Here is a 242,446-nt window from a genome sequence, read left to right on the forward strand (position 1 = left end):
GAGCCTGGGCGGCTCAGTTGGTTAAGCATCTGCCTTTGGCTTAGGTCATGCTCCCAGGGCCCTGGGATCAAGCCCTCTATCAGGCTCCCTGCTCAGCAGGGAGTCTGCTTCTCCCTCTCCCTCTGCCACTTCCCCTGTTTATACTCTCTCTGTCAAATAAATAAATAAAATCATTTTTAAAAAATGGGAAAAATCACAAAAGAAAAGGAGGATAAGTTTAACTATATAACCATTTAAAATTCTACCTAAAGACAGAGCAATTTTATAAAAGTGGATTCATTTATTTAGTACATTTATATGTTGGGCACAGCTGGGGATATAGGGATGAACAAAGTCTCTGCCCTCCTGGACCTCCCCAAATACCTGAAGCCCTACTGATAAAAACATTAAACACCATTTCTTCCTCTTTGACCTGTGAATTGTGCTCATGGGAATATACACTAAAGAAATAATCTGAAAGGCCAGGAAAAACAGTGACGGTTATTGTGGTATTCTGTACAGTTACAAAAAGTGAGAGACAACCAAAGTATCTAACAGTGAGGGAGGGGGGTGTAATTGACCTATGACCTGTTAATTTCAATTGTATAACATGATTCAATATATGTATATATTGGGAAATGAAGTCCAGTTAGCACTACATAGTTACATTGTTTTTTCCCTCTGGTGAGAACTTTTAAGATATACACTCCCAGCAACTTGCTAATCCAATACAGTATTATTAGCTATAGTCCCCATGCTATACATTGCTTCTCCAGAACTTCCTTATTTTGTAACTGGAGGTTTGTACCTTTTGTCTGTCTTCATCCTTTGCCTATCTCCCACCCCCCAGTGCAGAACTTTTCATAGTATTTTGGCAATTGCTTGTTTTGTAATAAGAGACTAAAACAAGGCACAGGGTATGGTGTGTTCACAACTGGAAACTACAATGGCGAAACGGAAGGAAATAAGCAAAATATGGGTGAAGATGGACAATTGACTTTTTAATTTTTAGTGCTTTGCAGTTTTTCTGCATTTTATAATCGGGAAAAAGAGATGTAAACCTGTTCCCTTGGTAGCATACTACCCAAAGGAAATGCTCCAAAGACTGTAAAACCCTGATGTATGGCTGTGTTTTATTTTACAACTTATAATTTGTATCTTACTAATGTGTTTGCCTCCTTTTGCCACCAGGGGGCAGACCGAGCCGTTCCTGTCCTGATCATTGGCATTCTGGTGTTCCTGCCAGGATTTTACCACCTGCGCATTGCCTACTATGCTTCCAAAGGCTACCGGGGTTACTCCTACGATGACATTCCAGATTTTGATGACTAGCGCCCACCCTCAACCCTGAGAAGAAGAAACACAGATGGGACTGAGAACAGAAACTGGCTAAGGAATTCTGTAGTTTGCAGAAGTTAAACAAAAGAATGGCCAGATTTAAAGGTCCACCCTCAGGATGTCAACCGAGCATACAATTACAAATTAACTGGCCCTGGCAAAAGCTGACAACTTTTTCCACACAAATATCTATCTTGGAAGAATAGCAATGTTAATGGTGTGGGAAAGCAGGAGGTTATTATATAGCGGAAGGTGTTACTGCTGCCACCCTTTTTAGAGTTCAGCATTTCTTTTAAATAGTCCTCATTGTCAGTTTGTTTTGGTGGCAAATGGAAGAATTCAATATGTCAAATTTCATATTACTAGTAATTTATTTTGAAAACATCTAAGTATCTTACCCCTACACTCATCCTCTAACTTTGTGTTCTAGTGGAAGACCTTGGCAAAATCAAATGTCAGTGTGGGTGCATCTGTAATATTTTTTACTTGCTTTCTCATTAATAGCCAGGACTTTTTTAAATCTCAGAGCAAGTTTCCAAAAGGTAAACATTTTCTCTGCTCAGGAATCCTTGGTCAGCTTTGATTTGGTCCACCAGTAAGTTGACCAGTGTTTAATTTGGGTCATTCTGTTCTTTGTAGATCAAGGTGTTCTGTATATCATGCCTTTAAGGACTGGACTTTGGCTGTTTCCTAAGGAAAAAATGTAGATAAATGGTTGTTACTTAGAGATTATAAACCTCTTATTAGCACCTTATATTATGATGTCATTCTGCTGAAGATTGCAAGACTCAGCCTGGATCCCTAGGTGGACCAGACTGCCTTAATTTGATTCTGCTTCCTAGCTTGCACAAAGTGACATATTCAAAAGAAATTAAAATGCCAAAATCTAAATCCTAGACTTAAAGTGAATTAATTTTAAGTATATTTCAGAAAACATTTTAATGATTATATGATATATTTGATCCCAATACTCAGGACCAACTTCATTTTTAGATAACTGACCATATGGGTCAGACTGCTTTTCAATCCTCCTCTTACTGTGAGCTTATGGACCTAGGTGACTAAAAGCCAGGAAGGGTCATCAACTGAGATTTGGAGGGCTGTAGGTGGAACAGGTTTATTGGGGAAGGTGAGTTCACTTTCAGATGTGTTAAATTGTAGATCTGTACTTTACATCCACATGGGACTGTTGAGTAGGCAGTTGCAAAGCATGGATCTAAAGTTCAGGAGGGAGTCTAGGCCCGAGATAGAAATTAGGGAGTCATTGTTGGGACACTAACTAAAAACTGGATGATACCACTCACAGAGTGAGTGCATATGGGAAAAAAATTAGGACTCACGAAGTGAGGGACAGAGAGGGCTGACCTGAAGCAACCTCCAAAGTTAAGTTCATTTGGTAATGGGAGAGCAGGCTGGGAAGCCCAGTACTCTTATTGAAGTTCCTATGTAAAAGAGATCTGTAAAGCATTATCCTTGGAACTGTTTTTATTTTTATTTATTTATTTAAGATTTTATTTATTCATGAGAGAGACACAGAGAGAGAGAGAGGCAGAGACATAGGCAGAGGGAGAAGCAGGCTCCATGCAGGGAACCCAATGTGGGACTCCATCCTGGGACCCCAGGATAATGCCCTGGCCCGAAGGCAGGTGCTAAACCACTGAGCCACCCAGGGATCCCCTGGGAACTGTTTTTAAAGTAAAGCTCAGACCAGAAGGCTTTAACCAAACCAAATTTTTTGTTTTTGTTTGTTTTTAAGGTTTTATTTGAGAGAGAGAGAGAGAGAACAAGCTAGGGGGCAGGGAGCAGAGGAAGAGGGGAACCAGACTCCCCGCTGAGCAAGGACACCCCCCCCCCCAATACTTTGCTTAATCCCAGGATCGAGATCATGACCTGAGCCGAAGTCAGACACTTAACTGACTCATTCACCCAGGCACTGCCCATATTTGGTCCTTTTTATAAGGGTAATCGTGTCCCTGGTAAGGGGAAAACACTCAAATGGAACATGGTTATAAAATGAGAAGTAGGCGTTTTGCAGTAGAAGGTAAACATTTACTCCCTGATCCAGTCTCTAAGGTTGTCTAATGAAGTTTCTTAGACACCTATCCAGAAGTGTTGTAAGCACATAAACATATATATCCTTCTTCTTAAAACTCAGGTTCCGGGCAGCCCGGGTGGCGCAGCAGTTTAGCGCCGCCTGCAGCCCAGGGCGTGATCCTGGAGACCCTGGATTGAGTCCCACGTCAGGCTCCCTGCATGGAGCCTGCTTCTCCCTCTGCCTGTGTCTCTGACTCTCTCTCTCTCTGTCTCTATGAATAAACAAATAAAATCTTTAAAAAAAATAAATAAAAACAAACAAACTCAGGTTCCCATTGTATAGTTCTATAATTTCCCTTTTTTCCAGTTATTCTGTTGGGTGTATCTTTCCATATACATGAAGATCACAGCCTTTTTAAAAATCTACACTAGAATATAGTTTTCATGTTGTGCATGTAGTCTTAGGGTTCTAAGAGCAGAGATCATAAAGTTCTAATCCTTCCCTCTCTGATGTCCCCTAATGAGTGGTCCTTGCTGTTCTATTTGAACATTCACACTTACAATCTAATTCCAGGTGGGATTGTTATTAATTGTTTGATTTTTTTTTTAAGATTTTATTTATTTAAAAAAAAATTTATTTTGAGAGAGTGGCAGGGGAAGGGGTAGAGGCAGAATGAGAGAGAATCTCCGGCACACCCACACTGAGCACAGAGCCCAATGTGGGGCTTAATCTCATGAACCTGAGATCCTGACCAGAACTGAAGTCAAGAGTTGGACATTTAGGTGATCCCTGGGTTGCTCAGCGGTTTGGTGCCTGCCTTCATTTTTTTTTTTTTTAAGATTTTATTTATTTATTCATGATAGTCACACAGAGAGAGACAGAGAGGCAGAGACACAGGCAGAGGGAGAAGCAGGCTCCATGCACCGGGAGCCCGATGTGGGACTCGATCCCGGGTCTCCAGGATCATGCCCCGGGCCAAAGGCAGGCGCCAAACCGCTGCGCCACCCGGGGATCCCTGGTGCCTGCCTTCAGCCCAGGGCATGATCCTGGAGTCCCAGGATTGGGTCCTGCATCAGGCTCCCTGCATGGACCCTGCTTCTCCCTCTGCCTATGTCTCTGCCTCTTGTTCTGTGTCTCATGAATAATTAAATCTTTAAAAAAAAAAAAAAAGAGTTGGACGTTTTACAGACTGATCCACCCAGGCACCCCTCAGGTATTATTTATTAAGACAAAATCAGACTCCCTGTAACTACACTGCCAGTAAATGTTTATTTTGGTTCTTTATAGAAAACACCCAAACCTTCATAATAGTGAATGTTTCTTGAACTCTGTCAAATGTACCAAGCACTTTTATTACATAACTTTCATTTTAATGCTTGGAAAAAACACCGAGTTGGATGATATTCTTAGGTAATAGGTTGGATATTTGTAAAGTTTTTTAAAAAATATTTTATGTATTTATTCATGAGAGACACAGGCAGAGGGAGAACAGGCTCCATGCAGGGAGCCCGATGTGGGACTCCATCCGGGTCTTCAGGATCACACCCTGGGCTGAAGGCGGTGCTAAACTGCTGAGCCACACGGGCTACCCTAGGTTGGACATTTGTAAAGAAGTAGGGTGAGGGTAGGCAGAGCCATAAACTGTGGTGGGGACCAAGGTCAATTGTCAAATGTATATTTTATGTAAAAGCAGCCTTTTCCCTCCCTGCCCTTACTGTTAGCCAAACCACGTGCTCTAGCTTTATAAGGATTTTCTTATTTGCAACAACTGTTACACCTTTCAATAGTCATTTCAAGGCTAAAAATCATCCCCACTTGAATCAGCTGTTCTACCTATGATGGAAATTCAGACCCATTGCCCCTGGATAAGCTTCACCCAGTCTGTGCCAGCCTCATATCGACTGCTTCCTTTCTGCCAGGATTTGTTAGGTGCTAAAGGCATAACAGGAAAAATTGAGCATGATCAGCGGGTAGCAGAGGTTGCAAACTAGTGGACACAGATGTTGGCCTGCATTTTGTTTTTAAAAATGGAAAAGTTAAATGATCTGATTTGGGGCTTTTCTTGGAAACTCAGTATATTTTTCTTCCTTACTGAGAGGCTACAACCAACTGGAGCAGAATTCTCCAGTTCACCAAAGTTCTTATTGTTGCTTTACCTTTGTGCCTAACCTGCTAATTGTTTTCATTAAGGGCAAGAGTGTGTTTTAGGGTCCCACAAAGTCTAGCACAGTGTTGGTGGACACTTCAGGCTATTAGATGAAGAACCAAAGTTGAAAGTACGTTTCTATCCCAGGATGCTAGTTCTGTTCCTTTGAGGTATGGACAGTTGGGCTGGTACCGTTTGATTTAGATGCTCCTAAATGACCCTCCCGCCAGCTGCCTGGCAGGCTGCTCCCCTTCAAACAGATTTGGGGCTACCTGGTGAGTTCAGTCTCTGCCTGGCACCTTCTACTGAGGCCACTGCACCTAATTCACAACCGTCTGCACGTTCCCTCCTACGGGGTCTTCCAGTGTCCCAGTCAGCTGGCCTGGAAGAGCCTTCTGTTACTGGTTCAGTGAGGGAAGCTGGTGGAAAGACAACAGTTTTGACCTTTTGCTGACCGTCAAAGGGGTATAAGCCAAATTAACTCACCTTAGTTAGTTGTCTTGTGTCATCTAAACTATCTTGAGGCTTCTCTCCTAGACATGATCCATCTCCTAGACAGCCTCCTGGCCTCAAGTAAACTAGTTATGGTTTCATGCCAGGGTGGGAAAGGTAGAGTCCTGTTAGCTCTTGAGGCATTGGGCAAATTACATCTGGAGCTTCAATTTCCTTATAAAGTGGGGGTAAACCAGTTCTACCTCCTAGGGTAAATGTGAAGATTAAATAAAACTGTGGAAGTGTGCTTCACACAGAGCCCAGCACCTAGAAAACGCTCAGTAAATGAAAGCTGCTGTTTGAGAAAGTGAAGACTGTCATTCCTTTGGCTTCAGGGATTAGTGCTTCGGGTGAAGTTTATGAGGGGAGAGAGCCCATCTGTTATCCCTGGGGCCAACCTGAAGAGTCTGCTGGTCCGTGGTGGAACCACCATGGAGTGCGGGGCCAGAGCTAGCATGGCAGTCAGCCCCAGCCAAGGCAGGGCCCCCTTCGCTGACAGAATGGAGGGATAAGAAGATCTCCAGCCCCTGGCCCTTTGCCAGCATGCAGCTGGGATGCTGTATGCTCTAGTCCTGTGGAGCAAGAGGGGAAGGTAGAGGACCTAAGCACCCCATTCTTTCATTCTTCTCACTAACTGGAAAAGAGCCAACTAGAAAATGCTCCAGTCTTGGCTAAGGTGCTAATCCTTTGAGAAGGTTTTCTCTAGGATTAATATCCACAGAGTTGGCTCTGAGACCATCATCCTCAGGCGCGCTATGCCCCTACGACTGAAAAGGTGACAATAGAATCACCAACACAGCTAGGAGGGTTTGTGGCCTGGCAGAATGGGGAAGACGACTGGCACCAGGCAAGAGTTGTAAGCATGAGGAGCTGGGGCTGAGTCAGATCTCTGGATATAGCTACGGTTTCTGTCACTGTAGCCATGATCTGAACTTTTAAGTTGGTGTTTTTGTTTTGTTTTGTTTTTTAAGAATTTGACAGAGAGAGAAAGAGCATACAAACAGGAAGCAGCAGATGGTGGGTTGGGGGGGAGAAGCAGACTCCCCGCTGAGCAGGGAGCCCGATGCGGGGATAGATTCCAGGACCCCAGGATCATGACCTGAGCCGAAGGCAGACATCCTTGAACATTTTAAGAATTAACATGTCGGGGACCCCTGGGTGGCTCAGCGGTTGAGCATCTGCCTTCGGTTCAGGGCGTGATCCTAGGTCAGGGGATTGGATCCCACATTGGGCTCCCCAAAGGGAGCCTGCTTCTCCCTCTATCTATGTCTCTGCCTCTCTCTCTGTGCTTCTCATGAATAAACAAATAAAATCTTAAAAAAAAAAAAAAAAAGACTTAAGAGCATATTGACAGGGTACTTGCAGACAGCTCCAAGTTCCCCTTCTTGGGGATATCAGAAAATGCCAGGTATTTTCCCCATTTAATGGGAGTGAAATCACAGTGGGACCAAAGAGCATAGAATGGTGCCGGCCCAAGATCAAGAACTCCTGCTCATTCTGAACATGACCCAAGATAGTCTTCCACCATATTGCTCTCCCAGATGTTTGCATCCCACCTCCAGCAAGGGGCCAGGCCTCATCAATTGGCAGTAAAAGAAGTTAACTTCTCAAAGCGCAGAGATTAGGATTTTGCACTGTAGAAAAACAAGGCAGACACAAAGTCTCCAAAGTCACTTAAGTTTTTGGCAGGGTAGAGTACATTTACTTTCCAAGGCCCAGGTCACCAAAACTTGAAACTTGAAGAGTACTTTGGGTGGAAAATATCTCTTTATTAAAACAACTCAACTTAAACATTAACCAAAAAAGTAGGCCACAGCGCTTTGAAGGCAGCTCTATCTTGATACAGTTAGGTCCGCTAGATGCCTTAACTATTACCAGTCACAGCTTTAATCTAACCTTAGTTTTATCTCCAGACTTTGTTTTAAATCTGTCTGTTAATTCACCTTGCATTCTACTTTTAAGTTTATTCATGAAAAAAATAAAAAAGTTTATTCATGAAATGTTTTTTGGGCACCTACTATAGACATTTGCCAGACATCAAAAAGGAATCATCCATTTCCTCCCGAAATTTGCAACTTACTTAGGGAGAAGAGACCCATATCTGAACTAGTTAAATGTAGTAAGTGATAGTCATCTATGAATAATTTAGAAAATTGTTGCTCTAAGGGGATTGGGGAGGAAAGGAGGCTCAGCAGGCTCTGCACAGGTCTGGGAGAGACAGGACTTGAGCTAGACCAAGGACGGGCAGGAGGGAAATTGGTTGAACTTGGGCTGGCCCCCAACTGGTAATGGGGGCTGTGTCCAGGCAGGGCATCGGGAGAGTTGGGAATTAAGGTTGCTAGGTTATATGGGCCTAGGTTGTGACCAGCTAAGGAATGGGAAACTGTGGTAGTTTTCTTTTTAAATTTTGTTTTATTTTTCTTGAAACGGTGCACATATCATAAAAGTTAGTTACATCAAACTCATTATGAAAATTAGTAGTTCTTAGCAACCCCTTCTCCCTCATTCCCCAAGGGACAAACCAAGAACCTTTTGTTCTTCCAGCTGAATCTCATTGTATTGACCCTGAATCTCCACATGACATATTACCACTTCACAGTTTTTCAGTACTAGGCCTAATTAAATGAATTTTATCTGCTAGAAAATGGTGATTTTGCTCCATGCCTTCTCTGTCTCCTGTCCTATTCACATACTCGCAGGCCCTCCGTTTTCTCCATATAATTGTGTGATTTTGGTTAGACCAATATTAAACGTTGTGAAATGACTAAGAATATATAAACCCTATTTGCAGCTTACCCAGGACATATTATGACTTACTTCTCCCTTCTGGCACAACTTTTAGTTTTCCCTGGAGTTGACAATCTTATTTTGTTTGTTTCTGTGATTTTCTTTGCAACTGTCACTCATTCAGATTCTGCCATTTCTTTATGTATCCCCTGGTATTCTGTCCATGTCATGGAGAACTCTCTCTCGAGCCTGCTGCCCTGTCCTCTACCTGCTTTTTGTACCCCCAGAGGTGAGGATGTGACTGCAGAGCCTTCACCTTTCCCATGTGACATTTGTGGGGATGTCTGGGGCCACTCTGATTCTGGGTTCTTCGCTTTGCTACCATTTTTTCATTCTGGATGCCTGTAGGATTGCATTCGGTGTTCTGACATTTCACGGTGACATGTCTTGTTGTTGGCCTATTTTTCTCCAGCACAAGTACTCTGGAAACTCATGTCTTTTTAAAAGATTTTATTTATTTTATTCATTAGAGACAGAGAGAGAGAGAGAGAGAGAGAGGCAGAGACACAGGCAGAGGGAGAAGCAGGCTCCATGCAGGGAGCCCGACGTGGGACTCCAACCAGGGTCTCCAGGATCAGGCCCTGGGCTGAAGGTGGCACTAAACCGCTAAGCAACCCAGACTACCCTTGAAATTAATTTCTTTGATAATTTCCTTCACTCTAAGGTCTCTGGTTTTTGTTTCTGGAATTATTTCTTTAGGTGTTGGTCTTTATCTTTTCTCTCCTATTTTTCACATTTTTGCCCTTTTTCCATATTTTGTCTTTTTGATCTTCTCTATGGAGGGCTTATTTAGCTCTGTCTTCCAACTCTAATGTTGTACTTTTTGGGTTTCTGCTGTCATAGTTTTAATATCCAAGGACTCTTTTTAATCTTCTGGGTGTTCTTTTTATGGCAATAAAATTTAATTTTGGGGCCATAACATATTTTCTTATCTCAATATATTAACATAAGTATTCACTGAATCAGGGTATCTGGCTGGCTCAGTCATTAGAGCATGTGACTCTTGACCTTAGGTCCTGAGTTCAAGCCCCTTATTGTGTGTAGAACTTATTAAAAAGAAAGAGAGAGAGAGAGAGATAAGTGTTTACTTATCAGCAAAGCAGTCAGAATAGACCTTTAAAAATATGTCCTAGGATGCCTGGGTGGCTCAGCAGTTGAGCCTTTGGCTCAGGGCATGATCCTGGAGTCCCGGGATTGAGTCCCACATCGGGTTCCCTACAGGGACCCCCCTTCTTCCTCTGCCTATGTCTCTGTCTCTCTGTGTCTCTCATGAGCAAATAAATAAAATATTTAAAAAAAATAAAATAAAAATACGTCCTATCTTGTCATTCCTCTCAAAACACCACCGTGGTGGGATCCCTGGGTGGCGCAGCAGTTTAGCGCCTGCCTTTGGCCCAGGGCATGATCCTGGAGACCCGGGATCGAATCCCACGTCGGGCTCCCGGTGCATGGAGCCTGCTTCTCCTTCTGCCTATGTCTCTGCCTCTCTCTCTCTCACTCTGTGCCTATCATAAATAAATTAAAAAATTAAAAAAAAAAAACACCACAGTGGTTCTGCATCTGACTCAACAGGAGAAGCCTTTGTCCCTGCAGTGGCTGCGGTGGCCCAGTGTGATCTCTCCTCCCCTGGGCCTCCCTGGCATCAGCTGTTCTACCTCCTGTTCACTCTGCTTCAGCCACACCAGCCCCTCAGTGCTCCCTGACTTCTCCAGGCCCAAACTCCCACCCTAGCACCTCGGCCATAACTGTTCCTTCTGCCCAGAATCCCCCTCTCCTTCAAGACATTGCTCAGCTTGCATCTTCTCAGTAAGGCCTGCCCCGGCCTCCACGTGTAATACTGCAGCTTGCTCAAGACCATGTCCCAACCATGCCTAGAGCACCAGCTCTCCTGGCCTCCTCTCTCCTCCTTCTTGACTCTTCCATAGCAAGTGTCGCTTTCTAACTTGCTGATTTTATTTATCTATTATGTGTTTTTCATCATTCCATTCCACTCCGTCACTCCACCCTACTTAGAAGGGCAGACATTGGGATACCTGGGTGGCTCAGTGGTTGAGCGCCTGCCTTTGGCTCAGGGCATGATCCTGGAACCCCAGGATAAAGTCCCACATCGGGCTCCTGCGAGGAGCCTGCTTCTCCCTCTGCCTGTGTCTCTGCCTCTCTCTCTCTCTCTCTCCCCCTCTCTCTCATGAATAAATAAATAAAACCTTAAAAAAAAAAAAAAAAAAGAAGGGCAGGCATCTGTTTTGTTCACCGATGTTCCCAGCAACTTAGAACTATGCTTGGCACAGAGAGCAGCAGTAGTCTTTGTTAGGTGAAAAGATGAATGAATGAATGAATGAATGAATGAATGTCTTTGTGAATTTTCATGGTTTGGGTAGCCCGGGTGGCTCAGTGGTTTAGCACTGCCTTCAGCCCAGGACCTGATCCTGAAGACCTGGGATCAAGTCCCACATCGGGCTCCCTGCACGGAGCTTGCTTCTCCCTCTGCCTGTGTCTCTTGCTTCTCTCTCTCTCTTTCTGTGTCTCTCATTAATAAATAAAATCTTAAACAACAACAAAAAAAGAATTTTCATGGTTTGATTTTGAACTTTCCTTCTCCCTGCATGCTGGTCTTTTCTCTAGGTTGCTTTTTCTACTTCTTTGCTTCAGTCTCTATCTTTCAGGTTATCTAGGCTGTCAGCTCATACTAAAGATTAAGGACATAAAACCCAGTGCCACTCTATGCCTATGGAATGGCCTCATTGACTATGGGATGAATCCTCTGAGAGTCACCTACGTGGGCCATTCATTGGGGAATACTCATGGTCGGTAGCTTCAGATCTTTCCCTGAGGCTGGTCTTTCTCAGAGAGGGCTGGCCACCACTGCCTGAGAACCAACTTGGCAACAAAGGCCATGAGTCTGAGTCTGGACAGTCAGTATGTGGACTCTACTTAGCGCCCTGCTCTCAGTTTGCTGTTCCCACCTCGGCTGTGAGTGGTTATCTCCCTGCCTCTCCATCAAAAAGCCCGATTTCACAAACTCTCGCCAAAGTTCAGGCTTCCAGATTTCCGCCAGAATACTGGGAGTGATCTTTGCCCTGTGGCTTAGGGCCAGGGAGGAGAGAGATAGGGTTAATTTTTTTTTTTTTTACTTTTTATTGAAGTATAATATACATACAGAAAAGTACACAAGTCAAAAGCTTGCTGTATTTCCATAAACACATAAAGTCTAATTCTTTTTTTGTAAAAGATTTTATTTATTCATGAGAGAGAGAGAGAGAGAGAGGCAGAGACAACACAGGCAGAAGGAAAAGCAGGCTCCTCGATGTGGGACTTTATCCCAGGACTCCAGGATCATGCCCTGAGCCAAAGGCAGGCTCTCAACCACTGAGCCACCCAGGTGTCCCAATGTCTGCCCTTCTAAGTAGGGTGGAGTGACGGAGTGGAATGGAATGATGAAAAAACACATAATAGATAAATAAAATCAGCAAGTTAGAAAGCGACACTTGCTATGGAAGAATCAAGAAGGGAGCCTGACGTGGGAGTTGATCCCAGGTCTCCAGGATCACACCCTGGGTCAAAGGCAGTGCCAAACCGTCGAGCCACCTGGGCTGCCCCAAAGTCTAATTCTTTTTTTTTTTTTTTTTTTTTCTAAAGTCTAATTCTTTTTTTTTTTAATTTTTATTTATTTATGATAGTCACACAGAAAGAGAGAGAGAGGCAGAGACATAGGCAGAGGGAGAAGCAGGCTCCATGCACCGGGACCCCAACATGGGATTCGATCCCGGGTCTCCAGGATCATGCCCTGGGCCAAAGGCAGGCGCTAAACCGCTGCGCCACCCAGGGATCCCTAAAGTCTAATTCTTAACTAGATTTTTAGCCAGTCCACTCATGTACGCTTGACCTCTGTCCCTACTTTTATTTATTTTTTATTTTTTATTTTATTTATTTATGATAGTCACAGAGAGAGAGAGAGGCAGAGACACAGGCAGAGGGAGAAGCAGGCTCCATGCACCGGGAGCCCGACGTGGGATTCGATCCCGGGTCTCCAGGATCGCGCCCTGGGCCAAAGGCAGGCGCCAAACCGCTGCGCCACCCAGGGATCCCTGTCCCTACTTTTAGAGGTCCTTGGCATCACCAATTCCATGTGTTTTGAGGGGTCCTGCATAAAATCATGCTATTATTAGACCCGGTTGTCCAGCCTTTGCTCACACTTCTGACCTCGCCAAGTCAGGAGACCTGAGCACCACTTCCCTCACTGACTTGTCTAGCAAACGTACTCAATAAATATATGTTATGACACTCTCAAACAGAATAGCTTCCTTCCTTTTCAAATCTCTACCCTGGAAAGGACTCATTTTTCTTTTCTAGGGGAAATTGGATGAGAACTAATTGTATTTGAAGGTTTTTTTGGTTTTCTTTTCTAAGGCTGTCTTGTTGCTCTTTGAGATCCTTAGAAAGCCCTGTAGAGCCAGACCTGGCAAAGATTAGGTCCTGAAGTTCAAAACATGGTGAGTAATTGACAGTCTGCAATGAGGGTAGAAGGCAGCAGGTCAAAGGCTGCTTGTCTGTAGGTTGTCTGTAGTCCAGGAAGGAGACAGCTGCATGTTGAAATCTGTCTGGACATAGCCAAGACTGTGAGAGTGTCTCTGGTCATCTGGGGTCAACCTGGGGTTTCTGGGCTACCTGGTCATTTCCCAGGCTTTGAAAAACTAATTTATTTAAGTATGGAGCTGTATTAAATAAAAAAACGCCCCCCCCATTAATAGTTTGCCATTGTATTCTTTTAGAAAAAAAGTGCATATATAAAGCTACATAAATATTCTTTTTCAACTCTTTTCATTGTGAAATATAACGTACAGAAAAGCACGCAAAACATAAATGTATGGCTTAGATAATCATAAATCAAAAACTCAGGGAAGCACCTGTCAAGTCAGGAAGCCACACCAGCATCCTGGGCAGTGGGGGCAGCCCTGACAGCAAGGTGAGAGGCGGCAAAGCAGGTGCTGCCTGAGAACCACCTGACTCCGTTATGGCTGGTACATTGTAATAGGAGGGGCCTGAGAAGGGATGCAGGCAGGTGAGATCTTGGAGAGTCCTCTGTGCCAGGGGAAAGAGGGGAGCCTCCCATCTCTGACCCCAGATAGGGGTCCAGCCCTCCTCTTCACTCTCAGCTCATCTTCTAAATCTGGCAAATAACCCACAGAAAGTATGATGTTCCTTCTCTGAGGCTAGAAGATTAGAATAGAAAATCCCAGCTTTTGATCAAGCACATAAAACTCCTGACACTGGATAAAAACAGACTCTTTTAGGTAAAGATGAAAAGATTTGGGAACACAAAAGAAAATGGAGCGAGAAAATGAGAGGAACATTGCTTCCAGTAACGGGAAATGTATGCCAAGAGGAGTTTCATGTTTGTGGCGAGATTGGAGAGGACATCAGAGGGGCCACTTGGAGTCCAGGAATACTGCTTTCAAATGAACTCAGGACTCAGAGGTAGGCACTCAGGAAAGAGAATGTTAGGTATAACTTTTTATTTTAATTTTTTTAAAGATGTATTTATTCATGGGAGATACACAGAGAGAAAGGGAGAGACACAGGCAGAGGGAGAAGCAGGCTCCATGCAGGGAGCCCGATGTGGGACTCAATCCCGGATCCTGGGATCACATCCTGAGCCAAAGCAGACTTGAGCTCAACCGGTGAGCCACCCAGGCATCCCTTAATTTATTTTTTAGAATAGTCTCTTAATAAAAAAAAAAAAATTAGTCTCTTAATTATTAAAGAAGTCACAACCCCAAAGTCAAGAGTCATGTGTTCTACCAACTGAGCCAGCTAGGTGCCCCAAGAATGTTAGGTACAGCTTGATGTGAGATTTAAACATGAAAATGAAATGTCCTTTTAGAATAAAATGTAAGTTACTAAAATTGGGGGCACTTGGGTGGCTCAGTTGCTTAAGCATCTGCCTTTGGCTCAGGTCATGATCCTGGGGTCCTGGGATAGAGCCTCGAGTGGGGTTCCCTGCTCAGTGGGAAGTTTCCTCCCTCTCCCTTTGCCCCTCCCCCTGCTCATGCTCTCTCTCTTAAATGGGTAACATTTCTAAAAATCTTTTTTTTTAAGTTACTAAAATTGACTCAAAAGGAAATGGAAAACCCGAATAAACCCACTAACTCTAGAGGATAGGAGGAAGGTCCTCAAAGGTCTTATTTACCCAAATTTTGGACCCAGATGGACAATAGTATGGAAATGTAGCTAATCTTCAAGAAAGGCTGTTGATAATTTTTACATTCTAGAATCTAGAGCATGAGAAAATGTTATAAACCTAGTATAGGGATCCCTGGGTGTCTCAGCGGTTTAGCACCTGCCTTTGGCCCAGGGTGTGATCCTGGAGTCCCGGGATAGTCTCATGTCAGGCTCCCTGCATGGAGCCTGCTTCTCCTTCTGCCTATGTCTCTGCCTCTCTCTCTGTCTCTCATGAATAAATAATTAAAATCTTAAAAAAAAAAAAAAACCTAGTATAACCCCCTTATCACAGCTTGTCCAAATGAATGATTTTTTTAAAAAGATTTTGTCTATTTATTCATGAGAGACACAGAAAGAGAGTAGCATAGGGAGAAGATACTCCCTATGGGGGAGCCCAATGTAGGACTCAATCCCAGGATCCCTGAGCCGAAGGCAGACACTCAACCACTGAGTCACCCAGGTGTCCCCAAATGAATGTTTCTTTTAAAGATTTTATTTATTTATTCATGGGCAACACACAGAGAGAGGGAGAGACAAAGGTAGAGGGAGGAGAAGTAGGCTCCCCGTGGGAAGTTCAATGCGAGACTCAATCCCAGGACTCCAGGATCACACCCTGAGCCAAAGGCAGACTCTCAACTGCTGAGCCACCCAGGCGTCCCTGACTTCAGCATCTATTCCTGACTTAATGACAAAACTCTAAAGCCATCTTCAAATAGATAAACCTTAACATTACAAAAAACTTTGAAGAGGAGGCACCTAACTGGCTCAGTGGGTAGAGCTCAGTGGGTAGAACTCACAACCCCTTTATCGCGGGGTTGTGAGTTCAAACCCCATGATAGGCATAGAGATTACTTAAAAACAAGATCTTTGGGGCATCTGAGTGGGCTCAGTCGGTTAAGCATCTGCCTTTGGCTCGAATCATGATCTCAGCATCCTAGGATCGAGCCTGGGCTCTCTGCTCGGGGGATGAGGGGTTGCTTCTCTGTCCCTCTGCTGCTCCCTCTGCTTATGATCTCTTGCCCTCTCTCAAATAAATAAATAAAATCTTTTTAAAAATGAAAAGATCTTTAAAGACATGAAGAATCCAATAGCAAATGCCAAACCATCAAATACCAGATTTATTCCCATTAAAATCAGGAGCAAGGGAGAGGTATCCACTAACACCTGTCATTGTGGTTAAACAAAACGAACATGGGCATGGATCTCCATCCATTGACTAAAGTTTGCAGGAAGTAGCATGCTCAATTTTTTTCTGCTTTTTAAATAATCCCCTTGAATTTTAGCAGTGAGTCCTCATTTCACCAGGCAATTGAAGTTTACTCTTGGCCATTACGGGAGCCTCCTTGCTGCCAGGGTTTACCATCTCAGTTGCAGGAGGGGAGTGTCCAGAGTGCCAAAGTCTCCGGGGAGGGCAAGCAGGTGGCCGGGGTTTCAACATAGGATTTGCCGAGATGTACTTTGGTCTAGTCATTAAGTGTTGGTCTCTACATGTAGCTGTGGTGTTGTCCGTTGTTCTTAGCTGCACATTTCCTTGCTTTTTTAAACTGAGGTGTAGTTGACACACAACGTTTCAGTTGTACAACATAGCAATTCAACAATTCTATGCATCATGCAATGCTTGCCGTGAATGTAGCAGCTGCATATTTTCTTTTTTAAGACTTTATTTATTTATCATAATAGACACAGAGAGAGCCAGAGATATAGTCAGAGGGAGAAGCAGGCTCCCAGCAGGACCGTCCTGTGGGACTCGATCCCAGGACCCCAGGATAACGATGAGTCGAAGGCAGATGCTTAAGTGACTGAGCCACCCAGGCACCCCAAAGATCTTATTTTTAAGTAATCTCTACACCTATCGTGGGGTTTGAACTCACAACCCTGAGATCAAGAGTTGCACGCTCTACCTACTGAGGTGCCCTTGCATATGTTCTTAAGGTCTCTTCGCTCAGCCCCTTCTGCACCCCATTTGGGCACATGAGGACATGAGGCGGCCCTGGTGCCTACCTAGTGGGAGTGCTCAAGGTTCTCCACTGCCTTTGGGCTCCTTCTGGACTTACAGTAAATTATTCCCCTGCTCCCCATGGCATGCTGGGGTGTGTGGGAACTGTATGGGCTGTCTCCAGTCCAACCGTCTGGCTCTGCCGAGAGCCCTTTCATTGCTCAAAGAAATGATAGAATCTTGCTGCTTCTCAGGCCCTCCTTAGAAAAGGGCAGGGGCCCCTTCCAATTCCAGCTGCCCAGGCTGTCAAGGATCTCCGTTGTTCTCCTGCTGGCAGCTTTCCTCTTCCACCCCGCCACCCCCTCTACTGGGGGGCAGTGCTTCTGGGGGTGGGGGTCAGATACAGCCACACACTGAGGCTCCAGACCCACTTGCTTCCCTCCAACTCTCTTCTTTTCTCTCCATCTGGAGCCTTTTGGTTAAAGAAGCACTAAACTATAGCACATCAACTAAAGAAGCAAATCTAAAGAGCAACAACTCATGTTGAAGAATCTTTCTTTTTACTTCTGGGTGTCATGGATCAGTATTTGCTGTCAACACACCGCTCAAGGAAGCCAGTGGTCTGGATCTGGGTATCGTGATGACATCAGATTGCTTTAAAAGTTTCTAAATGAAAAAAAAAATAAAAATAAAAATAAAAGTTTCTAAATGATCTGTACTTAATTCATTGTGGGCCAGCGTCAACCAGCTCATGGGCCAGCAGTGCTCAGAAGCCTCTCTGAGGAACCTGGTATAAAGGCTTAGTAACCTCCTCCTCTGTTCTTCTAAATCTGGTCAAGACATTCAAAACAAAAATTCCAAAAATTTGGGGCGCCTGGGTGGCTCAGTTGGTTCAATTCTGGGATTCAGCTCAGGTCATGATCTTGGGGTCTGGGTCATGGGATCGAGCTCCAGGGAGTCTGCTTGTCTCTCTCCCTCTGCTCCTCCTCCCGCACTTATGCGCTCATGTACCCACGGTCTCTCTCTCTCTCTCTCTCTCAAATAAAGTCTTAAAAAAATTCCAAGAACTTGACTTCCCTTTCCCGTGCATTCTGCTATGTCACCCCTTCCCTAAGCCAACGGGCACAGAACACCCTAGCTGCTGCCAGGCTGGAGAGAAGTGCTCATAAGGTTACAGAAAATAGTGGAAACGAAAATTGCATCAGTTCATGCAGCATATTTCTCTCTTGCTGCCAAAATGAGAAGGAAGATTGGGTTGTTGTTGGTGTTTTAATGAAGAAGTGAGAGATTAATCATAATTTATAAATAAACAGATTACAACCTACAAAACGTTTGTAATAAAGTTCAATAGGATAAAATGGCTACAAAGAAAATCAAGATCAAGAGCCCTTCACCTGAGCTAGAATAATAATTAGAAAACAATATAGCAAGGGTCTCATTCACAGTAACTATGGAACAAAATGCTAAGAGGTCAAATTAGTGGAAAGTGACTGAATATTCTTGGGAAACATCATTAAGACCTTACTGAGATAGATTTTCTTACTAGTAACTCTACGTTGTGAAGCGATGCAAATTTGTCTCCAATGCAATCCCTTTCTAATCAAAATCACACAGGAGGGGTAAAGAGGACTTGACAAAGGGATTCTCAACTCAGTCTAGAAATTAAAGGTTGACAATAGCCAGAAAAAATGTCAAAGGAGAACCTTGGAGAAGTACTTACCCTCTTTAATATTCAATGGCATTACAAAGCTATGGAAATTGAAACAGTACTCTGCACAGCCATGGAAAGGGAAATCAGTGGAGCAGAAAGACAATCCAAAAAGAGGCCTGAAGATCAAAAAAATTTAGTATGTGATAAATAGACCATGAAAATTAAGAGAGAAAGGATGGATTATTTAATAAATGGTGTCCAAACAACAGATTAACAAATCTGCCTAATTCTCCTGGGCCCCTCCCTGTTTGGATTGGATTTCCTCTTCCCTTCAGGCTGGATGTTGTCATGTGATCAGCATTGGCCAATGAAATGGGAGTTTGAGTGATGGGTGTCACTTTTTGCGGGGAGGAGGAGGGGCAGAGAGAGAGAATCTTAAGCAGGCTCTATACACATCCAGCCGGGAGAGGATGTGGGGCTCCATCTCAGAAGATGGGTGTCACTTCTGAGAAGAAGTTTTAAGAGCCATTACATATTTTCCCATGTCTTCACTTTCCCTCTGCCCCAGTCGGGGAGTGAAGATGATGCACAGCAGAGCCCCCAGCTCCCCAGCTGACCCACGAGGAGTACATAGTGTGAGAGGGGAATAAACCTTTGCTGTTTAGGGACACATGGATGGCCCAGCGGTTGAGTGTCCGCCTTTGGACCAGGGCGTGATCCTGGGGTTCTGGGATCGAGTCCCGCATGGAGCCTGCTTCTCCTGTTGGATTCCTGCATGGAGCCTGCTGGGCTCCTGTTGGGTTCCTGCATGGAGCCTGCTTCTCCCTCTGCCTGTGTCTCTGCCTCTCTCTCTCTCTGTCTGTCTGTGTCTCTCATGGATAAATAAATAAAATCTTTAAAAATAAATAAATAGGGATCCCTGGGTGGTGCAGCGGTTTGGCGCCTGCCTTTGGCCCAGGGCGCGATCCTGGAGACCTGGGATCGAATCCCACATCGGGCTCCCGGTGCATGGAGCCTGCTTCTCTCTCTGCCTGTGTCTCTGCCTCTCTCTCTCTCTCTCTCTCTCTCTGTGACTATCATAAATAAATTTAAAAAAATAAAAATAAAAATAAAAATAAATAAATAAAGTGCTCTATACAGGGCCAGCTACATAATCCGTGCACCCCAGTGCAAAATGAAAATACAGGCCCCTTAAGGAGCACCTGGCTGGCTCAGTCAGAAGAACATGTGACTCTTGGCCTCAGAGTTGTGAGTTCAAGTCCCATGTTGAGTGTAGAGATGACTTAAAAATAAAATCTTAAAAAAAAAAAAAAAAGAAAATACAGGAAAACACAGGTCCTGTATTGAAAAACTATTAAAAATGGTCAAGATGGTGACAGCAGAGCATTAAAGCATGCATGGGGTCCTTCTGAGCCTGGGTCTCTGTGTGGCTACACATGCACAGATCGCACACCCACGAAGCTTGTCCTGGCCCTATGTAACTGATGTTTCTGCATCCTCCCTTTCTTCCCGGAACAATTTCCTTCTTGCTCTGCCTCACATTACACTTCCACCATCTTGCAAAACTGAAACTCTAGACCCATTAAACACGATTTCCCTCCTTCCCCCAGGGGAAAGTTTTCTTCTACTTCACCCTTCAGAATGTGTAAGGAACTTCTAAATCTCAAAATAGGGCCACTTCCAGAAACAGTCAATGAATCATTAAGGTGCAAATAAGGGCTCTCAAGGATGCAAATAAAAGAAAAACAATCCAACTTAAATTGGCTAGATAGTAAAAAGAAATTTGGAGACTCCATAACAGAACATTCTTCTACAGGGGGCTCTAATGATGTGACCTGACCTAGCTTCTCTTCCTTCACCTCTCAGCTCTGTCCCTGGGTGTTGGGTCCCTTCCTAGATAGGCAAGAGCACCACCAGCCCACCCTCTTTTTCTGGGCCTTGGGACAGGAGCCTCTTCCTTCCTGGCAACCCAAGCAGATGCCTCCTCAGGTCCCCATTGGATCAGTTTGGGTTTCCTGCCCACAACAAAACTAATCTCTATAATTAGAAAATGGAGTAGGTTGATTATCTCAAACTAATTGGGGTCCATGTGGGAGCTCAGATAGGGATTGATTCCCCCAAAGCTGCATGCCTGAGAATGAGAGAGTGACAATTTAACCAAGGAAAATTTGGTGCAGGTGAAAAAGGGGGAATGTGGGCACCCCGGGTGGTTGAGCAGTTTAGCACCGCCTTCGGCCCAGGGCATGATCCTGGAGACCCGGAATCGAGTCCCACGTCGGGCTCCATGCACAGAGCCTGTTTCTCCTTCTGCCATGTCTCTGCCTGTCTCTCTGTCTCTCGTGAATAAATAAATAAAATCTAAAAACAAAAACAAAAACAAAAAAGAAAAAGGGGGAATGTATGCTGGGGCAACACTGTGATGTCATCACTGACATCATTATATATTATTGGATCAGTCAATGATTCAGTATTCAGTGAGTTCCAGTAACAAAGTGAGCATCCTGATGAACCTTTGGATCAGGTCAATCCTGAATCAAGGATTCAGGTGCCAGTGATTTATGAAGAAGGTGCTTCCAGGAGAACCCTGTAAGGGGATGGGGTAGGGGGAGCAAGACCAGGAAGGAGAGGAGGCCCAGCAAGGATGCCACTGGGGGGACATTTCAGCTCCAGCCTGTTCCCTCCAGTACTGAGTATAAAGTTATACCCCCAAGAAAAGGAATTGAGCTGTCATCATACTTTCACCCCAATCTGTAGCTACTTGGCCTTGGTGAAGGGAGATTTAAAACTTTCAGATACTTTCCCGTCCTCCAAGCAATCAGGGAGGCTCCTATGCCCAAGGGTGGTGGTATGCAGTTTGCTGGTGGCAGCCACTCTCAGGAAAGCTGGCAAGATATGGATGCACAGAGCCCATCAAAGGTGGGCCTTCGACAGAGTCCACTGCAAAGCAGCTGTGACCAGGATCTGCTGTGAAAGCTGATGCCAGACGGACAGGGAGCCTGTGAGCAGGGCAGGGACAAGTGGTGTACTCCGAGGGCAGTTGCTGCCAGAAGCGCCACACGAAAGCAGGAAGCTGCAGGTATGGCCAAGGACCACCCACTCTGGGCCTGGAGGAACGTAGCTATAGAAAGAAGATCAGGGATGCCCGGGTGGCTCAGCGGTTAACCTCTGCTTTCGGCTCAGGGCGAGATCCTGGAGTCCCGAAATCGGGTCCCGCATCAGGCTCCCTGCATGGGGCCTACTTCTCCCTCTGCCTGTGTCTCTGCCTCTCTTTGTGTGTGTGTGTGTCTCATGAGTAAGTAGACAAAATCCTTTTTTTTTTTTAAAGGTTTTATTTATTCATGGGAGACACACAGAGAGGCAGAGGGAGAAGCAGGCTCCATGCAGGGACCCCGACATGGGACTTGATCCCGGGTCTCCAGAATCAGGTCCTGGGCCAAAGGCGGCGCTAAACTGCTGAGCCACCCGGGCTGCCCCAATAGAAAAAAATCTTTAGAAGGAAAAGAAAAAAAAAAAATCTCTAGCGCACACAGATCCTCATTTCTGGGGATGTTTCTGGGTAATCTGACCTAAATTGCTATGCCAGTTGGCCCAGGTTACTCAGGCCATCAGTCCCAGGAGGCTGGAACTAGATCTTTAGGAGGCTCCAAGTTCATGTGCTTACAGCCTCATGACCAGCAAAGAAAAAAGCTCTTCCCTGTCAGCTCCAAATAGAAAAATTCTAGAGAGAGTTCTGCTTGGCCGACATGGATCACGTGTCCATCCTGGCAACCATCACCATGGACAGGAAAATGGGGTTCTGCAAATTCCCCAAGAACTGAGTGGCTCAGTCAGTAGAGCAGCTGACTCTTGATTTCAGCTCAGGTCTTGATTTCAGGGTCCTGGGATTGAGCCCAGTGTTGGGCTCTATGCTCGATGGGGAGTCTGCCTCAGATTCTCTCCCCCTGCGTCTCACCCTTCTGTCTCCCTAAAATATATATAGGTTTGGTTGCATGTGACAGAGACCAAAAATAATACCACCTTACACAAGATAGATACAGTTTTTTTCCTCTCACATAGAGGTACAAGGTGGTCTAGCATCTTAGCTCAGTAATGCTGCCAGAAGCTTCGGCTCCTTCTGTCTTCCTGCTCTATGTTGCTTTTAACTGCATGATTCAATATGGTTCCTTATGCCTCTGCATTGCGATCACTGTGCGGGAGGAATGGGAAAAAAGAGGGGAGACCATATTCCTTTTCTGTGTGTGAATATAACCAGAAACCTACAACCTTTTCTCTCATGTTCCATAGACCAGAACTTAGTCCCATGGCCATATCTAGCCCCAAGGGAGGCTGAGCAGAGTCAATTTTATTTTTGACAGCCACGTGCCCAGCTAAAATATCATGATTCTGGAAGAAAGGGAAAAGAAACTTTGGGAGACAACTGGTCTTCCAAGACTCCCTTCAAATACTCTATTTACGGGCATATAAGAAAAAAGCGACTGAGACTTAAAAACAAAACAAAACTGGGCAGCCCTGGTGGCGCAGTGGTTTAGCGCTGCCTGCAGCCCAGGGTGTAATCCTGGAGACCTGGGATCGAATCCCACGTTGGGCTCCCTGCATGGAGCCTGCTTCTCCCTCTGCCTGTGTCTCTGCCTCTCTGTGTCTCTCATAAATAAATAAATAAAATCTTTAAAACAAAACAAAACAAAAAATGGTGAGCAGGCCACCGTGAAAAAGGAACAACTTGAAAGAATGCTTCTCAGTCATTTTCTCCAAAACGTTTTTTTTTTTTTTTTTCCAAAACGTTTTTTAAAATGTTTTCCCCCAATGGATGCTGATGGGTGTAGCTGAAAATTGAGGTTCCGCAATCAAATGCATTTGGGATGTGCGGGGATAAATGCAAGATATTTTTGTAAGTTCTGTGGTTGTGCTTATTTTAAATCGCAGGACTTCTCAGAATTGGAAATGTGAGCATGCACTCTAGGACACTCCCACTCCCACGGGCGACACGGATGGCATTCACACCCTCTGACACTTCCGGGAGGGTGGGGTGTTTCAGGGAACCCATCAGAAATATTACCTTCAAAAAAAAAATATTACCTTCAACAGGTGTTATCTCTTCCTCAGCTCTCTCACTGGCATTTTTCTACCATAACCCTGTTTGCAAAGGTGTCTGCTATATATTTCACCATTCTTCAGTTTGTTTCTACTACAACTTTTGTCATAGGACCCAAACCCAGTCAGCTCTGGGGAAGCAGAGGGACCTGTGTCCACAGTCACAACATTGGGAGGCACTGGCATTCACCTCTACGGGGTGTTGATTAGGTTGATTTGTCTAAAGTCAGGTAGCTAGAAAGTTAGTGGCAGCTGATGACAGACTAGGAATAAAAAATTGACAATCCAGCAGGTGATGGGGAGTTCTTAAAGGTTTTTGAAAGGGAAGCAACATAAATAAACGTGTATTTTAGCAAGAGTATTGCAAGATGGTAGGTATGACTAACTGGGGATGAGGAGAGGATATGAGATCAATGAAAGTCACTTTATTAATTTTTAAAAATATTTATTTATTCATGAGAGACACAGAGAAGCAAAGACATAGGCAGAGGGAGAAGCAGAGGGAGCCCAATGCGGGACTCGATACCAGGATCCCAGGATCATGACCTGAGCCAAAGGCAGATGCTCAACCACTGAACTACCCAGGCATCCCAGTTTATTAATTTTTTAAAAGATTTTATTTATTATTTAATCATGAGAGACAGAGGAATAGAGAGAGGCAGAGACACAGGCAGAGGGAGAAACAGGCTCCTCGCAGGAATCCCAGTGTGTGACTCGATCCCCTGAAAGTCACTTTAGAAGCCAACTAAGTCCCTGTGGTACAGTGGCCCAAATGTTTCTCTGTACCTTCCAGCAGTTCAGGCAGATTGGGGGGGAAGGGTGGGGCTTGAGCACAGGTGGCAATACAACTCAGCAGGTTCGAGGCACAGCCCTTTAAAAACATCCTCAGACAAGGATCCTGGGTGGCTCAGGGTGTGATCCTGGGGTCCAGGGATTGTCTCCTGCATCAGGCTCCCTGCGTGGAGCCTGCTTCTCCCTCTGCCTGTGTCTCTGCCTCTCTCTCTCTCTGTGTCTCTCATGAATAAATAAATAAAATCTTAAAAAAAAGAACATCCTCAGGCTTCTATCCTCTGGAATTAAAGTAGACCTCGGTCCTGTTCCTCCCACCATTCTTAGTCTCAGCTCCCACTCATAGCTCTTTCTCTGCAAGAACCCCAGAGCTCCACAAGGACGGGCAGCCCAAGGGTATCCTGGGCGTGTAGGTGCTCCCGGCATAGACCACAGAGGACCACGCTTCCTGGCTTTTCGCAGCCCAAGCAGGAGGCTGTCAGGCCTCCTTAAATGAGGGAGCAAGGGCATGAGTGAATCAGTTCTTTCTCGTGTTTACTTTCTGGCCTGGTTTCCTACAGAAGGACTCAGAGAACCTCCACATGGCCAGCATCCGCCCATCATGATGCTGAAGTTCTGCCAGTGAAATAAGAGGCCAATCCTACTGTCTTTTCGTCTTGAGACACCGTAGAGGTAGCATCGAGGCAGGCCACTGTCCCTGCTTGTGAGCCATCTTTTTATATTTCAATACTTAATTCTCCCTCCCTTTTCTTCTTGACTTTTGCTTTTCAAATGTTACTGAAAAATAGGACAGCCCGGGTGGCTCAGTGGTTGAGTGCCACCTTCAGCCCAGGGTGTGACCCTGGAGACCCAGGTTTGAGTCCCACATTGGGCTTCCTGCATGGAGCCTGCTTCTCCCTCTGCCTGTGTCTCTGCCTCTCTTTTTCTCTGTGTCTCTTAGGAATAAATAAATAAAATCTTTTTAAAAAAGTTATTGAAAAATAATGCAAACATAACATTAAAAGAATCATAAGTAAAAGTAATCCCCAACAACCCATTCCCTGAACCTGACCTTCATACATTTCACACATTTCATTCCAGATCTTGCCATTTCAGTATGAGGTTTTTGTATATAATTTGAATGCATTTTGTATGTAATTGTACACATGCTATTCTATATATCAATTTTCAAATTTTTTTTTTTAATTTTTATTCATTTATGATAGTCACAGAGAGAGAGAGAGGCAGAGACACAGGCAGAGGGAGAAGCAGGCTCCATGCACCGGGAGCCCGACGTGGGAATCGATCCCGGGTCTCCAGGATCGTGCCCTGGGCCAAAGGCAGGCGCCAAACCGCTGCGCCACCCAGGGATCCCTCAATTTTCAAATTTGACGATAATTAATTTACAGGTTGTTTGACAGTTTTTATAACCCTAGTTTTTATTAATAAGATAACCTAACAACAATAATGAAATTTATAGGAATACTTTAAAAATGAGCAGCCCTCTTTGGGGCGCCTGAGTGGTTCAGTCAGTTAAGCATCTGCCTTCGGCTCAGGTCATGATCTCAGGAGCCTGGGATCAAGCCCCACGTCCATCCCAGCTCTCTGCATCCCAGTCTGCTTCTCCCTCTGCCTCCTCCCCTCCCCTGCTCATCCTCCCTCTCTCTTTCTCTCTGAAATAAACAAAACCTTTAAAAAATTATAAAATGACCAACCCTCTTCATAGTCTAGCCCATCTTGTCTCACCAGGCTCAATAATTTATGTTCTAGAGTCAATTGTTCCATGCTTCAAATTCAGGATCTGCTGCTTAACTCTCTGTGTGAAGTTATAGAAATGACTTAAGATCAGATGTAAATTGGAGTAAAATTATGGTTGTAGTGAAGAGCAACTAAGATAACACACCTAAAGTATCTGGCACCTGCTCGGTCATCATAGATTTTCAAAAATATTAGTTCCCTTTCTTTATCCTTCCCCTACACCTATATTTCTGCATAGCGACAATCATGGGGTGCTGTCTCCCCACTGAAATCATTTCAATAAGTGATCTCTGTTTCTGCGGTCTTCAGATTTATTATTTGGAAATGGCAAGGCCACAGTTTGAAGTTAAGCAATTCAAATCTTGCTGACAAGCAGTATTTGTCTCCACCCTTAATTTTTCCCTCCATCAAGTAATTTGGAAGTTGTATTTCTCATCTTGGTTTAAGTGTGACCCTTAATGTAGAGACATTTGAACTTACCTTCTTGACCAGATGTCATCAATGAAATCAAATCTATGGACTCCTATTTATTTTGTAAGGTAGTGGAAGGACAAGTTTTCTTTCTCCTCTCTCACCTTCCTGTTTCTATTTAATCATTTGAACTTTTAGGTATTATTATTTGTAATGAGTTATTTTTATTTTTATTATTTAAATTTTATTTATTTAAGTCATCTCCACACCCCATGTAGGGCTTAAACTCACGGCCCCTGAGATCAAGAGTTGCATGCTTCACCAACTGAGTCAGCTGGGTGCCCCTGTAATGAGTTATTTTAAAATTCTAATTATTAAAAAAATAATAACAAATTCTAATTATTTTAGTAACTTTTTACATCAGTCATGTTTTGTAATAATATAAACAAGAATCACTTAGACTTAGTTTAAGATTTTATCAATTTCATTGCTCACCACTATTTCTTTTTTTTTTTTTTTCACTATGTTTTTTATACAACTTTCTTTTTTTCATTTTTAATCATGGGAAGATATCTGTAACATAAAATATACCATCTTAACCATTTTTCAATATACAGTTCAGTGGTTTTAAGGACATTCACGTTGTTGTTGTTTTTTAAAAGAAGATTTTATTTATTTATTCATGAGAGAGAGAGAGAGAAGCAGAGACACAGGCAGAGGGAGAAGCAGGCTCCATGCAGGGAGCCCGAGGCGGAACTCGATCCTGGGACTCCAGAATGATGCCCTGGGCCGAGGGCAGGGCTACACCGCTGAGCCACTCAGGGATCCCGAGGACATTCACGTTATTGTGCTTCCATCCTCACTGTCCGTCTCCAGAGCTCTTTTTATCTTCTTCAGTTGAAACTGCACCCACTGCGTACTAGTTCCCCAAGCCTCCCTTCCTCCAGCCCTGGCACCCACCACTTTGCCCTTTGGCTCTGTTACTTCCGCTGCTCTGAGTACCTCATAGTAGAGGAATCAGATAATACTGATCTTTCTGTGGCTGGCTTATGTCACTTAGCATAATGTCCTTAAGGTTTATCCTGTCATAGCATGTGTCAGAACTTCCTTCCTGTTTAAGGCTGAATAATATCCATTGCACACACACCACACCACACACACACACACACACACACACATATATGTATCACATTTTGTTCATCCATGTACAACTCTTTCTTAAGCTCTTTCCTTTTTATTTATTTTTTTAAGATTTTATTTATTTATTCATAGAGACACAGAGAGAGAGAGAGAGGCAGAGACACAGGCAGAGGGAGAAGCAGGCTCCATGCAGGGAGCCCGACGTGAGACTTGATCCTGGGTCTCCAGGATCACACCTCAGGCTGCAGGCAGTGCCAAACCGCTGCGCCACGGGGGCTGTCCAAGCTCTTTCCTTTTTTAAAAAAGATTTATTTATTTATTTATTTATTTATTTGGGGGGTGGTAAGGGCCAGAGGGAGAAGGTGAGAGAATCCCAAGCAGACTCCATGCCAGTGCAAACTCCATGCCAGTGCAAAGCCCAACATGGGGCTCAATTCCAGGACCCTGAGATCACCACTGGAGCCAAAACCAAGAGTTGGACGCTTAACCTACTGCACCACATAGGCACCCCAAGCTCTTTTTTTTTAAACATAAATTTATGGGTGCCTGAGGGCTCAATTGTTTAAGTGGCTGCCTTCAGCTCAGATCATGATCCCAGGGTCTTGGGATCAAGCCCCACATCCGGCTCCCTGCTCAGCAGGGAGTCTGCCTCTTCTCTTCCCCCGCTCATGCTCTCTCTCTCTTGCTCTCTCTCTCAAATAAATAAATTTATCTGCTGAACTAATAGCAGACAAATACGTTACTTAAAAAGTACAATTCATATTTAAATTATATGTAATATTCATAACTTACATTAATATTTAAATTATAACATATATTACTTTAAGGTTTTTTTAAGATTTTATTTATTTATTTATTCATAAGAGACACAGAAAGAGAGGCAGAGACATAGGCAGAGGGAGGAGCAGGCTCCATGCAGGGAGCCCGATGTGGGACTCAGGGATCAGGCCCTGAGCCAAAGGCAGATGCTCAACCATTGACCTACCCAGGTGTCCCTACTTTAGATTTTAACATTAGTTAACATGGGGGGGGGGGTTGGATTTTTTTTAAGATTTTATTTATTTATCCATTAGAGACAGAGAGAGAGAGAGGCAGAGACACAGGCAGAGACATAGGCAGAGGGAGAAGCAGGCTCCATGCAAGGAGCCCGACGTGGGACTCCATCCCAGGTCTCCAGGATCAGGCCCTGGGCCGAAGGTGGCGCTAAACTGCTGAGCCACCTGGGCTGCCCATATTAGTTAACATTGTTTTAATAATTTCTCTGTATGCTGGAAATAACACTCCAAGTTATGTTTTCCAGTGGGACATTTGATCCATCTTCAAGTGTCTATTTTATGCCAATAGAAGGCACAATTCTAAAGATGGAGTCTCTCCACATCACATTCTCACCTCTCATTAGCCAGACACTAACCTAGGTACTGCTATCAAGGATTTTTGCAATTGTACTTAAAGTTCTTAGTCCATTGATGTTAACACACGGAGGTTCTCTGGGTTCGGCTGATCTAATCACCATGAGTGTATTGCAAAGCACCAGAAGAAGGCAGAAGAAAAAGATTCACAGCGGGAGAATGACTTGATATGTCATTCCTGGTGTGAAGATTCTGAGGACCCCATAAGAAGGGATGTGGGCAACATTAAGGAACCAGTAAGAGAGAGGCCTTCAGTCAGTGGCCAGTGAGGAATGGGGTGCTCAGTCCTGCAACAAGAAGGAATTGAATTTTGCCGACACCTAGCAGGAGCTTGGAAGTAGATTCTGCCTCAGTAGAGCCTCCAGAGAGGAATGTATCCCTACCCATACTTTGATTTCAACCTTGTGAGACTCTAAGCAGAGGACCTGGCCAAGTGTCCCCGGATATCTGATCTCCAGAAGTATGAGATAATAAGTAGGTGTATTTGTGTGTTCGTTTTTTTAAGTAAATGCTATCCCCAATGGGAGGCTCGAACTCCCAACTCCAAAATCAAGAGTTGCATGCTCCACGGACTGAGCCAGCCAGGTATCCCTACCCAGGTGTAGTTGTGAGCTGCTAAGTTTATGATAATTTTTACACAGCAACAAACAACGAATACAATGCCTCTCCTAAACTATCTCAGTCCCCACATATGGCTAGCAATAACTTTTGATGCTTCATCTTTCAAATCCTCTCTCAAAGAATGAAAGGTTGTTCACTATAAAATGAGTCCATGTAATTATGGACATATTCATGTGATTTATTTAAAGGATGTGCCCCAGGCTTTGAAAGCAATGTGCAAGTGAAAAGCTGTCGGGATCAGGAATACACACAAGGAATCACTACTGTCCTCCTCAAACAGCTGGGTTGCAAACTGGATATTCATCAAAGTCTGCTGCTTTGAAAGAAAGAAACATAGCCAGGAACATTATTAGCTGTTTGGACCATGGACATAGCTTTTGATTTTTTCCAGGGTAACCAATTCTCTCTTCTCCCTGATGCTGGAAACCCAATAGGCCTCAACACTAACTAGGTGGGAGATAACTGAAAGTTATCCACCAGTCTGAAGCCTTCCTACAAGCAGTTTATACGTTTTCAATATCTTCAGTCTTAAAAAACAAAAACAAAACCTTCTTTTTGTACAAATGATGCAAGTTCATTTTGGAAAAAGCAGAATAGGGCACCCCGGGTGGCTCAGCTGTTTAGCGCCGCCTTCAGCCCAGAGCGTGATCCTGGAGACCCGGGATCGAGTCCCATGTTGGGCTCCCTGCGTGGAGCCTGCTTCTCCCTCTGCCTGTGTCTCTGCCTCTCTCTCCCTTTGTCTCTCATGAATAAATAAATAAAATCCTTAAAAGAAAAAAAAAAGGAAAAAGCAGAATATATTAGATAAGCCAAAAGGAAAAACATCCATGAATCTCACCAGACACAGGTAAATAAACTCCTATATATTTGTAACACCTCTTTGTATTTTTCTGGGTATCTTTTCCTCTAAATGTGCATATTGGTGTCTTTATTCATCTTGTTATTTATATCACTATAATTAAAACCTGTATTTCCGGGACACCTGGGTGGCTCAGCGGTTGATCGTCTGCCTTTGGCCTGATCCTGGAGTCCCAGGATCGAGTTCCGCATTGGGCTCCCTACATGGAGCCTGCTTCTCCCTCTGCCTATGTCTTTGCCTCTCTCTGTGTCTTTCATTAAAAAAAAAAAAACAAAAAAAAAAACACACACACAAAACCCTGTATTTCCTTATATGTATATTTATGTCCCATCTTTCTCCGGCTCCCCATATCCCCATACCCATATTGTTTCTGTCAGTGTGTTTGTGAATTTTTTTTTTTAAGAGAGAGAGAGGTGGAGAAGGCCAGAGGGAGAGAGAGAGAGAGAGAGAATCTTAAGCAGGTTCTACATCCAGGGGAGAGCCTGATGTGGGGCTGGATCTCACGCCCGGAGATCATGACCTGAGCTGAAATCGAAAGCCTGATGCTAAGCTGACTGAGCCACCCAGGCGCTCCTGTTTGTGTAATCTTGACTTGCCCCGGCCCTGCAATAAGCCACAGAGCACAGTGATGCGTATTTCCTGAGCCCAGACAGTCACTAATGACTGGAATCAAATGCATTCCCACTCCCAAGTTTTCCTATCATTTCTGGGGCATCAAAGTATATGATCATCTGACTTTTGAGTACCTCCTGACAGCCACTCTGTTGCCATTCACTGAAGAACAGGGCGCTGACGGCTCCTACCAAGTAAGAAAAAACAAACACACAAACAAAAAAGTCCCCAGCATCTTCTGAGAAGCCTGTTTCTCTGTCCCCTGGCACAGTTCAGAGCAAACACCATCACCACCACCGCTCACAGCAAACGGACAAAACCTCCTGGGTGATTTGCCCAGGATGAACAAAAATCCTTTATGCAAATATTTGTTGAGTCCTCTCCCACTCAATAATTAAATACTCCCTTCCACCTACACCTGGCTGAGTAGAACCACTGTGGCGGAAGTGTGCCACCTGCCACCCGCCGTGGCCCTCGGCTCCCCTGGAACAAGAGTGCAGCGCGGTGGGCAGCTGTGATTCCGCGCCGGTGAGATTCCCAGGCATTCCTGGCTTCTCATCCTTGGATTTCCTTCCTTGCCGCATCGTGTCCCCACTGCTTCCTGGGATCACTTCCAAACTATGAGTACCCAGACTCTACCTCTGTTGGAACTCGAGGGAAGACCAGCTCAAATATTAGCTTCATGTGAGGTCAGCGGGAGCACCTAGCCCCTGGAAACCGGGCCTCAGATCCGTAGGGGTTGGCAGCTGGGGACCCTGGTCGGGGGCAGAGATTGCAAACAAAGAAGTCACGGGGGCGATGAGCACACTTGTGTGACGTTCCGTCTGATTCCAGAGAGTTCCAGGCTTAAGCTCCGTGAATCACAGGTGTGAGTAACACCGAAAGAAGGTTCTTTGGGTATATTTGGGGTTTTGACATTTTTTGTTTTTAAAGAAAGGTTCTTTTCTCTACTGCCACCCTTGCCCCCTCTGGGATGCTTCCAGAACTCTAGGAGGACAGAGAAGCATTTCACATCCTCCATTAGGGAAGGCAGTGTCCTTCAGGGAAGAGTGACTCCACCCTGACAGGCTGACGAAATGGCCCAAGGCCAATACCCAGGACTTGGCTGGCCAGTCCCAGCCCAATGCAGGCGGCCTGCCAGTGTGGCAGTGATGCGTCACCTGCTTGGTGTGCTGGCCATGACTGGCTTGACCATGACTGGGCAAGTCTGTGAGGTTTCCCAGTCTGGGTCAGTGTGGGTGTGTGGAGGTAAGGGTGAGGGCAGAGGCCAAAGCCAGGAAACTTTGTAGGCTCCTTCCATTGCGTGGCAGTTCCTCTCCCCCTTGCTCAGATCAGTTCCTGCTTCTCTGGTCCTCACAGGGATGGAGGTTTCCAGTGCAGCCCAGCCCTCATACTGGTTCTGCCCACCTCTGGTGCAACTCCAATCTGACCTACAATTGTGGTATCTTGCCTATCAGGGCGTGATCTGCATCCCACACAACCAGTGAGTCACAGCCTCTGTGGTCCGGTCTGTGGGCTGGTCACTTCCTGCCCTCCAGGCCAGAGCCCTGCTCTGGAGCCCAGTCATTACACAGGCCCTGACTTTAACCCAATTATTTCAGAAGCATCCCCACATGTGCCCTGGGAATCTGGGAAGCTGATGGTAGTAAGAGACCTCTGCTCTGGCCTCCTGGCCATACCCACTGCCTCACTGCTGCCTACTGGTCTCCGAGAGATTATCAGAGCAACTCTGCTGCCCATAACAAGGGCCACTAGAAAAAACAACAAATGGTTAAGGGAAGTGGGTCATGGAAATCAAAGACACAGAGAATTCCCTGCTCTGTCCCTGTTAACAGCACCAACTTCATCACTTCTGACAACTGATCAACCTGTATCTAAGCCTAGGATATTCCCTTCCTAGAGACATAGGTCATGCCATTCATGGAGCATTCCAATTCGTTGGGAAATTATTGCACATGATGAAACCAAACCTGCTTTCCTATATTTTCCATCTTTCATATGTTTATTGGATATTTGAATTTCATTCACAAAAATCATAGCTTTTGTCCAAATTTTCAAAATTATTGCTGTAGAGTTATACCTAATCTTCTTTTATTTTTTTATTTTTTTAAGAGAAGACCTAAATCTTGCTTTCGTTTATTTATTCATGAGAGACACAGAGAGAGAGAGAGAGAGGCAGAGACACAGGCAGAGAGAGAAGCAGGCTCCATGCAGGAAACCTGATGTGGGACTCGATCCCAGGACTCCAGGATCATGCCCTGGGTCAAAAGCAAGCGCTAAACCGCTGAGCCACCCAGGGATCCCCCCCTAATCTTTTTTTTTTAATCTATTCAAATGTCTAGGCTTTTTTGTTCTTATTACAAATGTTAATTTTTATTGTCTTTTTTTTCTTTAATAGCACTTTTTGTCAAACTCATTGTTCTGCTTCATTTGTTTTTTCTTTTATTTATTTCTGCTTTTATCTTAAATAATTTCTGCTTAAAAAAAATAATAATAATTTCTGCTTATACTTCCTCTGGATTTATTTTGCTGTTCACCTACTAGGTTTTTTTTTTTTTTAAGATTTTATTTATTCATTAGAGACACAGAGACAGAGAGACAGAGAGAGAGAGAGAGAGAGAGAGAGAAAGAGGAGAGAGAGGTAGAGACACAGGCAGAGGGAGAAGCAGGCTCCATGCAGGGAGCCCGACGTGGGACTCGATCCCGGGTCTCCAGGATCAGGCCCTGGCCAGAAGGCGGCGCTAAACCGTGAAGCCACCTGGGCTGCCCGACCTATCAGGTTCTTTTTTTTTTTTTAACAAGTTTTTTTTTTTTTTTCAAGATTTTGTTTATTTATTCATGAGAGACACACAGAGAGAGACCTATCAGGTTCTTAAGCTGAAACTCAATTGACTTAATATCAGTCTTTCGGTTCTGTTTTCAGTGAACCTGTGGGTGTGTATTGTCCCGAGTGTGCTTTGAGCACATCTCCCAGATTTTGACATGTAGCTCTCTAATTATTATTTCTGAATAGTTCATAATTTTTTAAAATTTCCTTTTGAAACCAAGAATCATTTAGTAAGCTTTCATAAGATTTTTCAAGTTAGGGGGATCCCTGGGTGGCGCAGCGGTTTGGCGCCTGCCTTTGGCCCAGGGCGCGATTCTGGAGACCCGGGATCGAATCCCACGTCGGGCTCCCGGTGCATGGAGCCTGCTTCTCCCTCTGCCTGTGTCTCTGCCTCTCTCTCTCTCTCTCTCTGTGTGACTATCATAAATAATAAGTAAAATTAAAAAAAAAAAGATTTTTCAAGTTAACGAATTTTTGGTTAAATTTTTCTCATTATTTTGTAATGCTATTGCCTAGTGGTCAGAAGATACAACTTGTATGACTTTTCACTTTTCACTTAATTCTTATCTACCTGTCTCTGGTCTGTCCTCTGGTCTCTCTTAAAGACATTTTAATTCCTCTTTCACAAGATGCTCTAGTAAAAATTTGATAGCAGTTACTTAGCAATCCTCAGGAGGAAGGGGATCCCCCAGAGCAGTTCATCTTCTGGGAGCTTCTTAAGCTGTTCAGATGCCCTGCCTTTCCGTCTCCCACCCTATCACTGTCATCATGTGTTGAGGCAGGAAAGGAAAATCTGCTCTGAGTTAGATATTCACAGTAGGACAGTTGTGGCATGCCCATCCTGTCCTGGAGTTCATCTCTGGAGATGTTTGAACCTTTAGTGTCCCTCTTTAGCAAACCTTTGAAGTCAACCTGGTGCTCATCAGACTGTAGGGAGCTGTGCACTTCCTCTCTCCCTGAAAGCATACTTCCCTTTGTGTGTTTCAAAGCCAGCTTTGTCTTTCTCACAGACTGTAAACTAAGCTCCAAACCAGAGTTTCCCATACTGGGCTCCATAGAACATCAATTCTGTAGGTATTAATAGGTGATACACAGGAAAGGTTCTGTTTGGGGACTGTTGAATTAAACAAAGAGAACTGATTGCTATGGCATCTCAGGGCCTCTGTATCTGCTAGTGTGTTAACTGACTTTATAAGAGGAGGGAAAAGCATGATGGGTTCCACAATCTAATCTGGAATGGAACACTTCTGTGGGACACAGGGTTAATGCTCCAGAACAGATACAATATGCCATGCTGCCCTTTCTCAATGTGCTCCTATGAAGGCTTTTGTCTTGGTCAAATTTTATTCTGCCTAATGGTTAGAGTCAGTCCTTCACTTTGACTTCTCAGTAAGTTTGTATTTGATTCTGCAATCCAGTGTTTCTTACCATCAGCAGATCAGAGCAGCCTTCCCCCTGTGTATTATGCCATGCAGATAAGTGCCTGGAAAGGACCAAAGACAGAGCCTTGAAGTGTGCCTCTGGATTAGGGAGGACATATTTATTTCATCCAACAACTTTGACAGACGCTGCCTACCCCAGCCCATCTTAGGCTTCCTTGTGTAAGCAAACCATCTGGAAATATTGCTAAAATGCAGAATCTGATTCAGTGAATTTAAAGCAAGGTCTGAGATCCTGCATTTCCAACAAAAGCTCCCAGGTGATGCTGACGCTGCCAGTCCTAGAGTAGGAAGGTATTAGAGCACTGTGCTGAGAAAGACTCTGAGGCCCCATTTGTGCTCAGTGGGAAAGAGTGCCATGATCAATTAGTAATGCCTGCCATGGGCAGAGGAGTGAGCTGTGAATACAGGCCATCTTTGCCCTATAAGTCTCTATGTAGAAAATTATGTATTATTTAAGACTAGAGAAAAAAGGATCATTCAAATGATAGAGTATTATAAAAGCAAGAAAATGGATGCTTATGTCTTCTATACGGCATAAATTCCAAGACATATTGTTATATTTTTAAAAAGATAAGGTTGGAGAATAAACTATATGCTACTCTACCATTTGTGTAAAATAATCAGTAATCATATACCCTGATAACCTCAAGACTTGATAAAGCTTTAGAAAACAGGAATGTTGTTGCATGGCTGGCTGGAATGTAAACAGGTATAACCACTTTGGAAGATTGTGTGGCACTATAATTGGCATCGAGGACATCCAACCTCTAGCACGCTAATTCTTCTTCTGGGCACACATATGAAAGAAACTCAGGTGCTCGTGCACTGAGACCCATGGACTGAAATATTCATAGCAGCATTTTATGTACTATCCCCAAATTGAAAACAACGCAAATATCTCTGAAGAGGAAAATGGGTAAATTGTGGCAAATTCCAAATGAAATACTATGTGATCATAGAAATGACAAAACTATAGGCATGTGCAGATAAATATCACAAACAAAATACTGACAAGCAAGACACAAAAGAGAGTACATATATCATTTTACTCCATAAGTTTCAGAAACAGGAAACACTAAATTATATCATTTAAGGACACTAAAGGTGTGAAAGCTTTTTTAAGTCTCTAGAAACACTTTATTTTTTTCTTTTCCACATTTAGATGACTTTTAAATTTATAATTTATTTTTTTAAATTCTAGTATAATTAACATACAGTATTATATTAATTTCAGGTGTACAATATAGTGATTCAACAACTCTATACAATCCTCAGTGCTCATCACAATAACGTGTCCCCTTAATCCCCTTCATCTATTAACCCCATCCTTTCACCCACCTCCCCTCAGGTAACCATCAGTTTGTTCTCCATATTTAAGAGTCTGTATTTTTAGTTTGTCTCTTTTTCCCTTTCTTTCTTTGTTCTGTTTCTTTTTTTTTTTAATTTTTATTTATTTATGATAGTCACAGAGAGAGAGAGAGAGAGGCAGAGACACAGGCAGAGGGAGAAGCAGGCTCCATGCACTGGGAGCCCGACGTGGGATTCGATCCCGGGTCTCCAGGATCGCGCCCTGGGCCAAAGGCAGGCGCCAAACCGCTGCGCCACCCAGGGATCCCTGTTCTGTTTCTTAAATTCCACATATGAGTGAAATCATATGGTATTTGTCTTTCTCTGACTTATTTCACTTAGCATTATAGCCTCTGGCTCCATCCATGTTGTTGCAATGACAAGATTTCATTCTTTTTTATGGCTGAGTAACATCCCACTGTGTACATGGATATCATGTCTTCTTTATCATTCATCTACGGATGGACACTTGGGTTGCTTCCATCTTTGCTATTGTAAGCAATGCTACGATAAACATAAAAGTGCATATATCTTTTTGAATTAATGTTTTCATTTTCTTTGGGTAAATACCCACTAGTAGAGTTACTGGATCATACAGTATTTCTATTCTTAATTTTTTGAGAAACCTCGATACTGTATTTCACAGTGGCGGTATCAGTTTGCATTCCCACCAACAGAGCTTGAGGATTTCTTTTTCTCCACATCCTTGCCAACACTTATTTCTTGTGTTTTTTTTTTTTTTTAAATTTTAGCCATTCTAACAGATGTGAGGTAATATCTAATCAGGCTCCTTCTCCCCCTAAGATATGTTCAGTTCAATTCATCAGAAATTAGTGAGTACCTGCTGTGTGTCAGGCCCTGTGCTAGGTTCTGAGAGTTCAAGGACAAAATGTATTGCTTCTCCTCCTCTGAGAGCCCACATTTTAGCAGGAAAGGCTCACATATGAGTAACAGAGCAGTGAAGCAGAAGTTGCTGGTATGCTATGACAGTGGGAGGAGGGGGAACAGACAAGAATGGGGGCACAAAGAGGTGGTGAGTCCTTGGAAACAAAGCAAAACTTTTCCCAGTGAGGATGCAAGGGTAGGAAAAAAGCATTCATTCTAGATAGAGAGGGCAGGTGACATGAATTAATACCACATCTGCTGAGTCTAGGGACTGGAAAGGTGAGGAGGGGTCAGCTGGAAAGAGCTTTGAAGGCTATGCTAAGGAATATGGACTCTCCTGTAGGCAGAAAAGGGTAAGTGATGGAGGGTGGTGTCAGGAGGAAGCTAGGTAGGTATTAAAAGGTTTTAAGCCATACTAAAGTTAATCCTAATAGTTTTACAAAAACACACTCTGAAAAAAATGTGGAGAAACAGAGGCAGGGAGCCTTGTTGTAAGCTATTTCCCTGGCAAGAGGTGATGATGCCCTGACTTAGGATAGTGGTTGTAGGAGTGAAGAGGAAAGGCCAGATTCAAGGTCCATTCAAAGATGGAGGAGACAAAATACAGTGGCAGTTACTTCCATTTCCCATTCTTAGATTCTAGGGTTAAAATGGGAATAACCCTAAAGAAGATCTAAGGTAACACTGTCTTTTTTTTTTTTTTAATTTATTTATGATAGTCACAGAGAGAGAGAGAGAGAGAGAGAGAGAGGCAGAGACACAGGCAGAGGGAGAAGCAGGCTCCATGTACCGGGAGCCCAACGTGGGATTCAATCCCGGGATCGATCCCGCTGCTCCACCCAGGGATCCCCCAGTAACACTGTCTTAAATCAAATCCCCTAGAAGCAGAGCCTGAGGCAGGGATTCAGGTATACATGATGCCTGGAGGAGTGCTCCCAGAGGAAGAGGAGTGAGGGAAGCAGAATCATGAGGAGGAAGAAGCTGGAAGGGTGTGTGTGGTTTCATACACAATGGTGTAAGAATAACCACTCAGGAAGGGGACCCTGGTTGGCCAAAAGCAATTCTCTGGAAGAGACAGCTGTAAATTGTTACCAGCTGGGAGAGGAATGTACCAGGTGGGTGTTGTGAGCTGAACTGTATCCAGCCCTCAAGTTTATACACTCAAGCATGAACCCCCAGAACCTCAGAATGTGACTGTATTTAGAGATAGGGCCTATAAGGAGATGATTAAGCTAAAATAAGGCCAGTATTGTGGACCCTAGTCCAATCTGACTGGCATCCTGTTAAGAAGAGGAGACCAGGACCCTCAGAGAACACCGGGGACCTGCACATGTGAGGAGAGAAGGCCATTGTGAGAGCACGGTGGGAAGGCAGCCATTGGCAAACCAAGGAGAAGAGGCCTCTGAAGAAACCACTCCTGCTGACACCTTGATGTCAGACTTCCCAGCCTCCAGAGCTGTGAGAAAATACATTTCTATTGTTGAAGCTCCCCCCAGCCTATGGTGTGCTGTTATGGCTGCCCCAGAGAACTAAGAAGCAGGTAAGCGGGATAGGGATGGTGCCAGCAATATTCACTACGTCTTCATTTACGCTCTTCACCCAAACCATCTCTCCTTTCCTTCTCCGCCTCCCTCCCCAGAACAGTTCATTTAGATCTGTCTTCCCTCTTCTCATTAAGAGCAACAGCACCATTGGCAAGAAACAGCTAATTTCCTGGATGGAATACTGGCCGCCTGCCCCAGACAGGAGTCGCCAGCACAGCCTCCCTAAAGTGGTTGTGACATCTCAGTGGAAACAGTGCAACCAGGTAGGATTTATGGTCCTTCAGTTAAAATGAGCAATCGCATATGTTGCTATATTTCAGCCCTTAACCCACCATCAATATCCAGTGCCAATGGTAAGGGCGAATCTGTGTGGTCCTACGTCATCTCCGAAGAGCTAAAAGAATTGTTTCCAAGATTTGCAGTGAACAGTGGAAAAGGGAGGAGGCCGAGCTGGTTAAGCTTCCTGAGATGAGACTTTAATTGATGTGACCATCAATTATATTAAGGTTAACATTTGTTGATGAGTAATTTTCCTTCCACCTCTGGATTTTTCCTGTGGCAACAGTAACCGTGTCGATCTCATTTCCATGTAACAATGGTAATTCCTCAGCCTTCCAGTTTGCTGAAAGGAGTTCCCAAGCAGTGGGCACCTAGTCTGGCAAATTTGTCATTTAGGGTTTGGTAGGTTTGAGGAAGACTTTTGACTTTTTCTCTAGGTGAGATCAGGAGCCATTCTCCAGTGACATATTTGTTTGCTAGTTACCACAGCAAAGTATCACAGACTGGGGAGGTTAACAACAAAAATGAGTTTTCTCACAATTCTGGAGGCTGGAAGTCTGAGATCCGAGGCGTAGGCTGGCTGGTTGTTCCCGAAGCCTCTTTCCTTGGCTTGCAGACGGCTGTCTTCTCACTGTGACTTCACATGGTCCTCTCTGTGTGTGTCCTTGTCCACATTTCCTCTTTCCACCCTAAGGACCACATTTTAACTTAATTACCTCTTTAACAGTCACATTCTGAGGCACTGGGGATTAGGGCTTCCATATAGGAACTTTAAAGGGACATAATTCAGCCTCTAACAGAGGATTTTAAACAGGAGAGAGATGATATCTGATTTTTTTGAAGGACCAGTATAGCTGGGTCCAGCAGGAGGCTCCGGCAATAATCGAGAGGACAGAAGAATGTGTCTGGGCTAGGGTGGTAGCAGTGGATTTGGTGAGGAAGGATCAGACCCAATATACTTTGAAGGTAGAGCTGAGAGGATTTGCTGATGGCCTAGAGGGTGACACAAAGAGAAATCCTTGAGAATCCTTCAGAATGCTGATAGATCGCCAAGCGCTCTGTGTGATTCACTTACCTAAAGATCTCCCACCTGTCTTTTTCAAATGTATCAAATGTCAGAACTACCCAGATGGTTGTTAAAATACAGATTCCTGGGCACCTGAGTGGCTCGGTTGGTTAAGCGTCTGCCTTCGGCTCAGGTCATGATCCCAGAGCCCTAGGAGCCCCCCTACTCAGCTTCTTCCTCTCTCTCAGTGCTCTCTTTCTTTCTCTGTCAAATTAATTAATTAATTAATTAATTAATTAATTAATTAATATTTTTTTAAAAATAGAGATTCCTGGAGTCTACTCTGAACCTGGTGTTCTAAAAGTAGTACAGAGAAAAGATTGCTGGGCCAATGAAAAATAAAACTGAGGAAAGGGAGTGACTTTGGGGGACTCACAAAAAGCATGACTGGAATTGGGCCCACCACACAAAGGAAACTGCAATTGTGTTACACATTGTTCTGGTTGTAAACTTGAACAGCTTAAAGTAGGAAAGGAGTCTTTCCTGGGCATCTGGATTAATTCATTTGTGACATCTGAGGCCCCCCCAGGATTTCTCAATAGAGGAAAGTATAAGAATACTAAGGATGACTGGCTGGCTCGGTGGGAGGAGCATGCAACTCTCCATCTCAGGATTGTGGGTTCGAGCCCCACGTTGGGTGTAGAGATTACTAAAAAAAAAAAAAAAAAAAAAAAAAAAGAAAAAAAAATTACAACTTGAGTAAGAGAATATTATGCTAATATTAAGTGCAACCACATAAAACAAATTAAGAGTAGAAATGCATTTTTTAAATAACTTGTGGGTGAAAATGACATTATGTCTGACGTTTGCTTTACAGTAATCTGGGGGGAAGAGTCTGTATGAAGCAAAATGGACCAGGAGTTAGTAATTGTTAAAGATAGATGATATGTACATGTGTACTCATTAAACTCATCTTTCACTTAAGAACAAAAACCTCACCATTTTATCTTTTCACACAAATCTGACAGCTCCCCTCTAAAGGAAAGATTTGAATTTTGACAATGGAATTTGTACACAATTTCGACTAAAATCAAGTGTAACATCTTATAGTCATCACTAAACATAGCTGCAAATATATGTAAAAAACAAACTAGAAAACTCGACCTCATTCTACACTGCCCTTCCATACACCTCTGAACTAGTTGAAATCAAGAAAAAAAATTCATGAACAGAAAGATTTATTTAAGTGCTAAGTTGTTTTGTTTTGCTTTGTTTTTTTTTTTTTTTTTTTTTTTGGTTTTTGTTTTTTTTGATCCACAAATCAAGAAGGCACATGAATAGTAAGCTCTGGTGTTATGGTCAAGCACTACACACGTCGTATAGTACTTCAGGTCAAAAGCATTTAGGGAAGTCTATATCCCAGTTGTTATGGTTGTACCTCTAAATATTAATTGATATAAATATTTTATCCTCAAAAAATCTTTTAAAAAATCCTCAACATGGGGATCCCTGGGTGGCTCAGCAGTTTAGCACCTGCCTTTGGCCCAGGGCATGATCCTGGAGTCCCGGGATCGAGTCCCACATCAGGCTCCCTGCACAGAGCCTGCTTCTCCCTCTGCCTGTGTCTCAGCCTCTGTCTCTCTGTCTCTCGTGAATAAATAAATAAAATCTTAATAAATAAATAAATATCCTCAACATATAATTCAGTGCACAAACAGCAATTATTAATCTTAGGTTGGTTTGGATTCAGCAAATTGTTTTTAATAATGTGTAAAAAACACAAGAAAAAATAATTTATGACAAGGGTCTGAAGTACATATCTATAATAGAGAAATGCAGAAGTGCTCCAGGGCTGCAGGAGGCACTGGAATCAAGTAGTTGGACAAGTCAGGAATAGGGGCCAGCCCCCCCCCACAACTCTCTTCTTCACTTTTCTTTGCATTCTCGCTTTGTTCTCATTCTCCTTTTTCTCCTTTTCTCCCTCCTCCTTCTTCTCCCCCCTCATCCCTTCTCTTCCCCTGGTGATGGCAGACTGGCCTTCTCTGCTTCCTGGGCCTGTGGCGGAGAATGGCTGTAGTGGGGTGCTGGAGCTGGCTCTCGGAGACTCTTGAAAACCAATTGTTGTTTGCAGGAATTTTGTTAGGCCAGCTGTTAAGCATGCCTATAATTAAAAATTGAATGATATAGGGATGCCTGGGTGCTGCAGTGGTTGAGTGTCTGCCTTCCACTCAGGTCATGATCCCAGGGTCCTAGGACTGAGTCCCACATCGGGCTCCCTGTGGGGAGCCTGCTTCTCCCTCTGCCTATGTCTCTGCCTCTCTCTCTGTGTGTCTCTCATGAATAAATAAATAAAATCTTTTTAAAAAATGAGATAAATTCAAGCTAAATAAATTATATTAAAACAAAGAGTAATAAGCACTCAAAAATAATCATTTTTAATTATGTATTTCACTACATTTTCTCTTATCTGGAGGCTGTGTATGTCGGTTGTGTCCATATGTTAGAAATACTGTCATTGTGCATCTCTTTCCAACTCTGCATTTGGTTATCTCGTGTTGGGAGTTTGACCTCAGCCACGGTGGGAATATTTATACCACAGAAATTGGCAGATATTATGAGTCAAGGCTTAATTTGTTATTTTGTTGACCGTCCAAAACTTAAGAAAGTAATGGTGAAATAATGCAGGGTAGACTTTAAAATAATGCAGGGTAGACTCAATAATGCAGGGTAGACTTTAAAATAATGCAGGGTAGACTTTAAAATACACCATAGCCTTTGCTTTGGGAATAGCACAAAAATTTGAGGAAACATTCAGTCAGTGTTCAAAAACTACTACCCTCTTCATCAAAGAAGTCTTCATACCACTGACTAACAAGAAAAGTTTTAATATATGCCTTTGTCGTTTTACTTTGGTCCTCCTAAGATAACAACATAAATGATAATTTATGTTCATAACATTCATGGTGGAACTATCTTCAATTCATCATTTGTGACTGAGGTTTCGCTGCAAATACAGAAATTCAGCAAAAATCAACAAAGGCTTTCCATTAGAATCAATTCACTACATGGGATTTGCAACAGAGTATTATATATATATATATATATTTTATATTTTATTATATACAAATTGTATGCTACACATCAGTAAGATTGGTTATATATATATATATATATATATATATATACCCGTTTACCCACTTGTTTTATATATATATATATATACAACAAATTACATTTATATATAAAAATATGTTATATTTATATATTTAAATATATATATAAATAGGTATATATATATAAATAGGTATATATATATATATATATATATATATATATATATACCCACTTATTTTTCATGAAGAGTTGGAACTAAAAGCATCCCACTGGATGGTTGCCTCACACTCTTAAAATAACATCTCTTTTTTTCCCAACCAGATTAAAATACTGCTTTTAAATTCCAATTCTGCATTCCCAGGGGAGACCATCTAATCTGATAGCATGCGTCAATTGGCTGTCCTTGGTCCACTCAGAGAGAGCCAAGGATGCAGGATCACACAGTATTGAACTTGTCCTCCAAGGCCCAGGAGCCTATTCTTAGACAAGAGGGTAGGGCAATGGGCTGAGCAGGCATCCCAGAGAAGTGTCCACTATAATGATAGACGTGGAGAAACTCTGGCTTCTTTGAAAAGCAAGCAAAAAGTCACACAGAGAAAAGACCAAGATGAAAGAGTAGGAAGTTGGAAGGGAAAAAATGAATGAGATCAGAGACTATGAGAGAAAAATGAAAATTCAAGAACAGAATTAAAATCCATTTTGGAAGATGCCTTTTAAAAGTTCACCTAGAATGCAAAAAGAGACCCAGGAAGATGATAGCTACAAAGAATTAGAGGCCAGAGAACCCATGGCTGTACCGGAGGCACAATAGAACTATCCATGCTCTCCTTTTCTGTACTGACAAAGTCCTAGTTTTGTTGGAAGTGGCACTGAAAACAACATTCACCATCTCTCCTGCACATAAAAGTGGACTTGTGACATAGTTCTACCCAGTAGATATTAAGTTAAACTCTGCTGAGGATTGCTGGGACAGTTTTGTTTTTCTGATACAGGTGCCATCCTTTCCTCCCTCTGGCTTCTTTCACCTTTCTTTTCACTGGATCATGGATGCGATGGCTGGTGCTGGAACAGCCATATTTCGGTCATGAGGGAAAAGGAAAAGGAAATCAGGGCTTTAGATTCCAACATCCTTAAAACACTGAACCAAGACTAGTAACTTCCTATCCTTGGACATTTCATTATGTGAACAAAACAAACCTCTATTTTATTTAAGCCATTGAAAATCTGGGTTTTCTGAAATAAGAACCCAAGATCCCTAGCATGAGGGGCTAGCATGAGTATGATTAGTGTTTCTCAGGAGGAGAGCAGAATAAGTGAATTAGACCTAATAATTGAAGTTATATGAGAATAAAATTATCCTTAGATGAAAAAACATGCAGATAAAAATCCTTATTGTCTTCCGAATAGAATCAGCAAAAAGATCTAAAGACATCCCATTCAAGTACCTAAACTATGAGGAAAAAGATAGGATCTAGATAGAAAACATGGGGATACTAACAAAGAAAGAAGGATCAACCTGGTCTTAATAGCAGCATCTATAGAGTTCTAGTAAGGAATACATTGGGACCCAAGGATTTCATACATGTGGGAGGAAAAGAAAGACATTCTCAGACATGCCAGAGCTCAAAAATACACCATACCTAACATCCAGTGAAATGCTATGCAATTATTTTCTTGAAAAGAACATGGAAGTTTTCTCAGTAGCGATATGGAAAGACTATTGATCTATGAGAGAAGGAAATTGCAGAATAGTATTATAATATGCTACTTTAGGGGTTAAAATGTAGGAAAATAAGAATCTGTATCAATATTGGCTCCTTTTTTTGTAAAGAAGTAAAGGGAAACATAAGAAATTAGGAACTGTGGGTAATGGTTGTTGGGAGAGATTATACAGGGGGGTGGGGGACAAAAATGGGGAGAGCCTGAGTAATTCTTCATATATACTAATTTGGTTGAGCCATGTGAAAGTATTACCCATTGAAAAATTAAACTTGGGACACCTGGGTTGCTCAGTGGTTGAGGTCTGCCTCCTTGTTCAGCATGGAATCTGCTTGAGATTCTTTCCCCTCCTTCTCTCTCCTCCTCTGTGCTTCCCCTTGCTACTACTCCCCCCACCCACTCAAATAAATAAATAAATACAATATTAAAAAAATTCAAAATCTTAAGAGAAAGTAAACAAAACAGATATTATAGGAATTTTATTTACTTTCAGTATTTACTTACCAAAGAGTTTAAGAAATAAATAACCCTAAAGAAGTTCTGAATAATATAATTAATAAAACTGATTTATTAATTTTAAGTCAAAGCATATCCTCTAGAACATAGAATATGCCATTATATTCTCAGCACTCAAAGGACACTGGAAACATGTGGTTTTTATTAAACTAAAAAAAAAAAAAAATGGAAAGAGATTAAAAAGTCCATATATTTGCCAAAGCAGAAAACATCCAGATCATTTTCTCTGACCATAATGCAATCAAATCTGCAGATGAAAAATAAAAGTTTAGGAACACCTCAGTAGCTCAGTGGTTGAGCGTCTGCCTTCAGCTCAGGTCGTGATCCTGGGTCCAGGGATCATATCCCACATCGGGTTCCCCAAAGGGAGCCTGCTTCTCCCTCTGCCTGTGTCTCTCATAAATGAGTAAATAAAATATTTTTCTTTTTAAAGAAAAGTTTAAATTAAAAAAATAAAAGTTAACTACTTGGGAAATTTTAGAAAGCACCCTTCTAAATAGCACTTAAGACAACAAAGAAAAACCAAGACCACAACTTTGAGAAAATAAAAATGACAAAATTATCAAAATTTATGTGGTGGGGCCAAAACTTTAGAGGAAAATTCATACCTTTATAAGTTTTCAACATTGACAAGACATAATAAAAATTAATTAATATAATTCAAGAAGTTGAGAAAATTGCAATGAGCTAAAACTAGGGAATACAAAGGAAATTGATCAGTTAAAAGCAACACCTAATAAAATAAGGCAGCACCTAATAAAAAAGCAACACCTAATAAAAAAAGAATTTTTTAGAATACAAAATAAATTTCTCATTACTGTTGATATTAATTTTTAAACAAAGGATCAAATTTGCCATTGTTAAATAATATTTATTATGATGGTGTTTTTCAGGGGCTCTGTCAGCAGTGATATGGCATGAGGTCACCTAGATAATCTGATTATCATTTACCTCACACTGGTCTGAATTAAGAATGAAGGCATGGTTGAGGCTACAGAACTTTTTATTAAAAAAAAATATTTTCAGGGGCACCTGGATGGCTTAGTGGTTGAGCATCTGCCTTTGGCTCAGGTTGTGATCCTGCTATTGAGTCTTGCTCCCTGTGGGGAGCCTGCTTCTCCCTCTGCCTATGTTTCTGTCTTTTTCTCTGTGTCTCTCATGAATAAATAAATAAAATATTTTTTAAAAATGAAGCTTGTTAAACAAGTTAAAAAAATAGATTATTTGAAGGGTGCCTGGCTGGCTCAGTGAGAAGAGCATACGACTCTTAATCTCAGAGTCATGAGCTCAAGTTTCACATTCGGCATAGAGATTAATAAAAAAATAAACAAAATAGGGTAGCCCCGGTGGCTCAGCGGTTTAGCGCTGCCTTGGGCCCAGGATGTGATCCCAGAGTGCCGTGTGGGGCTGCCTGATTGGAGCCTGTTTCTCCCTCTGCCTGTGATTGTGCCTCTCTCTCTCTGTGTCTCTCATGAATGAATAAATAAAATCTTTTTTTTTTAATAAATAAATAAATAAATAAACAAACTAAACTTTTAAAAAGGAATTATTTGAAGAGATTAATAGAATAGACAAATCTGACAAGTGTATCATTAAGGAGTAATCACATAAATATCCAAGACTTTAAGGATTAAAGGATTTAAAAGACCAGGGAGTTATAAAAGAATTCACAGATTCAAAGAAGAATTTTTTTTTTAATTAAGGAAATAACACATTCAACAAAATAACACAAAGAATAGGGAAGGATTTTTTAATAAATCACAGTAGGATAACTGATTAGCAATGCTGGGAATATATTTAATTTCTCCTTTCACATAATTCACCAAAAATCAATTTACAGCACACTATACATTCTATCTAGGGTTGATTATTTAAGTTTTTTTTTTTAATTTTTTCTTCTGTATCTGTTGGACACTTGGGTTGCTCCTATGTCTCTGTTTTAGCTATTATGAATAATGCTGCTACGAACATGGGTATAATAACTCTTCAAGACACCATTTTCAATTATTTTCGTTATATAGCCAGAAATGAAATATCTAGATCCTTTTTTTTTTAAGATTTTATTTATTTATTCATGAGAGACACAGAGACATAGGCAGAGGGAGAAGCACAGTCTCCCTTGAGCAGGGAGCCTGATGCAGGACTCGATCCCAGAACCCCGGGATCACAACCTGAGCCAAAGGCAGAGGCTCAACGACTGACCAACCCAGGTGCCCCAAAATGGCTGGATGCTATGGTAATTTTATTTTTTAATTTTTTGAAGAGCCAATATAAAGTTTTCCATGGTGGCTGCATCATTTTACATTTTCATCAATAATGCACAAGGGTTCAAGTTTCTCCACATCCTCACCAACACTTGTTTTCCATTTTTTATAGCCATCCCAATGGGTGGGAAGTGGTATATCACTATGGTTTTGATTTCCATTTCCCTAGTGATTAGTGATGGTGAGCATCTTTTCATGTGCATAATCTAATGGCCATTTGTATATATTTTTTGGAGAGTGTTCAAGTTGGTTTTTTGTTGTGGAGTTGTTCCCTATATATTCTGGGTATGAATCCTTTTCATATATGTGATTTTCAAATATCTTCACCTACCCTATGGGTTGCCTTTTCCTTCTGTTGACAGTGTCCTTTATTACACAGAATTTTTTTTTACACAGAAATTTTAATTTTGATGAGGTCCAAATGTATTTATTTTTTCTTTTTTTTTTTTTATTTTTTTTTATTTATTTATGATAGTCACAGAGAGAGAGAGAGAGAGAGGCAGAGACACAGGCAGAGGGAGAAGCAGGCTCCATGCACCGGGAGCCCGACGTGGGATTCGATCCCGGGTCTCCAGGATCACGCCCTGGGCCAAAGGCAGGCGCCAAACCGCTGCGCCACCCAGGGATCCCTTATTTTTTCTTTTGTCACCTGTGCCTTTGGTGTCGTATCCAAGAAATCATTACCAAATCCAATATCATGAAGCTTTCCCCCATGTTTTCTATGAAGAGTTTTTAGTTAGCTCTTTTATTTATTTATTTATTTATTTATTTATTTATTGTATTTATTTGAGAAAGACAGCGAAAGCATAGACTGGTGAGCAGAGGGGAGGGACAGAGGGAGAGGATCTCAAGCAGACTGCCCTCTGAGCTTAGAGCCCAACCTGTGGCTCATCTCACAACCCTAGATCATGACCTGAACCGAAATCAAGAATCTGATGCTTAAATGACTGAGCCACCCAGGTGCCCCCTTAGCTCTTTTTTTTTTTTTTTAAAGATTTTTATTTATTTATTCATGAGAGACCCAGAGAGAGAGAGAGAGAGGCAGAGACATAGGCAGAGGCAGAAGCAGGCTCCATGTAGGGAGCCTGATGCAGGACTCGATTCCGGGTCTCCAGGATCATGCCCTGGGCTGAAGGTGGCGCTAAACTGCTGAGCCACCCAGGCTACCCCCCTTAGCTCTTATATTTGGGTCTCTGATCCACTTTGAGCTAATTTTTGTATATAGTGTTAGGTAAGGGTCTAACTTCATTTTTTGGCATGTGGTTATCCAGTTGTCCCAGCACCATATTTTGAAAAGACTGTCCTTCCCCCTTTGAATGGTCTTGGCACCCTTGTCAAAACCATTTGACTATATATGTGCGGGTCTATTTTCAGGCTCTCTCTTCACAATGGAATCATCACCTGTGGAGCTTTACAAAACTGCTGAAGCCCGGGCCCCCATCCCCAGGGGTTCTGATCTAAGTGCAGCCTGAGCTCAGGGAGGTTTGAACCATCCACAAGTGCTTCTGATGTGCACCCAAGGTTGAGTAATGAAGCGCTAACATTGGCTGAGCACTTATGCTGAGTCAAGATCCTTTCTACGTGTTTTATATCCTTGAAACCTCACATGATAACCTTATGAGATTGATCTATTGTTTTCCCATATAGAGAGGGGTCAGTGAGTCACAAAGAGTTAAGTACTTGCCAAGAACACACAGGTCACAAGTGGTAGAGTCTCCACTTGAACTCCAGAGTCCGGGCCCCTTATTACAGTGCTGTGCTACCAAGGGTCACATGCTGGTCTCAGCCATGATCCCTGCCTCAACATTTCCCTGGGTGGAAAGAGGGGGCTCATCATCTAAAAAGGCAGGGATATGTGCACCCCTGATAGACTAGTCTGGCAGCCAAGGTCACTAAAGAGAACCAGGAGAACTGTTTTATTTATTTATTTTTTTTTGTATTTTTTTAAAGATTTAATTTATTTATTCATGAGAGACACAGAAAGAAAGGCAGAGACACAGGCAGAGGGAGAAGCAGGCTCCATGCAGGGAGCCCGACGTGGGACTAGATCCCAGGACTCTGGTATCACGACCTGAGCCAAAGGCAGATGCTCAACCACTGAGCTACCCAGGCGCCCAGGAGAACTGTTTTAAATGCCTGAGGCCAACTCCTGCATAGACTGTTCCAGGATGTGACCCCAAGTCCCTGGGCTGCCTCCCAGATGTCTGAGCTGAGGTCCCTGGCTCCTCTCCGGTCCCTCTGGACTCTTACTACTGGCATCCCCGATTTAGCAACTCAACACTACTAAAAACATTCATTATCTCACATCGTTTCTTGGGTGGGTCAGGGATTTGGGGGCAGCTTACCTGGATCTTTCTGCCTCAATCTTTCAGGGGTCTGAAGAAGTCTTAGTGGAGCAGGAGGATCTACTTTCGTGGTTTACGTGGCAATTGGCACAAGGCCACAGTCCCCCAGGTCATGGCAGCTGGCTCCCTCCAGAGTGAGGGACACAAGGTGTCCAAGATGACATAAGCTGTCCGCCATCATTTTTGTAATGTCCTATTCCTTACACAGGTCACCCCCACCCCATTCGATAGGAGGGACCGCACAGGACTGGAATTCCAGGAGGCAAGGATCACTGGGGACAATCTAGGTGCCATACTATATAAACACAAACAGGAGGTAATGTGTCTGTGGTGCTTATTCTGAGCAAGGCACTGTCCTCATGTAGTAACACATTTAATTCTCCTTCTAACCCTCTACGGTAAATAGGTTCTTATTCTTGTTTCACACGAGGAAACAGGCACAGAAAAGTTCAGCCACTGGCCCAACGCTTCACAGCCAGTGGGGATGGAGGCAGAAATTGAACTCAAATAACCTGGTGCTGAAGTCACGCTGTCACCCCGTGTACCCCACTGCCTCCATGGGGCACCGGTGGGTGGGCATGAAAAAAAATGAGGATTAAATCAGAAGAGCTAGAGAGAAAGGGAAACTAAAAAAAAAAAAAAAAAAAAGAAAGAAAGAAAGAAATAGAGCAGGAAAAAGGAAGCTGGGAGTGGGGGAGAGAAAGCAGTGAGAATAAAGGGATAAAGTAGATCAATAAAACAGTGAGGTTTCAAATGGAAGCCAAAGAAGGCCAGGAAGGAAGACAAAGCCGGGTGAGACTAGAGTTTAAAATCCTGCAAAGTAAGATTAGGAGTTTTAAAAAAAGAACAATCAAGGGAGAAACACAAAGGTAAAGCACAATGAAAGGAGGGTTTACAAAGATATAAAAGAAACCGAAGCCAAACCCATGCATGAAAAAATAATCCATGAGCAGGTTAAAAAGAAGAGAGAGTGGAAAAATCTCACTGGAGGCAGCTGAGCAGAGATTGAAAGAGGGTTTTTAGGACACGTCAAGCTTCTAGCTTGTCCTAAAATAGGCAAGAAGGCCGCGGGCATCCTCTGCATCTGCAGCCTCTCATCTCCGGGCTGCGCCCCTCACTTCCACTTCAGGACACCTGGGGCAGAATTTTCTAGAACACCGCTTCTCAAAGTGGGGCCCTTGACCAGCAACACCCCATCACTGGAGCTTGTTAGGAATGTAAGAACCTCAGGCCCCACCCCCAGGCCCACTGATTCAGCATCTGCATTTTAGCAAGATGGGGGTGGGGAGGGATTTTGAGTGCCTGTGAAAGATTGAGCAGTGCTGCTTTGCAAGAAATGTCACATTTCTTCCCTTAAGTTTTAGTTTATGAAGTATTTTAAATCTCCAAAGAAGTATAAAAATAATGCAGCAAGCACTTAAGAACATACAACTCAGATATAACAAATGTTAGCATATTGACAAATTTGCTTCATATCTATTTTTTTCCTAAAAAGAAAGGTTAAAAAAAAAAAAAGAAGAAAGGTATACTTTTTCCTCCCATGCCACCCCCTCACCCCCATTCTCTTCCCTTTCCCAGAGATAGCTGCTGCTATGAAATTAGTATTTCTGGGATGCCTGGGAGGCTCAGCGGTTGAGCGCCTGCCTTCAGCCCAGGGCCGTGATCCTGGAGTCACAGGATTGAGTCCCACGTTGAGCTCCCTGCATGGAGCCTGCTTCTCCCTCTGCCTGTGTCTCTGCCCCTCTCTGTGTGTCTCATGAATAAATGAATAAAATCTTTGAAAAAAAAAAAAAAAGCTGGTGTTTCCTCTCCTATATTTTATTTACACCTTTATTGCAGATGTAGGGATGCAGAAACAATTATTTTATGTGCATTTAATTTTACATGAATGGTATCATACCCTATGTATCTTTCTGCAACTTGCCTCTGTAATTCAGCATGGAGTCTTTTTTTTTTTTTAAGATTTATTTATTTAGGGGATCCCTGGGTGGCTCAGCGGTTTAGCACCTGCCTTTGGCCCGGGGCGCTATCCTGGAGTCCTGGGATCAAGGCCCACGTCAGGATCCTGGCATGGAGCCTGCTTCTCCCTCCTCCTGTGTCTCTGCCTCTCTCTCTCTCTCTCAATCTATCATAAATAAATACATAGATAAATAAATAAATAAACAAACAAATAAATCTTTAGAAAAAAAAGATTTATTTATTTATTTGAGCAGGAGAGCAGGGGGATGGGGTGAGGAAGGGGCAGAGGGAGAGGGAGAGAATCTCAAGTAGACTTCTGCTGAGCATGGAGCCCAATACAGCTCCATCTCATGACTCTGAGATCATGATCTGAGCCGAATCAAGAGTCTGATGCTCAATCCACTGAGCCACCCCAAAGCCCTTATAACTCAGCACTGAGTTTTAACGGTTGATCTGTGTTAACTGACTGGACCGGGGCTGAGTTCACTCATTTTAATAGCCGTGTTGTATTCCTTTGATGGCATATTGTGAAATGTATTTGTTAGCTCTCCTGCTGAGTAACATTTAGGCTCTTTCCAATTTTTTGCTATGACCCAAAGAAAAGTTGAAATGAACATTTGCAGGTCTTTGTGTACAGGTGTGTTTCACAAGGCATATACCGAGGAGAGGGTTTTCAGAGCTAGTTCACACTCATGCCAACTGTGTGCTTGCTAGCATTCTTCTGTATTCAAGTCCTCACCACCTTTGATTATGTTGGTGTTTTGGACACTGGTTGCTGGCTAACCGAGTAGTGTTCTAGCCCTTTCCGCCTGCTTTATCTCTATTGCAGAAATGAGACAACCAAACACCCACCTTCTCAACACCCTTTTGTCTGTGGTGACCATGGAACATAGCTTTGGACACTATACCTCCTATGCTTTATCAAAGGAAAAGAATAAGAAGCAAAATTGGCAAAATGTCAACATGAAGAATTGATTGCAGGTGCAAGTGTTGTCACGTCACTCTCTTCTTTTGTGGGTGTTTGAAATACTTCATACAGCAAAAGTTGGCTGGATGGATTTTAAAGCTTTTGCTTTTCTGACAGAGGATCAGTGATTTGCTTTGTTCTTTCTTCTTTGATTTTGGCTTCAAAACTGGGTGAAATGCCGGAAGGCACACGAGCTACCTTACAATCATGGAATTGAGCTACTGAACTGGTGCCCACAGTTGGTTACCTCCAGACTTCTCCAGACTTCTTGTTATATGAGAAAAAGAATCTCATAATTGTCTGAGTTACTGTTAGATCTTCTGTTACTTGTAGCCTAATGCATTCCTGATTAATACAGTCAAGCTTGTTAGTTTTTGCCAGTCTGAGGATGTAAATAGTATCACACTATGTTGAGTTGGGTTTTTTAAAGATCTTATTTATTTGAGAGAGAGCACAAATGCAAGGAGGGGCAGAGGGAGAAGCAGTCCCCACTAAGCAGAGAGCTCGATGAGGGGCTCCATCTCAGGACCCTGGGATCATGACCTGATCCAAAGACAGATGCCAAACTGACTGAGCCACCCAGGCACCCTCACTGTTTTTTTTTTTTTTTAATTTTTATTTATTTATGATAGTCACACAGAGAGAGAGAGAGAGAGAGGCAGAGACACAGGCAGAGGGAGAAGCAGGCTCCATGCACCGGGAGCCTGACGTGGGACCCGATCCCGGGTCTCCAGGATCGCGCCCTGGGCCAAAGGCAGGCACCAAACCACTGCGCCACCCAGGGATCCCACCCTCACTGTTTTAATATGCATTTCCCTGCATGCTGAAGAAGCTGGGTGTTTCTCCACATTTTGTACGTTTCATGTTTATTGGTCGTAGAAACCATTCCTTTGCCTCTTCTCCTTTTGGATTTTTGCCTTTATTATTTGTAGATTAAAAAAATACATGGGAAAAATATCTGGAGTACCAATTCTTTCTCAATTATATACATGACAAATATTCTCTCTCAGTTTGTAGCTTTTCTTTTCCACTTTGTTCATGGCCTTCCATGATTGTGTAAGATTTGTCAATGTATCTGTACAAAAGCTTTACATTTTAATGTAGTTAAATTTGACAATATCGAATCTTACTAAGCATTCTTCCCTATCCAAAGGTTTAAAGATAATTCTCTATAAGGACACTTAGGTGGCTCAGCGGTTGAGCACTTGCCCTTGGCTCACGGTATGATCCAGGAGTCCTGGGATTGAGTCCCACATCAGGCTCCCTACGTGGAGCTTGCTTCTCTTTCTGCCTGTGTTCTGCCTCTCATTCTCTCTCTATCTCTTGCTCTCTCTGTGTGTCTCATGAATAAATAAATGAAATCTTAAAAAAAAAAAAGATAATTCTCTATAATTTTCTTCCACGAGTTTTGCTTTTAATAGTTAGGTCTTTAATCCCCCTGCAATTTATTTTGAGTGTGGTATGAGCTAAGGATCTCATTGGTGCTTTTCTTTATGCGGATAACCAATTGTCTCAGTCCCAGTTACTAAAGGGTCCACCCCTTTGCCATGTATTTGTAAATCCATTTCCCTTATGCACCGTGGTAGGTAGTTCCATTGGTAGGCAGATGCCCAGTAATCCTTTCTCCTGGTACTCAGGTTCTTTTTTTTTTTAAGGTTTTATTTATTTATTCATGAGACACACACACAGAGGCTCAGAGACACAGGCAGAGGGAGAAGCAGGCTCCCTGTGGGGAGCATGATGCAGGACTCAATCCCTGGACCTGGGATCACTATCTGAGCCAAAGGCAGATGCTCAACCACTGAGCCACCCAGGTGTCCCGGTATTCACGTCCTTATCAGTCCCCTCCTCTTTGGGGTGAGCTGGATGGAGTGACTCATTTGGAATGAATGGAAAATGGCAGTAATGAGAGTATGTCACTTTTGAAACTAGGTTATGATAAGAGGATTGTGGCTTTCATCTTGGCCTTTCTATCTTTCTCACTTTCTCAAATCACTCACTCTGAAGGAGGCCAGTTACCATGTTGTGTGAGCAGCCCTCTCTATGGGTAGCCCCATATGGTGAAAAACAGAAGCGTCTTGCCCATAACTATGTGAATAAGCTTAGAAGCAGATTTTCCTCCCTTCGTATTATTACAACCCTGGCCAACAACTAGTTTACAGCCTCAGGAAAGACCCTGAGCCAGGACCATTTTGTCACTCTGGACTGCTAATCTTCAGAAAGTGTATGAGATAATGAATGTTTGTGATTTTAAACTGCTAAGGATTGGGATAATTTGTGACGCAGCATTACTCAAGTATTATCTGCAGATAGTAACAGATTTTTTTGTTTTCTTACCAATTCTTTCCCTTTTCTTCTTTTTTTTTTTTTTTAAGATTTGATTTATTTATTCATGAGAGACAGAGAGAGAGAGAGAGAAAGAGAGAGAGGCAGAGACACAGGCAGAGGGAGAAGCAGGCTCCATGCAGGGAGCCCGAAGTGGGACTCGATCCTGGGTCTCCAGGATCAGGCCCTGGGCTGAAGGCAGCGCTAAACTGCTGAGCCACCGGGACTGCCCTGCTTGGCAAATTTCTTAACAACAACAAACAGGTTAAAGTAATTCTTTTCCTTAAAAAAATATACTTTTTTTTTTATTTTAGAGAGAGACAAGCAGGGACAAGCAGACTCTGCTGAGCACAGAGCCCAATGTGGGGCTCAATCCACGACCCTGAGACCATGACCTGAGCCGAAATTAAGAGTTGGCAGTGGTTTGGTGCCTGCTTTCAGCCCAGGGCGTGATCCTGGAGACCTGGGTTGGAGTCCCACATTGGGCTCCCTGCAGGGAGCCTGCTTCTCCCTCTGCCTGTGTCTTTGCCCTATCCCCCCTCTTTCTCTCTCTCTCTCTCTCTCTCTCTCTCTCTGTGTCTCTCATGAATAAATAAATAAAATCTTAAAGAAAAAAAAAAAAAAGAGTTGGCAGCTTGACCAACTGAACCACCCAGGAGCCCCAGAGTAATTCTCTTCTGAGTGCTGAGTGTGCCCCACCGGTATCTTAGATCCCCCTTTAGGATGACTGGACCCATATTCAAATGCCAGAATCCGCTTCTCTGGGCCAGAGGCCTCCTCTGATCCTCCCCAAACTGGAGAAGGCCACTGTGCTCCCAGTGAAGGGAAGGCTGAACACGCTGGGGAATCAAGAACTCCAGAGTCACTACTCAGTAATGACTTTCTCTTGGGAACCAGAAAATAAATTCCCCAGCTCACTCAGCCCTCTGCCCTCTGGTGGGATAATTGTGCGGGTCTGCTTCTAGGGGAACACAGAAGAAGACTGTGCTTTCATAAAATGATTGTGGGACTTATTACTTATTTGTTTTTCTGAATCTATGGAGATGAGCAGATGGTTTTTGCTGCTTTAATCTATAGCAGTGTGAGCTATATTGCTATTTTTTAATGGTCAAATGACATCCTTTCTTCCTGGGATGAACACTACCTGGTAATGTTTTTTCCCACATTGCTGCATTCCATTAGGTAATGGATTTTTCATAATTGTTGCATCTATATACATGAAGTTAGACAATTTGCTACTTCCACTGTCCTTGCTGGCTTGGTGTCAGGGTTACACTGGCAGCAGCCAGTGACTAGCTTTGTACAAACTGATGAAGCTTGTTTCTGAGCTTGAGTGAGATAGAGGTTTTCTGCTCCTGAGGGTCATGAAAATGCCTGCGAGGACAGGCAGGCCTGGTGCAGTATTTTGTAGAATTTTAAAATTTGGATTCAATCTTTATTATACAAGTATATTTGGGTTTTCAGTTTCTTGAACAATTTGGTAATTGATATTTTTCCAGATAATTGTCCATTTTCTCTCATTTTTCAAATGTATAGTTTAACATGCAAAGTTCATAATTTGAGGTCACCTGTCTCTTCCCCACTCCTCCCCTGACAAAATTGTGCAGACACAGAAAGGTACAAGGACCAAAGATGCTTTCATTCACCCGTGATGACCGGAAAGTTTAAAAGAAATGGGGGAGGAGCTGATAATTTCTCTAAAGACTTTTCATCGTGATTTTTATTTTTATTATTTTTTATTTTTTTCATCATGATTTTTAAAAAGCTCATTGAATAACACAGATGTTCTCGGTGGGTAGCTTTACTCTCAGGGGCCCACAGGCTAGGCAAGAGCCCCAAAGGTGATTTCAGGTGAAGGTGAAAACCAATGGGGGGAAGAGGAGGCTTTCCTGGCACAGGCACCAGATAAGGCAAGAGGTTTATCGCACACCAAGCCTGTGGCCACATGATGGAGACCTGGAGGCTAAGCCAAGGAGGTAGAACTTTACCCTAAAGTCACCAGGTCTCCTGTCTTTTGCCAAATGCACCGTTTTGGAAAGAATTGCAGGGTGGGGGTGGGGACACAGACCTTTTCTTACTATTTTAAAGCCCTATTTTCAAAGACAGCTTGGGAGTGGAGGAGAGCTAAGCGGGAGAGGCTGAAGCTTAGAGGTGATGTCTCCCCACCCCCCACTTCCACTTCCCCAGAGGAGAGGAGTCTCAGGCGTGACCAGGGCTAGAAAAGCCTGCAATCAGGTGGGATGATTTTGCCTGGTGTTGGGAGGAAAGGGTGTGAAAGTGGCCTTGGGACAAGAATGCACAGTGGGTTGGGAAAATCCAGAGCTTTGCAGCTGTGTGACCTCGGGCAAGTTACTTAACTCCTACAGCCTTGGAACATCAGAAAATGGTCTCTGAGTAGCAACAGAATTTCCTGCAATTTTATATTTCTTTGGCTTAGCCACAAGGATCTGGGGATCCATGGAGTTTGGCTTGGCCACAATCTGGGGATCCATGGAGGAAACTTCAGGTCCTATTTTCCAAGACCCTCTCTCCAACCTCAGTGACACCTCTGTTCTATCTCCCCAGTATACTGTACACTGGGGACTGAGCGAGCGCTTTGTGCCGAGGAAGCCAAAAGATTCTGTGGTTTAAAAAATTAAATAGTAGGGGTGTCGGTGCCTGGGTGGCTCAGTCAGTTAAGTGTTTGACACTTGATCTCAGTTTGGGTCTCTGGGTCATGGGTTTAAGCCCCATGTTGGGCTCCAAGCTGGGCATGGAGCCTGCTTAAAAAAGAAAATCAAATAGTAAAAAGGACCTGTGTGGATATTCAACAACCACTGGGATTTGAACAGAGAAAAATAATGTTCAAAAAAAGAAATGCACAATGATGTGCAAAATGGATTGGGGAGAGACTAGACCCTTGGTCCTGAAGGAATGGTCTGTAGACCAGGAAATGTCAGCATCACCCCGAAGTTTGTCAGAACCGCAGAATCTCCAGCCCTGACTCAGACCTACTGAATCAGAATTTGCATTTTAACTTTAGGGGATTTAGAAGTACCTCAAGCCTGCATCAGTGAGGGCCAAACCAGGGGTTTCAAACCCAGTCACCCAAATAAATGAGCCCACTGTGAGGAGAGAGCAGATGGCAGAACGACCCTGCCCCTTCTTGCTCCCGTGGGGGCGGGACCCTCAGGTGCAGCCCTGAAGATTGTGGTCATGCCAGAACAGAGGCATTGCCAGGACTTCTGATTTGCCAAGAGAAGCGTGAAATCCAGAGTCCAATGTGAAATCTCCTGACTTCTTAATCTGACAAGTTTTTAAATTGTGCTTAATTTTGAGATTTTTTTTTAAGATTTTATTTATTTATTCATGAGAGACACAGAGAGAGGCAGAGACACAAGCAGAGGGAGAAGCAGGCTCCATGTAGGGAGCCCAATGCGGGACTCAATCCCGGAACTCCAGGATCACGCCTTGGGCTGAAGGCAGGCACTCAACCGCTGAGTCACCCAGGTGTCCTGAGAATTAAAACAAAAAACAAACAAACAAAAAAAAACCCAGAAAAAAAATAAAACAAGTTTGTTTTCTTCTAACCAGAGAGGAAAGGGAGGGAGGAAGGAAAGATGAAAAGAAGAAAGGAAAGAAAGAAAGAAAGAAAGAAAGAAAAGAAAGAAAGAAAGAAAGAAAGAAAGGAAAGAAAGAAAGAAAGAAAAGAAAGAAAGAAAGAAAGAAAGAAAGAAAGAAAGAAAGAAAGAAAGAAAGAAAGAAAGAAAAGAAAGAAAGAAAGAAAGAAAGAAAGAAAGAAAGAAAGAAAGAAAGAAAGAAAGAAAGAAAAGAAAAAGAAAAGAAGGGAGGACTCTAGAACTCCATAGGCTAAAGCGGAAGCATCTGGGAGTAGCAATTTGTAGATCTGATAACTTATATATTATTATGGAGCAACAGAGTGAGAGAGGGGTTAGGTTAGGACTGCCTCCCAGACTTTGGGAGCAGTGCCTGGGAGAATCATGGAAGCAGGAAAGAGTGGAGAGAGAGCAGGCCAGCCTCCAGAAAAGTTGGCTAGTCCTGTTTCTGATACGATGAGTTACTTGGAGGCTTCTCTTACCCATGGCCATGGAGGGGGATATACCATGTTGCCCTCAGTAAGAATGAGGAAGGCTTGGTGTACTTAGGGATATGGGACTATCTCCAGGTTATGTTCATCAAACCAAGCAGGCTATGAAATAGTGTGTATGGTATACTGTGGGTCTTGGTTAAGAGCAGGCAGTTTGTTTGGGAAGTGAGCTAGAAACACTAGAAAAGTAATGAAGAAGTGAGACAGGGAAGAGCAGCCTATAATAAGTGGCTTATTCAACCAACTACTACTGCAGACAGGAAGTCCAGGAAGATGCACTGAAGCCTAATCCTGCTGAGAAGCTCTGGAACCAGCGTAGAACTCCCACTCTGAATTATCCTACCAGATGGATGGGTGGAGAGTCAGTGTTAAGACTTTAATTCAAATCTAAGCATTAGGAAACATCAACAAACCCAAATAGAGGGACACTCTACAAAACAAGTGACTTGAATTCTTCAAACATATCCACAACATGAAAAATAAAAAGAGGCAAAGAACCTCCTCCAGATTGAGAGAGATTAAAGGGACGTGACATGCAAATGCAACTCCTGATCCTTAGTTGGACTCAGGATCAAAAAGAAAAAAATAGGGGTGCTTGGGTGGCTCAGTTGGTTGATTCTCCTCTCTGGGCTCTGGTATCTCAGAGTCAAGATGGAAAACACAATGCCTCCCTGCGGCGTGAGAGTGAGAAGCATGTGGCACAAAGAGCATCTGGCACCTGGTCAGAGACACACGTACATGTTCACTTGAACTTCAGTTTCACAATTTTGCCTTGAGCCAATACATACATGTGAGAAAGGAGTCGGTATCCAGAATATATGAAGAATTCTTTTTTTCTCACCATGATGAAATGCTCTTTATTATCATTGAAAACCACTTATTACTTGTCTATAGGCACATAGCATACATTTCCATATCTAAAGTTTATCTGTTGGGTATTTTACATGAAAAAGAGCTTTATTGATGGCCTACCTCCTAGGTTGTGGTGAGGATGAATGAGAATAACAATTGCAACCTCTTTGGAAGAAGCAGTATCTTTTTTTTTTTTTTTTTTAAGATTTTATTTATTTATTCATGAGAGATACAGAGAGAAAGACAGAGACAAAGGGAGAGTGAGAAGCAGACTCCATGCAGGTTGTCCAATGTGGGACTTGATCCCAGGACCCCGGGACCATGGCCTGAGCCAAAGGCAGATGCTCAACCACTGAGCCACCCAGGTACCCCTGGAACAAGCAGTGTCTTGAGAAGAGTGAAGTGCTCAGGAAATGTTACTACCCCTACTCTTATTTTTTCACTATTATTATAATGGACTCAGAGAGGTTAAGCAATTCTTCAAAGCTCACAGAGCTGGGTTTTTCCAGCCTGGCTCTGGGTGTGTATCCTCACTACCTTAGCACTCATTACTTCTTATCCAGACTTTGCATCACCTTCTAAGTAGTCTTTCTCTCCATCTCTTTGCCCATTGCTCCATCCTTCACACTAGTGACAATGAGTTTCTTCACAAACATCTTAAAAATGCCCACATGGGGTATTAGTAGACTCACTCAGTGAGCCACCCAGGGGCTCAAGAGTCCCATTGACTGCTTCTGTATGCCACTCACCTGGCTTCTCTGTGCTTTTGTTTCTAGTGGCCTATACTGCACAGCTGACCTTGGAAGGCACACATTGTCATTTCTTCAACATTTTTTGATTACACAGGTCTGCCCTATTCACTATGGGGGAGAACTACCCTGTAAACCATTGATCTACCTGTAAACCATTCCTAAGTGTGTGAATAACAGGAAATGAGATCATTGGGGGCCATAGAGAAGGTTGGCTATCACAATCCCCTTCCAGTCTTCTCTCTCATCTACTATTTTTCTCTTTTACTAAATATAGTGTCTTTTGTAGGAAATGATACTGGTTGCTAACCCAACTGCCATTCCCCCTTGTTAACAGAACACTAGTTCATTCAAATTTTATTATTCAGGATTCTTAGTGGCAGGCAACATAGTCTATACTCTAGCAGAAAATGATATGTGTTGCTTACAGAATCATTGGCAGGGCTGAAGAAACATGGTCTGTGCTAGTGGTGGGCAAATTATGGCCAGTTCTGGATAGCTTTGTCTGTTAAGCATCCGGTTCTTTTTTTTTTTTTGTAAAGATTTTGTTTATTTATTCATGAGAGACAGAGAGAGAGAGAGAGAGAGAGAGAGAGAGGCAGAGACACAGGCAGAGGGAGAAAGCAGGCTCCACGCAGAGAGCCTCATGTGGTACTCGATCCCAGGACTCTGAGCCCTGAGCCCAAGGCAGACACTCAACCACTGAGCCACCCAGGCATCCCATGAGCCATCCAGGTGTCCCAAGCATCCGGTTCTTGATTTCGGCTCAGGTCATGATCTCAGAGTCCTGAGATTGAGCCCTATATTGGACTCCACACTCAGTGAGGGATCTGCTTGAGATTCACTACTTCTGCCCCTCTCCTCACTCATGTTCTCTCTCTCTCTCTCTAAATTAATAAATACAATATTTAAGAAAATGGTTAAGAGGGCAGCCCCGGTGGCACAGCGGTTTAGGGCTGCCTGCAGCCTGGGGTGTGATCCTGGAGACCCCGGATCGAGTCCCACATCGGGCTACCTGCATGAAGCCTGCTTCTCCCTCTGCCTGTCTTTCTCTCTCTCTCTCTCTCTGAATAAATAAATAAAAAATCTTTAAAAAAAAAAAAAGAAAAGAAAATGGTTAAGACGGCAAATTTAATGCTGTGTGTTTTTTACTGCAATGAAAAAGAAGTTACAGAATGAACCCCCAGACCACACAGAACTGGGGTGCCAAGAGTTCTGTTGTCCCTGCCACAGTTAGGATGTTGCAAATGAAGAAGCTGCTGCCATACCTACCACCTCCAGGACCCCAACCTCAATGCCAAGTTCACACTAGCAAGTCACTATTCTCTGAGTATTGTCTCTCCTCCACGTGACTCAGCTTTCATAGAGAAAATCACATGAGCATTTTGACAGGTCGAAATGTTGTTTTAGCTTCTAGCCTTTGTAGTCCAGGAAGATGCACTAGAAAATGAATCCCGAAATCAACCAGCAAAAGGCATCTTTTCAGGTATTCCCAATATAAGAGCAAATCCTGAATAGTCCAACTCCATGGTTTTCAAACATTATAATCACCCAGATGGTTTGTTAAAACACTGATTCCTGGGTCCCACCCCCAGAGTTTCAGATTTAGAAAATCTGGGGGTGGGGCCCACTCCAAGAATTTGTCTTTTAAAACAATTCCCAGTTGATGCTGCTGGCTTAAGGATTACCCTTTGAGGGGCCTTTCTGATCAGTTGAGCTGATATATGAGGTTCTTCTTCTCCTTCTCCCTCTTTTCCCTCTTTTCCTCCTTTCCTCTTCCTCCCCCTCCTCCTCCTGCTCCTCTCCTCCTCCTCCTCCTCCTCTTCCTCCTCCTCCTCTTCTCCTTCTCCTTCTCCTTCTCCTTCTCCTTCTTCTTCTTCTTCTTCTTCTTCTTCTTCTTCTTCTTCTTCTTCTTCTTCTTTTCTTCCCTTTCTCCTACTCCTCCTTCTCCTCCTCCTCCTCCTCCTCCTCCTTCTCCTCCTCCTCTTTAAGATTTTGCTTTTTAGGGGCACCTGGGTGGCTCAGTGGTTGAGTGTCTGCCTTTGGCTCAGGTCATGATCCTGGGGTCCTGAGATCGAGTCCCCCATCAGGCTCTCCACAGGGAGCCTGCTTCTCCCTCTACCTATGTCTCTGTCTCTCTCTGTGTGTCTCATGAATAAATCAAAATAAAATCTTAAAAAAAAAAAAGATTTTAAATAATCTCTACCCCCACCACAGGGCTACTCATAACCCTGAGATCAAGAGTCGCAGGCTCCCCTGACTGAGCCAGCCCAGGCATCCCTAGTTGTGAGGTTCTGGTGATGACCATTGGAAAAGAGTTCCTTGCTCTGAAAAAATAAAATGCATAGGATAAAATGGTCACTCTTCTTCGGTTGGGCATTGCAGTCACCTGCATATGACACCAGGAGCTGTGGAGCCATCTTGCAACCCCGAGGGGAGGTAGGCTGCTTTGTTGATGAGATGGGACAACAGATGAAAAGAACCTGGGTCTTTGAAGATGTCATCAAGCCACTCATCAGCACAAACCCATCCTTACCTCTGGGCTTCTGGCTGTCAGACAGAACACATTTTCCTTACCTCCTTATATTCATTATCTCTTCCACAGAAGTAGAACTTAGCATTCTGTGTGAGTTTCAGCCCAAAGCAATCTAGTACATATACATTTTAATCTACTTTTCACTTACATTCCGGGAACGCTTTTTCCTGTCATTTGCTATTTCTGTACATCATCAAACAGAATGGTTGTAGAACACTTGTGCTGCAATGTATTTAACAATTTTCTCTTATTAGACACTCGGGAGACTTCCAAATTTTTATCAGTATAAACCATGCTACGATAGACATCAATGGCCATAAATCTTTGCATACATCTCTAATGATTTCCTTAGGATAAACTTCAATGAGTAGTCTTGAAAGATTAAAAGGCAGACATGTTTTCAAAGTTTTACAATGTGTATTACTAAGGTTTCCAGAAAGGTTGTACCAATTTAACACTATCATCAGGAATGTGGGAGAGTTTTCACCTCCTCACATTGTCACCAGCACAATGTGTCGCGCTTTCGGACATTTTTGCCGATTTGAGAGGCAAAACATGCTTCCTTGTTTTGATTTACATTTTCTATAACCAGTATTTGTCATGATATAAATTAAAGATAAAAAAGTTGTATCTTGGGACACCTGGGTGGCTCAGCAGTTGAGCGTCTGCCTTCAGCTCAGGGCGTGATCCCAGGGTCCCTGTGAGGAGCCTGCTTCTCCTTCTGCCTGTGTCTCTGCCTCTCTCTCTCTGTCTCTCATGAATAAATAAATAAAATCTTTAAAAAAAAAAGTTGTATCTTAATTATCTATATCACTTAAAGTCTGTATTTAAAAAATTGATTTGTGAAAAAAAAATAAAATAAAAAAAATAAAAAATTGATTTGTGGACTCTATTTTTATGCCCTGAATAAGCTGATAAGCTATTTCCACATATAATTTCCATTTAAAGAAATTAGGTAGGGAAGACATGATGGGGAGCAAATGGCAGGTAGCAGCTTGGGGACAGTATTTATTTATTTATTTATTTATTTATTTATTTATTTATTTATTTATTTATTGAGGGGACAGTATTTTGAAGTGTGGTGACAAGGGTTGCTCTAGCAGAGGCTGTCCTTAGAGGCTGTCTGCTTGTGCAAATAAGTGTCTGCAGAACTGTGGTGAGGCAGCCCCAAAGAGCAGGCACCTATAAACACCAGAAGAAGAAATAATCCATTTCAAAATCAGATTTTTCGGCAGTGATCAGCATTTTCTGACACACAGTTCCACACCTCTATATGTTGGATCTAGATTCTAGAATAAACTTGTTATTAGGGGATCCCTGGGTGGCTCAGCGGTTTGGCGCCTGCCTTTGGGCCCGGGTGTGATCCTGGAGCCCTGGAGCCCCAGGATCGAGTCCCACGTCAGGCTCCCGGCATGGAGCCTGCTTCTCCCTCCCTCTGCCTCTCTCTCTCTCTCTATCATAAATAAATAAATCTTAAAAAAAACTTATTAAAAGAAAATCAGAACAAGCAAATAAATATAGATCCCACCTCTCCAGAGGATGGCCAACACTGGGCTAAATGCCTCAGAAGGTTTTTTCCTTTTTTTTTTTTTTTTTTTTTAAAGATTTTATTTATTTATTCATGATAGTCACAGAGAGAGAGAGAGGGGTAGAGACACAGGCAGAGAGAGAAGCGGGCTCCATGCATCGGAAGCCCGACGTGGGATTCGATCCCGGGTCTCCAGAATCGCGCCCTGGGCCAAAGGCAGGCGCCAAACCGCTGCGCCACCTAGGGATCCCTTTTTCTTTGTTTTTAATTGAAGTATAGTTGACACACAATGTTACATGAGTTTCAGACGTACAACATAGTGATTTGACAGGTCTACATGTTATGCTGTGCTCGCCATAAGTATAACTCCTGTCACTGCACCACGCTACTGCAATACCATTGACTATATTCCCTATGCTGTACCCTTCATCCCCATGACTTATTAATTCCGTAACTGGGAGCCTGTATCTCCCTCTGCCCTTCACCCATTTTTCCCATAGCCCTATCCTCTGGCAACCCCAGTTTTCCTCTGAATGAGTCTTCTATCTGTTTTGCTTGTTTGTTGTTTTGTCTTTAGATTCCACATGTAAATTATATGGTACTTATTTCTCTCTGACTTATTTCACTTAGCATAATACCCTCAGTCTATCCATGTTTTCATAAATAGGAAGATCTCATCCTTTTTATGGCTGAGCAATATTCCATTGCATGTATACATCACATTTTCTTTATCCATTCATCTATTGATAGACACTTAGGTTGCTTCCATATCGTGGCTATTGTAAATAATGCTGCAATAAATGTAGGAGTGCATGTTATCTTTTTGTTTTTTTTCTTGAGTGTCCTTTTTTTTTTTTTTTTTTAAAGTTTTATTTATTTAGGTAATCTCTACACCCAACATGGGGCTTGAACTCATGACATCAAGAATAGCAAGGGGCGGGCAGCCCCAGTGGCGCCGCTGTTTAGTGCCGCCTGCGGCTCAGGGCGTGATCCTGGAGACCCTGGATCCAGCCCCACGTCCGGCTCTCCACATGGGGCCTGCTTCTCCCTCTGCCTGTGTCTCTGCCTCTCATTCTCTCTCTGTGTTTCTATGAATAAATAAAATCTTAAAAAAAAAAAATAGCAAGGGGCGGGCACCCCTTTTTGTTCGTTTTTTCTTTTAAAAAATTTTAAATTCAGGGATCCCTGGGTGGCACAGCGGTTTGGCGCCTGCCTTTGGCCCAGGGCGCGATCCTGGAGACCCGGGATCGAATCCCACGTCGGGCTCCCAGAGCATGGAGCCTGCTTCTCCCTCTGCCTGTGTCTCTGCCTCTCTCTCTCTCAATCTGTGTGACTATCATAAAAAAAAAAAAAAAAAAAAAAATTTAAATTCAATTAATTAACATAATGTATTATTGGTTTCAGAAGTAGAGGTTAATGAATCATCAGTCTTATATAATACCCAGTACTCATTATATCATGTGCCCTCCTTAATGTCCATCACCCAGTTACCCTATCCCCATCCCCTCCCCTGCATCAACCCTCTGTTTGTTTCCTATGAATAAGAGTCTCTTACAATTTGTCTCCCTCTCTGATTTTATTTTTTCCTCTCTTCCCCTATGATCCTCTGTTTTGTTTCTTAAATTCCACATATGAGAGCTTGTGATAATTGTCTTTCTCTGATTAACTTATTTCACTTAGCATAATATCCTCTAGTTCCATTCATTTCACTGCAAATGGCAAGATTTCATTTTTTGATGGCAGAGTAGTATTCTATTGTATATATATACATACCACATCTTCTTTATCCATTCATCTGTCGAGGGACATCTGGGTTCTTTCCATAGTTTGGCTATTGCAGGCACCCCTTTTTGAATTAGTTTTTAAATTTTCTTTGGGTTAAGATATCCAGGAGGCTTTTTTACATGGGAGATCTGGTTAGCATGAGTTCATGGAGGAGAGACACATCCAGGTGCACTCTTGCCCATTAAAAATATCTTATTAAAAACCTACCATATACAAAAATGAGGCCAGGTCTGACAGGGTTACCAGACTTAGTAAATAAAAATACATGATGCCCAATTAAATGTGAACTTCAGATATATAATGAATATTTTTTTAGTATATGGATGTTCCAAACATATATGGCAACTCTAGCTGGAAGGATTCCGTCTTTCTATCTCCTTGAGTTTTTTTTTTTTTTTTTTTATCTCCTTGAGTTTTAACAAAACTCTTCTGGTACTTATCTGAGGCTATTCTTAGAACCACACAGAAACTTAAATGTAAACCTTTTACAAAATACTTGTATATAAAGGCTCATAGCATAGAATATTCCCAACTGGGAGTAATCCCAATGTCCATCTGTGGCAGAAAGAGTAAATAAATGATGGTCTTCATGCAATAGAAGTCTGTGCAGTAGCGAAAAGGATTGAATTTCTGTCACTTTGAACAACGTGAATCAATGTCAGACATTATGTTGAGTTAAAGCCACCAGACACAAAAGAGGACATGCTGCACAATTCTGTATATACAAAGTTCAGGGCAGCCTGGGTGGCTCAGCAGTTTAGTGCTGCCTTCAGCCCCGGGGCCTGATCCTGGAGACCTGGGATCGAGTCCCACGTCGGGCTCCCTGCATGGAGCCTGCTTCTCTGCCTGTGTCTCTGCCTCTCTCTCTATGTGTGTTTCTCATGAATAAATAAATAAAATCTTAAAAAAAAAAAAAAAAGGGAATCTGGAAATAGCCTGTATATAGGAGGCTATTTCCAGACTCCTATAAAGTGTGTGTATCTGTGTATATAAATACATATATATTTACACACACACACATATGTATATGTACATTTTAGCTTATACTTACACAGGTGCATATAGGTAGAAATTCATCAATCAGCTCACTAAGCTGTGTGCTCTATTGTAGGTATTGTGCTCTAGTTTTGCTTTCTTTTAAAGCTCATTTATTGCATCAACATTGCCTTTTTTTTATCTGTCCATCTTAAGTCCCTTTTAAAAATTGTATTTATTTATTTATTCAGGAAAGACAGAGACAGAGAGGGAGAGGGAGAAGCGGGCTCCTTGTAGCAAGCCCGATGAGGGACTCAATCCCAGGACCCCAGGAACACGCCCTGGTCTGAGGGCAGATGCTCAACCACTGAGCTACCCAGGCATCCCGATGCCCCATTTTTTTAAAAAAGGATCTAACCCCCCTCAGACCAAGATCTCTGGTTTTCTCCAGGCCAGTCTCATGCATGAACCCGTTTTGCATCATAATTTTCCTCTCTATGCCCTCCAACTGGGCTGAGTATGATTTATTAAGGGATGTGTTACTGCTGGGGAGTTCCCATCAACTATGTTGATGTTCTGTGTCCTCTTCACCCGCCGTCCTCTCCTGCTTTGGATGCAGTCTCTTGTGCTGGAGGAGCCCCCGGGCCCCACTCCTACTCCTTTCCCTTTATGCTCTTTCCTTCCATGATCCTAGTGAATCCATTGGCTTTAAATATCACATAGCACTGCTGGCTCAGATGTGCACAACTCCAGCCCTATCCTTCTCCCTGAGGCTAGTAAGGGAATCTGGAGGCAGCTATGCAACTGTTTCCTCTGGGGATGTCACAGATGGAAGTCTTTCCACCCCAGCCCCTCCTCCATCCATCCCCCATCGACAGAGTGGCCCCTCACCTATTGGCTGCCTAAGCTCCAAGCTCAGGCACCCCCTGATTCCACTCTTTCCTCTGTGCTCCATATGCAGCCCATTAGCAAGCCCTGTCACTTTTATATCCAAAGTACTTTGATATGTTCCTCATCTCCATTTCTCCTGCTCTCATCCCAGGGCAAGCTACCATCTTCCACCTAAACTGTAATTCCTCCATGTTTGATTTGCTCAACACTTGGGCTTCCTATCCATTCTCCACAGGGCAGTGGAGTGATCTTAAAACAGAAATGCAAAAAAAAAAAATGCAAAAAAAAAACAAAAAACAGAAATGCAAAAAATAATAATAATAAAATAAAATAAAATAAAATAAAACAGAAGTGAGGTCATTGGGAGGTCTGGGTGGCTCAACGGTTAAGTGCCTGCCTTCAGCTCAGGTTGTGATCTTGGGGTCAGAGGATTGAGTCCTACATCAAGCTCCCTGTGTGGAGCCTGCTTCTCCCTCTGCCTGTGTCTCTGCTTCTCTCTCTCTCTGTGTCTCTCATGAATAAATAAATAAAACCTAAAAAAAAAAAAAAAAAGAAATGAGGTCGTGTCACTTTTGCTGGAACCCTCTGATGATTTCCCATCATACTTAGAAGACCTGCTCCATTTAGCCCCCTCATGACCTCCTCTTCAATCTCATTCATTTCGTTTGTCCTCCTACTGTCCACATCCCAATCATATCAGTGGCTCCTCAGTTTCTCAAATGCGTTAAGTTCTTTCCTGCCCTAGGACCTTTGTACTTGTTGCCTCCTCTTTCTGGAAAGTTCTTTTCCCAGCTCTTTGCATAACTGGCTTCTTCAAAGCTCAGGAATAATGTCTCCTTTTTAGTGCTTCTTCATTACCTTACCTCTGATGGCACCCCAATCTGGATCATAGCTTTTTTTATGACTCCTTTTTAGCACTTACCACAGACATAATTAATTTTTATTTACTTATTTACTGGTTGCCATCTCATGTTTTTTTTTTTTTTTTTTTTTTTTTTTTTTTTTTTGCCATCTCATGTCTTAAAAAAAAGTCCACTGAACAGCAACCAGGAACCCAGCCAGACACTGGGTAGACGATTTCTCCTCTATTCTCCATACTTACCAGTATACAGAGTCACTTGGTGCAGGTGAGATGAATTTCCTATCTATCGTTCTGTCAATGGTGTCTAGCCCCATGCCTACCAGGTACATGTGATCATCAGCATGTGATCAAGAATGGCTGTATGAACTTATATCAGATGAGTGAGTGGTGTAGCCAACAGTCTGGACACAAAGGACCTAAATTCCAAGTGAGCTTACATAGCTGGAGACCTTATCAAAAACAAAGAGAATGAAATTTCAAATAAATGAAGTGTAAACATACTCTAGGGAAAGATTGAGTATGTGATTATGGGCTCAAAACCAACTGTGGACTCAGTCCTGCAACTAGATTAGGCCTCTTATACTAATACTTTGTATTTGTAAAGGGATATAAAAAACATTTGCAGAAAACATGTTCACAGTAATGATATCATTCAATGCTTATTCCAGCCGAGGTGGTGGATGGGGCAGACAGAATTATCTTGACTTTGCATATGGGGAGACCTACATATAGGCTGGTAAAATGATTTCCCCAAGGTCATCCATAAGGCAGAGGTGGAGTTGGAACCCTGTGCCTTTCCCCAAGCCTGCGTGAGTTGTATGACACATTTGTTTGAAGATCAAAGAAATATTCTAAAATAAACCTTCACATCCCGTAGTGTATATGCATGTCTTTGTTTCCTAAAGTACACATTCCTGGCTACAGTAGCTTGGACCAATTCACCTCCCTGGGCCTCACTTTCCACCTCAGGGCCTGCTCTAGGTAGGGGCTTCATCTCCACTTTTCTTTTTTCTTTTTCTTTTTTTTTTTCATCTCCACTTTCTTCTGGAGATGGGCCACGTTATTTAAAACAGGAAGCAGGGATCCCTGGGTGGCACAGCAGTTTGGCGCCTGCCTTTGGCCCAGGGCGCGATCCTGGAGACCCGGGATCGAATCCTACGTCAGGCTCCCAGTGCATGGAGCCTGCTTCTCCCTCTGCCTATGTCTCCGCCTCTCTCTCTCTCTCTCTCTGTGTGACTATCATAAATAAATAAACATTTAAAAAAATAAATAAAACAGGAAGCACTCAATTTGGGATGCCTGGTGGCTCAGTGGTTAAGCATCTGCCTTCGGCTCAGGTTATGATCCCAGGGTCCTGGGATCGAGTCCCATCTGCTTCTCCCTCTGCCTATTTCTCTGCCTCTCCCTTTGTGTGTCTCATGAATAAATAAAATCTAAAACAAACAAACAAAAAACCAAAAAACAAACAAACAAAAAACCCCAAACACACCCTATGTATTGAACATAATTTTTTTCTGTCTAGTTATTGCACTTATGACTTAATAAAAATGCTTTGTAATAGACATACAGAAAAACACATATAAGTGTGCAGCCTAATGAAATCTCACAAAGTGAATATGGCTGCATGCCTAGTGCCCAGATCAAGGCATAGAACGTTATCAGCTAATCAGAAGACCTTGTGGGGTCTCTCTCCTTAGTCTCTGTCCCCTGCACAGAGGTGACAGCATCCTGAATTCCAACAGCTTGGGTTAATTTTACCTCTTTCCTACTTTATGTAATTACTGATGGATTTTTGTCCCTTCACTTACCCTTCCCCTCCAGAGACTAAGACCATGAGGTTCTAGACTCAAAAGACTCCTTTACTGAACAAAAGCATTTCCCCAGGCATTTGAGGCCTTTGTGTTTTGCCTCTCCCTCTTGGTTTCCAATTCTTCAGGAACGTAGAGTTAATCCTGAGACAAGCAGAGACAGAGGCAGAGGGAGAAGCAGACTCTCTGTGGGGAGCCCGATGTGGGACTCCATCCCAGGACCCCAAGATCAGAGCCACCCAGGCGACCCCATACTGCATCTTTTATCAGTGCTCAGGCCGGGGTGTTTCCCTCCAACAGCTGAAATCCTTACTACTTACTGAGCATCTACTATGGGGCAGGTATCAAGTGAGGAGCAGCATGCAGTTACACAAATCAAGATATCTGCCCTGGAGGAGCTATCAATTAGTGAGGCAGGGGAACAAGACAGGAAAACAAATTGTTTCAATATAGTTTCATTCTAAATCCTGGGAGGTATGCAGGGGTACATTTACACCAACCTAGGAGCTCAGGGGGTAGATTTCCAGGAGAGGCCAAGGTGGTGGGACTTAAACAATGGGCAAGAATGATCCTGAGGAAAGGTTAAGATGATCCAAGCAGAAGGAACAGCCAAGGCTCTAAAGGGATTTTTGAGGAGAAAACAGAAATGGACACACTCTCCCTCTCCCAACACACTCTCCCTCTCTTGTCCCTCCCCTGTCTGAAGGGATAGGAGGAATTGGAGTCTGAGAAGGAGGTGAGGGGACAATACATGACCAGAGACAGAAGAACCAGTAGGAAGTGCAGCCACAAAGCCAAGGAAGGAGAGATTTTTCCTGACAGAACACAGCACCAGTTGTGCCAAATGCCTCCAGAAAGTTCTAGTAAGTTACACACAGAAAAGATGCCCTAGATTGTGCAATTTGGAGGAAATGGCTAGTTTACTTGCGTAGATTCAGAGGACAGAAGCCAGAGTGCCAGGAGAAGTGAGAGGACGTCAGGACTGAGACAGGGACTGGAGGTGGCTCTTCACTTCTAGAAGGTGAGTGGAGAAGGGGAGAGAGGTACTAGAATGGTTAGGATGTGGGCAGTAGAAAGGGTGGTGAGTGCTGAGATGCATAGGAGGCTGCCTGAGGGAGGGGCATCTCTGGGGAGGCTGGAAGGAGGAAGGGTCCCTCACTGGCAGGTGGGTCTGAGGGACCACATGGTTAGACAGGGACTTTGAGGTTATTGGTGGGGGTGGGGGAGTACAGGTAGGAGAGGTCACTTGTGAAGGACAAATAAAGGGCAGAGGGCTGTTCAGATGGGAGACCCCTCTGGTGTCCTGGTGCAGGCCTTCGTGGCTGACCAGGCTGGGCTTCAGTTGGTTCAGGTGGGCGCACGGCTCAGCTAGAGCACAGTGAGAGGGTTGGGGAGAGAGAGCCAGGAGGCCAGGAATGGGCTGCTGAGTGAGGTCAGGGGGTATGGAGGAGGCTCAAGGGGCACAGAAGTTTGCTTCCTTGAGCACAATGTGCATAAATCCCTGTGCTCTCCAATGTGGACTTGTGTCAGACCCATTCCCCATTCCCAGAACTGGTATTCTGGGGTAAGGGTGTGTACATTTATTTATTATTATTTTTACTAAAAAAATTTTATTCATTCATTCATGAAAGACACACAGAGAGAGGCAGAGGCATAGGCAGAGGGAGAAGCAGGTTCCCTGTGGGAACCGCTGACCTACCCAGGTGCCCCAGATGTGTACATTTATTTTTATTTTTGTTTTTAAAATATTTTATTTATTTATTCATGAGACACACAGAGAGAGAGGCAGAGACACAGGCAGAGGGAGAAGCAGGCTCCCCTCAGGGAGCCCGACGTGGGACTTGATCCTGGGACTCTGGGATCATGCCCTGGGCCGAAGGTAGACACTCAACCCCTGAGCCATCCAGGAATCCCTGGATATGTACATTTAAATAGATATTTTAGCAGATACGGGTTGTGCATTGAAACAGAGAGATATTGTGAAATTATATTCCCAAAAGATAGACCAACTTAGACTCCTTCCCACAGATTTTGAGAAAGTCTGCACATTGTGCTCTTACCAGCCTTGGATGTTATTAATTTGTTAGTGTTTCATGGGGACATAGTTTCAGTTTGGGATAATGAATTCATTCTGGAGGTAGATAGTGACAATGATTACGAAACAGTGTGAATGGACTTAATACCCCTGAACTGTACACTTCAATGGTTAAAATGGTAAATTTTATGTTACAGACACAAATATAAAAAGAAACAAGAGGTGCCTGTGTAGTGCAGTCATTTGAGTGTCAGACTCTTGGTTTCAGGTCAGGAAGTAATCTCAGCTAAACCGCTGGGCCACCAGGGCCACCCAATAAATAATTTTTCAAAAAAGATTTTATTGGGTAGCCCGGGTGGCTCAGCGGTTTAGCGCCTGCCTTCAGCCTGGGCCGTGATCCTGGGAACCCAGGATCGAGTCCCATGTTGGGCTCCCAGGATGGGGCCTGCTTCTCCCTCTGCCTGTGTCTCTGACTCTCTCTCTCAAGAATAAATAAATAAAAATCTTAAAAAAAAGATTTTATTTATCAATTTGACAGAGCAAGAGCACAAGCAGGGGGAGCAGCAGAGGGAGAGGGAGAAGCAGGTTTGCCTCGGAGCAGGGAGCCTGATGCAGGGCTCAATCCCAGGTCCCTGGGATTACTACCTGAGTCAAAGGCAGATGCCTAACTGACTGAGCAACCTAGGCACCCCTGAATAAATAAATCTTAAAAAAAAAAAAAAAAAAAAAAGAAACAAAGTGTTGACACAGCTACAACATGGATGAACCTTGAAAACATTGTACTGGGTGAAAAAAGCTGATTGCAGAGGACCACATATTAATATGATTCTATTTATTCAATGCCCAGAATAGGCAAATCCATAGCAATAGAGTGTAGATTAGTGGCTGCCAGGGGCTGGAGGGAGGGGGAAAGTGGGGGTAAACTGCTAATAATAGGTATAGGGTTTCTTTTTGGGGTGATGAAATATTCTGAAGTTACATAGTGGTAACAGCCTTACAGCTTTGCCAATATAGTAAAAACCACTGAACTGTATACTTTAAATGGTGAATACTATGGTGTGTGAATTATACAATAATTTTAAAAAGATCATGGACTCCTGAGTGGCTCAGTTTGTAAGCGTCTGCCTTCGGCTCAGGTAGTGATGAGATCTAGCCCCATGTTGAGCTCCCTGCTCGGTGGGGAGCCTGCTTCTCCCTCTCCCTCTGCTGCTCCCTCTGCTTGTGCTTTCTCTCTCTCTCTCTGCCAAATGAATAAATGAAATCTTTAAAGTAATAAAAATTAAAAAATTAAAAAATAGAAAAGAGGCTGGGGCTACAGTGCTTATACTAGTTTATTCAGCCATTCTCCAGTTGATGCACATTTGGGTTGTGTTTCTTTTTTTAAATTTTATTTTTTCATTTTTTAAAAAAGATTTTTATTTATTTATTAATGAGAGACACAGAGACAGAGAGGCAGAGACACAGGCAGAGGGAGAAGCAGGCTCCATGCGGGGAGCCTGACGTGGGACTTGATCTCAGGTCTCCAGGATCACGCCCTGGGCTGAAGGCAGCACCAAACTGCTGAGCCACCCAGGCTGCCCATTTTAATTTTATTTTTAAAAAGATTTTATTTGAGAGAGAGAAACAGATATAGTGACAGAGATAGTGAGAGAGAGAAGGAGCAGGCAAGAGAGGGAGAAGCAGGCTCTCCACTGAGCAGGGAGCCTGCCACGGGACCCCCACTTGGAGCTCATCTCGAGGAGGCTCATCTAGGAGCTTGAGACAGGGCTCCATGCAGGGCTGGATCCCAGGACTCTGGGATCATGACCTGAGCTGAAAACAGATGTTTTACTGACTTAACCACCCAGGTGCCCCTGAGTTGTGTTTCAATTTTTTTTTCCTATTTGAAACAATGCTGCAACGAAGATCATTAAACGTGTGGGGACAAAAGAGAGAGAGAGAGAGAGAGAGAATATTGAGGCCAATCTTGAGCTCTCCCAGGCTGCCTCATACCTGGGCATGTCCTAATGTGAGTCTGTTTTAGAAATTGTCAGTTCCTCTGACACCAAGACGTGATGAAGCTTTTGCCCTCTGCTCCAAGCACTTTCTCAGAGTCAGAAGAAAAGACTTTGAAAAGACCATCATTTTGCTTTTTTCTATCATTGAAGATCTATTGTAAATGATATCAGCCCCATATTACCCTGAAAAGACAACCCCAGGGAGGGGAGTTATGGTTTAGATCAGGGGTCAGCAGACTATGACTCATGGCCTGTTTTTGTACCAGCTAAGAATGTTTTTTTTTTTTTTTTTTAAGATTTTATTTATTTATTCATAGACACAGGCAGAGGGAGAAGCAGGCTCCATGCAGGGAGCCCGATGTGGGACTCGATCCCGGGTCTCCAGGATCACACCCCAGGCTGCAGGCAGCGCCAAACCGCTGAGCCACTGGGCTGCCTTAAGAATGGTTTTTACAGATGGGCATTTGTGACCAACTTGGTGATAGGAGACACTAACTTTGAGCCCAAATTAAGCAAAATCTTATTCCCTCTTATACCCCAAACCTGTTCTCATTAGCAGACTTGTGCTACAAAAAGCTTATACTCAATTTTCTTGTTATACTTTGAATTTCATCACTAAAAAACTTGTGGAAATTCATTTTCTCTCATTTTACAACGACCTATAGAATATCCTCGATTTTGCCTCTTGGCCCACAAAGCCTAAAACTTTCTCTATCAGGCCCTTTGTGGAAAGTTTGCCAATCTCGGTTCTATGCTCCCAAGAGATATCGGAAATAAATATTGTAAAGAAAAGAACTGTATAAAGATGGAATAGCCCCAAGCTACAATTACCTCTCAAAAATAACACAGCCTGGAAATGACAGAAATTTCAATCAAATTATCCAGGTCACAAAGCATTCTGCTGATTTAGTTTAGAGAAGTTAAAGGGAAAGAAAAAAACTCGGTTTGTATCTTCTATAATAGGAAAGGAAAGTGAATAGGAAAAAGGAAAATGAAATGAACAGGAAATTATTCATGTATTTTTTGAATTGGTGATGATATTTATATAAAAATAAGGACATGGATACATATGGACTCTGCAAGATATGTATTCCAGCACTGAATAAGCACTTTATATAAATGATCTTATTTAATCCTCACAAGAACCCTGCAAGTTGAAGTCAAGGTCATCCCCTGATACCAACTCCCATCTGGCAGCAGCAAAAAGTAGTACTTTGTCCAGAAAAAAAAAAAAAAAAAAGCAGCAGCTGGAGACTAGCTGGCAAAGGGCCTTGAATGCTGTCCTGGGAAATAGCCTATATTCTATTTCTTTACCAGGTTACTCTGTAGACCATGAGTCTCTCAGGAATTTCCAGAATGGGGGGAAGTGGTCAATTCTGTGTTTTGGGATGATAACGAGGATGGCTTTGGAGATAACTCTTGAGGCCAAGAGGCCAGAGAGAAACTTTTTCTAGCAGTCCAAGGAAGAGCCAATGAGGGTCTGGGATGGTACATGCAGAGGAGAGAATACACTTCCTTGCTCTAATTGGCTCTAGTTTGACAGAATGGACATGAAGGCTGAAGGACAGGCAGTCACAGTCAACTTCAAAGTTTCTGGTGGCAAAATGAGAGAATCCAGATAAGAAACAAGTTTGTAGTAGGAGAAAGAGGAATAGGTAAATGCCATATTTAAAATTCTTTGGTGTTATCTAGGAAGGTTGTCTAGGGCAATGGGAAATGTGTGTCTAGAAGTTCAAAAAGATATCCATCTAGGGGAGAGAGAGAGAGATTGGGAACTATGAGGAAATGGCTGCCTTTCAGAGGGGTTTGAGAAGGAGAGAGCAAGGGAAAAGATGGGAGAGAAAAGAAATGTTAGTAAAAACTAATCTTTTTAGGGGTGATCATGGGGCAAGTCTTACATCACTGAGAAGTAAGTGGAGGCTGTAGGACATGCAAGACTCAGTGGTATTATCCCTAAAAGGGTTTCAAGAAGGAGGCAGAAGTCAATGGAAGATTACAGAGTCGTCTCTGTAGAAAAGAAAGGCTCTAAACCGGCAATTGGATTTGGCCATTAGAAGGTCAATGGTGACATCTGACAAAGTGGGTAGTGACAGCAGTCCTGCCTAACGAGTGATGGGGAGGAGGGGGAAGGAAGAGAGGCTGGGATGGTGGAAGTTTTTTTAGGATAGAGAAAATCTGTGAGGGAGACAGAGACACTGAAGATGTACTGAAGAAGCTTTCCTTTTTCTATCTCAGACCTCACATCCCTGGCTGAGCAGGACACATAGCACTCCCCTCCCCGACCCCACCCCCAAAAGAAGTTTGCCTGGGGATGTTACCTGGAGAGAGGAGGTGAATTTTTCTCTAGGTGTTGGTCACAGAATCTTCATCTCTTATTTCCTCCATCTTTAATGAGGATCAGAACACCTGGCCTTCCAATGTATAAACTTCTTAAAATTCAAGTATAGTTGACATATAAGACAATATGTACTGAATTTTACCAGCTAACTCTTGTATTTTAAACATACGAGTTATTAGAAATAAATAAGATGACACATGATTGATTCTCCCAAACACAGACTATACTTCTCTATTTTATGAAATTCGCACTTGCTGGTCATAGACCCCTCCCCCCTCATTGATAGGTATGATACCTATAATATGGAGTTCCCCACATAGCACTCCCCCACCCCCCAAATAAAGGTTGGCTGGAAAGCACTCTCCCTATTGGGAATGTTACCTGGAGAGGGGAGGTGAATTTTTTTCTAGGTGTTGGTCACAGAATCTTTGTCTCACTCTCTCTCTCTCTCTCTCTTTTTTTAAAGATTTTATTTATTTATTCATGAGAGACAGAGAGAAACAGAGACTTAGAGGGAGAAATAGGCTCCCTGTGGGGAGCCTGATGCAGGACTTGATCCTAGAACCCTGGGATCTTGACCCGAGCCTAAGGCAGATGCTCAACCACTAAGCCCCCCAGGTGCCCCAGAATCTGTGTCTCTTATTTCCTCCATCTTCAATGAGGATCAGAACACCTGGCCTTCCAATGTATACATTCTTAAAAATTCAAGTATAGTTGACATACAAGACAATATGTACTGAATTTTAGCAGCCAACTCTTCTATTTTAAACACACAAGCTATTAGAGAAGTAAACATGATGACACATGATTGATTCTCACAAACACGGACTATTCTTCTGTATTTTACGAAATTCCCACTTGGTCATCTAGGCCTCCCCCCTCATTGATATGTCTGCTACCTATAACACGGAGTTCCCCAAACCGTGTAAAGCAGGCAGAAAATTCTGATGATAAGATCTGCCCCTCCCCACGCCAGGTCAAACAGGCCACAATTCTTCAGCTCTCTCGAGAGTTGCTCGGGGGAACTAGTCAGTTATTATTGGGTGGAAACAGCAGCCACCGGAGTGGTTTCAAGATGGAAGGTGCTAATTATTAGTGTTTTCTGTTTGTTTCTGGCCATGTTATTTAGAGAGTCTTCAGCGGTGGCTCGCGAAGGGTGACACCGGGCCGCAGCCGCGGCAGCATCACCTGGGAAGCTGTCAGAAATGCAAGTTCCTCCCCGCAGACCTCGGGCCGCAGCGGCCCGGGGGTGGGGCCCAGCCACGTGCGCTCTCCTGCGTTCCAGGCGGGGCTGCGCCGCGCGGCGTTTCACCTGCAGGCTTTCCGCTCGGCGGCCGTCGCCGGGGCGGGGGGCTTCCTGCCGACGCAGGCTCCCGGGCTGCACCCCGGAGCCGCCGCATCCCAGCCCGCGGCCAAGCACGGTCCCCGGGCGGCGTTCCCGTGTCTGCGCGAGGTAATGAGGACGTCTCCCCCACCGAGTCCAGGAACCCGGAGGCCTAACCCGAGAAGCGGCGAAATTGCCTGAGCCCCAGCCCCGCCACCCCCGCCACCCCCGCCGCGCCCCCGTCCGCCGCTCGGCTGCCCCGGGATCTGCCCGCCGCGCTGACGGGTGCAGGGGCAGCGGGCGGGGGAGCCTCGGGCGCGCTCTGCGAGCCAGGTGGGCCCGGAGCAGGTGTGGCGGGAGGGCGCGGGGCGCGGGGCGCGGGGGCGCGAGGCGGGGGGCGACTTCCACGCGGGGAGGGAGCGACCGGGGACGTTAGGCGGTGGTGCAGGGGACGCGGCGGGGCACGGGGGCGGCGGCTGGCGGGCCGGGCCCCGCGGGGGAGGGGGCCGCCCCTCGGGGGGCACGCGGCGGGCGGGGGTCGGGGCGGGGAGGGAGGTGGGTCCCCGCCGGCGCGGGGGCGGGCGGCTCCGCGGCTCCCCGCCCCCGGCCCGCCCCTCCGCGGCGCCATTTTGCAGGCGGCTGTCGCGGGGACCGGAGGCGGCGGCGGCGGCGGGCACTGCGGCGCCGAGGCGCGGCGGCAGGACGGGAGCCCAGCGGGCTGCAGCCAGGTGAGAGCCGGGCCGCCGCGCCCCCCGCCCGGCCCGCGAGCCGCACCTGCCGGGCCGGGCCGCGAGGTGCTCGCCGCGCCCACGAGGCCGGCCTGGCACGGCCCCCGCGCGCTGTCACCCGCCCCGCGCCGCGGCCTGCGCCCCCCGCCCCGGGCCGCCCCCGGGCGCCCGCCCCCGCCCCCGCCGGCCGGACCGCGGGGCCCCCGGATGCCCGGCGACCCCCGGCCTCCGCCCCCCGCCCCCCCACCCCCGGGCCCGGCCGGCTCCCGGGCGCTCGCGCCGCCCGCCGCGGGAGCCCAGCGCGCTCGGGCCCTCAGGCCGCGCCGCGGGAGGCGAGCGGGTCCCCGGGGCCGGGCTGGGCGCCGCCGCCGCCGCCGCCGCCGGGCCTCGGGCCGCGCGTCCCGGGGCCGCCCGCCCCTCGCCCCGCTCCCGGGGCTGCGCGCGGACCTCCCGAGCCCCGGAACTCAGGGCCACCAACAGGGCGGCGGGGGGCGCCTTGTGCATTTTCCGCTTTCTCCTCTCCTACAAAGGCTGCGCCAAGTAATTTTAGAAGCCGCTGCTCCCACCGGGGCCCTTCGCTCCGGCCGGATCCTGGGGGTCGCCGACTCCCCTTGCTGCTGCCTTGCCGGGAGCAGACATTGACGTTTCGAGTGTGACTACTCTAAGGGCTCGGGATTTTCTCCTGCCGTGGACTCTGGGTCCGCCCTGGAGGGGGCAGCCGGCGGGAGCTCGGCCTTAGGCTGGGGGCTGCGAGCGTGACGGATGTGAAATTCTTGGTTGTCAGGGCAAAGGGTAAATGAGGGCGATTGCATGTGGGAGAGAGTCCCCCTTAAGGGATTTCTGGCTCTGGGGCGTCAGCAGGAGCTGTGACTTTGATTCTTGCGATTCTGGAAGATGGGAGGGGGGAGATGCTCTCCCTGCTGACGTCTGGGTGTGCTGCGAAGGCCAGTGATGTGCGAGGCCCTGGGACCGGAGTCCCGAGGACAGTCCCGAGGCTGTCTGGCTTGAGCTGTCATTAACTGGCCATGTGACTTCTCGCCGCCAGTTCTTCCTCTCTAAAGCCAGAGACAAAAATCAGGGGTCGCTGAAGCTTCTTCTTCTTCTTCTTCTTCTTCTTTTTTTTTTTTTTTTAACGTGTTTGCATTTGAATAATGCTGTGGAGCTGGGGCCTCCCCCATTTGCACTTGTCTACACCTGTCTTTTCACCTTCGCACATGACTTTCCCTGGATAGTCTGGAAGGTGTCTGAATCTGGTGAGATTTATAAAAGGTCTATCAGCGCAGAGATTCCGAATTCTGTACTGGGTTATGGTTGCCTCTACCAGGATCACTTGTGAACCTGTCACTAGTGGTCTCCCTTCACTTCTCCAGAATTAAATAGCTTTTGGGCACCCGCCTTTTAAAGTGGCCAGCAGTGGATGTGCAGCGTAAGCCCACATGGCACACCTGTTAGTTGAAAGAAGGTGAGCAGGTGTGTCCAGCCAGGCTACCTGTTTCACCTGACAGCCTGAGCGAGAGCTATCTGCTTTCTAGACCATTTCCTTTGTCAAAATGGCGACCAGCTTCTTTCTTTGAATTCCAGGGCATTTCTCTCTCTCTTTTTTTTTTTTTTTTTTTTCTCTGAGTAGGGAGTGAAATTTTTTTTTTTTTAAGAAAAGTATTTCAAGAACTTTATATATTGACAGTTTTTTTTTTTTTCTACATGGTTGCATGGTAGTTGTATTTTCTGACTGTGGCAAAGTTAATGAAGCTGAGTTCGAACATCTGTTAGGATGTTTTAAAAATGCTTAATGAAAGTACCGGGCTTGAATATTGTAGAGGGTTTTGCTAGGTTTCATGCCGGCCACACTGCCCGTCATGTTTGTATAGCAAAGGCTAGAGGTCATAGTAGTGCAGAAATTATTTAGGTGTCCCAGGAGCAAGCTCACGTAACCTTCCATTAGTCCACCTGCTAATTTGGTGCCAGGTGTTGTTGAACAAATCATTGTTGAATAACCCTTAGTCTTTTGCCCTCAGGGAACCTAAGGTCTGGTATCTAGAAATCCTGTTCAGTGTCTCCAAAAACAAACCTGGGGTCCTTTTGGAGACTCCTTTCTGGCACCACTGATACCTTGAGGAATTTTCCCATTTTGCTTAGGGGAATTAAAAGTCAGCAGTCATACATAATTTGCAGTTATATAGTGCTTTGTACTTGTAAATGAAAGCTTTTTAAAAACTTATTTTTCTTTAATCCTCTTAGGCTTTTTTAATTTAAACATTTTACAGTCCCTCCCTGACCGGTTTCCAGGCCTTTCCTATAAAACTCCCAACACACTAGTCTGTTCCCAATGCCAGATAACCTCATTAATTCATTTTTACTCCCGCTGTTCTTCCAGTTATTCTCTCCTCAGAGGGCTGCCGGTCTGGGCTTTTATTCTTTTGCTAGGGAGCATTCCTGCTCCAGGTTAAGCTGTGCATTACTGACACAGGATTTAAACGAGCCCTGTGTGTGCTTTAAGGCACCGTATGGCCGTCTCCTTTTTCCTCCCAGCTTTGCTATTTCTAGCCTGTAATTTTGTTGCAGGTTCTAGATTGTTGACTCTGGAATAATTGAGCTTGGCTTGCAGCTTATACTTTTCATAGGACTTTAATGCATTTCGTATATTTATTGAGGACCTGCTGTGTGCCAGGCAATGTTTTTGGTGCTCTGCATGCTGCATGGAGATTCTGTGTCCACATGGAGCTCGCACTCTGGTGAGGAGGCAGACAATATTTCATGCCCTGAGGAAGAATCTGGCAGGATTGAGGGTATTAAGTGTTGGGGTAGGAGCTGAAATTTTAGAAAGGATAGATAGGGAAGGCCTGAGTCATCTTTGATTGGATATGTGAAGCAAGTGAGTCATATGGATATCTGGGGGAGGAACATTCCCAGTGGAGGAAGCAGCAGATGCAAAGGCCCTGAGGCAAGAGGAGAGCATTTGGTTTTGAGGTCAAAGAGGCAGTGGGCAGTAGGAGTTGAATCATGTAAGGCCATATGCTGTAAGGCCTATGGGTTTTACTTTGAGGGGGAATGGGAGCTGATGGAGGGTTTTGAGTAGAGGGGTTGTGGACTGATTTAGCATTTAACAAGGACCTGCTGGTTATTGTTATTTGAGAATTAATTAGAAGCAGAGAGGGCAGGGCAGCAGGGTGACCTGCTGGGTGAGGGCTGTGGGTGGTTGTCAGACCAGGATGATGGAGGGTAACCAGGGAGGTGGTGAGAAGTGATGGGATTCTGAGTTGGGGCTGAGGAGATCACTGACAGACCAGTTATGGGAGGTGAGGGGGGCAGTATAAAAAAAGTTGAGGGCAGTGTCCAAGTTTCTGGTCTGAGCACTTAGAATGAAAGGAACCCAAAACATCTGAGATGGTAGAAGAGCAAGTTTAGGGCATGTTAAGTTGTCATGCCAACCTGACAAACCCAAATGTAGTCATAAAGGGAAGAAGTGGGTGTTTTGGGGGAGCTCCTCCTCTGTGGAAATGTAAATCTTTCTGAGAACTTCTGTTGTCCTTAGCCTTCTCTTCTCTGACTTCAGCAAGTCCCTGACCTCAAGTGTAGGTGGCTTCTCAGGCCATCTGAAAATGTACTCCACGAAGGAGAGTTCTATCTACTCGTTTATTCACTAACCATTTCTTGCACTACTTCAGTGGGGTTGCTTGTTATGCAAGCTTAGAATCTAAAGATAGCACAAAAAGCAAAGAGCTGGATTAATCAAAAATGACCTTTGAAAATTCTTATATCCCAGCAAGTGTGGCAGGCATGATCTGCATATATACTCTATACAGAAACATCTAAGTATTCGAGTGTAATGGACACAGTAGTGAACAATGGATAATCCCCCAGAGGATCATACTCAGGACTTAAATCTAAGTGTTCTCACTGCCGTGAGCTGTTTCAGTGGCTTTAGATGGCAGCCTGAAATCTTCCTCTTGGCCCTGGTCTTGCTCGGCTCCAGTTCTTATTGTTTCTCTGCAGCCTCGGTGAGTCTTTCAGTGAGGAGTCAGAGTTGCCTTGGGCCCTTGCTTCCCTGGCTGCCCCAGACCGTGGCTTTCTCTGGTCATTGGTCAGGAGAACCTTCTTCTTTTACAGTTCTTGCCATAGATTTTGCCCAAAGTAGCCCCTTTGTGTCATTTGCCCCGGGCATCCCTATGAGTGCCTGGTAGAGGCTTTACCTCCCTTTCTTCACTCTCAACATGAATCTTGCAGAGCTGAGTCTCCTCATCTTCTAAGTTGAATGTGAGCACAGTTTCATAAAAAGCATTTCTCCTCCGGGAGCCTCTCCAGGCTATAGAGCAGACCCAAGAAAGACTGGCCAGTGGGCCCTGTAAGATAGGGGCTGTGTACATCGGCTCTGTGCTGAGCACTTGAGGTCATTGTTGTTAGTCTCAGCCACCGGCGGGCAGAGGTGTTCTGGGCTGCATTTTTATCATTGAAGAAACTGGAATGTGGTTAACTGATCTGAGTTAATAACTCTTGGGTCTTGATTCCTACCTTTAGTGAGAGTAATACCCTTAGTGATAGAGTGCCCTTCCTAGGTCTTGTCTGGAGCTCTGGGTTTGTAAGCTCCTGTTGGCATAGAAGAGGGTAGAGAAGCTAGCACCTCCTGTGTTCACTAATGTCCTTTAATCACGGCAGCCCTAGGAGATGGGTATGATTCTGGTTCCCACCTTACAGCTGAAGGGGCTGCGGTCTGGATCCTTCTCACTTTCTCCCACCTTCCTCTTACCTGGACTGCTTTTCATTCCTCTGAGTACCCTAGCTTGGTCCTTTGCTCCTTTTTTTTTTTTTTTTAAATAGATTTTATTTTTTTAAGAGTATTTATTTATTCATATAGAGACAGAGAGGCAGAGACACAGGCAGAGGGAGAAGCCGACTCCATGCAGGGAGCCTGATGTGGGACTCGATCCTGGGTCTCCAGGATCAGGCCCTGGGCTGAAGGCCGCGCTAAACTGCTGAGCCACCCGGGCTACCAGAGTTTATTATTATTTTTTTAAGGAACCTGTATACCCAATAGAAGGCTTGAACCCACAATGCTGGGATCAAGAGTCCCATGGTCCAGTGACTGAGGCAGCCAGGCGCCGGGGTCCTTCTGTTCCTTCTGTTAGTGCCTTCTGGCATTTCCTGTAGGAATCTTCCACAACCTCCCCACCCCAACACATAGACCTTTCTTTTATGTGGTCTCCCTTTGAGATGGCGTCCCTTTGCAATCAGCTTTATTTAATTGGCATTAGTGTTTTGGTTCTGGACCATCCCTTCATCGAGGAGGCTGTGCTGTTAGGACTCTGGATGGTCTTCCTCACCACTCTTCTTGTGGAGAGCCCTGCTGGAAACGCTGTTCCTCATATATTGCTACTGTAGTTGGAATTTCAGCCTCAGATTGGTTTGGTTTTCTCGTCCTTTCTGCAGTGCTGGCTGAAATCCTTAGCTGTCTCCAAAGGCAAATCAGCTGGCTTAGGGGTATAGTCTCTTCCTTGTCTGATATGGTTGAACTCAAACTGGAGAGTTTCCCATTCAGAAGGTCTGGGGTGAGGCCCGATAATTTGCATTTCGGATGCTGCCAGTGGGATAACCCCTGGCACCTGTTCTTGTAAATCAAGTTTTATTGAAACACAGCCACGTGCATTCAAGATGCTTTATGACCTGCAGGCGTAAAATATTTGCTATCTGGCCCTTTATAGGAAGGGCACAGTAGTATGGATGAAATCAGTGCTGAACACTTTCTGTTGAATTCATATTTTATCATCAAGAACTCTTTATATATTGGACGCCTGGGTGGCTCAGCGGTTGAGTGTCTGCCTTTGGGTCAGGGCATGATTCTGGGATCCAGGATCAAGTCCTGCGTCGGGCTCCCTGCATGGAGCCTGCTTCTCCCTCTGCCTGTGTCTCTGCTTCTCTCTCTCTCTCTCATGAATAAATAAAATCTTTTTTTTTTTAAACCTCTTTATATATAAAGACACTGATTCACAAATTATTCCACAGAAATATGGTATGGGGAATATATGTGTATTTTGAAGTGTTTGGGAGTATAACAAGCATGGCACTTCTTTTAAGTCTTCTGTTTTATCTAAAAATAATGTGAATTTTTTATTCTATTCCAGAAACATCAGTGCTTGGTTTAATATGAAACATTTTTCTTCCTTAATCTTTGAGTAAAGTTGATGCTACTGGATGTGTTATTTTAATTCTGCTTTCACTCTGTTTGAGAAATAAGCCATTAAGATTTGCATTTTTTTTGTCATAAGTTACAAATATTTGTGCTTTGAATTCAGATCTGTCAATCTTTTTCTTGTGCTTTCTCTACCCCAAGATTTTATTAATATTCCTTTATATGTTTCTTCTTTTTAAAAATATTTGGCTGTTATTTAAAGCTTTATTGGAGTGTGGCATGGAGTAAGGATTATATTTTCCCCTACAGTTTCTCCAGCACCATTTATTCATTAGTTCATCCTTGTCTTGTTAAATTAAAATGACCCCTTAATCATATGCTGAATCCTTAGGTCTGTTGTGGCACTTACTGTTTTATTCCATTTATCTATTCTCTATTCCTTTGCCATGACTTTGCTATTTTCTTCATTATGGTCAGTCTATAGTAGGCTTTACTGCTCAGTTTTTTTCCCCCTGGCATTTTAGGTTTCAAAATAATGGGAATTTTTATTAAATGTATAAAAATTAATTTGGGGAGACTTGTCATTTTTATAATATTGAATTGTTCTGTCCATGAACATAATGCAGATCTTTTTTTTTTTTTTTTTTTAAGATTTTTATTTATTCATGAGAGAGAGGCAGAGACACAGGCAGAGGGAGAAGCAGGCTCCATGCAGGGACCCCGATGTGGGACTCGATCCTGGGACTCCAGGATCATGCCCTGGGCCAAAGGCAGGTGCCAGACCGCTGAGCTATCCAGGGTTCCCCATAATGCAGATCTTTTATAGCTTTCATTTTTCTAGATTTTCTTCCTAATAAATGGTCTGCGGGTTGTTTATTGCTCTTTGTTTTTGTTATTTTTTAAAATTTTTATTCTTTAAAGATTTTATTTATTCATGAGAGACACAGACAGAGACCTAGGCAGAGGGAGAAGCAGGCTCCCTGTGGAGAGCCTGATGCGGGACTTGATCTCAGGACCCTGGGATCACAACCTGAACCAAAAGCAGATGCTCAACCACTGAGCCACCCAGGTGCCCCAATTGCTCTTTATTTAAAAATATTTACTATTTAGAATGAAGTGATTTCCCTTTGCCCTTCCTTTCCCGGCAACATACACCATCATCCAACTGGTAAAAAGAATAGAGAAAGTGATTGCGTCCATATCTTCTAGCCAATCACATGTATTACTCAGGGCAGTTACGCTGGTCAGAATCTGTATCCTAACAAAATAAAAAGTTATTTTTGTTTTAAAGATTTATTTATTTTAGAGAGTACACCGGAAGGAGGGGCAGAGGGAGAGAGAGAATCTCAAACAATCTCAATCCTTGCTGAGCCTGTTGCCCCGAGGTCATGACTTGAGTTAAAACCCAAGAGTGGGTTGCCCAACCAATTGGGCCACCCAGGTGTCCCTGGAAAAGTTATTTCTTGTTTATATTTTTTGACTAGTTCTCCTTAAGTGGCAAGTTGGGGATCTAGGCTCCTTCCATCTTACTGCTGCTGACTTTATAGTGTGGTCTCTGTTTGCCATGGAATTTTGGGCATGGAAGATTGTTCCTATGGGCTTTGCTTGGAAATAGCAGTATTTGCTCCCACAGTCTGTTGGCCCTGTCCTAGAGGCCGGGGGCGGGTGGGGTGGTGGTGGTAGTGGTGGGAGACAAGTCATTTTGTGTATCTGAGAAGAAAATGAAATGGCAGTGTGTTTGCTATTCTGCTTACCTAACTGTTTTATTTTTCAGTTGATTGTCCTGAGTTTCTCAGATTTTTGTCTATTTGAGAGAGAGAGAGAGAGAGAGAGAGAAAATGAGTGGGGAGGGGTAGAGGCGAAGGGGAGAAAGCAGATCTCCTGCTGAGCTGGGAGCCTGATGTGATGCCAGGGCTTGATCCTATGACCCTGAGATCATGACCTGAGCTGAAGTCAGATGCCCTTTTTTTTTTTTTTTTTTTTTTTAAGTATTTTATTTTCTTATTTGAGAGAGAGAGAGCGCACTCGAGTGCACTCATGCACAAGCAGTGGGAGCAGGATAGGGAGAAGCAGGTTCCCCATGCAGGGCTGGATCCCAGGACCCTGAGAACATGACCTGAGCCAAAGGCAGACAGACGCTTAACTGACAGGGTCACCCAGTTGCCCCCATTTGTGTGTGTGTGTGTGTGTGTGTGTGTGTGTGTTTATACATTTCTTTTTTCCTTTTTTTTCTTTTCTTTTTTTTAAGATTTTACTTATTCATGAGAATAAATAACATACACACACACACACACACACACACACACAGAAGCAGGCTCCATTCAGGGAGCCCAACGTGGGACCCGATCCTGGGTCTCCAGGATCACACCCTGGGCTGAAGGCAGCGCCAAACCGCTGAGCCACCCGGGCTGCCCTCCTTTTTTTTCTTTTTTAAGTAGGCTCTGTGCCCATTGTGGGGCTTGAACTCACTACCCTGAGATCAAGAGTTGCACACTTTCCCAACTGAGCCAGTCAGGCACTCCATATGTTTCTTTTTCTTAATAAATTATAGAGTATTTATAGAACAGGGTTTTTAAAAAAATTTTTTTATAGAACAGATTTTAATGTAACAGTCCTTTTAGCCAGTTTTTCCTAGAATACGTTATTGTATATAATCTTTAATTTTTTTTTTTTTTAGATTTTATTTATTTATGAGACACACACACACACACACACACACACACACACACACACAGGAGTAGGGAGCAGAGACGCAGGCAGACGAAGGAGAAGCAGGCTTCATGCAGAGAGCCCCGGGCCTCTGGGATCACACCCTGAGCCAAAGGCAAATGATCAACTGCTGAGCCACTCAGGCGTCTCAGTCTTTAATAATATTAAAGTAGTGTCCTCTTTTCAAGGTCTTTTTCACTAAATTGAAGTATTATATAGACATAATGTTTTTGAATGAACAAGGCCTGTCACCTTGACATTGACCCTGGAATTGTGTGTACCGCAAAAATCCTTGGTAGAAATCCTGTCCCTGTTATTGTGGTAATTTCTCCAAAGAAGTTCAGTTTCCCTGCTGATTGAGGATGACCTCAGATTTCTTGCCAGGAAGAATTATAGGAGTTCTATCTTATCTTCAGGTTCATCCCAAGGGCTTCTATTTTCTGACCATGCCGTCGTATTGTGCAGCTGCTGGCGTCTTTTGTGTCCAGACTTCTGACCTATAGTCTGAAAATGTGCTCTCCCTCAGAGAAGTTTTTGTGGGTTGTTGTTTCCCTTCCTTTCTCTTTCATTCCTGTGAAGATAAACCAAATACCCTAGCAATCTCGCTTTGCCTTTTCTGTTGAAGTTCTGCTTTTTGCACCTGCTTCCTGACACCCAGTGTTGAGTTCAGGCCCTGCACGTCCAGGCTGCCTACCCTGCCCTTCCTGCAGTCTCTGTCATTCCTAGTTTCAAATGATGAGTTTGCACCCTCACCTTGTGAGCTCCCTGTGGGGTCTGCTGTGGACTCCCCAACCAGATGCTGGTCTGCACCCTCTCAGAAGCCCTGGCAGGTGAATGGGATAGGGAATCTTTTATTATTACTTCGGCAGTAAAAGCAGATGGGGTCCAGCTCACTTTCCTAGCATTTAGTTCATTGCTTAGGGCAGTGCTCCAAAGTGGCTTCAACTCTTCAGTTTCTGTTTTCAATTATTAAGATCTCATACTTAAAAAAACAAACAAAAATCTCATACTTATTACTGTTTAATAGGTGTCAGGTGTCAATCAAAAACATTTCCAGACCTTGTTTGACTGACATACTTTAATTGATAAGTGTGTGTGTGTGTGTAGGTCAAGCGTGCTTGTGTGCATCTCAAACAAGTTTCATAGAAACCATACACAACTTTGTATGCCGTGTATTCGGAAATCGTATAGTTCCATTTCATGAAAAAATTAGTGTGATGCCCTGAACTGATTTTGTGATCTGGTCCTGGAGTTGATGCCTGGCTCTGTGAGTTGGAAAGATTATTTATCTGTACTATCCTGTGGTAAAGGAACTGCATGAGGTTCTGAGGGAATGACAAGGAAGGAGCTCTTGACACAGAATAACCTGCAAAAAGAAAAAAAACTTTCCTGAGTTGTTGTTCCATAAAACCCATCTTTTCAAAGGATGCTTTAGTTGTTTTAGTATATTCACTGAGTGGTAGCCACCACCACTGTCTGATTTCCGAACATTTTTATTAGCTCCAAAATAAACCTCATACCTATTAGTGGTCAGTCCCCATTCTTCCTTCTCCTCAGCCTCTGCCAGCTACTAACCTACCTCTGCTTCTGTGTGTTTGCTTTATCTGTATATTTCATATAAGTGGAATCATACCATATGTGTTCTTTTGTGATGGGCTTTTATTTATTTTTAAAAATATTTATTCACGAGAGAGAGAGAGAGGCAGAGACACAGGCAGAGGGAGAAGCAGGCTCCATGCAGAGAGTCTGACATGGGACTCAATCCCAGATCTCCAGGATCACATCCTGGGCTGAAGGCGGCGCTAAACCGCTGAGCTACCCGGGCTGCCCTGTGATGGGCTTTTAGCATGTTTTTATGACATATCCATGTTGTGGCGTGTGTCAGTGCTGCATTATTAGTTGATGGACATTTGGGATGTTTCTACATTGTAGCTGTTATGAATAATGCTCCTGTGCATGTTACCTGTACACGTTTGTGTGATCCATTCTTTTGGATAAATATCAAAGTGTGAGATCACCGGGTTATATGGTAATTCTTAACATTTTCAGGAATTGCCAAAATTTTCCAAAGTTAGGTGAGTTGGCAGTATGACAGTTGCAATTTTTCCATATCCTCACCAACACTTGTTATTGTCTGGTTATAGCCATTCTAGTGGGTATGAAGTATAATCTCATTGTGAATTTTATTTGCATTTCCCTAATACTTAATGAGGTGGGGTGTCTTTTCATGTGTTTATTGGCCATTTATATAATGTCTTTGGAGAAATATCTATTCAAATCTTTTGCCCATTTTTTAATTGGGTCATTGTCTTTTTATTGTTAGTGTGTTTTATGTACCAATCTCTGATACAAAGTTTATAAATTTTCCCCATTTTATGGGTTACCTTTAACTTTTGGATGTCCTTTTGAAACACAAAAGTTTTTTTTTTTTTTAAACATTTTTTTTAATTTTTTTAATTTATTTATGATAGGCACACAGTGAGAGAGAGAGAGGCAGAGACACAGGCAGAGGGAGAAGCAGGCTCCATGCACCGGGAGCCCGATGTGGGATTCGATCCCGGGTCTCCAGGATCGCGCCCTGGGTCAAAGGCAGGCGCCAAACCGCTGCGCCACCCAGGGATCCCCTTTTTTTTTTTTTTTTTAAGATTTATGTATTTAGGGAGCACAGGCAGGATGAGGGGCAGAGGGAGAGGGTAAGAATCTCATGAAGACTCCCCACTGAACACAGAGCCTGACATGGGACTCAATCTGGCAACCCTGAGATCATGCCAAAATCAGGACTCAGATGCCTTTAAAAAAAAAAAATTATTTATTTACAGAGAGGGGCAGAGACACAGGTAGAGGGAGAAGCAGGCTCCATGCAGGGAGCCCGATGTGGGACTTGATCCTGGGACTCCAGGATCATGCCCTGGGCTGAAGGCAACGCTAAAACCTCTGTGTCACCCAGGCGTCCCAGGACTCAGATGCTTAACCTAATGAATCACCCAGGCACCCAAAACACAAGTTTTTAATTTTGGGGAAGTCTTACTTACCTATTTTGTTGTTGTTGCTTGTGCTTTTGATGTCATATCTAAGAAACCATTGCCTAACCGAAAGTCGCAAAGATTTACCTTATGTGGTGCCCCTATGTTTTCTTTTTCTTCTTTTTTTTATTTATGATAGTCGCACAGAGAGAGAGGCAGAGACACAGGCAGAGGGAGAAGCAGGCTCCATGCACCAGGGGCCCGACGCGGGACTCGATCCCGGGTCTCCAGGATCGCACCCTGGGCCAAAGGCAGGCACTAAACCGCTGCGCCACCCAGGGATCCCGCCCCTATGTTTTCTGATATTCTTTATTTTTTTAAGAAGGCTCTATACCTGACTTGGGGCTCAAACTCAGGTACCCAAGATCAAGAGTCGCATGCCCTTCCAGCTGAGCTAGCCAGGTGCTCCTAAGAGTTGTATAGTTTTATCTTTTAGATTTAGGTCTTTGATTGGTTTTGAGTTAATTTTTGCATGTGGTGTGAGGTAGGGGTCCAGCTTCATTCCTTTATGTGCGATTTCCAGTTCTCTCAGCACATTTGTTGAAGACTTTTTTCCTCATTGAATTGTCCTGGCACCCTTGTTGAAAATCACCTGATCATAAATGTTAAGGTTTAGGGATGCCTAGGTGGCTCAACAGTTGAGTGTCTGCCTTTGGCTCAGGGTGTATCCCTGATTCTTCGGGATTGAGTCTCTCATTGGGCTCCTTGCATGGAGCCTGCTTCTCTTTCCTCTGCCTGTGTCTCTGCCTCTCTTTCTGTGTCTCTCATAAGTAAATAAATAAAATCTTTAAAAACAACAAAAAAAGTTAAGGTTTATTTCTGGATTCTCTGTTCTATCCCATAGATCTATTTGTCCATCCTTATACCAAGAAGTCTTAATTACTATAGCTTTGTATTAAGTTTTGAAATTGGAAGGCAGGAGTCCTCCAGTTTTGTTCTTTTTCTAGATTGTTTTGGCTATTCTAGGTCCTTTGCATTTTTATTTGAATTTTAGGATCATTTTGTCAGTTTTTGCCAGAAAGGCAGATGGGATTTTGATAGTGATTGCATTGAATCTGTAGTTTAGTCTCGGTAGTATTGCCAAGAACTACATATTTTTAACTGAAAAATTTCATGAGATAATATTTTTTGCACTAGAAGCAATGCATTTATGTACTCTAGCCTATTCTAGTTTATTCTTTTATTTTTTAAATTAAAATAATTGCTGGCCCCAGCTCACTGAATTGATTTCTCTATTCATGTTCATGGGTAGTTATTTATTGTTTGAAAAACTTGCTTCAGGTCAGTGATCCTCAACCTTGACAGCAAATTGGAATCATCTGAGGAACTTTAAAAAAACTACAGCTGCCTAGTCTCATCCCAGAGATCTGGAGTACAGCCTGAGTGTTGGGGTTAAGAAGAAGAAGAAGAAAAAAAAGCCTCCCAGGTGATTCCAGTGCACAGTCAGGGTTGAGAACCATTGCCATAAGTGAACTCAAGTGCAGATATTTACCCACTTTTAAAGCCTGTGCAAAATTGACTGACATACTATGGGGTGGAAATGTGCATCCTACTAGCTGTAGAGCTCCATGTGTGAAACATTTGGTCACTTTGGTGAAGAATGTGTTAGAGAGGTCTCTGTACTTTTTCTTAATTTAATCTGACCACTGACAGTGTTTGTCCAGGAAATAAAATTATTTTGCTTTTGATTTTCTCCTGGGTGCGTGTAGTGGTCTGTGGTCTGTATAGAGAGGAAGGATAGAGTAATCCGTGGGGAGTGTCATTTCTCAGGAATTTTTGTGTCTTCTGCTTTTCTGCCATAGGAAATGGACTGATAGAAGAAGAATATGCAGGAAATGCACAACTGTTTTAGAGATTGTTATATAAAGAATGCTGAAGCTATTGGTTAGAATTATTTAAGCATACGAAGCCATTGGTTGATCAGAATGAAGGTCAGAAATAATGGAAAAATATCTGGAAGTGAAACTGGTGACCTGTCTTAGAATATTAAGGAATATTAAGATGGTGTTGGAAACACATAAAATAGTTTATTTTACTCATAGAATGTTTTTTTCTGGTTTATTTGAAAGTAAATTTTTTTGTGTACATGCACATTGTACACGCATGTATATTTATATTTTAAAATAGAGATATAGGAGCTTTTTAAACCAATTTTTAAAAAATTTAGCAATGTACCTTAGGCATATGACTAAGTCATTAAATAGCCCTTTAAGACATGGCTTTTAACAGCTCATTTGTGCTGAATGCATCCTGTTTTGTTTGACAAATCCTTCTATTGTTGGGCATTTAGCTTATGAGCCGTTTTTTGCTGTGGTGAACATAATACAATAGTGAACAGCCTTGTATGGAAATCTGTGCATTTTTCAGCTTATTTCTTTAGACTTCTTTTTTGGAAGGGACACCATTTGCATTTTTAAGGCTTTGTTACATAAGGTATGTGCAGTATACTTACTGCATACAGGTTAACATACTGGGAATTATTAAAATTAAACTTTCCAGTTCTCTGTCTCCCCCCCACCCTTTTTTTTATAAACCGATATGGGCAAAGAATAGAATCATTATGTTCTGCTTTTCTTTGATAACTAGTGAGTTTGAACACTTCTGAGTTTTTGTTTGGCTTATTTATTTCCTTTACCAATTTTTCTAGTTTTGTGTTTTTTCCTGGTGATTTATAGCAGTTATTGTTACAGTAAGGATATTAGCACTGTAATAAATGTTACAGATATGTTTCCCATTTTGTCTTGTAATTTTATGATGTAGCCAGGAATTTTATTTGTAGATCATTTTTAGGGCTTTAGTTTTCAAAATAAAAATCTCACTTTTCAGACTCTAAAGTTTTAAATGAAATGTTTTTCTTAAAGATGAATAAAAATCTGTCAGAATGTGATTTTGCTTAAAAGGTTTTTTAGATTTCAAATCTGCTTGTCTTTTAAAGTGTGATGGGAATAATCAGCAGAATTTTAAAAAGTTAAATATAAACTTGAAGATTTTTCACCATCATCCCAATAACCAGGAACATGAATTGGGACCACCTGGAAGTTGATCAGCCAAAAGTAAGGCTAGATGCCATTTATATAAGCTTTCCACTCCAGTTTTAAATTTTGACACTTGTGGTGGTTAGTCTGCTGTTCCTTTGGGCCTGTATGATGTCTGTTTTGGGTTGATGGAGTTCTTGTGCTTTGATTCCTTATTTTTGCACTGGTACTGTTAAAAAATTGGGACTTGTGCATCATACTTCAGTAATAGCCTCAAGTAACTCTAATTATGTCCTTTAGGCTTTTTCCAAAGTAGGGACTTCGTCTGTACTCCAGGTCCCTGGAAACTCTTGTTCTAACTAGTTTTTAGTCTTGTTAACTCCTGAGATTGTGGGCAGGAATTTAATAACACGTGTAGCACAGGACTTGGAGTAGGCGCTAGACACTCTCTGTGCCTATCCAGGCATTATTTTTTTCTCTTCAGAGTTTCTGGTTGGAATCTGTTCTGCTGCTTCTAAATGGACATGAGTCTCTGCTTCCCATCTGTGCCCCTTACTGCCTTTGGTGGGTGGGTCTTTGGGATTTCTAGTTTACCCTTCATATTCATTCTCCCACCCAGCCTTTATTGGGCAGGATAATGAGGTACATCTGGGGAGAAGTAGCCAGTCTGGGACCCTGGCATGACCATCTCTAGGTCTTCCCTGGTTCTGAGTTCAAAATTCTGACTTTGAGCTACTTTAATCTGATTACAGGTATTATCTAATTGTGATCATTTGTCGACAGTTTGGAAAAGTTTTAGGGAGTTCTGGGGTTAGCTTGTCCCTGGGGGATTTGTCATCCCTCTTCATCATACACCCTCTCCTATTCTACTCCAGAATTATTCCTGTCTTCCACAGTGATGAGGCTCCAGAAATGGGTACAAGATGGGAGGGGTGGTTAGCAGGGGAGCCCCCTTGAGCTGTGGAGTCTGGTGGGTCAAGGAGCACCCCGCACCAATAGGCAGAGAATGGGGCTGTTCAGAGAGAGAGATTGGGGCATTAAAGGATGAAAGCACAGCCAGTCAGACGGGGAAGCTTTTGAGGTTAGCTTTTCAGCTTAGTTGAACTCATCTGTACTTGTTCACATGCTAAGGCACAGTTTATTAAGGAAAAATGGAACCGTTTGTGTTAGTTGAGCCTGACTTATTACCGCTGATAATTGTCATTGGGCTGTGTTTTTAATTTGGTCATTTTGCCAGGAATATAAATCAGACCTTACTCCTTAGATCTTTGGGTAATTAGGAAGATTGGCAAGCCTCCATTTTTCTTGAATTAAGTCATTATTATCCTATTTGTAATATGGGATTAAGTGTGTTAAGTGAAGGAAAGGCATTTTTAATTTTTTTTTTTTGAAAGAGTTGTGACTTAAGCATGTGGGCAAAATTCTTTTTAGTGGCTTGTTTTGCATATATATATTTATGAATTTTAAGCTTTTTTCTAATCACAAAAACATGTTCATTAGTAATGTAATACAGAAAAGCATAAAGTGATAAGACCTCACATGCAATCTGACACCCAGAGAGGATCACAGTTAATATTTAGGTAAAGTATCTAGAGTGCAGTGGTTTACCAATTAAGTGTAGTTTTTGTATGACAATTGGAGATGTTCTTGGCCGCCCCCCCTCCCCATGGCTGTTTTCCTGAATGGCTTTGTAGTGTTTTATTGTAAAGCTTTTACTGTCATCATTTAGTTAACCAGCCTTAAATATTGGACATTGACTTGTTCTTCAACTAAAGTGAATATAATTATACTCATCTGGTTATTTTCCTAGAACAATGATTTTATTGGATATGCATTTTTAAAGGGATGGATGTTAAACATTTAAAAATTATTTTGACCAAAAACATCTAGCTGAAAATGAAGGTGAATATTTCTCTGTTCTTGGAATGAGGAGGGACTTCCTAAGCATGAAAGTATTAGAAGCAATTGCAAAAAGGTAATAGATTTGACTTTAGAGTGATTACAAAAAATCCTTTAATTTCAAGTGCTATCAACAGGAAAAAGCAGTCATTTACTTTTTCTGGGGAAAATATTTGCAACATGACAAAGGGTTAATGTCCTTAATGTGTAAGGAGCTCTTAGAAGTGAATTAAAAAAAAAAAAAAAAACTACTGGAAAAAAAGGACAAAAGGCACTTTAACAGTTCATAAGAGAACTATAGACACATGGATCAAAGAAATCAAGATTGAAACCAGATGTCATTCTTTGCATGTCAAATTTACAAAAGTCAAAAAAAAAAAATCTAGGACTGGCAAGTGAAGTTAACATACAGTTTTCTTCTCTTGTGCTTTCTTTGTTAGCTTGTCAGTTCTCAGAAGGAATTGGGAAGGTTTCCCATTTCCTATTTCTTTACCAGGAAAAGTTAGGATGTAAATGGTCTGTAAATTTGTCTTGAGCCTGGCATCTTTTTAAGCACGGTTCTTTGGTTCTGTAATTTTCTCTTATTTGTATACCATTATTTAGGATTAAAAAAATCGTTTTAAAAAATGGCCCATCTCCTCTAGATTTTTGGGTACATACATGTGCTCCTTTGTTAAGTCCTTTAAAAAATGCAAATTTGGGATGCCTCGGTGGCTCAGCAGTTGAAGGCCTGCCTTCTGCCCAGGGTGTGATCCTGGAGTCCTGGGATCGAGTCCCACAGGCTCCCTGCGAGGAGCCAGCTTCTCCCTCTGCCTGTGTCTCTGCCTCTCTGTGTCTCTAATAAATAAATAAATCTTTAAAAAAAAAAAACAAAAAACAAAATGTAAAAGCATCAAGAGTATATAGTATCTTGTGTTTGCCCTTTTTTTTTAAAAAAAAAAATTAAAGATTTATTTATTTATTCATGAGAGACAAAGACTGAGAGAGACAGGCAGAGGGAGGAGCAGGCTCCTCACAGGGAGCCGGATGATGGACTCCATCCGGGATCCTGGGATCACGACCTGAGCCGAAGGCAGGGGCCCAACTACTGAGCCACCCAGGCGTCCCAATTGCCCTTGTTTTCAGATGATATTCTTTGTCATATTCAGCAAGTATTTTAAGTTTCATCAAAGAGGTTTTGTGTTTGTTTTTTGAATGAGGAGTAAGTATTTTGTCAGCTTTTTTGGCATCTGCTTAATTGACAAAATGATTTGGTTCAGTTTCTGGCCTATGAATGGTGCTGGCCCCAGGGCTATATCCTTCCTGCTTCTGAAGTATTAACATCCTTTTTTAAGGGAATGGTAAAATACAAAGATGACAGACAGTTCTATATAGATGTATGTTATTCCCCCTGCTCCCCCCACAGTATTTTTACCCCCCAATTTTTTTTTTGTTTTTTTCTCTGTGAAATCAAAACCTGGAAACCATTTGCATACCGCAAGAAACTAGAGAAGCACTGTGAATATTTTCCTGTGTGTTCAAAGTGGCCTTTACGGGGGAAAGTCAGGTGGTGTGTCATTGAGCTTCAAGTGACGTTTCCTCTGAACTGCTCACAGGGGCCTGGGCTTTGATCTCAGCCTTGTTACCTTGTGTGCAAAGGGCAAGTCTTCATGTTTCCAGATTATGATGGCATACAAAGGGGAGAGGTGTTGGCTGGCGCTGGGACAGAAGTTCAAGGATGTGCACTGATAACTCAGTCTTGCTTTTGAGGAGCGGCTCCTCCTGCTTAATTCCTCTCTAAAGTACATTTGTATTTTTCCAGTATTAGAACTTCTGACCCAATTCTGTGTTTTGGTCTCTGATCATCCAGTGGAGTAGAAAGCTAGTCCTTCCAAACACTGGTTTTACTAATCAGCTTTAAAAAATACTTTCCAAAAACAAATCTTCATGGGGTCATAGTACTTGGACTTGCCCTGTACAATTTTTCTTTGATTTTTAGCTAAAGTGACATTTTGTTAATTTGCAGCTTTGCCCTCATGGAAACTTTTTTAATTAATATTTTTTAGCGTTTTAAGGGATTTACGAAGGAAGCATATACATGTTGGAAAATAATTCTAGCTTGTCAGAATTGGATAAAGCAAAATTTGAAAGTCACATGAGCCTCTTTTACCCCCTGTACTTCAAGGTGGTTTGATCTTTATCCTTTCCAGCCCTTTCTTGTGTCCACAAATATGTTCTATATAATTATACTTTTAATAAAAATGGGATTATACTATGCATAATGTATGACTTGCATCTCTCAAAGGATGAAATATATTTCAGTTTAACTGAAAAAAAGCTGTTCTTCTAAAGCATTTCTTTTGTTACTTTTTTCCATGTTATTTCCATTATTCCTCTTCTTGACTAATCTTCATTGATGGATGTTGCCTTTGTGCTTTTCTTCTGACTGTAGATTTTTAATAAACATAGAATAGATTTATGGTTATGAAGATTTTATTTTGGGAAGTAAATTACCTTTTTTCCCCACCTTGAATGCAGAATGTTCTAGCAAGAGTAAAACAGTTTCTCCATTTATATTCTCATCAATTAAAAGGAGTAATTTTTTCTTTGTCCCAGACAGCTAAAGACCAGTGTTTAAGTTTCTGAAATTAAAAAAAAAAAAAAAAAAAAAAAAAAAGGATCATTGGGGGCTTATTGAAGGCTGACCTGGTACAAGTGATGGCATTTGTGTGCTTATTTAACTCAGAGTAATCATCAGTGATTGTGATGCTAACTTGCTCCAGAACAAACTGCAGAAAGCATCGCAGCATTAAAAAAAAAAAAAAAAAAAAGGATCACAGCATAACTGTTTCCTTTTTTTTTTTTTTTCATAACTGTTTCCTAACAAGAAACTGTTGGTATCTGGTTAAACTCATCACCTGTATTTTTCTTTATAATGATGGGCCAGGCTCCTGACCTGGTACCTGGTGTTCCAGAGAAGCCACCAGGGTTAGGCTCTGGGTTGTTTTGTTGTGAAACATATGCACGGATATAAGAGCATATAAAACACAATAAAATGAACATCTGTGTATCTGTTGATAACCTAGAGGGAGAAACAGTTTCCCCGCCAAGCAGGGACCCAGGATCATGGCCTTAGCCAAAGGCAGATGCTCAACCAACTAAGCCATCTAGGTGCCCCCAAGCCAGCTCTTTTATAAGCACCCTCCCAAGACATTTGTAAGAGGCTTTAAAAGTGATTTTTAGGTAATCTTCTCTTTTTTCCCCCACAAACCAGCAGTATATTGCCGTGGTGGCATTGAAAGCAGTGCAGAGTCATGAAGCTCAGTTATCACAGGTGTGATTGGCTCTGACATCTCTTAGAAGCTCCGGGACCTGGATCAGGCCTTGCTCCTCTGGGGTTTTCTTACTTGTAAAGTGTGGGTCCAGTAGTTTCCGAGGGTTGCTGTGAAGATGGAATTGCATGGGTATGATACAGTAACCTGAAAAATAAAGTTATTTTATCAGTAAAAATGGGCTTATTTGGGAATAACTGAGACTTGTAACTTTGGACGCACAAGCTATGACCAACAAAAAAGGAGAAAAAGGTTATTTTATGGGGAATGAGGAAGTCGGAAGGGGTTATTTTGAACAAAAGTCCTTTGGAAAAAGCAGGAGTTCAGGGTGATGGAGTTGTAAGGGTGGTTAATTTCTTTTTTTTTTTTTAATTTTTATTTATTTATGATAGTCATACACAGAGAGAGGCAGAGACATAGGCAGAGGGAGAAGCAGGCTCCATGCACCGGGAGCCTGATTTGGGACTCGATCCCGGATCGAGCCCTGGGCCAAAGGCAGGCACCAAACCGCTGCGCCACCCAGGGATACCAGGTGGTTAATTTCTTATAGGAGACACTGTGTAAATTTCCCCCTTGAGGCCTGTTATTGATGATTCTTTGCTGTTGAAATTCTTCTCTTGGGGTTGTCACTGACAGTTCTTCCTGTAATTGGCATTCAGTGGTACTGGCTTCCCCTTCTAACCTTCTTAGAGAGGTATTGTTTCATAAATTTTTACATTTTTTCCCTCTTTTGATCAAGATCTTCCCCAAAAACCTTACTGATCAACAATCAGATCCTTTTAATTTTGTGACCTTTTGTTCCTCACTGCTAAAAAGGATCTTTCCTGGGTATAAATGTCCCACATTGGGGGAAAAGTCTATAGATTGGAAACCTCCTGAGGTCACATTTGAGTAACGAGCACGGAGAACACTCAAGCATCTCCCACCTCTAGGGTACATTTATCAAGATTGTAAGTGTTGGAGATCGTCTCTTCATTAGGTACATCATTTTTAGAAAAGTTTGATAGGCAACAAGTATAGAGTCAAAAGTAACATAACAACTCTCAATTGTGTGATGTTTCTGAACCAGGATCCTAGATCTGAAGGCCATCTATGGGCACCTGGCTGGCCCAGTGGTGGAGAGTGCAACTCTCAATCTCGGGGTTTTGGGTTCAAGCCCCACATGGGGTGTGGAGATTACTTAAAAAAGATAAAATCTTTGAAAGTAGCCAATTAAAAATATTAATTGGCATGGATTCCAATTTAGGGAAGAAAAGCTCCCTCTACAGGAGGCAGACCCAGAGTCCTGAATGCCTACTAGAAGTTGCCCCATTGAGCTGTCACGAAAGCAGAATAGTGCATGTGATAAGAGCATTCTAAGAATTAATGGAGTTCATTTGGGAAGGTATGAAGCAATAGCTGGTGGGCTTTTGACAAAACAGCAAAACTTCAAAGACACTTTATTTTTTAAAAGATTTTATTTATTCAGGAGAGACACACACAGAGAGGCAGAGGGAAAAGCAGGCTCCATGTTGGGAGCCTGCTGTGAAACTCGATTCCGGGATCGCGAGATCATGCCCTGAGACGCTCAACTGCTGAGCCACCCAGGCATTCCAAAAGACCCTTTTTAAACAGTATTGTTATCTCAAGAGAACTGTTCTAATCAAATATGTTAAAAATAAAGTCGAAAATTCAGAAACCAGGAGTTTTGGATAAAAATCCAGAGTCAGTTAGTAGTCCAGAGGAAAAAGACTGAATCCTGAACCTTCTAACAGACCTGGTCTGGACATCTTGTGGAAGCAACCTCTTCAGATGTCATCTGCTTCAATTCCAGGAAGTCTTTTAGGTCACCAGATGGTGTGTAGGTCCAGTCAGGGTTTGCTTTAGACATGTCATGTGAATGCAAAAGTCTCTTGAGTTTGGCAGCACAAGGGTTGGTTTAGCAGTACATAGGAGGGGCCTTTACGGTGAGGTCGCAGAGAGTCATTCCAGAGGTGTCTTTTCCTACAGATGAAATCTTTAGTTGCAAGGTGTGGTTCTTAAATTTTCGTCTCTCAAGAATGCATGGTGAAAAGATTGCTCTACCAAAGCCTGGTTATTTTCATAGAAGCAGTTAGGCCTTTACAGTGGTGAAGTATATCTTTGTCAATTGTGGGTCAAAGGAGGCAGGGTTCAAGTGCATTGGATGTTCTCTGATTATTTTTGGAGGGTAAAAGTCTGAGTTCCAAGGGGATAGATCTGAGTTAAGGACCGCTGGCCATGCTGTAGGCCAAGATAATACGGGAGGTCTCTCCACATTTTGCCAATTGAATCTTAATAGTGACCTTAGTACATTGGACCAACCTGAGGATTGAGGATGGTATGCACAATGAAAGTGTTGTAAAACTGGCCAAACGGCACAGATGTTTTGAAGCACCTGCCTGTAAAATGGGTTCCTTGATTACTATGAAGTAAAGAGGGTTTCTCCACATTGGGATAATTTTCTTCTAGCAGAATTTTAGCTATAGAAGCAGCAGTGACCTGTCTGTAAGAGCGAGCTTTGGTCCAGTGAGAAAACCTACAAACCATGACTAAAACATTTAAATCCATGAGGTGGGGGTAGCTCTATGTGATCCGTTTGCCTAACTTTGGCCCCTTAGGTAATGTAAAGTGAGCACTGTGAGCATGTTTTTCTGCATTGTGTTTTGGACACATGGGACAAGCAAGGTGCAGTCACTTTGTGCGGCTTTATTTATATTTCCCCACCTGGATTGGTTCATGAATTAGGCCAAATTTGGTCCAAATCACAGTTCTTTTTATCAAACCAACAGTGATTAGGTTCCCAGTATTGTTTTTCCTTTTCTGGGGTCAGTTATTGAGTATCTCTTGTCAGTTTTTCCCAAATCATCATTTGGGAGAACATCCCCTTGGACTGTGACAGAAGTTTGGCTCTTGATTTCTTTGAGAGCAGTGTTTTGGTGGAAATATCAGCGAGGTGGTTTCCTCCAGAGAGTCAAGTCTGGAATGCCCAGGAACCTTAATAAAAGAGCAGCTGGCAGAGGTATAGCACTTAATGAATTTTGAGCCTAGGAGCCATTTTTAATTTTATCCCCGTGGAGGTAAAGGCACCACATTGTTGCCATAACATTCCAGAGTCCTGAGCTACCCAGAGGCATACCAGCTATGGGTATGTTTGTGGTTTTACCTTTGGCCAAAGTACAAACTTGACTGAGGGTGTGTAACTTCAGCCTGTTGGGCTGAAGTAGGTAAAGGTAAAAGTGCTGCCTCAGTTACTTCTCAAGGAGCTGCGCTAGCATTCCCAGCACGGTATTTGTCATTTTTACCTTTTAAATAAGAACTATCAGTAAAACATGAGAAATCTGCCTTGGTTAGAGGATTTTTCTATGAATTGTCACATGGAATCAAGAGGTTATTTGTCTTACACAGTTGTGAGTGGTCTCCTCCGTGAAGGAGGAGAGAAAATAGGCTTAATTAAGGTTTCTGCAGTGAGAAGGAGTTATATGAGAGCAGTTATTAGGGGATCTCTTAGGAAGTGAGGCGGGTGTTGAGTGTGGTCAGAATTTAGGGGGCCTTGTGCTGCAAGCAGCACAAGCTTCACTCCAGGGGGTCCTATACTTTTCACTGGCCTTAGCCAGAGGGCAATGGCAGGAATGGTTCTGAGGTGGAGGATATCTGGTCACAGGCTCCAGTGGTTGGCTCTCATATCCTATGGGTCAATGAGGACCCCCCCCCCCCCATAGTTTTGGGCAAGTACTCCAACGGCATTTTCTTTCCAAACAACGAGGAAAAGGGAAGTTGATAATTAGGATATCTGAGGGCAGGTGGCTTTATTAGCGTTTTCTTTAAAGTCTCCAAAGCTTAGGTCTTCTTGATCTTTCCAAGTGACAGGGTCAGGTTTTTCATTTTCTTTTTAAAGATTTTGTTTATTCATGAGCAACACTGAGAGAGAGGCAGAGACATAGGCAAAATGAGAAGCAGGGAGCCAGATGTGGGACTCGATCCTAGGACCCCAGGGTCAAGCCCTGAGTCAAAGGCAGACCACTGCAGCACCCAGATGTCCCCAGGTTTGTAATTTTTAAGTAAAGCATATAGTGGTTGAGCTGTAAGAGAGAAGTTTGCAATCTCAATTTTGACAGTAGATAGCCAGTCCGAGAAAGCTTCGTAATTGACACTTAGTTTTAGGTTTTGGGACGTTCAGGATGCCATGAAACCTACCTGGATTGAAATGTAGTCCTTGCCCTGAGATGAACCTGAGTTCGTGCAAACTGCAAGTTTTTTTTGAAGACTTTATGTCCTTTTAAGGACTTAGGTCCTTTTAAGGCCAAAAGTTCTAACAAGTGAATGCTCTCTCCTGTGAAGAGATTTGAGAAAGGGAGCAGAGAAACAAACCATATACATATTGTAACCAACTAGAGCCTACAGAAAACTTTCTATCCTCCAATCAGCTTTTAAGGTTTATAAAGAGTTGAGAAGGACTGCCTGTGTAACCCTGGGACATTACTGTCCAGGTTTATTACTGTTTTTACCAAGTGAAAGCAAGAAGATACTGGCAATCCTTATCATCTGGAATATGAAAGGGCACTATATAGAACAATTTTAGTGAAGAAGAATTAGCCTTCATTGGGAATGGATGGCAGTATGTGGGGGTTAGGAACAACAGGGCCCCCGGGATAATGTTATTTATTGCTCCAGGGTCCTTGACCAACCTCCATCGTTGGCTACTGGATCTTCTCACAGGTAAAATAGACGACCAGGGACTAGTGCAGGAGAAAATAAGACCCTGAGTCCTGTGATCCCCTATTACAGGCTTGGTGCCTTAAAGAGCTTCATTATTTATAGGCTATTAGTTCTGGGGAGAGGTTTTGAGGGATCTGTTTGAATCTTGATGGGAGGTGCACTGTGAATCCTGCCAATATCAGTTGAGGAATCTGCCCATGAAGAGGGTGGTAGCTGACCCAATAGGGACAAAAGATCAGTATCCCCAGGCTCCCCTATAGTGCCACCAGAGATGGAGCAAATAAAAGATGTTGAAGGGTCATTTAATTTGCCTGGTTGGCGATTTTGATTCTAGAGTTATTTATTTCCTTCCTTTGGGAGAAATTCTGGCGTGATACTTTTCTGAGAAATCTTGGCCCAGTAAATGAATGCGGTGGAAAAACCAAGGAGAGAAGGGTGAGAATCTCTGAGGCCTAAACAAAAGGGAATAGGTGCAGAGACAGAAACCTGTTGAGGTTTAGGAGAGACCCCCACTATTTGAGCTGTTTTCATTCCCTGATGCCTGCAGGACCTGCTTTCCAGGAGTGGTGTTGAGCACCAAGAATGTGGCTCTGGGGTCAGTAAGACAAAGAGATTAATTCTCAGTCTGGAGAGTGGTTTCTCTGAGCAGAACTGATTAAGAGGGAGAACTGGGAAGAGAAGAGTCCCTGTAGGTCCTTGGAGCCCTGTCACTGGGGATTAGGAGGATGTTGGAAAGACTGGCTAGAGGGCTTCTGGAATGCTTAATTTTCTAACAGTCTTTTTTTCCAGTACCCTGGCCCTTGGCAGCACTAGCAGAAACCAGGAGGTTTTGGTCTGTTGAGGGACCTTCATTTGCCAGGTTTGAAATTGAGACTTTAGTGGTCTTTATTTCAGGTGACCCCTTCTAGAGTTTGAGTGAGCTGGTTTGCCAAGCTAGCTAAATGTAGAGTGGACAGTTTTCCCATTCTATGTCGGCCCTTCAACTAAAAGATCCTGGTTCATTCAGCCTGTTAGTAAACATAGAATTAAATGCTACCCAGATGGATTCAAGCTTTAGAAGAAGATCAGAGTCTTCTTCAAAGACAGTTTGGAGTTGATAATAGAATGATCAGGTTCATTAGGTTTTTGTGTGCAAGCCAGAATTTTGTTCCAATCAACAGGCTTATTAGGAAAAGCTACTGTGATTGCCAAGTGGAGATTTCCAGTGAGTGTTCTAGGATCTTGCCAAAAGTTAGGGGTTTGTCTCTCTAAATCTTTTAGATGTTCTCATGGGGCTAGTTTCATCCAGTGTTTGGCCTGGTCCTCACTGAAAAGCACACGGCCTGGCTGATACGAGTCTGAGAAACCAGGATGGTAAGTTGGAATAAGTATGTTAAACTCTTAGTAAACGTGAATTCTGAGTCACTTTATTAGGAAACTTTTCAACTCTGGCTCGCAGTCTGCCCTTGGTCCAGGGAACATACGACATTTGGGGTTTATTCAGATCCTCAGAAGACTTAACTTTAAAAGGGCAGGTTTTATTAGGTTCAGGAAAGGAGGGAGTAGGGAGAGAGGTTCAGAGGAAAGGGGAAGTTCAGACCTGAACACAAGACAGCTGCTGCATATCCTGAGACATAGATGACAGGAAGGAAAAAGGCCTCAGAAGTCTTATTCCCCTTTTGTTTATGTCCAGTAGTCTAGAAATTGTATCTTGCAAACAGGCAATTTTAGATGCCTGGTAATGTTCAGAAGCTTAAATCCCACAGAAGGCATCCCATTCAGTTTTGACAATTTTAGGGCCATGGCTGTGCAATTAAGATTTGAGAAGAGTAAGTTTGGGGAGATGGCAAGTTCCCTGTAATGGCCATTGGAGTTCTAAATTACTATGTGCATAAAGAGGGACCACAGTTTTTAAACAGAAAACTGGCTAGGGTCCCAGAAGTGGGGACATCCTCAAAACATTTTGATGACTGGAATCCTATTTCTTTGGGTTTTTTTTTTTTTTTTCTTCTTCCCCTAGAAGCAAGAAAGAAAACTTCTAAACAGTATGAACAATCTGGTTCTAAAAGGAATCAGAGCAAAAGCCAGTTCTGTTCCAGTAGGCACAACCCTGTTCCCAAGAAGTTGGGTGAAAGGCTAGCACAGTTTCAATAGGGGTAGCCTGGTTTGTAACAGGAGTTGGACCGAAGGCCTAGATAAGTATTCTCGTAAAGGACAAAGCTTTAAAACAGATCACGAATAATTCATGGAGAGCTTAAAACACAGAGTGGAGCTCAAAATCTGATAGAAAAGTTACCTTCAGATTCTAGGGTTGGTCAGAAAGCAGTGAGCTCTGGTAGCTCTGTGAGTATGGGTACCTATTTGCTCACCAGCCTTGGAGCTGTTGGTGGCCTTGTGGATCCCACTTCTTTTTTTTTTTTTTTAATTTTTAATTTTTAATTTTAATTTATTTTTTAATATTTTATTTATTCATGAGAGACACAGAGAGACAGAAAGAGAGAGAGAGAGAGAGAGAGAGAGGCAGAGACACACAGGCAGAGGGAGAAGCAGGCTCCATGCAGGGAGCCCCCGACGTGGGACTTGATCCTGGGACTCCAGGATCATACCCTGGACCGAAGGCAGGCGCCAAACCGCTGCGCCACCCAGGGATCCCCCCCCCCTTTTTTTTTTTTAAGATTTTATTTATTCATGAGAGACACAGAGCGAGAGGCAGAGACACAGGCAGAGGGAGAAGCAGGCTCCATACAGGAGCCCGATGTGGGACTCCATCCTGGGTCTCCAGGATCACGCCCTGGGCTGAGGGCGATGCTAAACCTCTAAGCCCCCTGGGCTGCACGTGGATCCCACTTCTAGTCACCAAATAATGTTAACCTTAAAAATAGGTCATTATACCAGCAAAAATGAATTAATTTGGGGTATTGAGCTATGGCCAAACCATAGGCAAGTCCAACAAAAGAGACGGAGGTTATTTTATGGAGAAGGAAAAAGTTGGGAGGGGTGGCTTTGAAGCAAAGCCTATTGGAGGAAAATACTAGTTCAGGGTGATGGTAAATTGTCATTGGCTGAGTTGGCAAGGGTAGCAGATTTCTTGTAGGAGCTGCAGTGTACATCTTTCCTTTTGGGGACTTATCATTGATTCTTTCCTATTGAGATTTTTCTGTTGTGCTCTATAATAGACAGTTCTTCCTGTAATTGACTGAGTGGTACTGGCTCCCCCTTCTAGTCTCTGCTGCTTTCTTCCCCACTCCACATTAGTGAGGTTTCCATTTATTAATTTTAACAGGTACTGGAGTGCCTGGGTGGCTCAGTCTTTTGAGCATCTAACTCTTGGTTTCGCCTCAGGTCATGATCTCAGGGTTGTGGGATCGAGCCCTGCTTGGGCTCTCTGTGCTTGGTAGATTTGGCTTGTCCCTCCTCCTTTGCTTCTCCCCTGCTCTTTGAGCTCACTTGCTTTCTCAAATACATAAATACATACATACATAAATATTATATTCAAAAAAACTTTAAGAGATGCTTAGTACAGTGCCTGGCCCTTAGTGAGCACTAGAGAATTATGTAAACAAAATTTTTAGGGGATCCCTGGGTGGCTCAGCGGTTTAGCACCTGCCTTTGGCCCAGGGCATGATCCTGGAGTTCCGGGATCGAGTCCCGCATTTGACTTCCTCCATGGAGCCTGCCGCAACCCCCCCCCCCATGAATAAACAAAATCTTAAAAAAAATTTTAATATATTAAGATCTTATGCTAGAGAATATGGAGTTTGAAAATTATCAAGGAGGAAACCCCAACTAAGTACGAAATTGCTGTTTCCAGGCATTCTAAAATACCATTTTACAAAGCATTCAGTGCAAATTAAGAGTCAATTTTGAAGGGAATGAATGAAGGTCCCATTTGTGATCCTGCCCAGGAGCTGGCTGGGGCCTCCTAGATGCTCCTCAAGAATGAAGGCGTAACAGAGCAAGTTCTAGGATTGGGCACAGCTGAGTGAGAAGTAGACTCCATTCATGTGGAGAGCCTTCTGGTAGATTTATTATTACTGTTTTTATTTACCATCTGTTTTTCTTTAGCTAGGTCTTGACTCTGCTAACCGGGACCCCCCTGTGGTTTCAAGCTTGGACCTCAACAGCACCAGGAAATGTAGCTCAGCGGATTGTAACGGAAAGCATATGGACAGGTCCACGGCCCAGCATTTAGGTGCGTCTGAAACCCAGCCTTTTTTGTTCTGCATTTTGTGATGCAGTTGTGCTGACAGCCTTTTAGTGTTAGAATTCATTTGTGCTTGACCTTGCCCTTTGCACATGTCACGAACAGTCTAAATGCAATCCTGGGAATAATTAATTGTTCCATTAATGCTAATGATAAGGTAATGGACTGCTTTAGGCCAAATTCCTTGTAAGCAGATTACAGTAGAAAATAGGCAAAGTCTTGCCACTTAGGGGTAGTGATAAGGTAGGAAGTAAATATTTTCCTTTTCCTTTTTATGCTTTTGACATTATCAGTAAAAATTTGAGTACCTATTGCCAGTTGAGGCTCCTTGTCTGGGTCCCAGGTCTGAACCCTGGGGGTTAAGATTAAAGACCTCTTCCCTCTTTTTCAAGCATTCTGCAGTTTAAGTAGTAAGATTATTACATTGCATTCCTCCCTTCCCCCATCCCAAAGCTTGAGGGGCATTTTGGTTATTTTATTTTATTTTTTATTTTTTTAAAAGGTGGGTAGGTAGGTAATCCTTTATTATTATTAATATTTTTTAAAGATTTTACTTATTCATAGGGGGGGGGGGCAGAGACACAGGCAGAGGGAGAAGCAGGCTCCATGCAGGGAGCCCAATGTGGGACTCGATTCCGGGTCTCCAGGATCACACCCTAGGCTGCAGGCAGCGCTAAACCGCCGCACCACCGGGGCTGCCCATTTTGGTTATTTTAAAATTTTTGCTGTTACAAATAATACTGCAGTGAAATTTCTTATACTTATTTTAGGGAGAATACCCATAAGTAAATTTCTAGCAATAAAATTGTTGGGTACAGTGCTTAAGATTTTTTTTTTTTTTTTAAGATTTTATTTGAGAGAGTGAATTTGCATGAGAGCACAAGCAGAGGGGAGGGATAGAGGGAGAAGCAGGCTACCCTTGGAACAGGGAACCTGATTTGGGACTCTATCCTAGGACCCTGGGATCACGACCTGAGCCCAAGGCAGATGCTTAACCAATTGAGGCACCTAGGTGCCCAATTTTTAGTTTTAAAATTATGACATATTGTCCTGTAGGGAAGCTGCAAGAATTTATACTCCTACTAATAAAGTCTCTCAAACAGGTTGTCTTGTCAAAACTAAATTTATTCAGTATAGTGGGTGTAGAATGTTATGTCAGTGGTACTTTTATTTTCTTTTAATTTACATTAAAATTTACAGTTAGAGTTTTCACAGATGCTGAAAGGGGATCATTTTTAAAAGTTTTTTTTTTTTTTTTTTAAAGATTTTATTTATTTGACAGGGAACATAAGCAGGGGGAATAGCAGGCAGAGTGAGAGGGAGAAGCAGGCTTCCCGCTGAGCAGGGAGCCGGATGTGGGGTTTCATCCTAGTATCCTGGGATCATGACCTGAGCCGAAGGCAGATACTTAACTGACTGAGCCACCCAGGCACTTCTTAAAATTTTTTTTTCATTTTCATTTTTTTTTAAAGGTTTAATTTATTTATTCATGAGAGAGAGAGGGAGAAGCAGGCTCCATGCAGGACTCGATCCCGGGACTCCAGGATCACACCCTGGGCCGAAGGCAGATGCTAAACCACTGAGCCACTCAGGGATCCCCCTTTTTCCATTTTCTAGTAGAAAGTCTGTACTTGCTATTTAAAACAGGAAATTCCAAGAATTTAGGAGGAAGATTCTTGATCCTACCACCTAATGATGCCACCGTAAACATTTGTGGATTTCTTTCACTTTTTGTTTTCTATGCAGTTTTTTTTTCTTAAGCTGGTATCATTATATTTAATACATTCTTAAAAGTAATGTTTATTAACCATGAGGAAGGTGAGGGGAAGACTGTTCTGTCTATGGATACCTGCAAAATACATAGTTTCTCAGGTCTTAGAGTTTGTTAGTGTCTTTCTATTTTAGTCCACACATCCCTTTCTCTGCTCTATTTGTGCATAGAGCTTCTGTTTGTGCATAGAGCTTCTGTCTCAAATCTCTGGCCTTCAGGGGCTCTTGTCAAGTGTTAATGCCACTCCCAGCTCAAGTTCAGCATGTCCAAAAACTTTGTCCATTACTTATCTCGTCAAGCCCCTTTCCTTATTTAAAGGAGATACTCTTGTTCTTTTTTTAGAAGTCCTCTTTGACACCAAATCTTTCCCCCCCCCTTTCAGATCTCTCCCTTTGTCCCTTCTACCATCCCAGTTGCCAAGATCCTCATACTTGGGTTAACACAGTAGCTTCTTAACTTTCCATCTTGAAATTTTTTTTAGCAGTAGACTCGGTTTTCCTCACCTGCCCAAAAACTCATGTTTCATAAAGCTGTGTTTCATTAATGTTGGATTTTTAAGACTCCTTTGACCCTGCAAGGTGTTTTTGTCTTCCACCTCCTCTCGTGTGCTGTGGCTAAGCTGTTTGCATGGCCTAGAGATTCCCAATACTTGGTTTCCATGGTGGCCTACTGCTCAGGACTTTCTCTCCTCCAAGGCTGACATCCAAACTCCACTTTCCCAAATTAATTTCTGACTATTTCTGGCCCTTGTGAGTTCCTTTCTCCCAATTGTTCATGCACAGTTTAATAATTATCATTTCTCTCAAATTCACTTACTGTCCTAGTCCACTGAGATGGCAGGTGGCTTTACATGTAATCCATTTCCATCAGTGCTGAGATTTGTGGCGGCTCACGAAACTAGCCAAATGGTTGGTTTATCCCCCCCCCCCCCCTTTTTTTTTTCCTCTACAGGTCCTAAATATTTAGCTTACAAAGCTGGGAAAAGCAAAAGCTTGCTGATTAGTATGTTATCGAGAGCATACACGTGATAGTTCACTGTCTGGGCATTCATAGCTGAGAACAGTGCCAGGAGCCTGTAGACTATGTGGCCGGTTCTGATTCAGGCACATTTTATAAGTTGATCCATAGACGTGGAAGGGTTCAGATAGAAACTGGATTAAAGACTCGGAGCTGTGCGGAACCGTGTTTTATTGGTGGCTGACTTCCGAGAGGCTGTGTGTGGTAATTCTGGTGTTTTTGGTTTACAGACTGTGCTGTTGACATCAGTGCCCCACTTTCTCAGAACTAAACATGTTATATAAAATTCATTGTTGATAGTTTGATTGGTAGCAACAAGAGAATTAAATATTTACTGGAAAAAGTGGGTACTTTCAAAAACCTATGTAAACACTGATGATGATCAGGGAGCTTGCATAAGAAGGTAAGGAAGGAAGACGGTTACTATGGAACAGTTACTATGAAGGGACTCCAAGCATATTAGAAGAGTGTTGGCCTTTTCAGTGGGGTGTGTTATAAAATCAATGTGTTAGTGTTGAATTAAGACCCAACTATTGATAAATTGCCTAAGTCCTTGGCTGGCTTTTCTTTGGTATGGAAAAATCTAATCGATAAATTTGTCCCATTCCTTCTAATGATAATTAAAAAAACCAAACAGGTATTATTTGGCTTTAGGTTTGCCATATAAAGTCAGAACTTGCAACTCAGTAGTTACAAGGGCCCTCTGGTTTTGAGCCCTTTGGATGGACCCTGTTAGTTTTATTTTATTTTTTTAAAAGATTTTATTTATTCATAGAGAGAGAGAGAGAGAGAGGCAGAGACACAGGCAGAGGGAGAAGCAGGCTCCATGCAGAGAGCCCGATGTGGGACTGGATCCAGGGTCTACAGGATCACACGCTGGGCTGCAGGCGGCGCTAAACTGTTGCGCCACCGGGGCTGCCCCTACCCTGTTAGTTTTATTTAGGTTTCTTGTGCTGGTTCTGAGCTTGTAGGGCAGACTCCCCCTGCCCTGGCTCCCCTTAGGACCTTTCAGCTAGCCTTGTTGTTAGCAAGTGGATTTACTCTTTGGCCTTTCTCACATCTGGCTCCCTCCTTCTTTCCAGTGCTGTGAGTGTGAGAAATTAGGTTATTAAGGTTTTGGCACCTGCTCCCCTCCATCAGATTGCGTGCTGCAGAGCTGATAGTGTAGCATAGTAATATAGGGTTTGTTCTGATGTCTGAGCTAGGAAACACGGCCATGCCTATGTTACGTGTATGTGCGTTTTGTAAAACCTAAGTATTGGAACATACTCTTTTGATGGAGTCTGATCACAATTACCATGGTTGTGTACTTGCATAACTTTTCTCGTTTCCTGGTATCTTCTTTCTTTAGACCAGTGCTGTTCAGTACAGTTACAATGGGAGTCACATATGTGATTTTCCAGTAGGTATATTAAATGAAGTAAAAAGGGGGTGCAACTAATTTTAGTAATGTACTTTATAACATATGAAAAGATTATAATTTCACAATTAATTATACGATTATAATTTCGTATAAAATTATTGATAGAGATATTTTGCTTTTTTCCTCCATAGTAAGTCTTTGGAGTTTCATGTGTATTTTACATGTAGCAGCACATCTCCTTTGGACTGACCACATTTCAAGTGCTCAGTAGTCATGTAGGGCTGTTGGCTCTTGCACTGGGTGGCACAGCTCAAGGCCCACGTTGTTCTGCACCACTAAATAATATGTTTTCAACTTGTAAGCTTTTGGATTTTGGGGTATTTCATAACATAAGCCACTGCATAATAGCATGTAATTATAATAGTTCATGGGCTGCCTAATAGAATGTACTCATTGTCAAATGATGCTTCTTTCAGCTTCCCTTTCTCATTTTTTTTCCTGTCAAATTGAGAGATTTCCTGTTGCCTGGAAAATGCTTCTGAACTAGTTCTATAAGTAAATTGATTGATAGGCAGTATTTCTAGATAATTTCATTTATTCCCTGGCTTGAGAAGAAAAAAATTTCAATGTATTTTAAATTTATATATTTATATATTTATATATATTTTTGTATATATAAATTTTTGTTTATTTATTTATGATAGTCACACACACAAAGAGAGAGAGAGGCAGAGACATAGGCAGAGGGAGAAGCAGGCTCCATGCACCGGGAGCCTGACGTGGGATTCGATCCCGGGTCTCCAGGATCGCGACTTGAGCCAAAGGCAGGTGCTGCGCCACCCAGGGATCCCTGTATATATAAATTTTTTAAACTAGTTTTCTATTTTACCCAAGAGCCACAAATGTTTTGTAGCTTACAATTTTTACATATGATTGATTTTAATGAATTAATATGTATACATTAAAATTTATTAAAAAATTTTTTTTCATGAGAGACACAGAAAGAAAGGCAGAGACATAGGCAGAGGGAGAAGCAGGCTCCCTGCGGGGAACCAGATGTGGATTCAATCCCAGGACCCCGGGATCAGGACCTGAGCCAAAGGCAGATGTTCAACCACTGAGCCACCCAGGAGCTCCTACAGGATCTTTTCTGGGAGTTTTATTTCCAGTTACTTCAGCTCTCCTGAGCCTTGCCCTCTCCCACACAACACTTGTGGAATCTCTGCACACATCCTGTCCTTCCTAGGTCTCACTTGTTCTCTACTGTTTCTCCTCAGGCACTCTGGTGCTCTCTGGTTTCCTCTTCCCTTCCTCACCTTTTTTACCAGCTGTGGATGCCACAGGGAGTCATGTGATTGCCCACTTACTGGCATCTTGGTTTCTTCACTGAACTGTCTGGGTGATTTACCAGCCTTCCGCAGTAGCACAGTTCTGCTATTTCAGTTTTTCCACAGTTTTTGTCCTGGTTACCCTCTGCTTGGAGAGAAACCAGGTATCAAAGTGACTTTCTCCATCACCCATTTACAAGTTCTGGGCTCAGCCAGACCCTTGATTCTTTTTTTTCCTTTTTTCTCCTTATGTGAATCTTTTCACTCTTCTTTTCTTCAATGTCATCCTCTCTCCTCTCCACCATGACTTCCACTTCTTCATTAAGAAAACAAGTTACCAGGTAGATGTTCCCTCAACTTCTGCCCTCCTCCCTCATTAAGCATTGAGAAACAGTGACTATTTGTGTACACCTCTGCCCACTTTGTTCCACAGAGGATGTGAGGTAACCCCACAGGTGGTCTGTGTGGAACTGTTGTAACAGATCCTAGAAGTTTTCCTACCAGGGTTACAGGAGAACTGCTTCCTGGTCCCAGTGGCATCGTTAGGACTTCTGGTCCCTGGTTTATGGAGACATGTTTGTGTTTTCACAGAAAGCGGGGTCTTAGAAGTGGCACAACCCTCGGGCTGCGGCAGGTTTAATGCCCTCTTGAGATGACAGAGCCCATCCGGGGCACAGTCAGGGCTGGAAACTCCATCACCTCTTTTGTGGCCTTGCCTTATCTTAAATGAAAATACTTCAGATAGATATTTTTCCCCTGGGAGGGAGGTGGGATTGGAGGTGACAAGGAACTGAAATTTATTTGTAATTAAAGAAAAATAGATAGTGGATCTACATGGAACAAAGTCTAAGAGCTTCTGAGGACAGACCAAGTAATTATGTCTCCTTCCTGTCTGATTGCAGATCCCTTCTCTGCAGGCAAGTACTTGTACCAGGTTTTATTTGTGTGTTCTGTGTATTCTTTTGGTAAGAGTTTGTTCTTTAATAGTGAAATTTCACATGTAAAGAAAATGAATGAATGAACACTCAGAGGCCAGATACTCAGATTTAATAAATCTAAACATGCTGGTGTCTTTGCTTTGTCTGTCTTTCTTTTAAAGGAAATAAAAACATTTTAGATAATCTGTTCTTTGCTAGTGTCCTCTCCTTCCCTTCTCTAGCAGAGGTAACTCTGCATTTACATTTTTACTTTTTTGGGGGGGAGGGTAGAGGGGAGGGAGAGGAAGAGTATCTCATACAGGCTCCACACCTAGTGCAGAGCCCAATATGTGGGGCCCAGTCTCCCGACCCTGAGATCATGACCTGAGCTGAAATCAAGGGTCACATGCTCAACTGACTGAGCCACCCAGGCGCCTCTTGTATTTTTACTTTTGTATTACATGTTTATATACCCATAAACCCACATTCAGTGTTGACTGCATGATTTAAAACCTTAAGCTCATGTGGCATGTGTTCTTCAGCCTGCTTGCTCATTCAGGAATGTCTCAAGGCATGTTGACCCAAGGGGCTAGATAGAGTGAATTCATTTTAGTTGTTCTTTTTTTATTCTATTTAAGCATCAGAACTTATATATTCTGGGATGCCTATGTGGCTCACCGGTTAAGTATCTGCCTTCAGCTCAGGGCATGATCCTGGAGACCCGGGATCGAGTCCCACCGGGCTCCCTGCATGGAGCCTACTTCTCCTTCTGCCTGTGTCTGCCTCTCTGTGTCTGTCATGAATAAATAAATAAAATCTTAATAATAGTAATAAAAAAAGTATGGCTCAGGCATTTCTAATATAACCAAATGTGAAACAGAAGCTTTTTTTCTCTGACATAACCTGGCTCCTTTTTTCTTACTGTTTCACCATTGTTAACATACTGATTTATTAATATGGCTCAAGATGTTTTCTTGCGGCCAGTTGGGAGGAGAGGACATACTTCCACTCATATCCCATGGGCCAGAACGTAGTTGTGTGGCCACATCTAGCTGCAGGGGAGGCTGTGAAATGTTGCCTGAATTTCATTGGTTGTGCCCAGCCTAAAATCAAGAGTTTTTATAAAAACAGTAATTGAGTGAGGGAGGACTCTTGGAAATATATAGTGGTCTCTGACACTTCTGATAAAATATAGAAGTAGTCACACAAAACAATGCATAGTTGGAAATAAGTTGTACATTTTACATTTTAATTCTTTTTACTTTTCTGTATGTTTCAAATTATTCAAAGTATTTTTTTGAAACAAAGTTTTGTATTTACCAATTATTTTACCAAGTGTCAATTCAACATTGTAACACTAGGGGGTGGTGTTAGGCAGTGCATTTGCTGTTTGTGTTTCTAGAACTATTTTTTTCTCCCAGGTTGGGCTCATTATAGAATCAGAGCAGTTTCTGTCCAGTTGGTAATCCTAAACTTTCTTTGTTGTCTTACTCAGTTTTTCAACAGTTTCCAACATTGAAATGTCAATGTGTAATGTTTATTAGGAAAGATAGAAATAAGCACATATAAGAATGTTTCTCAAAAGTTTAGATTTTGTTTTTAAAAGGAAAACATAAACTGGATATTGCATTAATCAAATTATATATTTTCAAATGCTTAATTATTTCTTGGGATGCCTGGGTGGCTCAGCAGTTGAATGTCTGCCTTTTGGCTCAGGGCGTGATCCTGGGACACAGTATTGAGTCCTGCATCAGGCTCCCTGCATGGAACCTGCTTCTCCCTCTGCCTGTGTCTCTGCATCTCTCTCTGTGTCTCTCATGAATAGCCTTTAAAATAATTATTTCTGAAGAGTTAAACATTTTTTTTTGTCTTAAGTTTAGCCTTTTAGTTGGCTTGCATCATTTTTTTTGGTCCTAAATTTACCAACTTTATAGGTACTAAGATTTGAGCTACCTTTTTTTTTTTTTTTTAAGATTTTATTTATTTATTCATGAGAAACAGAGAGAGAGACCGAGAGGTAGAGACACAGGTAGAGGGAGAAGCAGGCTCCAAACCAAACTGGGAGCCTGACGTGGGACTTGACCCCGGGTCTCCAGGATCATGCCCTGGGCCAAAGACGGTGTTAAACTGCTGAGCCATGTGGGCTGCCCGATTTGAGCTACTTCTAATTTGTCTCTTAATATAATGGGTGAGGCATAAAACTTAGAAAACCAGATGAACACAAAAAAGAAATACTCAGAATCCTGCTTTATAGAAATGACCACTGTAAAGAAATTGGTGTATTGCCATATACTTTCCTAGTATACTTGTCCGTGTCTGTATACAATACTTTACAAAGAGGGGGGATTATATGAGTTAATGGTAGTGCTAAGGATTTTTTTTCTATGTTCATACTGTATGAACTACCTATTTTTCTGAAGTGTCTTATTCTAGATTTTTTAAAATAAATTTAGCATTTTATTTTTTTATTTTTTATTTTTTAAAGATTTATTTTTATTTATTTACGAGAGAGAGAGAGAGAGAGAGAGAGAGAGAGAGGGAGGCAGAGACACAGGCAGAGGGAGAAGCAGGCTCCATGCCGGGAGCCCGATGCGGGACTCGATCCTGGGACTCCAGGATCGCGCCCTGGGCCAAAGGCAGGTGCAAAACCGCTGAGCCACCCAGGGATCCCCTTATTCTAGATTTTTAAACTGATTTTCTGAGACCCATTACCTATGAATAATTATTTTCTTTTTCCAATATTAGAACTTTAAAACCTTTTTCCAATATTAGAGCTTTAAAACGCAGTAGTTAGGATAATTGTATTTTTAAAAAATATTTATTTTTCTTTCTTTCATTCATTCATTCATTTTATTTATTACACCCAGAGAGAGGCAGAGTCCTAGGCAGAGGGAGAAGCAGGCTCCCTGTGGGGAGCCGGATAGGGGACTAGATCCCTGGACCCTGGGATCACGTCCTGAGCAAAGGACAGACACTCAACCACTGAGCCAACCAAGCACCCCTGTTAGGACAGTCTTCTATACTGGAGGCTGTGAGACTCCTGTTCCTGGCTTTATGGGTACTGTGTGGGGTATTTCAGGGTAAGTATCTCATTGGTTATGTCATGAGATGGGGATGCTTTTTGAGGACCTTTTTTCCTTCTTTGTTGAATGTGCTGAGTTTTATTTGAAAATTGATGCTGAGTTTTATCCCATGCCTTTTTGGTTTCTTCCTTTTACTTAGTTGTAGTACTAGCTTTCCCCTCCCTTTTCTTTGTCAAGTTTGTGATCAGGATGATGCTAAATTTCTAAAATGGTTAATAGCCCCCCCCCCCCCCCCCCAGTGCTCTGGAGCTGAGTAGCTTAGGAAGTTCCTATTTCTTAGTGCTTGGAGACATTTGCCTGGGAGGCTACCAGGGTCCATGTATTTTTGAGTAGAAGGTTTCTATCTTGCCTTGGCCTTGGGAGGCTTGTTTAAGAACCTTCTTGGATGTATTTATATTAATTTACTTTTTTTTTCTTGCCAATTTTTCTGTCTTTCTCTAATTTCTTATGCTTTCTTTAGGGTACTTTTATTACTCATTCTTTATTGTTGTAAGGGTGTTTTTACAGTTTCAGTTTCATCAGTTACTTGGGAGAAAGTTGAAGATTTTGAAGTTGTTGCGACTTTGTTGTTTAATAATCCTTTTGACATTATGGTCAGGCAGTGAGAAATAATAAATGCTCCTTTTCTTGGGGGCTGAACTTTTCATTTGGCATGATGACCAGTTTTAACAAATGTTCTGGAACCAATGAAAATAAAGCTCTGTGGGGTGCACAGTTTGGTACCTATTATGTTAGTCTTATTTGTTATATTGGTCACATTTCCTAATCAATAAAAAATAAAGCCCACGTGGAGATTGCGCCTGTGTCCCTGTCCCTTGACCCTTCTGCCCCCATCTTCTTGGAAACCGGTACGTTTATGAACTCGTGGTCCTTTCTTCCATATTGTTAGCCAGTGTGGACTTTATTTCAGTGAAATACTGTTTGGAACATAAAAACTGGCATAAGATTTCTGGTCTGAATTTTTTACTTTAGCAATGGAAAGTTAGCCTTTTTCTCCCCCCATTTGATACTTCCTGGCATGATTTCATAGTGTCTGATATTTAAAAAAAATGAGGCAGCATTAATGTTGCTTTATTCTTGTGTCACTTTAAGGTGTACATTTGGGCATTGTCATTTATATTGATACATCTGAGAATACTTTGCATTTAAGTCACATTTAGTTTGTGTTTTAGTTTGTAATGTTCCCATTTTTTTTAAAGATTTTATTTATTTTATTCATGAGAGACACACAGAGAGAGAGGCAGAGACATAGGCAGAAGGAGAAGCAGGCTCCCTGCAGGGAGCCCAATGGGGGATTTGTTCCCTGGACCCTGGGATCGCTCCCTGAGCCCAAGGCAGATGCTCAACCATTGAGCCACCCAGGTGTCTTTCTGTTTCAGATTTTAATAGTGGTTTCCTTTAAGTAAAAAACACTTTTTAAAAACCTATCCAAAACATAAAAACCCCATTTCTCCAGTAGTTATCCCATCCCTAAGATCCATTGGTATTTTAAAAGTCCTGCATGTTTGGGAGATAAGTTTAAGCATTATCTTATTGCCTATCTTCAGTCTTTAATAATGTCATCTTGCTCGACCTGCTTTATTAATTACATTTCCACATAACCTAGCATATTCTTGGAGAATAATTTGACCTATGCATTTTGTTTCATAATCAGGTTTATCTTCATTATTTAGTTTCGTCCTGACCTTGATGGTTTTGTTTGGCATATGTGAATAGTACCTCTGTATTTTAGGGGCCTTTCTGAATTTTATATAGTTGGAAGAATAACCTTAACCTGTCCCTCCCCTTTCTGAGCCCCTGCACATCTGAGGTGGCATTTTTTTACTTTCTCACATGAAGGGTAGCTTGTCTGGATATAAATTCTTCGGGAAAACCTTTTTTTCAGTTCTGTCTTCATTTTCTATCGATTTCTGGCATTTTTATGCTGCCTTGGAAAATCCTGGAGTTCATCTTAATTATTGCTACTACTTAACCCAAATACTTTCTCCTTCTTCCTGGGTGTTTCTACAACTTTTTCTTCCTGTAGCTAAATTAGTTTGCCAGAGTGTGTACAAGAACAGGTTTCTTCTCTCTGAGTTTTGTATGAATCTGGCTTACTTTGTAATCTCTCTACTCAGATTTTTCTTAATAGAGAATAAAAACCTTCTATTTTGATATCTTTTTATATCTTTTTTTTTTTTTTTTAATTTATGATAGAGAGAGAGAGAGAGAGAGAGAGAGAAGCAGGCTCCATGCACCGGGAGCCTGACGTGGGATTCGATCCCGGGTCTCCAGGATCGCACCCTGGGCCAAAGGCAGGCGCCAAACCGCTGCGCCACCCAGGGATCCCCGATATCTTTTTATATCTTGAAGCCTGTTCCATTCATTTTTTTATGAAACCGTCTTATTGAGATAGATTTCACATGCCACAGAGTTCGCTCCTGTTTAATCTGCACAGAGCAGCAGCTTCCAGGGAATCAGAGACTTGTGTAACCGTCACTGTCAAGTTTGGAACATTTTCTTCATCCCATAAAGAAATGCCAAATTCATTAATAGTCACCTCCATTCCTGTACCCCATCTCCACCCCAGGCAACCACCAATCCACCTTCTGTTTCTGGATTTGCCTAGTCTGGACATTTCATGTGAACGGAGTCCTGCTACATGACTGGATTCTTTGTTCTTTTTTTCTTTTTCTTTTCTTTTCTTTTTTTTTAATAAATTTTAATTAATTAATTAATTAATTAATTAATTAATTTATTTATTTATTTATGATAGGCACACAGTGAGAGAGAGAGAGAGTCAGAGACACACAGGCAGAGGGAGAAGCAGGCTCCATGCACCGGGAGCCCGACGTGGGACTCGATCCCGGGTCTCCAGGATCGCGCCCTGGGCCAAAGGCAGGCGCTAAACCGCTGCGCCACCCAGGGATCCCTCTTTCTTTTTCTTAAAGATTTTATTCATTCATGACAGAGAGAGAGAGAGAGAGAGAGAGAGAGAGAGGCGAAGAGACACAGGCAGAGGGAGAGAAGCAGGCTCCATGCAGGGAGCCCGACGTGGGACTCGATCCTGGGTCTCCAGGATCACACCCCAGGCTGAAGACAGGCGCTAAACTGCTGAGCCACTGGGGCTGCCCTTCTTTGTTCTTTTTAAATCTAGTCAAGGAGCACTAATTTTCCGTGTCTTGTATTTGCTGTTTGCTTTTGTCCGTCCACACTTCTCATCTGTGAACTGTTACGGCCTTTCTAGACTTTTCCTTGTCTCTCCGTGTTTCTCCGACTTGTCCTCCTCCACCTGCTTGTTTTCTGCTCTTTCCTTTGGTTTTCACTTCTCATTGTTGCTTCTTCACCACCCTGAGCTTGTCCTCTCTTGGTCTGTGTCCATTTCCTTCACATAATTGTGTGATCCCATTTCCCTTTTTTAAAAATAGCAACTTTTTAAAATTCCTTTTTGTTCCAAATTGAAATTTTCTTCTGATTCCTGCAGTTTAACCTTTTTGAGGTTAAGAGTCTTCACAGAACAGTCTGGGAACGATTCTTATGTTCAGGATATGGAGACTGGATTATTTTGCCCACAGGCCGCATACTGGGTCCTTCTTTTCACTCACTTTGGAAGTAAGGGGCCTTCTGGTCTGTCTACCTGGGCATGTAGACCCGAGGTGTTGGCTGTGTCATATGTGACCGGGGCCCTAGGAACTTCTGTGACGAAGCTCCTGCTCCAGAACTGTTAAAGCTCATGGCTCCCAGCCTTCTCCCCACTCCCACTGCAGCTTCTACTCCAGTCAGGTGGCACCTTTCTCTTGTGCCCACCACTGACTTCCCCTAAGATGATTCACAAGTGAGTAACCATCAGAGCTGCTGTTGTCTAGGCTGTCCTGTCTCTCCCTCTGCCTTTCTCATGTCTTCCAGGGTGTACTGTGCTGCCCCTTCCTGCTTGAGCCATGTGGTCCCTGTGTGGTGTTGGGGAAATAGAGGCAGGTTCTGGCCCTCTCACCATATCCCAAGGGCGCAGGTGCCCACCACCCGGGTTTCTGGCAGGCCCTGGCCTGGAGCCAAGACTAGGAAAGACAAAAGTATGATGACAGGTGTGGCTTCTTCCCTTCTGTCGGTACTAGATTGTCAGTGTGTGTTTGCTATCTTGCGTGTGTCTGCAGGCCCTTCCACTCCTCACTGGGGCCTCGGCAGTGGGGACCTGCACATCAGATGCCACACGCATCGTAACCCGCATTCAGTGGTTGACTCTCAATATTGCAGTTAGTTGTTGCTTTTCTTACTATTTCAATGAAGAGATTGTGCTTTGAGATGTCTTTTTAATCTTTGAAAGTCTTTGAGCTTTGAAAACAATTGCTTTGGGTCCCCTACCCTAGATGGGGAAATGAGAAATTACCAGGAAGTAAGAATTAATCGCTCCTTTCACTGAGCTTGAACACAGTTTGAGTGGACTTGTTCATCTGACCAGGAGTGTTTGGAAAGATAGGTTTTAATTTCCCTTATTTGTGTGGGTTTGAGAAATGTAATCCCAGCAACTGCTTGGTTTCCACAATAGAATATCCACCCGGCCACATAGAAACCTGCTCTGGATCAATGGTGAGCAGGCCATACCAGAAGCATGTAGTAACCATTTGTAACCAGGTGGTGGCTGTTGTGTAATGTCTGACTAGGTGGTATGGTTATACAATTTTGGCAAGTCTGTGTGGGTTATAAAAGCCGAAATTCCTTCAGCACCTGAAACGGCTCATGCTGAGCATCAGGACGATCCGGCTCAGCACGGGTGCCTGCACAGAATTGGTGGGTTGGACACTGATTAACGAGTATTTTTGTGGAGAGGGTAAGATTTCTCTTTTCAGGTAAGACCATTTCTTGGTCCGTTAGCTCTGCTTTGGGGAATTAGTGTCTGTGTCTGTCTGTGTGTGCATCTGGGCCGGGTGTTTGCGTCTGCGGCCACATACCTTATCACTGTGTGTGCTCCTGTCTGTGGTTGAGTGGCTGGTTTTGTGCACATACATAGCTATGTCTACGGGTGTCTCTGTGGGTGCGTGAGGAGCCTGTGACTCAAGTTTGCCCAGCTGAGTTACCAGAAAGTCTCCAAAGTCTGAGTTCTCTGGACTGTCAATATTTAAAAAAAACAAACATTAGCATTTATGCAACTCTTAGAAGGCAGTGCCCTTCATTAAACATGTGAGAGAGTGACCTTAAAACCCGATCTGCAGCAATTGAAATGTCAGATGCTATGCTTTCAAGTGCTCATTTACCTTATTTTCTGAGTGAGGTCCAGTCCTGGGCCATCCAAGATTTCATGTGCTCTTTTATGCAGATTTTTAGGGCCTCAAGGAAAAGTAAGGAACACAGATTAAACTTCATGGAGAGTGGGAGTCTTTTATAGCTGAATACATCAATTTTTTAATCCTTTAAGGTTTGGGGATTATGAAAATGTTAGGTTCAGATGCTAAAGAAAGCTGTGCATCTGTGGCATAGGATTCTAAGTGACTGTAGTCTCTGTATTTTTTTTTTTTAATTGTTTTTAAATTTAAGTACTCTCTACACCCAGCGCGGGGCTCAGACTCACCACCCGGAAATCAAGAGCGCTCACTCTTCCGACTGAGTCAGTCAGGTGCCCCTAAATGGCTTTTTTTGTTTGTTTTTTTTAATGAATTAGGAAGAACATGTTCCTTTGCAGGGGAAAAAAACCCACAACCCAACTATATAACCTACTCCCAGGCATAAGATGTTTATTGACCGTCAGGAAACAGGCTCCCGTTTATCGAAGGTCAGGGAGAGCCTATTTGGATCACCGAGTACTTGGGGTTAACTTGGAGAAGAATTACAGTGTCCCAGACCCAGGTAATTGCAGGGCAGTTGAGGCAAACCCATTATTCAGTCATCAGGTAATCCATCAGGGTAGGTGAAATTTCAGAGCGTGCTTTTCCTTATCTTGGGAAAGCGTATGAGAGAGGAGGAGGAACTCTTGGGAAAGCAGGGGTTGGTGAGGAGGAAAAAAGATGTCACAGAAGAGATTTGCAGATGGAACAGATGACAGGTAGTGGAGAGGACTTAAGGAAGTTGCTGCAAAACCCAGCAAGAATAAGTTAAGAAATGAAGGAACAATGGATGGAGTTTGACCTCTTTCTGCAGGTGAGAGAAGGAAATTTGGCTTTGGCACCAAGGACAGGAAGAACTGATAAGAACATTCCAAAGAGGAATGGTATGGTCTAAAGAGTAGTTCATGGTGAGGGCTGATAACTACAGGGAGCTTGAGGCGATGGAGTGAACTATCATTTGGAATGCTGCTGCAGGCACCTGTGCCCCCCCCCCCCGCCCCCCGCAGAGGCAGCAGGGCAGAGTAGTGAGAGGTGACTCCATGCTCTCCCGAGGCTTCCCCTGAGAAACAGGAGGCACGAGTTCCCAGTTGTGCTGGAAAGGGAAGATGGAGCAGGAGCTGGAACAGTGCCAAGGGGTGCTCAGGGTTAGCAGGGGCCAGCCATCCCTGGAAGTTACCTGACCACGCAGGTTTGTCTTTGTACTGGGAAAGGGGCAGGGAGATAACAAATGACAAAGATCATTTGGAGGTGTGCAAGAGGAGGAAGCTTTCCTTGCATTCCTCAATAGCACCGGGGGCTTTTTTCAGCCTCGTCCAAAATGACCTCCGTTCATCTTTGGGCCCTGTTCTGTTAGTCTCTAAGGGAATTGAGAGCAGATTTCACGCTCTCAGAATGGTTGTTGTGGCTGCCATTCGCCCTTGGCTGTTGTCCAAGGGAAAAATCAGCCTCTCTGCTTCAGTTTTCTGAGTGGTGTGACAGGTGATTAAGAATAGCCCTTCCCAGCTTTGTTGCAAGGGTTAAGCGAAATCCTGTTTGTGTCTTGGATAGGATAGGCAGTCAGTTAAATCTGAATGTGTTTTTATCTTGTCATTAAAATTGCATATAAAATTAGCTTTCCAGTGGCCCCCAAAATGATTAATACATTTAAGAGAGTCTTTGTGAAAACACTGTTGGTACAAAAATGGGATGTAAAACATACAGTAGGAATAAATGTAGTAAAACCAACCTTGGGATACCTGGGTGGCTCAGTGATTGTCTGCCTTCAGCTCAGGGTGTGATTCTAGGGTCCTGGGATCAAGTCCCACATTAGGCTCCTTGCAGGGAACCTGCTTCTCCCTCTGCCTATGTCTCTGCCCTTCTCTGGGTGTGTCTCATGAATAAATAAAATCTTGAAAAATTCTGGACTCTGCTTGAATTTTCTCAAATATACTTCTGTATTTTGATTCTGGCCTATAAGCTCTACCTTTTGCTCCATTACCTCCCCTTCTCCCCTCACTTGTCCAGGGCACATGCTTTCCCTGAATGAATATGGAGGGTGAGGATTAGGTTTTGTTTCAGGTGTATCACTTACTGGCCCTGAAAATAAGTTTTCTTTAGATATTTGAATGCCTTTTGTGTGGTAGACACTGCCCCTGTCCCTATTCCTGCGTGGTCTGGGAGCTGGCCCAAGCCATGTGCTTAGAGGGACAGCTAACCCAGGAATTCTTCTGGAGGAATTCTTCTTGGAGGAGGGAGGGGACTTCTTGAGCTTCATCCTGGGAACTGCAGGTTCATGTGGTCCATGTGGATGGTACCTGGGGCAGGAGAGTCATGGTTAGGATAATGAATCTTAAAATCTTGTCATAATTTGGGGAAGAAACTTCTGCTGGATGAGATCAGCCCCAGAGGTGGCTGTATAGCATCTAATACCTACAGCATTAGGTCAGAAACATGAAGATCAGTATGGATTTTAAAGTCCCCAAACCAGTGAAACGAGCTGCTTTGACCTTTTACTGTATGCTTGACTCTCTCTTCCCCTAGCTGAGCAGTCAGTGAGTCAGCATCTTGCCCTCTGGGTCCCATGACCATTGCTTTTCATGGCTCAGCTTGTATGTGAACTGACATCAGCAGAATAGCCCCTCTGACTGGATTTAAGTGCTCTCTTAGGATTTAGAGTTTAGTTTGGGTCTAGAGCTTACTCTGTACTAGGGCAGTTTGGGCCCTGTCTCCAAAAGAGATGGAAGGGGTCTTCTGCAGGCAGGGAGTATTCTTTAACATCTTCTGTTTTACCAATTTGTGAATTTTATGCTCCTTAAAATATTTGCTTTAAGTTAGGAATGATCCTCCCTCACCCCTCGACTTTCCAGGAGGATTTGCCGTGTCTACCCGGTGGTCCTGCAACCCACCCTTGCGGCCCCCATTTCCAGGTGATACCCAAGTGGTCCAGATGCCTTTTCTTCCACCTTCAGAGTGGGGCGGTTGACATGGGTGTGACCTCTAAAGCGCTGCTCCTCCTGGGGTGTCCTCAGTAGGTGTGTTTTTAACAGGGAACCTGGCAGTGAACTCTGGTCTCCCATTCAGAAACCCAAGTTTTATTGGCTGCTTTGAAGCATTTCTTTCTCTCAAGAGAAAAGTTGACAAATCAAGACTGTGACAGAAGACTAACAGCTTGTTGGGTGGCGTTGGAGATTTTTTTGATTGCAGTCATTGAGGTGGTTCAGTGTCAGGCTCTGGCAGATGTTAAACAGAAGCCACTTGGAGGCCACAATTTTGGATACCCTCTACCCATGTAGCAAGGAGATATGATGATACTTTATTATCAGTGTTCTTATCTTGCACCATTTGAACAGACTTTTTCTTTTTCTTTTTTTTCTTTTATTTTCTTTTTTTTGAACAGACTTTTTCTATGGATATGTTACTTGAAGCCCAGCAAATAACCTGATCTAAATTGGGTACCTGGGGGACACCTGGGGTGGCTCAGTGGTTGAGCATCTGCCTTTGGCTCAGGGGGTAATCCTGGGATTCCAGGATCAAGTCCCATACTGGGTTCCCGTGGAGAGCCTACTTCCCCCTCTGCTTGAACTCTGCCCTTTTCTCTGTGCCTCTCATAAATAAATAAACAATCTTTAAAAATAAAAATAGTAAATTGGGTACCTGGAATATGCCTTTTTTGTCACTGGGTAGGGCTTTGGTTACATCAGTGACTTTTAGGATTGTTTTTGTTGTTGGTTTTTAACTGAGCCACAGTAAGGTATTTTACCTTGAAACTAGATAGCCTTATCTTGGGAGGTGTACTCTGAAATTTCTTGTCCTGTTAAATATCATTGTCTTAAAATTCTGGTTGAGATCCACTAGGGTGGATATCATAGCCCGCTGCTAGTGGGTAGTAAATTGCAGTTTGAAAAATAAGAGCAAAAGTTCGAAGTGTTTTGGAAAGGCTGTAGGAGGATTTTTTCCCCCCTCTGTTATACCCCATGACACTGTAACTGTCATCACAAGATCAAATAATAACCACCACTTACAGGTTCATTCATTGTTGCCTAAAGGAAATAATAATAAGTAGGATGAATGTCAGAATCGTAAACTTTCTAAAGCAAGACCCTATGTATTAGGCAACCACTCAGGTCCTTTCATTTAAAGGGAGTTGAGCATGTATAAATTGAGGTTATGTGTTCCAATAATCTTTTTTTGTCTTGGATTAAAAGCATTTAAGTCAAATGTTAGCATTTAACAATTTAATGGAGCAGTCACAGTTCAACTATAATCCTCTAATAATGGGATTTAAGCAGAGAGGGAGCCACGGATTGGCTTTTAAAATGTGCTTTATCATTGAACCTGGCCAGCCCTGAAAGCTCTTGTTTGTACCTTGGTAGGAACCAAACTACAATGTGGCAAGTTGAGATTTTGAGTTTCTTTATCCTAAAGTTTTCCTTGTTAGTCATATTCTCAGCTGTCTGGATAGGTTTCTGCAGGCAGAGAAATTACCCCATCCCACGTTACCCATACAAAGGTGGGGGTGATCTGAGAATCACTAGCATCAGATGTTTGCGTGTTTGTTAAATTTATTTTTAAATTTATTTTTAATTTAATTTTTTAAAAAAGATTTTATTTATTCATGAGAGACGCAGAAAAAGGCAGAGACACAGACAGGGAGAAGCAGGCCCCCTGCAAGGAGCCTGATGGGAGACTCAATTCCATTCCGGACCCTGGGACCACACCCTGAGCCGAAGGCAGATGGCTCAACTGCTGAGCCACTCAGGCATCCCTAGGAGCTTGGGAGTATAAAGATGAGTTGTACACAAGGAAGATTCTACTCTTCGGGAGGATTCCTAGTGGTTAGTTCATTCAGCTATTGAGTGCCTTGGACTAGGAACTGCTAAATGCTGAGAGGAAGACACGTTTTCTTTAGGATTTGGTTTTACCTCCAAGAAACATGAAAAGGCTTGGTTAGAAAACTCCAGGAGCAGTTCAGCCTTTAAATTCCGGTTGGATAGTACCATCATTAAAAAAAAAATTTTTTTTTTAATTTTTATTTATTCATGAGAGACACAGAGAGAGAGAGAGTGAGTGTGTGAGAGAGAAGCAGAGACATAGGCAGAGGGAGAAGCAGGCTCCATGCAGGGATCCTGATGTGGGACCCGATCCCGGGTCTCCAGGATCACACCCTGGGGCTGAAGGCAGACGCTAAACCGCTGCGCCACTGGGGCTGCCCAGTACCATCATTTTTCTAAGTCAGGTAGCCATGGTAAGCCACAGTAGGGAGTTGACCCATGCCTCGACAGCAGATAAATGGTCAGATAAAAACAATTAAGTACGGAAGATATGATGACTGGCTGAATAGTTGATCAAAGAAGTACTAATTCAAAGCTGTTACTCTGCATTTGTTCGTGATTATTGGTGGCTGGCTAGCTGGTGGTTCAATCCCTAGGGAATTGGAAGTTTACTAAAGACTTGAATATTTTACTTCCCTACTTGCTCATAGCAGAATTTGCTAAATTACTGTTTTTCTGCTCTGACAGGCGTAGATTTATTTTGAGGTTGAAAAAAGTTATTTTTTATGAGACTGTAATGATTTCCTGCTTGCTTTAAGGTGGTGATTCTTAACCATGGCCCCAGGGGGAGCTTTATAAACCGAATGCTCAGGCTCCATAGGCCTATTCGGCAGTTCTGTGGGTAGGGGACCCCAACATATATAGTATTTTTAAAATTCATAAGTGGTTCCAACATGGAATCACAGTGGAGGATAGTTTCTTTGGGGGCGGCCTTGGGTTTGGGTACACCTTTCAGTGTTATTCCCCCCCCCCCCCCCCCCCCCCGCCTTTCCCAGCTAAGCGTAATTTATAGAACTTAAGTTTTTCTCCGTTTCTTTTCTGACAAGTTATTTTACAACTTGAAACCTAAGAACTTTATTCCATGTGTCTTGTCACTCTAAGCCTGTGTCCTGACCACTCATCAGAAAGGAACAAACTGTTTTGTGTGGTCTTGTTATGAGGAACTGACCACGTTTCTGGATTTGATTCTGAACAGAGTGATGGAACCAGTTGCTGATGTAGGCATCATCAAGCTCTTCAGGGAAATAGAGGGACATACTTTTCACTGTTAAGTGTCTCTATTTTCTGAGTTATTTTACTTAAGTCTTTTGCCCCTTATCAGCATTTTGGTTGACCTTTTGGTGTATGTATGTATGTATGTACACTTAACACACACACAGTGGTTTAGGTTAGTGCTCTATATAACTTTTTATCACTGTATGAATTGCCTTTAATTCTTTTCACTCATTGCCTGATTTTTAAAAATTGGTATTTTTTATTGTAAGAACATTCAGCCTAAGATCTACCCTCTTAACATCTTTAAATGTACAATACTGTATTGTTAACTGAACAGTGTTGTATAGCAGATCCTAGAACTTACATTTTATTTTATTTTATTTTATTTTATTTTATTTTATTTTATTTTATTTATTCATGAGAGACATACATAGAGAGGCAGAGACACAGGCAGAGGGAGAAGCAGGCTCCATGCAGGGAGCCTGATGTGGGACTCCATCCTGGAACTCCAGGATCACACCCTGGGCCCAAGGCAGGCGCTTAACTGCTGAGCCACCCAGGTGTCCCTAGAACTTACCTTTCACAATAAACTTTGTACCTCTTGAATAGCACCTCCCTCCCAAGTCCCTGGCAACCACCATTGTATTCTCCGGTTTCTGTGAGTTTGACTATCTTAGATACCTCCTATAGATGGAATCATGCCCTCTTTGTCCTTCTGTGACTGGCTTATTTTACTTAGCATAGTGTTGTACATACTTTCTGTACCTAAGATAGGGTGAACATCTTTCCATGTCAATAAATATTTCTATGTCATCTTTTTAATGTCTACATGGTATTCCTTTGTGGGAACATACCATAATTTTGCCATTCAGTTCCCTAGTGTTGAGTATTAGATTTTTCGTGATTTTTGGTCTTATTAATAATGCTAACATGCACAATTTTGGAACTAAATCTTTGTGTCCTAATTAACAAGTATTAATATATCTATTAACAAATACTAGAAACGAACATGAGTATATCTCTTCTGATGTGTATAACCAAATTGCCTCTCATTATCAGCAAACTTATTTTTCATTAGGTGTGTGTGTTTTTGTATTTGTTTACTATCTTACAAATAAGCACATTAAAAACAAACCACATAGGGGTGCCTAGTGGCTCAGTTGGTTAAGCATCAGCCTTCGGCTTAGGTCATGATAGCAGGGCCCTGAGATGCAGCCCCACTTTGGGCTCCCTGCTCAGTGGGGAGTCTGCTTCTCCCTCTCCCTCTGTGCCCCTGCACTTGTGTGCTGTGTGTGCGTACTCTCTCTCTCAAATACATAAATTAAAAAAAAAAAGCCACATAAGTTAAAAAAAAAAAAAGTACCTCATTTTATTGTACATTTCATTTGATTTTGGACACGGTTGGAACATTTATTTTGTTGTTTGTATTTGAGAGGGATTAAAGATTAGAAGCTCATATATTTTGTCCTTTTTTATTTTAAGGACTTTTGTTTCCTCTTTATTGATTTTTAAGAGCTCTTCAAATACTAAAGATATGAACACATGATCTTATATAGGGTACATTTTGCTTTTTAACTTTGTGTGATTTTTCTCCATACAGAAATCTAAAAAATTTATATTGTCTAATCAGCCTCTGTCTCATTTTCATCTTTAATGACATGCTAAGAAGGGAGTCCTCCACCCTTACGTTATATAACCATTAGTGGCCCGCCCTTCCTTTCTTCCATTCATCTTTTTTTTTTTTTTTGGTGTGTGTGCTGACCTTAGGACTTGGTTTTTCTGCATTTTATTATCTAGTAATGAGCTGGTTGTTTTGGCATGTTGTATTGAAAAATCCATACTTTGCCTTATGATTTGAAGTGCCTCCATATCATATATTTCTTGGTTTTGGGGGTTTCTCTTGGTTATTTGTTTTTGTGAACTCTTCTGTTTATTACAACTTTATTAGAGTTTCTTTCTGATAGAACACATGTTTATTTTTTCAGATATTTATGGCTATTTTTTTATTGCTATTTTTGCTTATCCTTCAGGAATTTTAGCAAGCCCCCTTTCTCTCCTTTTGGGGTATTAATTTTTATTAAATTTATACACACACACACATATATATCATAAAGTGAATATTCTTATAGCAGCTCTCTTATTCCAGGATGTAGCCTGTTTCTCTGGTTATTTAGATCTGTTTTATGGCCCTTAGTAATAGTTTATTGTTTTATTCAGAAAGGCCTTGCACATTATTTATGAAATCTAAGTAATGGCTGTCATTGCCATCTTAAACAGGATTCCTACATCCACCCTTATCTTTTGGGGCAGTAGACTTTTTTGTAGATATCTCAGGTTTTGTGGCCCAGATATCCTGTCATATGTTATTCCTTGCTGTTGTTTACTATTTAAAAACGTAAAAACCACCCTTAGCTGGGGACACTACAAAACCAGGTTAGACAGTACTTTGCTTGGGGGTTGGGGGTGGGGACTGTAGCTCTCACTGTGTCATCCTTGTCATCTCCAGTGAGCCTCATCTCTCATCTGACAGCTCCTCCTCACCCTTGTTGCCGGATCAGGGGCAAGATAGCAGTGGTTTTGCTTAGTCTTTCTTTCCCAAGATGCTTGTTGCTGGCATTTGGGGAATGTTAGAGTCCATCAGCACTGAAAGAGCTCTGCTAGTGTGTTTTGTACCTAGCCATCTATCTGCTGGTAGGTTTGCTCAGATTTTCCTGCTTCTTGATAGTGGTTCTGATTTGGTCTTTTACTTGCAAACACTTCTGTCAGCTGAACGATCACAGTGATGTCAACACCCTGGCGTGTCCCTGACACCAGTGCACCTGGTGTGTCACAGATGTGGTTGATGTTGGCTGATAACTTCCTTTTCCAATTTAGTGAGAGTATTAAGAATGAGTGTTACGTTTTATTGGTACTTTTATTTTTTATTTTATTTTATTTTTTACTTTTAATTTTTAAACATCATTTATTCATCTCACAAATCCTAGGAAGCCTTCAGTACAGGTACCAAGTCCGAAACTGGGAACCAGGGATATGGGAGGTAGACTCTGCCCCTTGTTCTGACAGTGGTCTGGCTGGGTAGGCAGATGGATCTCCCCACAGTGTAGCCATCTTTGTTGTTCCCCCGTGCCATGGTGATGTGTGGCAACCAGAGGATGCATGTGTGGGAATTACCCCAATGGAAAGGGGCGAGCGAGGTAAAGGGTATTTATTTTGGAGGCACTGCACATGGAAGAGCCTGAGGAGCTAGTGGAGGACCCAGCACCTGAGGACCCAAAACAGAAATGACAGCATAGCGGGCCCAAGCTTCCCAGTAGGCATCACTGTGACTCTATAGCCTTGCTGCAGAATTCGGCTGTCATTCTGAGATGCATCAGGACACCAGCAAAGGGCACAATGGCTTCTGGTCATGCTGGCTGATTTGTATGGATAAGAGGAGTACTCGAGGTGGAACAGGACCGAGAGGTGGTAGGATGGTGTCAATGCTGCAGAGCGCACAGATTTGGGAGTTTTCTGCTCTGGGAGATGTGGGCTTCAGCTTGGGAGAGGGAGCTCGGCAGTCCTTGCCCCTTGGGGCCCCCTCAGAAATCCCAGAGCCGATGGCACACAGCAAGTTGGGCAGAGACTGTGCTTCCAGGCCAGCTTGTATTATGTTCGCTCAGGGAGGTTGGCTGGAAACTGAGCATTCGAAGGACAGTCTTAGGTCTTGATTGTATAAACACTGTTAGGATGGGAATGCTCATTAAAGTTTGAATCGTGCTCCACTGTTTAAGGCTGTGTGTCCTTTGGCAAATTACCTCACTTCTTTGCAGCTCAGCTTACCCTTTTGTGAAGTGGGCACATGCTTGCAATACTGTGCTTACTTGGGAAAATGAGGTGCCACTGACACAGTGATGCAGGTACTTAGTGGTAGGGGACTGTAGCTGTTACTCTCACTGTGTCATCCTCGTCCTTTTCATCCCCAGTGAGCCCCATCTCTTGTCCGACAGCTCCTCCTCACCCTTGTCATCGAATCAGGGGCAAGATAGCAGTGGTCTTGCTTTCCCAAGGAGTCTTTCTTTCCCAAGGAGTAGGAAGAGGGGCAATGGATGGACTGAGGGTGGGCAGATCTTCCCTAGTGAGATTCCATGGGAGATCTTGTCTTTTGTTTCATTATAAACTCTAAACCAGACCTTAAACCCACCCCCACCCCCCTTTTATCTTTATCTGGGCCTTGGCATTACCCCACTCAAGTTCAGCCTGTGTGGATGAAGCACTCTGATCTCAGGTTGGTGCCCGGGTTTTTGGTCTTGAGGCTGTCTTCATAACTCTCAAGTATTTGGCTGTGGATGCTCTGTCATCTGGGGCCTTCCGAAGTACATTTCTGTGCTCGGTGTTCGCTGTCTCCTCCCTTCCTTCCACCCTCTGTTTGTCTTCCACTCTTCCCAGGTCGTGGCACTCCCTGCCCTGAAGCCTCTCTCAGAGCATCATTGCCTTGCACTTTGTTTGGGCCCATCCCCTCTTGTGCTCACTTGTTTCCACGTCTTCAGGGCACTCCAAAGGGTGCTGCTCTGTAAGAGATGGCAAAGGCAGTCGGTACGTCCCAGTAGCGCTCATGAGGGCCAGTTAAACACTAAGTAGAGAAACAGAATACTTGATGGAGAGTGGTCTTGCCACAGTGGCACTGTCCCCCTTTGTTCCTGGTCATGGGGGCAGTGAGGAGGGCTGGTTGCTGCAGTGGATGATTGTGTCTGACATGAAGATACAGTTCAGCTAGGAGAATAAAAGCATTCTCTGGTAAAAAGCCCTGTCTTTTTCCCTGAGGTTAATGTGGGTGAGTGCGGGTTTGAGAGCACTGCCCGTCTGCTCATGGCGGTGGGGCTGCGTGTTTTACGAAGGGCTTACTTGGTCCTTCCCATAACTGCAGAGTGTAGTCTTGTAAAAACCTGGCAGTGGCTCATGGTCCTCTTTGCTGGTCCCCTCTTCTGTGAAACCTAAGCTTCTCACAGCTAAGGTGAAGGTCTGTCAGGGCTGCTTCAGGGATATTTTATTGTCATACTGTGTGTGTGTTGTTTTGTTTTGTTTTGCTTTGTTTTTTTTTAGATCTTGGGAAGCTAATGGGTGGTAAGAGCTAAGACAATGTAGAAAATTGATGGATTTGATTATAAAAATGAAAATAATTCTGAAAGATCATCCACAAAATTCATGAGCAAATAAGATGCTGGGATAAGATATTTGGAACCAATAAAGCAGAATATTAAAGGGTTTATGTCCTTAAAAAATAAAGATTTTTAAACACTATAGGCAAGGGGATACGAAGATAAGCCACAAAAGTCTCTGTACTTGCTAGCAGACATGAAAAACTCGTGAGTCAGTGCTTCACAAAATCCTACCCACTGGTGCAGGTTTGTAGTAGAGTTCTCAAACTTTGATGAGATGGACCGATTCTTTGCTGGTGGTATTGCCAATTAGGAGAGTCTTCCTGGAAGATAATTTTATGTCTCAAAAGCCTCATACAGTTATCTCCTTAGTCCTCTTCAGGGACTCTGTTCCAGGGGACTGGGATGTGCAAAGGGTTTGTTACACAGTACCATCACATTTCATTGTAATTATTATAAGTATGGTCTCCCACATGGCCACCAGCAGAATTATAATTTCTACACTGGAACTTATCACTGTTACCATAGTTCTGAAGAATAATGAGATGTGTATATGCTAGAAAGGTAGTGGTGGGTTTTGAAGGGGGTGGTAGGATCACTGGGGGTTGTCTGGATGCAGAATTTTAGGGCTGCCTTCTTTCCTCTTGGAATACTGCCAGCATCACGTGGTGGTGGTGGTGGTGGTGGTGGTGGTGGTCTTCGTTGTCTTTTTTACTATTAAATGAGAAGTCTTATAAAAGACCATATATGGATCTTCCCTTAGTAAACAATCTTTTTGTTTGTATGTTTTTTCCTGACAAATAAAAACGTCTTTCCTGTTGAGATTTTGTATCTTCAGAATTTAGACATTTTACTGGGGTGTGTCCTTGGGGTCCTCTTTCAGTATTCTTCCCAGTCTAGCTCTTGAGATGTCTGGTGGAGGTGAAGTCTTCCTTTGCTGTGAGGATATTTTTGTCTGTTACTTCTTTGACTCCTTATCCATCTGTTCTCTTACTGTCTCTGAACACTCCTCTGTGTATGTCTGTATTTCTTTATTGTGTGAGCTGGATGAGGGAGGGAGGGAGAGAGAGAGAGAGAGAAGGGGAATCTTAGTCGGGCTCCATGCTCAAGGTGGAGCTGGATGCAGGGCGGCTCGATCTCGCGATCTTGAGATCATGACCTGAGCCGAAGTCAAGAATTGGACACTTAACTGTGAGTAAGCCATCCAGGTGCCCCTGGAAACTCCTCTTATATAGACATTGGTTCTTCTGGTACTAAAATCTTTTTGTGGAATAGTTCTGATAATTTATGAGCTTAGCTCCCAGTGTATCTACCAAGAGATTATATTGGCAGTTATTTTTAACCTCCAAGAACTCTTTGGTCATTTAGTTCTATAGTTATTACTATTTTGTGAATCCCACTGAAGATATGAGTTAAAATTACTTTTAGGGTACTTTCCTGATTCTTTTTTTTTTCCTGCCTCGTCAGGCATTTAGTCTTTGTAGCTTGGTCTGATTTCTGCTTGTTTATTCCCCTCTGATGTCCCCTGACATGCCATCCCATCCTTGGTGCCAGCACTGGGGCTGGCCCCCATTTTGTGTACAAGGCTGCAGAGTGGTGGTCTCAACTGAGCTTTTTGAAGTCGAGTCCTCTGTTAGTTGCCAGATGGGTGTGCTGTGGGGATTGCAGAGTGGTTTTAAAATGTGATTTATGCTTTTGTATTTCCAAAAAGTCTCTGCAGTGTTTTTATAACCAGAAATAAAATAGTATTATATGTTATCACTATCTTGGACTCTCAGATTACAGACCCTGGTGCCATTTTGACTTTTTTTTTTTTTTAAGAATTTATTTATTTATTCATGAGACACAGAGGCAGAGGTACAGGCAGAGGGAGAAACAGGCTCCTCACAGGGAGCCCCATGCGGGACTCAATCCCTGGACCCTGGGATCATGCCCTGAGCCAAAGGCAGACGCTCAACTACTGAGCCACCCAGACGTCCCACCATTTTGACTCTTGCTCTGACCTGTGTGCTTGACATAGTGGGTGCTAGTTCTAGTTCTCTCCCAGTTTCTCTCCAACCACCTTTCTTCCTCTTCCGTTGCTGCTGCCCTGCAGCCCTCATCCCTTATCTGCACAGCCACTCCAGGCTTCTGACCGTCATCTCTACTTGTCTTCTACTGTGTCCACTATGTACACAGTAGAGAAGTTCCTTCCCAAAGCACAGATCTGACCACTATCCTTATCCTTTTTGGGTCTCCCTATATTCTCTTCTTTTCCCTGCTGAATTGAGTGGAACTTATTTAACTCAGCACGCTCCTGGTCCTAGCTAGTCCTTCTTAGCTGTGCATCCACCATCACCTGTGCAGTGAGCTGTTTGGTAACTAATCTCACTGCTTCTCTGATGTACCTTGGTACATGGTTGGGTTTGGTCTGCTTCACTTAGGTGGGCAGAGGCAGTCTGGAGGTGACAGGAAGCTGGCCTTATTGCACTCATCTATTGGTGGTGTCCCAGTGACCAGATGAGCAGCCTGAGCACTGTACCGGGCATAGAAGGCCCCAGATGAAGGGAGACAGAGAATCCGAGAGAGAATCACTGAAAGATGTATCCAAGGCTTCAAGAAGAGGACAAAGCATGCTGACTAGAGAGTGGAAGTATGTATGTGAGGAAAAGACCAGTAAATACATAAGGGTAGAGCTACTATAGTTCAAGAAAAGGTCTCTAATCTGCTCTAGGAACCTGAGCAGCCACGTAAAGTAGCAGCCTCACAGGTGAACAATAGAAGAAGGGACACTCCTGCTTCTTTACAAACTTTGTTTTTCTAGGAATTCTTTGTTTTGTTTTTGAATTGTAAAGCACTTTAAGTGAGAGCACAAGAAAAAGGTTAATTCTGAGTAAAATCTCTGTTAGGGCTACAGGTAGAGCCTTCAGGGTTTTCAAAGCAATGTCCATAACTTCCCCTCTGAGTACAGAAAGTCCTCACTTTTTTTTTTTCCTCTCACTTTTATATATAGGAAACTACATAGTAAAATGGGTCCTCATATCCCCTACAGGCAGCAGAAATGAATAAGGAAAAATATAGCCCGCTCATCCCTGCTATAATAAAAGGAAAATTATTTAAAAAGTCACAGAATTGCAGTAAGTCTCATAGACTTACTCCTTTACAGGGTTCTGTCGGGGGATATACTTCCCAAACTGGAACATGTATCCCTTGTTCTTGTGCTGAGGATCCACATGGCACATGGGGTATATCATTTTTGGAGGAGGGAGATGTTTTTGTTTATTTATTTATTTATTTTTTGGTGGGGGGGATGTTTTTAAACCAGGGTTTCTCAGCCTTGATAGTATTCACATTTGTGGCCAGGTTGTTCTTTATTTTTTTCAGGTTGTTCTTTATTATGGAATCTATCTCATGCATTGTAGGATGTTTAGCAGCACTCCTGGTCTCTACCTGTTAGATCCTCGTAGCTCTTCCCTGATTTGATGACCAGAAATATCTCCAGGCTTTGCCAAATGTCCCCTGGAGGGAAAATCACTTCTGGTTGAGAGCTACTGCTTTAAACAGGCATGGGTATGATGTAACCAAGAATGCAAAATGCACATGAACATTAAACTAGAAGAGTCCAGGGATCCCTGGGTGACGCAGCGGTTTGGCGCCTGCCTTTGGCCCAGGGCGCGATCCTGCAGACCCGGGATCGAATCCCACGTCGGGCTCCCGGTGCATGGAGCCTGCTTCTCCCTCTGCCTGTGTCTCTGCCTCTCTCTCTCTATCTGTGTGTGACTATCATAAATAAATAAAAATTAAAAAAAAATAAACTAGAAGAGTCCATCAAAAATGTTTGATGTTCTACTTAAGGCAACATGATGTTTGGGCACCTGTTTCTTTCGGCTTCCCTTTTTGTGCTCTACCTACTGAACGCCCAAATTTTGTATAATTTCTTTTTTCTTATTTGTCTGTATTTCAGTTTCTCCTCTGGCTCATCCAGTCATTGTTGAATGAAAGAGTCCCTGACAGACTTCCTCGAACAGGTTTCCTATTTGTATTTCTAAGCTTTGGGTAGGTCTATCTTCACACGTACAGGATAGCTTGTTATTCACTCTCAGTGGGACATTAATTGGTGCTGAGATCCGACATCATTCTGATGAATGTTCTGTCCTTTCTCACCCCTACCTGCTTGTGGTATATATTTCTTTTTAATAAAACTTTGGGCATACTTAGGCATGTTTTATTGTACATGTGCCAACCCTTGTAGGGATCCTTTATGTCCTCTCATTTTTGGAAGCCAGAATTCCCCAAATGCTTATTAATTTTTGGGTGGATCTCTTTTATTGTCCAAGTCATACTTTTGTTTGAAATTGAGTTTTTAATTTTCTTCTTCACTGAAACTTGGCTGCATAGAATTGTTTCAGTAATTTCCTACTCCTGACTTTTGCTTAGAATTTCTCTTAGCTCGGAGCATTGCATTTTTCCTCATTGACGTCTTGGAGCGTTCCAGATCCATTTTGTTCTCCTCCCCCCGCCCCCTTATCTTTTGACATTTTACCTCCTTTTCTATTTTGTCTTTCTGGTTTCTTCTTTATGTTGTTATTTGATGAATACAGAATGTTTTGGCTTTATGTTTTGTGTGGCATTCTTCCAGCCCATTTAAAGGTCATTGTGACACATTCTAGGAACTTTGTGTGGTCATTTAATCCTAGGTTGGTTTTATTTATCTATTTCTTTTTAAATGTTCTTGAGTGCCTTCCCCTGCCTATAATTGGATACCTATAGGGAATTCAGAACTTTGATATCCATGCAATCATAGTATATTAGCTATAACTGCACTCACTGTCTAATATGGTTACTGCTAGTCACACGTGACCATTTCAATTTAAGTTAATTAAAATTAGATACAAGTAAAAATGGGTTTCCCCAACAGCCTCGTAGGTAGTGACGATTGGCTCGGACAGGGCAGATGCAGAACATTTTCATCTCTGCAGCAGGTTCTGCTGGAGAGTGCTGGGCTGTGAGAGCTGGACCCTAGTGCGTGTCAGAGAAATCCCTGTGTGGCCTTTCCATCCTTGTACTTGGGTATTGCTGATGGCCCAAGTCAGTGGTCCCCTTGAGGGGGCAGCTCAGAATCTGCATGATTAACCGGAGATGGGGGACTTTAAGTATGATTAAGTAATGTGCTTTCTTTGCTGTTTGGATGTAATGCATACCCTGACTTCTTTGCAGGAAATGCAGTGAACGTGTGTCCTGTGCTGTTTGTGGTGATTTGGCTGCTTCCTCTCTCTCTAGGTGCTGAGAGATGGCGCTTATGGGGTTCCTCTCTGCCTGAGCATCGGGCCCTCTGGGCACTGGAAGAGCCAGCTCAGATCCTGGGCTCTACGCCTGCACAAGCCTTCTCCTCCAGCCACTTCAATCCAGCGGCTGAACTGCTTGTTTCCTCTTAATGATGGGTATTGGTAAGAACACTACGTCCAAATCCATGGAGGCTGGAAGTTCAACTGAAGGCAAATACGAAGATGAAGCGAAGCATCCTGCTTTCTTTACTCTTCCGGTAATTCTGTTGTTCCCTTCTTTCTCTCCCCTTGACTCTCAAGTACTTTCCGTATCGAATCAACATAGGATTAGCTTTAATACTCCTCTGTTTTCCCTGAAGGTTAAGGCATCTGAGAACCAAATGCTTTTCACGGGAGCTAGTCTTTGGGAACCCCATTGGCTGACTCTGGTTTTGGCTCTGCTGTGTGGAGTCACCTGATGGGATTAACTCCAGGAAGGAAACACACACTGTTGTGAATGTTGTAAAACCAGCCCCATGCTTACTGTGTACTGGAGGATGCTGAAAGCTTAATTCTCCCTCTAAAACTATGTTCTAATGAAGTAACCAGAAACCCAACTTCAGGCTTACCTTGCAAAGTAGAAGAATGAATGAATGACTCACCACTTGGAACCCCAAAAGTCCATGGTTTATATTATGTTTTTTTATGGCAAAATGTAGTTTTACCTGAACAAGTGTTACCAGTTAGAGAAGGCTGATAACACATTTGTTATAGTCAATGCTGATACTTTTCCAGATGCAGAATTATGATTTGATGTGTATAAAGTTATCTAAAGTGTTGGTTCAAAAAAGGAAAAAGCTCTTTAGAGAAAACATCCCTCCAGTTGTTTTTTTTTTTTTTAATACTGGAAATGAGGTTCAGGGCAAGAATATCATTCTAGGATTCCCTAAAGCATGGTCCTGGAATTTGCCTCACTGTGGCATTATTCTGCAAGAAGAATGTGAACATGTATCCTTAAGTACATTGACTTCACTGGCATTCACATTTTGATTTTTACCCTATTGATTCACAGAGAGGTGTCCCATTGGTTTTACAACTGGCATCACTGTTTTCTTTCTTCCTATAAAGTGAAAATTTTAAACTGGATTTTCTATTGTGTTGAAGGCTTAGGGTTACTATTTTCTGGAGGCAGAGGCAAATTGGTTTTCCAAGTTTAAATTAGATCATCTTTAAAGAGTGAAAAGGAAGCCTTTATGCCTGAGTATTTATTTGTCTGTCCTGCTGCCTGAGAGCCCAGCGGACCATTCCACCCTTACTATCCACTTGACATGAACACGAGCTTGCCTTCTTCACACCCCCCTTGTAATTATGGGTAAGAGTTTTAGGTTGACTTGTTTTCATACTCAAATTATGAACTTTGCAGTTAGTTGAATCCACAGCATATACTGTCCGTTTTCATATTTATTCCCTGTTTTGATTTCCTTCTACCTTCCTCTTCACTCACTTTTCATTTAAAAACAAAACAAAACAAAACAAAAAAACCACACAACAAAACCCAAAACACTGGGGATCCCTGGGTGGCTCAGCAGTTTAGCACCTGCTTTGGGCCCGGGGCGTGATCCTGGAGTCCCAGGATCGAGTCCCGCGTCAGGCTCCTGGCATGGAGCCTGCTTCTCCCTCTGCCTGTCTCTCTGCCCTCCCCCCCCACCCCCCCATGTCTATCATGAATAAATAAATAAAATCTTAAAAAACAAAACAAGACACTGTGTGAACGGTCACTACCTTTGTCTTTGTACATCTGAAAATAACTATATTTTGCTGTCAACTATTGGGTGAACCTCTGTTAATTACACACTAGAGTTTTTCAGTATCTTTGTTTCTCTTTAACTGTTTTCTCATGGTTTGGGTATCTTTTTCTAGTGCTAACTTCTGGATGGATTCCCTGGTGTTATTTTCCAGTTTATTAATTCCTTGTGGACAGTCATGTGTTTACGTTGAATTTTTGTTGCAGGGATTATAATTCTTATTTCTATTTGGTTCATGCCTGCCTATTTTTCATTCTTAATTTCTTGTATGTATGTGTTTGTGTTGTTTAAAAATGTTTCTTCATTTAAGTCACTGAGGACCCTAGTACTTTTCTTTTTTTTTTTTTTTTTAGGATTTAAAAAAAAAATTATTCATGAGAGACATAGATGAGAGAGAGGCAGAGACATAGGCAGAGAGAGAGAAGCTGGCTCTGTGCCTGGAGCCCAATGTGGGACTTGATCCCGGGACTCCAGGATCATGCCCTGGGCCAAAGGCAGATGCTCAACAGCTGAGCCACCCAGGTATCCTTCTAGTACTTATTTTAAAGTAATTCTTCAATTGTTCTCTTTTTATCTGGCAAATCTCTTCTGAGATTTTCTTCCTCTGTACACCCCCCCCACCCCCCATTCCCCCACTTGTGTTGCTGTGGTTTCTCATTCTCCCTTCCTGGACCCAGTCCAGAACTGGGTTTTAACAGCAAAGATCTAACTCTCTGCCTCAGTGGTGTCAACCACGACATGACCTGCTGGACCCTAGCTCTGAGCACTGGACCTGGTTCTCATCCTCCTTGTTGGGGGTGGGGGCAAGTCCCTGTCTCCCCACTGGTGCTGAGGGCTGCCTGACTGAGGCTGCCAGGCTCAGAGCCTCATGGGGCCCAATGTCAGCCTATTTGTTACTTTGTTTCTTGTGACAAAGTTTTATCTGTTTTGGGGTTTCCTCCTCTACCATTATTTATAGGAGTGGGGCTGGGAAGGACTGTTCCTCAAAGCATTAGCTTCCAGATCCATCTTCACTAGGAGTCCCTCCAAGTACATGGGAGCTGAGAACATGGACATGATGTGTAGTTGAGTGTAAATATAATGTGAATATAAAGTTGGTTTAACAGTATAGCGGTTTCTTTTGGGAATTTGCAGAATTTTTCGCCTTGTGTTGGGCTATAATGGTAAGCGTCAGAAAGGAGTGAGAAAGAGTAATAAAGTTGGCCTCATGGGATCAAGTTGCCGGCAGGAGAGAAATGGCAGGGGAAGAGGCCAGGAAGGGTCAGCACATGAACGACCAAGATGACTTGGAAGCAGGGATGTCAGGAAGTGTGTTCACACAAACTCCTGCGGAGCTTATGAGAAAGCAGACGGCAAAACAGCTGAAGGAAAACATGAACAACAAAAGTCTGTCAAAGAATGTTTGTAAAGAAATAGTTGATGTGATTGAATTTGGGGTTATAGAAAGTTTTGATAGGAAATATTTTGTAATAAAAATAGGAACACTGTACTGCCCATATTTAATCAGTAGTGAGATTGCTGTCCCTTAGAAAACTTTGAGATAGAAGACCGTTTTTGCATGGCTTGCTTGTTAACAGGACAGTCTAGTGGCTAGAGAGGAGGTAGTCTCTCCACTGTCCAACCGGTAGGCTTATTTTGGTTGCTGCCACTCTGCTCTTGGGATGTTCATCTGTGTCTCCCTATTCCTCATTTGGCCCACGAGTCTAGACAGTAATTTCATAGAATTGGGCAACCTTAGAGCTAAAAGTAGCCATAGAACTGTCTTAGTGGTTCTGTGGGAAGGTGAAATGCACATAAGTGTTCAGTTCGTACTGTATGTTAAGTAAAGTTCACATCTGTTGGATCACACAGTCTCTTGGCCCAGCTAGCTCAGCTCTGGGTGAGTAAGGCAGGAGCTGCACACAGACAACACTGGTGACAGGTATAGTGTACATTGATCTTCTGAGTTTGACAGATGTTCCTGGGCATGGTCTTTAAAAAAAATAAAAGAAAAAGGGAGTTGGGATGGGTGGTGATTGAGCTGTTGTAGCTGCTCCTCTGGTGGGAATAAAAAGTGGAAGAGGAGGGTTGGTGTCTTCTTGCCTCCAGCTCCTTGTCACTGTAAGCATCTGGTGACCTTGGTGATTCTTTTCTCTCTCTCTCTCTCTTTTTTTTTTTTTTAAAGCTTTTATTTATTCATGAAAGATACACAGAGAGAGGGGCAGAGACACAGGCAGAGGGAGAAGCAGGCTCCATGCAGGGAGCCTGATGTGGGACTCCATCCCGGATCTCCAGGATCACGGGGCCAAAGGCAGACACTAAACCACTGGGCCACCCAGGGATTCCTGACCTTGGTGATTCTGATTGTGTTTTTGTTTTCTCTTGTCCTTAGAGCATGGCCCCTCAATGCACTGGAAAATGGTATTTCTTTTTATCTAGAGCTGTGCTGCCTGATACGGTAGCTGCTAAGCCACATGTGGCTACTTAAATTCATTAAAATGAAAATCTAAAATTCACTTCCTCAGTTGCACTGATCAAGTGCCCGATAGTCACACAAGGCAACTGGTTAGCCCATCTCTTTTTACTTGCTGGTCACGATCTTGCTAGATGCTAAAATGAAGGCTCTTATTTTCCTATTTGCTTTGGAATTAGAAATTAGGGCTTAGGCTGTTGGCTATTATGGTGCTAGAGACTGGTGCTCTGGAGTGCAGGGAACGGGGACAGCAGGAATCAGCTGGCTGCTCCTCAAACCAGTTTTGGGGGAGGGTTTGTTGTTGCAGGTTGCCGAGGGTAGGAGGGTGGGTTTTGGTGGCCACGTGCTGGGGATTTTATCATTGGAGATCTTTTGCATCCTATGTTGGATGAGAACTTCCTCAAATGTGGCAGAAGCTGATTTTTTTTTTTTTTTTTTTTTTTTAAGAAACTCAGCATGGAAAGGGAGTCAGGATTTCTTCATCTTTTATTTATTTTTATTAGAGAGTGCATGCAAGTGTGTGAGTGGGCGTGGGGAGGGAAAGGGAGAGATACTATTAAGCAGGGTCCATGCCTAGTGCCATGCCTGATGACACAGGGCTTGATCTCAGGACCCTGAGATCATGACCTGAGCCAAAATCAAGAGTTGGACACTTAACCCACTGAGCCACTCAGGCACTCGGGAAATTAGTTTCTTTGAACAAAGTAAAGCAAAAATCCATGACAGTACTTTAAAAAGAAAAAGAATAAATTCATATGTAGAAGAAGAGTGATGAATAGATCACATTTGAGAACAAGAGCTTTGCAAAGCTCTAGCATTTGCAGAAGTTAGATTGTGTGATCAGAGTTGATATTAAATAAGAGAAACAACAAAAGATCTCCTTATCCCACAGGAATCTTGTTAGGCAAATTTGTGTGCTTTTAAAGGCAACTAGGAAATGTGTAATATGAGTGAAGGTCAGATGGCAAGAAATTAGAACCAGAAAAATAGCAAAAAGTCTTGAAGAACTGTTATACCCTAACTTCTTAGGCCAGGAAGGACAGCCAGGACAAGGTCTGCAGTTCTGTGTGGGGAGCTCTTGTGTCACCTGAACTTGGAGGGGATGTCAGGGGAAACCAGGTTAATAGCCTGAACTTAATGTTGGCAGAGGTCCACCTATAGTACAGCCCGTTTCAGCACGTCGGAGTTGTAGTGCCAGGTTCGTAGCTGGCAGTAGTGTTTAAGGTTCCTTAAGGTTTTATGTCTTCTCCTTCTAATTGACCCTGTGAGACTATTGGGGTCTTCTCTCTTGAGGTTCCAAAAGTACATTCTTTAGTCTGAAGACATTAGGGGTCTGGACTGAGGAGTAGCTTCATTAGGTTCAGTTCTATGGAAGGGTGGGAGAAAAACTTCTCATTCATACAAATCCATAATTTGTTTCCCTTAGCTTATTTTCTTCAGAACCATATAATGGTAGGAACCCATCATGCCTCCCAGTGGGTGGGCACCACACAGACTTCGTAACAAGCTGCTACAGCCTAGTAGGAGATAGATGGCAAGTCTGCAATCAAACCCTAAGTGTCAGGGTTTGAATTCAGCATGATGTGCTGTGAGAGCACCCTTGAGGGATCCCTGCTCAGCCATGTCTATAGGAGTGGGCCTGGCCTGTCGGATATTCTCAGGGGAGATGACCTCAAGGTCCTGAAAAATGTCTCAGTAAAGTAGGTCAAGAGGAGGAAGACCTAGGGCCATTCAGCTGGAGAACAGCATGGCCATGTCCTCTTCTGTCAGCCAGGGCACAGGTCCTGCTGCATTAGTGCAGAGTGACTAGCTGAAATATGCTCTAAATGCTGTTTGCGTTGGCCTCTTGTAGCACAGAAAACCGTTTCCTAAGTTACTAGGTAGGAGAGGCTTGTAAGAGGGTCATGCACAGGCTCTCTAATGTTCAGGTTTGTGCTGGGGCAGTCCTGGCTTGGATCTCTTGTTCTGTATACACATCGATCCAGTTTCCCTGTACTCCTACAAGGGTCCTGGTTTGGATAATAAATCTTATGGTGACCTTGATTACAACCAAACATAACTATATCAAATAGCTGAAAACATTTTAGCTCTTTCAGAGAAACTTTTAGAAAAGTCTTCCATGTGGTTAGACTTTTTTGTGTGTTAAGTCTGAAAACACGAAAAACCCTGCTCATACATGTTCACATTAGGAAATGTGGAAAACAGAGCAAGGCATTTAAAAGGGAATATTTCTGAATTGGAAGGTTATGAAAGTGATCAGAAAATATAGTTGGGTTGCTTCCCTTCCACTTTGTAGTTACTAAAGTCACTTTTTCTCTTCTGTAGATTTATGCCAAATTTGACCACTTCTGTAATCCAGCAAACTAGAAAAATGGAGGGCTTTCCTTATTGGCTATTGACTTGGGGGATTTTATCAGCATCAGTAAAGATATCACCCTTGTCTTTCAGGTTCTTGGTAAAGGAAGGAAAGTTTAAACCTTAAATAGAAGAAGATGATGGATTGTGAGAAAGCCTATATACAAAAGGAAGGAGGTCATGATACAGCAGTCAGATAAAGAGCCCTGGTCCAGCCAGACGTATTGGGTCAGGGGCCAGCAGCTCAAAGTCGAGCTGTGTAAGACTGCCACTCTTTTCTCTTTCCTGTTCCATCTCTCCTCCTTTTCCTCCCTTCTCTTGCCTCTTATTCTTGAAGAGAAAGAATCTTGGCAGACATGGGGAGGGGTGGGCAAAGAATTCATATAAGAGTAGCTGTGATGGGACACCTGGGTGGCTCAGCGGTTGGGCTCCTGCCTTGGGCTCGGGGCCTGATCCCCGGATCTGGGATCGAGTCCCACATGGGGCTCCCTGCAAGGAGCCTGCTTCTCCCTCTGCCTGTGTCTCTGCCTCTCTCTTTCAGTCTGTGTGTCTCATGAATTAATAAATAAATCTTAAAAAAAAAAAAAAAAGTAGCTGTGATTCCTCAAAGCCTCTGACCTTGCGATGGCAGATTTGAATAGGCTCACCTTCAGCAGTGAAAAGAAGGCAGAAGATTTGGTGCAAATGTTTCTGTTTAAAAGCCAGCATGGAAGCATAGAAGACATAAGAAGACTCATTCTTATGAGTTAAATGCCAGGTGCCATGGAGTCTCTTCTTGTGCATTCTAAAATAGAGGGCTCTGAGTCGTTAGATCTTAAAACCCAGAGTCTCAGCTGGATGGTAATAATAGGTATCTTAGGAAATGTTCTCTTTCTGAAGAATAATTAGATCTTGGGATCGACAACGTGTAATTCTGAGAATGGTCAGATGAGGAAGAGAGTGTTTGCTGCAGTTTCCCAGGAGAGTTGATTTAATTCCATTCTTCTGTAGGAGCTTGAATCTACTGCAGAGTGGCCATGATTAGGGAGGGAATGCTCTTAACAGGTCAAAATTGAATAGCCAAGACGAGCAGCCTTTTCTGTTTAAAGTCTATCAGTTGGAAAGGGGGGATCAGTTGATACATGCTTTGAAGTAAAAACCCTGAAAAAATGGTATGCAAATTATTTTGATGCATGGTATGAGAGATTCCTTCCCTTCTTTCTTTCTAGAGTTTGTCTTAAAAATTAATTTAAAAGGGGCACTTGAGTGGCTCATTTGGTTAAGGGTCTGCCTTTGGGTCTGGTCATGATCTGGGTCTTGGGATTGATCCTGTGGCAGGCTCTCCTGGCTCAGTGGAGAGTAGGCTTCTCCCTCTCCCTCTGGCCCTTCTCCCTGTTCATGCTTTCTTTCTCTCAAATAAATATTAAGAAAATAATTTTAGGGATGCTTGCGTGGCTCGGCGGTTGAGCATCTGTCTGCCTTTTGCTCAGGTTGTGATCCCAGGGTCCTGGGATTGAGTATTGGGCTCCCAGTAGGGGGTCTGCTTCTCTCTCTGCCTGTGTCTCTGCCTCTCTCTGTGTGTCTCATGAATAAGTAAATAAAATCTTTTAAATATTTATCTTAAAGGTTCTTATTTTTAAGTAATCTTTATATCCAAGGTGGAGCTCGAACTCACAGCCCCGAAAATAAGAGTTGCATATTCCATTGACTGAGCCAGCCAGGTGCCTATTAAAAATTAATTTTTATGCTCTCGTTTCAGATAGTATTTAGTATTTCAACTTTTTTCTTTTTTTAAAGATTTTATTTATTTGAGATAGAGCACGTACTCATGAGTGGGGGGAGGGCAGAAGGAGGGGGAGAAGCAGACTCCCCACTGAGCCTGGTGCAGGGCCTGCCTGGGCCTTGATCCCAGGACCCTGAGATCACTACCTGAGTGGAGGTCAGATGCTTAACCAACTGAGCCACCCAGACACCCCTAGTATCTTAGCGTTTAATTCAAATAAAACTTTGGTAGTTTATTTATTTATGAGAGTGCATGTGCTCGTGAGTTGGGGGGGGAGGTGAAGATGGAGAGGGGAAGAGAATGTTAAGCAGGCTCCACACCCAACACCGGGCTTGATCTCTTGACCCTGAGATCACGAGCTGAGCTGAAATCAAGAGTTGGATGTTCAACCCACTGAGCCACCCAGGCACCCCTGAGCTTTGGTAGTTTTAAATGAGAAATGATCGTAATTTAAAAATTACCACCTACTAGTTGGGACACAGTTTGGTATAAATGATGACAATAACAGAGTTGGTGCAGTCTCTTCCTAGAGAAGGTTTATGAAGTTGATGAGTGTTTCGGCTGATTGTCTCCTTTGTGTGTGGCCAGATCCACAGAATCTGGGCCTGAAAGCACACCCTGTCTATTCTGTTTTTTGTTTTTTGTTTTTTTTTTTGTTTTTTTTTTTTTTTTTTTTTTGAGGCTTGCTTTGTGCTCTAAGCTTTACCAGATGTGACGGGAGTGCAGCAGAAGCAGTTGCCCAGGCTTCCCCTTCCTCCTCCCCACCACCAGTGCCATCCCTGTGGCCACTGCGTTCTTCGGATCTTCACATCAATCTGGGTCTTTGTTCTCCCTGCCTCCCGGCCTTGTTCCTTTCCAAGCCCTGTCTGTCATTCCTGCCCATGTCCTAGACTACTTAAGATTTTTTTTTTTTCCTTCTAGGCTCTTATACCTCCTGAACCTTTTACCTCTGAATTCTCTGTTCACTCCTAACCTGTATTTACCTAAGCTAGGTAGCCAGGATCCCTGGCTTTGACAATGAGAGGTAAGGTATTTCAGATTGATTTCTTTACTATAATCTAAGTCCATAATTCTGATGGAGAAAAGACTCATTTCCTGTTAGGATTTGATACAATACTTGAGGAGGAAGGTAAGCAATAGGAGGTTGACCCAGTGCTTCTTTTCCCTACTACCCTGATTTTACCTGTTCTAAAGCATCCACGTTTCTCGTCAGGCTTCATGGTACAAATGTGATGTTGGAATAAAATGGAAGTAGCAAGAAAACCGAGGTGTTCTTTTCCTTTATCTTTTTTTTATAGTTCACTTAGGTTTCTTTTCTGTCGTTTCATTATTTGTATAACTTCTTTATTTACAAGAGAAATATGTTCACTGTGGGAAATTAGAAACTATGGAATGATGTCATGAGAGGAAAAACAAATGCATTTAAAATCCTACAACTAGAAAAACAGTATGCTATTTTGGTGTATTTCTTTCTAGAGATTTGAAACAAATAATTTGGGAGTTCTTTTACAAAATTCTGTTGTATGCACACACTGCTTTATAAAGTCCACTGACTTTGTATTCTATCCTGGCATATTGATGCCCTTGAACATAATTTGGAATTGTGACATAATAGCAAATTGTGGATCTGACTTTTGCACCTTCATTGGGACCTTGGGTTGTTTCTCAGTGTTTGCCAGAGTAAATACTAGCTTAATGCATGTTAACATTATTGCAAAACATATTAGTTTTGAATATTAACGAAGTGGAACACTTTTTTCTTGTGTTCCTTGGCCATTCACATTCTTTGTGAATCTGTCTACTCCACCCCTTTTATCTATGTTGAGCTATACCAATGGTCAGAAATGCCACAGACCTATTAGAAGTCATGTCTAAACAATTGAGCCACATAGGCATCCTGATACCTCTGTTCTTTAAACACACTTTAATTGTAGAAATGGATACTAGAGGAAATAATCAAGTGTGTGTGTAGGAGGGTAAAAATCGTGCTACCCTCTTATTAAAAAAATAGACAACAGTTAATTTGGGTTACTTCATTTTTACTTTGAAAATAAGTATAAAATGGCTCCTTAGCTACTGGATGTATGAGAGTGGTGGGTGATTTATACCCCACCCCAGATAGGTTCTGAACCTCTGATCAGAAGCATGGGGTTTTCCAGGTCCCTGTACCCTTCACCTTACTGGTGTCCACAGCTGCTGGTTCACACTGTCACTCTCATTCACTGACGGTTTAAACTGACATTGCTGCGATACTGACCCTCGTCATGACACTCTTCCGCTATTGCTCCTGTCTCTCCTGCTTCCTATATATTGAGCCATTTCAGGATTACTGTTTAGAAACCAGCATTTTAGCATTATTATCTTTGTTTACTGGAAATAAAACACATGAGTAAGAAAGATGTGTTTACTGAGCAGTGGACCTACCCTCCTACACAAAGACAACATGAGCCCTGCAAATTGGGAACAAGCCATCAGCTGGACAAATGTAGGCAGAGAAAAGCTGCTTGGTTCACAGCTGATGGAGTGATTATACATTATTGGTTTGGCAGAAAAAAATTAAAGCCATCAAGTCTGTTTTCAGATAGTTTTGGGGGAGAAAGGACATCTTGTTCCCAAAAATAATGTTTTTTTTTTTTTTTTTAAATAAACACTAGATCAGTTTCCTAAGATGAAAGATTCCAAGATCCTGTTATCTGCCATGCTATTAATAACACAAAATAAAACCTGCCTTATTATATTTAAGAAGCTTTCCCAGTCATGTTTTATTTCAGTTGAAATAATATTTAGAGATTCAAAAATATGAAGCTTTGATAGTATCAGCAACATTATTTTTATCCTTTTCTCTTAAAGTCAGTGCTTTTCCTGAACAGATTTTAACGTCTAATTTTTAAAAATTTCCCATTGAAAAAACATACAGATCATCAGAATAGCTAATTTAATAGACCAGAGGAAACAGTAAAACCAGTGTTGTTTTTTCAGCAGTGTTTGGTCATTTTCTGCACACACACAGAGTGGAGGCAGCAGGTCAGAGGGCACCCTGGTGGGCATGTCCCCATCTCCTGTCAGCTTTGCTTCTCTGGTGCCAGATCCCCCTCTCCCTTCGGTAGGAACTTGGTTCATCCCCCGCTTGCTCCAGAACACCCCCCTGCCTTCCAGGCTTGTTTCCATTGCCCCAGGATGTTGTTGGAGTGCTGGAGCTAGACATGTTCTCTCTTTGGGGAGGAGTGTGGCACAGGTAAAGGGCAGCAGTGCAACTCTGGAACAGGAAGCTGATGGGGATGGAAGGTGGGCTCTCAGGTCCCCGGGGATGGCTTGACCTGTGAAAATATGTTAGAGATCATGGTTAGGTTATTTAGGTCAATAATATTTATAGTTAAGTAAACATCTCGCACTGGCCTGGTAAAGTAAGTGATTGATTTTTGTGAATCAGACACCTTTGGATTGGCTTACAAATCCAAACTGGCCCTTGTACCAGTTTATTTCTCTGCCCTTCCCTGCACCAGTCTCCTTGGGGACATCCACCCAGGCACCTAGGTAATTGATTTCACAGTAGCCTGGATACTTTCCCACCTGCCGGGCACCTACCCTGAGCAGCTGTGATGCTGTGCTCCCATCTGGGCAGGCTCCGGGACCATTAGGGCCACATCCTTGCTCTCTCCTGAACCAGACTACCTTATCCAGAACACTGTCTTCAGTACCCAGTAGCAGCCTCTGTTCCCATCGCTGTGCCCTTTACTGCACCTCGCCCTTCCACTCTCCCATTGCCATCTGAGTGGCCTGTGCTTGGCGCTGCTCCGTGGCTCCCTGCTAGGGCCTTGTGTCCTGTCAGAATTTCTTAGCCTGACCCCCCACTCCAGGCAGCGCCCTTGGAGGAGGTGCAGGACTGCCTCTTCATTGCCTGGGCACAGCAGGTGCACCAATGGAGTTCATCAAGTGAATATGTGAGCCTTTGCCTGGCCTGGGAAGCATTCGCATCTTTTGGTACTTACCTCCTGGTGAGTGTGTGTATGGAATAAGTCCAAAAAGGCGTGGGAATTAATAAATCCTGACAAAGTCTGCAAAGTTTGGTGCCAGCATATGAATTTTAAAAAGTCATCGAGGTGAAATTTACACAATTTAGCCATTTTAAAGCGAACGATTCAGTGACATTTAACACATTCACAGTGTTGTGCAACCATCACCTCTGCCTAGTTCCAAAATCTTTTCATCACCCTGAAAAGAAGCCCTGCGCCCACGGAGCAGTTGTTCCCTGCGGCGGCTGGCTGTGAATGCAGATGAAGGTGAGTTCTAGCCAGGATAGGACTTTGGATCAGATCTGGGTTTCTTTGATGACTTAGTAACTGAGCATTATTGTTACAAGAGAGTTCATCCTGAGTGTGTGTACGTCTTGGCGTCTCTGTGGGCTGAGCACTGCTGTGCTAGGACTTGGAGCATGGTTCTAATAGTAAGTTAGAGTTTCCTGTTGTGGACCTGAACTTGGCTGGGAAAGTCCATCTTGCTGGCAGCTGGTTTTACGGGCAAACAAATGCCCCAAACCCAGGTAACTTGTGTAAAAAGCTATCACGTGACTTAAAAGGTAGTTCTGGAAATCTTTATCTGTAGTGCCATAAGGAAATACTGCCCTGGTAGAGCTCTCTGGCATATTTTTAAATTAGCCTCACACTTGGGTTATTAACCTGTATGAAAAGTTTAATTTTTCACTGATTTATTAAACTATTAAAAAACAAATGGATTGAAGGGTGTTTGGACCTCCTCAGTTTGAGCTATGCTGCTTATTATTAGATCTTTAGAGTCTATAATTTCTTCACCCTTGTAAAAAGAAGTTGTCCTCATTATAGGAAATTCCCAAAATAGAGAAGGAGAAAAAGGTGAAAATGGCCCCACTGATTAAAGATAACCATGGTTAATATTCTGGTGGACACCTTTTTTATTGTTTGTTTAAAAAAGCAGCATACAAATAACATACAAACACATGCCGATTATGAAAGACCCAGATGTTAGAGGAGGATTGGGAGTGAAAAAATCAAAGGAGTGCCTGTGCCTAGGGCAACCTTCCTATTGTTGGTCTGGGGCCTTTCTGCATTCTTTCCCAAGTGTTCAAACAGGCAGACTGTTAACGATTTTTTTTTAAAAGCATAGTTAGGATAGTTCTAGACTTACTGTTTTATGACTTTTTCAAGAAAAAGTATTTTTTGGGAATTCTTTCCTTACCAGCACATTATTTTTTTCTTTTTTAATGGCTTTTTAGGGATCCCTGGGTGGCGCAGCGGTTTGGCGCCTGCCTTTGGCCCAGGGCGCGATCCTGGAGACCCGGAATCGAGTCCCGCGTCGGGCTCCCGGTGCATGGAGCCTGCTTCTCCCTCTGCCTCTCTCTTTCTCTCTCTCTCTGTGATGTGACTATCATAAATAAATAAAAATTAAAAAAAAAAAAAGGCTTTTTAATCTTTTTCACTTTTTTTTTTTTTTTTAAGATTCTATTTATTTATTCATGAGAGACACAGAGAGGCAGACACAGGCAGAGGGAGAAGCAAGCTCCATGCAGGGAGCCTGAAGTGGGACTTGATCCCAGGACCCCGGGATCATGCCCTGAATCGAAGGCAGACGCTCAACCTGAGCCACCCAGGCATCCCAACATTAATTTTGAAATTATATATTTTGATATCCCATAATCTCACGATATTTGTATTTATTTTTTTTCTCCATTGGTTTAATGTCTTTTTTTTTTTTTTTTTAATGTTTGTTTCCAGGGATTCAGCATTTTAAGTATCAGTCATCAGTTTTTTTTTTTTTTTTTTTATATCCGTCATCAGTCTTGAATGCATATACTATTTGCGTGGATATTCCTGGAAGATAAGTTTCTATGAGTGCAGTTGCTTGATCCAAGAAAATGCCCCTTTTCTTCTGGTCCTAATTACCCTCCACAAGGGGCCGCATATCTCTTAGATAACTCAAGGTAGCTTTCTCCCTACACCCTGGTCAACACTGGATTCACCTTTTAAAATATCCCCCTAATTTATGTTAAAAAAATGAAAATTTCTAAAAATTTCCTTTATAATTTTAGATGAGGTTGAACAGCTTATCATGTGTTTTAGATATTTAAATTTTTTCCTGTGAGTTGTAGACCTCTGTCATTTGCCCGTTTCCTGTGGATTGTTTTATTGATTTGTGGGTGTTCTTTATAAACTATTGATGCCGACCTTTGTGGCTAGACCTTCTTTTAAGCCATCATTCATCTTTTTCTTCTTTTCAGTATATTTTACAATACCAGATTTTAAACTTTTTTTTTAAGATTTATTTATTTATTTATGATAGAGAGAGAGAGAGAGAGAGAGAGAGGCAGGCAGAGACACAGGAGGAGGGAGAAGCAGGCTCCATGCTGGGAGCCCGACGTAGGACTCCATCCCGGGACTCCAGGATCGCGCCCTGGGCCAAAGGCAGGTGCCAAACGTCTGAGCCACCCAGGGATCCCCAGATTTTAAGCTTTTTATGTACTTTGTCAATTTTTCTCTGTACCTTAAAAATGCAGTTGTGCTATTATTCATGCATAGTTATTTTCAGCATTAATTTTTCAAGATGGGTTCCTAGAAATGGAGCCGTTTGGCTAAAGAGTAAAATATTTTAAGATTTTTGCTACAGGCTTCCAGGACCTAAGATGATTCCATGTGCCTCACCAGGGCACGCATAAGGGGTGGTAATCTGCAGGTTCCCAGGGGTTCGCCTCCACTCTTCAGAATGAGTTCTGCTTGGGCAGCCTTGGTGGTGCAGCGGTTTAGCCCTGCCTTCAGCCCGGGGCCTGATCCTGGAGACCTAGGATTGAGTCCCACATCAGGCTCCCTTCATGGAGCCTGCTTCTCCCTCTCTCCCTCTCTCCCCCTTCCCCTCCTCCTCTCTATCTCATAAATAAATAAATCTTTAAAAAAAAAAAAAATTCTGCTCCTTACCTTGAGGGCCCAGAAACTAGATTGTGTCAGTATGAATAGCCCCAGGCCGCCTGTCCAGTGCCACCTGTTAATGCCTGCATGTACCAGGAGGCTAGTTTGTACAGTAACCAGTGATGGGAAATGTCAGCATCTTAGGCGATCAGGATTGCGGAGTTACTGGTGGGGAGGGGGGCGGGCAGATGTGCCACAGCACGGAGTTGTCATCATGTGACTTGGGAGGGATCATGACCAAGGCAGCTCAGGATGCTTCTCCCTCGCTCAGACACAGCTTTGGCACCCAGCCAGGCCTCCTTGGCCTTGGAGGGTGCTGCAGGCCCTGCTCCCCTGGCTTTCTGTGGGTGCTCCAGTTTGGGCCTCCCCTTGTGAGACTCGTGGTATATTTCTCCCCTGTCAGAAGCACACACACAGTTGCTGATGCAGTGCACACGTGCCCAGAATTTCCTTTAAGAAAACTAGAAACTTGGCTGATTTGGTAGGCAAAAAATGCACAGCTTGTGTCTGTTAGAAAAATTACAGAAGGCGTCTGGGGAGAATGTTTCTGTGCAGTGCATGATATACAGTGAAACAGCCTGTAAATGATTTTGTTTCTCGGCAGGTGGTGATAAATGGAGGTGCCACGTCCAGCGGTGAGCAGGACAATGAAGACACTGAGCTCATGGCAATCTACACGACAGAAAATGGCATTGCAGAAAAGGTACCTCCTTGCTCCAGCCTCTCCTGTTTCCCAGGCCCCCTGCAGGGTGTGGCTGTCCTTCCTGGGGGCTTGTGTCTACTCTCCTGAGTGATTGTGTTCTCTTCATGGTGGAAATGGATGAGGAGTAGCAGTGACTAATTTTTTTTTTTTTAATATTTTATTTATTTATTTAGGATAGTCAGAGAGAGAGAGAGGCAGAGACACAGGCAGAGGGAGAAGCAGGCTCCATGCACCGGGAGCCTGACGTGGGATTCGATCCCGGGTCTCCAGGATCGCGCCCTGGGCCAAAGGCAGGCGCCAAACCACTGCGCCACCCAGGGATCCCGCAGTGACTAATTTTTAATTGTCTTGATGGCAATTAAGGTGAGACCTATATAGAAGTCTTTGTTTTTAAAGGCCTCAGCCAGTATGCTGAGGGGGAGGTGGTTCAGAGTTGGAGTCTGGACTCCGGTCTGGGTGCTAATGTGACCCAGATCCCGAGGGAGTTGCTTAAGCTCTCTGGGCATCAGTTGCCTCATCTCCAAAATGGGAGGAAAAAATTGTCAGCATCTGTTCAGTTCTGAGGTTTAAACAAAATAATAACATAGGTAATATTAGTGTTGTGCCTTGTACGTACTCTGTTGCAGTAAATGAGAATAAAGCCAGTAGATAGCTTACGTAGACTGTGATAATGAACAGAATGATGGAAATCGCATGCTGAGGTGGGAGAAGTTTTTTTTTTTTTTTTGCCTCGTCTCCTTGGGGTCAGTTTGTGTGACTTTATTAACAGAGGCCAGGAGAGGCCTGCCCAAGGAGGATCTAGATGCCTTGATTGATATTTTTTTTTTTTTTTTTTTTTACTTTGTATCAATCACTATGCCTATTACATGAAAAGTTTGATTCTAGGGTATTTCTAGATTGCATGGCAGCTCTAAGACTTCTCAATTTCATTTGAGTTTTATTTGATAGACTTTTATTATTTTTTAGAGAGAGAGGAGGGCAGGGCAGAGGGGGAAGGAGAGAGAGAATCTTAGGCAGGCTCCATGATCGATCAGTGTGGAGCCTGACTTGGGGCTCGATCCCATGACCCCAAGTCACCATCTGAGCTGAAATCAAGAGCTGGATGCTTAAAAAATTGGGCTACTAGGCCACTCTTATTTGGTAGACTTTTAAATTTTAAAGCACATTTTATTTTCACTGTGAAAATCTAATTTAATCAGTTTTTGTAATGAAGCATTATATTCTAGAACCACTGTATTGTACTTTTTTTTATAGTAAGCTCTATACCCACTGTGGGCTTGAACTCACAACCCTGAGATCAAGAACTGCATGCTCTACTGACTGAGCCAGCCAGGTGCCCCTGGTTGTACTTTAGTTAATGTGCACTAAATATTCTAGAAACAGACTATTAGAAAGTTGATACATGCAAATATAGTACACAGCTTAGGAATTAGCACCATAAATTTATAGTGTAATCACTAAAACGATAAAGAACAAGGAGACTATATTGAAATTCTGGAACATGTCTGTGTAGTTTCTTTTTTTTTCCATTTTGGCCATCTTGACCAATATTGCTTTTTGGTTGAGGTATTATAAATTTGGTCAACTGATTATAAATTTTATGGAGGCCAATTAGACATGTTGAGATGTTAAAATTCCTGTGGTATTGGATTCTGAGGTGCTCCTCAGAGTGCAAGAATTGAAGTAGCGGCTTTTGACATGTTGACATGTGAGTGCCTACCTCTGCAGCTGAGACACAGCCCACAGAGACGGATCTGGGCAGGGAGCAACCAACTGGCCTCCTTGGGTCTCAGCATCCGAGTGGTATATCTTGTAGTCCACTTCTGAATTCACAGCCTTGTTAGCAGTATCCAATTTATGCATACTGGGTCCTTTATCAGAGTCACCAGAATTTCCAGGGTATAGGCTGTCATGATTTTAGACTTCTATTATCCAGGAAATGATGATCATCTTTTGAAATGAATAGCAAGGAGCATTAACACTCAAGGCTTTTTAACATCTATAGCAGTACTTTTTACTGATGGCTAGTGAACTGTTGTCTCGTTTATGCTAGACACTTACTTACCTGTTTGAAAATCTTTTTCACTGTCTAAACTTTGATACATTAGTATTTCCTTGGATGCTAGTGATATAGGATATCTTCCTGTTTAACTGGCTGATTTTATGAAATGACAAGTTTGGAGAGAAGAGCTACCATGTATTGAATGATGCTAAATGGTCCAGGCTTTGGGCTGTATGATTCAAAGAGCGGGTCACATTTAGCCCTCACCGAAACCCGATTAGAGAGGTGCTACCACTGTCTCTGTTTTAGAGAAAAAGAAAATGAAATTTCTGTCTTCTGTCTTGAATTCATGCAAAGAAAACCTCATGCTGCCCTTTGGGATCTTGCCCTTTTTTTTGTTTTTTTAATTTTATTTGAGATAGAATGAGTGAGAGAGAGAGAGCGAACAAGAGCGAGAGTGCACACACAAGCAGGGGGAGAGGGAAAAACCAGATCTCCATTGCAGGGAGCCTGATGTGGGGCTCAATCCCAGGACCTTGGGATCATGACTTGAGCTGAAGGTGAACATTTAACTGATTGAGCCACCCAGGCACCCCGGGGGTCTTGCTTTTTAGAGGGCATTGAAAGGCTGTCTCTGAACACCTGACTGAATTAACAATGAAACCTTGCAGGAGAGGAGGAGTAGGGGCCAGAGAAGATCATCCCACATATATTCTCCATATTCATGTTTTCTTAATTATAGTGAGCTATTAGTTTTCAAATACTTATTTTATATAAAACTTCTGGTATCTCTTAATACTCTTGAGCTCCTTATGATAAATGCTGGTTAACATGGTGTTAACTGCAAGATACCCATCTTGGAATATACTCAAAGGGATTCATTTCTGAAAGGACCAGAAGGATAATGCCTTGAGTCATGAAACATGAATCTGTAAGATAGCACTGGGACCCACGCCCAGTACATTCTGAACTTGACCCCAGTACTGTTGGGATTCTTCAGTGAGGGATGCTGAGGGAATTGAACTTTGTTTATAGTGAGGGTATTTGGAACAAGGATGAAGTAACTACAAGTAAACGGTTTAGAAATATCAGCATTTTGTTGTTTTACAGATTCCCCACAAAATATGTTTACAGAATCATGTGAAGTAGTTGCAGTGGTATTGGCAAATCACTGTTAATCACAATTTCAGAAAGTCAGTTTCTGGTAATTTCTAAAGAGCAGCCCTGTTTTTCCTGGGAGGCCATGTAGCATGGTGGCAAATGCAGTCTTCGTGTTCAGCTCTTGAGTCACTCACTCAGTCCCTCAGTGTCTCTACCCCCTCATCTGTAAAATGGGGTTATGATAACACGTAACTTCCCAGGGCCCTTGCACAGAGGACAGGAGAGTATAAAATAGCTTGAGGCTTTTAGGAAGCAGAGATTGCCAAAATGCGAAAACAGTCCCAAGTGAACTAGTTCACTTGCATAGTTCAACGTGTACCACTTGAATATCCCACCTGGCTTGGCACTGGGTTCTTTAGCTCCCCATTGTTTCAACAGCTGTCACCAAGTTTGTTAAATAGAAGATCAACTTATTTCCATAATGTTGAAATTTATTTTTTTTAGATTTTTTTTTTTTATTCATAGAGACACACACGGGGCGGGGGGGGGCAGAGACACAGGCAGAGGGAGAAGCAGGCTCCACGCAACAAGCCTGATGTGGGACTTGATCCCGGGTCTCCAGGATCACACCCCTGGCTGCAGGCGGCGCTAACCGCTGCGCCACCGGGGCTGCCCGAAATTTATTTTTAAAGTAAAAGACCTCCTTTAAACTTTCAATCCTTGTGGATTCTCTTTAAAATTAAGATACTAGTAGTTCTTGTAAAAGGTGGTTCTCTTGGAGTAGATTAAACAAGAACACAGCGTAGGTTACTTTTGAAGCTGGGGAGAGAGATGGGGTGGGCATTCCATATTTCCACTTTTATACATGTATGGAAAATTGTGTAATACAAATTTTTTTAAAGATTTTATTTATCCATGAGAGAAACACAGAGGAGCAGAGACACAGGCAGAGGGAGAAGCAGGCTCCATGCAGGGAGCCCGACGTGGGACTTGATCCTGGGTCTCCAGGATCATGCCCTGGGCTAAAGGTGGCGCTAAACCGCTGAGCCATCCGGGCTGCCTTGTGTAATATAAACTTAAGAGAATAATTGAGACATACCTTTTTGTTGCTACTCTTTCATTCTCTGGTATTGATTGTGGCTTTGAAGAAATCAGGCCAGTTTTGTTTTCTTCTTTTTATCAGCACCTTGATCTTTTTGCCTGTATTTTGGATTCTTTATCTTTGATATTCAGTAACTTTACTTAGGTATGTTTTGATGTTGACCATTCTGGGTCAGGATTTTTTGGCACTTGGAGTATTTAGCATTAAAGGTCCAGTTACTCTAGGAAAGCTTTCTTGAATTCTGTCTTTATTTTTTGTTTTAGTCTGTTCTTTTAGTTTTCTTATTTGGGGGCTCCAGTGAGAGATATTTTGAATCTCCTTTGCTTGCCTTCTCTGGCTGTCCTTTATCTCTAATCTTTTTTTCTCTTACATGATTTGATACCCCTCCCCCCCTACTTCCAGCCTGTGACCCTTACTCTGTTTTCTCTTTATGTCTGTTTTCTCTTGTGCTTTTATCACTTCCACTATTTATTCCTTTTTTAAAAAAAATTCTATCCAAATTCTGTCAACATATTCTATTTCGCTTTGCTCTTAAATTTGTTTTAAGGTTTTTTTTTTTCTTTTTTTTTTTTAAGATTTTATTTATTTATTCATGAGAGACACACAGAGAGAGGAGACACAGGCAGAGGGAGAAGCAGGCCCCATGCAGGCAGCCTGAGGTAGGACTCGATTCGGGACTCCAGGATCACGCCCTAGGCTGACAGCGGGTGCTAAACCGCTGAGCCACCCAGGGATCCCATAAGGTTTTTCTTAATACAGTTGATTGTTTTATTGAGTTTTGAAAATGTCCGAGTCTGAGCAACATTGGTGGTATGGTGGTAAGCATGACTGCCTTCCAAAATATCTGAATAGTTTTTCATCAATTCATTGAGTACTTTGTGGGTCTTTTTTTTTTTTTTTTTTTTTTAAGATTTTATTTATTTATTCATGAGAAACACAGGCAGAGGGAGAAGCAGGCTCCATGCAGGGAGCCCGACGTGGGACTCCATCCCGGATCTCCAGGATCAGGCCCTAGGCTCAAGGTGGAACTAAACTGTTGAGCCACCGAGGCTGCTCTTTGTGGGTCTTCTAATTTGCAACCATATCCTTTAGTTTTTGGAATTTTTTCTTTTTGATTAATTCCTATATTGTTTTCCTTGTTCTGTTCTGACTTCTAAAAGCTTATTTCTTTTTAAAAGATTTATTTATTTGAGAGCGAGAGCTTGTGAGAGTTGTGGGGGGCAGTGCAGAGGGAGAGAGAATCTCAAGCAGACTTGGTGCTGAGCACAGAGCCCAACATGGGACATATCCCATGACCCATGAGATCATGACCTGAGCCCAAAGCAAGAGTCAGACGCTCAACTGAGCCACCCTGGCATCACTAGACAAACTCTTAAGAACAGGATATTCCAGGGCATCTGGGATATTCTATCAGAGCACTTGACTCTTGTTTTTGGATTAAATAATGATCTCAGGGCTGTGATTCAGCCCTGTGTCGGGCTCTATGTTCAGCATGGAGTCTGTTTCTTCCCCCCCATCTGCTCCTCCTTGCTCACTCTTCTCTCAAATAAGTAAATAAAACCTTAAAAAACAGAAGAAAACAAGATATTCTAAGAACTCACAGGTTGTCTCCCAATTACCAGGCAAAGACTGGGCCATTTTTTGACGTGTGGGGGCTTGGACAACCCAGACTTGCTGAATTAATCTTTTCTTGCACACCAGTACATAACCACATTTTTCACACGCATGTATTTTCTCTACCATCCCTACAAACAAATTTTTAAAAGGCATATGCAATCCATTTTAAGTCCTTCAGGAATGTAAACCCGCCAATATCCATTGTTTAGAAAGGAAGAAAAAGTTTTCTGAAAGGTCAGCCTCAGTTCTCATTTGGAGTAGCTCAAATGTCAACTTACATCAGACATTTACCTTTAGGCTTTAGAAGGTGAGGCTGTGGGCAGCCCGGGTGGCTCAGCGGTTTAGCACTGCCTTCAGCCCAGGGCGTGATCCCGGAGACCTGGGATCAAGACCCACATCAGGCTCCCTGCGTGGAGCCTGCTTCTCCCTCTGCCTGTGTCTCTGCCTCTCTCTCTCTCTGTGTCTCTCATGAATAAATAAATAAAATCTTAAAAAAAAAAAAGTGAGGCTGAATTGTGTCACTTCTTTTGTTCAAGGTATTTGGCCCCCCAGATCCCCATCTCCGTCTGCACAGGAAGTCTATTGACAAACAGGGAGTCTGTGTCTTTCTGTGGACCATATCCATGGATAAGAGGGCATAAGTGGGGCTGGAGAAGTCAGAATGGTCATCTTTTACTTTTGTTTCCTGTTAGGTTTTTGTTTTTTTTTTTAAGTTACAATAGACTTAAAAAAAAATGTGCCTCTCAGAGTCTGAGAAATTTTTCATAGAGTTTTAGAAGAGTTTTGAAGTTCATAGAGTTTTGAAGAGATGTAGGAGGATTTGAGGTTACCTTGACTTTTCTGTTTAGCTTAGAAGTAATGCAGATATTGGCTGAAAACATCCAGACTATAACCTAAAGTGTTCAGTCTTTGTGAAGATTTTGGCTCAAAAAGCATGCAACACAAAAGTCTGTAGTAATGGTTGGGGAGAGAGAAAGAAAAAAAAACTGTCCCCTAAAGTATAAATACATCTTTAGTCTTTTTTTTTTTTTTTTTTAAAGATTTTATTTACTTATTCATGAGAGACACAGAGAAAGAGGCAGAGACATAGGCAGAGGGAGAAGCAAGCTCCCTGCAGGAAGCCCGATGCAGGACTTGATCCCATGACCTGAGCCAAAGGCAGACGCTCAATCACTGAGCCACCTAGGCATCCTGTTTATTAGTCTGTTTGTTTTTTTAAGATTTTATTTATTTATTCATAGACACAGAGAAAGAGGCAGAGACACAGGGAGAGGGGGAAGCAGGCTCCATGCAGGAAGCCCGATGTGGGACTTGATACCGGGTCTCCAGGATCACACCCCAGGCTGCAGGCAGCACCAAACCGCTGTGCTACCAGGGCTGCCTATTAGTCTGTTTTTAAACAAAATTGGAATCCTCCTGTGTCCTTTTTGAATTTGCTCTTTTCACTCACCATTGTGTCAGAGCATCAGTGCTTTGAATAAGAGGATGTAGGACTTTTTTTTTTTTTTTTTTAAGATAGAGATCTTTCTCCTTGCAGGTATGGGGTGGAGCAGAAAGGGCAAATTAGTGCTCTCTGTTTGAAAGTGCTCAGCATTTTATCACATTTTTTCCTTTGGGGTGCCACTCAAGGACGACTCATGCTAGGGTATTTCTTTGTGGACACCCTTTCCATGTAGGGTGTCCCCAGCAAGCTGGGTGCTCTTGCTGGTAGGTCAGTGACAAGGGATACTGAGCCCCCAAACTCTGAGGACAGATTGTCTAGCTGAGTGTGTTGAGCATTGTATCAGAGGCAGGCAAAGAGAGTGGCCCCCACATTATAAAGTTGTTTTTCAGTAACAGCCGCCTGTACTGAGCTGAGTTCATACTGGTTTTCACTTTTATTAAATAATTCCTTTTCTCCTTGTTGCTCTCAGAGCTCTCTTGCCGAAACCTTGGATAGCACTGGCAGTCTAGACCCCCAGAGATCGGACATGATTTACACCATAGAAGATGTCCCGCCCTGGTACCTGTGCATTTTTCTGGGGTTACAGGTAAGATGGTTCCTTTAGGATGTAACCACCCAGCAGACGTTTGATTTGTCCGAATTCTTTAAAAATTCAGTTTTGATTTTTATTTATTGACGACTTTATTACAAATTATTCTTTTAAGAATGATAACTGGGACTTGCTAGCATTCATTTCATAGTAGTGAAAGGAAGAAAAGAACAGGAGGAAGAGGTTGACCTGGGAATAGAGGAAGGAAAATGTTAAAGGAACAAGCAAGATGAGTGATGCGGCAGGAAGGAGGAAGGACCATGGAGATACAGAAAGAGGAGAGGGAGGGAAGAGAAGTTTTGATCTTCATTCCTATTTCTGCAGTCCAGTCATGGTCAGTTCTTCCATGACACGTGGGTGACACCAAGAAGTGCCATGTTGGCCAGGATGTATGTGGGAGGTTTCAGCCTTATCTGTAAGAGAAGGGAGACATTGCTGTGGTAGAAGCTTCGTCTGCTGTGGATTGCAGTGGGAGCAGAGTGAGTAAGCCAGCAGACAAGGGAGCACCAGGTGGGAGGTGACACAGGCTGACACAGAGCCCATGCATCTTGAGTATTTTCCTCCTCTCTCTCAGTACTTTTTGCCACTTAAGGATTGGAGTGGGGCCTTTGGAGAAGGGCATAAGTTGGGGGCCCCTTTCCCCCGGCCTGTATCTGGTTGGTGGTTTTAGCCTGGACTCTCTTCTGAGGTTTGACTTGACTTCCCTTTCTTCCTTTCTCAAGTTGGAATGGGCTGTTCAACCTGAGGCATTTCAGATGCTGAGAAAATTGGTCCTATTGCCCAGACAGGTGTAGTCACTTGGGGTGGGGCTGTACCTGGAGACCTTTGACGCTTCGGTCCAGTTTCCAATACTCTTCGCACCCCTGCCTGCACCTTGCACACAGGCCTCAAAGCACTTGGTCACCTGGACTGGAAGTTGTCTAATGAAGGAGGACTCAAATAGCCAAAGGAGTGAAGTGGTCTTTAGCTTGGGCTGAGTACCCTGAATCAGGTTCAGGAAACTCACCTTTAGAAATGTTTATATTATAGATGTCTGATAAAGAAGTATTCCCTGGTCAAATGGGATCGGGAAATCTTGCATAAGTCATGCTTTTCTTGATGATATGGAGTCTTCTTAAGCTTGTGAGCAGTTCCCCACATGGAACACCTAATAGTGTTGTATGGTTGAGCATCGGGCTGTAAGTAACCCATTTTGGCAAACATGAGCAGAGATGGGGAACTTGGGAAGGAAGGTAGGAAGTTTGCTGAACAGACAGAAGGAGTGTGACCAGTGAGTGCCAGGGATGTCCCACCAGGGCTGAAAAAGTTGGGGACCAGGCCCCAAAGGAGGAGTCGGGGATGGGTGCTTTCTGGAGGGTTCCCACAGCTACCATACACCCATAATCCTTCTCTGATGGTAAACAATGCCAGACCCTTAAAAAGATGGAAAACACCTTGAGCAATGAAGCATGTGTAACTTTAATCCACAGATCTGAGAGAATAAAAAAAAAAAAGGCCGGTTGATTATCTCAAAAATATAGATGTAGAATTCCACATAAAATATTGACAAATCCTGGAAGAAAAAACTAGTGAGACTAACTAGGGTTTGTTTCAAGAATGGTTCCATGAAATAAAATTCATGTCAACAGATTAAAGGAAAAAGATCTCAGATTTTAGCAATTGATGCTACAAAAGCATCTGAACAAAGCAGATATTCCCAGCCAGAGTTATGTAAATAAAACCTCACCTGTGCAGGCCTGAACTCAGGTGAGCTGAAAGACGGGAAAACATACCAGAAAGGAGAAACACTAAAGAAGAAAGAGGATTTGGCACAGGGTATGCTTGTGTGCCCCAAGCACCAGAGATCCTTCTGGTGGACCATTTAAGAAAAATAATGGTGGGGCGCGGGGTTGGGGTGGGGGCAGTTCAGTTAGAATTAGAGACAAAGAAGGGTTTCCTGTCTTCCTGACCACCTCCTTCATCCACAGCACTACCTGACGTGCTTCAGTGGCACCATCGCCGTGCCCTTTTTGCTGGCTGACGCCATGTGTGTGGGGTATGACCAGTGGGCCACTAGCCAGCTCATCGGGACCATTTTCTTCTGTGTGGGAATTACAACCTTACTGCAGACAACGTTTGGATGCAGGTGAGATTGGGATGCTGAATTGGGATACTGAAGCCCCCTGAGGCATGGAGCCAGGCCACTCACCCAGGGCTGCTCGGAAGGACTGGCTGGAGCTCGCAGGGGGTGTCCTAGTGGCCACTGCCCCCCACCCCCCAACCCTGTGTTGGTTTCCTTGGTGGAGGGATCAGCCTCCCACTCAGGTGTGTAAGCTGGAGACTCAGACTCACTCTCATCTCCTTCCAGATTCCCAGTGGGCAAGTCTCATTCTCTCCAGGATCCCCTTCCTGTCCCCCTTCCTTTAGCTCAGATCTGGAGGTGCTTCACTCATGCCCCATGGTTCTCTCCTCTCTGCTCTGTGGGGACACCATCTCCCCCAGGCAGTCTTGCTAACATTGTGTCTTTCTCTGTGCTGCTGGGCAGCAACCCCACTCTCTGTTCCAAAATCTGACTGTCTGACTGCCCCACCCTGTAGGCTTCTCCCTTGCTGTGTCCCACCATCCCCTGGGTGGGGCCCACCTCTGAGCCCCACACTCACCCTGGGCAGAGTTCCTCCCCGAGCCTGCTGTTGGAACCTGCTGTACTTGTGCTCCCTCAGCAACTGGTAAACCCTGCCTGTCCTCCCACCTTGTCCCTCCTGCTCTGTGAAGCATCCCTGTCTCCCCAAGGCTGCTGTCATGGCCTCCCCTGAATCCCCGCACATACATCTTATGTATAGTCTCCTAGTGTGGCTCTTATGCCACTTTGTCCTTTTTTGTTGTCATGTCTTTTCCCACTGGATTGTGCTCCCCTCATTAGTGCCAGGGCTCTGGCTTGTCCACCTAGATCCGTCCAGGTCTGCCTCCTCCTGCAGGCTTCTCGTTCCTCTCCTTTCTCCTCTTCACCCTCGTCACAGTACAGCCTCCTTCTTTGTCCCCAGCTCTGCTCATGGTGTGGAGACTGCTGAGGCGGGACTGTCCCCAGGAGAGGGGGCAGCAGAGGACACTTGAGAAAGTTCTGTCCCTTGCCCCGTTAGAGACAGCCTGAGGAGGCTTCTGCCTTTCCTGCTGGGGGAACAAGAGGGAGAAGTCACAGAAGGCAGCTTGGGAATCATGGACTGTACTCTGAGGAGTAAGAGTCCTCAGAGACCTCAGGAGGGCTGCCCTTACTTGGGCCAGGAGAAATTCCAGAAGGGCTGTGAGTAGTGCTGAGGCATTCTGGTTGGCAGTGCCGGCACCAGCCTGGGAGGGGATGGGGTAGCTCCCTGGCAGGTCTGCTGATGGATGGAAGGCTGGGGGGCTGCCCAGCAGTTGGAGGGCAGGAGTTCTGCCCCTCCAGGACTGCCTATAGCCGTTACTCTGAGCACATCCCTTACCTCAGAGGGTGAATCTCCTTAGAGGATCTGTGAGGGGAGGAGCAGGTGTCATTGACCTGCTGCGGGGAGGGAATGCATTCTGGGCATTCCACAGAGGACTTGAGTTACTGTCTCAGAGCCAGGTAGGGAAATCTGGCTGGGAGCATCTTTCAGTCTTTTGATAAAGCATTTGAGGCTCTACATTTCAAGCCTAGAGTGTATTAAAAAGCTTTTGTTGACTGACTCTGGAGCCTTACCTGGTACACAGTCCACTGGTTCTCTGGGGGGGGAGTTGTTCTTTTTCTAAACTGTTGATGCACTGGGGGGCTTGTAGCATAAACCATCTATAAATTGGGCAGTGCTCACAGTTGAGAATTGCTGGTCTGTCTGAAGAGCAGAGGGAATGCATATGTCTGTTTTGTGGTAAAATATGGACTGTTGGCTGCTCTGCCCTGGTCTCATGCCAAGGAGGCTAATCCTGACTGACAGTTGAGCCTGGCAGCCACAGGCAACTGTGCTGTTGACATAGAAGGGAAGGTTGGGGTCTTTGGGTAAGGACCCTCATTTATGGGAGGGCACTCATTCAGGACCCTCTTGCCCATTCTCAGGGCATGAGAGACCTAAACAGAGCAGCTTGGATCTGTGCACTTCAACCCCATGGCCATGCCCCCCCACCGCCGCCCCCAGCAGTTGAGCAGAGAAAGAACAGGAGAGGGATTTGAAATACCTGCTGGAATGGCTCAGAGACCCAGCATGCAGAGCTGCAGTGTGTATGCACGTGCAGACGTTTGTGAGTGCAACGTGAGTGCGTGTGTTACCCAAGGGGCTTGGTGAGTATAGCTTTCTTTGCTCTGTTTCGAGGGGCGTATCAGGGAAGCCCCACCTGTGTCCTTGTGTGGTGTGAGAAGCAGCGGGTCCCATTCCCACTGTGGTATGGCCATTTGCTTAGCTATAAATTGGGAAGTGGGTGTCACGTCTGCCAACCACATTAGCGAATACGTGCTGCTGGGGCAGGATGATGTGTTGAATGAAGGGCTTCCGTGTGGTTTTGTCTTGGGATGTGGATTTTCTATGGCTGTGTGCGGTGGCGTCCATACTTTTAACCTGGGAAAAGAGGGGGAGAAAACTCCTGACCTGCTCCCACAGATTCGTAGCGAACAGTCCATGTGTAAGGCACTGGGTGACGGTGCCAGTTGTGGAGGTGTTGAAGTGAGCATGTGCTGTGGAGCAAAAAGGGCAGCCACCTGCACCCTTTATAGTGATGTCCTGGGGATTTGAAGGGAGAGTCCAGGGAAGGTGATAGCATGTGAGGTCTTGAAGACTCAGAATAGGCTCCTGGCCCAGGAGGGTTGAAAGAACATTTTCTGTCCTGGGAAGGGCAAGGGCAAAGGCAGGAAGTCAGCCTGCTGAGTCCTCTCCCTCCACCGGAGGCCGGGCTGTGGGCCAGTCTCTGATGCTTGGGCCTTGGGACGGGGCAGGGGAACTTGCTAGGGCTTTGTTGGCAAGACACTACTGGGGCTGTGCCTTGAGAGACATTACCTGGATGCAGTGTAGAGGGGGTGATGGGCCAGATTCAGGGGACAAGGGATATCTAAGAGAAAGGCAGTGGGGATCCGTGCAAGGATTCGGGAGGGGAAATAGGAATGAGGATGTTAGAGGTGATAGTCCCTGTGTGGGATGGTAGCTAGCCAGAAGGTGGTGGGGAGAGACGGATGGATGGAGGCAGAGTGAGAGAGAGAGAGAGAGAGTGTGTGTGTGTGTGTGTGTGTGTGTGTGTGTGTGTTTGGGGGATTGAGTGATGAGTTCAACTGTAGCCTGCATTCTAGAAGTCCCTTCCTGCTTTTGATCCTAAGATGGAAAGAAAAACATGAGTGTACCTTGAGTGTTTTGATTAAAGGATATGATTGAATGAATTTGAGCAGCTGCCTTTGGGGCTGGGTAGTGTGGCAGAGCAGCCCACATGTCACCCCCCTTGGGTTCCTGGCCCTTCTTGCACTGAGCTAACTCTTGCTCTCCTTCTCTGTGCCAACAGCACTTTTTTCTTGCCTGGGATCCTTGCTTCCAGTGTTGTGGATTCCAACTCTGCAAAGCCTCAAGCTCTTATTGATAAATTCTTTTCAGTATTTGTCCACCATATATCTGAGGGACTGCTGAGCACGGGTGAACCAAGATGGTGAAGTGGATGAGGGGCACTCCCCTCCCTGCCTGGCTAGTCACCACCTCTGGGGTTGGTTTGCTGCACCTGGTTATTCACATGTTCCATCTACCCACCCTTCACCCTTTCCAGTAGAGCTCTGAATTCCCTAACCCCTGCTCTTCCCCTCCTTCCACTGGGCCCCATTGGGCAGGGCTCCCCTCTCCAGTGGAACCACCTACTGTGCCCCTGGCTCGTTTCCTGTAGGTTGAGTGAGAGAAGAGCAGAAATCCCAAGAGTGGCCAGATACCCCACTGCCTCCCCTGCACACCCCCTCCTCCAGTATTTCCAGCAGAGCAAGGCTGGCGGTCAGATCTCAGAGTGAGGACCCATCAATGATACTCCGAACACCTGGCTCCTACTCGGGATGGGGAAGCGGGTGTGTGTCCCAGGGTCTGTTCCAGAGGCTCACCAAGTCGATGCTGCCAGAGCTGCCTGCTTTGCCCGTGCTGGCTCAGATAGAGTCGTGATGCGTGTGTTAGGTATTGGGTATGGTTAATTTGGCAGTGTAGTAATGTTGCTTTAATTATGAATAAACAGTAAAAATGAAATATTACAGTTTTAAGGAAAACTAATTTAGGATTGCAACAATAAAGATAATGATGTATTTTTTAAAAAATTAAGTTGGATATTTTAATGGAAACTATAATCCCATAGGTGGTCAGAACCTACAGTACCCAGTGTAAAGCATTAGCTGAAGGCATGTGGTCAATAATGGTTTCTTTTCCCTTCATACATGAGGGTTGCAGAGAGCCCAGGAAGTGAGAGGGACCTACTCAGCCCTCTGGCCTTGGGCAGATGACCTCCTAAGCTCTATTTCCATTTGTGAAAAATGAGAAGCTGGTCTTCTGAAGGTGTCCTGTCGATGACATTTTGCCATTATTGTGCATATAGATTATTACAAGCTTCTATTACGTGCTTACGTTTGAGAAGTTGAGTGTGAGTAAGAGTCACATAGAAATTCCTCTAGTTCTGCTGGATGCTAACGTGGACCTCATCATAGGCTGTGAATTACCACCATAACAGACTTGTGTTTTTGCTTCCTGATCACAATAGAATCAAACAAATAGATCGAGCAGTTGGGGCAGAAGGGATGGCCAGGTTGGGACCGTGTAGGAGGGAGGCCTGATGGAGGGGAGAGAGGGGTTTATTCCCAGTGTCATAACTGTAAGGATGGTAGGTGGCCTGTGCGTGTGTGTGTGCGTGCATGTCTGTGTGTGTATGTGTGTTTGCAGTTTAGTGCCCATTTCTTTAGGCTTACAGTAGCAAAAGGAAAAGAATTTTGTGTTCAGCTGTCATGATTTCAGATCATGTAGTGTCTGAGTTCTGTAATTTCTTTGCGTATTTTCCCCACCTCCTACTGAGTACCCAGTACTCCATTGCACTGGACGCGGTGGGTGCTTGGAACCTAAAGACCTGCTGTGGTCTCTACCTGTGAGGAGTGGGCCCTTTCCTTTGAGGAAGCTGGGAGGACCACAGGTCTACAGCAGAAGAGGGAGGGAAGTGTCAACCTCCCTGACCTGTGGGCTGTGCCCAGGTCATCCCTCCTCATTTCATATGGGCACCCTGCTGAAGAGTGGGGTGCTGTTCCTGGAAGCCTGTTTCATTCCATTAAAATAACCATAATTGGCGGGGAAACAATGGCAGTGAAGCCAATGTGTGCTTCCACAGACCTGGGCATGAGCTAGGAGCACCAGCTTTGGGGTGCTACATCGTGAAGTCTCCTTTGGGGGCGTTACCCCCGGTGGGCTGGTTGAGGCCACCCCATGTGTGCTGCAGACCCTCCTCCCTTCACTGCCCCTGCACGAAGTGGTGTCCTTTCCTCCAGGGACTATGTTTTGAAATAGTAGTTGTGGGTCTCAGCCCCTGACACTGTGTGACTGCTGTGGCTTTAGTGCTTCCCAGAGCCTCTGCCTGCTGGGGGCAAAAGTTCTGCAAAGGCTGCTGCTACCACCTCCTTCCTCCCCACTTGCCCTTTGACCTTGACCCCTTGCACTTTGCTTTCAGCAAGGTCTTTATTGCTGAGTTTTCTCAAGTGAGGTTTCAACAATTCTCATTTTGGTTAGTTTGTGATGTCAATCCCAGGAACTCCTCAGGCTTGTTCCGAGAATTAATGCAAAGCTTTGAAATCCTAAGAAATCAGGGCAAGTTTGTTCAGATTCCCCCATGTACCCCCACCCCCATTACAGTGTTAGCCAGCTGGCAGCAGTATTGCCTCCCCTGGCTTTGGGGAGGACTCAGCTGATGCATCACCTTGGCTGCTGTTGCCTCTTAAAACAGACTCCAAGTGTTGGTATATCTCTAAACTTCTCAGAGTCTACCACCTCACTCCCAGGTGTCAGTGCAGAGCTGGGGGTGAAGGAGGACCCTTGAACCCTGCCCCTTATCTGCCACACCCACCCTTCTCCACTTCCCCGGAGGCATGGCAGGTGCCATGTCGGGGGTTCCTCAAGAGGTGCCTGGGGCAAAAGACTGGGAGACCTCACTCTGAGCTCTCCCACAAAAGAAAAGACTGCAGGTAGACCCTTCCCAGAGGAACCCCTCCTGTTCATCACAGGCCTGCTGAGGCATACACAACTTTCCTTTGCTGAGAAATGGTAGGAATTGGGCTGAGGGAGTCCTAGTAGCTGGTGTGGCAACCCATTCTCTAACCTTGTCTGTCCTGAAGAGGGCACTCCCCTGTCTCTCACCTCCCTGAGTTCTTGGGGCCTGTATGTGGTAAGTGCTTGCTGAGTACAGGGGTGGCTGTAGGATACCTCCAGCTTTCAGGTCTGGGGCTTTGAACTCGTGAAACTTATAAGGGTAGAGGAAGCAGTGGGGGTGATTGGGCTGTCTCCTGCATTCTGTTTCTGTATATGCATTTGGGGCATACATGCAGTTTTTTGAACCACTTGAGAGTAAAGTTGTAGATGGCATGTTGGCTCACCCATAATACTCTATTAGGACTGAGGGTCCCTTGTGTAACCATTTACCACACCTGAGAATATTGTCGTTCCACTGTATCATCTAACATGCAGGTTATCTAATATCCCGGGTTGTCCCTGAAATATCTTCCTTAGCTGTTCCTCCCACTTCGCTGAACCCGGATGCAACCAAGGTCATGTGGTATATTTGTTTATTATGTCTCTCTGATCTCTTAATAATGAGCTGTTCTCACCTCTTTCCTCCATAGTGTTGCCTTCCTAAGGTGCCCAGGCCATTGTCTTGTTGAGCATCCAGTGGCCTGAATTTGTCAGATTGTGTCCTCAGGATGGTATTTGATTTTTTTTTTTTTCTCCACAATCTCTCTTCTCTGTTGTAAACTAGGGGATGGAACCAGAGGTACATTTAGATTCAGGGTCAGTGGGTTTGCCAAAATTATCATAGGGATGATAGTCTTTTGTATTCTGTCCATGAAGCCACACACAGTACCAGGTGGCAGGTTTTTTTCCCTAAATAAAAAAAAATTGCTGTCCATTTAACTCAAATTTTGGGTGCTATGTTACAGAACTGGAAGCCGGTAAGAACTTGGAGGTAATGACCTTGGAGGGAACTTTGCCTTGGTCCCCTAACCAGCCGTATCGGAGAGCTTTGGCCTCAGCTGGCATCATGCCTCTCCCAGTTTTCCAGCCTTGTGACTGCACAAGCTATCTGGTCTCTCCAAGCCCCCTTCCCTCATCTGTAAAATGGTGATTAATAATGATGAAATTGTTAGCATCGAATGAGATAATGCTTGGAACCTGTCCACACCTGCCTGTTGGCTTATTTTAGTGCACCTTCTGAAAGGGAAAGACGCAGGTGGGTGCAGGTGAGGCAGGAGTGCAGTGGGCAAGGGCTGGGCTGTCTGGCAGAGCAGCATGTCCTTGATGCATGTAGCAGGTGGTTGAGTGCACTGCTCACCACACTACCAGCATCCTCTGACCAAGGTGGGCCCCTGAATTTGTTTCAGGTGATCAGAAAATGGTTAGGTCTTTATCTAGCTTCTCCTGCGGCCTGAGCACCCACCACCACCTCTTAGCTGAGGCTGTTCAAGGTTAGCTCCATGAGCACCAGCTTTTCTAGGTGATTTCTCCTTCGGTTGACATGCTGTTTCTCTGTGAGTATTTCTGATGTTCCCAGGGAGTAGGAGACTGGCAGAGTCCTCTTAGTACATGTGGGGTTAATGAGTTCAGTTCTCCATAAAAGTGTTTTAGGCTAACAAACTCTTTACTGGAAATAGTTGATACTATCATGTTTGACAAAGAGGTTATCAAAATTGCATCCAACTAGCCCTCCTAAATTCCTGTACTCTGTCTGGACAAAGCCTCTGGCTGTGAGCTGTGGCTTGGGAGGGAAGCTGGTTGGCTGCTTCCCGCCAAGGATCTCCAGGACTCTAATTGGAAGTGCTGATAGTTCATCTAATTTTTGCATTTGCCTGTAAAACCAGAATAGCATGAACTTGAAGATAAAAGGTTACACTTGGCTTTAGTGAGGTGTTTTTTTTTTTTTTTAATCAACTCAGAATGCATTAGAAATCCAAGTGCAAGAATCATGAAACTGTGTAAGTATTAGAATAATACAAGGGTAAATTCTTTTATAACCTAGAAGTAGGGAAAGCCTTTTTTAAAAAAAATTTTAAACATTTTATTTATTCATGAGAGACAGAGGCAGAGACATAGGCAGAGGGAGAAGCAGGCCTCCTGTGGGGAGCCTGATGCAGGACTCGATTCCAGGACCCCGAGATCATGACCAGAGCTGAAAGCAGACGTCCAACCACTGAGCCACCCAGGAGCCCCTGGAAAGACTTTTAAACTAGGACTCAAACCCCAGAAACTATAAAAGGATCATAAATCTGATGACTTTAAAACTTTAAAAATTTTAAACTTTATATTGTAAAAATATACCATAACGAAAAATGACAAACTAGGGATGCCTGGGTGGCTCAGTGGTTGAGCATCTATCTTTGGCTCAGGGTGTGATCCCAGAGTTCCGGGATCGAGTCCCACATCGAGCTCCCTGCATGGAGCCTGCTTTCTTTCTGCCTGTGTCTTTGCCTCTCTATCTATCTCTCATGAATAAATAAATAAAATCTTAAAAAAATAATGACAAACTGGAGAAAGTATTTGTCAGGTATCACAGATAAAGTCCAACATTTGTAATATAGAAAGAACTCTTGAAGTATTTTAAAAAGATACCAAAAATTATATAGAATAAGTAGAAGACATGAACAGATCACGGGAGTTATATAATAGTCCCTCTTCATATGTAAGAACAAGTCAATTTATAATAACAGAATATAAACTAAAGCTGCCTTTGAGATACCATTTTTCATATTTGTCAGATTCACAAAAAGGTAAAAATTTTGATGAGCCAAGCCACTCTGATGGCGAGACTCTGTGAGAACAGGCATTTTTATACATTGCTGCCCAGAGTGAAAATAGTTCAACCCTTCTAAAGAATGTTACAATATCTTGAGTACATATGCATTTAACCATTTGATCCAGCAGTCCCACTTACAGAAATTTACTCTGAAGATACACTCCCACAAATGCAATATAATGCCCCAAAACTTACTAATTGCCATATAATCTCTACCAGCAAAATATTTAACAACTTAAATGCCCATCTGTAGGAGACTGGCTGCTGTATGTATATCACACATTATAGTCCCATGCAGCCTGAGGAAGAATGGGAAAGGCCTCTGAACTAGTATAGGATAGGTTCCAGGATATGTTGAAATAAATTGTTTAAAAAAAAAAATGGGGATCCCTGGGTGGCACAGGGGTTTGGCGCCTGCCTTTGGCCCAGGGCGCGATCCTGGAGACCCGGGATCGAATCCCACGTCAGGCTCCCGGTGCATGGAGCCTGCTTCTCCCTCTGCCTATGTCTCTGCCCCTCTCTCTCTCTGTATGACTATCATTAAAAAAAAAAAAAAAAAAAAATGCACACACGAAGGAATTAAGGATAAATGAGGAATTAAGGAAAATGATTAACTATAGTGAGTAGCTGGGAATGGGGTGATGGGTGGGATGGTAGTGAGACTTTCCTGGTACAGCTCTCTATCTGGTTTGATTTTTTTAAACTATACAAATATTCAACATATTCAAAACATAAAGTCTAAAAGGATGAAGAGCAAATCCTGAAATTGAATTACAGAAACATGAGAGCCTAACTATATGTCAAATTGCTAACCATACAGAATTCAATCACAGACTTCAGAACACAGTGCTTTACATGCCCTGAATGGGATTTATTCTAAGGACAAAATGGAAATCTTAATAGGCTTAATTATCCTAGTCTCATTAGTAGTGATTTTGGTGTAATTCTGGGACTGTGCTGTATGATGTAATAGGATAAAACAAATGAATAGTATGTTGATGATGATGGAAATTGGGACAGTCAATGTAGCAAAAGGAGAGATACAAATACGGAAAGAGGTAATCCAGGGTATTAGACTGAGCTAGAGGTGTCGTTATCACCCCATGATTCACAAATGAATCCTAGCTCTGTTCACTAAAAGCCACCCCAGGAACAGTGAGACCACCTGGTGTTTGATCTTGGTTTCTGAATCCTGCTCTGCACTAAAATGAACCTGGCCTTCCTCCAGTAGTAGACTCCAAGGCCAGGACTGAGAAAAGTGCAGGTTGACCCTGGAGCATCTTGTGCAGAAAACAAAGACTTGCTGGAAGAATAACAAAGACCCACCTGTGGTGGGTGGGGGGAGAGTCACGTCATAAAGAAGGGGAACCTGCTTGAACAGGCTGCTTTGGGCAAGTTTGGGACAGTCTATTAAGAAGAATCATCATAGAAGTGGATTATAAAACTGAATGAAAAAGGAATTCCTGCATCTACAATGACGTTCAAAACAGTAAAAGAAGGAGATAAGGTTGAACAAAAAAAACTCCTTTATGAAAGGCTGCTGGTTTAATGTGGATGGAATGACCAAATGGAAGAATTGTAGTTCTTAATCCTGCTATGTAAGAATGTTAGTAAGCTGGTGGGAGTGTAATATTCCCGCAGTGGGGCACCTGATGTCCCGGGCAAGCCTCCTGATGGGATGCTTGAAGAAGTGCGTGGCACCTGAACAGTCTCCTTGCCAGAAGTGTTTAAGCCTGGGTCTGAATGTGACACAAGACACCCAAATGCAATATAAAAACTCTGATTGGATTTGGGGGAGCAGAGGCAGGTATAAGCACTTTGATAAATACATGGATGCAGTTAAATGTGGCCTGAATAGTAGATAACATCGTTAAATTAGTGTCATCCTTGGATGTGACATGGGAGAGTGATGGCTGTAGGAGGGTGTGTTTAATCTTAGGAGATTGAAGCTAGTTTCCAGATAGTGCAGCTGATAGAACATATATAAGAGAAACAATAGGAAAATGTTACCAGTTAGAGTTTCCTTTGACAAACTGTGTTTTGCTTTTCCTTAAGGGACTTAGGGTACACATTCCTGCTGGCAGATTCAATTTTGAAACTATGGCTCCTTGAACCAAAACCTGTTCTGTTTCTTAGAGATTATTTTAAAATTGTGCTGCCATTTAGACTCAAGTAAATATTTATCTAACAATGAAAGATTTTGCATGAACTGGATTGCTTTCTGGTAGATGGAGGAAGCCAGGCACAGAATGCACTTTCTGTGTTGACTGTATTGCTTTACTCATTTTCATTAAATGATTCAGTTCCAGGGAGGTAACATTTCCTACCTTCCAGGTGCTACTTGTAGGGCCCATCCCCTCTTTTATTTTTATTTTTTATTTTATTTTATTTTTTATTATTTTATTTTATTTTTTTTTCCATCCCCTCTTTTAAACTTATTATTAAACTTATTAAAGACATTTCTCCTGATGACACCAGGGAAGATTGCTAGCCCCTGAGACCTGGGGGATTTGTCTGGAAAATTCATGCACGTTTAACTGTCCTCTTTATCCAGTGCTTTTAATCTTCACCTACCCCTCCACCCCCGAAAAAAAGTCCTGTCCCTAATTTGCAGTTACAATCAATATGACAGACTTATTTCTAGTCTAATAAAATTCTTCTCAAAGAATAACATTTGTAAATAGTGCTTTAACTTCTTAATTAGCTGCTTGTGTGCATGTTGGTGCTGGGGACACAATGATGAGTAAAACGCCCCAGTTTCTACTGTCAGGGCAGTTCCAGCCCTGTGGGGAGATGGTCAGGCCCACAGTCAGGGAGAGTGTCCATCTGTACAGATTGCTTAGATGTTCTGAGGGGGGCCCATGGAGGCCAAGGTGCATGTAGAGACCTGGGCTGGCAGGTCATTGGGGCCGACACGGCGGCAGAAGGGGGTCAACAAGGTACAGACAACAAGTGGAGTCAGGCCACAGCCTGTTGGAGTGCCTTGTAAGAAATGTTTGGGTTTCAGGTCAGCTTCCCTAGTTTCCTCAGAGCAGTCCTTTTGGAGCAAGGTCGCTCTTGCCTGCTGGCACAAAGTGGGGTGTTTGCCCCTGGTCTGCCCCGACCATCACTACATCAGCCCCTACCCCCAGTCAGGTGCCTGCAGTTCTCAGAGAATTCCTGGGACTGCTGTTGCTCTCATTTGTGACTGTTCTTCTCTCTGCCTGGACCCTTCACAGCCCCTCCCACACATGTTACCCTGCTTCTTCCCCTTTAATCTAGGTGGGTGACTGCTCCTACAGACCCCCCCTATCTGCATTACCACCGCCTTTGTGTGTGGCCACAGCTAGCTGTGTGCTTCACACAGCAGGAATCCTCGGTACCCAGGACTCTGTCATTGTAAAACAGGAAATCCCTTCACTGGCACAGGAGTTGTCTGCGTTTGTGGTGCCTGGTGCCTCAGCGTCACCCAGAAGTGAGTGTTCACAATGCAGATTGGAGGCCTCATCCGAGACTCTGATTAAGCAGGCCTGGGTGAGATGCAGACATCTCCATTTTTTTAACTAGCACCCCAGGGAATCAAGAAGCAGCTTCCTGGCAACTTGTAGGGTGACTTGCAGAAATCACAGCCAGAAAGTCCTGAGTTGTCAGGGAACACAGTAGGACTGCAAAGAAGGAGATCCTGGAATGTTTCCTGGAGGAGAAAGTATTTTCTCTGTGCCTGGAATGAGGAATACAAATGGAACATTGGAAGTGAGTTAATGACCGAGAGAGCAAAGGCTCAGAGGCAAGATGCTGCAGTGCAGGTCTGTAAAGGGCCCGGAGCTCTGGTCTCCTGGGGCTGGACAAGGAAACGGGAGACCTCTAGCAGAGTTTTAAAGAAACGGTTAGGTGAGTTTTTTTCCCTCCATCCTTGGTCTGGAGCCTAACATGGGAGCATGTCATGACAACCATGCCTGCCTGTCTGCTCAGATTTTTTTTCCCTCAGAACATCTAGTGACACGGTTAACCTTAAAAACTCATCTGCAAAAACCTACCACTTCTTCCTGTGTTTAAGATAATACTTTCTGTACGCGCTATGGCAGCAGATTTTCCCTGTAAAAGAACTAGCAGGAAATATTTTCGACTCTGTGGTCTTGTTGTAACTACGGGACTCCACCACTGTAGCCCCAAAGCAGTTGCAGACAACTGGCGAAGATATGGGAGTGGCTGTGTCCTGAGAAAACGTTACTCACAAAGACGAGTCATGAGCCAGTCCCTGGTGTAAAGAGAGGCACAGTTTAATTAGGGCAAAGTAAAAGAATAGACAGTCTTGTCTGCATGGGGAGCCCAGGGACCTGAAGTGGTGATAGGCATGTGACTGCAGTATAGAGAGTAGAGCCCTGGGATTGGTCAGCTGTATGCTGCGAAAGGACTTAAAAAAAAAAAAAAAAAAACACAAAAAAAAACACATCAGATGACAGTATCTTTATCCTCCTCCATCTTTTTCTTAGAAAATTGGCTTTGTATTTAGGGAAGTTCTTGTTTGATGAAATAATATGTTTTTGTCACAACTTTACCTAAGAACACTTCCATTAAGCCGCTAATTTCTGCTGCCAGTTGTGGAGACCACCCTGGGGCACTTCTGCTGCTTGCTGTACAGTGTGGTCATGTATCCTCCTGCTCGTACTGCTTGTGGCAGATGGTGTGTGTGGCTGGACAGTGAACATGTGAGCTGGCATATGTGGCCATTTCCAGAGCATCCTGGGAGACCAGGGCAACACATGTGCAGATTTTCTGTGACCACCTGCTTTCAAAGGAATTCAGGATCCCAGTGACTTGAAATGAGGGAACTTCTTGGTAGCTATGTTCTCAGGACTTTTGGTCAAAGTTAAGCTGTAAAACGTTTGCCCTAAACAGTGCCCAGATCCAGACAAGGTCAAGAAGAGTTCATGACATCGGGGGTGGAACCCAGAACCAGTCTACACTTTCCTGTCCAGTGAGTCACCAGTGCAGTGTCGATTGCCCTGTTCCTAGGACAAGGCCTCTGAATGCAACCCACATAACGTGGCCCTGGGATGTGTTGCTTGAAATCTGAGACAATAGTAAAGCAGATGTTATTTGGGCCATTTGAGACGACATCCATTCCTGATTAGATGTTGACCTCCCTTTACCCTTTTAAGACATTTATGAAAAGTTACCAAATCAAACAGGGTTTTTCTTTGATAAACATTCCCACTTCAGGTGACCTTCACTTCTACTTTTGATGCTACTGTGCTCTGGGCTCAATTATAAATAGGCGGTTGGTGGAGGGCATGCCCATGTGAATGACTGCTAACAACACATCTGGTTTGTACTGTGTAGCCTGCCTCTATGCCCTAGAGCCAGCATCCTGCCTACTCTGAATTGATTTCCTTGCATGAGTAAAACAGCCAGGAGAACAAAAGAATCTTGACCCTGTATCTGGCACAGAGAGGTATGTGCTGCCTCTGGGCTTATAATGTGGCTGCTTATCCTTCAGCCAGAGCCACCTTCTCGCAGCCCATTTCCTGTCCCAATCTGGGCAGGACTCGCTGTCGGAATGCAGAGAGGCGAGTGCTGAGTTCCCCGACCGCTGGCCAGGACACTGATTCAAGGCTGCCAGGGAGTATTTCAGAAGTATCTGGACATCTGGGAGTTCCCAGCCCTGCACACAGAAGTTGTTTTTATATTTTACCCAGAAAATAGTGTTAAAAATAGCAGTCAAGTTCTTATGTTAGCCTGTAAAGCTACCTTTATACAGCTGTAGCTGAAATGCCTTCCACTTTCAAAGAAAATGGCAAATTTTTTGAATTTGAGTAGTTCAGATGTTTAGAAAGTCAGCATGAAGTATCTAAAATGTAATTGAATGGTGGCATTTGAGGATTGTAGGCAGGAGATTTAACAGAGAGTCCATATGCTTCCTGGGTCTGCTTTATTTTATTTAAAAAAAATATTTATTTTGAGATAAAGGGGCAGAGGGAGAGGGAGAGAGAAATAAAGCAGACTCCTGGTGAGTGCATACACCCACGTGGGGCTTGATCCCAAGATACTGGGATCATGATGAGAGCCAAAACCAAGAAGTCTGATGCTTAACTGACTGTGCAACCCAGGTGACCCTGGGTCTGCTTTAAAAATAGGGTTTAAAATGCTTTTTGAGTATTGTTTGTGATTAAGCAGAATATTATGTCTACTGTTGATTTATAAGTTACGGTTTTTCTTTCCTCAATAGCTCTAGATCACTAACACAATTATGATGCTTATCCTCTAAGATTTTAGGGCTGATTTGATTTACAAAATGGAATGACGGGAGAGATTTTTTTTTCTCTGTGATAACCAATAAGGATATAAAGGTAGGGAGGAGGGGAGTGGTAAATGGAAGAGACACCGATGTTTAAGAAGGTGATCACAAACTCAGCAGGGAAGTGAGACACCCAAACACCTGACATCCTTTACTCCCAAGGGGGAAATGTGATGGCAGGGCCTGGGCCTGGTGTTGGGGTGCTGGCACTGACCACAGGGCTCCCCCAGGGCCCTTGCTGGGACTGTCTGTGGGGAGAGCAGCAGGAGGGGAAGACGGAGAAGCCGGCGGCCCTGGCTAAATGGTGGAGATCTGTGTGGACTGGGGCTCTTTCTCCCTCACGTGCCTGCATTTACTCATGTGCTATGTTCTATGGAAAAGACTGTTAAGCTGTCAAATCGTGAACTACCTCGGTAGTTCCTGATGCCGTGATCATGGTTTTGGTCTCGTTTCTTTTAGGTTACCCCTGTTTCAGGCCAGTGCTTTTGCATTTCTGGCCCCTGCTCGAGCCATCCTGTCTTTAGATAAATGGAAATGTAACACCACAGGTAACTGCAGTTATTTCCACGTACGTCATTGGGGTCCCTTAGCACAGGTGATAGAAGGGAGGCCTGGATGTGCTGCCCTTGGCAGCCTTAAATCCTTTCTGGAATTGGGCACAGAACACACAAACCAACAAACCGCTTAGAACACTCCAGTCTGTGGATCGTGTTTCTGTCTCTCTCTCTCTCCCCACTTGTTCATCCCTAATCCCAGAGCAAGTAAGGACCAGAAAGGACCTCATTTCTCTATGCTAATGAAATTAATAAATATGGGAATGGACTAGAACAACATTGTGCTATTTTTCTGCCTCTTTCTTTCAGTGGATTTTATGAACCACCAATAATCACTCTCTTTGCTGCGTCAGCATCCCTTCTCTGAAACATCTCTGCTTTTTGAGGATCTGGCTGCTTTGGTTTTCTGCAAATGACTTTCAGTCCCTACCCCTTTGCCCTCTCCATTAGTGATTACAGAGATCCTTAAATAACCCGATACAGTCAGGGAAAAATGAGATAAGAGGTTTGAGAAAATCAGATAGACCTGTTGTACTCTCAAAATGCTGTTAGACTTTTCGGTTCTAGGAGCAAGGTTTTCCAACCTTTGTTTCCTTCCTTGCTCCTAGGAATTAGTTTGTGACCACTGATTGGATTTAGGAACTGGAAAAGGCCCTCTGTTTTAAAAACCTCAGTCAGGCCACCTTGCTCTTGGGCATTTCACTTAGCTGCTTGCAAAGGTTGGTCTTCGTGTGAGGCTGGCACTAGCAACATGCATCCCCAGTTAAGTCATCTTTTGACATGCTGGGAGCGCTCAGTCGATGAATAAATTTGCTTCCATTAACATTGGGGAATCTACCTTTCAGTATGGTAAAGCTATACTGTGGTAACTTGAATTTTAGGGAGGGGAACTTTATACATAAAACAGGGAGGAGATTTCTTCTTACAAAGAGTAAAATGAATATATCCTGTGCAACATTAGTGTCACTCCAAAAAAATGTTGTCTTTGTTTTTGTTTTCAAGATGTTTCAGTGTCCAATGGAACCACAGAGCTGTTACACACAGAGCACATCTGGTATCCCCGGATACGCGAGGTAAAAGAGGAGCATTGTCCGCTTGTGGCTTCATTGTTGACTGTGTCCAAGAAATTGTAGTTACTTGCACTAAGCCCTCCTTTTCCTTTTCAGCTGCTGACATGTTTATTTCTGTTGTGAAACTAAATTTAGATGACGTCACCATAAAACAAAGCATGCAGAAATGCTTTGTGCAACCAGACAGTATTGTTTCTTGCCCTTCATTCCTTTCCCCGTCTCCTCCTCCCCCACCCCTTGTGCCCCTCCAGTGTGACCGGCCGAGGGGCATGGCTCCCTTGGAAGGAGCTATAGAGACTTGCCTGGGGGCAGCAGAACTCTTCATCCCAGGCTGCATTTGTTTGTGTGTATGTGGAGAGAATTAAAGCTGCTTGTCTGCTGTGGTGCACTTGAATGAAACAGGGCATGGGAGTCCTCAGACATGAAGAATGGCTTACAGCTCATCTAGATCTTCTCAAACCTGGAAGATATTTATTTCACCGCTAGTTCAGAATGGGCACAGATACAGCTGTTATCCACAGTAGAAACATTCCTTTAGAATTTGTGTCGGTAACACTATCTTCTAAATGTCCCTCAGGGTCTCACTCTAGAGTCTGTGCTGTAGTGTCCCTCTGAGGCTGGGTTTGAATGTCCTATGTCTTGAGCGGGAGTGATAAATCTCTCTAGTCTGTGGGGAGGCAGGTTGGCTGTACATCAGTACCCATTTCTGTAATGCTTCTATGTCAACCATGTCGTTCATAGGTTGGCTAGACCCCATTCACCCTACTCGTTTCTTTTGGGGCCTCAGGAATATTCCATCTGTGTCATGCCTGTTAGGTAATAACTCACTGCTTGGCAGAACTTTCCAGTGTGGTTGCAGGTGACATTTGAAGTCTGCGATCTATAGGCAGCTCACTCTCCTGTCCGTGTCCTCTCTCTCATTCTAGATACAGGGTGCCATCATCATGTCCTCACTGATAGAAGTGGTCATTGGCCTCCTAGGCCTGCCTGGGGCTCTGCTGAAATATATTGGACCCTTGACTATCACACCAACGGTGGCTCTCATCGGGCTGTCGGGCTTCCAGGCAGCAGGAGAGAGAGCGGGGAAGCACTGGGGCATCGCCATGCTGTGAGTAATCTAGACCACTTAGCACAGACTGTCAGCACCTCCCCTTCCCCTTCCCACCACCCAGGGCAGCCTCTATTTTAAAGTAAGAATAGTCTGGCAGTTTAATCTTGATTTCTTTCTTTCCAGGAAGTTATTGAAGGGTTTAAGCCCCAGAGATTGGGAAGTGACATGCAGTCAAGGTATTCTAAAGACCTGTTTGGCAGTGATGTATATAGAGAGATTTGTAAGGTTTCAGACTTTAGGAAGTGTGTGTAAGATGGTGGTGGCATTAGTTTTTAACTTTTGAGGTCATGCCAAGTCTCCTGCACATGAGAGGAAATACGAGAAGCTGAATCCTTTAGATGAAAACTTGGGGGGGGGGGGTTCTGGATTGGCAGGAGACCGAGATGCTGCAGGAGGGTCTGTTGGCATTGAAGGAAACGTGACTCCCCAGGCTTCTGCACACATCTGTGGGGAGGCCATGGCTCCTGCCAGAGTCCTGCCAGTCATTGCTGGTCCTTCAGGATGGAACTTCAAGTCTATTAAATATGTCACTTACCCCTTTATATGTCGTCAGTAATGATATCGAGGACTTTGATAATATTTTAAGGTTAGTTTTTAGAGCCATGGAATTCTGTATGCCACAAATAGAACCTCACATTCTTTTTGTGTTCCTGGAGAGTGTATATAAGAGTTGATCTTGTCACAGGGAAATGGTTCAAAACCTGGAATTTTGCCAACCAACAAGATTTCTAAAAGTAAATAATAAAAGGGAATTTCCAGTTGTTTTTGTTTTGTGAGGTCTTCTGTAATTATTAAACAATAAGCAGCACCTCTTGAGCCCATGCATTAGTAGTGCTTTGCCAAACACCCGTGCACACTGTAAATTAAGGTAGGCCCCAGTGTTATCCCCATTCAATAGCAAGAGGGGCAGAGGCACAAAGATGCACAGCTTAGTAAGTGGTCAGCATGGCTTTCAGAACCCAAATAGTCTGACCAGAATTTACCCTATAACACTTAAACCTGCCTATCTATTTTGGAAAATGGTGAGCAAGTAAAATGCATCCTTGCATAGTTATAATCCATCTATCCTTACAAATTAAGGTATGTGAAAATGTCCAGGATTGTTCATGGGCGTGTAGAAGGGCATGGAAGACTGTTTGTTCAGGGAAATGCAGTAAGTTCCAAGAAGGAGAAAATGTAATTAGCATCATACAGTAAAATTAGAAGTCAGCAGAAAAAGGGTGAACAAACTCCCAGACTGCTGAGAAGTTGGAAAACACTATTATAAATGACTCTTAGAGGGGAGATTGAAACTTCACAATTACTGATAATGTAGAAGATGATGGTGAGAACTGACCAATCCCACAGAGCAGTCAGAAAAAGGTACAATCTTGAACACCTGGGTGGCTCAGTCTGCTTGTCCCTCTCCCTCTGTTCCCTCTCAAGCTCTGTCTCTCAAAAAAAAAAAAATTTTTTTTTAATAAAGATTTTATTAATTTATTCATGAGAGACACACAGAGAAAGGGAAAGGCAGAGACACAGGCAGAGGGAGAAGCAGGCTTCATGCAGGGATCCTGATGTGGGACTCGATCCCAGGTCTCTAGGATCACGCCCGGGGCTGAAGGGGGCACTAAACCGCTGAGCCACCTGGGCTGCCCACAAATAAAAAATCTTTAAACACACACACACACACACACACACACACACACCCATATAATCTTTAAAGCAAAGTACATGAAGAGCTTATCTTTAGAAACTTGAAAAACAGGATAAAAATGAGCCTAATAGAAGCAAGGGGTCAAAAATTAATACAAATACAAAATATGAAACATATAGAAGTGAAAAATCCCAATGTTGGTTCTTTGGAAAATAACATGTGAACACACTTTTGACAAGGTTAATTGAGCAGAGAAGGGAGTGAATGCACAGATGCAGGATAAAACCTTAGATCCAGAAAGGAAGGGTTATAGCTATGCTCCCTGTCCCCAGATTTAAAAACAGCAACAACAGCAACGGCAAATTAATAAAATGGGTGGTTTACAGAAAAGCATAAAAACCAAAAGGGACTCCTCCCCAATTACTGACCACTAAATGTTGGGGTTCCTCAGAACCTGATCCCAAGCAGCCTCCCCACCACATGCTTTTCCCCCAGGAGGCCTCATCTAGTGCATGGCCCCAGCAAACCTTTTACACTGGTGACTTCACAAGAGCCTGCAGCCCAGACCTCTGGACACCAGACTTAGAGTCCAAGCCCTGGCCTGCACCCTCCAGTTGCTGTTACACAGGACACCTCAAACTTCAAAGGGAGAAAGCGTTAAGCTTTTGACTCTCTCCTTGCCCCTGGACCAGTGCCCTCCTCCTGCCATCCTGTTCTCAATAGGGGCCACAATCACATAGCCAGCTGATCAGCTGGAAACCCTGCTGGTGTCCCCGATTCTTGGCTTTCTCTCTTCCTCATGTGCAGGCCATCTTTCTGCCTCACCTCCAGAGTCAGTCCCCCACTTGACAATCTTCACTGTGGGTTGTTGCTTCCAAACTGGTCTCCAGCTTCTCTCTTGCTCCCTTCCTGCCTGTACACAGCCCTGTGAAGTACTTGCTCCTGTCTCCTCCTTTTGAAACTGCACTTGGACCCAAGCTAGAATTTTGGAGGCTTGTGGGTCTTCTCATTGTGTCTACAACCTCCCTTGCCATCCCTCGTTCTGTTTACATCTTGCACTGGGCACTTGGGGCCTTTTTACTCTGGAATGTCCAACTTTTGAGGGGTGGGGGGCAGGTGGGGAATGATCTTGAATTATTTCATGGATGCCTTCCTCCCTTCCATTCTTCTTATCTCTTTCTGGAACTTCTAGAATATTGGACCTCCCAAATGCTTCCTCTGCTTTCCGTTTCTTCACGTTTTTCTCTCTTTGTGGGAAAATTCCTCAGTTGTATCTGTGCATCCTTCTGTCGAGCTTTTCTTTTCTGCTCTCATGTTTCTTAGTTTTCACCCTGCTTCTTTTGTACTTGAGACGCCATCTCTGTGAGGGCGAGGCTTCTGCTCAGTGCTAGTCCCTACGGTACCTCCAGCACCTGGCTCACCACCTGTCAAGAGCAAGTGTTCAATAAGCACCTCATAATAAGTGAGTGGGGGACAGGGATATGTGAGTCCCACCCCTGACCACAGGAAGAGTCAGGAATGCTGTCAGAGGATTTTATCCCTAAAAAAAGTTCTGAGCTACAGTTGTTAGTAAGTATATTATATTTAAAGGAAGAGAAAATTCATGCACTGGTGAAGCGGTTCTGGCACTTTAAGAAACAAGGGAAACTTCCCAGGCAATTTTATCTCAATGACAGATCCTGACAGAGCAAATACAAAAGGGAAAGCTTGGACCAACATTTACTTTCCTCCCTAGAGTTGGTATAAAGCCCCAAGCTGAGTTCAGATATGTTTAGGTTAGTAGTATGCTAAGGCTCAGTGTCTTTCTCTACTTTAAGTCTTCTTGTGATCTTTTATTTTTTTAAAAAAGGTTTTATTTGAGAGAGAGAGAGCGAGAGCACACGGGCACACACACAAGCAAGGGAAGGGGCAGGGAGAGAGAGAGAAGCAGACTCCCTGCAGAGCAGAGAGTCCCCACTTGGGGCTCGATCACGGGATCATGGCCTGAGCTGAAGGCAGGCATTTAACTGACTGAGCCACCCAGGCACCCCTCCTTGTGATCTTTCAAAATGTAAATGTACAGAAGACTCTTCAAAAAAAGGCCTTGGTGTCTAGCCCTGTGCACACAATTTTTTTCGTGCCATATCTATTAACATATCTTAGAAGAATGTTCTTTGGAATATTGTTTGGAAAATGATGCTATAGATAATACTAAAAAAGCCAACACATTATGTTTATCACTTTAGAAACTCAAGGATGATTAAATATTAGAAAATTTATTATTAAAATTCATTATGGGCCTATGATGGATTTAATTAATAACATAATGACAACTAAATCAGTCAAATTCAATCTGTATCTCAGCTTCCAACTGTTAACAGTATGGGAATAGAAGGATGTTTCATGAATAAGATTTTTAAGTGCCTTATCCTTTAATGATGAAAGACTTAAATATCAGGCCTGCCTGCTGAAATCAGAAACCAAGATAAGCATGTTTATTTTTTTAAAAAAATATTTTATTTATTTATTCATGAGAGACACAGATTGAGAGAGAAAGGCAGAGACACAGGCAGAGGGAGAAGCAGGCTCCATGCAGGGAGCCCAATGTGGGACTCGATCCCGGGTCTCCAGGATCACACCCTGGACCAAAGGCAGACGCTAAACCGCTGAGCCACCCAGGGATTCCCGATAAGCATGTTTATTATTACCAGTATCATTTAAGGTTGTTCTGGATGTCCAAATCCTTGAATAAGAAAATGAAGTAATGTGGGTCATTCCCAGAAAGGTCAGAGAAAAGGGAACGATAACTCTCCTATAAGAATTTAAATACATTTCAGAACCTAATAACAGCGCTGTGGTCCTGGGGACAGGATAGACAGAGCAGAATGGGAGGGATAGAAACAGAACCAAGAAGAAATTAATATTTAGTGTATGATGGCAGTCATACTGGAAATCAGGGGGGGAATAGAAGAATTACTTAAGAAAAACTAGATAATTATTTGGAAAGAGTTTATATTCCTAGTTTATATCAAATTACAATTTAAATTGAATTAAAGACTGAAGTATAGAAAGTAAAACAATAAATGTGCCCAAGAAAACCTACATAAATATTTAAACAGGATGGGGTGGATCTTTCTTAAAGCAGATAATGAAGAGAAAGATTGATAGATTTTACTACTGATGCATTTAAAACTCCTATCAAAACCCACTGAAGCTAAATTATAAATGAATTTGGGAAAATATTTATAACATGCCATTAAAAAGGCTAATGTCATTAATTTATAGTTTCATTAAAAGAGAGAGTCTTGGTGGAGTAATGAGTGAATGATGTGATATAAGCAGCCATTTAACGAAAAAAAGGAAGTAGAAATAGCTGATTATCATGTAAAAAGGGTTACCCTCCCCAGTTCTCAAAGTACATATTCACAGGGATTTTTTAAAAAAGATTTATTTATTTGAGAGAAAGAGACTGAGCACACATGTAGGGGAAGGAGTAGAGGGAGAGAGAATAATGAAGCAGACTCCCCACTGATTGTGGCGCCTGACACGGGGCTTGGTACCAGGACCCTGAAATCATAACCTGAGCCAAAATCAAGAGGCAGCTGCTTAGCCGACAAAGCCACCGAGGTGCCCCTTCATAGGGATTTTACTAGCAGTGGGAGTAGTGGTGGTGGATCAGATTGTAGTGACATGGTTTCTTAAGTCAGCCAAAAGAGGCACATTTAGAGACAGATTCTCAAGGGAGGGCAAATGGGGTAACATTTCCAAGCCCGTGCATTGGTCCCGCCTGGAAACCATTTTTCTTGAGAAAACATTATTTTGATTACTTATGTACCAAATTTCGAACCTATTTAAGGATAGAACAGTGTAATGAACCTCCATGTACCATCACCACATACTCAAAGAAGTCTCGTTTCCTCTCTTCCCCCAAAATATATTAAAATTCTAGTTATTTGAAATTTAACAGTAATTAAACAGAGGAAATCTAAAGTAAGGTAATAGTTCCTCCCACCCACTGCCACCCCTCCAAAAAAAAAAAAAAGTCATGATTAACTAGTGAAAAGTTAGTAATTGCCCTCTATGCATAAATACAGTGCATGTATGCAGCTTTACTGTGGTCATCTGCTTTTCACTGTTTGTTGGGCTCATCTCTCCAAGACAATGTGTTTAGATCTATTCCATTCTTTGTAAATTGAACAATGTTAAATAGTATGAAATGGTGTAAATTTATGAAAACATTCCTCACTTGATACTCATGTTTGAAATACTTGCTGTTGTAAATAATGCTGAAATACCTACTATTATGTGTCGTGTAAGGAATGAATATTCAAATAAATGACTACAGTTTTTTAAATGGATGAAGTTGGTAGAGATTTAAAAGTATAAGATCCTATGGGGCACCTGGGTTGACTCCTTTGGTTAAGTGCCCGGACTCTTGATTTCTGGCTCAGGTCATGACCTCAGGGTCCTGGGAATCCCTGCTCAGTGGGGAGCCTGCTTGTTTTCCTTTTCCTGTGCCCCTCCCCCTACTTGCTCTCTCTCATTGTGTCTCTCAAATAAATAAATCTTAAAAGTGTAAGACCTTGTATTGCAGTGAGTAGCAAGTGGATTTGTTTGTCTCTGGGTGGGATTGTAAATTCATCCAACTTTTATATATTTGGCAGCTTGTATGAAAAGCTTTTCAATAAAGAAAGAAAAGCTTTTTAATAAGGTGTTTACTGTTTGACAGACCCATTCTAGTTCTAGGAACCTGCCACAGGGTGATGTAGAGACAGGTACCAGGAAAGGGTAATCTATCACAGTTGTTTATGTTGTTCCTGCTGTCACACCATATGGAAATTGTGGAAAAAGATGTGGTATGTCCATAAGATGGAATGCTAAGTAGCCACTAAGGTGCTGTTGCCCATTTCCATCTGTTGAGGTTGTGGCATTGCAGGGGCTATAAGCTAGTTGGGAAGTACATAGTGAAATGTGATTTCATTTTGGGTCAGATGATGACCTATTGGTGCTCCCAGGGCAAGGGTGATGTCAGGCAGTCCCATGTCCCTCTCTAACCCCAGTGCCCCAGACCTAGTGACGCCCTGTAAATATCCAGAGAATGAAAGCTATTCAGAATCTATAGACCAGAATGTTATATAGTTATTACACAGGGGTGGGATAATGTGTAACCTTCAAGATTTTATCTTTTTGCTTATCTGCCTTTTATAATTTTCCTACATTTTAGTCTGCATTACTTGCATAATGTTCGTAAGGTAAAAGGTCAGCAAACTAGTGGTTGGACAGAACCTTGGCCTGAGGACATGAGGCTGGCTCATCCTTTCCCCATCTCTGAGCCTCTGCTGCTGCCTCTCTGCTATGGGACTGCCTGCCCTACCTGCCCCACAGGCCTGTTAAGGATAAACAAACTAGAAGGGGATGGGTTTTAGAGTGGCAAGAAGATGGAGTGTTCGCCTGCCTAGTCTACTTGCTTCATTTGTGCTGCCGGATTTGGCCTGAGGTCTGAGTGTCCTTCCTGGAATTCTGTGTGTGTTCCCCCTCCCCTTGTAGATGTGCTTTGAAAAGTGAACACTGCAGCACAGGTGATAACAGTCAGGTGGGGGTGTTGCCTGAAATAACGATAATAGACTTGGGGCCTTTTGGGATCTTATAGTATTCACTTTGAAATAAATCAGCATTTTTTGGAACTTGAAAATTCTATGTTGACCTAAATTTAAAGTACACCAGTTTTAGTACCTATCATTACCATACCCATCTTTTTGTTAAACTTCACCACCTGGAGGGGAATTGAAATAGCTTGGGCACCATGTATAAATTTCCAGCCTTGAGCTGGTAGTGGCTCAGTGACTTTGTGTTTGGGCTGAGACTCCCATCGCCAGGTGAGCAGAGCACTTGAGTAGGTGGGGAGAGGATGGAGCAGCATAGGCCTGTTCTCCACCTGGCTGTAGACCACATGCCTTGTCAGGAATGTGACAGTGAAGCTGCACTTGACCGGCTGTCAGCAAAGCTGATAATTTCATCTCCACAATTGGAGCTGTGCCCAGGAACAATTAAGCTGAGCTTTGACTGGAACCCATTCTTATGCCAACTCTCCCTCCCTCGGGTTGTAAGTGAAAGAGTGCTTCCCTGTGGGTGATGAAACACATCGTTGTACCTTCATTGTGTCAGTGATGGGAAGCCATCCCACACCTGCCACACTTGGTAGCAGACAGATGAGGACGTGTCGGGTCCTGCTACAGGGGAGTTACCTGACATCGCTGACTCCCGTGGTCCTCAGTATAGTTGGGTCAGGAGTGTGGGACTCAAGGTAGAGAGCCTTCTGAGTCAGCGCCAGCACCCCTACCCTTACAACAATGTGGCAGGGTAGTTCAGAGCCCAGGCTGTCGAGCTAGACCCCCTGGCCCACCTGCCCTGCAAACATGATTTTGGCTGCATGATTTTGGACTGCTGGCTTTGGGACTTGGATGGTCATAGAAGCCACTCCTGCAGAAGGCTGGGATGATGGGCAGGGCAACCTTCACATAATGTCTAACACAAGCCTCTCAGGGATGTTATTAGTGTTGAATTCTCTACATAGCCTTCTCAAATATTGAAGCTTTTTGAAAGCAGTTTATGCTTTTGATATGTAAATCAGAAAGTATGGAAAAATAGAAGAAAGTTCTCAAGACATATTGTCACCTGCAGTCAATTCCTGTGAGCATTTTAGCCCCTATCCTCCTTACCTATTTGCATGCATGCATGCATGTGTGCATGCCCGTGTAGCAATTGCTTGTTTTGTAGTTAATTCATAGTTGTGATTATAGTATGCATTGTCTTGTATGTGGTATCTTTTTCCCTTATGCAGTGTGTTCATCTCTCATGAGTATGTGCATTCTTTGGGTTTTCTTACTCTGTTAAGGAAAATATAGCCTTATTTTCCTTATATGGAAATTTCATATGGCAATTGCATTTAGTGTCAAGATATGCTTAGAACTATCTTTCCAAAAATGGCATTTCCAAAACATAGGATTTTCCAGATAACAGTTAAGAGGACTAGCAGCTTTGTAGAGAAATGAACATATATGGTCAGTTTTGTTGTTGAAGCATTGAGTATTATTTTAAAACACAGTCATAGATCCATTAACCTAGTTTATTTTCTCTTTCTCTCATCAGGACAATTTTCCTAGTATTACTATTTTCACAATATGCTAGAAATGTTAAATTTCCTCTCCCAATTTATAAATCCAAGAAAGGATGGACCGCATACAAGTTACAGCTTTTCAAAATGTTCCCTGTGAGTAGTCACTTTTGTTTTTCTGACAATATTGCCTTTGTTTATGTGAAAGGAAGTTTTAAGCAGATCTTCCTGGGGGAGCTGTGTCCAAGTGGTGACATCAGGGTACTAATAACAACCAAATTGTCATGGGTTAAGGTTTACCAGTGGTAAAAGATTTTGATTCTGAAATCCTTTCAGGAGTTTGAAGGAGGACACTGTTCTTTTTTTTTTTTTTTTTTTTAATTGGAGTTCAATTGGCCAACATATAGCATAACACCCAGTGCTCATCCCATCAAGTGCCCCCCTCAGTGCCTGTCATGCAGTCACCCCAACCTCCCTCCCACCTCCCTTTCTACTACCTCTTGTTCGTTTCCCAGAGTTAGGAGTCTCTCATGTTCAGTCATCCTCACTGATTTTTCCCACTCATTTTCTCTCCTTTCCCCTTTATTCCCTTTCACTATTTTTTATAGATGACACGTTCTTGAGGCAGAGGGAGATCTGTGTTCTCATGGCCTCTGCAAGCGCATCATCCATTATTATTTTCTAGCCTGGCTGGGGATTAAAATAACTTTACCTACATAAAACTGCTCTCTCTAAATGCGATTCCACTCAAAGAATAGGCTCTTAGCAAAATCTATAATGTGTTTTTTTTTCTGCAAAGTACTGTGAGTGGTGGAAGTTCTGGGGTATGATACTCAGAGCATAGGAAGGGGTGTGTTTTGCTAGCATCCACCACCTCTTTTGGCCTCATGGAGCTTTTCCCTTTGACCACTTTAGATCATCCTGGCCATCCTTGTGTCCTGGCTGCTGTGCTTCATCTTCACAGTGACAGATGTCTTCCCTCCCGACAGTACAAAGTATGGCTTCTACGCTCGAACAGACGCCAGGCAGGGCGTGCTCCTGGTAGCCCCGTGGTTTAAGGTCCCGTACCCGTGTAAGTATTCTGATGGCCAGAGGAAGAGGGGTCAGGACCTCACAGGAGCCCCATTTAGAGGAGCTGGAAGGTGACAAACGATTCTGCAGCTTGAAAAGCCTTCTTTGTCCTAGAATGTCCCTTGAAGGTCTTACCATTTGAAGGGTTTGACAGCGGAAAAGGGGAAGGGCCCTGTCCTCAGAGGGCTGTCCTTAATGCTCAGAGACTAGCAAGTTCCTCTCTCAGATTAATTGGTTCTTTTGGTTCTACTGGGATGAAATCCTGGACAAGGAGTCTCTTGCCAGGGTTGAGGAAGGCAAGTATAGAGCTGCCTAGTACCTAAGCCGCCCACACTGAACAGGCTTGAGTGAGAGGGACCTGAAGATTAGCAAACTGACTGCTCAAGCATGATGGGATTTGTGTAATCTTTTAATGGGTAGCTATAATCTTTGTTTTTTATTTGGTCGCAGCTGTCAGAAGTAAACTAATACTCACCAATGGGTGGAAGATGGCTCTTAAGTTATAATTTAAGTGTTGGGTAACTCTTGGCAAGGTGTGTGGGGTGAGGGGTGCAGACCCAAGCTGAGGTTATCACTTGGATTTACAAGTGATACTTTCTAGGCCCCAGCCCCAAAAGTGACTTGAGTGAATCCAGTGGTTATTCATGCTTGGTTGTTCTTTTGTAAAGACACCATTCCTGGCACTTGGACCTTTTAATCAGAACCAAAACCTGGCTTTGGTCCGGTGGTGCTGATTAATTCTCCTGCTGCAGCCACATCTTCACATTTTATGATAGTAAGGAGAAAAAGCCGAAAAAGCTGAGAGTATTAAGATTGGGTCAAAGAAAACTGTTCTGAGCATGTTAAATGACCGTGATGTTGGTAGTTGTTCCTTCTATCATTGACATGTTTATACTTTAAAAAGCTCACTGTTTATAAAATAATGTTCTCGTCAGGTCATTTGGTCTAAGCATGTATTTATGTACACCTGTCCCTTTTCCCAAAAAAAGAATAAATGCATGGTTTGTAAACAGACATATAATCTGAGATAAAATGAGATTAAATCAGTTGACCAGGCAGTTAAGGGGAGGTGTGGGAGAGCAGGTAGGAGGAAGCCCCATGGCACCTGCTGGGAGGGCTTCTCTGCTGTGCAGGCCGGTCCCAAGATGAACACAAATGAGGAACACAGGAAGAGTAGCTGTGCATGTGCTGGGAGACCAGAGATCTCCTGGGGCTCTCCCAGGCCCATGCATGAGGAGACCTGAGCGAGTGGACCAGGCACTTGGCACCAGGATGGCAGCCAGTCTGTCAGCCCTTAACTGCCATGAGCTGCTATATTGCCACAGTTTCCCAGACAGAAAGGCGCCTCCGGAGAACCAAGAGGGCGCATTCTCTGACAGTTTGGCTTAATCTGGAGACAGGTTTTCAGATGTCTGTGGCAGTGGTCCTTAGTCTTTTGTATGATAAAAATTGTTAAAATACAGATTTGAAGCCCAAGATGTCAACAGTGCTGAGGTTGAGAAACTGCTGTAAAGTAACAATGTAAGTTAGGTGTTCTAGTTAAAAGGGGAAATGAAATAAGACAAAAGGCTGGAAGCCAGCAGGATTTATGTGCGTGCACACGCACACACACGCACACACAGGCATGCAGGTAGCTGACTCTTGAACAGATGCGGGGGTCGGGTGGGGAGGTGGTGCACCCCACCCCACAACTGAAAATCCGCCTATAACTTCCTTCTCCCAAACTTCACTATTGAGAGTCTACTTTTGATCAGAAGCCTTACAAATAACATCAGCAGTCAATTAACACATTTTGTATGTTACATGTTTTATATACTGTATTCTTACAAAAAAGTAAGCTAGAGAAAAGAAAATGTTATTAAGAAAATCATAAGGGAGAGAAAATACATTTATACCACTGTACTGCATCTATTGGGAAAAACCTGCAAATAACTGAACTGGTACAGTTCAAACCTGTGTTGTTCAAGGGTCAGCTGTAGATAGAAACGATCTGAAGGAAGAGGGATCGAAAATGTAGAAGAGTACAATTTAAAATCTTGAAGTAGGGCAGCCCGGGTGGCTCAGCGGTTTAGCGCCGCCTTTGGCCCAGGGTGTGATCCTGGAGACCCCGGATTGAGTCCCACGTCGGGCTCCCTGCATGGAGCCTGCTTCTCCCTCTGCTTGTGTCTCTGCCCACCCCCCCTCTCATGAATAAATAAATCTTTAAAAAAATAAATAAAATCTTGAAGTAAAAAAAATAAAATAAAATCTTGAAGTAGATGGAATAAAGATTTTAAAAATCAAAGTTATGGGCTACAGGAAAAAGGGAAAAAATAAAACAGTAAGGAGACTAAGAAAATAAAAGGCAGTTTCTGAAGAAACAATAAACAGCAAAATAAGTATCCCCCCTACCACCGCTGCCAACCAACCAAATCAAGACACTAAAATGAAACCATAATGCTGTCAGTAACAAGGTAACTCTATAAAAGATTATTTAGGAAATATGAAGATGATATATGAATATAAATATAAAGAAAATATAAAATGTTGCTGGATAAAGAAAAATATGCTCCTAACCCACCTGGGAATGCTGTGGTGACCAAGCGCCCCTGTCTGCTCCCAGGCAGTAGCAGTCTGCCCTCACACACTCCCAGGCCTGTCCTGTACACCTTACTTCATGTGTCCTCTTTCTCTTTCCAAACCTTGCATGTAGCTGCTCCTGTTACCTACGAGACACCTACCTAGCCCCCACCCAGGTCCCCCGGTGTAGCTTGTGTGGCTTGCCCAGCCTCTCCTAAACCTGCCTTCTCCATGCTGTTCTCACCTTCTACTGAGCACCAGCCTGGTCCTGTGCACCCTCCTGAGTCTCTCTGGACCAGAACGGAGCCTCTTCCTAACTTATCCTTGTGACCAGTGTGGGTTGCCTTCATTTAAAGTCTGTTGTATTCTTCTAGATCTTTCGGTGTCCTGATCCCCCAACTACTGCTGGCCTCTGTGCAAGATCATTTAACACATCTTTGTCACTATGCTTTCTACTTAGTCACTGTGTGGTAGCTAATGGTTCAAGGAAAGAAGGCACATTATCAAAGAAGTCTCTTCTTTCTAACAGTAAAAGTGCCTCATGCTATTTTTTATTAAATAACATCCATGGCCTTCAATGTCCAAACAGCTATTTTAAAAAAAAGTGACCTAGGGACTTCTCTTTGCTTTCTTAAAGGAACCTATGTAATTTTCCATAACATGGTTTACTTAAAAATAGTGCTGATTTTACATAAGAGGGTTGTCTGTATCTTGTGGTTATGGAATGCTTTACTGCTGGAATTTAATTTTAGCTGGTGACTTTCACTGCTTTTTCATTTAATGCCACTCCCTGGGCAAGATCACCATTATTTTGTGCCATGCTTTGTGCAGCAGGGTTAAAAAAAATCCTTCTGATACAAATATCCCATCCAAATAGGAATTTCTACCCCAGCAGTCTGTGTTAAATTGTAATTTAGTATACCCCGAGCATGGCTTTAAAGCAGGAAGAGAAACACCCTCTTCTGGCCACTTTTTTAATAAAGATGGGGTACAGACCAGTCCTGGTTATGGCCACCTTCATCCAACTCAGGAACTATCCCTAGGCATCTGTTGCACTGATGAGTGACATTTAAAATAAGATTTTCCCTGAGCCTCAGAGTCTGAGTGCGTCATGTATTACTGTCTGATGTCCTGATTACTTTTGCCTGCCCTCTTTTGCCTTCCCTAGTTCAGTGGGGACTGCCCACCGTCACCGCAGCTGGTGTCATCGGCATGCTCAGCGCAGTTGTCGCCAGTATCATTGAGTCCATTGGGGACTATTATGCCTGTGCAAGGCTGTCCTGTGCCCCGCCACCTCCCATCCACGCAATAAACAGGTACGTTCCTCAGAAAATGGAGTTCTTTCTTAGGCCCAATGCCTCATTACTTGGCTCTGGTCTGGTTAATCTTGGAGAAGAAAGCGAGTTTCAACATGGAAGCAGACAGGGAGCAGGGCTCTTTATTGGTTGTCTGTCTTTGGACAGGTCACTGCTCCCGTGTTGCTCTCATTTTCTCATCTGTAGCATGGAGTGCATCTCCCACCCTTCCTTCTGCCTTGACAGGCCTGTAAGATGCTCTCTCTGAGACCATGAAAACAGATGCAAGACACTGCCCTTCTTCTTTGCTTGGTTTGGGGTCGTGGATGGATGTCCCCTTTGATTTCTTGTCGTCTTTACTGTTCTTAGGGGTAAATGCTGTGTCATCTATTCACAGTTAAAATTCATATAGAGAAAGAGACAAGAAAAGCAGGAATAGGTAAAGTCTGCAGAAGCTAGAGACTCATGGGCTGTGGGGTTTATCTTCTCAACACACCTGGTCTTCAGTTTCTGGATGCTGAGAGTGAATTGGACCTTGTGGAGGCCACAGAGAAGAGTGCAGATCAGCCCCCTTTGCTCAGCCAGCTGCTGCCCTTCTGGAAGGGATTGCGTGTGATGAGCTCCAGTGGGCTGGTGTCTTAGCATGTCTCGCTTTGGTTCTGTTAGTGTTCACACTCCTGGTTTTTACAGCTTTCTCTAATGGGTGTTGCATACGATTGAGTTATTTATATATTGATCCTTTAAAAAGCTCCAGTTTTGACCAAATTACAAAGCATTCCCTTCCTGATGAAACTATGTATTAATAGTAAAGGAATCAGATCAGCAGACAGCACATATTTGTCTTAGATCCCAACAAATGGCTCTGATTTCTGGCTGAAAGCCTTTAATTTGGAATGATTTTTTAAACACCTTTGTCTAATGTGTGGTTCACAGAAGTGCTTCTCACAGTTGAATGAGCATGAGGGATCCTGTTAAAATGCAGGTTCTATTTCAGCAGGTCTGGGGTGGGGCCCGAGACTATGCATTTCTAACCCTTCCCAGGAGTGTGGAGTCTTCCTGGCGGTGCATGGCACCTTTGGGCTGCGGCCACTTAGAGCATATTTTAGAGTGTTTCCCCCATTGAATGAATGTTTCTCTTTCCCCCATTCCTTTACATTTTAGGGGGATTTTCGTGGAGGGTCTCTCCTGTGTTCTCGATGGCATATTTGGTACTGGGAATGGCTCTACTTCATCCAGTCCTAACATTGGAGTTTTGGGAATTACTAAGGTACAGATATTTTTCTCATTAAATGGTTGGGCCTCTAAGTGTTGATCCATTTTATCAATTGGTCTAACCACTTGTGAATTCTAAAAGGAAGGCTTCTGATTCTGAGATCATCTTCCCCCTCCATCTCCTTTTTCTCATTGATGGGTTTCTGGAATGCTGATGGGGAGATCTCCCTCCCGTGGCTGCCTGGATAGCTTCACTGCTTCATAGGCATTCCACAAATACTTAATAAGCACCAACCCTGTGCCAGGCTACTGTTCTAGGCACTTGGGATACATCAGTGAATAAAACTAAATTCCTGCTGTTGGAATTTATATTCTAGACAGAGGAGGACAAACAGCATAATCAATGTGAGAAAAACACAGGGCAGGAGGGGGGTATCTAGAGTAAGAGCTAGTAAGTGTGAAATAGGATCAGGCTAAGCCACCCTGAGATGACCTTGTGCAAGGACATGAACAAGGCAGTTGGAGGGAGCCGTTCAGGCCAAGGACATGGCCAGTGTGAAGTTCTATCATGAAGCTGTGTTGGGAGAGCAGGCCCGCATGCTGCCCATCAGCAAGGAGGCCAGTGGGGCAGGAGCAAAGTTTGGGGTGGGGGGCAGTAAGAGCAGGGGACATCCTTCAGGTAACTGAGGACCAGGTCACACCGACCCCATAAGCTGCCAGAGATGGGATGGGGATCCTCCAGGCTGTGGCTCCATGATGTTTTTTGTTTTGTTTTGTTTTGTTTTAGAGAGCATGTACGCTTGTACACATGCACACACAAGTTGGTGGGGAGAAGCAGAGGGAGAGAGTGCATCTTAAGCAGGCTTTGTGCCCAGGACTGAGCCTGACATGGGGCTCCATCTCACCCTGAAATCATGACCTGAGCCTAACTGATTGAGCCACCCAGGTGTCCCTTCATCAGGGTATATTTTTAAGACTCATTTTAGCTGTTAATGAGAGTGGACCTTGGGGTCAGGGGAGGAGGTGGAAACGGGAGCAGAAGACAGCTCTAGTTTTAGATGTGAGATGATCCCGCTCCTTACAGGGAAACATAAATCTTTTTTTTTTTTTTTTGAAACCTCAATCTTACAGTAAATGTGGTTTTCAAAGCAGCAGAGGCCTTCTCCTTCAGACAAAATCATGTGCGGAGTTTTAGTGGATTTGACAAGCCACGGTGAATTCCCCAGGTTGAGCAGGACTTGGATTCAGAGTCCTACCTACCAGGCTCCCACCACTTTCTAACCAGGCATGTGACCTGGGGCAGCCCCACCCCACAGTCCAGCTTCCCTAAGGAACCTGCTCCTAGGCCTTCCAAAGTTATTACTGAACTTTAGATCCCAAATGCCTTGGACCAGAGCGCACACTCTGCCAAGCTGGAAGGTGCTCCCCACCCCACCCCACCCCCGCCCCTGTTGCTGTACTCTGGGTAACTAGAAACCCAGACTCTGCTTGCCATCTGGCATGGTCAGCTTGCACTGTAGGTCTCCCTCACCTGAGCCCTGTGTCTTGAGAACTTAAGGGTGAGCTGCAGCCTTCTAGAGCTATGGGACTTCTGTAAAATTAGAAATACCCCTTCCACATCCCCCCCACCCCCACTCTCCAAAACTCTATAACCAGATAAAAAGAAACTAGAGACTTAAGTTTGGTTAATCTTGACTGTGAATCCAGGTGAAAAGGGAGCACAGTGCATACCTGACACGTTCATTTCCCTGAAAGTTGGGGCTGTCGCAGAGCCCAGCATCCGGTACATAGAGCTCTGCCTGGTGCTTCCGAGGGCCCTCACATGGTGTGTCCTCCAGTATCAGTGCTGGGTCCTATCACTGCCCACGGGGAGAAGCAGATGCCGAGCACACAGAGCTAAGGACTATGCCTCTTTAGCCAGTTTGCTGTCATGACCCTGTGGACAGACCTATAACTAATATGAAATACCATCGTAGTAAAAGTGTTGTGGACAGAGGGACTCTTAGAGGAAAACAGTTTAACAAGCCAGCTCCTTTTCTGCACCCCTTTAAAACTGATCATCACATCACTTAATATAACCAGGGTCACTAGGGAGTAGGTGGTGTTGCTCATGGAGGTTCCATTCTGAAATGCCACTGAGGTGGTTTGGGGAATAATTATCCTTATTATGAATTGAATGGTGCCAGTTTATTCTGAAAATAAAGCACCAACCTCCATCCCTGGCAACCTGCCAGCACTTTTTAATGAGCTAATTGATCTTCCCTCTGAACTCCTTTGGATTACTATCTTGAGGCAAAGGTGGCATCCATTCAGGGGCCTGGAATTGGTTTTCATTGCCCTGACTCACAGGAGGATATAATTGAGCCATCTACATAGCTGCCTTGGGGTGGGAAGTGGGACTTAAAGCACAAATTTCTTTTTGGTCCCAGCCCTGTGGCCACTGGAAGGAGCCTATCCAGGAGAAAGGAGGCAGGAGTTGGAGGCTGTATTCTGACCCTCAACCAGTGGAAGGACTTGGAACTAGTCACTTTTCTGAGCAGAACTCTCAGCTCTGAAATCCAACGGTCTAAGACCTGGGTCTGTGCCGTCCAATTTGATAGTAGCTACATGTGGCTCTTTTAAGTTTGTTAGTTAAAATGAAAAAATAAGTTCCTTTGTCACACTAGCCACATTTCAGGGGCTCAGTAGTCAGATGTGGCTAGTGACTGTCAATGGGCAGCACAGATACAGGAGACTTCCATCCTTGTAGAAAGTTGTACAGGACAGCACTGGTCTGGGACATTGTGTCATTCCAGGGCCTGTAGAAAGAAGGTGATCTTTGGTTCTTCCCAAGGATCTGCCTCCATTTCTGGCAGCTCCAATGCTTGCTACTCTTTATCGGGTTCTGACCTTTTCTATACCTGGAGATTCTTTCCTCTTTGATCAGGAGTTGAGGCTGCCAGCTACCCTGTTGTGTGTTTGGAAGCCCTCAGGTGGGATTCCATGTGCAGGACTTCTCTTCTAAGTGTGTTCCAGGGTCTGTCCCACAAGGAGGGATGGCATAATGGGGTGGGGGAGGTGGCTTTTTGGAATTCCAGCCCTGGTGCCCTAACCCTCTCCCAGTCTGACTGTGGACAGGTTACATTACCTCCCTGAGTCTTTATAAAGACTTGCCAGACATTGAAATTAATAAATTGATGTAATGCACTTAGCAGAATCTGGCATGTAGATACAGAGTAAGCACTAGGTAGCGTCCCTGCTTGACAGCCCTCAGTTTACTTCTAGGGACAATACCCACCACCTCCCCTGACAGTGCAGTCTCTTCAGAGAAGGGTCATTTTTCCTCTGCTGCATTCCATACTCTTGAAGACTTCAGAAAGTCAGAAATTCGATGTGTCAGGTTTTTGGTGGCCCTAGAAGCAGGGGCAGAGACTCTAGAGAGTGGGTAGCCGGAGAGGAGGGGCAAAGGCTCCACCCACGTAAGCACTGGGAGTACAAGGATTAGGGCTGTGTTTCTGGTGTTTCAAACAGAAATGGAGAATAGGTACTCAGTTAATAGTCCTCGACCTGAAGAATGGCTTAGTTGCTGCTTGTTTGGTTGTTTTGAGCATCTAAGGCAGATCAGCCTTCCATGCATCATCTGCATATAAGTTTTATTGTTTCAAGCATCCCTGGGGCCAGCCTTGCCTTCCCCCTTGCACATCTAATCTCCTGGGACGTGGGCTTTGCACAGATGGTTCCCTGTGCCTGGACACTCTTCCTCCAGGGAACTCTTACTCATGCCTCCAGATCAGCTCTGTGGGACCATCCCCACCTCCTCAGAGCTCTTCCTTGGTGCTGGGTGCCCACACGCCCTAACGGTTACAGCAGTACAGTGATTGGATCAGGAGGTTGTGGCTTACTCATCTTTGTGTTCCCTTCCCCCTCCAGTCTCAAAAGTGCTAGTCACAGAGTAGGTTCCTAAAAATGTTTGCTGAAAATGACAGGTTTCCTTATCACGTAAGGCAACCCAGCAGAAATCATCTTTGCTCCATTCTCCAGTTTGTGTACCCATTTTCGCTGCTTCCCTGCACTTGATATGTGGGGGTTAAGGTGGATTGTAACAGCAAGCCTGGGCTTCAGGGTCAGCCATCTCTTTGCTGGCTCAGTAAGATTATACTCTGATTCCTAACCAACTGACTTCTGGGTCCTTTGAGATGCTGTTAGAAGCACCAGGCCGCAGGAGCATTCTGCTGTGGTGGACCCAGTCTGCATGCACCTGTGCTGCTGCTCTGTGTAGGAGCCACAGCTACGTGATCCTGTTGAGCACTTGAAACAACGGCTGGTGCAACTGATGGGCGAAAGCTTAAATTTCATTTCATTTTAATTTAATTTCATTTCATTTAAGTAGCCATCTTCTCACTGCAGGTCATAATGAAAGCCCTGTAGGCACTCCCCAGGTGCTTCTGGAAACTCTTCTACTCAGCTTATATCTTCAAGGTATTTTCCTAGAAGAGGCAGCACATAGTAAGGGCCAATGGGGCAGGATTCTTGAGCTTGGTGCCCACTCCACATTCCACTGCCTGGGTGACAGCAGGCTAGACGCAAGTTTCTAGAAGTTGGAGATGAGGTTGAACAGATAAAGATGAGACCACATGGAAAGTATTATCCTGGTTCTACAGAGGCCTAATGTGAGAAAGCAGAGCCTTGGAATCAAGGAAGACTTTTTTTTAAGAAGAGGTAGCATTTGGGTAGTGTTTTGAAGGATGTGTCTGGAACCAGCAGAATGGGAGATGTAGGAAAAAATGTTCTGGGTAGACAGGCTCAGGGATGCCTGAGAAGGGGTTTTATTTCATGAGCACCAGAGGATTTAAGGGGGGCAGAGGGGCACTGACCTCCTAAATCACTGTGTTTGAAAGGTCACTCTACCACAGTGAGAGGACAGAGGCAGAGGAAAGGCCTGAGTCAGCAAGCCCAGGTGGAAGACAGTTGTCATAGCCCTGTGCTTGTTCCAGGCACTGTTCACACTGTTTTACACTTTGTTTTGTTTAACCCCTAAAGCAAAACCTCATGGTTTATCACTATATAAACAAGAATCCCACCACCCAGAGAGGTCAAGTGACTCATGTGACCACAGTTCGAGTAGGGTGGAGTACAAACCAGGCAGGGGCGCTGAGAATCCACCCTCCTTGGCCTCTTGGCTGTGCCACCTCTCACAGGCAAGACACCCTAGGAGAGGAGGTTCCAGAAATATTTGGGACTCTTGTCTGATTCAGGGTGTGGGGAAGATGGGAGATGAAAGTGAATTGCTTTGGGGTAGGTTAACTTGGTAAAAGGTGACTCCAAGAGCCTAGAAGAAAAACGCAGATGAAGCAGGGTTTTGATGTTAGAAGGTCATCCCCACTGCTGATACTTAAGGGAACTTAAAACTCTGGACTCGAGAGTTGGAGCAAGACCATGCTGAGTTGACATCACCCAGGGCTTCGAGAAGCAGAGGCTGAGCCCTGGTGCTGACTTCCTCAAAGGAGGAAGGGACGGGATGAGAAAGAGGAGACGTGGGAATCCCTTTCCTCTGGTTGTCTTTATAGTAATTGTACCCCAAGATCAGTCCTCAATTGTATAATGAGACCTCTCTCTTAATTAAAAGTTTTAAGAATAATCTAGATGTTGTCTGGGGCTTTTGTCACATTTGCCTGGGGGTGGGAGCAGCTGGATGAGAATTTGTGCAGAACGAGCAGTAATGGCACCTGCCTTTGGTGTGTCCCACAGGTGGGCAGTCGCCGGGTGATCCAGTACGGCGCAGCCCTCATGCTGGCGCTGGGCATGATTGGGAAGTTCAGCGCCCTCTTCGCCTCCCTCCCAGATCCGGTGCTTGGCGCCCTCTTCTGTACTCTCTTTGGTAAAATCCCATTTCCTTGATAGCCTGACCTCTCTCCTCCTCTTCACTTTTGCTAACAAATACCTTCAGTAAGATGGAAGGTGATCATAAATACAAAGGGGATACACCTTCAGAACATAAAAACCCACATCCATCCCTGGGTTGAATTTATGTTAAAAGTAGGACCAAATGTAGGAAACTTGTGCTAGGAAAAATAAGATGACCTTAATCTTTAGTTGGTATACCTAACTGATTTAACTTGAATATCTTCTCCCCTGAATGGCCATTTAAAATTGATCATTTTTACCCGGGACTTGCCATGATCTTTGTGCCATCTGTGGTGATCAGGGCCCAGATCTTTGGGTAGGTTTCCCAGCTTAACCAAAATGTTTGTGCATAGGTTTTAAGGGGCAGCCGATGTCCTTAGTTGTCTGCTTGGTCTAAAGAAAGTGCAATGTGATGTTTGTGTTCTTCTGTAAGCCCATATGATGCTTAGGCTAAGTAAGAGTCATTTGGATCAGAGAGCCAGTGGTCACATTCTGACCCCATCCTGTCACTGTTCTGTCTCCCACTTTGCTTCTGGTGAGACAGAGAAGGGACAATGTGGGGAGTCTGTGTGTCTCCTGTATCCATCCACACAGAATAGCTCAGTGCAACTTGCCATCTGATGTTTCTCTCCAGGAATGATTACAGCTGTTGGACTCTCCAACTTGCAGTTCATCGACTTAAATTCTTCCCGGAATCTCTTTGTGCTTGGATTTTCAATCTTCTTTGGGCTCGTCCTTCCAAGTTACCTCAGACAGAACCCACTTGTCACAGGTAAGGAAAACTGGCCATGAATCTTGGTAATAGTTGGAACCACAGCCACAAGTTTGCAAATAGCCCATCCCCAATTAGAGAGGATTTTGGAACTTCAGGAGTTGTCTCTCTGAACATCTGTCTACGTATTCGAGACTCACTCTGCGCCGCTTATCTGGAAATCCTTTGAACATCCAGCATGAGCTGGTCTGTGCATGTGACATATGCACATTAAGGTCTCTTTATTTCCTGGGACCCTGTCTTTTGAGAGGATACCAGTGTATAAGACCTTTTGATTCCTCAGACTAATGCTTTATGAAAATGTATAGTTTAAGACTCAGCTTCATAGATTTTCAAATACATGTCTTTCTACTGGGATTACAACTACTTTGAATTCAAGATTAACCTTTTTAACACCTTATTATTTTAATAACCTGATGTCATGAGAATGAACAAAAGGGAACCATTTTTTTTTTGTGGGGAGGGCAGAGGAAGAGAAAGAATCTCAAGCAGACTCCATGCCCAGTGTGGAGCCCAGTGTGGGTCTTGCTCTCACAACCGTGAGATCGTGACCTAGGCAGAAATCGAGTTGGATGCTCAACCAGCTGGGACATCAGGTGCCCCCAAGGAGGAACTGTCTTAAGAAATAGCGATTGCTGTTGACATTTTTATGCAGAATTGGGGACCATTTGATTTTTTTTTTTTTGAGGTAAAATTTATATAATGTGAAATTATTTTAAAGTGAATGGTTCAGTGCCATCTTAGTACATTTACAGTGTCTTGTAACCACCACCTGTATTTAGTTTCCAAAACTATCTCCTCACCCCAAAGTAGGATTCCACACCCATTAAGTGGTTAATCCTATTATCTCCCTTCACCCAGCCTCTGGCAACTACCAATTTGCTTTCTGTTTCTGTGGATTTACCTATTTTGGATATTTCACAGAAATGAAATCATACAATATGTGATCTCTGGCTTCTTTCACTTAACATAATATTTTTGAGATTTATATAAGAATATTTTCATTCCTTTTTATGGCTAATAATATTCCATTGTATGTATATACTGTAATCTGCTTATCCATTTGTCCGGTAATGGACATTGGGTTGTTCCTACCCTTTGACAGTTGTGAGCAGTGCTGCTATGAGCATTGTTGTACAAGTACAATCAGTCCTCGTTCATGGTAGCTGTGTCCTGGAAAGTCACCGTGAACATGGAATTAGCAAATCCTGACCCATCCCTTCTAGGGGAACCATAGCCAAGAGCAGTGTATATATAATTCATCTAACACATGTATTTTTCTTCCTGAGGCATGGCACAGTCTTTCTGCACTTAGGAACAGTAGACGGCACTTCAATACAGCACTTGGAGGCCATTTTAAACAATGAAATCACCAACCAAAAACACAGAATTGGGGAAAAAAGTGGTGTTAGACAGCTGCAAGCACACTGGAGATGAGCTATGAGAGCCGAGACAAGAAGGCAGAGTGTTATCTTGTTTGACCTCTGCTGGGAACACACATGTTAGGTGGACCCAAAGTTTGTGCTGCTCTGTGAATGACCATGAAAGCCAGGAGTATTCATTTTGGGTTTACAGATAAATTTTAGGGTGTTAGGTAAATTCACAAATACAGAAGCTATCTGCCATAATGAGGATCGGCTATATTTGTATCTCTGTGCTCAGTTCTCTTGGCTATATACCGAGGAGTAGAATTGCTGGCCGGTAGGGTAATTCTAGGTTTTAACTTTTTGAGGAATTGCCAAACTGATTCCCACCAGCTAAGCCCAGGGGTTTCTCTTTCTCCACATTCTTACCAACACTTGTTATTTTCTGTTAAGGATCATGTATTTTAAAGATTTTATTTTATTTTAGAGAGAGTGAGCAAGCATATGTGCACACATGTGTGGGAGGGGGGCAGAGAGAGAGAGAGACCGAGACAGAGGCCGACTCCCCGCTGAGCCCAGACTCCAACACAGGGCTTGATCTCACGATGCTGAGATCATGACCTGAGCTGCAACCAAGAGTTAGATACTCAACCGACTAAGCCACCCAGGTGCTCCTAAGGGTCATATATTTTAAATACAGAAAGTGTGAGAGCTTCTAATAACAGAGATTCTTGCTGCTTTTTTACGTTTTACTGTATCACATTCATGTGAGTTCATTTATATGCATCCAATTGCTCCTGATTAAAAGCAGCTAAGCACAAATCAGTGGCCCAGGATTCTGAAACCCTTAATGTGTTTGTAAATACCACCAATATTTTCATTGTATTCTTACTCACTTTGCAATATTTCAGCCTTACAACAGCCATCTTTTTATTAATTTTTTTCCTTAATATGTAAACCATGCTCCAGTGGCTTCTTAGTTCATTCTAGAGTGAGCTTCACTATTAGGTTTATCTTCTATGGACCATTGTTGGGAAGTTTTCTTTTAGGGATAACCTCTTGATTATTGTTGAAATTATTTATAGTGGCTTAAAATGTTACTGGCAAAAATGTATCTACTCAGGTACAATAGAAATTTATACTTTCGTCTATAAATTTCACATTAACTGGTAATTGGTGCCCACCCCAGTGCTCCTTCCTAGCCATCCTGGCTGTGGCAGTGACCCTGTGGCTGTGTTCTCTTTCTAGGGATAACAGGAATTGATCAGGTGTTGAACGTTCTTCTCACAACTGCTATGTTTGTAGGAGGCTGTGTGGCTTTTATTTTGGATAACACCATCCCAGGTATGTGGTATATATGAAACATGCTTGTTCCGTATGTGAGTTATTTGTTTTACCAAATAAATGAGGAAGCAGGCAGAGTGAACCTGTTCAAAGCCATCGCTGGTTAAAATGGTCTTTTCTGAAGTGGTTAAGATGACACTCCCAGCCTCCTTTTATGAATCAGCTTCTTGCTGATAAACCTAGTGGGGATTTTTTTCTCCCCACTGAGTTAGGAGAAAGCAGGTAAGGCCCTTGTCCATGGTCAGGTGCCTTGGGCACACTCTAGGCTGCCGCCGCCTGCAGAACTATACTTAGTACCTGCAGTGGCTCTCATCAGCTCATTCAGACACTCCTCCCAGCTGGCTGCTCACAGCCTCTAGGATTTCTCCTCCTTCCTGCGGCAGGCCCCTCTCCCAACTAAAAGCAAAAGAGAGTGAGTATGGTGGGTACAGGCTGTAGACAGGATCAGTGACTGAGGGATTGATGGAAGCAGGGGTCTCCCATGGCCCGTAACCCCTTCTCCTCAGCTGGGTGCATGCACTGTATGCTAAGTGCTAGGTGATGGGTGAGGCTGTGATGTGGGCCCTGCCTCACAGCCTTCCCAGCTTCTCAGAGTAGCCTGCCAGTACTATTGGAAAGTGCTGCCACACACTGGAAGATTCACCTCCTGTCAAGGAAGGGTGATGCTTGTTTTGAGCTTGAAGCTTTTGTTAAGATTTTTTACCCTTAAAGGCAGCACACCTCCAAAAAGCCTCAATCAAGAGGTTGCTGGGAAATACAAGGATGAACACATCAGGCAGAAGGAATCACATGCATGAATATGTGGAAGGTGTTAGATTTGTGGACGTCAGTAACGAACACACACTTTTAGAGCTAATGGAGAGAGAGGCACAGAAGCCAGATATATGGAAATGAAAGTTAACTTTGTTACAAAAACACTGAGGGAAGGGCATGGTTTAGATGTAAGAAAATAATGATGTTCCTTATACTATACCATGGACTTGAACTCGTTGTCTAGGTTTGGGCAGAGAAGTATGTTGTCCAGTATCACATGTAGCCAAGGGCAGGTGCCAGTGTGCCTCTCTTCACTGGGAAAATTGAGGAAAAAATAATTCAGGGCTCAGATCTTTCTCCCTGACTGCTGTATCAGGGTACAGAGAGGCCTAGAGTGTTAATACCAATGGAAGTTCTTCCTCACAAAAGGAGCATGAGGTGGGGAATACATAGCAAGTAGCACCCCTTTCCATTCCCCTCTCCACACAGATGGAGCAGAGCAGGGCAAAACTTGGTGTGCCTGGATGGGGGATGGTTTGCCCTGACCAATTGTTGAAGGCATTACATATGGTATAATAAAGACTGAATCCCGTTTTGCAGAGATCACACTTGCAATTTAGAAGTTCTTTTTTGTTTTTTGAGAACAGATTTGGAGAAGGAGATGGTGAGATGGAAGAGCAGGCAGCCAGTTAGGGGACTGTTATGATGACCCCAGAAAGCAAGTCACATGGCATGGGCCAGACCTCAACAGTGACGATTGAGAATATAGGTCACATGGAAGGACAGGAAGGAGGCAGAGCCATCTGATCGCCTGAACGGGGAGCACAGGCAATGAGGATAGATTAGCCATTCTTAGATTGCTGGCTCAGGCACCTGGATGGCTGAGTGCCATCAGCTCCTCCTCACAGGCTCCTTGCTGTCATCCTGGCAGGTTCCATATACGGGACAGCACGTTGGCCATCTGAACTCTTGGTGGAACTGTCACACTAAACATTCCATTATATTGTTTTGTGCGTGTGTGTATTAGGTACTCCAGAGGAAAGAGGAATCAGGAAATGGAAGAAGGGCGTGGGCAAAGGAAGCAAGTCGCTCGATGGCATGGAATCCTACGATTTGCCATTTGGCATGAACATTATTAAAAAATACAGATGCTTCAGCTATTTACCCATCAGCCCAACCTTTGTGGGCTACACGTGGAAAGGCCTCGGGAAGAGTGCCACTAGCCGGAGTTCAGATGAGGACTCACAGGCCACGGTATAGCTGTAGCTCACCCTGTGGCCCGGCCGCAGTGAGGCATGAATCTGTAGTTCCTTCCTGAATAACAAGCAGTAACATATATGTTTGTATATCTGCATTTACATTCTGCACCCAGAGCTAAGACGATTACAAATAGCTTTTTTGTTGTGGGTGGTGATTGTGTCTAATATCGTGTCTCACCTGTCTCCTTATTTAAGCCCTACCCTTTGCCCTTGAGAGTGTTCATTGAACTTGAAGTTCCTATCCTCATATGGGAGTGGGTGTTTGAAATCCACAGCAGTTCCTTGGTTTGGGTCTCCTTCCACCACCGTGGGCTAGCTTTCCCACAAGCTGCCTCGGTGGCCCAGGGGCTTTCTGTCCTAGAAGCCCCTGGACCTGCCTTTGTTTTATTTGACCTCAGCCTACAACCTGCAGAGACCTCCCTCTAGTCCAGGGGCACCACTATTCTCACACTGTCACAGCTGACTGGTCAAATGTGATTGTGTTTCCTGATACTCCTGAGGAAGGAAGCTCTTGACCTGGTTGAAAACAGTGAAATGGTTACCCCATGCCCACGTCTGCGTGGGTGAGGTTTGTACAGGTATTCTTAGAATTGAAATATGTTGTTTGAGGGATTGGAGGGGAAGGAACTTATCTTGAAGTCCTATCTGATTCTCAACTGCTCTTTCTTGGTACCACCCTTGCCCACACTGGGCCAGCACATTTCATACTGGCTTCTTTTTCACTATAATTGAGACACTCTGACATTTATCACTCTGGGCTGGTGTGATGGGTATAGAGTGCCACACAGGGCACTAAGCAGATGTTTATGGGAGTCTTGACTCTGCTGTCATGTGGATGTCAGTTACTGTTGCGCGTGTCTATAAATTACAAGATTTTATTCCTATTTAATGTTATTGACTATAGCAGATTTTTGAAATCAGTGTTTTTCCATGTGACCCTCTTACCTTGCATCCCTGTTACTTATCTCCCACCCCTCACCTCCCATTAAGAAAAGAACCAGCATTTGTAAAGCTGTGGACACCATCAGGGAAGCTTGTCGTCATGGCTTTTGAAGGCCAGTAATCATTATTGTGGTTGTGTTTTGTATTGCTTGATACCATGAAAATGTAAATACTGTAATGCCTAATCTATTTATCAAAACTGACTACTGGACCAGAGCCCAGAAACCATGGGTTAAGTTATACGTGAATTTGTTTTGTGAAGAAGGGAAGCTGGGGGCAGATAATCAACAGAGCAACCATATTGAGTGGTCGGACATCTTGGTAAATTCATCACTGCAGTTGTGAGTGTTTTCTGAACTTAAGACTTAAGGAGACTTTGTGTGGGTTGCCACATTGTGTGTCCACTGGATCTTGATTTTGCAAAGGGGAGGATTAGACCCCCTGGCCAAATGCACCTTTATTGTTTAAGTCCTTGCGAGGTGGTGAGAAAAGCAGTTGGCAGGGCCTCTTCTGTTGAGTTCTCGTTAATAACACTAAATCCTTTCTGAAAAAATGACTTCTGTGGAATTTGGTTTGAAATTTTTCAGCCAAAGGAAAACTCTCAAACATGAAGTAGCAACCCAGCCACATGAGGTGGTGCTTCTTAGGTGGTTTGTTGACCTGGTTGACCCTTTTATGGCCTCGGGTATTCCTATCTCAGACAGCAGGGCATGGTTCTCAGCAGCCTTGTGTCCACTGGGTGCGTTTTCTTGCCCCCACAGCTGGCTCCGCGCCACCGCGTTGGGATATCCTTGGCAGCATTACTGTGTCACTACAGCCTCCCTGACTCCTGGGAATTTTGGGGCTTCGCAGCAGATTCTGGCAGGAACGGTTCAGAGCTGCATTGTTTTGGCCAAGATCTAGTTGAAGATTAAGTAAAAAAAATTAGATTCTAAATTACATTTAATTCTGTATGTTGTTTTTAAAAATTTATCTGATGCATAATTAACTTTAGAAGCACACTGGTTAACGACTCTTATCCCTTTTACTTGGTAAGCACTTGTTGCCTAAGGCCATCCTGCACCAACCTGCTCTCAGTTTCCATTTGCATTTTTGCTCAGCGTCTTTAATTTTTCTGCTCTGAAAAATGGGGAAGACTGTTAAACATGCCAGAGATTCTAGCTCTCTAGAGGAGCAGAAGGACCAAATATCCAAATAAAAGCATCTGAACCATTGGATAATCTTAACTTTCAGCTTAACGTGACCGGGCATCTTCCCTCCCAGTGAGTGACACTCAGGATATGTGCTTCAAACATCCCTCCTTGGGCTGGGTTGTATTGGGAGATTCCAAATCTGCTGGTCTGGGGGCTGTAAGCTTTTAAATGTGGAGGGAAGCCCTATACCCCCATCTTCTGTTAGAAATGAGGGGTTTGTCCTTCTTGTTCCACTGGGGCCAACTTTAGATCCCCTAAGGTTGGGTGGGGGAAGGGGACAGGAGGTGGGGAAGAACGAGGGCAGCTCGACTAGAGGTCTCAATGAGTCTGATACTTTCTGTACAGTGTGAAACTCACCTTAAGTGTTTGGAGTCTCTATGATTTAGACAGTGGTCCTCCTGCTGGCAAATATGTTACAGAATGAGTCTGTAACGAAGAGAAAAATGTATTCATCTGCTCCTTAGGCTTAAGCACAAACCTGAAAAGGAGGTTTCGGGGAATGCAGTGGCCGTGCATAGTCCATGCCTGTGCGCTTCCCACTTATGTTGTTGGCCTGCATTGCTGGGGCTGCATACCCACCATGCTTTGGCCAAAAGAATGTTTTAAAGTGTTTTGGATATAAATGTCCTTGGGCAGGGCATTCAGACTCCAATTTCCGTAGTGAGCACCTACTCACCATCTTTACATTTACCTTGGCGATCTTGATGTGAGAAGTACCAAGTATTTATACGGACAGTAAATGCTGTCTTATCATGGTGGGTGGCAAGGGAGATCCCACCACTGGTTTTAATAAAATATCTAACATGATTGACATAATAATGGGAAATGGCTCCAGTCTTTGTCACATTAGGGAATTAAACTTAGATTCATTCATACCAACCCTTTAAGAGGATTTCAGATGTGAACTTTTAAGTTTCTGGTGATTGGTGAAGGCAAGAGAAGTGGCTTAACCAGGCCAGCTAGAATGAAGCATCATGAGTCCTGATGGTTTCCCATTTTCATGGTAACAAATTCACACACAGGATTTGCTTTATACTGTAGAATACTGACTTTCATGATGACGACTTGGTTTATGCATGAATATTGCAGTATTTCCATATAGTAAAATAACATTTCTACCCAGGATAATAGTCACAGTTTTCCAGGGAGGGAATGATACAATTTTCATGACAATGTCATGTGATAATAGAATTTCTCCATTGATGAATCTCTAGTACGTGTGTATACTTTGTTTACCCATGCGTCTATTTTATCACCATGAGCTAAGTTGGTATTTCTTTAGTTCGCAGCCCTGCTGAAATACTGGTACTGGCAACTTAGACTTGAAGTTGGTAACTATAATCTTCCAATACCGATGCCACAAGAGTGGCCAGGCCAGGTAGAAGGTGAATAATAGAGAGCTGTGGCAGATGTCTCCTTCTGGAACATGTTTGACAGTGAGCAGCAGTGTCTGCGTAGGTGCCGCGCTCGGGCTGGACCCCGAAGCCACAGCCCCCAGGCACCCTGGCCAGCTGTGGCTGTGCTCTCACTGCCCAAGGGCCTGAGACTTCACTTGGCAGGGCCCACCTCTCAGGGGAGCCACCCTTTGCCTCTGAGAAGCACCTGGGGTTTTCACATGCTGTGCGTGTGGTGCTCTGTCCCCTGATGATTCAGACACCCGCCACTTCATCTGCAGTCACATCCCGAGTAGCGCAAGAAGACTGCCCATTGTTGCCGGCATTCGGCCTCAACCAGTGGACATGGAGAGCATGTTAGCGCTGGGCACCCCTCATTCAGCAGCCTCATACACATTCCTGTCCTTTTAGGTTGTTCTTGACTGTGCCTCGTCATCACTCCACAGAAGTCACATCCAGCATCCTTAGACTTGCTGTGTCTGTTTCCTGGCACTTAGAGCACCCTCACCAGTGTTGCTGTCTCACTGACCCCTCAATCTAATCCCCCTTTCTGTTCGTTTGTAACAACCTTTGTGGGACACATTAATAAATTTGACTGTTCTCAAAGCAGTGGGGATGCCTATATTTTCCTTGAGTTTTTGTGACTGACTTTGGCTATATATACCTTTCTGGGATTTTTTGTTTTTTATTTTTATTTTGCATACTGAGGGTATTTGGGGGTGGGGTTGTTTTTTGAGATGTGTAATTCTTTTATGGAGTTTTTAAAAAGAATTTTCATATTGTTTTTCTAACATGGCTTCATTAAACGTTTAAGTATTTTAAAAATATGTAATATTTGGACCAGATGTTGTGAATAATAGTAGAGATAAAGCTATTTTATTCTGTATTTTTAAAACCGTTCCGTACAAATAAAAGCTCTCCTGGACCCAGTTCTCCGTTCGTGTGCCTCCTCTTTTCCCTGGTCTTTAAAAAATTTGTCGTTAATTAAAAGTCATCACCTAGGGGAGGGAAATCAACAAATTAAAAAACTCAATCCAGCAAGCCTCAGATGTTACCATTGTCAGGGTCCTGGAAGACTTGAAAGCAGGAACCAGAGTGTCATCTGTTCCCATGACCAGAGAACCACAGCAGGCTCATTGGGGATTTCCTGAGTGAGCCTTCCATTACAGGATGCGACCTGCCAGACTGTGGCTGAAATTGTGAAGCTCTCATTAAGTCGGCGACATCTGGAGGCTGGTCAGAGAAGCTGTCTGTCCCCACGGTGCAATCAGAGGCTCCCAGAGTATTCAGCCTGACTGAGTATTGATGCTGGGCAAGAAATGCTGGGTCGTGGGTGCCATAAAGGCCTGGAACTGAGCTTGAGAGCAGCTGGTGACAGCTCATTCCATCAGGCCTGGTGGAGGGGTGTGAAGATGGGCACAGAGGTAATCGATGTATTTCTTAATTCGGAGCAACTTTGGAGTTCCCCCATTCCCATCTCCATCCCTGGTTCATTTCTGGCATTTTGGGCCACGAGTGGTCCCCACGGCTGTTCCCATAGGGCATGTACCCTGCTGCCTCTTGTTCCCAATATCTTGACCTGTGAGCCGCTGCTGGGCAACCAGTCACAAGGTGCAATGTTTACACTCGACATGCAGAGAAAACATGTACAAGGTATTAATAGAATGCCCATGTTCCCTGGACTCCTGGGTGGCTCAGTGGTTGGGCATCTGCCTTCAGCTCAGGGCGTGATCCTGGGATCTCATGATTGAGTCCCACATCGGGCTCCCTGCATGGACCCTGCTTCTCTCTGCCTATGTCTCTGCCTTTCTGTGTCTCTCATGAATAAACAAATCTTAAAAAAAAAAAAAAATGCCCATATTCCCATCCCCACCCCTGTACCCCATCCGCTAAGAGAGCCACTGGTTGGATTTGGGGTTGATCCTTTCCTTCACAATCTTGCCATGTATATGCCTTCCTAAACAATTTACTATTTAGTCTGTTTTGCATGTTTTTTTAACATCATGTAAAAAAAATTGCTATATGTGTTACTGCATTTCATTCACTGTTGTGAAATTCTTTCATGTTGGTATGTGTCTATAATGGAGTTCATCTCTTCACTCCTGGGTAGTAAAATTGAGGATTAGCAAAGAAAAGATCATTCTGAAATCTTCTGGAGACCATGAAGCCTAGAGAGCCAGGATCAATGGACGTCATACATTCCAGCAGCAACCCTGTGTGTGGAGTTAACATTTTTAAGGACTGAAGGAAAAGAACTTTGCACTTAGAATTTCAGATCTTGCCACCCAGATGACCCCATTTAAATATTTTAGATGAAGTACTTGAGTATGAGGAGAAAACAAACCCAGAAGGTGCTGTAGGAGATGATAGGGGCAAGGTGAGCAGTAAATACCTTCACAAGCACTCCAGGATATTTCTGAAAACTTATTCTAGGAATCAAAACAAGCCTCAAAAAAAATTCCAAGAATCGGTATAATGCAGAGCATAGTTCCCTAACTATGTGCAATTAAGTTGGAAGGTAATAAAAAGTTGTTTACAAGTCTGCGTATTTGGATGTCTAAAATACTGCTAAATAACTACGTGGTTAAGGAAGAAACCAATAGCAGAAATGTTCTTTAATGAAGTGTATTGTGTGTCCTCTGGTGGTTCTGTACACGCCTCCTTCCAGAATTCTGATTTTATGTCCACTCTGCATCTCTAGTTTCACTCATGCTGTCTTTTTCTATTTCCTCTGAAGTTCTGGGAGAAGTTCCTGAGGAACGATCTAGATTACTAACTGGGTTTTCTAGAATACTCAACCTCTTGCTCATGTCTTCTAGTGCAATTTTTAACAATCTATTTTGGGTCGTTGTCGAACATACGCAAAAGTAGATAATCGCATAAACACTCAAAAAATTTTTAAAAATAGCATAAACAAAAAAAAAAAATAGCATAAACATTCCCCACATGCCTACCACCCAGCTTAACAGATACCGATTCCTGGCCAGTCTTGTTTCGTCTACACCCCCTCCACTTCCGTCCTCCACTGTTCTGATCAAATCCCAGACATCTCACTTCATCTATAAATATTTCAGCAGTTACCACTAAAAGGTTTTTTAAAAAGCTATTATGTCTTTAAAAGATTAACAGTAATTAATATCAAATATTCAGTGATCAAGTTTGCAATTGTCTCATGTGTTTGAATTGTTGATACTTGGTCATTGGTATTGGTTGAAAAATCTCTCTCTGTTGCAGTTTATTTGTTGAACAATTTATTTGTCCTGCAATTTCCTACGGAAGTACTGAGTGCAGCCTCTTAAACATGTTCTTTTGCCTAAGTCCGGGTTCAGGGAGCACTGCTTTCTAAGTGTTCCTTCTATGAGGCAGCACATAGTCTCTCTTTTACAGTCATTGGTACTCAGTTCCCAGATACAGTGGTTTACTGGGGAAATCGCATTTTTTTATTTGGCTCTGTAGTTGCATTTCAAATTAAAACACTCTTCCATGATGGGATATTTTCATGGGTGCAATTAACTCTCAAGTCCCACTGAAAATATCTTAGGGACTTTGCTTAAACGTTTTCTCTCACTTCATACATTTCGTTGGGAAGTGTTTGTTCCAGTGGCCTTGAATATACCTTTCTTTGGGTCTACTGAATCTTTTCATGTTATCTGGTGTTTTTTTTTTTTTATTTTCTCTGACTGCTTATGCTAAAAAAAAAAAGGAGGTCTGTGTTCAACAATAGGATTTATGGTGGATGTGGTTGATTACTTTTCCCCCAAAGCTTGTGAGTTGAAATTAAAATCCTTTAGACCTTTTGGCCTCTCCTTGGACTTGAGGTTGGTTCCATCTGCATCCATTTACCAGACTCTTGTTTATTCAGCAATAACTCATCATAGGTTTCTTCTAACATTTTGATTTTATTACAGATATCCTCATATTTATGTGAACGTGTGCTGAATGGAAAGTAATGATCTTAAGATCTTTTATTATCTTTGGGAAGTGGGTTTATAGGTTACATTTATTCTGTTTCTTTTTCTGCCTTAATTTTTTTGTGTGTTTTAAACTATTTTAAATACAAATGACTCAAATCTTTTTTTCAAAAAAGATAAAAATTGTATTATAAAAACTTAGTAATATCACAGTTTAAGAAATAGGAAAGTCCCTGTACTTTTCTAATACAAATATAACATTGTCCTATATAGGAAGATTTTGCCTTATAAATGACATGGCTTGGTGGATAAAATCTTCCAGAACATTCCACCCTTAGGAGTTGGAGGATGAGTTGGTTGGGGAGGACACAGCTGGATTTGAAAACACAGGCTGCAGCTGAATGACTCTCAGATGGTGGATTTAGGCATTTGCCTCTCAGCTGTGCCCAGAGGTCTGTAGTGACCACTCCCACACCATGCCCTGTCCCCACAACACACCAAGGCTGAACTGGGCTGTTGTGATCTCTGAACACATGCCTAGGCAGAGGGACAAGAAAACTTCTGTTGCAGCCCCAACCTTCCAACCACTATGCTAAGCCTCAAATTCCCAATTTAACTCAACTATGAAGCAACTGTCCTTGGAGACTCAAAGATGTCAGAGGGCCTTTTATATATTTGTGTGTCCATACATACGTGAACACACAGTTTGTTTTGTTTTTACCTCTTGGGCAGTGAGTGATCCACTGTGGTCTCCGGAAAATTATGAGAATGAATTAGAAGCAGGAAGAATCAGAGTGATTTAGGAATGAGCCTCTTGCACAACAGAAGGCTTTTTAAAAATAAAAATATTTCACCTGGAGTAGCAGCCTAAACCATTTTTATTGTGGTTCAGTGATCAGATAATGAGCCTTGCAGGTATACAGATCCATGTTCAGATCTCAAAAGTCCTCTTCCTACTGGAGCAGACACTGCCAAGTGTCCCCCAGAATCTATTCCCTCATTCTTCCACAGTGATGCACAAGACTACACTTCCCAACCTTGCTTGTAGCTCAGTATGACCATGTGACCAGGCTCGGGCATGTGACAGGTAAATAAGGCTGAAGGTACAACTTCTGGGTTGTGTCGTAAAGGCTAAATGTTTACCCTCATGCTTGCCTTCCCCCACAACTCCCACTCCTCCTTGCTGGAAGGCCAAGATAGAGGCCTACCAACGTGGTCCATTTCAACAAGAACACCTGGGATGGCAAGAAAACACGAAAGAAGGAATCTGAACTCTTGCTGACAGCAGCCCAAATTTTGATGTAAGAGATAAACTCACTCATCTCAACCATTATTACTTGTGTATCTGTCGTAGCAACCAAGAACTGTGCCCTATTGGAGGTCAAAAACCATTTAATGTTGGATTATCACTTCATATGTTTCCACCTACAATTGACCAGCTATATAGTCTTGAGTGTGCTATTTAACTTATTCTCTATAAAACCAGTAATACTCATCCAGAGTATTAGGATTACTTTGATTAAAATATAAAGCTTCAACAGGCTAGGTTCTATTCCTCTTCAACTCCTCTCCATGTCTTGTAGGCACACACAGATATTTTTATAGTCACAATCATTGGAAGAATTGGCCAGGCCAGCACTGAGACTTTGGATATGTTGATCTGTAGAGCTGTGGGTCCCATCCTGAATTCCTCTGTGTTCTCTGGACTACCCAAGTCCTTAAGTGGCTCCTAATTTTCCAAGAGCCTCATAGATACCCAGACGCATTCCCTGAATTTGATTACCACCCAAGATTTTGTGGAAGGTAACCTCGAGTCCGCTTAACAAATGGGACTCCAATATCTACATACATATGAGATGGAGTGAGACTGGATGTGGGGAGCTGGGCTACATCCAAAGCCAGATGTTCAGGGGCAAATGAAGATGGAAAGAGAAAGAAACCTGTCATTACTTGAGTTTTTCTTTCTCCATTGAAGTTTTGAAACTGTCAAAGTAATACATACTTACCATGACCAGTGAAACAGTTCAATCAATACAAAGATGTGAAAAGTGAAAACTATTCCCTCTGCCCCAACCCAGTCCTACCCGACCATGCATAACCATCATCCCCCATCTGGTGTATCCTCTCACAGTTCTCTTTGTTCAATGAATGCATATAATCATAAATAGACATAAACAAGGGTTGTGCTTGCGGATGTGTTTTTATTGAAGTAGAATGGTGGCAAACTACATTCTGAAACTCCCCTTTTTCATTTTATAGTGTAGCATGGGCGTTCCTACAAATGGGAAGGTGTAGATATATCTTTTTCCTGATATTTTATGCACTGAGGTACAATTTAACATAAGATTTATACACACTGATTTTAGTGCAGCCTTCTTTTCCATCATTTTCGTTCACTTCTTCCATTCCCTTCTCCCTCTCCCCATCCTTCTGCATTGCTCTAGTTATCCATGTCAGCAACTTGCTTGGTAGCATTCATACATTTCTCCATGTTCACACAACCATGTAAGCTATCTACCTATCAACACCACACCTGTATATTCATTCATGTTTTATTGGGTTTTGCTCTATGGAAAAAAAAGGATCCACTTATACACACTTTTCTGTACTTTCCATTGTTCTCTCGACAATATCTTATGGAAATCTCTACAAGTCAGTTGCCATCACTCAGATTCATTTTTTCATAAAGATTTCATAATATTCTTTGCTGAGGATTCACTGTAGCTTATTAAGAGTTGATATTGGTATTCTTCATTTTTAGCCACCATACATAGCTATATTAAACATTTTTGTACCTAGGTTTTAACAAATGATAAAATACATTCCCACAACTAGGATTGGTAGGCTAGAGAGTATGTGTATTTTATTTTTTAAAGATTTTATTTATTCATGAGAGACACCGAGAGAGAGGCAGAGACACAGACAGAGGGAGAAGCAGGCTCCCCGAAAAGAGCCTGATGCGGGACTCCATCCGGGACCCCAGGATCACATCCTAAGCCACAGGCAGACACTCAACTGCTGAGCCACCCAGGTGTCCCAAGTATGTGTATTTTAAATGCTAAGGGACCTTACTAGATTGCTTTCTAAAAGCAATAATAATTCTATTTCCATCAGCAAGGTAGGGCGAGACCTCACCCCTGTACCTCTGCCAGCAATGGTGTTACCTTTCTCTTAATGTCAGTCTAACAACTATAACATAGCATCTCCTCAGACTTTAGCTTACCTTTCCTTGACCACTGGTGTGTTTGAACAGCTTTTGTTTTATATTTCTCAGCCATTTCAATTTTCGGTTCTATGAATGGATTATTCATAGTCTGCTCATTTTTCATTTAGGTTATCTTTTATTTTGTGAGTTTTCTGTGTATTGTATTTAACCCTTCATCTGTATTGCAAATTTTTCCCCCAAATATATTTGTTTTACTGTTTCTTGGCAAGAAATACCAGAAACAATGTTAATAGACAAATAGATTTGGGGAAAAAAATTTCACAATACAGATAAATACCCATAATACATAAATATCCATAATACATAAAGATTTTATTAATGTTTATATAGTTATCTATGTCTGTGTCTGCAGAGCAAGTGTGTTTCCTGTTTTAAGACAATCTCCCCACCCCTAGATTACATGTATAGAGTCCAAGATTTCATTCTTGATTTTTATTATTTAATGTTTTATATTTAAATATTTAATGCTTCTGGAGGTTATTTTTATGACTGGCTATTCTACTATCTGTTCCTATTACAATAAGAAGGCAAATCCATGCTTACTATTCTTTTCCTTATATTTTTTATTTCTTCTCAGGCTTTTATTTTATTTTTAAAAACTATATTGCTTATTACTACCAGCAGGAGTGGCCTGCATGAGGCAGTGGAAGCGCTGGGCTCAGGGTGTGTTTAAACTGTGAGATGTTGGTTGGGAAGCTGGAAAGAAAGAGGGTAGATTTGGAGGCCAGGCCCACGGGTTCCTGAAATTAGTTTATGGGAATGGGTAGCCATGGCTGTGATAAAGGAGTTAGGACAAGCCAGAGCCATTCTGCCAAGAAGATTGAGAACTTTTTGGAAATCTAGCAGCCCTTCACAATTGAGTTTCTATTTTTGCATCATGTGGCCAAGGACACCAGGGTCCTTCTGGCTCTTTATGAAGGCAGCCAGTCTCGGTTCATGAAGCTTAGGAACTCACTCTTAGAGAGTCTGCAGTTATTACCATTCTTCCCAGCATACTTCTGGAACACAGCAATCAGGGACTCAATGCACGACTCAGTCTCTGTAGAGCTGAAGATTTTTGCCTTCTTGGAGTTGAACCAGAGGCTGTGATTGGGAGTGGCTCAGAGAGCTCTAGGCAGCCTCAGGCATTTCTTGTTTATTAACATTGTCTTCGTTAAGTCATCCAAATCTCTAAGCCTTGTTAAGATTTTAACTAGAATTACATTATATATTAATCCCCAATAAAGTATGTGATACTTCCTTTCATTTGTTTAGAATCTTGTTTTTAAGGACTTCAAAAAGATTTTATAGTTTTTCATATATGTCTTATGCCTCTCATTAGATTTATTCATCAGAAGTTAACAATTTTATTGCTATTGTGTATGGGACATTTATCCAGTACCTATTCTCTACATGTATTGTACAAATAAAATATTAGTTTTTATATATTTATCTTATATATACAGCCAGCTTACTAACTTATTAATCCTTTTAGTTTTCTCTTATTGGGCAGATTCTGAATTCAAACAGTTTGTGTTGTTGGCAAAAATAAGATTGTTTCTGCTTTACTTGCCCAATGTTCTGATTCTTTTATATTTTTCTGATCATATTGTAATTATTAGAGCTCCAAGACAAGGTTGAATAATAATGACGATGTCAGGCATCCTGTGTAGTTGCTGATTTAGGTTGAGTGTCCTTTTAGGGTATTTGCTACTAGATCTTAGTAAATAGACTTCATTATATATTTAAGCAGTTGTCAATTTTATTTAGCATTTTAAATGAGTGCCTGTTGATTTTATTAGATGGCTTTTTAGCATTGAATTATTTTATTAGATGATTTTGTCTTTTAATTTATTGTAATGATTACATTGCCAGAGTTCCTGATTTTAAGCCAGATTTGCATCTTGGAATATGGCACACATGGCCACAGTGTCACGCTCTTAGGTACACCACTGGGTTCTGTTTGCTAACAATTGATATGAAATTTTACAGCCATATCTATAAGGGCAATTGATTATAGTTTTCTGGCATTACAAAATGCCATATCGGAATTTAGAGTTCAAGTTATCATGGCTCCATTAAAGAGATTAGGAAGCTTTAAATCACTTATCCATTGTTTAAAATAATTTAAATAACATTAGAATTGTTCCTCCTTTGGAGATGAGTAGAACATGTCTGTGAACCTTTCTAGTTCTGGTGCTTGTTTTTTCAGTGGCTGTTGTTTAAACACTCTTTTTTTTTATTATAATTACTCTATTCAAATCTCCACTTTTGGAAAATTTTGCTAGAAAATTAACTGTTTTCTGTAAGCTTCAAATATACTTATATAGAGTTGGGTAAGTATTCTTGATAATTTTTATTTTATACTTTGCTGCATCTCCTTTATTAATCAACTTTAAAAAAAATTAATTTCCTCTTCCTATTTTCTTTTGCTTCAATTTTTCACTCTTTTTCTAATTTCTAAAAACTGATCATTAAATTCCCTTACTTTTCTTATAATGAAATTTAAGGCTATACATTTTATATTTCCTCTGAATACAGTTTTTGCTAATAGGTTTGATATAAATTATTCTTCTCTTCATTGCTTTCTAGACAGTTTTCAGTGCTACTTTGATTTCTTTGGATATTCAGAAATTGGTTCCTTAACTTCCAAATAGTAAAGTATTTTTTGTTACTTAATTATTTTTAACTTTACTGAATTATGATTAGAAAATGTAGCCATTTTCATGGTCAGTTTTTTTTTAATTAAAATATCTTACTTATTGTAGAGAGAGAGAGGGAGCAAGCACAAGCAGAGGAGGAACAGAGGGAGAAGGAGATAATCTCCAGCAGACTCAGTGCTGAGTGCAGAGCCCAACACAGGGCTCAACCCTACCACCCTGAGATCATGACCTGAGATGAAGCAAAGAGTCAAATGCTTAACTGACTGAGCCACCCAAACACCCTGTGATCAATTTTTAACATGAATCATAGGTACATTAAAAAATACATTCTCTACTTGAAAAAATGTAAGTATGTTGGTTGTATTATACAATTATTCTATCACCTTTAGTTTACATTTAGTAGACATGTCAGAATAAAAAGTTATATTTAAATCTCTTAGCAACTTTTAAAATGAAATTCTTATATTTCTAAGAATTTTTGCTTTTTTTTTTTTTTTTTTTTTTTTTTAAAGTAGGTATCTTTTTTTTAAATTTTTATTTATTTATGATAGTCACAGAGAGAGAGAGAGAGGCAGAGACATAGGCAGAGGGAGAAGCAGGCTCCATGCACCAGGAGCCTGATGTGGGATTCGATCCCGGTCTCCAGGATCGCGCCCTGGGCCAAAGGCAGGCACCAAACCGCTGCGCCACCCAGGGATCCCAGAATTTTTGCTTTTTATATTTAGTTTCCTTTTTAGAAAAAAAAAAAGTGATCTCTACACCCAGATTGGGCTCAAACTCAATGTGGGGCTCAAACTCCTGATCCCAAGATCAGGAGTCACACTCTGTACTGACTGAGCCAGCCAGGCACCCCTGTTCCCATATTGTTTTGTGTTTACATGTTTATAGCTGTTATATCTTCTTCTTATGCTGTGACACTTATCATGACCCTCCTTCTATTTAGTGCTTTAAAATTGTAAATTTCATACTGTTTAATATCAAAATTACCACACTTTATTAATAGTAATAGCTATAGTAGTAGTAGGAGGAGGAGTATTTGTATCTATTGAATATCTCTTTGCCCATCCCTTTATTGCAGTCATTCTTTAACATTATATGTCAACTATGGTTTTTGTACACAGCATATAGCTAGGTTTCTCGTTTTAACTTTGGCATTTCTGTCTTTTATTGGTATAATTCTGTTTGAACTTACTGTACTGACATTCTTGATTTTATTCTTTCTTCATTTTACATATTACTTTGCATCTAGTTTACTTTTTTAAATTTTTTATGAATTTGATGAAATTGTGTTCATTGGTGATCCTTGGGTTGCTCAGTGGTTTGGCGCCTGCCTTTGGCCCAGGGAGCGATCCTGGAGTGTCCCGATCGAGTCCCATGTCGGGCTCCCGGCATGGAGCCTGCTTCTCCCTTTGCCTGTGTCTCTGCCTCTTTCTCTCTCTCTCTCTCTCTCTCTCTCTCTATGTCTATCATAAAAAAAAAAATTGTGTTCATTTACTATTCCTTTCCCTTCTCTGCCCAGTTAGGTAGTGAATATCATTGAACTTTCCCCAGATTTCACAATTAAACAAATATAATTCTATTTTAAAAACAAGACACCAGCCATTTCTCTCACTAGTCCCATCCTTTCCCCTCAGTAAGTTGAGACAAGCATAAAACTTTCATTTTTTCATCTCTTTAGATGATACTCAGAAAGCTTCTACTTCCCAACCACTCATTGCTCTTAAATTTTGCAGAGTTTAATACTCTTCATTCCAGCTGATTACTTGAATTTCTCTTACAGTATGTCTCTTCTATGCATAAGTCCTTGTTGAATATTTATACCATATAATTCCACATTGTGTATTACACTGTTTAACAGCATGCATTTCCAGAAGGCCACTGCTTGCCGCTGTTTCCTCTTTCCTTTACCCTCTCTCAACTTGAAATCTCTGTTCTGGGTCATATGTTTTTGGACAGAGTTCTTTCTTGAGAATTTCCCTAAGGAACAGTACATTCTGATGCCTATCATATCCACAAATATCTTCCTTTTACCCTGATATGTCAGCAAAATCTTGGTTGAGTAGAGGATTCTTGGGTTGCTGGTTTTTTTTCTTTTAATTTTTTAAAAGATTTTATTTATTTATTTATTTATTTATTTATTTATTTATTTATTTATTTATGAGAAACACAGAGAGAGGCAGAGACATAGGCAGAGGGAGAAGCAGGTTCCCTGCGGGAAGCCTGATGCGGTACTTGATCTCCAGCCCTGAGGATCATGCCCTGAGCCGAAGGCAGACACTCAACCACTGAGCCACCCAGGTGTCCCTGGTTTTTTACTTTTTGATCAGCACCCATTATTCCACTGTCCATTAGCTTCCTGTGTTGCAGAGTAAAAGTCTGATGCCAGTTTATTTCTCCTATATAACTATCTAGTTCTTTCTTTTCTTTCTTTTTTTTTTCTTTTTTTTAGTTTTTCCTTTCAGCTCTTTCAAGTCTCAACATCAGCCATCCTTTCCTTCAGTTCATTTCCTGAATGGTTTAATTTAAAAACTACATTTTTATAATTGTGATTAGATGGTAAGATGCCCCCCCCCTTTTTGAGAATTGGCTTTAAAATACTTTTGCAAGGTAGGAAAGTAGGTAAGGCAAGTGTTAAATTGGGGTGAGAAGAGAGCGAGTATGTATTTTTTTTAGAGCTGGTTACTGAAGAATGTAGGGGAGATAGGACATGATGTTTGGAATTGGCTTTAAAATGCTTAATGGAAGAAAAAGAGGTAGATGGGGGATCCCTGGGTGGCTCAGCGGTTTAGCGCCTGCCTTTGGCCCAGGGCATGATCCTGGAGTCCCTGGATCGAGTCCCACATCAGGCTCCTGCAGGGAGCCTGCTTCTCCCTCTGCCTGTGTCTCTGCCTCTCTCTCTGTCTCTCATGAATAAATAAATAAAATCTTTAAAAAAAAGAAAAAAGAGGTAGATGAAGCCTGTGGCAAAATCTTTATAGTTGTTGAATCTAGGTGATAGGCATATGGGAATTCACAGTACTTTCTACCTGGTAATGTAAATATTCATAATAAGGCTCCAATAATATTTTAGTTCCACATTTTTTGTTCTGCTCTTATATCTTGCTAGGTACTGTTACTAATTATTTGCTCATATTGGGGTGTGATAGCTAAGCAAAGTCACGGAAGAAAGAAAGAAGAGAGCAGTTGTAGAGAATGACAAACACTTCAGTGTTGTTGGAGCATAAAGCGTGAGCCAGAGAGAAGTCAGTCATCAAAGTGGCACCATAGGTAAGAACTAGTTCATGGACAGCCTAGTAGGCTGGAGTAGATGATGTTGATGCTTCATTCCCTACCCCTCTGGGTTACCCGTATTCACCTGCAGCTACAGAGAAAGACAGCTTCCAGCACACTGACAGCTTCCTACCTCAAGCAAATGGATGTTTTGCTTTTTCTTTGCATAAAGCTTGGGCATTATAGGAGTTTGCTCAGTTGAAGGCAAGTGTACCCAGAAGTGAAAAATGCAGGGATTTAACCTTAACCAGTGCATGACTGGTAAAGGTGGGCCATGCCCCAGACTTCCAGATGATTCTAAGGCATGTTGCACACAGGGTTTCAGAGAAGTCACAGGATTAAACTCCAGTTGCCTACAGCAACAAACTGCTCATCGTTACACTTTTAATTCACCTTCCTCCTTTCCTTGTGCCACTTCCTCTCTCCCTCACTATTGCATCCAAAGATTACTTCCTAAATAAAGTATGTGGTGTTTTCAAAATATATTCACCAATTCTTTGACACTCCTTCCTTCCAAAGGTGGAGCTAATTTCCCTCCCCTTGAGAGTGATGGCTTTCATAACGTCTTTCTAATGAACAGAACATAGCAATCACAATGTGTGCCTTCAGGTCCAGGTCATACAAGATATGATGACTTCCACTTTGTTCTCCTGCATCATTTGCTCTGGGGGAAACCAGTCACCATGTTGTGAGGACAGTTGAGCAACGTTATTGAGAGGTCCATGTTGCCCAGCAGAACTGAGGCCTCCTGACCACACCTGCATGCATGAACCACCTTAGAAGTGGATTCTCCAGCCCCAGTCAAGCCTTCAGATGACTGTAGTCTATGTAAGAGATCCTGAGGCAGAACCATTCAGCTAAGTCACACCCAGAGTGAATGTATGAAATAACCAGCCTGTATTATTGTTTTAAGCTAACTTTGGGGGTAATTTGTTATATAGCAATAGTTAATTAATATACAGATTCTGCTTTGGGGTTAAAACCAAACTAAAACATGTGAGGCTTCAGGACCTAATCCTATAAGTGTATGAAGTTGTGAAAGGATTTTAAGGGGGAAGCCCCCAGCTCCAATTAGCAGATCCCACCTTGAGTCTTTTCTCTCCCTGGGATGTCTGGTCTCACCTGCTGCCATGGCTTGTATTATCATCCAATGTGACACACACAAATCAGATCTCTTCACAAATGAAACCTTTCTGACTGGTTTTCTTGACTCTGAGACCCATCGAAATTTTCTGTTGGTCCTCTCTAGTACAAGCAGTCCTGTAGGTGACTTTATTCCTGCCCAGGATCTGGAAGGCACAGCTCCTTTGCGGGCTGCTATGCAGCTTCTTCCCCGTCACTTGCCATCTCCAGACTGCAGGGCCACAGCACAGTGCCTGGGGGTCCATGTCCCTGTCTGACCGTGTTCTCAGACTCCTGACTACTTTTGCTTCTCCACTGCTGATGTCCAGGTGGACATCTCTCTGCACACCAGAGCCTCTTCAACTGCCTCTCTCATACAAGATGTCTAAGGACTGTACATCCTTGCATGGGATACTTCCCCCAGAACCTAAGCCATGTCACTTCCCCCTTTCCTGTTAGGTAAACTGTGACCCGAGTTCTTGAAATGGTCCCCTGAGGTGACTACACTCAGCTTGCCATCCCAGGTGGTACCCACGGTTCCCAGAAGCCCTAGAAGTGGTCTATCTTTCCTGCCAACACCTATAGGCATATTGCAGGGAGGAAGCCTGCCTTTCTGTGAGCTCCATATGGTGGACAGAATGATAGCTTTCTCTGCTATGGGACATGCTCTCAGTGTCCACTCAGGTCCTCGAGGCATTTGGCACTATTCGACCGATGCTGCTCTCTGGGAACCTTTCAAGCAAGCAAGAAGTGCCAGGGGGATAACACCCACAGGAGAAGCTCTCAGCCAATGGCTGAAGGGAATCAGTAGCCAGCTTCCTCCTCCCTTGGGTGGGTAGTGGAGGTGTGTTCTACGCTTTCTCCCAGAATCCCCAGTAGGACCGAGCCCCAGTTACCCATAGTAGTTAACGTGCTCCACCTGCCCCACGGTGGGGTCCTTCCCTTCCCCACTCCCCACCTAAGCAACTCGCACCTGTCTCTTGGGGTGTGCATTTGAGGGGACCCAAATTCTGACACCCACCCACGGTTATCACTGAACTTCATAGGTGCCTCATCCTGGAAGTGGGAAAAGGGGGGAGGTTGTATAGACTCTGAAGCTTCTACAAATGATTTTCTCAAAATAAATAAACTAGAACAAAAATCCTCTTTCCAGTCCCATGCAGAATGTATATCTTTCTTTCACCTTCTCTGAACCTGACAGAAAATCGCCCTCTCCTGTCGCAGCATGGTGCCCCTTGACTCAATCACCTGGGGTCTGATGTCTTCAGGGGTCTGTGTCAGGGTGTGGGATTGGGGAAAGGAGAACAGATCTCCCACAGCATCACAGATTATGGCTACAACAAAAACCCACTGGTAGGCTTTGGTAAGTCGATGACTGGCCATTCTAAATCTTTCCCCAGACCTCATCTTCAAGTTCCTGCCTCTAGAGCCAACTGCTTACTTAACATAACCACAGGATGCATCTCAAACCAGGAGGCACCACCTTTCCTCTCCATCAAATATGCTTCTCTTCCAGCTTCACTCACTTGCAACTCCTCCACTCTCCTGTATCCAGTCTGTCACTAACCCCTGTAGAGTCCTGCCTTGCAACCATCTCCTGCATCTGACCTCTCCTCTGCACACCCACTGTCGCCTCTGTCACACTGATTAGTGCTATGTGGTGTTACCACTGGTAACACTGAAAAGTGATTGTATTTGAACCTGCCCAGAGTCCACATCCTTTGGCAGATGACTGTGGTTTCTCTCACTAGAGGTGGGGTGTTCTTCCCATGCCTTGACTTTGGGCTTGGCCATGTGACCTCCTTTGGCCAATGAGATGTTTTAAAGACTTAAAATGTGTTTGTGGAGTGAAAGGTGCTCTCTTGTGCCTCAGCTATCGCTATGTGAAGAACAGACCCTGGCTAGCCCACTGGTCTCTGGAAGATGAGAGAATGCAGAGCAGAGCTTCAGGCCTGCACAGGAAGCAGAGCTGTCCCAAAGGTCCCCCACAAATGAGAAGTGTTTTTAGCCATTGGTTTCAGGGCCGTTCATTGCACTGCGGTATTGGCAATAGATGACTGACACACCACTGTAGTTTATGTGATCACAATTTTGTTCCTTAACTGCCATAATATCCTCTTGACTGCTTTCCGTGTGCTAATCTTACCCTTTGCTAATCTAGTCTCTAAACAGTAGCCTGAATACAGAAGTGATGGCCTTTCATAAAGTTCATCATTTTCCCTGTTCTGTGGTTTTGGCTTGTGACTTTTCTGATCTCTCAACCATCTTCTTCCAGATGTTACCTCACCAACGGCTCCCACAGGGGAGGTAAGGTCCAATGGCTCTATGAAATCCATGTTTGCAGGTTCTCACTGCAATCCAGATGAAGCCCCAGCTCCTCACTGTGGCCTGCCGTTCGAGGCATGACCTGGCCTCCGCGGCCTCACCTCCACCCATCTCCCCGCACCCTCTCTGCTCATCTGCACGCTTCGTTCATCATTCCCTCACAACAAGAGCCAACTGACTGGGTGGCAGAAGTTGCCTTCTCTGTCTAGTCACTCAGATGCTTCAAGACCCTGCTCCCCGTCCCTTCCCTGAGGCTCTGGGGAAGAAGAGGTTAAGGTTGTTGGAAGGCCTGGGCAGCCAGGCCTGTTCTCAATCAAGGCACAGCAGGAAGGCGTGGGGCTGCTTGCTGGGTCGAGGAAGTCTCCATAGCAGAGAGATTAGGTGGAGTGTGGGAGAGAACATGCTGAATGTTCGTCTGTGCACAGCAGAGGGTGGGCTGGGCCAGGGCCAGCAGTGAGGAGCCGTCAAGGCCTCAATGTGGTAAAAGCCCTGAGAGTTGGCTTTGTGACTGCAGAGACTCGGCCAGCTCTGGGCGGAGGGTCAGTGTCTCACACAGGCCAGGAGAGGCCGATGAATTGGTCCTGCTGGCTGAGCTGTCCTGCCCTCCCCTCTTTGGCTCCTTCCAGAGGTTTCTTGGCCCAGAAAGCATGTTTGTCCTCCAAGAAACTTCCCCCAGCTGGCTCCTCTCCGTGGGTCTGCATCTCCATGAGAGAGGTGGCGTCGGCTCCCACTCTGGCCCTGCAGTTTGAACAATGCTCAAGCCTAGGGGCAGGGGAGCCGTGTTCCCGAAACACCACAGGAGCCAGGGACCTCCACTCACCTTGAACTTGGTTTCTTGGCCGCATAAGTGGAACATAAAACACATCTCACCTCTCACCTTCTGTCCCAGCCACACCAGACCACACATGGCTCTCTGACATGGCGAGGCTTTACACTGCTTGGAACCGGCTGTAGCTCTGCCTGGAGTGCCCTTCGCCACCTAAGGAGCTCCTAATCATCCTTTCAGACTCAACCCAGACGTCACCTACTTCCTGAGGTTCCCCCTTCATATACCCAGTCCTGTCTTTCTAGGCCCTTCCATGGAGCTCCTGAAACTGTCAAAGCAGAGGCCACTACTGTTAGCATCCCTCCGGAGCACCTGATCCTGTTATGAAAACTGAACGTGGCCTGAGGCCTGGTTCTGTATTTATCGTCAACTCCCGGGTGGGGCTGGTGCTGCTGGTCCACAGACCACACTCTGAGAAGCAAAGATTTAAAGCATTTATCTCATTCTCTCACTTGTCTGACGTGCTACACAGCAAACTGTTTAATAATACAGCTTAGGGGCACCTGGGTGGCTCAGTGGTTGGTCGTCTGCCTTCGGCTCAAGGTGTGATCCAGGGGTCCTGGGATCGAGTCCCACATCGGACTCCCTGCATGGAGCCTGCTTCTCCCTCTGCCTGTGTCTCTGCCTCTCTCTCTCTCTCTCTCTCTCTCTCTGTGTGTGTCTCGCATGAATAAATAAATAAAATCTTAAATAAAAAATACAACTTAGCCTCTACTTTGCACTCTCATTCAGCTAGTAGCAGAAAACATGCTGGTTAATTTCTGGTACACTTGGTCATTCCAGGTTAAATCTGGTTAATTCTAAAATTTTCCTTCCTGTCTCCTTACTCCCACATTTTTTCTAGAATTTCATCTCAATTTTGCTGGTGCTGCTGCTGCTGCTGCTACTGCTGCCGGGGGTGGTGGTGGTGGTGGGCTTATGTGGTGTCTTGGCAGTGGGGGGCTGGGAGGAGGCATCTGATGCTGGGTGGATGTCATGCTGAGTGTGGGGACAGCATCCATCCACCCTGGCTCCCCCAACTGTGAGCTATCCTCAGGGTCCCTCAGCTTTCTCCTGTCTGGCTTCCACGCCCTTCTCTGGGGGCAAGGGGAATGTTGCTTATCTCCCCCACCCTCAGTGGCACCCAGAAGCTTTCTGTACCTGTGTAGGTCTCTCCCCTCTTGAAAATGCCCCAGGCAGCCCCCATGTCATGGGCACCAGATTACTCCATGTGTCTGAAGGGAAGTGGCACAGTCTCTCCCCACTTTCAGGTCCCAAACTGGTCCGAAATCTGAGGGTCTTCTTGTCCACTCCCCCATCCTGGATATAACCCTAGAGAGGAGGCCACTCATGGAGAGCTCAGAAATCCCCACTAGCTACTAACTAACTTGCTTCACCGCCAGCTCGTTCTCCCTCCCAGCTCCCTGCCTCTCATAGGGCTGTTTAATTTGTCATTTTTTTGATTAGTTAATATATGCATATGGAAGAAATAATTCACATAGTACAAAAGAGCACTCAACTTGTTACGCAATTTGTTTAATCTTCTTATCTAAGGCAATATTATTCAAGTCTTTACCCCAGCAATGGCAAAATCCCCATGCTTCTACTTCATCCCAGCTTTTCTCTCCCCTCCCCTCCCCTCCCCTCCCCTCCCCTCCCCTCCCCTCCCCTCCCCTCCCCTCTCCTCTCCTCTCCTCTCCTCTCCTCTCCTCTCCTCTCCTCTCCTCTCCTCTCCTCTCCTCTCCTCTCCTCTCCTCTCCTCTCCTCTCCTCTCTTTTCCTCTCCTCAGTTCTGGTTGGTTGTTACTATTGGTTCTAGGGCATTATTTCTCCGTGGGGATGAATTAATGTGTTTCTAGGAGACAGATATTCTTTGTGCAAGACAGTTGAGCATATCACAGTTTGCTCATAAGCTTTGCTCCCAACACCCTGGATGGCGTGAGTGCTACTCAAGCGCCGGGACCACCGAAGATGCAGACACTGCTCCTTGCTGAGAACTGCCCTCCCTGGACACTTGGACACCTCTCCCTGTAGCTCTATGATCTAGGCTATCTGCTTGCAACATATCTTTTCATTCCTTTGCTATAAAAAGAAAAGAAGAAGAAGAAGAAATCAGGATACTTAACAAATGCCTACCTCTATTGATTTTATAGTTTCTATTTTATAACAGGGTATAACATTTATATAGTGTTTTGGAACCATAATCCCCTAAATTGTTTTAGCTTTAATCCCAGCATCAGTATATTCAGTGCTCCCTTTGGGTGTTTTTACCTCTGTTTCTCTATCCATTTGCTTAGCAGACTTAGTCATTGAGTATTTTCTTCAAGATGGCTGAAGTTTCATAGTTTTGAAATATTTGCATGTTTTATATTTTGGTTACAGTTTAGGTTGATATGAGTTATTGGATCATGTTTTCTTTCTCTGTGGACACTGTGGTATCCATTCATCAGATATGTGTTTAGTGCTCACAAGAGGTACATGATTGCTTCATGGTTTTTTAGCTTTGAATGTTGCTGTGCTGCTGTTTGTAGCCAGCCTAACCTTTTCTTCCCCCCAAAGATGATTTACTTATTTATTTAAGAGAGAGGCAGTGCAAGAGAGCACAAGGAGAGCCACAGAGGGAGAGGGAAAGAGAGGCTCCCCACTGAGTAGGGAGCCTGAGAACTTGAGGCCTCTGGACTCCATCCCAGGACCCCAGGATCATGACCTGAGCCGAAGGCAGACACTTAACTGCCTGAGCCACCCAGGCGCCCTGAACTTTCTTTTTAACGTGGGTGATTTGACATTACTGCTGGGTAACTAGGGGAATCTTTATCTTTGAAGTACGGTAACATTAATAGGACTTATTGGTGTTAGGGTGTTAGTTGGTCTATTCCTTTAGGAATTCATTCAATCAATGCTGTTGGGGGTCTCAGGTGCCAGGCATGATTTTAAACATTGGGGACACAGGCGTGGATGGAAAGGACAAGAGTCCGTGTCCCTACACTTCATGAAACTTATATTTTGGTGTAAAACTTAGGAAAGAAAACTGTATCTATTTTCTCAGAACATACATGCCCTTTAAGTCAATAAACTCAAGTTTTTTGTTTAGAGAAGTTTTCTCAATTCATATATTTGGATGCCAGTATACATGTGTTGGATTTCCTTTGCTTTTGTTCCATATTTATTATTCTTGTCCTTTTAAAATTCAGTGTCTGGGGTTTTAAAATATTTTTTATTTTGGAAGAGTGGTGCAGAGAGAGAGAGAGAGGCTCTTAAGCAAACTCCATGCTCAGCACAGAGCCTGACTGGGGCTCAAGCTCATGACCTGAGATCATGACCTGAGCCAAAATCAAGAGTTAGACATCCATTTAACCAACTGAGCCATCCAGGTGCCCCTAAAATTCATTGTTATTCTCCATGTTATTGTGTTCATTTTTCTAGAATTCATCTTTGATGTTCAGAGCTGAATTTTTCCTATTGTTTTCATTCTTCTCTGGGTCTTTTGTTTTTGTGATGATTTTATTTTTCTCTTTTACTTCTTTCCTAAGTCTTGGCAGCTTATATTTCTCTTCTTTCTTTTGTCTTAAATTTCCTCTTGTGTGCTTGTAACTTTTCTTTGCATTATCGTTTATAGGTGATTTCTTTCATTATGTTATTGAGTTTATGAGAACATCTTTTTTTTTTTTTAAAGATTTTATTTATTTATTCATGAGAGAGAGGCAGAGACACAGGCAGAGGGAGAAGCAGGCTCCATGCAGGGAACCCAACATGGGACTTGATCCCAGGTCTCCAGGATCACACCCTGGGCTGAAGGCAGATACCAAACCACTGAGCCACCCAGGCTGCCCATGAGAAAATCTTCATCACAATTTCTATCTATCCAAGACAAAGTTTTTCCTAAGTGGTAGCAAGGAGTCTCCCTCTCTGGCTCATTGGAAAGCTCTGGACAACACAGGGGTGTGTGTGTGTGTGCATGTGTGTAATAAATAGAATACTAATAGAGATATATATATAAACAATAGTATTAACAGTAGTATTCATATATATTTACTTCTTATTTACTTCTTTCATTACACTATAGTAACTTCACAAGCCTTTTTCTCCTGCGTGTTGAGAACACTTATAGCATTGTTCATATTTATTTGAATGTTTGTTGAATGAATCAGTGATTGACAGAGGCTTCTATGTCATAATGAAAGAGAAAATAGGAGTGTGGGGTAGGAAGGGAAGACAGGAGAGTGAGGGCAGGGTGCAAGGCCAACTTCTGCTGATTTCACAATGTTTCCAAGAGCGGATGAGCATTGTGCTCTCACCTCCAAGAATTCTGAGGTGATGCTTCTTTTGCTCCCAATGCCCAGCCCTTAGAGATTGCAAAGAAGCAATAACCTGACTTTCTCTATTCTCACCCCCAGGATATATACCAACCTCAGTTTCCTCATTTGATTTCAGGTTTTAATTGAGGCTAGCAGGGTGAGGATCAGTAGGTGTCATTCTGTACCTGGCTCCGGGGGCTGAGGAGGCAGAAAGCACAAAGGCTGAAAGACACTTTTGATAGGCCGCTTAGGTTCATATCCTAGCTCTGACTCTTATTGCTATGAGCTTGGGCAAGTTATCTAACCCACTCCTTGCCTCAGTTACCTTTTCTTTAAGAATGAAGATATAATAATACCCCCTACCAGGGTTATATGAGAATTAAATGAGCTAAAGCTCGTGGCAAGTAATGTGGCAAATAATGTGATCGGATTCATTTTTTCGTTTCCTTCTTCATCAGATATGTGTTGAATGCTCAGAGTATGGCAGATGGAGATGATAAGCTGATAAACAAGATGCCATCTTGGCTGTTGGGCTGGTTGACTGGAGGAAGCGCTCACTATAGATGCTTTGAAATGTTGCTGTTAGAGCACTGAAGAAGTGATGGAATGGGTGGGGAAAGGCTTTTCAGGGACGGTTTCCCAAAAGAAGTGACACTTGAGCCAAGTTTTGGAGAGTGAGCAGTCATGAAGAGGAGCTCCAGAATACGGGAAGGAAAGTTAAGTAGAGTTCTAATTGGACTGTGGAATGTAGGAGAGGGAGCAGATGTTATGATCGACTGCTCTTTTACTTTGGTCACATGTTTAAATTGGGAAGATGAAGGGTGGAGAGCCTCAAGGATAATGGGAGAAATAGTCCAGCAGAGAAGGGGAGGAAAGAGCATTCAGGAGAAGGGAAATGCTTGAGCTGATTAATGGAGGTGTGAGAAGGCATGGGAACCCACCATTCAGGATCTCTCAAGGGTGCCCAGGGTCCGGGGTCCCAAGGAGAGGAGCCATCCTGCCTGGCCATGGAGCTGGGCTGCCAGAGATGAAAGGGCCAACAGGTGGGAGATGAAGAGACTATGTGATAGCAAGCATTTTCCCCCTCTGCCCACCTCTTCCCTTTCTGAGATCACTGACCCATCTTACCTGCCCACCCTACCCAGGTGCAAGTCACAGCTGATGATACCCAGAGACTGTGTGAGTTGATGGTGGGCACAGCATCTCTAAGTACATGTAGACTTTGGGATCAAGGCTGCTATCTGGGCAGAAGTTAGAGTAGATATAAGGGAGAAGGCAATACAAGAAGTAGGGAGCAAGGGAGGGAAGAAAGGAGGAAGACAGAGAGGTGGGAGGCAAGAATGAGAGAAGACTGTAGGTCATAGTCTAGCCTCTCTTGGTACTGGCTCACTTCCTTCCCCTGAGTTCTGTGAGAAACTTTAGTTCTTTATTTTTAAAAGAGTTATTCATTCTTCATTCATTCATTCATTCATTTATGAGAGACAGAAACATAGGCAGAGGGGGAAGTAGGCTCCCTATAGGGAGCCTGATGCAGGACTCAATCCCAGAACCCTGGGATCACAACCTGAGCTGAAGGCAGACACTCAACCACTGAGCCACCCAGGCATCCCAACTTTTATTCTTTAAAATCAGTCTCTCTTTACTTAGGCTGGCTCCAATGGCTTGTTTCTTGCAACCAAAGGGTGTGGTGAGTTGATTTCTCTAAGTCTCAATTTCTGAGCTGGCCTAAGCATTGTTGGACTAGATGCTGTTTAATAGGTTTTTTTCTGGCTCCCTGATTCTTATATTTCTTCGATTTCACCATGCCTAACACCTTATACACCATGGATGTCTAGTAAATATCTATCAACATAATTTTGACTGTGTACTGCATTATAACAGGATAACATTTTCACACCAAGTAATTAGTACTTCAATACATCCAAGAATGGAGGGGGAGCTTTGATGGAATGTAACCTTTGGGTTAAGGAAACTTGAATAGATTCCTAGAAAAATTATGTGAAATCTCCCATCTAATATGAAACACGGTTCCGTTACCAAATTCTGTTTATAAGCACTTTGTTTAGAGGGATAGCTGCTCAGAGAACTTCGCCTTATGGCTCTCTACCAAATAAATACTTACTGGGAAAAGATGCATATTTGCAAGAAATGAACTGAGTCTAAGCTATGTACTCTGAATCCTTTTCTTTCCTTTCCCCCCTCTCACAAGTGAGGGAAAAATCTAGTAAGGTAAGTCTCCTATCTGGGGCCCAAGACTCGAGCACTAAAGCCTACTTAGATGCCAACTGTGTGAGAGCTTTAATCTACCCTCCAATCTCCAAAGATGAGAGTCCAGACACTGTACTGTATAAATATTTAAGATGCTATGGAAATTTCTTAGTGGTGGATAAGGTGGACTCTTTTAATTAAGATAGCCCTTCTCCATGAAAGACAAACCTGTGGGGTTCAGTGACAAAGTCTGTGTTACTCAAATTTCCGTAGATCTCTCCACTTTATGAAAACAAATAGTCACATTAACAGCCATAAATAGAAATTTCACCAGCTCACTGAGACTTCAGCCATCTATAACTCTATACTGTTTTTGGAAGTGGGGTGTCTGTAGGGGAAGAATTCCCAGAAAGCATCTCCCACAAGCTTGTAAACAAAGCCAGGAGACTCCAGACTTGTGTCCACCAATATTCTGGTTGTGTCTGCCTTGCCCATTTTATCTTATTAAGCTTTTTCTTCCTTTGTATTAAAGGTTTTTATTTTTTGTGTTTTCCCCTCCGGCTTTATTGAGATATAATTGACATACAACACTAATGTAAGCTTAAGGAGTACAGCATGATGATTTGATACATGTGAGTATTGCAAAACAATTACTCCAATAAGATTAGTTAACACATCCATCACTGCCCATAGTTACTATTTTTTAATCCTGTTAAGTTCTTTAATAGCCACTGCTGTATGATGAACAATCTGGACCTTAGTGGCTTAAGATGACAATCATCTGTTTTGCTTGTGCTTTTACTCCTTCACACAGCAGTGGTCAACTCTGGATCAGGTAGGGGGCTTTACAGATTTTGGCTGGGTCTTTCACATGTCTGGGGCCTTGGCTGGGACAGCTGGGTTGCCTTGGCTCTGGGTCATGAGATCTCTCACCTACCAGCAGGCTAGCTCAGGCTTACTCATAGGGCAGAGTAATGTTCCAATGGAGAGAGAAGAAGGCAAGGCTTCTTGAGGTCAGGCTCCAAAAAGGTACTGTTCAGTACCTGCCACATTCTATTGGCCGAAGCAATAGTGTCAACCCAGATTCAAGGTGGGGAAGTAGGTTCTCCTTTTTGTGGGGAGAACTGCAAAATGTTTACAGGAAGGGGAATAATTGTGACTATTTTGGCAATTCATCTACTACTTTCTAGGTAATGTCAACATCCCAAGCTCTTGAAATGGAGAAGCTGAGTAGAAAGTAGGTTCCTGAAATGTTACTTAGCAAGAGGGTCCCCAAAGCATTGCTGCTTGGGCCCCAGAGTCTCCCTGCAGTTTATGAAATACTCAAATTGTAACGTAGAACTTCTTCTATCTTCCTAGGATCCCTGGTGTGTCCAGAGGGCCAAGTTGGGGGCAGAGGTGAGTGACAATTTCATCTTCCTTCTGTCAACTAAAACTTTGTTACCGGACCAAACCAAACATGGTTTCTTCTTTCCTTGGAATTAAAATGATCTCCCAGGAGGACTTTTTTTTCCCCCTCTCAAGCAAAGCAAATAGATTTCCAGCCAGCCCACTGTGCTGTGCCAGACATGTCCAGGTATATTTGGGTCCCAGTGGCAGACCTTGCTTAGTCTTCATTATGTCTCTATAATGCGTTAGATATTCTATTGTAAATCCTCACCACCTGGGTGGCGCAGGGAAAAAAACGGGATCTGAGGCAATAATTCAAACAGTCTCTCTGGTCTCCTTCAAAACTTCCCACGTTTCTCCTGTGGTGGCATGTGAGATGATGCCTCTGGGTCTCCCCTGGGCCTCCAGAAAATCTGCTCTGGATCATCCCTTGAAAGCAGAATGCTGAGGGGTCATGGCTTCATTCCGAGTGTTCAGCTGCTGATGCCTGAGGCTCATGTATCTCATGGTCTGGGTGTTCCATGCTCCTTCAGAGCCCTGTAGTAGCCCCTGACCTCCTCAGTGGTGTTAACCAATGTTCCCTCACCAATGTTCCCTCTGAGTCCCCCTCATGTCCTCCCGTCAGCCCCTGACCTAGCCTCCAGGATCAACTTGCTCCTGTCCATGCTGGGTCTCAGAGCAGATGATTTGCATGTTCTGTGTCACAACCCCTCAGCTCCCCTCTCACCCCAGCAGAGCTGTGGTGGACAGCTTCATGCATGATGACTCATCCCACTCATCCCCGCAAGTGACAAAGGCAGTGGCTCCTGCTTTTCTGCCTTAGATATTTCCTTGAGACCAAAGAAGTCCACACAACCAGGAAGTAAGAAGAAGTAAGCTTTCCTGGGAGTAATCCTCAACTGGTGGGAGATGAGGTAAATGCCCCAGTCCCCCGACCTTCAGAGAGGATAGTTCTGAGGCACGTCTTATACAGTTCCTCAGAGGGGCCCCAGTTGTAGACCGCTTGTTAGCTTCTCTTGTCCCCCTGCCTTACTTCCCTGCTATCTGGGATCAACTCCAAGTAAGTAGCCTGCACCCGTCTTTATCTCAGGTTCTGTTTTTGAGAGAACTCAAACTAAGATAGGCCCTATAGGAAGCCTGGGACTCACAAGTTAGCTTTCTTCTAAGGCCTGTGGTCCTCGGGAGCAGGTGGAACTTTGGCATCTTGTCTGCTGGCACCACAGCAATTGTGGGTGGCTCCAGAAAGCTAAACCCAGGCCCTACCTCTGCATAACTCATAAGTAGTGTCTTTATATTGTTTGCATGTTTAAATGGTAATATTTTGAATATATTGGGTTAAATAAAATATATTATTAAAATTAATTTCACTAGGATTTTTTTAAAAATATTTTTTATGTAGCTAGACAGCTGTAATTGCACCTCGGCTTGCACTGTTTCTGTTGGAGAACAGGTTCTAGACAATGCTTACCTGCTGCTTCCCTGGAGTCATGTAGTTCATAGGCCAGTCCCCAGGAGTGCATGGTGGCAAGAAAACATGGTTTGAAGGTGGACTTTCATGTATCAGTTTAGTATTTGTGAAGTATTAAACCTGTTACAGATGTATTGTCCCTGCACCCCCTGGAAGGATAAGAACCCTTTCCTTTCTCTTCTGTGGCTTCCATATGGGGAAATTGATGAAAAGAAAGATGTTTTCTGGTGTCTTGAACTAATCAATCAATTTATTCACCAAGACAAAAAATATAAGTAGAGGGGAATGGCTTATGTGTTTTTTAAAGATTTATTTTTTTGCGGGGGGATGGTGCAGAGAGGGAGAGAGATAATCTCCAGCAGACTCTCCACTGAGCATGGAAGCCAAATGGGCTTGATCCCAGGACCCTGAGATCATGACTTCACCCTAAACCAAAAGTCTGATGCTTAACTCACTGAGCCAACCAGGCGCCCCAGGCCCGGGATTGAGTTTTAAATCAGGGTCCCTGGCAGCCCAGTTTGTAAGTTGATTGGTCATAGGATGGTCACCTGACCTGAGCTGGGCCCAGGAGCTGCTCTTTTGGGGGACTGGCCCACAGACTTTAAGGGATTCCAGCTCTAACAGGCTACTGTCTTCAGTAGGAGAGCTCCAAGACCCAGCGATGGAAAAGGCCACCCTTTGTCATGTGTCTAGGGTGCAGGGAAGGCCATTCTAAGATGAAAGGGAAGAGCTGGCCTCTCAGAGAAGACTTCCTGGGTTACTGGAAGCTCTCCAGGCTCTGGATTTGCTTATTACTGAGCTCTCTCTGCAGTTCTGACCTCCAGGTCATAGAGAAACATCATGTCCTCAGAATACATTCCCCTGATGGTGTTCATGTTACCTGCAAAGGAGAGCAGCTTACCAATACAGACTAGTGGCTGAGGGGTGGGGGGAGAATATTAATGGGAGATTTTTGTATTTATAGGTCAAGGGGAAAGTACAAGTAGATAATTTTTTTTTTCCCTACAGAAAATGCTGATCAGTGGCCTTCTTGTTCCAGGGTAGCTGACACAGTTTTCAGCACCACCCTACAGCTGCATTTTGGGTTCAAAGGCTTTTGTGGCTGGACTGGGAAGCACATCACCATTTATAACATTGTTTCTAAGGGAGACACATTCCAAGATCCAAACAATGAATTTAGTAAAGAATGTTTGGCTTTCAGGAGGGATGAGCAGAGCCGGCTGTACCCTGGGGGTTAGCTACCCATTAACCATTAGGCTCCCTTCCCTTTAGACAGGGAGACTCACACTGCAGGGTTGAGGCATGTGAGTCTGCGAGCGGGCGCGTGCTCACTGGCGCGCTCGCGCGTGTATGTGTGTGTGTGTGTGTGGGGGGGGTTATGATAAAAGGAAGGAAATAGATAAAGGGCCCGCACCTGGGATGCTCTAAGGCATCCTCTGCTCTGGGAGCCCCTAGAGTCCAGGGATGGATGCGAGAGAGGTGAGAAGTGGACAAAGAAACTTGGCCTCCTTCACTCACTGTCAAGTCTGCCCACCGGCCTGTCGAAGGGGGCTTGTTGGGCCCTGCTCAGCTCAAACCCTTTTTGGAATAAGGCAGGGTGTTAGAAAATGAATCCCGCATCCTCTGCCGGGGGAATCCGGGGCGCTGCAGGTGGGCTCCGCGGGGCAGCGTGACTGTTCCCCGGGAGTGGCCGCCACAGCGCGGGCCGAGCTCAGGGGCTTGGGCCAAGACTCCATCCGGCTGGAAGAGGGAAGAGGCGAATGGGGTGAGGG

The 242,446-nt window shown here is 43.4% G+C and overlaps 2 protein-coding genes and 1 long non-coding RNA gene across 19 annotated transcripts in view; 2 read left to right on the plus strand and 1 right to left on the minus strand.

Moving 5' to 3' along the window:
- TMEM230 (transmembrane protein 230) overlaps nt 1-2,208 on the plus strand; it is a 9,624-nt gene extending 7,416 nt beyond the window's left edge. For all 9 annotated transcript variants that reach the window (XM_072800152.1, XM_072800155.1, XM_072800159.1 and 6 more), the window contains one exon: nt 1,171-2,208. In XM_072800152.1, coding sequence (XP_072656253.1) covers nt 1,171-1,311 — 141 coding nt within the window. In that variant the 3' untranslated portion in view covers nt 1,312-2,208. The remainder of the gene's footprint in view (nt 1-1,170) is intronic.
- A 70,614-nt stretch (nt 2,209-72,822) lies between these two features.
- Nucleotides 72,823-214,943, plus strand: SLC23A2 (solute carrier family 23 member 2). Of its 9 annotated transcripts, none has more exons than XM_072800163.1 (17): nt 72,823-72,885; nt 109,088-109,214; nt 140,420-140,681; nt 156,314-156,412; nt 164,148-164,264; nt 166,235-166,392; nt 181,969-182,057; nt 183,066-183,136; nt 184,060-184,241; nt 193,009-193,129; nt 193,889-194,045; nt 197,772-197,919; nt 199,060-199,165; nt 204,838-204,967; nt 205,628-205,765; nt 208,378-208,473; nt 210,254-214,943. In XM_072800163.1, the coding sequence occupies exons 3-17, from the start codon at nt 140,574-140,576 to the stop codon at nt 210,484-210,486; spliced, it is 1,953 nt and encodes a 650-aa protein (XP_072656264.1). In that variant the 5' UTR covers nt 72,823-72,885; nt 109,088-109,214; nt 140,420-140,573; the 3' UTR covers nt 210,487-214,943. The 9 variants fall into 9 exon arrangements, with proteins under 9 accessions (XP_072656264.1, XP_072656262.1, XP_072656267.1 ...); XM_072800161.1 differs by lacking the exon at nt 72,823-72,885 and adding an exon at nt 79,539-79,687; XM_072800164.1 differs by lacking the exon at nt 72,823-72,885 and adding an exon at nt 79,876-79,891.
- LOC140618149 (uncharacterized) lies at nt 151,699-155,856 on the minus strand. The gene is made up of 2 exons (XR_012018353.1): nt 155,719-155,856; nt 151,699-152,094 (listed from the first exon to the last, which is right to left on the minus strand). It is a non-coding gene; the product is annotated as an uncharacterized lncRNA (long non-coding RNA).
- Nucleotides 214,944-242,446: the final 27,503 nt, after the last annotated feature.

The sequence above is a fragment of the Canis lupus genome, chromosome 26, assembly GCF_048164855.1.
Source record: "Canis lupus baileyi chromosome 26, mCanLup2.hap1, whole genome shotgun sequence".
NCBI classification, from domain to species: Eukaryota; Metazoa; Chordata; class Mammalia; order Carnivora; family Canidae; genus Canis; species Canis lupus.

Coding starts and splice junctions, on each gene's coding strand:
- SLC23A2 (XM_072800163.1), top strand. CDS start 140,574: ATGATGGGTATTGGTAAGAACACTACGTCCAAATCCATGGAGGCTGGA. Junction 205,766..208,377: donor ACAGAACCCACTTGTCACAG/GTAAGGAAAACT, acceptor TTCTCTTTCTAG/GGATAACAGGAATTGATCAG. Junction 208,474..210,253: donor TTTGGATAACACCATCCCAG/GTATGTGGTATA, acceptor TGTGTGTATTAG/GTACTCCAGAGGAAAGAGGA.